The sequence below is a fragment of the Cinclus cinclus genome, chromosome 5 (genome assembly GCF_963662255.1).
Source record: "Cinclus cinclus chromosome 5, bCinCin1.1, whole genome shotgun sequence".
Taxonomy (NCBI): domain Eukaryota; kingdom Metazoa; phylum Chordata; class Aves; order Passeriformes; family Cinclidae; genus Cinclus; species Cinclus cinclus.
In genome coordinates this window covers 38,189,246-38,477,603 of record NC_085050.1, presented here as the reverse complement: position 1 = coordinate 38,477,603, position 288,358 = coordinate 38,189,246, and the positions used below count along the sequence as shown (strand labels likewise).

The window sequence follows — 288,358 nt, the reverse complement described above, 5'->3', positions numbered from 1 at the left end:
CAGTTGCTTTACCTGTTTCTGATATGATTTTTTAATTAAATTTCTGAGAGGTTGTTTAATGGTAGCTTCAGTGATATTAATGTATACATAAAGAACTGGCAATCATTAATAAATAACTCAAACTATAAGAAAGAACATTGTCCTGGGCAAAACATGACTCCTTATAATAAAACAGAATTTATTTATATTATGACATTGTTAGTCGGTACCAGCAGTGAAAAAAATGATGGAACATTTTTAATACTTATGCTTTATTTCTCTTTATCTAAGATGCTAAAACACATTAGCCACACTATTTCCATGGTTCAGATACAAAATGTTATGTAATTTATGGGGCAGAAAATTATGCAGTAAAATGTTAGAATTGTTGTTTTTTGCCTCCTGTGCTCAAATCTGGTGCTAAGTTTTAGCTTTTATTAATCAATTAGGCTTGAAAAGGCATTATTCATATTTCCCTGAGTGCCACATAGATGATTTCTACTAGATCATTTTCAAATAAATGCTGTTGCTCTTGAATCTCTTTTCTTGTGATGTATTTTTTTGGTTCCAGGTGTACCTGGAACCCTGACTATATTCCTAGGCTTTCTTGTAAGTTTGTGAGGTTTTCTTTTCTTACAAAAAGTTCCAAACAGTAAGCCCAAAGTGACCTCTTCTAGTAGCAAAAATAATTTTTAATTCGCATTCACTTCAAGTTGCCAGAAACACAATTTCTATCAATTACTTTCATTCTAGCTTTTCCATTTTGTTTTGGCTTCTTTTCTGCCATTGGAGAGAGGAGATATCTCAGAAATTGCTTTAATTCTATAAGCATGCCATTTCCTCCAGCAGGACAATTTTGGCTCAGATGGAGATATATGTTTCATGAATAGTTAGTGGAAGAGCATTTGCGTCATAGTGTCCTTAAGCAGAATCAGAACTGTACCAAATAAACCTAGAAAAACCTGTAGACCCAACCTTTATTATGTCTATCTGAAAAGAACCTGACAGGGAGCCAAAATACAATAGGAGAAAATGATAGTATCAGAAAAAAAATGTCTCTATTTCTTTGCTAGGGATTTGGTTAAAGAGTCTCTTCACAGTCTACATAAATAGCTCCTCATTGAATTTATACAGTTCAAAATAAAAGTTGAGCTGACTTTCTTATGGTCTGTTTTTGCTGCTCACAAAGACCTAGTCCCTAGGAACTGGGTTAGTTGGCAGAGCAGAAGAGCTAGAAGAACCACAACATTACAGCTGTATAAAAAGGTCTCCCATCTGTGGGACTCACTGGTTGCTTGTGTTGCCACAAAATGTTCTTGGAAAAATGCCATAAATCTGTGATATTGTAATTCCAGGGAATATGGCAAGGAGATCTCTCACCTCCTAAGAACTGCTATGATGGCCACTATGAAAAAGACAGCAAGAGTGGCAGTGTTGTTTTGTGGGGAAAGAACAACAATTTTATGTGCAAGTTGAATTATTGGCTTTCAAATAATGCCATGCAGCTGAGGAAACAACTGCAGTACCCCAACAATGCAGAAACAGTAATTTTTGTTTTGGTCTGTTCCCAGATGCCCAGGGATACTAGAAGGTTTTTGTACATTTTAAACTACTCAGTCTGCAATTTTATTGTGGTTCAAATAAAACAGAGCTGTAATTGTGGCAATGTCATATCAGAGATGTCATACTGGTTGCCCATGAATGCAGGAATCCAATCTTGCAATTGCAGATTGCATTCCCCACTTACTGCAAGTAAATAATTGCTTCCTCTTCTGTACTCTGATTCTCTAAGGTCTGCTGGGACTCAGCCCTTTCTTGTAATTCTTCATTTCTCTCACTAAATAGTTTTCAAATGTAGTGCAGTACAGCATGCAAATACATGGAAAAAGTTGTTGTCAAATAACTATATTCACCAGGGGGAAAAGTCCACCATAAAATTGCTCTGCAGGTTACTTTATTTTTAATATTTCTCCCTGTAAATATAGTGCCCCAAGACACTGAGGCAGCTGGAAGTAATGAAATGTATTTTTCATACTCTCACTTTTCATTTCAATGTATCAAGCAGCTCTTTAAACTGCTATTTTAAACTATTATGTCTTATTTTAGAAAGGCTTTATAATAATGGTGAATAATTAGAACTCAAAGTGCTTGCTATTTGTAAATGAAAATAAATGCATAGCTCTTCTTGGAGAAGCCATTTAAAGCATTCTTTTTAAAAGGTCATCAGTTTTGGTTTTTAGTACTGGTTTCTTTTATTTTGCTCAAAGTATATTCCCATAATTCAAAATGATGAATTATTCAAAGGGCTGCTGTAGAAGGAGTGGTGTTATGCAAAGAGGATGTATGTATGAAAGAACAGGAATGTCATTTTTCATCTTTTTTTATTCTTTCCTGGTAATGGAGGAGCAGAGAAATGAAGTGCCTGGTGCTAGTCCCCCCTTACTCCCCACTATCCATATAATTTTGGGCATTTGTAATATCTTGGGGTATAAGAAGTGTTAGAGCTCATAGCCAAAAGTAAAAAAAAAAATAAAAATAGAAAAACAATAAAGTGCTGAAGTGAAAACCATCTTTAGAAGAAAGGTCAGCAGGAAACAAATTATCCATTGGTAATTGAAGAAATTGATGGAGATTTTAAAGAACAGATTTAAATGTGCCTTTGGCATAGCTTGCCAAACAAGCACAGGCACCGTCACATTCAGTGGAAAGAGGCTTGATTCTGATCTGAGAAATAAGCCAGCAGGAGCATACAAATCTTTCAGCAATATCTGCTGGACACTGCTGAAATCCTAGGATAGGCTCCGTGCCCTTGGCCTCAGTGCTGTTAGTTCTGGAAGCAGGTTTTCCACACACACACAACCTGGAGGCCTGTTTGAAGTCATTTTTATGGAGAGTCAAGCAACTGATACCATGACCAAACCCATTGCTTTCATTAAGTAAAAAATGTGAATATTTCCTTCTGTCTGGGCGATTCCAGTGGCTTGTACTAGGACAGCACTAACAATTCAGAGCTTCCAGAAGACACCTATGCATATCCAGGTATCAACATAGTCTTCAAAGATGTATGAGAAGTAAACTAAATCATAGGTTAAAATCATAAAAATCACAGGTTATTAATTATTAAGGGAAACCCCCCACAATTCCCTACAATAACAAGGCATTAACTCAATATGGCCCAACAAAAAATTGAGTACTAATCAGAGCTATGTAATAGTTAGAGAAATGCACAAAATTAATGTTTTTTAACCTAAGAATAGCAAATGTTCTGAAATCTAGACTAAAAGACAAAAAGCTGCATTTGACCTTGCTCACATATTCATTGTCTATAGAATTGGTATCCTGGTGCCATGCAACAAGTTATAAAGATTCTGAACATAAAAATCAGGTTTGGGTTTACAACAAAAGCTACTTTAAGATATCCAGTGAAAAACTCTAGCATGGAATGACAGCATACACAATTTATATGATATTTGTAAGAAAAATTTAATAGTTTAGTTTTGCATTTTCCATGTCACTTTTCTTTAAGAAGTTTGTAGTTAACATATGAGCAGATCATTGCTGAAGCAGAAATTTTCTTCCAAGAACCAGTGTAAGTAATGTTATACTAAGGACTACTACAGTTATGAAGTAGTGTACAGTGGTGGAAATAAAGTTGCCACTGTAAGATTTATGGTTCTAATTCAGAAGAAGTTAAGGTTTGTAAAAGCCAAATGAAAATAAGTACCTATGTTCAGTGCAGCATTAGCTAACTTCTCTAAGCACAGAGCAGTAACTCAGATTCCATCTTCACCAGCTGCTCTTTCAGGGTATCTTTCCTCTCAGAACATTGGCTTCTGTAAATCCCTTCAGTTTTTCACTTTTCTGCATTATAGGACGTCTAATGCCCGAAAATGGTTTGAGAATTGCTTGTGGGCATTTCCATGACCATGATTTGATGTGGCAGTGGCCAGTATTACCATAAATTCAACTGGTGCCTCTTAACACCTGCTACTTGTCTTTGTTGCTTTGTTTGCTTGTTCACGCAGCTGCACAACAATAGATCCAAAGAAAAGATATGAGTATATATATACTTATGGTCTTCAAAAATATGTGACTGTGTTGATAGGTTATCTTAGCTGTACTATTTTTTTTTTCTTGAAAGGAATTCACTAGGTAGTTAGATCGGTTTCAAAGCAGGAAAAAAGAAAACTAAAAATCATGGTAATTTGTAGCTCAATTCTGTACTCTTAGGATGACAGTCTTTTCCTAACTCAGAACAGAAATGGGATGTACCTTACTGAATAGAGCTCTGGGATAAAGAGATTTATTTTTATGAGATGTCAAAGACACAGTCTAGCTTCCCTAATGGTCCCACTGTACTTTAGCTAGACATTAAAAGCACAGTTGTAGTAAGAAGCTGCTTTGCCTTTTATCATCTTAGGTATTGTAATTTTAAGGTACACAGTTTAGCTCTGTTAGTCTCCTTAAAAACAAGGAAATAATATAAATAATAATAATAATAATATAAAAACACAGCTGTATGAAAATACACAACAAAAGTAAAAATTAAAAATGCTAAAAATGAAAGTACACCTAGAGACACTATCAGCAGTCAGCCCTACACAAAATAAGAGTGCACAGTTATTTCTCAGAAAACTGTTTTGAAAGCATGTTTCATTAACAGACATTTTAAAGGATTTGCAAGTTGTTAAAGATCATGAATAATAATCACAGTTGGAATTACTTGTGCATGTGGAAGTTATTTCTCTGTGTCCTAAAATAGTTTCAATTGTCTCTAAGAGTTCTTAAATAACCAATTTTACACATTCCTAGTTAGACATGTGACGTAAAAGTTAAAAATTGAATAGTTCAATCTCCCTGCCCAAAAATTGTTGTCTTCTGTATTTTCTATTAATGGAATTTATTGCATGCAAAACACTGGATAATATTAAGCTTAACAATTCTAATCTTGAAAGCTAGAAGACAATACAGATTTACAAGAACAAATACTATATAAATTGCATATAAATTTGGGTTCTGGTATTGAAGAGATATAATTTTAATATTATAGTGTTGATTTAGATAAGTTTATTTAAAACCCTTTGTATAAATACTTAAATTTATTTAAATATGAATTGCACTTACTTAACATTCTGGGTTTTATTTTTGCAAATTTTAAGAAACATTTAGAAATCTCACTTTTTTTTAATTAAATTGATGCAAGATTATCACAATGAGAATGCTGAACTAAGTAGGATAAAAAGAGTAATTTCTTGGTTTTGCCTCTGCTATTATTTTTCTGCAGGCAGTTTTCTGTAAAGTGGCAAATTCAAGGTAACTTAGTAATGAATGTAGGCATGTACATGAAAAGCAAGAAAAAATATTCCATGACTGCTTATAAAACTTTAGAGGTGGTAAGGTTTTGAAAAACATTTCAGAAGTCTAAATTAATTCTTTCTATATTTTCCTTAAGCTTAGACAAATTTAAACCCTTCTTATGAATTTTTTTTTTCATTCTTTGTGTAAGTGTTAATTAGGCACTTAATCACAGTTTATTGTTACAGGGAAATGACAACTAAGCAGTTTCACTGCTTCAGAAACTTTTAGCCCGTGACATCAAAACTCTACAGAGAGAACATTCTTATGTGTTATACAACTGGCATTAACAGTACTGGTACTGCTAGCAGCATCCAGTTTAATTCCCAAGATAGACCACATTATCATTTATTCCTCCATCCCAGATATATAGGCTAAGCCTCAGACTGACAAATCAAATAATCTGTAATTTAATAAGAACTTCCGGACCCAAACCCATTAAGATTGTTAAAAATGGAAATGTCTCAAAACCTTGCTATGACATTGTAATGACTGAAGCAGCTATACATCATTGTAATCAAACATTTTAGGTGCCTCTTTCTTCTGCCATTGACTTCCCAGCTATCTAATTTCTGTGGATGGGACCTGCAGTAGCTATGTCAAGAGATTTTGAATAATGTCCAAATGGTATAATTTAAATGTCAAGAAGTAGGATGTTCACAACTAATGCTACTATTACACCAGATTTTTGCCAGCAAATGTCTTATGATAAATACATGACATTCTTCAAAAATCATTGGGGTAAAGAATAGGATCATCTAGTTCTCAACTTTCTGAGGTTAGGTAAGAAACTGCATTCTTCTGAAAACTTTCTCAATGGATGTGAAAAAGTGCATTAATGCTTTTCCTTTTTAATTGAATACAAATTTAGGTTTCTCTAATCTTTAGGTTGAGCAGATTATTGGCTCAGAGAATAAAATGGCATTTTAAAAAGAAAATAAATTAATATAAAAATAATATCAATAAGAAATATAGGAAGAGTGAGTGATCACTGGCTTCATCTCTGCAGGGGAAAAGACTTTCTACTTCTGACAGGCTGTCCAATTATGCAAGTGTATTATTTTTATGAAAGGTATTGCTTTTTGAAAGGTGCCAACCATGGCAGGATAATCGCCTTAACAACATTCAATTTTAAGATAGGGAACACAAGAAAATCTAATGTTCTTTTTTTTTTTTGCATCACTTATAAGTGTAGCTAAGAGATCTATTTTCAGAGAACAGGTTTGACAGCTATATCCCTTGTTTTTATCTGCAGTTTGGTGGATACACTTTGATTTATGGTTACTACTATCATTTTTGGAAGAACATTGAATGTCATCATGTTACTGGGAACACACTGCTTTAATTTTGCTTTTATCAAATGAGCTAAATAATTTGTTAGTGTTATTTTGTGCAGAACAATAGCCAAAAAATTAACCTGAAGATATAAATTTCATTCATGGGAACTGAAATGAGCATGTCAGGATTTGGGTAGAGATTTAAGACAGCGGAAATTACACAAGAGAATCAAGACCAATTTCTCCAAAGTCCCCCTTGTACATTCATCCTAATTGGAGATTAGGAAATGTTGATGTAAATTCTGGTGAGCTTTCATCCATTTCCAGCAAGAAGATGCATCAAAGAACAAAAAATACAGCAGTAGCTAAAACAAAGATAATGTGCTGGAAAAATCCAGACAGAGTGTGCAGTTAAATACAAATGAATGAGGCAACTCTGCAGGACTGAGTAGCCAACAGGGTTATCCCAATAGTGCTGATGTACTGCAACACCTTTTTAGTTGTGCATCTATTATGGGTTAGCACTGAAGCTGTGCACTTACTCTATAGCCTTGGAACAACTGGCTCTAGCAATAGGCTTTGAACAACTCCAGAGAATGACCAAATCCTTACATTCTGAATGAGGGCCAAAATGAGACATATTTACATTCAAAAGAATCCACTTACAATACTATTTTAAACAAAACTAACTGCTTATTGTGAAGTAGGACTAAGGCTAGTATGAAATCAGAGGCCAAGGACGTGTACATCACATTTAAGTGTCTGACATAAGTACAGGCAAGGAACTGCAGTCTTGCTAGGCAACAACTTGACAGCTCTCAGGGATTTTTCTGACGTTAAAAGATCAGGGTTTCCCAGTGTATTGGGGAAAAGGCATCTAAAAGTTTTGAGGTAGTGGCAAAGAGAGAGTGAAAAAGTCCTCTATCAACACCAACTTTCCTGCCAGTTCAGGGAGGAAACTGAGCATATAGGTGTGGGACACATTTTGCCCTGGAAAGAGATGTTCCAGGAAATACTTTCCTTTCCTTTCTCCTATTCTTCTCATTCTCAGCCATACTCAGACCTTCACCCTCCTCCCTATTCATTCTCACAAACCTATATTATTTTGGGGCACTGTAAAACAAAGAGCTTAGCTGATCTAAATAAATAATTGGATTTTTTTGTTGCTGCTTTTAAGCAGGGATCATTTAAATTATGCTTTATATCATAATCCCTGAAAAGTTGTATTAGCAAACCATATATAGCAATATAGTGAACAACAGCAGTTGAGAGAAGCAATGACAGAACAGGTTGCCAAGAGAAGTGGAAGATGTTCTATCTCCGAAAACATTCCAGGTCGGGTTTGACAGAGCTTTGGATAACCCAATGTAGTTGATGGTGTCCCTTCTCATCACAGAAGGATTGGACAGAGATCTTTAATGGTGCCTTTCAACCCAAACAATTCTGTAATACTATGGCGAAAAGCAAAATGGGGAGGGCAGGAATTTTTCAAGCGATCTTCACTGTTGAAGGCTAAAATGCTCACTTTTTAATGTTTTCTATGCTATATGGCAGCTAGCAATAAAGAAGTAATATTTTAATAACTTCCAGTATGGAATATATGCCAACCACTCTCCATTACCCATGAATACCTGAATATCAAACCTTTGAACAAATTGACACAAATAAAGTAAACCACAGCATCAGTGCTGAAATGCATTATGTTTTAACTTTTGTTAAATGGAGACTGAGATTCCTTTTTCTTAATACCTGATACTGCTCATAGTATCACATATCTGGGAGTAGGTTCTCAAAGTTAATCTCTTTACTAGGAAAAATTCTTAAGAAAAAATATTACATGCTCCCAATCATTAATTTTAATTTACATTCAATTAGTTTTTCTCTGGAAAAAAAATCATCATATGAAATAATTGCAGTATGTTGACATTTAACTGTGTCTTTAACTGCAAATTTTATAAACACAAATCATATTATCCACTATCAAATTGGATAAATTTTCTTTCTGTGAAACACAATGTTTACATGAATTTAACAAATTGCATTTGAGTAATTTTGACTTTACAGAATTTCACTGTACAATAAAGTTGAGCTTATGAAATGAAAAACATATATTTTAAAATAGATGCTGAATTCACAGAGCAAAGTAATAATGTTTCCCAGTCACTTATGTAACCTTCCTAGGCAATTTTTTTTTAATTAAAAGAAAAATGTATATTGAAAGGTTCATACTGACAACTCTAGCATTGATGCAAAATATTGCAGGAAAGAGTCCCTACATTTAATGGAAGTTATATGCAAGACAGTAGAACAAAAATCTGGTACAAATAGTTATGACTAAATTTTTCCTGTCAAAATCCTGGGCTGTCAAGCATTAATGCTTTAATAATTTCTGCTATGCAAGCATGAGCAACAGAAGTGTATATGAGCAAATGCAATGGGTGTTGACAACTTATGCCATGGCCACCTGTCTGTCCACAACTTCCCTCTTGTGCCTCCATACAGAAAGTAAATGGTGTGGGGGACCAAAGCTGCCATCCTGCTTCTGGTTACATTTCACGCTTCACACTCACATGAGCCTTTTCCTATGTGTGTGCATTTTGACAGGTGCGAAAGAAATGAAAGTTCAGTGTTGTATTTGCCCAGGACTTTTGTTTCATGAATTACTGCCTTTGAAAAAATAATATTGATAAAACCTAATGATCCTTAGGAAAAAAAAAGCTTTTGCTGTGGCCCAAATAATTATGCTTTCCATCATTGCTACTACCTCCAGTAAGAAGCCAGGTACTTGGACAGATTGTTCTGTAACATATTTGCTTTGATTAAATATAATTTAAGCATAGAATAATATTAAGAAAGGTGATGGGTGGGCCCACATCTATTATACATAAATAGTTCATAAGTTTCTAATATCTAATGAAGTAATAAAATGTTCTTACTGTGAGTAGCTGGTCCTTTTTATTCAGAAATAAACCATAGTACTTCTACTTGGGTTTTGCATATATGTATTTAAGTCTGAAGGCACAGAAGGCAGTAATAGATGGGACAGCATTCTCTTGTTTTTTGACTTACAACCTTAGTGCCCTGCAGTCTGCCTTCTTTATGATTTTTTAAGCACAGAAGTTCATTCATAAGATTTTTTGAGTCACTCTTCAATTCCAAAGTGTACTCCTAAGGGAAATATTTGCACGTTCCTCTATGAGTGAGCCTCAGTTTTCAGATTCCACATGAGACTAACAGGAAAGACTGTTAACACTGGATCCATTTTTGTGTTTATGTTATTCAGAACTGCATGGATGATTTAGCAGAACATCTGTAGTTTCACTAAAGCACAGAATTCATTCAGATAGCAAAATTTTCAGTTATTCATCACAGTGCAGTTTTGGATTCATATTGTGCACTCTGTCTACTGTTGCAGTTTCAAACCACCAGTTTATGAGAGGAAAGGCTCTTCTGTGAGGAACAGCAAGGAGAGTTGGAGTTGTTCAGCTTAGAGAAGAGAGGCCTCCCAGGAGAACTTTTTATGGCCTTCCAGTACCTTGAAGGGACTTAAAGAAGGGGACAGATCTTATAGTTATGCCTATAGCAGTAGGACAAGAGATATTTACTTTAAACTGAAAAAGGGTAGGTTCAGACTAGATATGAGGAAGAATTTTCTTACCATGAGGGTGGTAAAACACTAGAACAGGTTGTCAAGAGGGGTTGTAGATGTCTCATCCCTGGAAACACCCCCTTTGGACATTTTTTTTTAAACAACAGTCATTTGAATGATATTTTATAGCACAATGTCCCAAACAGTTGTACTAGTACAACACACACAGCAATATCAGTGGACAACAGTAAAGAAAATATGGTTGCTCAGAGAGGTGGCAGATGCCGCACCCCTGAAAACATTCCAGGTCAGGTGGAACAGGGCTTTAAGCAGCCTGATCCTTTTGAAGATGTCCCTGCTTATTGCAAGGGGTTGAACTGGATGACTTTTAAAGGTCACTTCCAACCCAAACTACTCTATGATTCTATGAATTTCAGTTCAAATCAGTAGGAGATGTGGCAAGATTTTGTATATGTCTCTCAATCTACATGTTGTGCTGTGAAAATTTTACTTAAGGATCTTTTAAATAGTTTTTTGTTGTTGTTGTTTGTTTTTTGTTTGTTTGTTTTTTAATGGAGGATGACATCTTGTAGGTACAGGAAAAAAACAGCAAGAAAACTAGGAAAAATCACTTTTGGAGAAACAAAAACTGTGCACATTGCAGATTGGGAGAGGAAGGCAGAGAGAGAGGAAGAAGAAATGAGAACTTCAAAACCTTCCACCCACGCAAAAAGCCTAATATGTATCTCACACCCTGACACTTTTGTTGAGCAATGCACAGTTAACCCAAACAGTTCCTTCCAGGAATTAATTAAACCCACATTTTCTGCCGTTGAAACCAATGCACTAAATGCTATGTAAAGAGTGGTAATCTAAAAACTAGTAATTACAATTATACTAAATGCCCATGACCTGTGTATTATCAAAAGACTAAGCTCACTTAGAGAACATGATGTCAGCTTTAGGGTCCTTGTCAGCTTTAGCTGGAAAATTATCATGGAGCTAAGGCAGCACATTGGGTCAGTCCTGGATACATGGAAAATTACAGGTGTAGGCTTTCAGGGAAGGAACCATGGAGCTGAACAAAGTGATGCCTAAGGTATGCTGGACCCTCCAGATTGATTTTGCAACTTATTGAGGCCTTCACAAATCTTTTTCAGCTTTATATGGTTGATGTCATCTCAACATCCTTAGGCCTCTATACTGGGATATGACATCTTAAGAAAAACTGCCAGCTGTGTATATATCATACATATATAAATCTCTGAATTACTTTAAAGACTTAGGAGAAAATAAGTGAGAAAACCAGTGGCAGTCTTCCCTCTTGTAAAGAAAAGACATAAAGATTCCCTGAGATTTTTGTCATGTGTTCAGTGGAAGCTAAAGGGTATTCAAGCGTAGATTTCCTAAAGTTGGTATGACTAAGGTAGACCCACTTACCTCACATCAGTAACAGTTCTGAGACTTGTCTGGATTTGTGCCAAGAATGTGTTTAGTCACTGTAACCACTTCAGGATTTTGTTTGTGGTATTAGGCAGATCTCTTTATTTCTTCTCTTTATTTCACCTCTGAGAGCACATGTGGTGTTAAATCTGGGGGAAAGACCATTATTTCTGGGCAGAGAAAAGAGAAGCGTGCAACTAGAAAAGGGTCATAAAAGCTTACTGGCTGTGTGTAAAGCATTTACTAAAGCAGTTTTCAGCAATTATACAAAATACATTCCTTGAGCTCATAGATAACCTAACTGTTCACTGAAAATTAACTCAGAAAGAATTTATTTAGACAATGAAGTTTTAGAATATGACTATAGCATTCTCAAGAGCAAAAACCAGCATCCACTGTAAAAAACACACTAATTCCCTTCTTTAAGTGAAACATTTAGATATTTCAGCACGTAATTTTCAACTTGGCTTCAAGAAAACTGGCCTTCACTGTAAGCATTCCACAGGTTTAAATGACTTTATTAATGGAGCCTTTTGTACACTGATGAATGACAGTGAGGGCCAATTTTCCTAGGTGTCACTGACAGTATTCAGTGTGAATTAGGTTTTGGAAGAATGTTTCCTGAAAGCATGTAAACATAGACAGTGTAAAGTCTACCAAAGTGGTTCTTGTACTTTTCAAATTACCAACATCTTTTCCCTTGTGTATCTTTTCTATCCTCTGAGTTTGAGGGTTGTCCAAAAATGGGGCATGTTCATGCCAACTTTTATATTCATGTCCTACTTGTAAGAAGAGAAATGTTTAAAGTAGTTTAAAGTATATATCAACTCTATTGCTAAAGCAAACATTGTGACCACTGGTTGCAGACACAGTTACTGCTTTAGTGCATATATTTACATAGGTGCTCCCGCAGGGCAGTCTCCAATGCCTCAATTGGAAGCTCCACGTTCCAAAAAACCTGTGGCATTCGATGCACAGTCATTTCTCAAATGTGTAATATCTGGCTTATGTGTGATCATACTCATGTAGCCACTTAGAATCTCACTCACAGATATTTGTTCCTCTTCTTCTACAGAGTCTGTGGGTCATCCCTGCCTTGGAATCATACATGTAGCTTGTAGGTCCAAAACACTGGAGAATATGCACAGAATAGCTCAAATCTTGTAGGTAAAATGAAGGTTTTTAAAAAAGTGATATATTTTTGAAAATTTCACACTGTCAGAAGTTATACCAGAGACTTTAACTTCTGCAGACCTTCTGGGTGATTGGGAAGAAAACTGTTTTCTGTCTTCATATTGTGATCTTCCAACCTTTCTATGATTCAGCTCCATAGAGACAGAGATTTCCATCTTCAGAAATATTCTTGCCTCTCCATATTTAAACAACACATTGTAATAACCACAAATAATTCAATGTACATGGCTGATTCTCATGTGGGTCTTGGTACCCTGTAACACTGTAATAACAAAGGTTGCACAAACTCTTTCAAAGTTGCAGGCCAGAACCTGGCACTATGGTTAATAGGTATTTAATCTTTAGAAGCATAACAGTTACAGACAAGCAGGAACTGAGTTACAGGTGTGTAAGCCAATGAATTTATAGATGTTTCACAGATTCTCAAGAGGTGAAAAATTTGTCAATCTTTCTGTGTCTTACTTGAAATACTACAATAGTTTCTTAGCAACAAGTGTAGTCAGGAAAGTATTTTTAAAGGAAATATTTTTTGATGGTGTTATAGATAGAGAAGCTAGCTCTGCACTTCAGTGTACACTGAATTCCAGTGCAATAAGCTAAAACCCAAAGTACCTTAGTGGGCATTAGGGAATGACCTGAGGATGGGTTGCCAGTAAAATAAGGACAACAATATACCCAGACTGTGTAAACTGGAGATTCTTTCAAGTCTTCTAGCACAGAAGACAGAAGAGAAATGGTGAGTGATACAATAACCTCATCATTTCTAAATGGGCATAGTCTCAGTGCAGAGTTTTACGTGGTCTTGTTGAGTACTTTGGAGTAATTTTCTCAGATGAAGCTCTATTTTTCTACCATTACTCTTTAAATTCTGACTACATCTCTCACAACATTTATTTCACAGCTGAGGGAGTCTGCATGATTACATACTTTCATATTTCAGGGACTACGAAACAATTCTCATGAATCTCTACCCTGACAGCCAAAGCCTGTCCTTATGCTGAAAGAAATTATGATTTTTTTCTAAAGCATCCTTTTCAAACCATCTTCACCAAAACATTTTTCAAAGATGTAGCAGAAAATAACATGCTCATAAAGACAATTCACATCTTCATGCTTTAAAGGAGATTATAGATGATGACTATAACATTAACAGTTTGACATATGTATTCTTTGACACAAATACAATATACCAACAGAATATAGGAAGATATAAACTGAGATAATTTACAACAAATGTTAACCCATGTACAGATAAAGCATTATCCAGAATAACAATTCACCTTCCTAGCATGTGCATTGAATCTACATTGATTCATAGTCACAATCAAAACATGTAGATTTTTTTAAGTCATCATACAATTACATTGGCTCATTATTAGGTAACAATTGCACTACCTCATTTATTAGTTCCAAATCCTGCCACTTCTGTTTGGCTCTTACCTACAACAGAGAACCACAACATTTTCTGAATGGATTTAGGGGGGAAAAAAGATTTTCTCAGATTGCCAGAATGCTTTCCTTTATACTGATGACTATTTGCAATGACATTTTAATGTGAACTTTTTGCACCTCAAAGCCAAATAATCAATAAAGCAAAAAACCATATAGAGTATTATTGAGATGAAGAGCTAAATAAACACTTTAGATTATTAAAATTTCTCTTTATAGTTTTAGATTTACACATAAATATATATTTAGGTCTGACATTAGAAAACACACTCCGAGCTGAGCTAAGCTGCAGCCATGCCATCCTGCTGTTTCCTACCCAGTCTACACATTGAGTTAATGAGAAAGGACAGTCATTAGGATTGTCACAGGAAGGCTGCAGCTAGCTGGGCTGTGATAATGTCTCCAGCTGCTGAGACACCAGTACTGAACCCAGCGCATGGTAAGTCTGTCTGTGCCCACTAGTACCTCTGTCTGTGCCCTCAGCCATACCTGAACCAGATTTAGAGTCATTGTCTGGGTGAGAATAACAGTCCAGCCATGGCAACATGAAGCTCGGGACAACTGTGATGGCAGTGTTGTCAAGGGAGGAAAATTATTCTTGCAGAAGTTAGAATGCAGTGAGATTTGTTTTTCACATTCTTAGAATGTATTTTCTAATCTTCCTACCATGATTTATATTTTCTCATGTAAGAAGTTGTAAAGCGGAAAAGCATGGGAACAATGAGTGAGTATGAAAACAAAAATTTAGAATGAGAAACATCCTCTGCAAAGTATCTTGGGAGAAAGATTTGTGACTCAGCCATTTTACATATTGAGGATGATACATTTCTATACTAGTTTGAATGGGGTGCAAGTAATTACACGTCACTTTTGTCATGAGACTATCTTATGCCTATAAAATATATTTTTTTATGTGTGAAAATGAGATCTTTACATGATTGTGTGACACAGCTCAGACTGACAGGCTAACACAGTCCTAAGAAACAGCCATGGCTGTCAGAAAGACGAGGGAGAACGTTCCCAGTTATGGAGCCACAACCAGCTCTGCTACAGCTAAGTAAATATTAATTTCTCATGCTGTATATTAAGCATTGTCTCTGACTCAGTTTTGACAGTTTACTGGTCTTCTCTGTAGCACAGCATGGCTTCAAATCTTTTGCTGCATGGGACTCTAGATAATTCATCATGATAAAAAAATATTGTAATAGAAGTCACCTTATTTTGCCTTTCCATGGTCCATATGTCCTGAACCTGGTTGGAGCAGTGTCCTAGTCTGAAAGACAGGTGTTTGCTAAGGAAAGCAGAAGCCTTCCTTTGAACTGAAAAATGTGATCCTTCCTTCCTACAGATTATGATGATTTTGAAATTAAGGAAGCTCTTAGGCAAGGATATGGGGGTAGGAATAACAGTTCTTTACTAGTATATCTAACAAGACAAACTAGAACAACAACAGCTATGAAATTAGCCACAAACAGAACAGTAACTCAGTCCCAGTGTTTTTTGGCTGCAGGCACCTTTTCCCTGAGCTGCAGTTCCCGGTGCTGGGGGCGGGCGGGTCCCGCAGAGCCGCAGGAGGGCTGGGGGTGATGGCAGCGCTGTCCCAGGGGGAGAGAGATGGAGAGAGAGCCCTCTGCTCACGGTGTGGGTCCTGGTACTCAGCAGAGTGCTGGATGGTGGCAGGTTACAGCGAGAAGGCAGCAGGGCAGGGTCTGACAGCAGTGAGGATGGTTCCTGACACTGGGATGGCAGGGATGGAGCTGAGGCAGCGATCGTCCTTCTCCTCCGAACTCTGCGGAGGAAATGGGGAGAGCCAGAGCCCTCCGTCTGCTCTTCTGGATGTTTGGATATTGAGGGGTTTCCCTCTTCCCTCCCCTCCCCCTTGCCACCAGGGCCCAGTCAACAGGTATCTTAGCATGGCAATGGGGAAAATTCCACAGAGGGAAAAGGGAAAGAACCAACCCCCAACAAGTAGTCAGGAGTTGTCTTGGGCATGAACACCATGTGTTCCTTCCTGGACTAAAAATAGGTATTTTTGTAAACAAAATATAAATGCTCACACGAGAGAGATCATTTCATTAATACAGTCTTCCATCTCCAAAATTTTACAACAATTCCCTTTTGACTCAGCAGCAATCTTCCAGATACCAGGATTGATAAAACCATTTGCAGTTTGAACAAAACCACAAATTTTTACTCTCCTTGAAAAAACATGAAAATTAAGAAGTTACTTTTCAGTGATGTTAAAATCTAATAAATTGAACTTTCAATGTACACTTGGAAGACCAAATGCCTGACAAAAAAATGGGAAATGAGATAACTATGCTCATTCTCTAAGCACCTCAAGTATTTATGTATTTCATTTCCTACAGTAAACTTTAATCATTGAGTTAGAGAACACTCAGAAATCTGTTCTTCATCTCCTCTTATGCTTTTCAAAGAATAAATAGACTCCAAGATTGAAAAGTGCTAATTCACCTGAGAAGGTAAATCTGGATTCAAATTCCCTCTTCGTAAAACCAATAAATTTTATACATATTTACAATATTAACTTGGGAACTGAAATGCGGGTTTCCAACACTCAAGTGCATTCCTGATTAGCAGATTAAAAAGTCTAGTCTCATGAATCTTTAGTTATTCATATGTAAATAAAAGCAGTTTTGGTGTGATTGGGGTGAGACATGAGGCAAAGTCTTTATTTCCCAAAGTGTTGTGACTTAAGTAAATTCCTGAAATTATGGCTACAGACTTAATTCATTAGACATGTGAGATATTTAAATATAGTATAATCTTCCTAGTCCTATGCACTTTGGGGAAAAATGCATGAACAGGCAATCCTTCCTGCATTGCTCTGTGAGAAAGAAAACCTGAAGTCAACCCTGTTGTCTCCTTCATAAGTTTAAAGGATATTCGTAGTATGTGAGGTTTTTTATAGCTTGCTTATTGAAAAGAGGGGATATTTTCAGAGCTTACTACTTAGCTTTAAGGTTATTAGTAATGATACCATGCTAGTGCCTTACAAACTGGGCTAAAAGGAATAAAAAACCAAGAGTGTTTTTTGGTAGTAACTTAATTTATTTTTCCCTCAGAGATTCCTAAGCAGTAAAATTAAAATACTAATTTCTTAAAAAAAACTTTTAATGTTTATGTAATATTGAAAAAATATTCCACATTTTCCCTGTTTTCTTTTAACAGTGCTTCAACAGTTCAAATCACCTGCCAGGATAGTAATTTTACTGCAGGAAAAGAGTGCATAGGTTTATTTTTGGTCACATCAGGTTTTTTCAGAGTATCTTTTCTACAGATCTTAATAGCTTATGACCAACAATTGAATCATAAAAGCAATTTTGGGTAGACGGGCAGATGGTAAGTGGATCTTTCACAGATGTTACAGAGTCCTTAATGAATAAAATAAGTATATAAACACACATAATGTTTGATATTATTTCATATTGTATCAGATTTCATAGAATATTAATGATTTCTAAAGCACATTCTACGTGATACTATTTGCAAATAAGTAGGGAATCATCACAAGCACATTAAAGAGGAAAGAATAATTTAATAGTTACGTGGTCAGAATTTGCAAATGCAGTCATATTTTGTAATTTAGCTGAGGTGAAAAGCTTTTTACCACAGTTTCATAGAATAGGTTATATATGCAACTAAAACAGGCATAGCTCTGACTTACAAAAGATATTATGAATATTTTATAGTGGTTTTATTCATTAATGGATTTTGTTATTTGTTAAATGAGAAGGGTTTTTTTCATATTTCAAGGTAAAAAAAAATATCCCTAAAATCCATAAAAAGTTAAGGGAGCGTTTCCAATATTTGCATTTAAAAACATAAACACAAAGAGTATTTAAACCCAAAGTGTAGACCAAGTCTTATGTTTCAGGGAGTGAGGTAATTGTATCTAGTTGTTTTGATTAAAGGCTTATTAAGTACTCCTGTTAGTAATGGAAGCTCAAATTCACATCTATATAGTTATATTTTGATTGAAGTGCTTCTTCTGTATACATACACACAATCAAACTCCTTTTTCAGCGTTTTCTCTGCTAAAGAAAATATCCTAATTTAGTTTTAAATTGCTCCTGGATTAGATTTAGCATATTTTAAAGGAATGCTTCCAGCTTCACATTTGCCTGAAAAACTACCATGACTACTGTTCTATTTTTACTAACCAGTTAGTTTAATACATCATAAAATGATTGCAGAAACAGTATTTGTTCTGTTGGTTCATAAATTCTTTTGAACATGACCTTCGCTTAGTGATTTTGTTAAACTATCCAAAAATGTACGCTATATATTGCATACTCTATTGCCTTCTGGATACTTCACTTGAATTAATGTCCCATTACCCTACAGTATTGCCAGCACTATCATGTAGGATGGTTTTGAAAAAAAATCAGGTTTGTCAAAGCATTTAACACAATTTCTCCTGGGAGCTCCACTTTTGAACCATGTTAATATTGTCAGAAATCTCAGCTCAAGGAAGATGGGTAGGTTTGAGTGTATGTTTCTTGTATTTATCCACATTCCCAAGACAGAAAGGCAAAATCAAGGTAAAAGGGTTAAATATAGCAAATACACTTAACCAACTTAAAAATTAATTTCAAAGGGATTGAAAAATAGTTCATGCTACTTAAAATGTGTTCTTAAAGCAGATGAAAAGTCCAGACCTCCTTGGAGTTAAGTACTTAAAAAGACCCTATAAAATTAAGTGCATATTAATTTAATTTATTAAAATATTGTAAATAAACTGAATCTACAATAGGATGGATTTGGTTTCCCTATCTAATTTTTAATTTGCCACACGTCTTTTGTATCTGTACAACACCACAAGTGTGAATTGACATGACCCAAGGAATTATTTCAGGGTTATTTTACTGTATCCAAATGAAAGTGCAGTGCCACAGACTGATGGAGTGGCTTTTGTAGGTACAGTGGTGGGATGAAATGAAGGAGAAGAAAGTGAAAGAACTTCTAAAGTTAATACCACTGCTAAATTCTCATTGCGAACATCAGTTGTGGAATAACGAGCTGCTGGGTCCACCTAATAAAAAAAAGGGGGGGGGGGGGGGAAGGGGGGGGGGGGGGGGAAGGGGGGGAGGGAGGGCAGGTTCAACAGTTCAGGGAATTGATGCCTCTTAAAATGTCACAGGTTCAGGGATATGTATCCCAGAAAGTTGTGCTGGTGCTCCATTACGGGGGTTATGGGAGATGGGCAGAAGATGCTGGGCCTCCAGGTGTCAGAGATGCTGTTCTTGCACAGCATCCTATGGGCATTTTCAAAGCTGTGAGAAGGTGTTCCTGAACCACCCAACTGTGATTTCAAAATAATCTCTGCTTGGAGAGGCAGACCAACCTAACTTTTTAATGCTGCTGAATCCTCCGGCTATCTTCGTGTAGGTTGGTAAATCTCCATAACTGTAAGTCTTTCTGCACCTGGGAAAAACTCAGCTTCACGCTTCAGGTGGACTGGGACTCAGTTCTTGAGTACTTCTGTTCCTATAAAAGTTCAAAAAAAATGACAATTGCCATATTTTCCTTTGCCCTATGAAATCCTTGCTAATGCTTACATGGGCCAATTTGCAGAAAAAGCACACTACAAAGCTGTTTGGTCCTTTCTTGTTTATTTGAGTTTTAAATAACAGGTAGTGACAGTGCCCATGCACCCTTGTACTTCTGCATTGTTCTTTTATAGATAGGTTCCAAGGGAAAACACTCATCATCTCCTAATCCAAAACAGTTTTAATCTTTGCAGCTGTAAATACAAATAGGTATGTGACTGTATTTTGTATCAGCTACATCCTGCCTACTCATACAGCATGGTATTCATTTTTACTAATCTGCTAAGGTATTATGACTTGGCAAGAAATTAATTTCATGGCTAAAGTATTCATGTTTGTGATGGTTAACAGAGGATTTGAGTCGAAGAAATTTTCTAATTTTCTTATTCAGAATCTATAAACCTAAAGCTTTTGAATCGAGTGCATAGTACATGGCATTTCTGAAAAACAGAAGTCTTTGAGACTTTGTCCATTTCATTGCACATATTGCATGATACCTAAATTTAACTTGAGTATACTTTTCTCCTTACTTTTGAAAGTCCAAGCAACCATCAGTGATGTATTTAAACACTTCAATGAGGAAGGCCCAGGCTGCAACCTTGATTATTTATGTCATTTAGTTAATTATGGTCATATATGAGCTGTTCCGTACATCCTTAAATTCCCAATCCTCAGAATAAATTAAACAGCTGACTTTTATCAGCAGCTGTCTCTTGTTTCACTTCAAAGGAACAAGTAATTCAGAGGGTGAGGAAAAGGCCAAAATTTATTCTTCTCAATACAGAACTCCCATTTCTATGAGTATAAAAGAAAAAGTTAATGAAATGCCACCTTGTTACATATTCTGTCTGCTACCAATATTGTTGTAAAATGGCCATAAATCTGTTTATAGTGCATTCTGCTATCAGTCAGAAGTATATGTCCTGTGAGTCATTGAAGTAATTTAGGAAATATCCTGAATCACAAGTTTACAGAGCACATAGAACATAGCTATTAGACTGTAATGAAAAAAATGAAACTATTTTGAATCTTTACCATCAAGAAGTCAGTTGACTCTGCTTTATGGGATGAAATAGGAGCTTTCTCAATATTCTTTTTACTTGGAGTCTCACATATCTGTGATACATTGGGTGGCATTCCTGTTATGAAACTCCCACAGACAAGCTATATTGCAGCAGTAAATTCTAGATCTAGCCCACAACATTGGAAAACATTCCTGAACAGATGGTTTTGTTCAATAAAACATCAAAGTACCATAGTAAATAATGCTGTGGAATTTTTTTGCCAGTCATTTTGCAGGGCCACATTAAACATTTCCAGAGGCAGCTGAAAGTGAAAGGGACAGAAAGATTTGGCAGTGAACAGAGTGCCATAGGGCTGTTTGACTGGTGATGCTGAGACCAGAAAAAGAAATGAATATGTGAGTGGCACTTCCTGGGATGGTTTTTGACTTGTAAAGAGCAAAGAGTTCAGGGCAGTTAGAGGTCATCTGCTCTTTTCCTTCCTCTTTCCCACTGCAAAGAATTTTGGTGTCTCATGCTCATTTCCCCTGTTGACTTCTTTCTCTCTGAGTATGGGGAAGAGAAACTTGACTTGGTGTTTGCTCGCCTGAGTGTCTCCTCTCTTTTGAGTCAGCACATTCTATTGCCTGCAGGCATTAGCAGAACACAGTCTCCTCCAAAACCAGTCAAACTCTTGAAGATCTGAATCAAATATCACCAAAGTGGAGCGTGATTGTGGAATCAGCTGGCCTTGCCCATGTGTCTTAGGCTTCATATACTAAAAGTAGACTAGCTATCAGTACTTTGAGGATAGACTGCATCTAAAGACAAAGACAGCAAATAGAAGAGAATTATCTAGCCAGACAGGCAAGCAATCCACAGGCTTCAGTGTCCTGCCAGCTAAGTCAAAGAGCATGAAGCAATTCATGGCAGTAAGCCTCAGAAAAAAAAAAAAAATAGAATCAGTGCTTGGTTTGTAGTATCCTGCTATTGAAAGAAAATAATTCTTTTTACCTCTGAAAGTGCATTTTAGAAGGAATCTCAGTTTTCAGATAATTCTGTGAATTAAAGAGTATGATGTAATTCTACAAGAAATTATCTCCTTCTCTTTATATGCTTACAATGGGCACAGTACTGCACAGATTAAACATACAAGCCATTTAGTCGTAGGACCTCAAGCATAAATCCAAAATCAGCTAATGCAAAACATAGTAGCACTGCCATGGAATTTTCTGAAGAAGATTTGAAATGTAAAAGTCCTTCCCATTAACATACAAGTAGAAGGCAGTTTTCTTTTCTTCTGTGTCTTTTTTGTCTCAAGGAACAGAAAAAAAAATTAATCAGTTGCCAACATAAACTAGCCTTGCTATGGCAGCATTCACAGCTCTATCTTCTGTTGTATCCATGAGACAATTTTTTTCACTGTCATCTCCAAAAAACACAATTCAGCTGCAGCCCGAGTTACAGCAGTCATCTCTGTCTGGTTCCCAGTAGTTCCTGCACTGGATGTGAATTCTCATTATGCAACACACTCAAGCATAGGCCAGACAACTTCTTTTTACAGAACAGACTGTGTGTGAGTCAACAACTAAGAAAAATCCAGGTCAAATGCAGAGACAGCACATGTCACTCTGTTACATGTCCAGATCCCTAAGGATCCAGACACCGAGAGGCCTGGAAGCTGTAGCTCCTCAGCCATGCAGTTTGCCTGGCTTCCCTCTCATTGGAATTCCAGTGGGCTAAAGATATGGAACAGTGATAAGAAGAGAGCAGACAAATAAAAGAGAAGCATAAAATGATGCAAACAATTTTTTAAGCATTCTGGCTGTATCTCTCCAGGAAAAAAAAAATAAGAGAGAATTAGGTATAAACAGGACTTTTTTCTTCTTTATTCATGACACATTTTAATGAGATTTTAAATGAGCACAGGAAAGCAGAGCAAGATAACAAGGTTATCTTCAAGTCTGAATCTTCACACTATTTATGATGCTAAATTTGCAGGCTATGCTGCTCACTTACATTTCCATAAAGTAGCATAATAAAAGAAAAAGAACAACTAGATGGTAGCAATTTTTCTTCTGAACTGTCCTTTCTGAAAAAATATATAAAGTCCTCTGGGTTCTGATATTCTTTTTACTTCTGCAGAATAATGTCCCTTTTGTATTTTATCCCTTCTTTGTGCAAAGATAAAGAGAATGTATGTACATTCAGACTTCTACTCCCCTAAGTGATATGACTCATTCACACAAGCATCTGTACCCCTTAAGGGACTGACAGTGCCTTTTCCTCTTAACTCATTAATTTTACTTTTCTCTTATACTGAAGAACTCCTAATAAAGTAAATTTTGTCAATTGATATTCAATCTCTTCTGTGTCCCTGCAGGCACCTCTTCTTCAGGACTAAAAGCCCAATGTGTTGAACTCTCCCCACAGATGCCATGATGGAAGCATGTATCTTCTAATGTTCACTTCATCTTTTTGAAATGTCATTTGTTTTGCAGATTGCAAATTGGGACTAATGGCAGGCAGCAGTGTCTGCAACATTAAGAAGTTTTAAATGCTTCCTACTGCCATCCAACTTACACCTGTGTCTGCTATAGCACTGCTACAAACTGGCTAGCTATTTTCTAAAGCAATTTTTCCTTAAAGCTCTCAGCTGTAGTTATTACATAAAATCTCATGGCTTCATTTGAATTTAGATAACTTTCCTCTGTGTTCCCAAGTTAATCTTAGGAGCAGCCTTGAAGCTATGGCAAACTAGAAAAAGACATTTCACCAGTTCCATGATACCATCAATATATTAAAAATAAAAAGGCACACAAAAGAGAGCATGTCCTTTTTATTTACATTTTTTTCTTTGCCACCCTCACAATGCTGCTAACAATTAAGTTTTCTGGGATTTTAAGGTGAAGTTGGAGAAGTTAACAGCAGAAGAATATGCAGTCCATCATGTTTGACCCAGTTTACACTGGTATGAGTTGATATCTGTTAAGTCTTTCCCATGTTTATTACAAATGTCAGGATTTTCACAGGTGAAGAACAAGATAGCTAACGCAAATATTAGTCGATTTAACAGTAAAGGGAGCTTGCAATCAGTAATGGGTGACATATGTATTACAGAAGCTCCCTTAGCCCTTTCAGAAGAGGTGTAAAGGTAGATAATATTATATTCCTGAAAACATGACACAGGTAATTGTAAAATTAATTGGAAACTCAAGTTCTCTCATCTCTGCTGAATGGAAAACATCCCATTTGCCTTACCAGTCTTTGATCAGTATATCCATCTTTGCAGAGACTAATAAGACAACATAAAAGCAAGTAAAAGTTCATATTTTAAGTAGTTTCTTTAGTGTTTCTGACACTTGTAAAACAAAGAGATTACTAAATATTGCTAATCATGTCATTTCAAAGAGAAATAACCACTTTTTTCTCATGTATTACTCACCTCAATTAATCCTGAGACTAGTGCAGTGCAGTGATTCTTTTCTGTGGAAAGTCATTTAAAGGTTTAAATAACTGAAGGTTCAGAAAATGCACATATAGTAGCATGAATCATTGTAGCATCATTTTAAAATATTACTTTCTTTGAAATCATGCTTGTATTAAAAATAAGGTGATAAGCTACTTACTGAATAAAAAAGTTTTTAAAAATATGTAAACTGTGCTGATGGGATGTATCTAATTAATGAAAACTAGGTTAATGTAAAGTTCTGAGACTGTAAAATGGCTGTACATAGTGCAATATAAGGTCTGACAGCCCTTTAAATCTCAAAAGGTAAAAAAGAGCAAGGATTAGGAATATTTATTCAACACATTAGGACTACATTCTGCTGAACTCATACTGAATCATTTTTCTTCCACTGTGTAGAAAATGGGCAAAGAAGTGTTCTAAGCATCCTACATGTCTTGTCAAGATGGGCCAAGAAAAGGATCCAGTACATTGTGAATGTTGGTAGCAATGTTCCAGTTCTGTTAGCAGAGGGTACCAGCCTAGTCCACATTTTGAGGTCTATGCTTCTCTTAAGTGGCCCTACCAAGAATGTATTTGATAGGCAATCATATGGTCAGACTGAGGGTCTGCATGAGTTGTCAAGTTGTTGGTCCAGCCATTTGCATCCTCTTTCCAGGAACAGATACTATTCCAACTTTATTAGCATCAGAAATAAAATTATTGTGTCCACATGGTATGACAAAATGAAGCCCTCTAACATGCAATGTCCATGTCCATCCAAGACATATTTGGTATTTTTCTCAGCTTAAGAAGTAAGGCAAGGCAGCCAGGGCTGCATCACTAAACAGGTAACTCTCTGGCCAGTGTCTGTTGCTTGTGGTCAATTCAGAAGAGAAAAAGAGTTTCTACAACATCAGATACACTTTTTTATTATTTTAAGATGTATATAAATAAGGGCACATACAAGGAATATCAATTTAATTATAGTCTTTCCAGGTAAGAGGTACTGTTACCTTCTGGAGGCTGTCTCTTATTACTCAATGACCTTATCAACAAGCACTAGGTATCACCTAATAGTGGTTCAGATGGTAAATGAGGCATATTTGTGTGGATATTACAATGTTTGGCAATTTTTTATTAGTATCCAGAGGAAGCAGCCATGATGAAGAGAGTAGCATAATCCCTAGAAGAAAACACAAATGGTATTTCTCAAGTGAAGCCATATTAAAGCAGGGTAGCTTGTAACAACAAAACAATGACAATGAAATATAAGTAAAAAAACAAAATTCACAAAATGCATCTGGCACAAAGTAAACATCAATTCATGATTAACAATCGTCAGCTATCACACACTGAAACTCATGCTAAGAAACTAGACAAGGGGCTAAAATCTAGTATTTCGGTTTTTATTTTGTTATCCATGCTCAAATGATCAAAAATTACTGGACATTAATAAGCAAAGAGCTGTTAGAAGGACAGCACAAACAAATTATCTGACAGAATTTGTTGCCTCATTCCCTCTCACATATTTTTAATCATCTCTATAAAGAGTGCTGGAAATAACTGTTCATTAGCTTGTATTGCCTTATGTGTCAAACAGGTTTTGATTATTTTATTCTGTTTATAATCATTTGGCTTCCCCCAAATTTCTTTAACAGTGTTACTTTAGGAATTAATTTCGTTTAGTGGTTCTTTCTAACTATGACCAATGAATAACACTTCACTTAACACTTATAAGAGCACTGCATTTTGATAGCCCTCCGTTTACAATACAGCTTCAACTGTTTGTCTTTCATTAGTAATACAGCAAAGTCCAGTAGCTTATATGCCTCTTTCTTATAAACTGTGTTTGAAAAGAAGACATTAGTTAAGAAGATACTTCCACCCTTATAGAATTAAATATCCTTTGGTGTTTAGAGCCTTACTCAATTATCGCAGGTACTTATGGCCTCTGTTGTCGTGGCACAACGCAGATGAAGAATGAGCAGGGTAAGTAAGTGTCAGTAGCATTTGAGGCATGGTAGTGCATACATGCTCCATCCCATATTAGAGCTCCATTCTGTTAGGGGCTGTAGAAAACACCTGTGGTAGTCACTTTTATGAAGGGCTTTCAGACCACCAGCTGAGAAAAGAGGGAAGTATTACTACACTTTTGGGAAAAAGAAGCATGGAAAGATGAAGACTAAAATTCATAACTGGCCTCAAATCACATTTGCCCCGAGGAAAGAATCAGGCAGAGATTCTTCACTTATCACAAGGTGATGTGGCTCCCAACTGTGTTAGGGTCAGGTCAGGCGAACTTCATCACAATTCATTGATGTGGCTCTTTTGCTTTTGGGATCTCAGCAGGGACGCTCATCCCACTCTTTCTGAGCCTAGAGCTGGGTGATTTGAGCCGGCCAACGTCAGGCCCTCAGGTATTTGCAGACACTGAGGAGCAGTGGGTTCCAGAGACAGACAAGTCAGATAGCCAAATATTGGCTTACATAGACGACTGGTTGATGTAAAAGTACTTTAGTGGGTTCTTCATTGAGGCACAACATAACAACTCCCAGTAAGATATCGATTGGTAAATTTTGTTTCCCCTTTTAACCTTCACAAAGATATGCATCTTTTCTATATGTGATGCTTATGCTCTATACCTCAGACCCAGAAGTCTTAACAAAACCACCACCACATAACTCACAAGAAAGAGAAGGTAAGCTGACTTGACAGACACAAACTATTGAACCTTCAGTGATGTAAACGTACACCAGAAATTATATCAGCCCAGTTAAGCTGGAGCCACTAATGCAAGCTAAAGTTACGGCCAGTTTTTCCTTTCTTCTATCGGGAAGAATGACAAGTTTTGAACAAAAACACAGGAGGAAAGGAAGAGGAAGAATGGGGTTGTGTGTGTGTGTGCGTGTGTGCGCGCAAAACAGAATTCCAGACTCTCAAGCTCTCTAGAGCCTTTATAGAGCACTACAGCCATCAGCAATTTACCCTTGGAAAAGAACCTGTCAAGTAAATGTCTTCCTATTCACATCATGTGGTAGGTAAAAATCCTGAGCTGATCTATGCCTCACGATTGAGCAGACAGGTCTCTTCCCTGCAATCAATGTTGATGAAAAACTGATTTTTACCAAACTGACAATCTGATGATACTAAAATAAAATCTCCTAGCCCCTCTGGTAATTAAAAATTATTATCTATTATCTATTTCTTGTGAAAGGAAGAAAGAGTACAAAAGAATTACAAGCTTCTATTTACCTTTAAAATTGTAGAAACATTTTTTCCCAGTAAGCAAACAGTCCTTCTTTTTATTTTTGTTTTCATTAAACACACTTTGAAGGACTACAATGTTCTTTACCACAGCAGACCAGATTGCATCAGTTGCTTCTGAAAAAGATAAAAAGCCTTATCAAGGGAGTGTGGAATAGAAGACAAAGTGAAATCAGGTAAAGTGTCATTCACCTTATTGAATCAAATGCTAACAGAAAATTGACATATTCTATAAACTTTGACCTTTTTAGATTTTAATTTTGGGATGTCCATGGACAATGTCCACGTCTTCTGGGTAGCAAATATTCAACTACATGTATACTACTAAGTGATGGTGTCTGTACAGAAATGTAAGAGATAATTCTTTCATGTTTTATTTGGCCAGATCACTGCTGTTCCAATTTATGATCTGCTTGGCCAAGTGGAGATACAGTACAAGGCTGGTTAGTAAAAGTTATAGAGTGGGATAATTGTTCCCTTACGTTTCTTAATAACCACTGCATCAACCTGTGAACAAAACATCAGCTGGCTCCTTATAATGATCACCTCCCTTACACTTGTCTCTCCTCTAGTTTTCAATGTTAAAATATGGACTAAATATTTTCTTCTGAGGTCCATTTCAATGTGGGATGGTTAACTGTATTAACATCCCATGTCATCACATTTAAATTTCTAATAAATGATAATTAGTGAGTAAAAGAGGTAGATGTTTTCCTAAAAAAATTAAAGAACCATGACTCCTGAAAAGCATCATGAACTTCAGAGGAGAAAAGAACCCCAATAATAATGAAAAACCCATCTCCTTCTAATTCTCAAGTTTTTTAAAGATGAAGTCAATACAGTTTCTCTCCTACTTGAGTATCAGTGCTGAAGGAGATGGAAATGCCCTGCTTTCACTTACCAGAGACTTGTACTCAAAGATAACCCCTTTGATGTCATTATATATTGAAAATGTGGAAGCAAGCTGCTTGCAATCTATCAGAAAAAAAGAAAAAAACTGGGGAAAATTTTTAAGAACATGGAGGTTTTTTTGCCTTATGTGAAGCTCAGGCAGATGCTGTGTTCTCTGTGGCAGAGGTAGGGTGGGTAGAAATCACATTGTCCTCCCATGGGCAGCACTTCAGGTTTACAAACATACGACCTGCTGAGAGTAAAAATGATGTTGGAATTTTAGCAAGAACTTTGGCTCGGGAGCCGAAGAGTGGATAGTGAAAATCATAATCAATGTGTTTTTCAGGAAATAGCCAGTCTGACTCATGAGAAGAAGCCACCAGCAGACTGTGCATGAACTCATGCAAGAATACATAAAGATGCTGAGAATCTGTGAAACAAGGAAGTTTTATCAGTTGTTGTGAAATTTCTCCTGAGCTAAAGAAGCCTTACAAATTTTTATTTCAGAAAGAAAGAAATTGCTGAGAGATACACTGCATAAGAATTTAAATTTATTGAACTAAGGCACCCAGAGGAACCTATCTGGCAACATCTGGTCCAATTCTGAAGGAAGGAAAGGCCCTTTAGCTCAGATGGCTATGCTATTTCACTTTGTATTAAATAAAGCTGGCATATGGCAGGGTGGATTGTGATTCAGAATAAGAGTCTTTAGCTCTAGAATATGGATTCTGACCACTGAAAAAATATTTAAAATCCATAATCTCACTGTCTTCAAAAACCTGATGCCTTTGAAGCTTGAAAAATCATTGTCCTTTTAAAAATACAAGCAACAAAAAGAAATCACATGGAACTAATATAGTCAATAAAATAAATAAATTTTAAGAAGGAAAGAAATATATCCAGCTGGTATAAAACCCACAAATGAACACAATTAAATAGTCAAAATTGAGGAAATAAAGCACCTTTGACTACCTCTGTAATTCCATGTGCCATATCACCTGTCATTTTATTATAAAAATAACATAAATACGCACAGATCTTTTACGTCATTGGTGCAAGTCACTGTTATACTGCTTACATATAATTTTCTCCGGAAGGCAGGAAATATTAACTTATTATCTCAATAGTTATTCCACATTAAATCCCGTAATGAGTAACTCCAAATTGAAGCCTATATTAAAGAGTCTTTTGTACATGCCTCACTGAGGAAAAATGTGTACCTGTATCACTTCAAAATAAAAGTCTTTGAGGTATATAACACTGGAATTAGAAGAATACATGAAGTTTGAAAAGTTGGAAGTTTGCTGAAGAGGTTGCAGCACTGCTGCTCAATTGCAACGTTGGCACAGCATAAGCTGCAACCTGGCCAAGCTACATCAAAAAAAACACCATTTCTTTTCAGATGTTTAGCTGCCAGGCTCTTTTTCAAGCTCCTCTTCCTTTCTGAGCATCAATTCACTGCCTTGTTTCTAAACAGGCATCCACCAGCTTATACATTCAGATACACAGTCACAGATGGTTCAGAGACCAATCTGCAATTTACCATAAGAAAGTTGATCTGATTTAATAATGGGCACAATGAAATGTAAGTACAACCCACAGAGTGGATTAAGGAATGGCCAACTGACAGCCCTCAAAGGCATTTGTCAGTGAGGGAACTGTCACAGAACAAGGATTTTTTTTTTTCTCAGAGCAATATGCAGGCTCTTCAACCCAACCCTTACAAAAAAAAAAATTCACTCCTTGTACTTTTTGTGAATATTTCAAAACTGAAACCTGCACCTGAAGAAGGTCTAAGGTATAATTTAAATGTGAAACCTGAATTATGATACAAACCCCTAATCTTGCTAATCATTAAGAAAATCTCACCCTAGAGCTTTCCAAGCCACATTTTAACTTCAAAGTTTCCAAGATATGGAAGATCTACCCTCTCTCAGAATGTCCCCTTTCTAACCACACTGATATCTATTTTTTACTTCAACTGCTCAAGCTCTAGAAATCAGCACAGCTGACACACATCACGACAGCTGTAAAAGGACACTCAAAAAATGTAGGTGCTTCCACCAATCTATGCAAAACTCATTAAAAATTATTTAATGTTCATGCTAGAGTTGCTCAATATTGCATGTAAAAGAAAAATTTGAACTTTAATGATTTGGTATAATAAATTTCTGAGAGATTTTCCTGATATTAGCCTATCTCAATGATTCATTGTAGCTTGACTATTTTAGAGGTTTTCTATAAGTAAGTTTACATATTAGGAGTAGATAGTGGGTTTTATTTTTGATACCTGTGCAATTCTCTTTCACTTGCTGTCCTAACTGGAAACGAGAAAATATGACTTCTCATGCCATTTGGGGGGTTTTGGTTTGGTTTTAGTTCTTGTTTTTTGGGGTTTTTTTTTAGTTTTTGCTTTTTCTTTAATTTTCAAAAGCTTTTCACACTTACATTGGTAAAAAGTTTCATGGTAATAGTCCCTAACTCATGGTAGCAAAGTCTCAGATATATCTAATTTGTTTTCAGAGAAAGTTTGCTCTACTCTTCTCCCTCATAAAGGACAAATGGCTTCACACACAATCTAATTTTGGGCATATTTTGCTGTTTATTATACCCATGTTCTTCAGATATGGATGTCTGATTTCAATAATCAATATAATTACTACATAGGGGTTTTTTCATTATGATTATACTGAAGTTTTACCTGAAGTAATCTGAATGTAAGCCATTGTCAGAATGCATTCCTCATAAGGGTATATTCTTTTTCAGTAAACCTATACCTTCCCATTTTTTTTATTTTTGTTACCTCTCTGTTACCTCTTTTAAATAAGGAAAAGTTAACCAGTTATTGATATGTCTTTGTGTGTTTCATAGGAAACAACAGATGTATAATACATATTTTTTATTTTTATTACTAAAACTATAGGTTCTTCATCCAGGATGCAATAGGGACTTCAAAAATATGACTTACTGTCTTTCATTCATCAAGGATCATAAGCATTTGTGATTTTCCTCAGATATTCTGAAAATGCAGTTAATAAATATTTTAGGTACAGTTTTTTCATTATGAATAAAATTAAATAAAGTTATCCCAAGTAAGGCTTAGAAGAAGAAATTAAGGCAGTATTATTACTCACACCATCCAGGGAGGAAAAAATCTCAAACATACAGTGAAGAATTCATAGGATCTTAAAATCAAAGAACGGTTAGGGCTGGAATGGACTTTTGAGATCATCTAGTTCCAACTCCCTTGCCATGGGCCAGCACACCTTCCACAAGACTGGGTTGCTCAGAACCCCATCCAACCTGGTGTTGAACACTTCCAGGGATGAGGCATCCACAACTTCCCTGGGCAACCTGTTCCAGTGCCTCACAACATTCTGAGTAAAGAATTTTTTGCTAACATCTAATCTAATCTAAACCTCCCCTCTTTCAGTTTAAAACTATTGCCCCTTGTGCTCATGTAAAAACTGCCTCATTGTGTGTTTAATAAACCCCCTTTAGGTACTGGAAGGTTGATATGAGGTCTCCTTGGAACCTTCTCCAGGCTGAACAACCCCAACCCTCTGTTGCAGGAGAGAGTGGGAGATTCAGAAAAATATTTCTTAGAGAAGCCCTCCCTTTGAATCATGAAGTGCAGAAAGGACCGCCTTGTAAACTTCTCAGAAAGGAGCCCAGGTAAAAATGAAGCCAGTCTTAGCCTCAGACTGTCAATGGTTTAAGTCTAATCAATTACACAAGTTTGATTGAGCCTTTGCATAACTGTCCTGCAGGATTAATGATAATGATAGCAAATCAGGTATATTTATATAAAACTGAATCATTTGTTGTGATAAATGACTAGATAAAAATATCTTAATCAGAATTGTTACTAAAATTTATAAAACCTAAAAATACTAGTATAGTATAGTCTAGTCTAGTCTAGTCTAGTATAAGATACTGCAGTGTATCAAATCAATTATATTAAAGCAATGACATTAAAGCTAGTAAAAAGAAACAATTATTTAAGTAGATATTGATGTAACTCACCCATAACACTGACCATGGGCAAAATATCTCTCATTTCAGCCTGTCTTCATAGGATAGATACTCCCACCTCTGATCACCTTCATAGCCCTCCTCTGAACCTCTTTTAACAGGTCAATATCTTTCTTGTGTTGAGGACCACAAATCTGGATGCAGTGCTCTAGGGGGAGTCACACGAAGGCAGAGTAGAAGAAAAGAATTGCCTCCCTTGACCTGGTGGCCACCTCTTTTTTGATGCAGCCCAGGAGGCAGATGACCTTCTGGGCTGTAAGTGCCCACTGGTGGATCATATCCAGCTTTTCATCCAGGAGAATCCCAACTCATTGTCTGGAGGGCTGTGATGTTATTGATGACTTCTACTCCCTCTCACATCTCAGATTGCCTCAACCCAGGTGCAGCCCCTCGTACTCAGATTTGTTGAACTTCACGAGCCTCTCATGGGCCCACTTTTCAAATTTGTCCAGGTCCCTCTGGATGGCATCCCATCCTTCGGTTGTGTCAACTGCACCACTCAATTTCATGTCAGCTGCAAACTTGTTGAGGGTGCACTCGATCTGTGTCATTGACAGACACGTTGAAGAGCATTAGTCCAAAGACTGATCCCTGAGGGACACCTCTCATCACTGGCCTCTCCCTGGATGTAGATGATTTTCCTGCCTCCCCTCTTTAAAAATGGGAGTGATGTTTCCCTGAAAACATGATGTTTATTTGAGCATTTCATAAATGTTTCCCTCATAGCAGTCCATTCCTCCAATGAGCACAGCTGCACGCAGCTTTTACTGAATGGGTTAATGATTGCAATGTCTGTCTTCAGATTCTACATTACTATAGATAAAAAACAACACAACAAAAGCCCATAAGAAAGGCAAGTCAGAGATACTTTGTAATTCACTGTATTAAAAGCAGCACAGACAGCAATACTTTGAGCAAGTTTTTACTGTGTCCAGGATCTTGCAAGTAGGTCACAGTTTGATACAACAAAAGTAATCTGTGTTCTGTGCCTGATTGTTGATTTAATGTCTTGTTCAAACTTGATGCTTGCTATTTGGGAACTGGAAACACAAGATGAGACCAGAGCTGAAAGACTTTTGGCATCTTTTAGTAGTTTCTTCGGAATTCAGTGGGAAAATCTACTTTTTTATCAGATTGCTTCTATTTGAAATAGCAAATTTTGTCATTTATTGCCAGGAATAACATTGATAAGCTTCAAAATTTTGACAGATATTATTCAAGATCTCCTAACTTGTAGTAAATGGAAGATGAGACACAGAGATAAAATAGGTGCTTATTTTCCACCTAGTTCAATATGTGGTGAGATTGTTTCATAGTTCCCCACACTGATGAGCAGTCAGAGTTTAGTTTTGGTGGCTGGTCAGTGGTATTTATGCAAAAGAGCTCTAGGCATGTAATGTTGCCATTCCTGCTGACAAAGTTTAGAAAGCAGTCTAATCCTGTAAATTACATTTGTCTTTTTTAGTGGTAGGTTTATTCTGACCATAGGTCAGACTTGCAATTTTTATCAAATTCTGATTCTCTTTTGGCCCTGTTCTGGGGAGTAGAATGTCTCTAGCCACTACCAATAGTGAACTACAGATGACTCTATAATTATTTCTAACTCACAAGTATTTCAGTGATGCATTTGGAAACATCGCATCTCAGCTTCAGTGACAGCCAGGCTAAGGGTAGAGATGAGAGGCTCTCAGCTTCAGAGCAGGGAGTCAAAAAGCTCTGAAATATTGTCTGCAACGCTATCAATATTAAGGCCTGCTCTTTAATCACATAAACTGTGAATAGGGCTCTCCAAGATCTACTTCAGGGGAGTACAGGCAAGTCCCAGTCCATGAATGGTGCATATTTGTCAGACTGAAATATCTCTGCCAAGTATTTTTGTTTGCTTGCATCAGAACAGCATCTAAGAAAAGGGGGTTAGGGTTCATTTCACAGAGGATGATGAATGAACAGAGATGGCCCGTGTGTGCAGTGTCTAAACTCCAGTTACAATGAAGACCTGCTCAGCACATCATTAGTGAATAAACCCCAGTATTTACTTCAGGGAGAATTGAACTGTTCTCTTAGCTGTTTTGCCTAGCTCTCCATCTGACACTAAGGGAGGGTAGACACTTGGAAGCAGATAGCTAAACTCAGATGTTTCAATCCCCTCCCTCCCAGAGTAACCTCATGAATCAGAGGGGAGGATGATGTAAAGGAACATCCATGGTACAAAATTGCCACAGGTCAGTGTGATATGTCTGAGACAAGCTGTGTCAACAGCAATAAAACTGCGGCTCCATTGCAGCCCAAGTCAGCTGGCCTCACCCATAGCCTAACCACAAAGGGAGTGATTCTGATGAAGCACTTCTGCTTTCCTTCCTCTATTCCATTGAGACTGCCAAACCCAGCCCAACTGGGAAGATGCCTTTATGACTAAGACAACTCTTATTAAAAAGGAACCAGATTCATTATGCTCATTTGGTTATCACTATCATAAAAAACCTGAAGAAACAATGAACCACAACTAGGCCTGGCATAAGTACAGACTGCCCCAAAATAACTACTTGGCTTCCCTCTGCAATTCAGTGTGCATCCATTCATCCGTAGGCTTTGTCTGGTAGCCAGTTTGGAGATCATGGGCTAAGTGTTACAGGCCAAACCAGTTTTGATTATTTATTTTTTTCAAATCAGTTTCTGTGAGACAATACTAAGTAATTTACTAAAGTCATAGTGTTCTACAAATACTCCAGATATATCTCGATCACTAATCCTACAGCCTTAGTAAAAGTCATAATAGAAAAGAAAAACAAGCAAAATCAGATTGCCTAGAAAGCTGCTTTTTGAAATCAAATGCTACTGCTAACTCGGTGGTCAGGTTTTATTTTTCATAATTTTCTGTTCTTTGAAACTGAGAAGAATGAAAACGTGTAAAATATGAGATCCAGGAGCATTCTTTCTTGTCTGTACAAGGAGAAATAACTTTCTTGCTTTGTGTGTGTGTGCGAATTGACAGTGTTCTGTGAATTTCCAAAAAGAAGCTCCATTAGTTCAGTAATATCTCTCCTCTTTATGTAAAACCTGGATATAAAAAGTCTTGGGGAATATTGGATGAATTAGAATGAGATTAAAATAATGTAAAAAATGAAATGTTTATTCTCTGACTTCACAATACATATCTATCCTTTATTTTTTTCAGAAACTGCAGCTTTTTAGCCAATCCATCTTTTCTTCTTGAATCTAAAATTATTGCTACTTCTCACCCAAAAACATTTGACAGTAACCACTGCTGCCAGCCTCGGTGTCCTTGATTTCCCTAAGACCTAGCACCCTTAGATGTGTCTAAATATATATGTGTTTGGTCAGATATATCACTGTTTTAAGTTACAAACAGGTGTTAAAACAAGACTAGAATTTTCTTGTGTTTCCTTTAATTATTGAATCATCTCCTTTCTGGTCTGCCTTCTATATTTACAAAACTTTTATGTATACATTGCTCCACCTCTCTAAAACACACAAGTTCATTACTGGTGTAAGCATGTATTCCCCTGCAATTTCCCACATTAAGCTGATGTGCACACTCTGCCTTGGAGTCCAGGAAAACCACCACAGATCTAGGCCTTGATCCTCCTTTGGTCCAGGACTCTTTTGGTCAGAATAAACTCATCCATCAAACCATAGACTCACAGGTCAATTCCATGGATAGGTAAGGCAGCAGTGGCCATCACACTTGTTCTGTTAAGGCAGGCAGGCTCTTCACAGGCACATCATGAAGGTGAAGGGGTTGTAAGAAAAGTCTCATCTGTGCTAGGAAAAACTTTCCAGGAAGACAAGATTTTCCATCAGTCTACAGATTAAAGGGAAGCAATTCTGTGCAGTAATAATACTGCCAGTAATTACTGGTAACAGACAGTTTCCTGTCTCCTTTTAACACAAGAATGGTAAATTTATATTTTGGACAAGTAACATTTTAATAAATAAATAAATAACAAAGAAAACCAGACAGGTAAATTCTCCCCAGTTTTAATTTGCATCTCTCTGTCCAGAAAGGGCTCAAGAATTAATTCAGTAATGAAATCAGAGTTTTTTAAAAGTTATAATGGTCTATGTGCTGAACTTCACCTTCCTTTGCCTCCACAGAATCCAGAGAGGTGTCTGATAGATCCGGATTCAGAGTGAATTAAGAGCTGTGATCTGGAGTAGGCTAGTAGCAAACTCTGAGGGTAAGGGAGGACACATAAAAACTCCTCCCCGTTTTCTATTTTTTCAGCAGCTACATGGGTAAGGATCCATTAACTCTGCCTAGAAGCAGTTGGAGGGAAAAACACTTAGTTTTACATATCTAGTTTAATTATAGGAATTTCATGCCCTGTACATATACTTAAATAGTAGTATTTATTTAACATATATCAGTTCATAAATACAAAACCACAGCTATATGTTAAATACAAATTCTTAAATAGAGCTGATGTCTCCTGGAAAATAGTCCAATAATTAGCACAGTGCACCATAACACGAGCCTTGGCAATGACTGGCCTTTCAACCATGTCTTTCCTTCAGATTATATGCTGAAGGATTCTAATATTTTTATGAATTTTGGGGGTTTTTTTAATGTTTCTGAAAATGTAAGCTTGAAGAAACAGGTTTTTGACAGTGTGGAAGCCCAGAGTTGCATACAGCAGCCATTAACAGTATACATTTTTGTTGCCACAGAACTCAATCACCCCTTTGTGATTTGTATCTTATTTATTCCACACATGTAACTGCCACACCAAGGATCAGTGTATTTCATGTCTCAGTAATGATTACATGCAGTTCCCAAAATCTGAAGATTAAAAATGCACATTTCATTAATTTTTTAATAAGCTGATATTTTGGTAATGGTTGTGCTACACAGCATTGCAGAAATAGTGGATGAATGTCAAACAGTAGATGATATGAAAAGAATCTATGCAATTTAAACTCTGTTGATAACTGAGTTGTGTTAAGAACAAATCCACGCACAATAATCATCTTGCGTTCATCGATTAGTCTGTCCATGGATCTGTGTGGCATTCTGACTGCCTTTGATTTTTCTGCAAAGAACATTTTTCATTCATGAAGTAGAGCAGTCTTATTAAAAATTAATTTAGAAGCATGGTTAAAAATTGAACATATTTATGAATTAGGGCTGCAATGATACAGATCTTAAAGTTTTGCTAAGCTGGAAAAAATTCATGTGAAGATCTCTGCTACTACCTGTTCAGCTGTAAATATTTCTGGTGACACTATCAGCAGACTAGCAGATCTCTTGAACTGAACAAATTATTGCTTTGCTCTTGCTCCTGCTGTGTTTGCCATGAAACACCTGCAGCAAAAAATTTGCTTCTTGTCACTTTATCCTCAAGACTTTGAGATTAGCTGGTATTCTAAAAGCTATTTATTTTGTAGTTGCATAAATAGATATATAAAAAAAAAGGAAAGAAAAAAAAAACAAAAATCCCCAAGCCTTGTTTCCTCTCCCAGTGGGCTCTTACCTTTTCTTCACCAGAAACCAGAAGGCTGAACAGAAGTCAGAACAATGTAAGAATGACCCACAACAACCAGAATGGCTTGTTTGTGACAACTTATTTCATTTACAATTAGCTTGCAATTATTTGCCTTGACAAAACCAGGCTTTGTTTTTGAATTTTATTATCCAACATGTAGGACTTTACTTAAGGTGACTTGCACAGAGCACCAAGGAGAATAAAAAAGGTACAGATTCTTATTAGTTGCAACTAATGCCAAAATTCTAAATTACCACTGAGATATATAAATTTAACTGAGATGTATATGTAACACAATAACTTCAGGAATATTGGTAATATGTGAATTTTAGGATTGTTTACACCAGCAGGATAACACAAAGGAGTGAGGAGCAAGAGCTGATATCCTTATGATGATCATGCAAAATAAATGGTTCTTTATATGGAAAGAACATAAAGGCCTTTCCAAACTGGACATTTGGGCCTGGATTTGATCATTCTGTGTATATTAAGAATTATAATAACTTTATACTATATTTGTACTTTACATTAATTATATTAACTCATAAGATGCCTTCTATGGGTCTACATGTTCTTAACAATGCATGTTCAAAAGTATTCAAGTAAAATTATTGTATGAAATATGCATGATAATCTTGTAAATGTAGATATGTGAGATTTTTTTTTTGCTTTCTGTGTCAGGCTAAAATATAGGAAGAACTATCTCATGGACTTTTTTTTAAGTAATTTTGATTCCAATCCCATCCAAAAGTTGTGAGTAGAAAGATGATTTGGGAAGGGTGGGAAAAAGAGAACAAAATTGTCATAACAGTCTTATACTGGAATGCTCAATTTAGAATTATCTGAAAGAAAAAATAATGTCTCATGAGATAGAAGAATAAAATTCCAATTTTAATTCCTTACAAGAATGTTGAGAAAGAGACATGTGGTGTCTTCCCTCTGGGTAACATATTCGGATTAGAACAAAATCTTTCCTGGGTTAATCAAGCTTTTTTCTCTAAAGAGTGTAACATTTCTTAGTGAAGGGTGGACCTCACACCAATGTGGTACATACTGGCTTCATTTAGCCATAACATGATTTGAAATGCTCTTGTGTTTCCAAATGAGAAATACCAAAACCTGAGGTTTTTGTCCCCAATGTCTTCCTACAACTGTCTTTCCTTTTTTTTTTCTTTCCCTAAGCTAGAGAGAGTAAATCCTGACCATAATGATCTCAGGTGACACCATGCCAAATCCTTTCCCAATGTATCTGAAGTGACATGACAGTACATTACACAGTGAAGTAGAAGTTGCCACCATTGTGACCTGAAGAAACCTAAAAAGAATGCTTTAGCTTTTGTATTATAGATTATTCTTTTATCTAGATAAATATAGAATACTTTGATCCAGCATTTTTATTTGCTGTTATCCAGAAAATAATAGCATGACAAAATTACTCCCTAGAATTTTTGCATAACCCCAAAAGACAAAGATATAAAAATATACTCTGTGGGAATTTTAAAATACAAGACACATATAAGAGGATTCAAATGCATTGTAAAGTAGAAGTATTTATATTTCAATTTTTGCATAAATTGATTGTACCTAGGAAATAAAGCAACTTTGTTTTGAATCAAAAAGGCTATATTTTAAGCTAATATGGACCTTTTTCAAAACCAACTCATATGAGTTGGAGGTTGAGCCCTTCAGACATTATCCACCTCAGTGAACCTCACAGGTTTTAATGGGATCATTTGAATATTATGACTTTTTCAAGGTGAACAGGGGTGAAAGGAACAGGTCTCAGATACATGCAATAAAGTGAACACAAACAGAAGAAATACTGTAGAAAAATTTTGTTTTCCTAATACAAAACGTTCTTATATTACCTGAAAATTTTGATTTTATCAATACAATTGAACCAGGAAATATATTTGGAATCCTCTATTTCTGACCTAATCCCCACTGATTTCACACCAATGTGATTTCATATACTTTAATTGTATTATTTTTGTTTTTCCTCACTGCAGACAGTCAGATCTAAACCCTCATTATCCCTTCAAATAAATTGCTCATTATTTTAACAGCTTCCTGCAGTCAGAGTTTCTCAGCATGTATCACATTTCTATTTCTTAAGATAGAAATGCAAAGCAGCTGGGGGTCTGCCTGATTTAACGTCCATATTTGCTCAGAGGAAGCAAAGATGATTTTATGTTTCTCTGTTCACTGATGACATGTGGTGTTTTAGCTTCTTCAACTATATTTAGAAGGACTTATCAGGCAGCATTACTGAGAAAAGAAACACAATTTAAGGCTGTCTCAAACAAGGTAATCAAAGTTACTCACGTCCTGCTGAAGAACTTCAACCACCTCAACATCTGCTGGGAAAGTAGCAGAGCAAGCTGAGGGCAATTCAGGATACTCCTGGAATGCATGGAGGAAAACTCCTTGAACCAGCCAACAGACAGCTCTGCCAGAGGGAACTCAATACTGGATCTTCCCTGAGGTAGGGAATCAGGGACGTCAAGACTGGAGGCAGCCTGGGCTGTGGTGATCGTGCATTGGTGGAGTTTGTAGTCCTGAGGGATATGGCTCAGAAAGGTGTGAAGTTAAAGCTGCACTTTAGGAAAGAAAACTTCCAGCTTTTCAAGCATATAGTCAATAGGATCCACTGGGAGACTTTCCTCAGGGACAAGGGAGTAGAAACAGAAGCTCTTTAAGGAAGTCTTCCACAGAGGGTAAGAACTGGCAATTCCCACAAGCAAAAAAATCAGGTGAGAGACCAGCATGGCTGAGTAGGGAACTGCTGGTCAAAGTAAAAGGAAAGGAGCAAATGCACAGGCAGTGGATGCAAGGAAAGGTACCCTGGAAGAGTACAGAGATGAAGTTTGGTTATATAGGGGTAACGAAGACCAAGGAGAAGCTGGAACTGAACCTGGCAAAGGATTTAAAGAATAACAAGAAGAGTTTCTATAGGTATGTTAACCATAAAAGAAAGGTGAAAGAAGGTGCACCCCACTAAAAAACAACAGTAACAAAACAGTAACAGTGGATCAGAAGGCTGAGGTAATCAAAACCTTCATTGCCTCAGTCTTCAATGGCAACTTTCTTCCCACACCTCTTGAGAGAATGAACAGTATGATGGAGACCAGGGAACCAAAGTTGGGGAAATTGAGGTGGACAGGGAGCTGGGTTCACCTGCAGATGCAGACAGCTTCAGCTTCAAACCCTGACAGACACGTAGCTAGGAGGAAGGACATCCTTTGCATCATGGTGAGAGAATAGAGAGTTAACTCATTGGAACTAATATGTTAACTAGCTTATTACAAACAAGGTGCTGTTCTTGGTTTTGATATATGGTTGGCTGGCTGCCAGCTTGTTCCTTGTTGTTATTGTTTGGATCCTGTGCCTTCCACTCCATCTATATACCTCTGTGCTTTCTGGGTTTCAAGGTCTTTGGAGGTTGCCCCTGTACCATGTGGTTTTATACATTTGTTATTTTATACATTAAAAGTTCTTTGTTTCGAGGCAACTGCATCATTCCAGTCTCTTCAAATTTACGCCACAAACTCCCCGGCTGGCCCGGTTCTGGTGTGTGGCTGCTCTCAGTGGTCATACAAGGTGCTTCCCACTGTAAGTAAAAATCAGGGTCCTCACAACCTGAGGAGACTGAATGCATGCAAATCTATTTACATAGAGCTATGAGATCTAGCCCTGAATCCTGAGGGAAATGGCTGATGTTGCTGTCCTGGTTTAGGGCAAAATTTGGGAGGAAACCTCCAAAGGGGTCCCTCTAGAAAGCAGATTCAAGTGGCCCCTCCCCCAACTGGTTCAGGAAAAGATTTCTTTGGAGAAAAATGGAAAAAACCTGCTTATTCAACAAGCAAAGCACTCACAAGCACAAAAAATGAATACTATTAAGCAATAGAACCTGTCGCTGTTCTGAAGAGATGGCAAATTCAGAAAGTCCTTGTCATGGGGTGCGGCTCAGCTCTCTGTCTGTTCTCAGTCCCTCCTTTGCTGGGAAATGCCGTGTCCCAGCCCCGGTGGGACACAGGTGTGAGCTCCCGGTGCTCTTCAGGGCTTTCAGTCCCTAGCAGGCTGAAACAGTTCCAAGAAAAAGAAAACCCACAGTGTGGGGAACTTCTCTGCCTCAGCTAGCTAAAAACCAACCAAAAGCAAAGGAGAGCTCTACCAGCCAAAAACCAACCAAAAGCAAAGGAGAGCTCTACCAGCTAAAAACCAACCACAAGCAAAGGAGAGCTCTACCAGCTAAAAACCAACCACAAGCAAAGGAGAGCTCTACCAGCTAAAAACCAACCAAAAGCAAAGGAGAGCTCTATCCCGCTGTCTGTCCGTGCTGCAGACAGCACAGCCCGAGAGAAGGAATGTGGAGCAGTGAGTGAGTGCAGTCCCTAAAAACAATCTGCGTGCTTCTTTTTCCTCCCTTTGCTCTCAGAACCAGTCTTAAAAGTGCAGAACTCAATATCCAGCATGAACAGAACAGACAGCTGGGGATACAAGCATCGTTAAGTCACCCCAGGACAGTTGCCAAGCTACTCTCCATGATATTTGAAAAGTCATGGCAGTCGAGTGAAGTCAGTTCTAGTGACTGGAAAAAGGGAATCATTGTATCCGTCTTTAAAAAGGCTTGGATTTAAAGATGTGAGTTGTCAATCTAATCCCTGAAAACAGCCACATACATACCTAATTTCAGCACAAGTAATCCTGCTGAATTAATAAGTGTTTGAAAAGATGATGAAATATTTTCACTTCTTAGAAAGTTGAAGGCTGGATGATAAACCACTCAAAAATTTAGTATTTTATCCCCTATTTACAAGATTATAGCAGTATCTTATTTCAAGTGTGAAAACTGAATTATAAATTACAAAGAAAAAAACACAAAAACCAAAAAAACACAGATGAAAAGTCAGTCCAGGACATTTGGGGAAAGATGCAAAAACTTAAAATCTCTGTTCCTAACTATTTTACTTGGAAAACTAAAAATAAAAAGCAAATATAGGTTGATATTACTTGAAAACATAAACTTCTGCATGTTTCTGGCATAACACAAAAATTCAGCTTATTAAATATGGCACTTACACCAAAATCCTGAGAAAGACAAGGCTACAGTTTTTGAGCTGTAAGTTACCTACTTCATGTGCTACAGCCTGTCTAGAAATAAAGAAAGAATAATTTTGAATTCCTTAATAAGTTTCCATGTTAACAATTTGTCTAAAATAACACCTTCACCCAAGCCAAATTATTTCTGGATTAAATGAAAGTGAAACACATCTTTTCTACAATTAGTATAGGACCTTCTCTTTTGTTCACCATGCAGAATCTCTACTAGAAGAATCAGTACACACTATGGAACGTAATCTATTAAGTCCAACAAAGAAACAAGATTATTATGTCTTAACTGGTTTAAAGGGATTTTAAGGACTCCTGCTGTGCACTTAAGACCTTGGACTTAGTCTCCTACTGAGGTATTTTTATCAGCCAAAGATAGAATGGGAAATGCATCAATGCTTAATTCTATTTTGGCTGCCTTGTTCTGTCTCAGAGCAGGTTACATGCAGCATTTTTCATACAAGACACTTTGGTGATATGGTGCATTGATACACTGATGCTGTAGTGGATATGGCTGTATGTGTCTGTGAGAGATATACACTCATAGCAAAGGAAGATTTAATCTCACCTGCAAGAAACAAAATCCACCTGATTGCCCAACTGTTAGTTTGTACTCTGGTTTCTGCTTGGATTTTGCACCTGGGTCTCTCCAGAGTGGTTCATTTAAAGATACCTTGTGAAGGGTTATAGGAATGTCACAGCACGAGTTTTAGATTCCTCTGTAGTGCACAGCAACCATCACAGTTTCTACCTCATATAGCAGAACAGCTTAGAGTCTAGAAAGTGCCTTCACAAAACACCATGGGCAAAGGTTTGATTCAAAGTTACTTGAATCAGCATGAAAAAAACCTTAAGATTCCAATAAGCTTTGAAATCAGAAGCCAATCTGGTGTCATATCTAAACCTTCTCTGGCTTCTGAAATGGATCTGTGTGAGTGGTACACACTATAGGATAAATCATACACTTGTGCAAACCAGGGGAGGGTACCATAATTAAGTGGGAGACTTGTGGCTTTCCCAGAAGCCACATCTATCTGCTCCAATACCATTTCAGTGAGAAGAAAGTGATTCCAGCACTGGGTAGAAAGCCATTCTGAAGACAAAATGAACCAGGCAGATAGTCCCAGAGGCATGATTTTAAACAAAGATAGGTTTTGCTAGCCAAACCAAGTGAAGCAAACAAATGAACTCAAACTGACAACCCTCATGACAGTAGCTTCTAAGTTTTGAGAGTTAATCATGCTGCATTTTGACAGATCACTGATGAAATCTTTCAGATTTTCCTTGTCAGTCATTTATTAGTAGACATCTAATGAATAGCGTATAAAGTAGGCTTGTTAAGTATAGTGCCTGCTGACAGTTCAATTTAGAAGTGAAGGGTATAGAAAATTCACTCCAGAGCAATTGTCAGTTTTTCCACAGGAAAAACCTACTTTGTGTTAACAGTCTGTACAGGTCTGGTGGGGATGTTCTCCATCTGCTGACCTGGCTGCCACAGTTACAATTTCTTTAGCAAAGGTATGGTCAAGCACCCAGGCAAATATTATTTGAATTATGACATTACCATATTAATTTCCTTGCTTAGAAAAGTGATTTAAAAGATACACCCTGAGCTGTATCAGTTATAATTTAAACTGATTTTATTGCAATTTTTTATTTTACTTTCTTTACAATATGATTTATTAATGTCATTAATTTAAGCTATCTCTTTTCTCAACATATTACAGCACAGAAATAATAACATCTAGCATTAAACTTACAAAATAAAATGCATTTTTATGAGATGTTTCCTATTCACTTTGGAAACAAAGTATAAAAAAACAAAAAAATCCTTACTGAATGCTCAAATCTTTAAGGAAAGAGATTAAAGAAGATTCAAAAATACTCCATTGATATTTTTTAATTGAAATATTTATCTTCTCACATACAAATACATGGGCCCATAAAAATACAGCATTGCAAAAAAGCACAGTAAGACTGAGATGCAAATAGAAAAGCTTATTATGAGAAATGGATAACATACCAATTTTAATTTTTAAAATATATATTCTGAAGGACTATGGTTTTTGTGAAGGAACCTTACCAGTGGTTTTCATTTGCAGTGTTCCAGATTTTTTGACCTATGTTGGTTTCAAAAATTGAGACTCAGCTAGCTTTACAATTATATCTCTCAAGCAGGATAGGGACAAGTGAGGCAAGAGCAGATCAAATGTTTGCTGATGCGCAGACCAGGCTAACACTAAAGAACTTTCACCTCTTCTTCACTAGATCTTTTTCAATCCTTTTTGTTTTTTACTGGTTACTTGATGAACTTATTGTGGTTATGAACTCAGATATATTGCTGTCCTTCATCATAACCTAGAAACATGGCACGGGACCAGACTGGTGATGGAAGACTAGAAGTAGAATAAAGGCACATAGACTAAAGGGGGAAAATGAAAAATATAGAAGGCATTTCAGCACAGCTTAAAATAGGCAGAAATATAACAGACCATGAGGAGAAGAAGCCATTGTAAAAGCACAATGATGACCCTTCCATGTTGTGGGTTTTTTTTAATAATCAGCTAACTTAAATAGTCTACAGTGGCTTTTCTAAGAGGAAGAGCTGCATGGTTTTTAGGCCATGATAGGAAGATGTGAAGAATACAAATTTCCTGGAAAGCATGAATCTTCAAAAGGTATCTTTTCTGCATGAGAAAAGAATAAAAAGAGAAGAAACTTTCAAATGCCTGTAAGGATTTGAAACTACTGTTTCTGGTGTCATGTTACAAGGTTCAACACATGCAAAGAGTCCTTAATTGTAACAGTGATTCTAGTGGTGTTCATAAATTGATTAAAATATTTTAATCATGTTAATGTTAATCATGATTAGTAAAATAAAAATATACAATAGATATAAAAGGTTTCACAGGCTGATGTTGTTTATAAATAGATGTACTCAGGAAACTCTAAATCCAAAACTTTATGTAACTTTAGCCAGAAAGTTTTATCTGAAGTTTTAATACAGATTTTTCCCTGAAAACACAGGGATATGTTGCATGAAAAACAGGTGCTGAATAGTAAGGCAATAAATACTGCCATATAGAGAATCCAAAGAAGTTTCAGCTGTTTCAATGCCCACAGCAGACTAAAGAGTGGCCGCTGAAAAGTTATAGACACTAATATTCATGACTCTACAACCAAAGCAGTGTGTACACTGCTGCCAAATTACACTTCCATGTTTAAATAAAAGTTGGCATTTTATATTCATTGGGAAGGATATGACTGAAATGTGGCAATTCAGCATCATGGCAGCTACAGTCTCTTAAGATCTAAATTACTCTCTTATATATTAAGCAGAGTAAAACCCTTGGAGAAGTGAGACTGCAGCTATTTATTTGTAAAGGACTTAGTAGGCTTCTGAGAATTAGCATCTAGTAACTCAGATCCTGAAGCTAATCTTTCTTCCCCCACCCAATCTTTACTCATATAGAGAGAAAAATGGTCTTTCTTCATACCTCTACAAGAACTAAATATGGATGAAGTCATAGCTGTGTCAAGACTTCAATATGTGTCCCAGTGAAAGAGGAATTACTTTTAAGAGGTCCCTTAGCACAGAAGTTCCTCAATTTGATAAAGAAATCCTACAAAAAATCCTCTTTCAAAAGGAAGATGTTGGCTTTGACTCTACCTTCAGTTCAAAGGAATCCATCAACAACTGCTCCACCAAGAGTCAATGAATTATTACCAGAGCAAGATTTGCTCTGAAAAAGTCAAAAGACTGTTCAGGGACATCTATCTGAACAGCTGAACTCATCTGTTGTCTTCTGCAGGACTTCCACTTCTGCCTACTATCAAAAATGGAAACAGGTAAAGCCCTGTAACAATCAGTTATTTCCTTAGAGTTAGAGCCGTTTGTGAAAAATATTGCTCCTAAGAAAAATAAATTCTCCACCATTTCAACAGCAGCATCTGTATCTGTCTGATATATATATTAGAAGTTCATAGAGGCAATTGCCTGTATCATGTGTAAACCTACAAGATGAAAACAACAAGTTTAGAGAGATGTGTACTCAAGGGGGAAAAAACAGCCTTTAAAAATGCTGTTTTAAAAAGAATACACATTTTAAAATTAAGAAGGAGTCATACAAACTTAGTTGTACATAGAATTATTTGAAACACTTTGGAAGTTTCAGTAAGCATTCACTGATTTAAAACATTTCCAGAAATAAAGTCCTGTGCAGAGTTGCTGATCTCGGAGAGGACCAGAAAAGTAACTATCTGAATCCCTCAAAAAATATAAAAACAACCCAGTAAAAATTACTGTGCTCACAGAAAGACAAAAAAAATAAATTGAATGGACAGCAGCAGCCAATCTCATAAATATCCAAACAGTAATTTAAGAATCTAACAACTTCACTGCCTGAGAAGGCTGCCAAAGCACAGTCATTTGTTAAAACAAGTACTTTAGACAGTTGGATAGCCAGATCTGTGACAGCTGTGACAGTCCAATGACTTAAAACAAGGGAGATATGGCACTTAATCAAACTTACCAAGAGTAAAACACACTTCCCTACTTTGCTACTTTAAAAGGACTAAAGAGCCCCCCAGTTATTGTACAGCAAATGTATTTTTCATCCAGAATTTTGTCATTCTGAGGGACAGACTTTTTAAGTCAAGTCTTTCCTTCTACAAATATTTGTTGTGCCAAAAAGATCACTAAAATTATTGATTGCTGATGTATTTCAGAATATTAAATAAATTAATGCAGTTATGATGGCTGTATCCCATCCCTTCTGAATTGACCACAGGTCTGAAAATTCTTAACAGCCCAGACTGGTGGGACACCTAAATTCTTCACTGGTCCTTGAAGGACTTGCACATTCTTAGACACTTGGCTACTGTGACTTGATCACAATATTGGAGATCAAAATAAATGACAGATTTGGAATCAGGGGGTTTATTTTGGTTTTGACCCACTTCAGACAGGTAGAAACCATGGAACTCGCATAAGGATGAAAGAGATCTCCCTCCTGACCTGACTTTCCAGAGCTCTGGCACAGACAGCACTGCAGCCTTCTGCGCTGAGCCTGCAGCACCCTACAGCTCAGCCTTCTGCAGATTGAAATGGTTTAGATCAGCTTAAAACCTTCAGTTCTGCACAGCAGCACAAGGCACATGTCACAGGTGGAGACTGAACAGTGTGATACATATGAACACAGCCTGGGATGCCTACAGCCCTGGTCTTTGGGAAACCTTGCAATCCTGGCATTGCCAGGGTAGGCTAGTAAAGAAAAGGAGCATGGGACACACACATATAAGCTACTACAAACTTAAGAAATATTACTCAGAACATTTCAATTATTACTTCTGGCTCTTTTATGCACATTTCAATTTCCAGTTATTGATGGTAAATAATTAGTGGCACTTATGAGAAATTTGTGCAGAGCAGAACTCTTGAAAAATAGTCATTCAGGTCCTTAGGTTCATTGTGGAAGACTTTAATCATTGCTATCACCACTGTGTGGGCTATAAACAGTAAATCCAGTTAACAGGAGCATAGGAAAGGTCAGAACACTGAAAAAATGTTTTCCTTTCAAACTTACCTTAAAACTCAGACCTAGCAGTAACTTCAGGTTCATCAATTTACAATGGCTACCATAAAAAAGCCCCATCATACTTCAAGTCATTCAAACACACATCAAAATACTGATGTAGTGGACTAGCAGAGTAAACTACTTTTTTTATTAGTCTCAGTCTGTGATCTCCCAGTTTGCAATAATGATAGTTATGGGATATTTTTCAAGACTTTGTCCCAAGAGTCTAAAATTCATATATGTGTGAAACTAAAAACACCACGTCCCTTTCAGCCTTCATATTCTGCAACAGTTCTTCATGTCTCCATTGTAGTGTGTATCTAGTCACATTATGGTCACAACAGCTCTGCCAGATAGCTCAATTATTTAAGGACAGCCATACCAGTGTTTCTACTTTTGTTCAGGTTTGTAATCCAGATAATCCAGATTTTTTATTTTTTAGATAAAATATACATGTGCCTAATTTCCCATTCAGCAGCTTCAGTCATTTGCAGACAACTGATTTACTTGTGGATTGCACCAAACTACTCAAACAAACAGGGCTTTATAATTTCAACTACTTCATTTGGATATTGCCAAGTGGATAAACATGACACATTGTTTGTTTCTGTTTTCGGACCTGTTCCTGTCACCTTTCTGGCTTATAGGTTTTCCTTTCAACAATGAAGTTCAGCAGATTTCACCATGTAGGCTGTTATTCATATTTGGTTACCCACAATGACAAATACTGCTCAACTATGCCTTCATAAAGTTGTCCATGTGGGTTTTGTAACAAAAGCAGAAAAGGTTCAGAGATAAATGATTTAGTCTCTATGGCCCTTGGAAGTTGGTCAGCCTTTGACTGCTGAAAGATTAAAGGAAATGCATCTTGCTCTGAGTAATGAGTGAGGAGGGAGGGATCTATTTCTTAGAAGTGAAATGTTACCTAAAGTATGGATCAGCTCAAATAGGGGTTTCAAGATGCTGCTTTGTAGGATTTTGATAGATTTCACATTATTGGCTGACCAATTTATTTTCTGCCAGCCAAAACAATGTTTGTAAACTGCACTGCCTGGTGACTGATGATGCCAAGGGCAAACAATGAACAGAGAATAAGAGAAGAGATTAAAAGAAGCTCCGTTGGCATAATGAGAAGAAATGGTCCTTCATCATCCTATCAGACCTATGGCTCTACAAGTTATAAATCACTGTCCTCTGCCTCACAGCCTGGGATAAGCACAGCAAAATAAATTTGTTAAACTAACGTGTTCAGAGTGCTCCAAGTATTTTTATGTGGTAACAGGTTTGTTTTCCTGACAGCTTTACAGTAATGCCTATTTTGTTAGACTTAATCCATGCAGATATAAACTGAGCTGAGTTCATGATATACATTAATATCTATGCAACAAGAAATGTGAAGCACACTTTATTTGATAGCGTAAATCAGTTACAATACCAATTTGAACTAAACAGTGCTTTTTCATTGCCTCTCTGCCAGATTCAGAAGACAGGAGCAAATGAGTAGGTCTCATTTCCTTTTGAATGATTCAAACCAAATGAAGATTGGTTTATGATTTGCTGCGGTTCGAAACTCTCAGAGTAAGTTTAATAAGAGAGTTATGGATTACAGTTGCCTATTTTTCAATCAGGATATTATTTAAACTAACTGTAAAGAGGGCTCTGGACCTCTGAATTTTAGTATTAGGGAAGAATTGCTCTTTGATGTGATTCATATAACACCATTCCATATATATATATATATATATATACACTCACTAAAGAAAAATATTCTTTAGTTACTGATGATAATGAATGGCTCTTCATTGAATAGTGTGTATCAAAACACTTACTCCCCCCCAAACAGATCCTATTTTGTATTATTTCTTATATTTTCCCTACATTCAGAATTGCAGTCTGTAAGTGAAAAGTAGTTTAACATTAAGTCTTATTTAAATTGCAATATGATTTGTATATACATCCATCAAGTAAAATTAACTGCTTTTGAAAAATTTCTCAAGAAACTACCCTCATCATGGTATAATGTATCTATCAACTTCTCATTTCATATGTCAGGAAAGAACTAAACACTGCTTTAAGGATATTTAGTTTTACTGTGAAATAGTTTTCTTGTGTAAAGTTTCGATTAAATCTGAAACTAAAGACACAAGAAATTCAGTGTGTAGCATCATAAATTATTACCACTGATTAATGAAACTCCTCTGTCATCAAGTTCTGTCATAGTAATACCTACATTCAAATAAAAAGGTTTGAAAATTCAGTTAGTGTTTTCATAAGAAAATAGATAACTAAATTGCTTATAACGCAGAATTGAGAGAAAGTTGAGAATAGGCTGTAAAAAAATTTCCTAAAACCACAAAACAATTGGAAAACACATTCTTATATGTTGGTTAGCAATACATTGTACTAATATTAACATTTTATATTATGGGTATCCCTCTAACCTCTGCTGACCCACACTGAAACTTGCATCAATGTAGGCTCCAGGAGCCCACGTAAAAACTAGTAATCTTTCAGAAAGACTGTGCCAAATCACCCAAAGTTTTAGGAGGATTAGGTGGAAAAATTTAGTCTCTCATAAGCAATCAATTTTTTACTGCATGCATGTCCTTTGGGTTGTTACTTCTTTATTTAGTTACTTCAATTTGATTTTGCTCTAATTGTTTCAGTTGAAATAGAAATAACATTGCTAATAAACTACTAGCTCTGGGCTTCAGATTACCTGTGTTCCCAGAGGACTTTTGAAGTCCAAATACGGGCACTTGTTCTGAAAATCTCTAAATATGATCCACCTGAGGCTGCAAGGTCTGACACAGAGCTGTTTACACAAAGGCTACATTAAATTGTGTGATGCAAGTGCCTGAGTTAAATGTTATTTCTGAAGGGAGGGCGTAAGTCCAAAATGTACTTATCTACTAAACCATCCTCCCCACTCTGATGAGGTCTCCTCTGCATAAATGGGAATGACAAACAGAAGATTTAGTCCGTAAGCACAGTTAGGTTAACTGACTAAAATCATCGTGCCTCTAGCAGACATTTGTTGTACAAAGGGTACAGAAGGGTGCCCTGGAGTCTAGCACAACAGACAAATCTTAACCCCTTTCAAAGAATGAAGTAATTTCAGAAAGCAAGCTGGTTATACAACTTGTGATGAGTCACTACCCTGAGCGGTGCTAAAAATTCCCCTTGGTACAATGATGCCCTAAAATCACTGGATGGAGAATGGGAAAAAGGGATGGACACCTACATGGTTCAGGGGAAAGGGAGGAGTGAGAAGGACATTATCTGCAGGTTCTAAGATATCTGAATTGATCAACTAAATTTCTAACATACATGATCAGAGTGCTAACCAGTAATCAGCTGGAGGAACACTGGCATGGCCAGGTCTATTTGAATTAACAGATTCACACTGGAGAGAAACACTTAAGTCAAAGGCACACAAAACCTGTGGAAAGTTTCAAATGTGGAGAGTCTTGAGACATTAATAGGCATCTCAGAGAAGCCAAAGTAAAATATTGTTAGATCTCCTATGAAATACAGATAATGTCCAACAGCGTGGGATGTTTCTATAACATTCCCCTTCTAATCCAAGGGTAAATATTTTCCAGAATATCAGCAATCCAGAGTTGACTGTAATCCAGAGAAACAGACAACACTTTCATATAGTGATGTAAAAACATTTGCTTCCTCAAGACTAGGAAATGCTGGGAACAGCATCAATGGGAAAATGTAAATAGAAAAATGTATGTGAATCTCAATACAAACTACTTACCCAGGGATATTTGGAGGCCTGATCTAATCAATCACAGTTCCCCCACCATGAAGGGATAAGTCTAGCCCAAGCTCTTCTGGTTAAGCACAAAATAATGAACAGCTGTTAGAAATACAATAGGCACTCATCATTAATTGAAAAGAAGCAAAATACTAAAATTAAGAGCAATTAAATATTCTAAAGCAAATTTAGAAGGGCGGAAAAAATGAAGGGAAGTCTTATGAAAGCATAGAGAAACAAAGAAACATCAGCAGTGACTTAGGATCTTTAGCAGGTGCAGTAAGATGCTAATAATGACAGAGTTCATGATAAATGTACCAAGTGTTTAAAGTTCAGGTATGATAGCTGAAAACCATATTAAATTTGCCAACCATACAAGTCTTATACTGCAAAACACTCACCCATTTCCCAGAGCCAGGAGTGCTGTACCTCCTCACTCTTCCCTGCAGCATAGGAGGTACAATCTGCTTCCCAGGCAGAGGGCTCCCACCATCAGACAAAATCAATAGGGCATGGATAGGCTGTGAGTATAGCTAGGTGTAATTTCTTCCCTCCATGACCCTCTTTCCATGCCTGGAAACAAAGGAAGTGGTTGTGTGATGGATAGACAGTGAGGGGTTTCTTTGCAGTAAATAATTTTGGAGTTTTCGTTGTGCTCCTGGTGTAATTTTGTGAGAGGGAAAGACCCTTAAGAACTACTCCCATTTTATTAGGATGCTTACATAAATATTGAAATAACTCACTAAAAACAATAGGTCTGTATAGGAGTATAACTGCTGTGAGGAGAAAAACATATTAATGGCATGGAGGCATTTGCATATAGAGGCATCATTAGAAAATTATATATTCCTATAACAATACATGAGACTGGAGAGCATATATTAAATACCTTCAAATTAGATAGACTATTTTCTGCCTATACGAGTGGAATCTAAATTACTGAACAATCTAGCTGGCCTTTAAGTTATTGTAAACATCTAGATGGAGCAATTCTCTTGCTCTTCAGAAAAAAAATAGTAGCCTGGTAGGCTAGGACTCCATCCCCTTTCCTGGATTGATTAAGAACTTACCTCTGTATGGTACTGTTACTCTTCTCAGCTGGAAAAAACGTAAAGGGAATAAAACATGATGTCTCATTATTCTGCCAAGTTTGATACTCTGGATCATCCAAACATGTTTTCATAAAGAATTATCCACATGTTTCTTTATTTTTCTGAACAAAAATGTGTACAAAGGGTTGTTTTCTTATTTTTCTCACCATGGATGAGTTCATCCAGAAAAAATTAGATGTAATGTCCTGTCAGAGCCTGCTTCCCAGTAATATTTCTGACCCTTCACAGAAAAGGATTTTCATTTTTCAGGAAAGTAAAAGAAGATGGAAGGAAGGATGGAAGGAAGGGCAGAAGGAAGGAAGAGATGTCTTGGAACTCAGGTGAACTCTTTACCATACAGGGAACACAGAATTACTGCAATGTAAATACCTTTGTGCCATCCACACACTGTCACCTCTCCCCACATTGTTAGCTATTCCAGACGTAAATTCCACCTACTTACAAGCTTTAAGTCTATTCAATGATCCATAGCTCTCATTTCATTATGAAATCAGAGGGAAAAAAATTAAATTTATCATCCTAGTAGGAATCAGAAAGAACACATTCATAAGTGCAAGGTAAGCTCATTTAACACATTTGGAAGAAATACTTCAAGAAACCTGGCTTTAGAAGACCTCCAGCACATTCTTTCCTACATTTTATTCCAACTTCCAGCATTTTTAAAATGTGTTTTATGATCATCTGTAACCTCATGAGGAGGGTAAGCATCAAATTACACCATAAAAACATTTTCATTACCTTTCCTTGGGTAACAAAAGAAATACTAAAACAATAGAAATGTGTTTTTCTCCGGTGTTTTCCTTATTAAAACGCATTTCTTGTTGAGTTTTGTCTGTGTAAAGAGTGATATAAAAGCAGTATTTGGAGGATGGGTTTCTAATTCCATCAGATAGAAAACACTATGGCTCAGGTCAAAATCTGATATTTTAAGGTTTTTCTCATAATTTATGTATGTTTAGATGTTAGGACTGAAGTTAATGGCACAGCGTTATGAATCAATATTAGCTAAAGTGAAAATTAAACAACTATCAACTAATATTTGGCCAGTGGAATGATACAAATTGGAAGGTAAGTTTTTATGCAACAGAAGAAGAAAGAAAATTACTTTTTAAAAAGACTTCAAATACATTTTTGAAATAAATTAATACAATTTTAAATCCCATCAAACTCTAGGGATTATTTTAAATTAATCTTTTAAAATCCACTTTTAAAAATCCTTCTAGATGTAATCTATGGTTGAGATAAAAACCCAATTCCATTTTATTTTTTTTTAGTTGCTTATTTTCCTGGCAAAACAGACTATTCTATTTTAAATCACATGAGCCCCTATTAGAGTCAATGAATAATGATATTTCTTATGCATCAGGGCTTAGTCAGTCCACATCATCTGTGGTTTATCCAAGGGGATTAACCACTTATAATCAAATCCGGGTGGATTAATCATGCCCTGGATAGGAAGACTCAGAGCTGGCTCTGTGCAGAGCCAGTCCAGGTTGTCTGGGCTTCTTAGGGCAGGTGTGGTGTAACAAAGGTACTGCTCTGTTTCCAGGCCACATCACATACAGAAAAAGGTTCATCTCTTCTCCATTGTGCAGAATTTATCAAGTCACACCTGAAAGCCCAAGCTAGTCATATTCTCTACAAATTAGTTATCTTAAGCCCATGAAGGTATTGAAAAATAGGATGCAGAGACATGGGTGGTTGCATGAGGTCATTTTGAGTGCTGTAGGATTTACCAGTCCCCCTTCTGCTTCTGCAGCTCAGAGCAGCTGCACATAAAGGACAGAAATAAACCTTGGTTGCCGATAAACAAAACACGGGCTGCATTTGTCATGGATCACACAACTTAGAAATTCAGCGTTTGTTTTGGCACTGTCCTCTCTCATTCAGTGACAGTTAAATTCATGGAGTACTACGCTTAGGAACAACCTCGATGCTGCAGGAGCAGAGCACTGGGGGCTTTGCAGACTGGCTGCCTGAGACAGCACCGTGTTACAGCTGTACACAGAGCAAGCCTGAGCTCCGTGTGTTGCAGAGGAAGGCAGAAATCTTCCTGAGCTATATTCCTTTCCTCATATCTGTACAAGGGCTATCTACAAATCAGTCACGATCACTAACTCTGCTCTCATTTTCTGCACTGGCTTTCATATGATGATTTGGAAGGGAAGAAAAACAGCAAAAAAGTAAGTAAGAAATAAGAGTTAAGAGGAAAAGCTTATTTACCTACTTGTTTCATGTTGAACAAGTTAATTTACATATTGGCTTACGGCAAATATTTTTTCATCACCCTCCTTATGTGCAAAATATCTCTTTTGGCTACAAAATCTAAGGAACAGCTGAAGGAAAACCATGAGTTCAAACTATTATAGGAATATAAATCCATTTGAATTCCACACAACAAAAACATGCAGTTTGCTAACAGATCACAGACAGAGGAAATATTTTTGTTTTGCTTATCAAAAGCAACTCTGTGGTTGCATGGAGTATGAGTAAATTGTTCTTATAATTTCAATGGTATCTCTAGCATATAATATTATTCACTAGGCCCACATGCTGGAAAAAAAAGAAGCCCTCATCATACATATGACAGAGAAAATTGTCCTTTTTTATTGCGTCTCAGAAATTAGTAATTATTTTTAAAAGGCTAAAATGGAAACAAAATCATCACCTGTGTTGTCCAGGTCTTTCTAATATGCAAACTTTTATAGAATGTACTTTAAGGCATTCTTGATTATGAAAGAAAACAAATACATAAATGCATATTTTGGAAACCAACTAACTCCCTTACAAAGTTTCATCAACAATCCCGAAATCATTTATATGTTCAGACATGAAAGGGATCTTAGTAGCTGTAATTAAATATTTTACAGCTGTCATATTAAAGTCCACATCTACTATATATACTGTCTTGTTTACAGTGAACAGACATAAATCCATGTAAGGGAAAGCAGGCAGACTATTTCCTCTCCCCACCTGCTGACTCTACCACCAACAGCTTGAGGAGGGGGCAGTTTCACAAGAGAGAAGAATGATAAATTATCTGAATTTCTATTTCTGCACCTTTGGACTACCTCTGCACATTTTCTCACTCATCCATTCAGTTCTCCAGATAACAGCAGTACCTGTACAAATAAGGATGGCACTGATGTAATGTATGGGTAGGTGTGCCTGCTCACTGTGACCCCCTAGACTGCGCCCAGCAGATTCTACTGGTAATGAATGGTTTACTTCTACAGGAAAGATAAGTCTTGGTTACTGAGACCTTCATCTCTCCAACTCAGGGAAGAGAGACACCCTACCTAGGGACAGCAGTCTCCTGCCTGTGCTTTGGCACTGCACACACCTGCCCTGCTGGGGGACGGTGGTGCTGTGACTGCTCACAGACAGACAGACGGACAGTTCTGCAGTGCACACCAGTGGAACTGGGTAGCTGCAAGTCAGCCTGAAATTTAGAGAGGATTTAGGTGACCTGTGTTTGTGTTAATGAGACCTGACAAAACATGGGTATATGAAGTGGGGCACTTACTTCCAGAGTAGAGCAGGGCTGGCTCTAGACATCCAGGCCAAGAGAGTTATTCTGTCTCTTTACACCATCTGGAAAGATGCATTCACCTCTACGTACTTTGCACTCGATTACTTCAGAGTGAAAGTAAACAGAGTAGTCCTGCATATTAACAAAAAGCAACCTGTAATTCCACGTCTGATTCTTAAAGCAACCTCAATCACAGAAAATAGAAAGCATGAAGCTTCCCTAAAAATCACAGCCAGGTACATCACACAGAACGAAATAATTGTTTCTAATGGTCCAAATGCACACCACTTGTCATTCTTTCCAAGTAATGGTGGAACAAACTCACCAGGACCACAGATGTAAAATTAATTGAGTGTCTCAGGGTTTTTTATATATATCCCCTGAGACAGAACTTTAAGTGAAAAGCAGATTAAATGAGAGGATTTCTGAGAAATGAGAACTTGGTGTACCAAACATGGACCACCAGATGCTCCCAAAGAAATTCGTGGGGGTTACCAGCTGCCAGCAGGGGTTGGACCCAGGGTGGCGTTTCTTGCATCAGCTTAGGTGCTCTGACTTGATTGGTAGTGCAAGAAAATGAAGTATCTCAAGAAGGAATCTGCAGGAAACAAGTGACTGAAAAGGAATGAAGTGCAGAAAGGACCCAATAAACATATGGTCCCAACAAAATTTCTGCTCCAGTTATTCAATAATAACATCGGTGATGTAGGGTCAAGAAATGAAGAAATTGAATTTAAGCACACCGTGGGCTTGGCATTCACTGGGATTTGGGATGTTTCCTTTAACTTGGAAAGAACATTAATTTGAATTTAGATTTCCCATAGTCTGTTTATGGGCTCTGAATGTTAGTGCAAGACTCATGTAATTGTTTAGGCTGGTGGGGAACCCTCAAGGTCATCTAGTCCAAGCTTCTGCTTAGAACTAACTTCAAAGGTTGTTCAGGACTTGAGGCAGAGAAACAGCTAGAGTGTGCAGATTCCACAGCCTCTTTGAGCAAGTTATTCCAGTGCTTAACCACTCTTGTTGTGACGTTTGTTTGGGGTTTTTTTATGTCTAATCTCAATTTTCTTTGTTAAAACACGGAAAAATTGAAACTATTGCATCTTTATTTTTTTTGGTGTTCACCTCTAAGATATGTTAAAAACCCCATCCTTTCTGTTCAGGTAACCATGAATCTGGGCTCCTCACATTCGTGAACAGCCTATCCATTAAGCTAAAGCCAATCTCAAAACGTTTATTCCTCCCTGACTATTTAAAAAAAAAATCAATTTAAATGGCAAGTTATTAATTTAATGCAAATTACCTACTGCATATAGATGATGGACTTTCTTATTTTTTAATACATTGTTTGTAATATTGTATGACTGGAAGATTTAGACACCACATCAGCATCAGATCACTCCCCTATTCATCACAAATTGTGCTTGTTGCTGAATGAAAGCCATGCCTAAAGAAATTAAACTTTTCCTCCTGTACCTTCATCCTGATACAGCATAACTGTCATATTATATGGGAAAAAGGAAAATAAAAATAATACCATACACCTCTGCTGAAAACACGTCAAGGGCAATACACCTTACTGGTGATTACAGATTCTAAGTGTTCATATGAATAGTATGCCACCACTTTTTACAAAAAGTAAAAATAAGGAAGTGAATTTTTAAGGTACGGACAACAAAATGTCATTTTATTTTCTTCCATTTAAAAGCAAGATTATTCTTAACCTTTGGAGAAACCTAAAGTTCATTGTAAAGGAAAACAGTAGCTGCAGCTTGTTGTTGTACAAAGATAAACAAGAACAAAGCCATTCTAGTACAATAAGTCAAATTTAATATATATTCCTCAAGGACTTTTGGTGTCACTTGCCACATGTTTAGAGGTGTCTTACACTAAAAAAGTTATGAAAAAGATATTGTTTTATTAATTTAGGAAGTCCTTTTACAGTGCAAGGGAAAAAGTAAGTTATCTCATTGCAATTCAAGTTCAAAATTCAAGAATAAGTTTAAAAAGTGCTTTTGTCTCCTTGAAAAATTGTAAGATCAGATTCTGATACAGAAAATTCAAATGATGATGGTGTTCTTCAGTGGTGACTGAGAAGTAATTCAGTAAGATAACCAAACGTGTGAATTATATGGTAAATTTTTCAAAACATATTTCTTCTTAACTGAATAAATGAGAAATTGGCTTATACCCCTATTTACCCTTGCTTCTATCTACATGAATTTTGAAAGGTGAATGATCACAAAAGAGTTCTGCAGTCACTAACATTCAGTGATAAAATGATCATCAAATCTGCCGATAGGAAATAACTTTCTAAATTCAGGCAGGAGTGGAATGGTATTTTTGGACGTTTTTGGGGGAAGCATGTCAGGTATTTTGTCTTCTTTTTGTACTTAAACTATGGACCAGCACCCCAAAAGCCCTGTGATACTTATGCAATAATGCCTACTTTTGAAGGAAAAGAAAGCAACCCCACCTTTCCTACTCTTTCTTTGTAACCTTCAGTCTTTTCTGTAGATTGATGCATGGGAATACATAGTGATGATATCAATATTCTTTATCAAGCCTCTATTGGTTTGTGATTGTGGAATAATGTCTTTTCCTGACCATTTTCAGTATGTTCCTGAATCTAAAATTAGATTGGTAGCAGTAACATTAACTTAGATCCACACATAGAAAGGACTGCATAAAATCAGTCCACTGATTTAAAAAAATTACTTTTAATTAATATTGAAATATCAGCACTTGTTGGTCAAATATCAATTCTCGTTGGAGACCTTCTCCCTCCCCCTCCAAAAAATGTCATAGAATTTCACAAAATAGCTGAAGAAATTAGAAATTCATTCCTGGTATATAAGGCATGACTGATAGAAAATTAAGATGTGTTAAACTTGAATGACAATGGAAAGACAGAAAATTATATGAGACAACAAAAGATGTGTTAAATAAGTTAAAAACAGAAAACAAAATAGAAATATATGAAAGCAAATGAATAATGGAACAGCAAATTAAATTATAGGAGCAGGAAAAATTATGAAAAGCAGAGTAAAAAAATAAACAGCATGAAGACTATGTAGCAGTAATAGGATGAGATATGTAATGGAATGTGCCATATAGAGTAATAGAGAAAAGCAAAAGAAGGATATAATTTAGAAAGAGATCAAGTGTTTAGCTTTGTAAATATTACTTGCTAAGAAGGAAAATGATAATTTATGCCTTATATTAACAGAAGATTTGACTATATCTTCAGTTAAAACATTATGCTAGAATCTTCATTTTCCCTGTAAAAAGCTCTGTAAACAAACAACAACAAAAAAAAAAAGAAATAAACAAACAACACCCCCAACAAACCAAAACAGAAGATGGTGCTCTGAGGTGATCCAAAAATGTTACCTGTGCACTTGTGGTACTTCAGCACTGAGGTTCTTAAATGCTAAGGCTTATCAAAATCAGCAGGAACATTAACCAGTTGATAAGGGAAGGAAAAAAAATACATTGAAGCTGTTCTTAACTTTTTCACCAAGCCTAATACACAGTCTTAGACTTTGATGACATATGTTTTGCAATGTGGAAGAAACTGTAAAAGTGAGATGTTAATACCAAGGGCATTGATTCAGAAAATAAAGTTAATTTCTACATGATAAATTTGAGATTAACAGAAAAAGATGGCAGCTTTTATGCCTTTGAAACATACAGAAAAAACAGTCATGACAAACATTGGTACCCATAGGTTATGCAGTGAAATGATGCAGGATCTATAGCAGTAAGGAAAGAACTCAAGTTTAGGGGAGACCTGGGATGAAAGGCATCTAGGAAATTATGTACCTGGAAAAAAAAAGTAATAATAAATCAATCAATGAAATTTGGATATTTCTTTTCATTCTTATATTAGTACAGGATGTTGATATAGGCTGAACAGTTTTTTTATTTAATTTTATATTCATCGTTTTAATTAAATACATAGAATGTGTGTACAACTGTCTACAGCATTTGTTTGGTGAGCATTCACATAAAGGAATGCATGGACATGTATTTATTTGCCTTTTAAAAATCAATTTATATTAATTCATTCAGCTATATGTAGTCTAATTCTGAGGTTTAACCTTGAAGTTACCTATCGCCCTCAGTTGTTAGACAAAAAAAAAAAACAACCCAAAACTATTGTTACTTGTGTTGTGCAAGCAGAAGGAAGTCAGGCTGCTGCTGTATGCCTTCATAGCCAGAGCACAGATTAAAGGGCAGAAGACCTAAATCTGTTGCAGTGAAATGGAAACACCTTGGAAAGAGATGAAAAACTGTCAGGGGCAAAGAGAACTGGAGAGGAAAGGGAGCTCAATGAACTAGCTAATTCAGTGTCCTTACAATCATCCCCGATCTGACCTTTGTGATCAATGCATCTTAAAATATTCTTTGGAGCAGTTGTCTGGCCTAATTTATTATCATTACTGTACATTTTGTAATAGCAGCAAACATGAATCGAGTGTATTTAGGAGGATATGCTGCAGAAATGAGGAGAAGAAAGTTTTTGTTTGTTGTAAAATAAGAATCACAAAAATTTGTTCAGAGATCACAAGGGAGAAGCAAATGTATGGCCTTAAAGTAACCAACCTGAAGTAACTACAGATTAGCAAAGGAGATCAGGTAGAAATAGTGTCAAACTATTTCATCCTGGCTTGAAGAAGTTTTAATGCAATAAACATTATGTAATTGTTATTGAATCACCAATTTTATTTTAAATTCCTTCTGTTAAAATGGTTTCTAAAGTCTAAATAGAAATACTAGCTCTTTTCATAGCATCTATGTGATCCGTATTTAGGTACGATGGCAGCTGGCAAGTTAGGAAGGAAAGGATAGGAAAGCAAGGAGAAATAAAGGTAATAGCAAATGTCTTTTCTGAACAGAAACATGAAATACCATTGCAGCCACTATAGGTATATTGACCTTTGAAATAAAAAAACTGCAAGGTAATTTTCTTTTTGTATCCCACCCCATCTCTGGCAATTTGAATGTCTATATTTATGGAGACAAATCTTCTCACTTTATATTAATCTCTTTTTACCACTATCTGTATCCTGTAACCTCTGCCTATTTGTCTTTAGATTCTGAATGTCTTCTTCCAGCCCTGGTCTTTTACTGAACTTTTGGCAGGCGTCTAGGATGTCCTAGATAATAATAGAGGTTAAAATTTCTTATCCAGTTAGTGGGTTGCTTAAATACTGGAGTTTATAAAAAAGCAGCATTATGCTGGTTCAGAATAGTTGGCATTTAGGAGACATGATCTTCTAGTATTACAAGACCCTTGTAAAGCTCAGGTGAACATATGTTCAGTGGATATGATCTAGATACAGAAGCTTGGACTGCAAGTGCAACACACAGGGCACTGTATATAGTACACTGTGTACTGCAATGCAATCCTTTGCTGTAGCACATGAAAATATCCTTTTAAAATGAAGAAAAACAGGCTAGTGTCCTATTTGTTACATAAGACAAGCATAATTGTGAACTATTGCCATCCATAGTTTCATGACGTCTACTGATGTAGCGTCAGAGATTGAACTATGAAGGAAGGAAAGAGTACTCTGAATAATAAAATGCTATTTATAAGCATGGTCTCATTTTGCAAGGAAGATGTGTGGGAAAGACAAATAGTTTAGCTGTGATTCAGTCGAAGAGATCATGACTGGAATTACAGGTAATTATAATTTCTGAGAAATTCATCCCTGAGTTTGGACAAAGTGTCAAGGACTCTTGATTAGCAATCTACCACCTTTATAATGCTGTAGAAGGCACAGGAAGCAAAGAGGGCAGTCAAATCAACCTTCATTAATCTTGTATGCTTAAGCTTACAGTTCTTGTATAAATAGAAAATTAGGATAAATTATCAAGAGCCAGTGTTCTGCCAGAAAAAAACCCAGGCTCAACCACTTGTTTTGACATAAAGTTTTGACAGTGTTTTAATTCATATTAACTGTCTGAGCTATATTGTAAGTTTATGTCCATCAAGCAGATGGCACCCCAATTACTCATAACTGTAATAGACTTTTCCCCACTTCAGAGAAAACTAATATGAGCAAAATTTTAAGCAACAAAGCAAAATTTTAAAATGGCCTTCAGTTGGTGAGCTAACTTTGCAGGATTTCTTAATCCTTCTACCTGCATTCTTGTGGAAAACCTTTAGGTTTCTTTTTGTGGCATATTGTTCCTCATTATATCATCAGATGTGTTTTCATTAAGCTTGAGGCAGATACATCAAGCTGCACAAATTACAGTGTCCCTCAGATACAATTAGGTTTAGAACAAAGAAAGAAGGAAGATATTGTAACTCAAAATGTCTTTCTTAGCTAGGATATGTATCTTAGAATACATCCAGTCATTAGACTCAAGCTGCTTTAAACTTCTCTCTTTAGCATCCTAAATGCTCACAGGTCTTAAGGAACAATACCAGGAAATATTTTTCAGCCACTTCTGATGGCAATGTTCAATACATCCTGTTAATACTCCATGTGTCGGTTTCTTATGGACACCAAAACCCAGATTTTGAGAGCTCTCATGGTTATATTTTTGCTTTGTAAAATTAGTTTCTGAGATGTGATGATATGCGTAAATCTTTCACTGCCAAAGTAATAAGGCAGAACACTGAAATGCAGGATTGGGGTTGAAACAGGTCAACTGAACCAAAATAAATAGGATCTGTTTCCATTGACATTTTCTGTTAGAGCTTAGACATGACAATAAATAAAGAAATACTAAAACAATATGGTTTGCAGTGATTGATGAACGTTGATATAAGATATAAAGGACTGAGCAGTCTGAGCCATACAGGAACAACATTTAAGTACAGGTCATTCTCACGCAGAATCTCCTTTTTCTAGGTGGAGCTGATTTATAAGGGGTAGGAGATTCCTTAAGGACAGGGAATATTACTACAAAGTGTTCTTTTGGAATTTTGAAATCAGTGCATTGAAAAAGAAAGCTTAACAACTCCATTTGAAAATGTCTGTCATTGAGAAGAAAATGCATCAGTTTATGCAAGTTCACCACAGAGGCAGCCTACAGAGGAAAGGAGGTCTTGGAGTTGGTCTAAACTGCTGTGATAATCTGTTCACAGAGCAAAACTGTGCCAATAAAAACAAGCTTCTCAGTTTGCAGGTCTCGGTAAAAAATCCATGAAGCTGATTATGTAAAGCTTAGCATTAACCCATAGCTACTGATCATAGCAAATGCCATTAATTCACATCCTCTAATAACAGAGAGGAAGGATGTGTGTGGCACATTGATCTTCCCCATGTTAACTTCTGCCACTTCTGTGCTAACCCACAAAGAAGTTCCATAACCTTTTCTGATTTATGACATAGAAATCTCTAATTCAGACTTATTCACTAGAAAATGAGCTAATTATCATCATTGTAGCCTTGAAGCATAGACCTCTTTTTTTTTTAGAAATCAAAAGTATGCTTTTTGCATTTAAAATTGTGTAACCATTTACATTATGTCACTCCCCTATGAGACCACTGAAGTGTCTACAATTAATCGTCTATTTTCAGATTAGTCTGAACTGCTTTGCAAAAGTTACTAATCCCAAATTTAAAAGGTATTTGATCAAATTTGAAATCAAAACATTACATTTAAAGGCCAGATTCTCAACAAGCTTAAATGAAGGCATAAAAACTTATAAAAGATGACCACTGGGCTCTTATTCTAAAGCACAGCAGGCATCTGACACTAAAAGTGCTCAATAATTTTTTCACCTTTACCACACTGCAATTATTTTAAGCAGTTCAACTTATCATCAAAGTTATTGCTGCAGTATTATACTTATCAAAAATACCAAGAACAATCACTCATCTTGTTAATCTCCTTGTTTGCTAATATAATAAGTAGCTACAGTAAAATATGTTTAAGTACAGGAAAAAGTAATTTAATCAATCCTGTGAATTTTATTCACTAAATGGTAGTGGATCTGCCAGTCTTATCATGTGTGTTTTTAATTGTGCTTTCCCTGTTTATTTTAATGCACGTGTTCTTCTAGTCTGTGTACTAGAGAGATACCAAGTTTACCTGGTACTCTTAACACCAATAGTCATGCCATGTGCCATCTGGAAGGTCATTTTTTCCCCAAGTCTTGCAGAAATACCCAGAATTTTTTTCCTCTGGTGTGACCAAATTCTGGAAGTCAGTATTATAGCAAGTATAACCACTGCACAATAACTGGGAATTCTTGCATACTGCCTTTCCACGAAGTCATTTACAAGAATTTAGTCTTACATACTCCCAGAAGCTTAACATATCACCTTATTTTATTTTGAAGGCCACTTCAAGGAAGTTTGCCATTTCCTTTCAAATTCACTTTGGTTGGTCAAACATACACTGGGAAGGAAAGACTAAAAAAACCTTTGTTTTAAATAATTGTCCTGTCGTTTACTCCAACTGTCAAAGTTTATACTTTCAATATTTCAAACACTGTGAAATGATCACCCATGACAGACACTCTGAACACTGTTAAAAGTAGGGACAGTGTATTTTCTTCAGTTGGGTAGATTTTTCTAAGCAGCAGGCATGTTCTGTTGTTTCAGATACAAAGTCTGTTCTCTTCCGCTACTCGCACCAGTAAAGTTACAGGTGTTTATTCCTATATGAGTCCACAAGGCTCAAATTCTCTATAGTCGTCAGAAGTTTTTCTAATTTTGTTTGCCATTACAATTTTCAAAATAAAATTCTCCAGTTTGACAGATAAGTTTTCATAGCACTTTGAGGTTTTGGGGTTTCTTTCCAAACTATGTACACACACAGTTGTCAGATTTATCGTAGCTGCAGACATTCAAAACATTTTGAAGTGTTTTCTTCAACCAGGGCATAGTACAGGATATCATTAAAATAAGTTATGGAACCATGTAATGGTGCATTTTGCCTAATGGTAGAGAATAATTAAGCTATAAATACATGTTTAGATTATATTAAGTGGCATATTTTCCAGTTGATGCACAGGAAATTAGCCTTAAAAGTCCTATTAGTGTTAAGTGGAAGCTATACTACTAAATCTGTTTGCATCACTTTAAAGGTTCATCACTTAGAAGTAGTCATGAAATTCGGTGAGAGGAAAATTGTACTTTTCTCACCATATAGATGTCAGAGTTGAAAAAAATAATTATCTGATAATATTCATCACATTAAAGCATAATTTGTAACTTCTGCTACAATAATTCATATGTATTTCTCTGTCAGATGCAATATAACTCATCCTCTGAATTTGAAATACACAGTAGACTGAAGCAACATACCATCATCCACAGAACAAAACACTAGAGCCAGAAGCTTCAGGATCCAAATCTGCTTCTTATTCCTATTTCTTTTGTTTGATAGATTTATGCAATCAGAAAGGATGACACCAGGGTGGAAAAGGCACTTTCTGTTTGCCTGTTGGCCTGTCAGAAATTATCACAATTTTTGCAAAAAATACCACCTGGTTAGAAGAGAGAATCTCTGCCCAGAGCAGAGCCAAAGTCACAAATCTCTGCCAGGAAGCTTGCACAAGTCTGACAGCAATTGCCTCTTTTGTATAAACCATGGTAAGAACCTTCATAGAGAACAATCTCAGATCATCCAGTTATATGGAAGTTTTGTATGTGCAGGCAAGAGATACAAGCATGAGACTTAAAATTCAAAATTAATGGAAAATGGGAAAAGACATAAATGTATATTATACTAAAGCAGGTAAAGGTGATGCAAGAAAATGCACATGTTATTATTCATGCCCTGAACAGATCCTTTTTCTTGAGGAGGGTCATCAAGAGATACAGGTTCAAAATATGACAAGCCAAATGTAATTACATATTTCTTACCACAACAGTCATGCAAATGAAGCACCTATGCCTATGAAGAAAAGAATTAAAAGTGTAGTTTTAGAAACTAACTTTTACAAAATAATAATTAAAATGCATAAATCAAAAACTTAAAATATACAACACTGATACCATTAATAAACAGGTACCATTAATAAACAGCCATGGCCCCCATAATCTTTTGGAAAACTAATAAAACCACATAAATCCTAAACCAAATAAAATATATGTAGCAGTGCGTTCAAAGCTCAGATTTTTCTTTTTAAAATGGCTGAACAGACCACATGATAAATTCCTAGTCTGCTTTTAGATCACATTGGAGCTCTCAACTGTAGGGATGAAAGTCAACAGAAACACAAGTTTTTATAATTACTGTCTTTAAAAAATATTTTACTTTTAAAGAAAAATATTTTAAAATATTTTTCAAAAAGTATTTATATTTTATTTATATATAATTGTCATTACAGTTTCTAGCTAGAAAGTTTCTAGCTACCTGAAGTTTTAAGCACCTCACAATGCTATGGTGTCTGCACAAGTCATTAATCTGAGTGTCCCCTTGCTAACTTCCTGTTCTGCTGAGGAATAATGATAAGGTGTTTCCTATCACTACATCCTTTTCTATTCAAATACCTTGATATGTTTTTTAGCAATCTTGAGATTGCAGTAATGAAAAAAACCCTGGAACTGACTCCCATTCACCAGCACAGACAGTCAAAAATATATTAAAAAAAGAAAAAAATAAAATCTCAGTGCTCTGAAAGACAGTGCAGATCTCAAAGTCTTTGTCCTTGGATGTATACATTCAGTTCTAAAGGCAACCTCAAGGACCTTCCATGGCACAGCTACTCCAGCTTTCATACCAAAACCTTAACCAAGGCTTTTCTGATATACACTGTTAGTGTTGCTTGTCAGAACCTTTGATGGATATACCCTTGGACAGAAAAGCAAATATATGGCAAAAGCAGTAAAAGAGACAGAAATCATCTGCAACTCAGCAGAGCACTGCTTGGTTACCAACTGCTTAACTAGACCACTAAAAGCCTACCCTGATACACAGACTCAGAACAGTGCATCCAGAGATGCCACTTGCATTCCTTTCAAAATAAACATTCCTCATGTACATTAAAGTATCATTTTTAAAAAAAATCATATTGCAGACTATCTTCTGGGAAAACAGGCAGTGCTAATTTTAGCCCTATATAGACAAGAATATGTTTTATTGCATGTAAATACAGTAGACTTAAACCAGCTGATGAATATTGATGTTAACTTATGAAAATTCATAGTTTATACAGTGCATAGATAAAACAGCCAAACACTTTTCCACTTGTTATCTCACCATAAAATTAAACCTTTCCAAGTTGTGCAACGCGGGGGAATTTCAAGCTTCAGGATCTGGCATACATGTATCTTGTAGATATTCAATCTGCTGTATGGAATCTCCTGGAAAAGTACGTCCTGTGATAAACTGCACACAGTAACACTTCCCATTTCTTAGGACAGCCTATATAAAAATAGATAGAGTTTGTCTCCCCTTCAAGTAGAATGTCAGCACATAAAAAATATTTTGCCATTTCCATTGGAACATTCCCTGGATTTTCTATGACCTAAGCTTTTAAAGGAAGATTTAGTTCTACATTTCCATTAAAAAGTTGCTTAAGGGACTGAAAAAAACCCCTTATCCTTGAATAAATATTCTACTTACAAACTTGCCATATGATTTTTTTTTGTGAAGAATTATTCAATCAAGCCAGGTATGCAAACTGTCAGAATAAAATATTGCGTATTTCTTTCTAAACAAGTTGAACTGTACACACACTTCCTTCCTTTTAAAGCCAAGGGGAACCTTACATCTAACAAGTAAATATGAAGCTTATAAAGCTTCAGATTTGAAAAGGTGATGGAGGATATACGTTTCTGGACCCTACTCTGGGAATTTAAAATTATGTACATTATCAAAAATGGTGCAGCATGCACTAATATGAATAATATTTTTATGTCCATAGCACACATAGTGTGTGATCGATCCCACAAATAAAGCCACATTACTGCTGATTCTCATTCTAGAAAGCCTGCCCTGTGTGAGATTTACTGAGAAAGATAGGATTTAAAATTGATGGCATGCTGTGAAAATGCTAGTTTGTATATCATACACAGAGATATGCCAGTTGTGAATTTTGATTTTTTGTGTGGTTTGGGCAGTTGAGAAATGTTCTGGCTCAACAACACTAAAGACACCAAAGCCTATATTTATCTACATCATGGGGAGGCAGAGCACAAAACCTTTACATTCTGCTCTGTTTCTTGTATGCTTCATCCACCTTCAGTGAAATGAGTCTCAGCTGTAGAACAACCCTCTGAAATGCAGCAGCAGATGACCTCATCTCCAGGATCTAATGCTAAAAACAACAGAAAAGATAGGAAAGGTAGGAAAAAATATTTTGATGTTGAAAGCAACCATTCAAAAAGGTTTGTGGATTGAAGGAAATCTTTCCAGCCACAGCAAAGACTATTCTGCTGGAGGAGATATTGCCCGAATTCAGGCAGAAGCAATTTTATTACATGAGCAATAGTGCACTCAGCTTGAAAGATTTCAAGCATTCAAATTTTCAGAAACTTTGAAATATCTGCTATTTCTGAGTTCTCAATATGTTTAAAACCTACATTAACTTTAGAAAAAAAATTGGTTTAAGAATTGCTTCCAGCAAATGAAAAATTTAAAAAATAATAACCTTTAAAGCAAAATATATTTGTTTTAGCAATTTCAATATAAGTAAATGTTTTTTCATTTAAGAAACTAACTCTTTAAACTTGTATCTATTTTAGCTTTTATGAAGGTTTACATCTGACACTTTCTCCATGAGTTTGTTGGGATCTAGGACAGCACCATTTTAAGAACCTTACCCTTCACATTTTCTGAACAGCCTACATCGAAGTCCTTTTAAATTTAATTTGAATTAAGTCTCTCTGTTTGCATGCTCTCAAAATATTCAAAAGAGCTCTGTATTGCATATATATTAATTTTATGCCAAATTAAAAAAGGAGCATATCAAACCGTCATATATCTGATCTCATTTCCATCTCCACTGTGCATATCCCAGCTGTTACTACATTTAATACTGGAGTGAGAATTAGCCATATAACCTGCCTCCCTACAGATTTCTTCCCAGGATGAACAGTCATGTATCCCTGAAAAAAAAATATGATGTGTTCAACACAGTGTTTCATATGCAGGATTCCTATGTTAGTTAAGTTGTAGCAAGGAACAGAATATCAGAATACAAGCTGACTGAAGGGACTTCTTAATTCAGCCCTCTCTTGTCATAGACAACTGTATTATGTAGTCTTGCCATAACAGTTTCCTCTTATTTCTAAACACTATAAAATAATACAGTATCTAAATACATGCCTGACAATGCCTTGCTGTTGGGAAACTGTAGGCAGTCAAATAAAAACCAAACCTCAACAACAAAACAACATACAGAGGAGGACATTTGGTTTCTTAATGAGGTATAGCATACTCATTTCTTGGACTAGAAATACTCTAAGGTTCATTAGAATACTTTGATATTATTTGAGAGTGACTATTTAAATGGTTTGTCACACTGAGCAATTTTGTAAAATACTTGTAAGATAACGAGGATCATAGAAATACTGCAAGTATAAGTGAAATACATATCTAATTAGGGGCAAAAAACATAATGCATTGGGAAGCATTCATTAATTAGATGCCTTCAGTCAAAAAGAGGTTTAAAAAAGAGGTTTTAAACAGCTTTATTCAAAAGATGTCACCTTTTACATATGTTGGCTAATTTGTTTTTCCATATCAAGAAGGTTGTATTTAAGAAGAAACCTTTGGTTCATTGATCTCTGTCACATTATTGTGCTGCTTACCAAAACGAAACAAAACAAAAACAAAAACAAAACAAAACAAAACAAAAAAAAAAAACAACAAAAAAAACCCCAAAACCCATCACCTGAAATGCGGTTACTAAGAAGCTTCATTTGATACAGTTACAGATGTTTTTACTTAACTGCAATGACATTCTCTGACAGAGAAAGATAGATGACTATCCCTGTATGAGGACTTCCCTTAGTATTGTCCATAATGTATTCAGCACTAGGTCATTGCCAATGACTAATTTGTGTCAGAAAAAGCCAAATTGTAAAAACCAAACCGAGCTATATTCTATATTACCGAGGCAATTTATTTTCCAGAATTTTCAGCCAAAATCATTTTTAATTGAAAACACGCAGGTATTTTAACCAGCTTTATCAATGAAAAGGATGTGTCAAAACTTTTTTCCGACTTCCTCTTTCCCTTATTTTTCACACCTCCAGTAACGAGAGACTATTTAAGGTGATATCAGAGACAGATTAATTCAAAGCAGCAGTTCAAAACCACATCAATACAATGGCCAGGGTGTAGGTCTGTGATTGCCAAATTATGACTCCCAGGCAGTAACCTTGCCCACAAGATCCTCTCAGGTTTCCCCCACTTTCCTCTCATTTCTCCCAATTTCCACAATTATGTCTTCTAGACTGACTGGAAAAGCAACACGTGATGTTGTTTGCAGCATCCTATTGGATTGGAAACACTGAAGATCACTGTCTGAAGAATGAGATTTCATTCAAATTACTGAAGCAGCAAAACCCAGATAATGTTAATTCAGATTTTTTTCATATTCCAGTAAATTTTGCAGTAGTAAATTAAGGGCTGTTCATTAAATATTTGTTTGAATGTGTTTTGGAGAACATATTGAAGTTCTGGCTTTGTTACTATTGCAGTTAAAAACTATTTTGCTACCAAAATTAGCAACCAAATAATCAAATCTCAGTTGGTTCCTGAACATGTCTATTTCCAGCAGTTAGTATTGCATTAGTAATACATTAAAATTCTCCATAAGCATAATCAATTCTGAAGTTAGTTAAATACTAAGCTTTTCCTCATTATAAATGCCATTAAGGATGGAAGAGGCCCTTGATGTGATTAATGGACTCATGCAGAAATTTGTGCTAAGCAGTAGTCCATTGCTGGTGCTTGCTTTTTTGGTGGCATTTACACTGTATCTTTTGGAGATCTTTTCCTAAACAGTCAGGATACCTTTACCTGGCTCCAGTAACTTGTAACCTTTTCATCTGGGAGAACTGGGTACTGAACTGCATGGCACTTTGTTAAAAGTATTTAATTATTATTAAGCAAAGTTATCCTACCAATAGGACTGCAAATCAACTGACTTCTGTGGTGCCTGTGGCAGGAAACTGTTAAATTAGGAGGAAGAAAGTATTTCTTTCCCTTGATTAACTGAGATCAAAGTGACTGTGCTGCTGCCAAAACATAGGCAATAGTCCTGGTGATGTATCTCAAAGAGCTTTACACTGAAGGTCATAGTAACACTGATTCTCTTTTAATACTCTACTTTTATTTTAAAGCACCTCTGCATTGCTTCTTTCCTCATTATGCAGTGGGTCTTCTGTGCTGATATTTAGCTTGCCATTATTTCCAGACTGACTTCTGTAGACTTTCTTTTCTTGTGGTTACTACTTTCTGCACTCTCAAGAGGTCTGTTATGGTAGGAAAATAGACTCCAAAATGTGCATTTCACATTGACAGTAAGGTACAAGTGGGGTTTCCAAAAATACTTCTCTGGTGAAGTCTCACTGACTAGTAGGAGCAGGATTGACACTCTGCCCTTTAGAAAATTCTGCATCATTTTTGACTGACATAGCAAACTTGGCTCCTTACTGTCACAACCATAGACATATGTCAGCAATGTTTGGAATTCCACCGAGTCTATAGGTGCTGAAAGGAAGCAATCAGAAGCAATCCTCTAATCCTTTTCTTCAGCCAACAGAGTTTATGCACTCACAGGCTGATGATTCCCTCTCAGATGCAGCTGCTTTCATTTGTTTTGCTTATGCTTATGAAGAATTCTGAGTGTTTCAAATTTTAGTAGGATTATGAAATGGATTTGTGAAAGGAAAAACAAAGAAAGTATTGTGGCAATGCACTTACAAGTAAATATTCACATGCTAGCTCTGGTTTTCAGGAAGGGTTTACTTTTGCTGAAGATACATGACTGATTCTGATTCTCATTCTCCTTCAAATTAGCCTTAAAAGTATTCTCAGTGTTAGCATTAAGAAATGGTCAGTATCAGTTAGAAAAGCTAAGAATGGAATGAAAACAATGGTAATCATAGCAGTGTAATCTATAATGAGGTTATTAGTATTTTGCCTCTTTGTCAAACCTGCAAAAAAACTGGAAATAATACAGACTGTAGACATATTTTTTTTTCAATTTGTGGTATATATAAAGCTTGCTAGAAATGTGGCCTCATTTTAGAAGGCACACCTGACATTTCCTAAAGGCAAAATTAAATGGGTCAGAGAAAAATCATCTTGAAACATTTTGATGCCATGAGGATTTAAAACGATTACTAAAATCTATATCCTATCTATGACAAGAACAAGAACCTGGAAGTTGGTAATTCTGGCAATATTCAGGGCCTTGACTTGTAAGGTTACTGCCTGAACATCAAAAGAATAGAAAATCTGAAAATAACCTTTCATCTTTCCCCTCCTGTACCACAGTGACTTTCTTCCCTCCTACACTCCAGGAAATCAAGTTACAGAAACTGCTGTTTTTCCTGTGTCTGAAGTACATTTCAGATGCAGTGTTATTGTGCAATCCCCTCTAAGATCTCTTACAATACTGTGCCATCACCCAAGTTTTTTGTTATAGCTTTGAATTTGCCATGCTGGTGATTTTCTAAGAAGAAAGAAAAAACCCCATTCTATTGAATGATTATTTAAGACGACTTTTTTTTTTTCCCCCCAGTTTTCCAAATTTACCTTTTCTTTTAAACCATTCTGAAAATTATTCTTCAAAAACCTTTCACATGCCTTCCCTCTGAAATGTCCTGCTTAGTACAGTGTCTATTTCAGGAGTTCGATAGCTCCAAGCCTCTTCTGGACTGGGTACACATGCCAATACTGAAGAAAACGTCATCTATGCTAGCACTTCAAAGTGTTCAAACAAAATCTTTACTCAATTGGATGGGAAGAAGAGTGCATGTTTAACAGTTTGAATCATTCAGTAAGTAAATGTTTGAATGAAGATTAATGAATCTGTATAGAGTTGAAACAATAAGTGCAAATGTTAGCACTTTCCTTTGTTTAAAGTTAAACTGAGGGTTTAATAGAACTACACAAAGTCCCAGATTAATTTCTTTTCCAAATTAATGCTTAAAATGTTTACATCTTCCTCTCTTTCTGCTCTCCTCCTTATAATAAGCAGGCTGGACAACAATATCAGGTAATGCATGATCGTAGCTGATCCAGTGGTATTTCCTTGAGCAGGAAATGTACCTACATTCAGACATTTTAACTTTTCAAAATGAATTATTTGCATATTGAGCTACTCAGCGGTCAGCTACCACAATGTAACCTGAAAAAGAGGAAGGGAAGAAGCCCCAGTGCTTCTTACTGACCACTGAGATGGAAAAAGAGAGAAAAAGTGATGGAGAGGTGTGGGGAACTACAGAAATTGAGTGGAGATTTTGTTAAGGAAGATAGGATTACAGTTGGATTAAAGTTGATTTTCCTATCCTCAAAGCAAAGAAAAAGCCCTAAATGCATGGAACACTTCAGAATGAAGAACTTTCCTATCCACTGATTAGTACCTCTCATACCAGTAACGCCAGTAGCATTGGTACCAATAATACCAATAATTTCGTGCTTTGACATAATGAGAAATCTTCAGACACATGGCTTGTACACATGTTGTGGTCCATCAAAAGCCTGGTGGAGCCCCTTAAAGTGGAGCATCCTTTTCTTCAGTACATCAGAGGGAAAAAAAAAGCTATAAAAACTTCTTTTCTATCTTTAAAAATGTGTTTTAGGACACAGTGAAAAGTTTTCTGAATCTGAATTTTTTTTTGATTCCTAGTTGACTTAATAAAAAAATACTTTGAGAAAAAATAAGTTAGAACTTTTATTTTCCATGTCAAGTTGTGCTTGGATTTGATGTTTATTTTGCTTTCAAATAGTTTGAATAAAAGTATTTCTTTATCTCGTTTTCTTTTATTTTTTTTTCAAACACAGTAAGCATTTAATTACTTTTTGAGGTAGACTAAATGAAAACTGAAAAACAGACCAGAACTTTGTATCTGTCAGTCAGTTCTTAGTGCTACCACTTAGAAAGGATAGCGTGTCTCAGAACAAAAGTGGACAATCAGAATAGTTCAAATTTATTATTTATTTAAAAAACTGGTTTAGCCAAGTTATTTGTGACTAGGCATATTATAAACAAAGTGTCTGTGAACATACACAATGAAATACAATATCACCATAAAAAAGAATTCTTGAAGTTTTCTTGCTTATATTATGGTCGGTGAAAGTTTATCTCTGTTTTCTAACAAAGAAGTCCTGTCACAAGGCAATCTCTTCATCATGAAGCAGAGGAAATAAAAGTTAAGTAAAAACAAAAAAAAAAGACTCTAGTAATAAAAGAGGAAAAAGCAGCTTATATTAATACTTTTATACATACAATTGTCAGTGGGTTTCGTAGCTACAATAATGGGACTGCGAAAAAGATCAGCAAATTAATTTTAATTAATGAGAATTAACCTCAAGGCATTCACAAAAATAAGAGATTGATTGTTTTCTTGCATCATCTATAGTATCTCACAGTCAAAGCACATATCATGTAGAAATCTAGTTCAGGGCCAGAGGAAAGAAACATAGTATGGGCTTGTCACAACATCTAGAGAAACGCAAGCAGAAAAGAGAAACAGATGTTATTTCCATTTTAATAGGTATTAAATATTATTCCTAGTAGGGAGAGAGTTTGAGGCTATCAGTTTTTAATTGGCTTGATCCTAAATTCACCAAAGTCAATGAAAACCTTTCCAGCTATTTCACTGGGATTTGGAGTAATTTTCAGTATCTTACAACAAAGATGCAGTTGCTAAAACAATTATTTCTTCATTCCTCCTAGTAAGAGTTTTCTGAATAACCTTTAGTGGCAGTTAGTGCTTCTTAAGTTTCACAGTTACTACTGAGGAAACAAATACTTTCTGAATGTATTTCCTCAGAATATGGTCACTGAACAAATAAGAACAGAAGGATTTGTAAAAAATATCAAAGAAAGCATCACACACACCTTTCTGTTCTAATTACTTCATTATAAATGCATAATGCATTTTATTTATAAAATGTGTGCAAGGATACATTATTTTAAAAGTAATTTCACACAAGGATATCACTAGAGATAACCACTTTTTTATTAGTATTAAATCCTTGCTCATGAAAAAAGACCTTTTTATTATATGCTTTGTGTAGGTATTGCACAGAGAAGCTGTAAAGAGACATAGTAAGCACCTTTCTAGCCTCTAAACAATCTCCACATTTCAAAGTATTTGTATCTGAGCATCAGTTCTCCTGTGAGAAAGATTTTTCTCCATCACTGTTCTGAAGGCATGTGTTACTTAAATGTTGCAAAAGGGAAACATATGGAGAAGCAAGATGAGGAAGTACTTAGAAAAGCCTCAGTAGTAAGTAGAGGAAATAATAGCACAGTTTTAGCAGTTGAACTGCTGTTCTTGCTTTCATGAGGTATTTGTTCAAATATATATATGCGTGTAGTATATCATGGTGTCTCTACCATCTGTCATTTTGCACATGTAAAATCAAGCTCAGTTCTTGAAAAAACAGTTGCATGTAAATCTGCTTCTGTGGGGAAAAAAACCCCACATCAGTATCTATTTCAAAATAACATCTGAGTGGAGGAAGGTGAATCCTTAATAATAAACAAAATCAATTAATCTCTTTGAGCATCTCAAAGGAATGTCCCAAGTTCAAGGTCTTCTTGCTACTACTTGCTGATTTTTGGAATTTTTTCCTCTTATTAGAGCAAAAGGAATCCTTTACCCTCCATTAGCAACAACCTTCTTTTAAATCTCTCCTCTGAGCAACAGTTGCAATTATTTGTAAAGTTCTTCATCATGCAAGAGAAAGCAGAGAAACCTGAGTAGAGGACAAGGTAATTTTGGCTGATTAATCTGTTATTCTGGAGCACCCACATGGTGACAAAGCCATGCTGGAGAGAATAATTTAAAATTGAAAAATTTACACATAAAAAAATGAATGAGGTCTGCATCTGAAATCTAATAAATAAATATAATACTTACCTTATAAAATATAATGTTCTTAGGCTGGACCACCCTATAAAGAAGTATAGAAGTATAAGTACTTAAAGACATAAAAGTGCTCTGGACATAAAGAAAAGAATGCATATACATACACATGATGACATGTCTGGCACAAAATCTAACTAAAGGTCACTTTTCTTATATAGATTCAACTTTTTTTATATCTGTTGAGACACTCAAAGGAAAGCCTGAAGAGAAGTTCTTAATGGACCACCTATATAGTTCATGGGAAGCAAGAAAAATGATGGTCTAAACAACATGACATTTTATAGATTGCTTTCAAAGAATACCTCTGGTAATTCCTAGCTCTTAAATCAGAATGGCAAAAATCATTTCCCTAACTTTGAAAAGAAGACACTTACGGACATGGAAACTTCAGTTTTTCTTTACTTTTACATTTATATATGATTTAGTGGGAATTTTTCCATTTTTTTTTCTAGGTTATACCTTTTGTTCTGACAATATCTCACTGTCTCACACTGTATTAATTAAAGATTTAATTTCATAAGCTTGTTCTTTCTCTGTCTCTAATCACTGTCCTACATATGGGTAAGGATTAAGAACAAGGGTACCATCAATTGCTGTGCCATGCTCCAAGCATGGGAGAACAGGCTGAGTGTGATGCTGTGTTTTCTGACCTGAGAGCATTATCTTACAACAGGTGGATAGCTAGTGAGTTTTATGTGATGTTTTATGTGATGAATTGAATTCCAGGAATTGTATGTGTGTGTGTGCATGTGCGTATATGTATATTTATACACATACACACACAGACACAGTACCTGTTTATGGCTAAGGCAAGCCTTCTGCTGTAAGATGGGAATGTAGGAGAGGGGAGCAAATGCAGAGGCTGCCTCCTTGCTTTGTCAAGTTGGAAAGGCAAGAGATGAAAGGCAGAGTAAACAAGTACTGACAGAGCTAGAAGCAATAAAGATATATGTAAATAAACAGCTACACAGAAGTGTATGTCAGCACCTGACTGTAGACATACAGATTTAGAAATTATTTAATTCAGTTTTCTGTCAAACAGTTACTATGCAGACAAAAAAGTTCAGAATAGGAACAGAGAAGAGATAATTTTGGCAATGTTTTGTACATAGAAAACATTATGTTCAAGGCCTAATTTTGCTGGTTGTCTAAACTAGTAACTACTTTTCCTGCAGAAGAAAACTCTTCTTTTAGGAAATTCATAAAGAATTATTTAACATTTTTGAAGGAACATGATATTACTCTTCACTGTCACTGACCTGTCACTATTTGGCCAGATCACCTACTGGCTCTTCCTACTGTTAATGGATATCTTTGATTTCCTTCTAAAGTACCTGAAATGGGTATTAGCCTGCTGAGAACAGCTAGAACAGCTTTATAGAAAAGTAATCTTTCTTCAATAAAGATACATGCTATCCAGCATTAGTCACATAAACAGGTATATCAGATACTGTCATTCAGGATGTTCAGTTCCTAAGATTTGAACCTACCTGAACTGAAATTTTCGGCAATGTTGGGGCAGAAAATAACTTCCTATGAGGAAGATCTTACTTTTCTACCTGCAGCAGCTTGAAAAGCTTTTAACTCAGCAAACATTTCTGGGGGCAGGATCAATCTTTTTTTCCTGTGTTTTGAAACCTGTATTTTATACTTAAATGTATCAAATAAGGTGCCGTCCCCAAAAGCATTTATGTTGGCTTTGTCACACTGAGTAACCAGGTCTTGTTGATTTTTGGAAGCTGTCTGTTGTCTCCGGAAAAAAAATCTGCAGGTTTATCTTACAGTCACAGATGGTTTGGTTAATAAATGTGGCAACAACTCTGATGGTGCCACAGTCCCGGCAGCTGGTACTCCAGGGCACACTATACAGCAGCAGTGACTGAGTCCATGCACGGATCCATGTACCTATAATCACCTCTCCTTCATTCTTTCTGAGCTGTTAAAACAACAACTTGCCACAGACCATTTCAAATGTCCATGGTATGTGAAGACTCCCTCGTCAGAGGAAAGTTTCCTCCTCTTCAGTAACACAGAAGGAGCAGTGATTTACTGAAAAGGCTTCTTTTAAAAACTTGGAGGAACTGCAGAAGGCACAAGAATGTAGCTCTTTCCCTCTCTACCCTAGTACAATTCAAAATAGTCTTTAGGGTATCTTTTCCCACTCCTTGCAAATGCTTTTGTCATTTCCTCAGACATACCACTTCTTGGACATGTCCACAAAATTAGGAAAGCACATGAAGAAGATAAAGAGAAGAAAATGGCATGAAGTGATTCCCAAGCAGCAGAGGTTTAGCAGAAAATGTTACAGTAAAAGGCTAAAGAGGGCTGAACATGTCAAGAGATAAGTTTAGGGATAAATAGATGGGTAATTACAATGAATTAATTGCCAAACATTAAGTGGAAAGACACACCATAACAGATTAGAGCTATTCTTAATTTTCAAAAGGTTCCTTTTAAATAGACTTTTCTTAATAGAAGGAAAAAGGTATCAGCAATTGAGAAAAATAGTCCTTCCAGTCTAGTATCTTAAAAGTCAAAATTTAATTGTTTTTTTTAGAAAAGCTTTGTTTTATCATCTGTCTTTTTAAAGTAGTCATAAAGCGCTCTGTATCTTGAGTGCAGTATTTAACAGAAATTTCACCTTTTGAGACTCATGTTTATAACTGCATTTTTTACATATAAAAATGAGACCCACTGTGCACACAGTAACACAGCATGAACCATTTTCCAGGAGACCACATCCATGAACAAATGTAGGCAATAATTCTAAAGGGAGCCTTATAAATACTTTTCCAAATATTCTAGGGACATGGTCTCTGTTCCTGTCACATTGAAAGAAGAGAAGTAAGCAAATAAAGGAATTTCACAGAATAGAACCTAAGCTGTGCAGCAGTAAACTACAAGAGACTAAGCAGGCTTTAAATATTAGTCTCTCTAAACCAACAGACCAGTTTTAAAATGGAATGGCTACATTCTCATTTCCCCCTCTGCTTTCCCTTTTTTGTTTTTTATGATATCTATAATTTTTCTTTTTAAGCCAAAACCTCAGTGACCAATAGGCAAAAAGACTGCAAAAGCCCTTTTAAGAATAGAAATTTAGTCACCATTGCATTTCTGTTCATCTATCCAAAGACTGTCCCATGAATCTGGATCCCTCACTTGATAACAAGATGGAGCAAGATGACAAGACACTTGGATAATGCAAAAAAACCAAAAAAACCCCAAACAAGCAAAATCAGTAACACCGTCTAAAAGCAGCTGTTTCTCTTCTACTGACTACAAGCTCCAACCTTCAATTCCATTTTGTAATCCTGTGCATTGATAAAGTGATTGAGGTAAGAGATTTTTATTCCGTTACCTTTGCTTATGGAATATGAATAAAACTACTCTGAGCAACACAATGTGTTCCTCCAGGTGTCTTCTGCCTCCACTTCTAATGACAACTTTCTGCAAAGTGCTCCCTTTGAGGAGATGGACAGGGTTATTTACGAGGTGTTTACTATCACTTCTAAACCACGTGTTTCACTACATCTAGAAAAAATGGCCTGTTTTATGTAATGACACACTTCTTATGCCTTGGACAAACTTCAGCTAAGTTATCTATCAACGCTAATGAAGTAAAGAATAATTGCCCTCATTAACATTTCACGTTATTTTTATATTCATTGACTCCATATCGAAAAAACTATTGCTCTGGAGAATTAAAAGATAATCACATATGGAACAGGCTGCTGTTTTATGAAAAATCACATGTGTGCTTGAAGAAGAAATGGTCACCCAATAACCACTCCTGCAGCTGAAAGAGGCTAAAGTTCAAAAATTTACAAATAGTATGAAGAAAAGTTTGATACAATAAGACTCACTTAAAGCTTTTGCTAAGGCATATTTGGACTTCAAATGTACCATTGCTTGTGGGAAAATACAGGGAAATATCTCAGAAACTGAGTCCATACTTCTAACGTTCATGTGATTTACCATTTTTTTTTTAAGATTAGCACAGGTTTGTCGCATTTTGGCCAAGAAGAGATCAGCCTCTAAGTGCACTCTAACCCAATGCTACATCTAATTAAATGCCCAACACTTCATATTTCTTGTCTAGCAAATTCACAGGGACTAAACATGTAACACATATGTGTCTGGTCTACCTACAACAGGTCCTTTCACCTCTATTTTCCTTTTCCAAGACCTGCTGCAAGGTCATCTGCTTTCCTACCCCCCTGTAAACAAGCTTGTTTTCTCCTTTGCTCCTCAGGACACAAAAATCCCTGAGCTGAAACCTGAAATACCATTTTAAATTACAGGAGAGCCTTTCCAACAGAAGAAATGGAGAGAGATAAGAGTTCCATCTGAAAGATATTGGTTAACCTCATCTATTGCTCACCTCACAGACACTGCATATCTTGGTTAAAGAAATGCCAGTAATGCTGCAATGTCTTTCACACAAACATACAAAAGAAACAGGAAATATTTTAACATATTTACAATTCAATTCTTCAGGTGGGAAAACACAAGGTAAAACAGGCAGGGAGATTGCCTATATTACTGCTGGTAAACTGCAATTCAAAATGTATTTGCTAGTTCAATTCCCAAAGCTAGCTGGCCAAACATTAAATCCCTTTGAGATACTGACTGTCATCTTTGTTTACAATTGTGAAATGACATCACAGAATCATAGAATGGTCTAGGTTGGAAGGGACCTTAAAGACCATCTGGTTCCAACCACCCCACTGTGGCCAAGGACACCTTCCACCAGACCAGGCTGCAGTTCCAACATGGCCTTGACACCTTCCAGGGACTGGTAACCTGTTCCAGTGCCTCACCACCCCCACAGTAAAGCATATCTTCCTAATATCCAGTCTAAACCTACTGTCTTTCAGTTTTAAGCCATTCCCCTTTGTCCTGTCACTACATGCTCTAGTACATGAAAATATGCTAAATGATTATTTGAAAGCTATCATGATATTTTGCTTCCAATTATGGCCACTGCTGTAGGAATTTATTTAGTGGTCAACAACAGAGGGGCTGGCCCAGGACATTGCCTTTGTACTCTGGATGAAAAGGTCTGCTGTTCCTCACCCCTTCTACTCCCCACAGCTCTGAGTTGTAAGCAGCAAGTTGAAGTAAGGAGTTGTAAACCCGAATTTACAATGACACCTTCCAAAGCATTCAGATTACAATTTTTGGAGAGAATTCTTAAAAAAATTACTATAAATACCCCTACCCAGGCTCTTTAAATGTTACTGTTTAATCTAGGAATATTTCCCCTCCGAAAGATTGGCTAGCTTTAACAAACCATTCATGTTGGAGAGGCTGTCATTTTGCTATTTAAAAAACAAAATAATTAAGATACAGATTTTTGCCATTCATTTGTCATTTCATGAACTAAGGGTCACAAAGGCTCTCTGAAATTCTGGACTATTTCTTATATCAAAAATAAGTGTTTCATCCTCACAAGTCTCATGGTTATTTTTTTTTTCCACTCAGAAAAGTGAGGAAAATTCTGCTTCAGAGAAATGCTACAGTTTAAATGCAAGCACTGGCAGGTGAAGTGTGTGGGCTTCTACTTATCCGTTTGCTAGTCTTGGCAAAGAAATGAAATTACTATCTGAGAAGGATCACAGCAGTGTATTGCACCTTTCACACTCAGCAGAGCCAAGAAAATAGTGAGAGACGAGAGTTGTTTCTTTCTTCATAAAACATCTGATAAAAGATCATGACAGGCTGGAACGAGACCAAAAAACCCAAACAACTTCTATACATATTATTTTTTTGCTTTTTAACATTCAGCTCTAAATAATGCCTTCCTTTTGCTGTGTACAGGTGGCAAAGAGTTGCTCAGAGAGGTTTTGTTTTTTTCTTTTACTAAATATCTGAAATAAATAGTAAATAATGCCATAACATTATGCAAAGTCATGCACAGCAACTACATCACATTTTAATAACCTCTTAGAGAGTTCACTTTCATCTATACTACATGAAAACAAAATCAATTCTCCTTAAAAACAACATAAGTGATCTAGTAATTGAAGCAATCTTTTCAATACAGCTTGTGCAGTGACAGGAGAAAATGCAAAATATTTTTTATTCTCTAGAAAATGGCTCAAAGGCAAAGTGAGCATAGCCCTTTGAGACCTGCAATAACCTACAATGAGGGCAATAGCCATCAAACAGAAAATATAACAGATGGCAGCATGGTTGCTTTACTCTCAGATACAGGTTACTGAACAAATGCCTTTAGGGCTTAATATTAGATATTATTTTCTCTTTCTTCTAGACCATGGCACAGCTTTGTGCACATGTCATTTGTTAAACAAATGCAAAATACCAAAGGGAAATGAATAAAGTTTCAAATGGCAAAATGTCAGCAGAAATACAAATTTACAGAGGATAATGTGATTATCAATGTTGCTGGTAAACACTGAAACATAACCGTACCCTTTACAGTACACTGTATCTATCACACATAATTTTGAGCTATCTTACACAGTTCAAAAGTATACACATAAAAACTGTTATAAACCCTTCATTTCTTTGCCAGAAAGGTCAACCACCCAAAAGGCTAAAAGTCAGCTCTCCTGGTTACCAGGTTTAAACACTCAAAAGCAGCAAGACTAGAACAGAGAAAAAAATTGTCATACACAGCCAGCAGGGAGATTTCTACAAGTATCTGAAAAGATAAATCACACAGAGATGTAGATCACACACTGGTAAAACAGATAACAGCAAGGAAGATTATTTCTAACTCCTCAAGCACTACATAGTTCACAACTTGACCAAGTCAAAAATGTATCTTCAAAATAGGTTACTGTGCTTACACAGATCATCCTGCTAACATGTATTCAGTCATGATAAAATGCTGTGATACATTACAAGACCCCCTAAGGACACACTAGGTTTTCAAGATCCTGAGTCTTTTCTCTGCGTGACAAGAAAAAAATACCTTTTGTCTTCAATAAGACATGAATTTCATCTTACAAATGAACAAAAACCACACTTGAGTTGTGGGTTTGTTTGTGGGTTTTTTTTTTTTTCCTTCAGTGTAGTTTTTTTTTTTTTTTAAATAAAATTCCTTTAGGACAAATTACTACTGTGCCAAGAAAACAAAAGAAATAAAAGAATCTTCTAGAGATTAGGCCAGTCTCTCTCTCACAACAGGATATTTCAAAAATATAAATGGTTCATTCTTCAGGGTATTTTAGTAAATATTCCTTGGAACAGCATTTATTTTACTAAATCTGTATTCCTTTACCAAGGAAGAATAGTGTTTAACAAATAAACTGGGCTTCCTTGTTTAAAAGATCGTTTGCAATAGAGAAACATTCAGATGGAAAGTATAGTGACAAGTGGGCATCACTGTCACTTCCACCATTTTGGGGAAGGAAAGGAAACTGTGTTTTTAATAGCCTGGAGAAAAGTTGGAGGAAATACACATGGATAGTGAAATACCAGAAAATAGATATTGTGTGACAGAGTATTTGCTGCAGCTTATACTGCTTTGCCAGAAATGTGGTGTCAGAAACACCACAGGGAACCTTCCCAAGTTTCACAGAAATTTTGACACAATATATTTTCCTAAGGAAAGTAGGATAACCTTAAGCTGAGAATGAATAGACATGGTTTGCTTTCATTTTATTATGAACTTCTTATGACCTTACATACCCTCTTATCTCTGTCTCACTCTCCTTCAGCATTCAGGCTTCTTTCCAACACTTTATAAAATGGTTGTACACTGTGGCATCGAAGGTCGGTGGAAATCCAATAGAAAGGTAAATTTCAAAGGCTACCCCAAAAAACTTTAAGCACTTTCAAGGAAATAAAGTAATCAAGGTTTAGGAAAATTCTATAGTCCTCTACACTGTTTTTCATCGTGCTTGAGCCACCAATACATTACTTACTAATCTTAATATATTATTTTCCTGGATGCCAATTATGAACACATCACAATGTTTGCCATCTTATTTGAATTATTAAAACAAAATATTAAGAAAATTAATTGTAAAAGAAAACTCATCCAACCTACCCTACAGAAAGTAGCTACAGAGTATGCTTTCTTCTTGCTTTTCTCTTTCAGCATCTTGAATTATTCTCTTTCCATTGTTAACACATTAGCAGACATTAGTAGACAACTCAGTAATAGAAGGATTTCACGTTAAAAAAAAACCAACAAACCTAATAGATTAATTCACAGGAAAACTTATTCCATGATAGAGACATAGATACTAAATGCAAATACTGAAAAATAACTGATAGTTCTTTTAATATTAGTCTGAAGACACAAAAGACCCACTCAGATTAGTCAAAACAAGGTTGTGTCAGCTCTAAGAGCAGTAGGAGCACTGCTTCATTTCCAGGCCTGCAGATACAGGGCAAATCTGAGTAAATGGAAGAGAATTGTAAGATACATGATTGTTAATTAGGGGTGAGAAGGACAAAAACTGGAAAGAAACTGGTGCCCATGTTAGCAGGTTTGCTCTTGGCAATGCTCTCAAGAGTGTATAATATGATGTTGCAAATATCAAGGGGTTGCAGCAGACATCGTGATATTCAACTCCTTTTACCCTTGTAAAAGGAGCTGAATTTGTCATACAGCTGGATTTATTTTGAATGAGGAAATAGATTGTTCAGATTTCAGACACTGAAAGCACAGCTTTTTCTTGCCTTCTTTTCAGTGTGAAACACTCCAAGAGATGTGAAGTTTCCCAAGACCCCTTTGTTTTTATGCCTATATACAAAAGGAGAAAAATATGAAACTTATATAGGAAATGCCTTGATCTGACATTCAGACACCATCCTGCACTGAGCCAGCAATATAAATAAAATTCAGGGTCTATTTGCAAACAAGAAGTTCCATGGCTGGCGATATAACCCATCACCAATTACATCTAGTTGAAGAAAGGTAGGCTGACTTTGCTAGGGAAGTGCAGCAACTTGAGCCTACAGGGACCTTTGATTCTGTATGTAAAATATGACAGCAGGCATATTATAAATTGCCATAAACATTTAAGATGTTAACAAATTATTCTTTTCTTTCTCTCCCTGTCGCTTCTGACTCAAAGCATGTACTACATTGTGATCACAAATAATTTTAGGGGTGAGGGTGAGAACATCTGGGTAAAATGGCTTCCCTTTTTCTGTTTATGTTGACATTCACTCATTTGTGTGTTACCAGACTGTTTCAGTGCTCTGCTTCTAAGGAAAATTGTCTAGTTGTCTTCTGAATTCACTTCAGCTTTCCAGAGCTAACTGCCTTTCCCCCCTACATGTACATTATTCTGTGCTCTGCAGGTTTTAGTTTATTTAATTTCTCTGGGTTTAGGTTGTGTTGATTTAGTTTCTTCACTCATATTAGCACAGAGAAGGTAACATTGTTAGTAGTCAGCACTTTCCAGAGCCAGTGAACCTGGTATATTATTTTAAAAGCCATAAGGTGAATACAAGGATTTTAGAGAAGCCACATATTGGACAGATCTTTTAAAAAGAGTAATAAAGCAGGATTCTAAGCATACAAATTTTGTTTTCCTCCCTCTTTTCTTGTCTTCTCTCTTTTCTATAAATGCTTTTGTACCTAAGAGGCGGCAAAGACACCTCATTTTTCTGTAGCAGCCCTGCCTTCTATTATTCAGATGCAGTAAAAAAATGCCAACTGATATCAAACAATAATCCATACCAACAGGGTGTAATCTAGATTAATTTATGCATCCAGAATTCATTAAAGACTACCCTTCTTTTGCATATAGGTAAAACCTTAGAACAGGAAGGACTTGTAAGACCATGTCTCGGGTATGCTGCTTCAGCTAAGCAGGAGAGGACTTTCAGAAAGTGACCCAGCTGAATTAGAGGTAGAAAAACAAGTTATATAACCATCAGGCATTCACCTTGTGGTGTATGGTGGTTGGTTGAATTATGTTCGTTATGATTTAAAACTATGTAACAGATAAAGGCCTAACTGCTTAAAAAGGCCTGGATTTTGGAATAAAGTGGCTTTCCTTTGAACCTTCCTGTGGACTCTGCGTCACTCCGCTTCGCACATCTTTCTTTAGTAAATCAAACAGCAAGAGTTAAAGTGTTCCCTATTGAATTGGTTTAAGTAGAAGTGACAATACAATCTCCAAGAAAGCATAGGAATGATTTCTGCCCAAAAAAGTCACAATCCCATCATGGTCCGTCAGAGCTGTCAGGACAGAGCACCCGAACACTTCTGAGATAGACGCAAATGTATCCGACAGTTTCTGTGGTACCTGTGTTCCCTGTATGTGATGCTGTGATGAGCACTGTGCAGAGGTCCTAGAACTCTGCTTATGGGGATCACCATACAGGATATTGCTTGGAGGCCTCTTCTTCCTTTTTCTTCTACTGCTCTTCATTTTTAATTAGGAACAATAGCATCTCCAAGAAAGCCAGTCCAAGAGCCAGCTGTCAACCTGTAACTTCAAAGGCAGTAATAGTGGGATATGTGGCTTATACTTTTTAGGAAAAACATTAAATAACATATGTATGGTTGGCCAAAAAAGTAATTTTTCAACTATGGTACACTATTCTTTACAAGTACCTTTCAGAAAAACTTCTGCCTAAAACAGAAGAGCTCACACTCTACATGACAGCCTTATTTGTTACCAAGATACACGGCTGGACCTTTGCCTGTATAAAAATTATTTCAGAAAGTTTGGGTCTAACTAACAAGGGATAAGGGTCCCCAGTAGCAAGGAATGAATGAAAGGTAAAATAATAGATGCTCAGTGTTTTGAGTATCTATCAAACAATCCCTACCATTCAGTAGTCCCTACCAAATAATTTCTGATTTCATCAGAATTTACAAATGCTTTATTAAAAGTTTCATACTTTTCAATCAATCATGATTCCTGACATTTGCCTCTACAGAAATGAATTATAATGACTAATACACCAATAATCCTTCTGAAATGTTGGTTCTAAACTTCTTTCTTTTAATAAGATGTTACTAATTGACTACAATTAACAAGTCTGTTTTCTTAAACTTCTGCAAACACTTGATTATTAATTCATATAGATATTAGTCCAATTCTTTTGGAGTAGTGAATCTTTTAAAATGTATATTTATTCTCTCAGGGTTCAAGGAAAAGAAAATATTTAGTATCATTTATAAAAGGTCTTTCTCTGCATTTTTTTCTGTTTCTACATGAATATGTTACTGCTTTGGACTCTTTTTATGCCTGCTACATTATTTTAAAAAGGGTATGATGAGAAGCTGAGTTGTCTAAAAGTTAGTTCAAAAGTGTTATGGCAACCTCAGTGAAAAAGACTATCTGCTGAATTTACACCCTGAATAACCTCATGGGTCACTTTCACTGATTTTTCTAAAGATGTATCCATGCTGCTGAGAGAAAAAACCCCAACAAAACAGTAATATTTTCAGTGGTTTTATAAGCGCCATCACTGAAACACACTTCAGGGCAGCAGGTGTACGAATGTGACAGAGGAGAGTTTTGCTCATTAACTTCAGTGGTTTAAGTCAGAAAAAGCTTTGGCCCTACAGCATTATCTTCTAATCTTTAGATGAAAGCAGGAAAAGCTACTTATGATATACCAGGAAAGAGAAACAGATGTCAGCTGCTGACCACAAAACAAGTCTTTGATATGCCAAAAATGGAGCGCTTTTCAGAAATTTCTATTAACTCTCAGTTTTGAGCACATCTCTACTTGCATGTGCCCAAATATATAAGAAGTTTTTTTTCATTCTGGGTTAAATGTAAACTCTAACCTGTTTCAATTCAGCCTTCACACAGATAAACCATTTTCTGCAGTGAAGGATTTTTCAAACTGATCCTATTTAAGAAGGGTTATTGAACTTCAGAAGAAGACGAATGTATCTTCAGCATCAATAACTTCAACAAACACCTTATTCTGCTGTCACAACTGTCAATTCTTTACAGCTTATGTGTCTGTGCTACCAAATATTAAAGAAAAAAAAAGAAAAAAGATAACCAAAGGAAAAACATGTTCCTTGTTCAGAAACTCTCTCACTATAAGCCCTTCTTTTGTGTTTTTTCTTCAGGTGAGATCTCATTTCAGGAAGATAGATGGGGAATGAATACCACAGTCCAGCAACTATTATAAATATTTCACCTATGTTTACAGAAAAAAAGAAACACTTCCTGTGCACAGACACTTCAGAAGCTTCTTGAAGGCACTGTCAGACAACAGAATAACATAATAAGTAGATGAAGTAGATCTATGTTCAGACCTGAAGAACTGCACAAGGATATCCTGTTTGTCCTTAGTTACTGGCCTGTGCCCAAAGGCAACAACTGTCATGAGGCACACAAGCAGAACTTCTTTTCTGTAAATGCACATAAAAATATTTATTTTAACGTTAGGAAATGCCCAGCTTCCATAGTTACCAAATTCAGAGAAACAATCATTCAGCCTAGTATAGATTTTATTTCTTGGCTACGTTCAAAAATACATGAGAAAAATCACTGATGTTCTATACCCGTCTCAAAGAACAAAAATTGAAAGAGGTACCTGGGCTTCCATATGAACCTGTTTTTTGAATTTCCATATAAAGCCAGAGGCCTTTACCATATTAGAACACTACCAAGCTAGAAACAGCAGATGAATACTGTGTACAGGCTCAGCACAGGAATGTCTGTTCTGACTTGTGCCACTACTATCTGATTTTGCCATTAGTGTTGGAGAAGAAGCATGTTTGTCCCCATCCTTGATGGTATGGGATGGTTACAAGGAGCCTTATCAAGGCTGCTTACCAGGAGCTTGTTGAGAAGAGCACCTCATTACATAATCACCAGCCATGGATGAAGATACTGTGAAGACTGGGCCTGAAGGGATCATGAATCTTTTGTGCTATGGATAGATTTTGATAACGTCTATGTTTCTTCTGCCTTCCTTTAATATTTCTGGGTGAGAAAATAAATAGAAAGGTAATATGACAGTGACAAAACAGACAGATACTCACATATGCACCAGGAAAATGTAGAGTTAGAGGCAACACCATCAATAGTAAGTGATACTTTAACAAATCGGTGATTTAAAATATGGAATCAGAAGAAACAGCTTTTGAATACTAGGACAGAACTTAACTTCACAAAATTCATTTTTGTCCCCATCAGCTCCATTCAGATAGATGCCATCTTTCCTGCTACTAAAGGGATCTACACATTCACATGACCACTAGCTCTGGCAGTTCTTCTGAAAACTATTTCTCCCAGTACATCATTATAAGTTTGCCTTTAAAATGACTTATAAGTATCTAAGCCTGAAATATGCTAGACTGGCAGTTAAGGAAGTTCAGAAGAAGAGAAAAGGTGCTAAGCTTGTCAGGCTGAGACAGCAGAATGTTATGAATGCAGTTACCTAGCAAATCTGTCACAGGAGAAAGTTAAGCAAAAAGCAGCAATCATCTTGAATTCCACAGTAAATCTGAGTGTGGAGTATATCCACTAAAAAAAAAAAAAGTTTAGAAGCTTTTTATTGAGACCAATTGAGAAATTATTATATGGTAAGCCCAAAAAATGTCAAGGTCAGGTAATTATTTTGAAAAAAATTCCAGTAAAATTGTCCCTCCATGTTTATAAAAGTGCCAAAATAGCACAAAATTTAAAGCTGAACAGTAATTCCATTTTGAAAACTACCTAAGAAGCCAAGGATTGAGATCCATATAAATATTCAGTACCAAAGTTTGAACCTGAATAACTGAACAAGAATGCATAAAACATCTAGAATTTTTTGCTTCAGTGCCTGTGTATCTGAAAAAAACAATCTCTTTCAGATAATACACCTTGTCTGACTGGAAACAGAGTAGGTCTGGTTAACAAATGATCATTTTTTTAATTGTAGGTTTAGTACCTACTTGCTCTGCTTCCAGCCAGGACAGGGTTTATCTTTTCCAGTAGCTGGGAGGGAACATGGCTAGGACAGGGATACTGCCTCAAGTTAATGCCAGGAGAAGAGGTTCCTCCTGGACAAGAAAACGTAGCACAGGAAGATGTCTGGTACTGTTTATTGTCACGGGCTCTGTGGTGAATATTCTTGCGTATGAACCACTATCACTTTTGTACACTTTTTTATTAATATTTTTGCCATTACTGCTTGTTCTCATATCTCACTGCTATTTCAAGTAAATTGTACTTATCTCAACCCATGCTTATTTCCTTTTGTTCCTCCAGTTCGAGGGGGAAAGAAGAGTGGGGCATGGTGGGAGTACTAAATTGGAGAATTCCATTCCTAAACCACAACACTATTAAATGTTTCATGTTGAAACAGATGATCACAGAAATCTCATTTCGATGAACCACTTTGCTGATGGCCTCAGAACCTTTCAAAATCATCACAACTATAGAGAATACAAAATCCTTTTCCCCAGTGTTCTCCAGATAAACACATTTGGACATGACACACATTTGGGGAAAACAAGCCTCAGACAATAGATTTAATCTCTCAGTCTCTCTGGGCTTCAAACCTCATTCACTACAAACAACTAGAAGAAAGGCCAGTCAACCTGCTAAGGGGAAATGTCCAGCTCCCCATCAACTAAAGGACTGGTAGATGAGAAAGAAATGTGCACTTTTGGGAAAGAGAGTGGCTAAGATTTTGATTTCCTAATGGTTTTCATCTAGAGCTGGAAGTGCACAAGCAGGAAAGCGTGTCTGGCTTATTACATAACAGCAAGATGCTGGCACTTCTTTGTGGTTAAGTTCTCATTTCACACACTCAGACTGTAAAATCCTACATAGCAATACATTGCTCTCCCACCTTTCTATAGAATTAAATATGGTAAAACTGAGTATTAGACCCTTTCAAATTTTTCATATAGAAGTGCTTTAAATGAAAGATGAATTAGACCATCTGGTTTAGGGAATTCAAATGACTTCCCACTCACATTGGTATTTAACTATAATGAGACCAATCTATCTGACATTTTTCACTAGACAAACAAAAATGCCATTACACCCCTGTCCCGCCTTTCTGTCCTTGTACATCATGATGCAGTCCTTAAAGTACAGAGCTTTTTTTCCCTTGCAACCCATAGAATATTTTCACTAGCAGACATAAGGTGGACATCTAGAAGAAAAAGTATTTTCTAAACCTGCTATTGGCTCCTAAGAGGAGTAGGATGAAACTTCTCATTTAATGCAACTTCATCTCAATGCAGCAGAACAGCCTGGGGGATAAAAAACCCACTGAACTCTGTTAGATGTTGACAGCTGAGAATGACTGCAGTGCTGATCTACAGCTGAAGGGACACACGCTGCTCATGGACTCCAGAAGTGGCACGTGATAACAAATGTACATCCCGCATGTTAATGTCCATTTTAAATTTGATTTTACAGCACAGCCACCTTGTCACAGCAAGAATGAATATAAATCTGCCTGTAACAGATATTCATTGCTTCTCTGTTTATATATTCTAGACACCACATAGAGTCATTTGCCAGTAACTTCATTACAGGGCATTTCCAAATTAAGAGAGGAAGAGTGATTTTATTTTTAGGCCCCTTACTTTTTTAAAAGCAATTCAGGTGTAAAAATGTGAGAACTTGCTAATTATTATGTGTTTAGGGGATTAGCTAAACTTCTTTTTCTTATATTTGACAGGTAAATCAGCTTTGCAAGACTGTGAAGTCTTCAGTGATAAAATGTTCCTCTGCATGTTGTCATTAACTTTTCTTTTTTTTGTCTGCAAAGCAAACAAAAATTTCCTAACCCATTACAGAATTTTTTTTTTTCCAGGATGGTAAAAGGATTTAGAAATTCGCTTTCTTGTCTGTCCAATGTTAACTCATCAAGATAACATGGGGGAGACTGAGGTTTGAGATTAGCATTAAAAAATATTTAAGGTGAAGGAACATGAACTTAGAGGAAACACAAACTGCATCACTTATATTACAAGGAATTTATAAACTGCATCCTACAATATTTAGACAATAAGGCAAGACTAACTTTTACTCAGGACATTTTTCTCTTCTGTCTCAGACAAAAATACTACTTGCTAGACAATAAGGAATTATTTTCAAGTTGTGTAAAGACATATTTTGCTTCTGAATCACAAGAACTTGTAGAGAAGAGGCCAAAAAAACCCCAAATCTGGTATCCCATCAATCATTATTTTCCATGGAAATAATACAAGAAGAGTTTCTCTTATCCTTAAGCTGCCACATCACATTGTAACTACTCACTTAATCAGAGATCTCACAGCATGCTGCCAGCCCCAGTCCCTGCTGTCACTAGCAAATATGTCTTTTCTGTCACAAGTCTGGAGTAACTCAAATCCTGATTCTCTTTACTGCTTAGTCACAATAACCTTTCTTTCCAGACAGCTAACATACAATAAATATTTAAGCTACCTAATAAAGACAGACAGCAGAAAAAAAAAAACATTCAAAGATTTCTCTAGTGGTTTCATTTGTACTGGATAAAAAACAGCTATTGACAGTCCTTGTGTGAAAGAAATGGGGAGAGGATTCCTTTCTCCTGTGACTGGGCTTCCTAGTGACATTTACTTCAATATTTCTGGGTGAAATCCAAATTACTTTTGCAAGTAGTCCAATGAAAGTACGGCTATCTGTTCCTGAATGGTGAAACTTAGTGACGCTTTTAATCACAGATTTATTTTAAGGTCAGATTGGTAGTGAAATAAATCAAGCAGCAGGAGAAAGAAAGCTAAAGCCATTAGCATCTGATTACTGAAGCCATTAGCAGACAGGATGCATAGACACAAAACAATGACATGGAAAACGTTGCAGTAACTTTCACCAATATGGAAATGGTAAAAACTCAGAGCTTCTTTTTTATGCTGTGAGAAAAAAAAAAAAAGCTTGCTTTTCTTTTCTTTTTTACATGTAAGAAGAAAAAACTAGATCAACAAAAAGTATCAATCGAGTAAAAAATCATGAATTAGAATGAAGTTTTGTTGACCAGTAGTGACCCACAACCTGTAGTAATCCTTGACAAGGACAAGAGTCTGCATGTATTCATGAGTTAAAAATAATAAATGGCATGTGTTACACCTAAAAGTCCTATTTTTGGGAGAGGGAAGTCTTGTGAGTATATTCATGCCAACTTCTGGCCTATCAATGCAAACTTTTTTCTGTAAGTCTTATCTTCCCCCTGTATTGTGTCTCCACCAAAACTCCCTTCTCCCCAGAAAAGTAATAAAAAAAATATTTTCTGGAATTCACCAAGGTCCAACAGAAACTCTAAACAAACAGGAATATGTGTCTTCTTCACATATTAAACAGTTGGTTACTCTGATCTGCATCACAACAGCACATGGATGGCTTAGAGAGATCTTGGCTCCATTTTAGTAAGTGCTACTTAAATAAGGAGGGCCCTAAATAATGCACACTGTTTTCCAGCACTCCAACAGGAAGCAGGTGAGGAAGAAGGGCTGACGTGTACTATCACACTGTACAGCTCCCTGAAAGGTGGCTGTAGTCAGGTGGGGGTTGGTCTCTTCCTGCTGGCAGCAACTGACTGAACCAGAGGACACAGTCTTAAGCTGCACCAAGGGAAATATAGCTTGGATATTAGAAAAAAGTTATTTACATAGAACATGATAAAGTACTGCAATGGTCTGCCATACTAACACTTGTGCAGTACTTTGCACATATTAAAAGCAAAATGCGAAATTATGTAACTAAATTTTACCAATATCTGGAACATATGCTATATAATAAAAACTTTACTTACTGCAATTATTTCTTTTTACTCAATTCTCTGTTAAGAAACAAGACCTTCCTGTTTGTGTATTGCAATGAAGGTTTTATGATCACCCTTTTGTAAGCAGAAGTTAAAATTTATCTTCTGTGTGGCAAACACATGCATGTAATATACTGTTAGTTCTGTTATCAAGTGTTCATCCAAGATGTCACTACCACAGGTTTTCTGGAATCCACTCTTCAAAGAATGAACTCCATCTGAAGCAAGAACCATAGCAATATACTTTGTCCACTGAAAATTTTCATTAAACACTGCTATCACACATAGCAATAACCATATCCCTCATCCTAACCGTGGAATATCAAATAAAATGAAAATATTTTAATTACACTGAAAAGTTTCAGACGTTACCCTCAAAAATGAAGATGATAAATTTTGGTGTCCCAGAGGTTGCACATTAAAAATACCTAAATCTGTAAAGTGCAGGAAGACACTTAGCAACAATTTTGTGAAATGACACTATCTTTTCTAAATATTTACATGCCAAATCACCAATTTCTGGTGGACTACTAAGAAGGAACAAATCCTAAGAACAAACTACTGTAAAACATCAGCACTACCATGTAAAACAACTCTGGCCACTACTCTTCAAGCAAACACAAATGCAAAAAGGAAAGACACAAAAAGGAAAAAAAGGCCAAACATGTTTAAAGGAAATTTAAAAATCATTTCATGGGTAGAGTCCTGTATCAAAGGAAACAGCTTCTGAAAAATGCATATAAAATAGCACATCTGAAGGCAGTACTAATCCTTCTTCTCTTCCACAAATAGACACATTTGCTTTTATAAGTAACTCCCCAAAGAAAATAAGGAGCCTGAAAAGGCTAAATAAAAACAATTAACTCAGAAACTTTGGGCAAAGATCTGTCTCCTTTCCCTGAAATGTCCCTCTGGGGACATAAATGGGATTTGACCCTAGCTGAACTTGGCCTTGTCCCTAAATACACACTGTGCACACTGAGAAAACATATTTAATCTGAAATGAGCAGGTGCCAAATGACAAAATTCTAAGGATTGACTCTGAAAGAATTTCGGCAGCTCTTAAAAAATTCTAGATCTGGAAAATGCATGAGAAGGTTTCCAGGTGAGATTTGCAGTGTTTCCTATTGTTAGCAACATTAACAATAAATTCATGTTAGTTGCAACACTGCTAGCATAGTCACTATGGCATTATGCTACTTCCACTATGGGATTTGGTAGGTGGTGGCAAGTGCAGTTTCAAGTTAAATTAAATTACTTATGAGATAGAGGTTTTGTATGTATATATTTCACACTCTAGAAAAAAAAAAGGAAGGAAAATAGAGGGAGAAAGAACAGATAAAAAATCTATAAATCAGTTTCAAATAATTTGAAATTAGCATTTAACCAGGATTGACATAAAAATCCAGGTTCCAACAGGAGCGCAGTATTAGATAATTTCTAATGAAAAAACAAAATTACATTTGAATTGCATAAAGGTCTTTTTCTTCACAAGGTTAGAGTAAATTATCAGTGCCTCCTTTATGTCAGTCAAATGCTATTAATGTCAGAAACCTTGGTGAAAGAAAGTTCACTATTTTTACATCCATTTTTAAAAATACTGCTGCATCAGATCCTTAGGTAGGATAAACCAAGCAATGGGACATAAGGCAGTGAGCAGAAACTGATGGACAGGAAGTTTCAGCTGAACATGAGGAAGAACTTCTTTACTGGGCAGGTGAGTGAGCACTGGAACAGTTTGTCCAGGGAGGGTGTGGAGTTTCCCTCACTGGAGATGGTCAAGAACTGTCTGGACCCAATCCTGTGCCATTGCTCTGGGATGGCCCTGCTTGGGCAGGGAGGTTGGACCAGGTGACCCACTGTGGTCCCTTCAAACCTGGGATTCCCAGTCCATTCTGGGATTCTATGTAATTCTTTCACACAGAATACAATAGGTCATGTAGTATTTTTTTCCCTGAGGATCCAGATGTTGGTTTCCCAGTCTTGTTTGACAAGTAAAGGGTAATAAGCCCCTCAGGAGCTTTTGCCTATCAATAAGTTTCCCTTTGAAGATTTTACAATGAAAGTCAACAATGGCAAGACATACAATCGGATTATTTAGATTTTATAATGAATGTGACAAATTTGTACTAGACAAGACTCCTTTCAAGGAACATTCCAAAGAAACAAGTGTGACAGCAAAGAAGTAGTATAAGAGGGAAAAGAATAGTGTAAACTTTTCTGAGTCAATTGCTAATTCTGAAGGAATGTGAAGTAGGTCATCTGCTGCTGCACAAACCTTATGTAAAGAGTCTTCTGCTTAATCTATCAAGCATATGAAACACTGAGACCAAGAGCAATCTTGGAGCGTCCTGACTGTTACTGTAATTCCTAGAAGACCAGAAATTAGTGACAAAAAGGATAAAATGAAGGTGTAGAATAGATGTAGATGCATGGAGAACTGATTTGTGCAGCAGACACCTATTAGCTGTGATAATTTTCAGGAGATAGTAGCTTAAGAGAGAAGAAGAACAATGATCAGGCTCTTCACAAAGAAAAAGAAGTCTCACCACTAAAATCACATTTAAAAATGGGAAAAGATACCTGCTCTTTTTGTAGGCAAGGCCAATTCTTCAGAGCATGTGTTGCTTTCTGATCCTGCTAAGATGGTGCCACTTGAATGCCAACTTTTAGGTCAGGAGGAATGTGTTTTTAAAAAATTCTGGTTTGGTTCTTTTCAACAGCTCCAATAAGGAAAGTCATGATCTAACATGTTTTCATAGCTTGAAAGAGGATTAGAAGTAACTTTCTGGAACAATGAACCAATAAACCTGAGCAGTGGCTAGAAGCATATTTATAGAAATTAATTTTCTGAAAAAAGGGCAGTCTTATAGATGCCATTAATGGCCATTGATATTTTTGTTTACTTGCGTGTGTAGTTCATGTGTTGAACTCCTGAATCTATTTTAGGGAAGAAATGACAGTACCATGTCTAAAATCAGTATCTGGTCTGGTAAAATTCAGAGGGAAGGGCCAGATTAGCACTACAAATAGACCATACCCTGAAGAACATGTTGTTGTAGGGAACAAAGAGTAACAGTAACTATTAGCATAACCACTTATCATTTACATTTGTTTCCCTCTGCTTTTTGCCAGGTAGTGTCTGCTAGAGAGCACTGCAACATACCTTTACTACATCACAGTTGTGGGATGGTCTTCCACAGGGTAAAGGCAAAGCTCAGCAGACATCAGTTCCTTTGGTTCAGTGCATCACAACTTAGATGCTCTGGTATTCTTATACTGTCTTGATGATTACATTTTGTAGCATGTGAAATTGGTCCTACAGAACTCAAGGGAATGGAAGAAACTATACTGCAGCATATTAACATGCGAATTAAACTTTCAAAAAAATTTTCACACATTGAGAGTTATGCATTGCAATCACTGTGTTAAGGGAGAGCTACTGGAATTTCTTCCCATGAGAAAAATGTAGCTTTGGCAATTTACAGATGTTTTCTTGGTGAGTGGCTGTAATCCCAGAAGTGTTTAAATTAAATGTTGGCTACAGATTGATGCAGACAAAGATCACAAAGATCTGTTAGTTGAAATAAGGAATAAGAAAAGTGTGAGGCTTTCTCACCCTCAATATGTTACTCTTTTCCACAATTCTTTGTTAGTATTTTTCTATTTTTTACACTTCTGCCTTATTTTCTTCTCCTGTTCAGAAGAATTTATTTTTTAAACAAGAGCTGGAGCAAGAGCGCTTTGGAAAAATTAGAAACAAACTTCACAAGAACAATATTTATTTCTTTTTGAGATAGATAAAATGGTAGGGAAAACCAGCTGGCTATTTTGGGCTGGTACAACCAGGAGAAATGGAAAGTTGATACACCTGACTGAGCAAGTATCTTTTGTCAAGACGAAGTACAGATACCAGAGGTGCCACTGCTCTGGGAGTATCCAGTGTGTACAACCTCAGTATGCCAAAATACAGAAAATCTTCCTTTTCTTCCATCACACTTGGGTAAGCATGAGCAGCAGCACTACACAAAGCCCTTCAGCAGGCACGTGCAGTTCCCCTTCAGCAAACACAGTCTGTGCACAGCCAAATCCTCTGCAGCCAGCTTGCAGCACAGCTGAGCCATCGGGTGGGCAGCACAGAGATGAACTGGACAGGCAGCAGAGGTTTCCAAAACCCTGCCCTACTCATGACAGCACCATTCACTCAAAGAACACAGGGGCTGCACTGCAAGGTTCCTGTCTGCACGTAGAAAGAAAAGGACCTATCTCCATACAGCAGCAAATAATGGGAATTTTGTGCAGTTTCATTCCTGCTATGGAAGATTATTAGGCCTTTCCCCCCCGCCCCCCATTCTTACATAATGGTATTTAAGAAGCAGTGGAATGAGAGACCATTTAATACCAACTGACCTCTAATTAACCGCACCAGATGTGTTAGAGATTTGAAAGGGGAAAAGAGAAAGCTTCTTTCACTCACTTTCACACTATAATTGAATTCTAAGTATGACCAGACAACAGCTAACCAGGCAGCTAGTGCTTATGGTGAAAGTCAGATCTATGAATCATAAGAGTGAATTGTAAATTAGGGGATCTACTCATTACCTCTTTGGCCTTAAGACATCCATTGTGTCAACACTGACATATTTTATCTCTATAAAACTGATATAGGAAATTACTTAGAAGGCAATACCTTTTCTGCTATTATTGCTGATTCAAATGAAAGTCACTATGCAGAGAGATAAAAAAAGTACCAACATTTCCACTACATGAAAATCAAGCTCTCTTAATGGACAAGACATCAAACTGTCAATGGTCTTATTCCACTTTAATGTCAGACTCTGAGTAAATTACCATTTACATAAACAAAAACTCTGGGCACTTCCTTGTACTGAGTCAAACAAGCATTTGTAATGGATATACTGAAGTACATCTGGACAAATACCTGCTATAAAAATTCCTTCTGAGGAATGACTTAATGTGCCAGTAACATCCTCAGCTTCCAGGCTGCTTAATGGTGCAATTCCTACAGATGCCAATGTGGGAACTGAACTCATCTCAGCATTTACGTTTAATTTCTGATGTGAAGACATGTAGAAGGCCACATAGCCTAATAAAAACATATGTGGTGAAATTACGAGGGGAAAGAGCAGCATAAGCAATGAACTTAGAATTGTCACACTTTTTAAATAGATGCTGTCACTTTCTAATGTTTCTCCTGCCCTTAATTTCCTTTGAATATGCTTTATTTTCAGCATTACTATCTTGGGTTGTTTTTTGTTTTGTTTTCCTTGGGTTTTTTTAACTAGGAATTGTCTTCCCATGAGTAAAGATTATATTCAGGTACATTACATTCAGGTACATTTTCAAGGTTTAAATTAAAACTATGCGTAGGTTAAGAGTAATCAGTCTTATCTAAATCATGCATTTGAAGCTGCTGTGCCTTCAAAAGAGCCTTCCTATATTCTGGCAGGATTTATAGGGAGAGATCCTAAATTTCTTACTGCTGAAGGTAGTAGTCCTGCTCAACATTTGATTTCCATCTTTCACTGGAAACTAGTCTATGTTTCCAAACACAAGAGAAAATTGAAGGAAACAAGTTCACTTACACACGAAGAAATGCAAGCTGCTACCATCATCTTGTGCTGTTGCAGTGTCATTTCACATTGTGCATATTCTGAGTAACACTAACTATAAACTGGTACCATCCATTGGGTCACAATTTGTCACAGCAATGACACAGCACAGACACACTAGCTTTGCACAAATCTTCATCGTACTAAGAACAAAATGTGAAGTGAAAACTTCCCAACACAAAAGAAATACATAAGCTTCCTATAAATACATTTGTTTTGTTCAGGTAGCTGCCACAGATGTTATAGCAGCAAAAATTCTTAAGCCAGTTTTAACCATTTCATACTCAACACTAAAATGCATGCTTCCTATGAACTGAGCATGGTTTTTACAGTAATTTTTTACTTTGTGTGAATTGGCTTGCATTTTACTCATGGCATCTGTAAAACCATCCCTAAGTTTTGTTTACTTCAATAATGAAAGTTATATAAAAAACCAAAAACTTCACCCAACAGATTTTCCATTAAAGCATGTTTCAGTTCCTTAATGCTAATTCAGCACAATTGAATTAATGTGCATTAATAAAATTTACTACAGAAGTGTAATAAAACCGAACAAGTTCTGAAGACTATTTGCAGAATGCACACAACTAATCAAATGTGACTTACTGTGTATTTGCAAAGAACTGCATTTTCCTTAAGAAACAAGCAAAAAGAATACTGACATTATGACTGTAAAACTGGATTCTTCTATACATTGCTATTGCCAGGTGTGGCTTACAACAAGTGAAAAGCTCAGTAATCTTTGCTAGCTTTCAAACAAAATCAACTTATTTTAATAGCAAATACTCTCTTACACCCCAGACTCGAGAAATCTTGTGGCCCTCCAGCCCCCTCAGGCATTCAGAATCAATCAGAAGCATTACATTTACAGAAGTAATCCAATCTCCTATTCTTCACAGAGACCAAAGACCAGGAGACAATCTCACAGAAAGATGTCACCATGTAAGTCTGTGAAATAAATAAACTATGAAAAGGGAAAGGAATTAGAGAGTCTTCCCAAAAATGTGTATTTGACATCAATGACAAGACCTCTAGAGCAGACCCTCAGTGCTTTGTTCTGGGTACAGCCAGCTCTTTCAAAACTACATTTGCCTGATGAGCAGAATAATGACCTCAGTTGGAAGGTTTGTTTGTTTTTGTCTTTTTTTTTTTTTTTTTTTTAAATTCAGCAGATTGCTGGGTGCTCCAGAAGTTTACAAAACAGCTGTGAATGATATGGGCAGAGAGGGTGAACAGGTGACCTCTCTGTTCATCTTGATTTTAACTGATAAATTTCAACCACCTTGGTAAAAATGGTTACAGGCATGGGGACCAGTTTTGGGCATATCCTATGAAGTTTTAATCAATTTTTTTCTATGGAGTTATGTGGAAAGCAGGTGAAAAAAATATAAAATGTCTTGCATTATTACTAACACTATGGCACAAAAATTCTTTTCAAAAATAGGCACACATATTTCACTTGTAAAACTCACCTTCAAGGAGAACATATACTGTGCAGAAACCTCTTTTTCAGGATTTGATTCAATTAGGATCTGAAACACAACACAAAATTCAAGTGCAGGCATCATCTTTTAGGCTAGGCAACTCTGTTTCCCATTCTTGCTCTCGTTTCTCCACTTCAGAGTAATTTCTACTGCCAATTGACTGGATTAATTAAAAAAATTAGCAAACTGTACCCCCTCCTGCACAGCAAGTACAGAGACACTGTGTTAACATCCAATTGTCACAAAAGGTTTAATTCAGCATGTCCAGCATTGTATTTGCCTTCAGGAGGTGGCTGAGGATTTTAAAACTTGGTGTTTTAATTACTCACCCAGTGGTACCTGGTCAAGTGAGAGATTCTCCCACTCCATTGTATTCTTCTTCACGTTAATAACAATCTCTCTTCACACAGAACATGCTGACAAACTACTTTAGTGTCCACTGCACTCGCTGAAATGAAATTGTGAATGATTTGCAACCAATATACTTAAATTAGCTGAAAAAACAGCAAAAAGAATTACAGTATTTAAAATAAATTTGTGCTGCCACAGCTTTATTTATATCCAGTTTCCAAAAGATTTTAGTAATTAGAAATATGTTCACTGCCTTCAAAAAGAATCTGTAAATAAAAAGAATTTTTAATTTCCTATGAAGCATAAAGCTAATCCATATCCTGATAAACTTTTATTATTCCACCTGGGCAGTGGGATTTTTAAATAAGAGAATAAAGGAAATTAAGTTCTTGTCCATATGCACAAAATAGGCAAAAATTTTCCTATCATTATGATCCATCTCCCTCAGTCTTGTACAATAATCCAATTTTTGTATCAGCAAACTAATGATACTAATTCATTTCCTTCTAAACCAAGCACATCTGTTCCTCAACCCAAAATACTTCTTTCAAAGACTACATAGTGTTTTATTGCATTTAGCTTTGTATTCTTCATATATTCTTTACTTTTCAATAAAACTGAGATTTGTAATTCCACACATTCTTAGAAGAGCATGAGGATTAATAACTGTGTCTGAAAATCCCCAAATCTGTATAATGATCTTTGCCTATCTATAAATACATGTGCAGAACTGTAAGATCAAGAAAAATCAACAAATGACAGCAACACTGTAAAAACAGTCAAGGGCTCCTGACTGCTTTCTGCATGACTGTAGTCATGAGGACAGACATCTGAGAAAATTGTTGCTTTTAATGGAAAGCAGGAAAAACCTCCTGAATGGTTTAGGTATTTAGTACGTTTATATTATCAGCCTTTGCCTTTATTTATTCTAGCTGCTCCTGACTTCCTGCCTTTCTTTACTGCAGGAAAGAAGTGCACAGTGAAGGAGTTTCCAGTTCCTTTGGCAACATGAAAGGTAATCCATAGACAGTTACCTATCTTTTACAAAACAAAAAGATGTTTTCAAAGGAAGACTTACACTGTACCAGCATCTTCTCTGGCTTTTCCTCAGGAATATGTAACAATTCAATTTGTTGTTGTTGCTGTTTTAGTTTTGGACCACAAAAATTACCCAAAATTATCCATATTCCCCACTGCCACTGTTCTTTAGTGAACTTAACTATCATGAATTACTTCTGAATTTATACTAAGTAGTTTTAATACTCAGGGACTAATATGCATCTATTCTCCTCCTCTTTCAGTTCAGTGGGGAATTTTCAGGGAATAAAGAATATAAACTTCTTTCAGGCTCTTCTTCATGACAATTGTTTTCAGACAGGTCTTCATACTGTAATCCCTTTAGACAAAACATTATGAGTTCTCTTTAATTCTCCCAACTTTTAATGAAATGCATTTTTAGTTTATCATCTAATAACCACTTGTCACATACAAAAAATCCCCCACAACAGTACTTACAGTATTAGACAATAATGACAACACTTTTTCTTTAGCTTCTTTATTTAAAATCAATTTATATATCAGTGAATTTCAGTCATAAGAAACTGTTCTCTGACAAAATCCCACTATCAGAATGGTAAACTCTTAACTATCTTTATTTAAGAAAATAACACAACTATGCCCCACAAATTATGACAGAGCTTGAAAAGAAGTCTCTCTCTCTTTCTTTACTATGTAACAAAGACAATGTCATAAAAGTACATAACAAAGCTATAGAAAAATCAGGGAAATTACAGAAAAACAGAAGCTCAATATGTGTTTTGTCCTATTCAAATATTTTTAATAGAAATAAAACAATAATAGCTTTATTCAAATAAATACATATTTTAATAGGTAAAATGCATCTGAAACATTAATTCTTCCTGATTCTAAATTTCAGACTACGTAAAAAGACAAAATGATAGGCTATACTGGCCAATGGTTGGTTACAAGAGTTTTTATTTTGCAAACTATACAGAAACAGTAAAAAAGAAAATGCATTATACTTTTCAATGTTACATAAGATAAACATTAGATTTAGTATTTGCTGTGTAGAAATTAATTCAAATAAGTATCTGATTTTCCTTTTATTAATGATGGGAAATCAGTGATTCATTTTTAAATTATACAACCTGTAGCAATACATTATACAGGCCATGTCAATTTTATTGTGGGCAGAAAGAAACAGGTAGGATATGAACGAAATCGGTGGAGTCCCAAAATGTCTACACAATTAATTAACATGCTAACATAAATACAGTGGTTAAAGTAATTTTCTCTACAGTCAAATCTTAAGTGCTACTCTACACAACAAGTATAATCTGGACCAAATGGTAATTACATAATAATAGGAAAAAAATTAAAATAATCCATTTTCTTCATTCCAGCAGCAGTACCTATACTGATATTAGTTTGGTAACTGGGTGTGCTTAGCTATTGCCTAACATCCTATACTGGTATGCATGCTAAAACCTCTCTAGTTCTATTTTGCAAGGCACCTTTACAATACGTTCTATAAGTTTCTGCACTAGTAACAGAAAACAACATGAATTAAGATAAAGAGCAAAACTATTTCCTTAAATAAGAAAATAAAAAGCATCATTATACATTTATTAAAAAACTACCTTGGGGCAAGTGACAATACTCTGAAATACAATCATATATAAGGGTAATATAATTTTAAGCAAATATTTTTCCCAATGTAAATATTTTACGCTAGTCTGCTTAGATAGAAATACAGAGAAACCACAAAGGGTGAAGAAATTTTTAAGTAAATAATGATAAAGCTTATATGAACTTGACATAAAACCAAAAAAAAGGAAGGACAAGAACATTTTAGAATTACAGAACTGGTGCTTGTCCATGCTACTGCTTTTGAAAAATCCTTTCAATAATCTATCAATTTCCTAATAAAACATAACTACAAATGCTAACCCAAAGGAGGACTTCGCTACATTTTTTCCTCCTGATTTTTCTCCATACCTTTGGTTAATTAAAGACTGGTTGAGATGCTACTTGTGCACCAATGTTTTTCTACTGCAATACATTTCTGATTCATTGAATGGACAATTGTAGGGCCTGTAACACTGACAGAACTGAAGTTAAGTCACAGTATGCATTTCTGAAGAGGACATGCACAGTTCCAAGTAAGGGCAAATCTTTTCAGCAGAGGTTTTAGAGATTGGTTGGCTCTCTAGTGTGTTTTGCACATATATATATTTTCAGTAGCACATAACATTTTTTTCTTCAGGCTAGAATTCCAATGTGTTTTCTTCAGCGCAATGGCATTTAAAAACTCAAAAGCACATGATATAATTATTCTTATTTAAACAAAAAAGTCTATGACTCCAGCTGCAATGTTTGAAATAATCATACAAAATATACATATTTGTTAGAACCCTTTTGATCTTGGAGAACAAAGGGATTTTATGAAATATCATCTTGTGAAATTTAGAAAGGTACAACATATGGACCTCTAAATATTATCAAATATATCCATCATGATCATCGTCATCATCATCATCATCCCCTTCATCTTCATCGTCATCTTCAATTTCATCTTCATCATTCATTATTTCATCTTCATCATCTTCATCATCTGCCCATTCATGGAAATCACCAGAGGCAAAATCACCTGAAGTCTCTAAATCGACAGCTAAAAAGGTATGACAGTTATAGAAAAGACTCACAAGATACACTACATATTTATAGTATATTTTACATAATCATACACAAGGCACACCATAATATTTACTTTCAGGACAACTACAGAGTGTTACATAAAAATAAAGGATAAATAATATGAAGATTCTTTTGTCATAAAAAATCCACCTCAATATTAAATTAATTTCTCAATGTAAACAAAAGGAGACAAATTTTATGGACTTGTAGAACTATAATGAGTGCTAGGAACAATTGAAAAAAATTAAGTAGAATTTATAGATGATAGTAAGGACTACTGATAATATACCCTGACTATTGTTCACTTCTTACATACTGTCTTGAATTATATCAAATTGTCCATTTATCTAGAAATGATCCTGGATCAGATGGACAATAGGCCTGAGCTTGTACCTCAAATACTGTGTATAATTTACTCTCTGCTTTAGGCTATGTTCTTTTGTTGGAAATGAAGTGAAAAGGAGTCATAAATGACTTCTTTTTTTTAAGAGGAAAAATACTTTTTTTTCATCTTTTATATCTGGGACATCAAATAAAGGTGACATGGGAATTCCTGGAAGAAGCTGCACAGTGCTGTAGGGAAGGGAAAAATAAGAGCAGATTTCATGTACTAAAAAGCTTTGGCAATTCCCTCAAATATAAAGTGAAAAAAAATGTCAAATTGAATTCACTTGCCTGCTGATGACCCAAAGGAATTTCATGAAACACTCTGGGATTTATCTAATTCTGCTCTAGAAAATTAATTTTTCCTGTTTATTATATACACTATACCAAGCACATGTAAGGGGTCTATTAATAGTGGACACAGTGACAGGAGTTCCAAATAATAATGAAGCAATAAGCATATTAAATCATCATTTGCTGAGTTTTGTATCAAAACCCATGGAGTCCCACAGTTCTTACTGAAGAAATTTAATCTGGTTGTCAGTCAAAGGGAATAATACTTCTGAACCAAACACCACAGAAGGTTCTTAACTTACCACATTCTGCTGCACCATTTGTTCTGGATCCTGACACCTCATTGCCATATCTGTCCACACACCAGCACTGCCCTAGGCTTCCATGGCACTGACTTGGTTTGTAATACCCATCCTCATCACAGAAGGGGATGTACTGCCCTGCAAGATAGACAGATATATATACAGATAGATATAGATATAAATATACATGTTGAATAAGAATATTAAAGTCCCTGCCTTGGCCAATGTCACAATTCTAGAAGAAAGCTTTTCCTGTTTCATCATTTCAGACTCTACACTGGCTCCTTTAGTGGAACAAAATTCAGTTGACTCAAAGTGACTGAATGTATCAAATGCGGGAAGGAAAATAATACATATAAGTCTTGGACTGATTTCAAGAAATAAAGCGAGTGATATTCCTTTAAATTTTTTGCTGATGCTCTAATACATATTTCTTACTCCATTAATATCTCAGTCCAGATTTTCACTGTATTCTGGTGAAAAGGCTCAAAATGTAGGACCCACTCCTAAATGGGAAGTTCTATCAACTGCGGAGTACAAATAAGTATGAAGGGACAGACTTCCTGACTAACAAATTATCTGCTACAAGAAGCTGTGTTTAATATGTATTTTACAAACCATTTATTTACACACTAATATTTAATTATTCCACCACAGAAGACAAATACAACAGAACACAACACAAAAAAAATGTAAAAAATTAATACTAAATTTGCATTTATATGTACAAGAGGGGCTTATTTTGTGAGGCAGTGATTTGCCTATAGCTCAATAATCAACTGACTCTCCAAATGGAGACCATAATGAACAAAATATTCCTATGAAAGCATTTGCAGTGTATAGTTCTTGTTAGAAACCATCCTTATGAGAAATACAGTTTTGACTGCTTCAGGCCAAGCCTTTTATTGTACCTTTTACACAGTGGCTAGTGGTAAATGAAGACTTTACACTTCAGAAATAGTGATGCAGTATAAACAGATTCACAACAAAGATTTCAATTACTTACAGAACATTACAGTTAAAGGATCAGCAGAAATACTACTTTAGGAGTACCTTATGCTGTCCCCTCTCTAACTGTAAAAATGTACCTTCAATCAGGGTAATAAAACAGATGTAAGAGCTTTTGGTGGGTAACGTAATAAAACCAAGTTTAATAGCTTTCAAAAATTACATAAATTTTGTTGTTGAGATTTACTGTGGTCTATCTTCATTGGATTAATATTGATTTTGTGTTGCTGTTTAACTAGGGTTATTTATGTAAGTAATAAAACCTTCAAATGAATGATCTATGGCTCACCTAGGAGCTTCTTTCCTCCTTGCTGCTTCTGAATGTTGCTGAGCTCTGTCTGGCAAGGTGGGTCTAAAACGACATAAAAAATGTTAAACAGGTTACACAGTATCTAGGAGAGAAAACACATGACTGTGGTTTCACAGTTTGCTATGTTGTAAGGTCACTCTAACTACTGATCTTATGAAACACACACATCTGAAATAAAAGAATTACCACTTGCTACAGCTTCAGAATTATCAATCTGCACACCACCGTGGATTTGTGCAGAACACCACTCCCAGTTAATTCATCTCCAAGTGAGCATCTAGTCACTAGTCTGGAGGATCAAGGAATGCTAAACCAAAATAGTAACTCTATCACACCCTACTTTACTGATCTATAAAAATCAATGCAACTGTGAAGCTTGCCTCATGTATTAGCTAAAAAAAAAAGGATGGCTCTCCCAATTTCCTTCACTTTGTTCTTTTTAAAAGTCATGTTCCAATTTTTTATTTCACATACTACACTAAGAAAATAAGACCTTTCTCTTCACTGAAGTCTGCAAGATTGTGATTCTCTGGCAACAATTTAAGACTGGATCCCAAGGGTATGAAGTCCCATGTGCAGCAAACTAACTTAAAAATGGAGGCCAAACCTTAGATGGCTCTAAGAAGCAGAAAATGTATTAAAATTCAGTATTCTGTTCTTCAGCTACAGCTTATTCTAGTTCTGAATAATTTATTTTTTTACTGTCCATAAAAGAAAGTCACAGTATGACCCATCAATGGGAAGAAAATAAGATGCGAATGTGTTTACGTCTTTGTTCAATAAGTGAAAGAATCAAAGACAACAAAGCACTAATGAATCTCTGAACACTGGCACTGCATACCACATTAGACCATTATTAGCACCAGGATACTTCTCATTCTGAACCAGCAATAGAATTACTGAGTTTACTCACAGGTGTCATTAGCTTGCACCATTCACAGACAAAATCTTACATTCCATGAATATTAAGTATATTTTCCATTTTAGAAGACTCGGATCATTTATAATATGTCTTTGCCATGTACTTAACTCAATGACCTCTTTTTCTCCATGCGAATAGAAAAAGGTGTTCTGAGCTGGTTTAAAGATGAGTAAGACTTTGATGCAGAACACACATAAGACCAGCAGCCAGTCAGCATGTAGGGCACTCTGGTGAAAAATGCTTAGATGAAGTGGGGACCAAAAATATACTTCTGGTGAACACAGAGCCTCTTGGCTGGCACAGCCTAGTTATTCCAACAGGCCTTTGGTGTTATCAAAGACAGTAAAAAAAAACCTAGTAGACAATAACAACCTCTTATTGGCAGCAGGCTGTTAATTTCTCTTGGTTTTACATTTTAAATAACATTTACCTATGTAATACATTTAAAGAAGTTTATAAATGTTTCCAGTGGCCTCAGCTCTGGTGGGCCTGGCTTTTCACACTAAATCTAGAATGATTCTTTTTAGAGTGAATGCCCTAAGAGTAGGTATCACTTTCAAAATACTGTCAACAGGAGTCCTAATGCCAGAAGACATTTTCAGGAGTTGTCTTTCCACACAACAAACCAATTTCTCTGTGTGGTCTTGAAAAATCACTGAGATTTGACATCACTGGGTGGGTATTGGATTTTAATAATTCAGCCTTTGAGTATTTGTTGAGGCTGCACGAATCTTCACTTTTTTCATTGTAAGATTTACTTTGAGGATGATCATGCTCACTATTTCATTACCTTTCAATGCTAAGGTTTCTGTCTTTCCCAATATTTGATGATTTAAACTCTTAATACTACAACATTCTGAGGATCTGTTATTTCTTAAACTAAAGGCATTTTCTACTACTATTAATCCAATAATGACAGTCATCAAATATCACAGGTTATAAGAATCTAGGAATGGGGTGGATTTGACAGGGATAGGTTAATGGTTCTGTTATGTCACAGAGCGTTTTCATTCTATTCTATTCTATTCTATTCTATTCTATTCTATTCTATTCTATTCTATTCTATTCTATTTCTATTTCTATTCTATTCTATTCTCTCTTCTCCTCCAAAAGAGACGGGAAATATGCCGATGAAGAAGAACTAGTCAAATAAGAATATACGTATTTTTTTACATGAAAAGTAATCCTAAATTAGAAACAGATATGCACACATGAGCACTAACATGTGGAAATGTAGAAATTATGGATGACGCCTAAAGAAAAAAGTCTTATTTTATAGCTATAAATCTTTGGTGGCATAATTACAAAAAGGAATAGAATACCACTAACCAAGAGGTAACAAGGCAACGTGAGGCAGTTACTTACCCAAATCACTCTTCTTCTCAGAAGTTAGGTCTTGAAGATTCACACTTAAGCTTTGCTTCTCAGGATAAAAGCAGCAAAAACTCTTAACAATACTTAATCACTCTGGTGCTTAAAACTGTCAAAGAGAATGGCAGGCTAGAAGTTCAACCAATTCCTTTTGGCTCACAGCACATTCTTTTTCCTCTCTTCTCAAATCATAATGCCTCCTTCTTTATTTGCAGGTTAGTTCCTAAGTTTGAAAAGCTTTTTTTTTTTTTTTACATTTCTGAAACTATTACAATTTAAAAAGCGGTCACTGGACAACTTAAGGCAGTCTTGAGCCAAGGAAAAAAAATAAACTTTTACAAAAATCAGGGTGGTAGCTTCTCTTGAAATAGCAATGAATCTGACATCAGTCAGTCTGAAAATCTGAATATAAGGTACAAGGCACATTAATTAGATGCAAGGTATCTAATCATCTTCATCCTTTATCTCCTTTCATAGATGTGGAGGAATTGTCCCGTTAATATCAGTGCATGGCTAGGAGTGAATCCTGAACCACACAATACCAGTCATTCACAATTCATCAGAGCTCAAAGTACTGGTACACACCAGAGTATCCATCACTAGCTCTTGACACATCACTATCCAGTCATGTGAAGAAGTGCTTCAAGGCTAGCACAATTAAGTTTTGATTTACCAAAATAGCACATTAACAGATCAACTGGAGTCAGACCGGTAGGTTTGACAAAGAATGCCTATGATTTTTAACAGATAGATCTCAAGGAGCTGTTACCCAAATAAGTAAGTTTCCAACTTTCAGAGATTCTCCTTCTTATTCAAGAACAAAACAGTGCTTTTTCACCTATCAAGTAGATATTATTTAGCAGAGCCCCTAAGTTCTAGAATATGGTTCACTGCAGATAAGGCTGCAGTGATGTCTTGCCTGTACATGGGGTCAAGGATTATAATCGTTGAACATCCAAGGTTTGTACTTCAGGGATCTGAAGCATCAATACTTTACTTCAAGAAATCTGCCAGGGGATCTCATTTATGATCATATCTTGATAAAAGCATGTTACATCTTTCTTTGTAACTATCTCTAAATATATTTGAAGTCCCTGCAATCTTAAGACTGGCAAATAGAAATCACGATAGTTTTCATTCTTCTGTAAGATGGACTGTTTTTAGAGTCATGAAGAGGTCTTCCAGGCATGACAGCCAGAAGAGCCTCTAAGAAAACACATCTAAAGAAGTGCTGGACTAACAGATCCATGCAGAGGCCTGTAGTAAAGAAATACTCTTCTGCTAAGTATTAATACTCTCAGCAAAATTGGCTACTCTCCTACTCTGAACCAGTGATGAAACAAAACACGACTGCAATAATCAATTACTGGCAGAAAAAAATTCAGCCTATAAAAGGGCCAACATTGCAAAGGCCTCAGCATTTTGGTAAGCACTAGTGTGTCATGTTAGCATTGAAACTAAGAAACCAAGAAAGTAAGTTCTGAAAACGGGTGCTGAAACACTGGCACAGATTTTTGAAACTAGAAGGCCATAGTGACCAGTGTACGGAGAAAGAGCACTGGCACAGTGAAGATTTTGATGTACTGCAGAAATGCATTTAAGTGCATTGGATATACCTCAGAAATACTAAACTACTTTTAAAGCAGAGTAAGAGCAAGAAAAAATGCAATAAGCATCACTGGACTGTACCTAAGTGTTTAACCATCAGTCAAAGGTGGGACAACTACTACAGAAAGATCTTATCCACAAGAAAGACCTGACTTCAGGATTCATAAAAAAGTCGCCTATATTGACTAGAAGTTGCTAGCAATGTACAGGAATAGGTCTAGTGTAGTGTAATCAAGCAGAAAGAATGAATGAAGAGTTTCAAGTACTTGTCTAATCCTGACAGTCTTGCATGGTAAAACTAAGATCAAAGACCATGAGGGCTTCTCAGATAATGACTCAAGCAAACACTGTGTACTTTTAAAAAGCATAATGAAATCGCTATCCCAGTTTGGTTGACTAAATTTTGTACTCCCTTTAGAAGAATACCGACAACAGTACTCTAAAACCACTGATCTGCCAAGACAGCACTACTAAACTCAATGAATAGAGAGAACTGCTTTACATGGCTTGAAGCATTCTGTTAATAATAACTTATTATAATAAACATCAGAAAGAAGCTGCTGAATTTCTCAGCTTTTCCATCTTTTTGCTGTTAATAGCAAGGGCTTAGTTAAAGGCCTGGTTTAGATCATTCCATCAAGTAAAACAATGTCTGGACATGAGCATATTCCACAGTTCAGCATAACAATGTGAATTACAAACAGAGACTTCAATGGGTCACTAATACACTAGGGAAATAAAGTCCACACAGTTGTGCAACCTAATAATAGATATGACAAAAGAAGACTATAAGATTTTCTTTCCTTACACCAAAAAACAGAGAATACAGATTTTGATGACATTGTTAATTTCGAAGGATAAAGTGCATGTCTAATGTGCAACAGTTTTTGAACCTAAGATTTCACTTCATATACAATGTTGAGAAGACATCGTTTTTACTATATACTCACACTGTGGTATCAAAGACTATCTGACCTGTTTGAAATCAGCCCCTTATCTCAACACCATTATCAAGACAGGGAGGAAATCGGTAAAAAGGGGAAGAAAAGCTTGATAATGTTGAGTTCTGCAATATGAAGAATCAGTGTCACTGAAAGATGGATTTCTTGGGGTACCATTAGTAAAATTCTGTAGTGTTTAGATCAGTCTTCACAATACCATCCTCAGGTTCTAACAGCCCACTGAGCAAATACTGTGCACTAAATGTGTTTATAGGTAAGAAAATGCAAAACTACGTGAAACTGATCTGTGAAAGGGTTTTCTTAATGCCCTGGTTATGCCATGCTTATATTATATGAAATTGGTGGAAAAGCCTTGCCATAGTAGGCCACATGTAATTTGCTGTACTTCGTCTGGCAATAGAAAAGAATTATACTGCCCTCCAAAGACTAAGGGTCTATATAAATTAAGCTGAAATTATTTGATCTTCTTTTATTTTATAGACAAATTTACAAAACATGTACTGCTCTTTCAGAGCTACATTACTTCTGGGATGGCTAATTTTTAATTTGCTAGAGTTGGGAGCAGTACATGCATGCTTATAAAAAAATCATGCAAAAGTTATTGTTTATTATAAAACGAACAAGGTATTTTGAAAGTTTAAATGTTAATATTTTAACAAGAAAGTTACCAAAGAAAAGATAACTGCTATTTAGTATTTATCTACAGAATTATAGCTTTATTTTTACTTAGATTTACAACTGGCAGATCTGGCACGATAAAAACCTTTATTTCCACAGAAATCAGAACAAAATCATAAATGTTGAATGCTAATGGGAATTTATCATGAGAGTTTTAAGGGTACAAGTGATATACTAAAATTTTCAAAAAGGCTGAATTAGCTAAGCAAACTTTCCAGTTTTAGCTCAGTAGAAAATTGAACCCTAACTGCTGTTTATCTTTTAGAAAAACTCCCTCATGTAAGTAGGAACAATGCAGGGGTTATTCTGACCAATTTCAGACAATATTCAATGAGTGAATTCCTTGGTACATTACAACTAGCTTGATTATATAATTTACGTGATTATATAATTTGCGTAATTTATGTCTCACCGATGTCAGAAATTGTTATATACTTCTCAGGAAAGCAATGCTTATTGGTTGTGTTTATTTGTCTAACCAAAATCACATCAGAATATTAACAAGAGATTCAAATAGATTCAAGAGATTCAATAAAAACCAACTGGTTTCAGGTCTAAATGACTGGAAATAACTTTATCCATAATGTTCATTCAGCTATTTTATTAGGCTCACTGAACATTAAGATACCTCAAATTAGCCATAAAAAAGTTTATGTTATAATGTAGGCAATGTAGACTGGGAAAGAAATAATTTAAATAATTTTCATCTTTATTTTCATCTCTTTTCCTCTACATATATACTAAATTTTAGCATGAGGAACAATATAGCTGTAAAAGCATTAGTGGCAATGTTGCACTTTATTTAGAATCCTTGAATTTCTAGCAAGCCTTTCTGTTTAGCTTGAGTAGTTTGGTACTTTTTGTTTGTTTGGCCTTGTTTTACTTCATTTTAGGTATTCACCATGTTACAAACCTTAACACAAATTCACAGCATTTAAGAGCTTGTAGTTCACTGTAATCTTCTTAATATGTTAAAAAATAGATAAAGCCCAGCAAATAGGTCAGTCATATACATATGCAGGTTGATCTCATCTTTTACCTTGCTGTCTTTGGAAGCAGTAGCACCACTCATTGTTAGATATCAAACTGTCTTTGTATGTGTCACAAGAATTGAAGAATGCCCTGGTGCACGGCTCGTTCTTGTCAAGGTAAATGCTTCCAAGTTCTGACTGGTCCAACAACAGGTCATAGTTCGTATCGAGCCGATTAAACATCCAGCCAAGGGAGTCTTTGCAAATTGGCAAAATGCTGGTATCAAATCCTAAGAAGCAAACAAAAATAATAAAAATTATATAGGAGGAAAGCTGGAGCAGCTGCTGATCCCAGCCACCACAAAAGAATGCTGCATCATGGTAATAGCTCTGGTGGTACATAGACGTCATAAATAAACAGTGGATGCTATTGAAATGCACACAGAAATTATGTGTCAGATTCACTTTAAAAGTCACTAAATTAAACTGCTAAAAAATCAATCCTACAGTCAGCCTCAGAACATTTAGAAGTAAGAGTTTTCATGTCAAATGTTATACATATAGCACATACATTATGTACAGTAATAAATGATACATAATGATTTACTGGAAAATAATACTGATGAGGAATTTAAGTGATACTATAAATCAGGAGAATGAAACTTAAGTAGTTTGCAAAGCTTACAGAACTAAGAAGAGAATAAATTCCGGGGAACTTTAGGAGTCCATGCTTGGGTGTTCCTTTTTTTTTTTTTTTTTCTGATAACACACATTTAAATCTATGAAAAAGGAACATGATAGTCTCAGCATTGCTTTGAAAATTGCATTTTATCTTTACTGGTGTACTTTCTATCTTGGAGAAGGCCCTACGAAAGATAATTTCCAGGAGCAGCCAGCTGCCAGTATTTCACTTACCTATACAGCTTGCATCTTCCTAAATCACTGCTTGAAAAAAATAACAAATGGAACAGGCTGAGTTAATTATTCCTGTAGTCAGACCTCACACCTCCTATTTATGCTTCCTGCATGAACTTTAAAGTACATGCAGACTTGCCCATGAACATGAAAGGGAAATGCAGAAACCAGCAGGCCTCTGTTGAAGCTGAGAGCTGCAAATGATACAAGCACATTCTTTTGCTGGTTCATGTGCTGTGGGTCATGCCACAGGCAGATGTGGCCAGGCAGTTGAGTACACACCTTAATGCAGAACAAGATTTAGTGCTACTAAACATCATTTTTCTCAAAACTCTTAAGTTAAAACTGAGCACTGAACAAATGAGATTGGTAGATACGGCTACAGAAAAGCTGATATGAGAACACCCAGGAATTCCCAATTTCTATTGCTGTTGAAAATCTGGTCTGCCTGCCTTTGCTGTTATTCTGACACTAAAGAAATCTGAAAAGTGCTTCTAATGCTGCTAAACAGGATTAATCCAGTAATTGCATTTAGAAGTCGTTAGATCTCCTTTTAGATATATATCAATATATGGAAATGCCTACTCTGTGGCAGAATGACCATTTCAGAAAGGACAAGAAAGCTGATAGCATCAGAACTCCCTGTGCAAGTCAGACCAACATATAAAATCCCTTTCCCAAGAAATTCTAAATTAACTATGACTTTTCACCTCGGTCAAAGTTAATGACCTCACTTTTCCTAGTTCCCTGATGATCTGTTTCAGTAATTATTATTTTTGTTTGATAGAAAGAAGACAAGAAAAGGCAAAAAAATTTAAGCCAACCATTTAATATTTATGAAGTTTTCATGTGTTTATTACAATTTAAAGACATACCCAAGCATTGAGCCAAAGATCTCTTTCCTTTCCTCTTCAACCCCTGATAAAACATCAGGACAAAACTTATTTTCTGTGGATTATGAAGAGCAGTGAGATACAGGACCCAACTGAATGAATAAGGATATAGAGTAAATGTCTTGTGCAACTTTATCTGTAAAAGGTATCAGAATTATTCAACAGGTGCTTCTGATTAGAAAAAATCTGGAAAGTTTCTCCATCCTAAAACATTTTTTCTAAGGATTAATGTTCAGTGCAATATTATTTACCTGTAAGGCTCTGCTCCTGAAGGCTTCTTAACACTTTCTCTCTTAATTGTGCTTTTAGCTAGAAATCCTCCTTATGACCTTGGATACCAAAAGAAGTCAACATGAAACAATGCCACCTATCCTGCCTTTTGTGTACCTGCATGACAGGAAAAATTATTCTTGTACTCACAGTTTTCTTCTGAATTTAGCACTCTGACCAGCTCACAAAAATCTAATAGACGGGAAGAAATAGGGCAACTATGATTTTAATTAATAAGATGCTAACTAGGAGGGAATTTAGGATAAAAGCCACTTAAAAGGTGTATTTAAGGATAGGCCTTGTTGGCCAAAGTAATGAAGATAATACTTCTGCATGTGGAAATTCCAGCTCAAGTTTATTGAAAGAGGCATCACTTTCAAATTTGGGACAAAATATTTTAAAATTAGCATTTGTGGCTAATGCTTGCAAAGCTCACATCATAAAGTATTTGTATTTTAGGATACTAGGAGACTAGTTTTATGTTTTTCATAAACTATACTAAGGAAAAACAGAAACCCCCCAAACATCTGCCTATTTTACAGAATAAGCTGAGGTGGAAATCCAACTCCTCAGTCAGTTTCAAATGATACTCAAAAAAGAAATACATTTATCTGAAGAACAGTGAAAGAGAACTGAACATTTCAAAGGTGTATGTGCCACTAAATTAAGGTTGGAACAATATTATACAACTGCGTAAGATTTGATCCTTATTTTTTTCTTGATATCCTTAACTAGCATTAGCCTGTGACTGGAGTTCATTCTCTGTTCCTGCTCCACAATATGTTTTTCACACTTCTTTCACTTTTTTAAAATGTGATGTCACACAGTATCTTTTCTATTACATTTTTCAAAATTAAGGACAAAGCTTGAAATTAAAAAAAATGTACACTGGAGTCAGCAATATAACTGAAAGGCAGATCATTTTATTACAAATCACTGATACCAACAGGATAGCATCAGAAAAATATTATTATGTTCTAATATTTTCAATAAATCCTGTCAAACTTCAACATAACCACAGCTGAATATTTAAATATCGATTATGAAGTCTCATATTCACGACATACTCTTCCTAGAAGATAGGAATATATTATTCTGGTACATCAGAACTAATAAACCTACTTCAAACAGTAACATTTCATATAAGAAAAGCTTACATTTATTAAAACTGTCATAATCTATCTGTTAAATGGCATCAGATACTGGAGGAAAAAAGTACTGTGGATCATGGCATCTAACTTTCTACTAAATAACTGATTTAATAATTTCTAAACCTAATCGTGCTTTACCTCGAAAGTAATTTGTTTCTTTTTCAGAGTACAACTCTGAAATAGTTTGTATTTTCGTTTACAGCCCATGTATTTCATTGTTGTTATCATCAGTTTTCTTCTTCTTCTTCTTCTTCTTCTTCTTCTTCTTCTTCTTCTTCTTCTTCTTCTTCTTCTTGTTTAGTATATACAATTTTAGTGTTAGAAATAGAGAAAAATCATATTTATTCTTAGTTTTCATTGGTCTTGTTTCATCAAGCCAAAGTCTTTCATGACCATCAGTCATTGCAATATAGAAATGTCTGAAATCTAGGTAAAATAAGAAGTTTTGCTCAAATAAATAAAAAATAAAAATGGCTCAAGTATTTCAGAGATAAACCAGGCACGTATTGACAGAGATAGAAGCAGTTTTGTTTGATATAAAATGGAGCACTACACCTCTTCCAGAACTGCTATACCATAAAAAGCTCATTGGGTCTGTGTACACATTACCAACTGTTTTAGTGATTATTGTGGTAAAATTGCTGGTTAATTTTAAAAGAACCTTTACTGAACTGTCCAAACTTAAAATTATCTGAAGTACTTTCTCTCAACAACTACTGGCTTCCTCTATTATAATATTGGTAAAATAATACATCTTGAAGGTGATATACTTGGGTAAAAGAGTCAGAAAAGCCTTGAAGTACATATCTAGAGTTTAGTATCTGCTAATAGGGTTTGACATGTGAGGGCATCCGGTGATACAAAACTAAGAATCAAAAAATCACCATATGACCTAGACTAGGAAATTATTGCCCAAATTACATACTCTGTATATTAACACTTGGAATGACAACTAGAATGCTGGTTTTACACATTCTTCACAGTTGCAACACAAAGCAATAAGCAGAAACTGAGGAATAATTAGTATAATTGAATGTTAGTAATTTATTCTTGATGATTAAGTACAGGACATTATGCTGAGAAGAGCAAAATCTTCTGCTCAATGACTAAATTATGAAAGATGCTTTTCTCTTTCATTTTAACCACTTACTCAGAGTCTATTTCCACATACCATAATGAAGTGAATTTTTATGCAGATATTTCTGAACACTATCTAAAAAACATGAAGTGCCAGCTCATGCTCTTTTCCTGGTCAAAACAATCCCAAGGGAAAAATTATAAAGAAATATAACCATCCTCCATGGCTTACATAGTGGGCATTAAGAACATTTGCTTAAAAGGAACCAACAGAAATGCTCCTCTTTCTGGTTATTTCTCTGGGGAGAATTTCAACTCTTGTCTACTTTCCAAGGTAAAACTATTGTTTGCTGCTTACTAAGCACATAAATAATGTGGACATTGAGGAAGACAGCTTTTGAAACCATGTGGAAATCAAAACAACATTCATACACAGGGATCATGTATTATATAGGTGTTTTTTATATAATATGCCAAGAAGTGCACAATTTTTTCCAATTCCAGTGGGCTGTCTGAAGCAATAAAAGATGCTGGAAAATCACACATATGAATAAATACACATACACTCTTCACCAGACTCCTGGCTGACATTTAGAGCGTGGATTTTATCTGTTCATTGTGCAAGATGCATAGCAAGAAGGTTTTCTTTTCAAATTAATTTCTCTAATATTCTGGTCAGAAGAAATCCTTTAGTGAACAGCATCTCACAGCTGAGGCCTACTGTGCACAAGTTGGGAAAATGTTTCCTTTCCTAATGCAATCAGGGGAGAGCAGAGCAGGAAAGACTGAAATAAAGAGGACTAAGCAGAGGTGAATGCTTCTGTACTTGATCACAGAAATGGTGATCTTGGTGAGCCTCATCTGACTCCATGAGAGCTGGGAGACAGATTTAGGATCTCTGTCCCCTGTCTGAGGCTGCAATACATTCCTGCTCACTGTGATTACACACACACAGCAGAGCACAGGTTAGGGCAAGACAATATCCTGAGCTGGAAGGGACCCCGAAGAATCATTGAAGACAAGCTCCTGGCCCTGGGGAAGATGTGGAAGGTACCAAATGTATTTAGATAAGCCTAGGAAAACTGACTCTCATGTCACAACAAAAGGTACAAGAGAAAGAAACCAAGTACAACTGCAATGTCCCTGTGAAAGTTTGCATTCTGAAGTCTCTTCCTGAAAGTGTTTTAAAGAATTTTATATTGAAGTGGAGGGGAAAAAAAAGCAACATGAATCCTATTCCTAGAAGTTATCAGTTTCCTAATAGATTGATGGGTCAGATTAAATTTGTTATTTGGGACACCAAATTTGCCATTTTATTAACAGGAGTGACTGCTAGAGGAAAGCAGATAACTGAGGATAAAGAAATAAAATCATAAAATAAAATAAAACAAAATAAAATAAAATAAAATAAAATCCCATATGTTTCATTCTGTACAAGGATAATTCTGCAAACAAGATCGAGTCAAAACCAATTTCAGTCAACAACTGTGATGTGGTTCATTTAGAAACTTAAAATTAAGTAGAGATGGCTTCATTAAAATTCCTGTTCAGAATTAATTCTAGGCTGGATTTCTTCTTCCAGACGCTTTAATTGAGGATGCCTTTGCATAAGCTAACTTGACACATGCAGGAATTCATTGGAAGAACCTTTCCTTTCTAGCAAACTAGAACTATGGTTCAGGCTGTCAACCTGTTCAACTTTGCAGTTCAGCTTTATGGAATGTTTTCTGAAATAATCTCAGGATCTAGACAAATTCTCAAGCCGAAGACATCACAAATACTGTTTAAAACCACAATTCTTTCCAGCTCTAGGAGTTCTTTCCTTACTCTAGGAGTAAGGAAAACCCTATTGTTCTTATGACTCCTGTCTGTACCTCAGGGTTTTCAAAAATGCTTGTGGCAGTGAAGATCAGGGAAATATAATTTATCACTGTAGAGTATCAGCTTTTCTCTTCATCAATAAGGAATTTAGGATAATCAGAACGAAATTAAAATCTTCAAGCAAAAATCTGAAGTTGCTTATTTAATTTACTTTTCTTTACAAAATTAGTCTTTTTCTCCCACAATTTTGTATAGTGTAATAACATCTTCCTATTTTAGTGTAATATCTTCCTATGCTTGTTCAAGACAAGACACTTTTAAGTAATTTTATTTCAGATTTCTTGTATTTTTAGGTTGTTTTCAAAATTATTTGCATATTAAACTCCAAATCATCATATTATTTCCAAGCCATAAGAAGATTCTCTACGTATTATCGTTGGCCTCTGGTCTTTCATCTTCTAACATTACAAGGTGCACAAGTATTCTTCAGAAACAGACTGCCTACTAGCAGAAATATTGGTGGGACTATGGTATTTTTTGTGCTTTGCATACGAAAAAAAGAATATAAAAATCGAACACATATTCTAATAGACTTTAAACAGGTATATAAAATATCACTTATTTTTTTTAACTCTGCATATTCCAATCCACAAGTGAAAAATAATGGGGGTATTATTGTAGCATGGGGGTCAAATATAATTTTTCCCTTTGTGTCATCTATTTAGACCATAAATGGCCTGGGGATTTAAGTGTATATGTAGTATCTGTATTATTGATACTTTTAGATATATTACATCTGACCAAATCTGGACCCAAAAGGGATTTTGGAAATAATACCCTATTCTTTTTTGACATATGCTACTCTTGATTAGTAATAACATTCTGCTTTGGAAAAAAGTGCCAGTAAGACAAAATTACCTTACTTGTGTAAAAACACAGCAATGTAGGCACTTGATATTTTTAACTTGTTAACAGCATATTGACAGCACTAGCAGAACACTATTGTTTGGTTTATTTAAGGATATTAATGATTGTATGGAACAAAGTGGATTATTTAATAGCTGGAACAACTCCAAAAAGCACCAACAAGGCACTATAAACTTGCACCACATCTGCCTCGGAAGAACTGTGCTTAAGTCTTTTAATATATCCCACCCTAAATTCCACCAGAGTGACTGAAATATGAAAAAAAATCCTAAATACAAAGAGATGACCAGAGAGGGTGCCACAAATTGCTTCTTTAAATGCAGAATGGTTTTTAAATGAGAAAGGAACATTATGATAAGAATACAGGAAAGCCTAGGGGAAAAGGGTGACAAATGAGATTTTTAACTCCCCTAGGGTAATAAACAATTCCAGGGATCTGTTAGATCAGACTCAGAGAGGAAGTTGCATTCAGGGGGCTTTTTGTTGCAGCTGTTATTCTGCGCAGACCACCAAGTCTCATGTGCTCAGTATAAAATCATTATACATTATAAGAACTTGACAAGTTTTATTTGTAGCTGTAGCTTTCTGGCATCTCCAAGATACGGAATGGACAGCCCTGGTGTGCTAAGATATCAGTACGGATGGATGCCCTGATATACTTAGATATCAATAGGCCTGATGTCTTGGACCTTCTATGACTTTGGAAACAGGTATCGAGGACATTACTTGAGAAGCTTGCTGTTCAAGAACAGTTATAAGAATTTTTAATTGGTATTAGAATGGACATTACCATGTTAAATGGTTATCATACTTTATGTTGCTTTATGTGTTTACTGGGACATAGTGACACAATATTTTCTTCTAAACAACAGACATGTTTATTTCTCATAAAATGCAGTATGTATTTTTCTGTCTTAAATGAAAAATTTTGAAGTACAGAAATTTACATGACAGGAAAAATATACAGCACTAGTGAAACCAGTTTTAAAATAATTTGTGCATCCCCAAATCTACAAGCAAAAAAACTTACTACTGAACATACACTCATTTAATTGCTTTCTGTCTATAGGTGAACTTCATGCAGTAGCCTGTCCACTTATTACAAACATGCAAATATTGGCTACTTATAAAATCAAGTAAATACTGCATAAATAAGATGTTTACTGTCTAAACCCAGTATTTTTTTCACAATTAGCTATATGCAATTTGAGTAACTGACCACAGTACTGAATGAACAGTTATTGTTCAAATGTGAAACACTGTAGGTTTCTGTTGAAAACCTCTTTTGTGAAAAGAAAAAGAAGAAAATATTGGACAAACTGAATGTCCCACATGTAACCATTTTGTAAAACTTTATTTGCTTTATTTTAGTAAAAAGAAAATAAACATCCCAAGGACTATCATCAAACTTGGATCAAATTTAGAAACAGTAATAAATTAATACTTAGTTAGACATTCTAAATTCTGGTACCGCAATAAAAACCTAAGTCAAACATTTGTGACAGCACAACTTTGACAAGTAATTTAAAGTCAGTAATATATGGGAAACAGAATTTTCCACAGAGATTGTAATCTTTCACCTGTTGATGAAAAAGCCTTGCAGAGACTATTCTTAGCCATCCAAATCAACTCTTGATTCTATCTCTCAAAAAATGGTAGATTAGCATGCAATCTAAATTGTGCCTTAAATTTCATGTACCTCCTAAAATATGTGCAGATTCTGTACAATGCCAAAGGAGAGAACTTTATGACTTTGAAGGTTTCCAAAACTGAGTGTCCAAAAACCCACAACATTCTTGCATTTTTAGCCTCACATATTAAAATCTTGGATCTTAAGTCTAAATATAGTCTTTGATTGCTCTTATAAAGTAAAAATTTGCCAACAAACAACTGACATAACAAATATGACTATATTATATCATATACACATCATGCTACAAATATCTGTTTCAAGTGGAGATTGTAGGTCTTATCAAAACCCTGTGTGCTCAAAAAAATAAAAAAAGCCAAGGGAAAAATCTCATTCTTAAGAACTTTGTGTTTGTATCTCACGGCATTCAAAGTATTAATTATGAACTTTACTTTCTTGCATTACATGGAATCCAGTATCTTGAAACACTCACTTGTTATTTATGCAGGATGTAATGCTTAACAGCTCTACAACTGCTTCCTTTATCATTGCCCAAATTTCAAAGTAAGCATTCAGCAAGAAACGGGACATTGTATGGTATTTCAGTTTACCTTCAACTGAGCAATGCACTAACCTACATAATTAGATAATTTTTTTTTAACTATATAATAAATTCTTTCTTAAGGGCTGCAAACTTTGTATTTCTATTGTTTCCACTACTGCATGAGAAGCATATCACTTGCCAGTTATGGGCACTAACCAGAATATAAATTGGAAATATATAGGTTTAAATGAAATGTAATTTTTTTCAATATCAATAAAAAGTGGTGTTACTGTATTACCACATTACCTCAGAAACAATTTTTCCCAAGTTAAAGAAAAATATTCCCAGATAAGACAGAACCATCTTTAATTCACTGTTTTACAGAATTATTCACATTTTCTTTGCATGAAAGAATCACACGATGAAATGTCATTTCCAATTAAGTGAAATTAATTAATTTCTTGAAAAAAGAAAAATAAAGCTACAAACTGAAATAAAAAAAGGCTAAAAAAAACCCATCTCAAATACTTAAAAAGCTAATAATGAAATAAGTAAGGCAAGAAGTCAGTGCTGACCAAGTTCTGTGAAACATACTCTGGAAGAATTCATAGTTTGCTCTTCATATTAATGAAAGCTAGGGATTTATGGCTTATGAAATCCAATTTGACTCCCCTCACAGTAGGACTTCACTTCTAGAACTATTAATGCACAATTCAACTGCTCTTCTAAATAAGCCCTTTGATGATTACATTTCAAAAATATAACTACTTTCCACAACAACAACAACAAAAAAATTAAATATTTGAGGGGGTTAAAAACAAATTATGCCCCCTACTGTTTCTACTTCATTAGTACTCCTGAATCTTTTCCAATTTCAAATATAACCTTATAAATTCCTTTTTAATTACAAGCTTCTTTTCCATCTGTTTTTCTGTACCAGGACCTACAGTGACATCAACTAGCAACGATGGGTCACACATAATTTAAGCTCTTCTATTTTATTTTTTTTAATTTGATGGCATTCACAAATTAAAGCATCGTGAATGGTAGCTGTCCTGCCAAATTATATTTAAAGTCTAAAGTGAACATCTTGTATTAGTGCTAAGCCATAAATAGGAAACCAGCTTCAGAAAATCCCAAAGTTATAGTTTTGTCCACATGCCTATTTAAAGCACATGAGAATAAGTCAGGTCTTAGCAACTGAAAAACAGAAGAACAGAAAAGGATCAAGGAAAACATCAATTAAGACAAGCAGAAATCACTTACTGCTTCTTTCAGGCCTTTGAACAATCCTAGTCTTCTTATTCTGAATTCCACTTTCATGAAGGGCCTTAAACCAGTCTCTCAATCTGTTTGCAACTTCCCTGAATTCCAGGTCACTGCACACTGAAAAACAAAATACAGTTGTTTAATGTTTTTCTCCAGCGTGCTAAATAGAACTTTTCAAATTATGCTAAAAAAATCCCCCAGGCCCCCACAAAAACCAAACCCTATGTAATAATACAAAACCCTATGTTCTGCAGCTTTTAAAATTAATTTAATTCAGTTGTATTGCTTAGGTATGCCTTCAAAATCCAGTAAAGGTCCGCAGAAATAGATACCTGCTGTATAAAGCAATTATAAAATTACAGATACCAAGAAATAGAAAACTTCCTTTGCAAACTACTATAAACAGTTGTAGCACAGGTATTTTCACATCTTACTGCAGATGAGGCTGAGACACCCATGACAGTGTTTTGTCTTCATTTCCATGCTCATTAAGGCAATACAAATCCAAGCATTACCAGAACAGGTCAGAGGAGTAGTTTAGTTTAGATAATCATGAACACCCAACCTGCTTTCCTGTGCTGAGGCATGAAAAGAGGAAACAGGACTGACAGCAAAAGCGTTTCAACAACGTGCTGGAAGTTTATACCATGGAATGGAGTTTCACAAGCCAAACCTGCGAGCACGTAAAGGCAAACAGGCAACTGTACAGCCACTTGGTGATGGAAAGGGTGGATTCTTTGACCAGAAATAGCAAAGGCAGAAAAAGCACACCAGACCAAAGAGATCATCTGTAGCACCAAGGGCAGCAGATTAGCAGCAGACTGGCTGAAGTGCTGTACAGTACTGGCAGTTTGTACAGAAGCCAGCAACAGAAGTAGATATCAGAGAGAGATGTGCAGTCAAGAGGCTTATTCACTGAGAAGACAAAGGAAGGGCATGCTTGAAGCAAGTAGATATCCTTCCCAGAACTCCATCTTCCCATTTGTGTGGGAAAAGCTAAAAGACAAAAGAAATAACAGTATCTGGAAGACGATGAGCAGAAAAGACACCAATATGCATCCCTGCTCAGGTAACAACATAGCTTCCACTGCCATTCTCAATAGCTATCATTTCCAAACTGGGATCACTTTCCAGGTATACCAGTAACTGAATAAGCTACAACCTGAAGAGCTTATATCTAAGATGGCAGAGGTTCACAGTGACACTGCTGAAAAATAAATCTTTGGTTTGCTTACTTTTCCTTTATTGTGTAGCAGTCCAACACATTTAGTGACATAGCTTTTTTAGTACTTCATTAAATTGAACAACGCTGTGAAAGACTTATTTGTATTTTGGAATAAGATAGAAACATGTTATTATGTCAACAACTACCAATGCCTGTACAGCTGCATGCATCTAAGCACGGGATTATTTATTCTTTACTGAAGTCCCTCTTGATACTTTGATTCTATCCATGAAAGACTAAAATGCAATTCATCTATACATACATTTGCATATGTTATGGAGCAACATTTTTATAAAAATTGTATTTGTGCTTCCCTATTGTGTAACAGAACTATTTCTTTCCTAATAATTTATAGAGAACTGGGAAAAAAATAATGATAAATAGGTATGCATATGCAAAAAAGTATTACAACAACCAGATGAAAATGGTCTCCTGATCCAAGAGTACATATCATAATTCAAGCCTGTGGGATTTCTATGTTTGCTGTAATGACACCTTCCTGTACCAATTCTTGCAATCATCTGAGAGGTCAGCACAAAGAATCAGCTATTAACTTGGGACACTGCTCCTCTTTAATTTCTCCTTCCATTACAGCTGTATCCTGGGTTTGTTTGGCCAGGTTTTGGTAGTAGGAGGCTACAGGGGTGGCTTTTGTGAGAAGTTGCCAGAAGCTTCCTCCGTGTCTAGAAGAGCTGATTTCAGCTGGCTCCAGGACAGACTGACTGCTGGCCAAGGCCGAGCCTATCAGGAATGAGATAGCATATTCATGTTTAACTTCATGTTCTGTAACAGAGATGATCAACCTAACAATCCATTCACTAGAATGCTATTTGCCATTGAAACATGCTTGCTTGAGGTTATACTGTATGATGAAAAATTATATTAATTAGTTGATACATACTAAAAAATGTTTAGGAAATTTTCATCCCGGTGATGAGCTTGTAAAGATACAGAGTAGTGAAATTATTGTGCAAATTTGTCTGTACTGATTTAAAATAGGTTAAGATGAGGTAATTCAGACCTATTCAGACTATTATTTCACCTGATAGACTGGGAGATGAATCTTTAATGGTGAAAGACAGACAGTAAAGGTCACAGAAGGTTACACAGTAATCAAAAAATGCATATTAAATCACATGAATCCACTTTGGAACCTGCCAAGAAGTACTTCTGTTTTTGCATAATGCCAATGCAAGGCATTTCTGCTATTACAATCAATTTTAGTAGCCATTAAGAGAATTAGTACAAGGTAATACGAAGTCACTAGCTCAAAGGTTACTGGAGTCTACTGTCATTTCAAACAATGAGACTGTCTTCTAAAACTGACAGCTATGGCTATGCAAAAAAAGAAGGTATCTGAAAATTTATAGGTACTTAAAGCAGATATATCTTTATTATAAATATTATTTAAATGTTAGGTGGAACCAACTGTTCAATCTGTTTTCGCATACAGTAAACGTTATGATTGAAAATGCTGTATCAGCCTGAGTGCCTTTCAACTCAGGCTAATTAATGAAGTAAAAATAGTGTTACTGAAAGCTGTAAAGACATGCAGAGTGTGTTTTAGCACTAGCATAATGTATTGAATTCCCTAACATAGTTAAACCAGTCTTAGCTTCCTGTCAGAAGAGAAAGTAAGCTATTTTAATAGTGCTTCTTTTTTATGAAAACACAGACACGAAAAATTTATCTGTCACTTAGTAAGTATTTGAATGGACATGGACATAATGAGCACATTGCAATACTGTATATCAAGGAATAGCTTTTACTAAGTGAAGGATCAAAAAAATTATTTAGGAAAAAAAAAGCGAGAAACACACCACACACTATGCAGATGATCTTCCTCAGCACATACAGTCTCATTCAATCAGGCAGAACTACACTCATAAATTCATGTATATAATACAATAACCAGGAAGTAAATATAAATAAAGAGAGCATATAGAAAACTTTAAGGACAGGGAACACATCAAACATGTTTTAGAGTCAACTAGTAATTACTCCAAGTGGGATGGGCAATTGATCAGACAGTGTGTGCTGAAGCAAGACTTGCTATTCAAACTTCTTCAACATATTAGAATCACTGCATATGACTTACAAAAGCATTGCAATTAAAATAAATATTATATTGTTTGATACACAGAATCAAACAATAATACATGTTGAAAGGGACCTCCAGAAGTAGTTCAGTCTTACTCTCTGCTAAAAGTAGGTCTAATTACATCAGGTTGCTCAGGGCAGTGTCCAGTCATTCATGTCCTGTGACTATCATGCAATTCATGTGAGGGTTCCTTAGTGTTTGTGAGACAACCCCTCTTTGAAAGGAACTACTATCAACTGCTCTGTAGCTCCATACCGTTCTCCCTGAAAAGTACAAGGGCATTTCCTTATGCTGTAACTTGAAGATTGCACCCATCTGTCCAGGAATGCTAGACAGCCAGAAAGCTGGTTAGGGCAGCAATTCTGAATCAGCTGTGAGCAGGATTACTAGGAGCTGCCCACGGCTGATGCTCATGTAGCCCAATGCCCTTTCAAAGCCTTACCTACCAATCATGTACTATCATATGGCTGCGCAGGAAATGCTGAGCATCTGTTCCAGCATGAGCATTTAAATGGTCTTCTGAAACTACAGCAACCCTAAAACTGCCATCAGAACTCAGTGCTGCCTTTAAAGACATTATCTGCTATAGTAAGCTGGAACATTATAGCACACATAACTACTCAGTGACAGTGCTCTGCAAGGCTGCCATTCTGCAGAGGTTTGTGAATTTAGCCCTGAGGAACTGATTCCTTGGAGTGAAAATTCCTGGTTCCAGAATAAGGCTAGTACCCATGTGGCTAATTCTAAATGTCTAAGAATTGCATGCAAGTGACTTACAATTCCTGCAATATAAAGCAGCACTTTTAGCTCTGCATCATCTGTCACAAATGGGAAGAGTAGCATATGGCAAAAAGAAATGTGCCCAATGAATTTGGCAAAAGGACAAAAATCCCTCCAAACCTGTAACTAAAGGATGGAACAGTCATTTCAGTCATCTTTTTACCGTCCCGGATGTACAGTTAGAACTGGTTTGCTTTTTTTTTTTTAATAAAGGCTGTAAACTGAAAAAAATCCATGCTTATATATCTATTTCTATAAGCTGATATTTATGAGCCATCTGTTACCTCTAGGGCCAGTGATTTCAGGAAGATAATACCTTGAAATTAACAAATAAAAGCATTCTGATTTCCTTACTATTTAACTAAACATAATGAATTTTCTACTTCAGTCAGTCTATGCTATGAGATAATTAATACAAATGCTGCAGATACCGTATCAGAGAATTGCAGCTGCTTATTATTACTGCCCCAAATTAATGTTCCATACAGACATTCTGAACATGATTAATGCTTCATAAAATGCAAAATTATTTCAATAAATTACATTTTCATAACATAAATCAGATCTTTTTGTGTCCTCACACTTTTTAAAGACTCCACATTTAAATATAATAATAATAATTTCTGAGTGCAGTAGTAACCACAACACACAGAACTTATGTGCCAAGTTACTATCTTCAACTTAAAATAAATGGACTTAAAAAGACATTGCAATTAAGTAAGACAATGCTGATTCTTTAGTCTCTCAGAAGTATCACAGGCCTGTTCTGGAATTAGCTAATTTATTTTCTGAAGGACAATCAATGTATATGGCTTCCTTTGCTAACTGCTGCTAACCTCTAGAGTTGGCCATCATTTCTCATCATGTTGTTATTCCAAACTATTCATTTCTGAGGATGAAAATGATGTTAACAATCTGTAAATTGTGTAGCTATGAACACAGACAACAAAAGAAGATAGTGAAGAGATGTTCCACTGTAATGTGTTATATTCCAAGATAATTTTCAAATATTTCTGTATATTCAATTGAATCCAGTATTTCATGTAATAAAAGATACGGCAAGTATCAAATAGGAACAGACTAAAAATTGTGTTAGTGGTGAAAGGAATGGAAACTATAAAAGCAGTGAAATGTTTTAAGGAAACCATAACCCAAACATATGGCAATTTTCAAAATTCAGTTTTAAGGATTCCTAAAAGCACTTCACAGTTCTGGGACAAAGTCTGGACATTTTCTTCCCTTCAAGATCATGACTGACAGAGACCTGCAAAGACTTCTTGCACTTGGTACGCAACTCTTTGAAACATAGTAGACAAAGGTAAAAAGATCACTGAACAATGCTCGTTATGAAGTAAGTTTTAAAATATGTATACATTATTTCACCATTTTAAATTAGGTATTGTCTGAAACAGGAAATGTTCTGTCCTGATAAAAGACTTTAAAAGTGTATTACATCAGGTAACCATGCACAGAACCTAGAAGGGACTGATGGACTTTTCCTTCTGTTGTGAGAGAAAATCATTGCTCCTCCTATTATGACTATATACTGGTTTTCACCTTTTCTCTGGCATGGAAGGGCAGGAGAATTGAACAGTGGGCTGACCAACTACCCTTTAACAGAAATTAATTACAATCTGCTCTGCAAGTGTATGGCATAAAGGAATCTTACATCACATTGGATCCCACTGAAGTCTAACAGATTCAAGGCTGTGTTGAAGCAATTTACTTTTTCATATTTAGATTGTGATCTGATGCTTTCACCAATTTTGTATTTACTCTAACCATTTGCTTCTGTGTTTTTCTTGAATATTTAATCACTAACATTGCTGTAAATTGTGTGGAATTGTTCATTAGAGCAGAGTTGCTTATAGACATTTCAAAGAGGACCAAGAGGGAAGAATTCAACTAATTATTTGTATCTTCTATAAAGTAAGGCCAACAGAGGTAGGCAAGCTCTCTCTACTGTTAAAGAAACCTATGACAGTTCATCCATTATACAGTAATGTAACAGCAGGACCCAATTCCCCTGGCCCAGAAATACCAGGCAGTGTGATGCACCTCTACTACACTACCACCACCTCAGTGAAATCAGAATGCTGGTCAAGTAAATGTAATCTGCAGCTGTGTCTCCACACAAATTCACTAATCAAAAGTGTAAGGAGAAATGCAGAAACTAATGAGTTTGAAAAAATATGATTAGGGCACAAATATCCAAAAGGTTTACAAATGCACACATGAAATACACTAGCAAAGTGCAATAATGTTTTGCTAGTCTATGCATTCAGCACTAAATGGATTGTTCATGAATGTCTGATATAGATCCGGGAATTTTTATGAGCTGTATATGTATATTCATAGACATAGGAATATATTTAGACTTGGCAATTCCTAATGTGGTTATTTCTATATGTATTTTAAATTCAAAAATCTTGCATTACCAATAGTGATCCTCATATGTGTTACAGGAAACCTTTAACACAGAGAGTATGTGTATGTGTATGAAATAAATCAACATCAGATCCAAACCAGACACCATGAGGGATCAGTCTTGCTATCATGATAGGTTTCAGAAAATTCTTTTCCAGGCATAGTCTTTCTGCTGGCTACCTGCATGCAGTGCTGTCTGTGTGTCAACTTCGCAAGTACAGAAGTTTCCAAAAGGAGCTCCTTACAGAAGGCACAAATCAGCACCATGTGTAAGCAGAACAGAACAAAGCTCATTTAAAATCCTTACACTATTGAAATCTGTAGTAAAATTCTTGCTGACTTCAGTACAGCCAGAATTTCACCCTCAATTTGCTGCTGTCTAGACCAGCTACTTGGTTCTATGAAGACGAAAGGAATGCTAGCACTGATCAACAAAGTGATGACTGTTTAAACAATTCTGTTGACATTTTTCACAATGAAAAATTACATTTAATAAATTTTGCAATCTATTAAAAGAAAAATATAACCTTCTTGTATAAAGAAAGATGGCATTATATGCTGAAGAAAATCTATACAAGAAAATGTGTTGCATTTTAGACAAAATCTATATATAATTAGAATGTACATTGTTTTTCCACATGGTGATTAAGAACCTTTCAAGGCAAAAAGAGTACAGGAAATTAGAGATGCCAGGTAGCAATCTATTCAGTTATAATTTTACTTGTTAATCATAAGCCATGAAAGGCATTTATACTAACTGGTTGTGCTGATTATCAGCACCATTGCCTACAGCTGAAAAGAACTGCCAAGTATCATCATCAGTGAGCCTCTTCACCCCTACTTCTGAGACTTCCAAACTACCATCCCTAACAATGCCATCACTGTTTTGCACTGTTTACAAAACCTGTAGAAGTCCTTAAACTGTCAGTGACATCAGCAAGAGTCTGAAAATAATGCATCAGTAACTGAGACTTGAAAGTGAGAAAAAAAATCCGTACTTTAATTATTTTAAGAAATACTGAAATACCTATTGATAATGCTTTTGAAGACATCGTAGTACGAACAGTAAGAAACATTTATAGTGTGAAATTGTGCCTATTTCTTACATAGATTCTTCTGTTCTCTGTTAAAAGAATCTTAACATAATTTTCTAGCTGTTATTCCTTTTGTAACTGAATTTCATGCATGTTTCTCTTCTGCCCATTTTGGGCTATGCTCTTAGAAGTATTTTGTATTTCTGAAAACACATCAATAACTACAGAGAAACATGCAGAAATATATCACAATGAGACCTGAATTTCAGTGGTCACACAGAAGTTCTTCATTTCTTCAACAACGATCACCATTAAATCAACACAGCACTACAGAGTCCCACCAGATCATTCTATTCTATAAGGCCAGCTGCATCACTAGGCTATTTAGCTAGTTTTAAAAGATACAAGCCCTCACAGTCACATGTGATTTCACTGTGGTCAAACCCCGTGTTTTGTTACCACTGCGCTGACCTCAGAAAGTTGTTGCTTTCCTGTTGGCATGGCTCATTGCCTTGCTTTCAAGATGTTGATATTGTTCCTCAACAACTTTCAAACAGCAAATTCACATTTAGCAAGGTGAAGCTAAGGCACAGCAAATGTGCGCAGAGAGTACTGGACTCAACAGCAGGCACCACCACCAAAAAATTTAACTTGCAGTGTAACAAGTTTAATAGTTTCTGCACGGCTCATATTTCATGAAACAAACAAAAACTTTGGTTCCATTTAGTGGAAGTTTTGTCACTGATTTCAGTACCAGTTTTGCATTCAACGAAGATGAAAACCCCTTACTGCTACTGCATAAAACCTCAAAACTTCTGGTTTCACAGTTGTAATTTGAAGGCTATTGCTTGAATACCTGAACAGACTTGGGATTTTATTTCCCTGCTGCTGACTGCATATACTAATTAATTAATTGAAAGGACATCATCAACACTTTAGGATGTTTCTACTTTAAAAACCAACACTGCGATTATTTCTTAGTATGTAATCAACTTAAAGAGAAAAACACTAGTTTAGTCTTATTTTATACTGAATTTCTGTTTTAGAAACAAAAGTTGCTAAGTTTCTAGGGCTGCTCACAGATTGGTAAGAGTTCGTAACTATGACAAAATTTAAATATAACATAATCCTACAACATACTGTACATGGCAGAGAGTATCTTTTTTATAATTTACAGCCATACCTGGAGGTCTTATCAGACTGGATGTACTGTGTAATTTTAAAAGGTCATTAAATGTAGAGAATAATTATATTGTGAGGCTGATACTGTTCATCATCTTTGTCGGTGACATGGACAGTGGAATCACGTGCACCTTCAGCAAGTTTGCTGACAGCACCAGGCTATGAGTCACAGTCAATGTGCTGGAGGGAAGGGATGGCATCCAGAGGGACCTTGACACACCTGACAGGTGGGCCCACACCTATCTCATAAAGTTCAACAAGGTGAAGTGCAAGGTCTTGTGTTGCAGCAATGCCAGGCACACCTACAAGCTGAGTGGAAAAGGGACTTGGAGGAGGGCTGCAGAGAAGGAATTCAGAGTGGTGGCTGATGAAAAGCTCAGCCAGAGCCATCAGGGTGCAGTCACAGCCCAGAAAACCAAGGGAACCCTGGGCTGCACTAGAAGGAGCATTGCCAGCAAACTGAATATTATCTTCCCTCTCTACTCTGATCTTGTGAGATCCCACCTAAGTATCACATCCAGCTCCAATGTCCCCAACACAAGAAGGACATGGAGCAAGTCTAGAGGAGGGCCGTGAGGTTGAAAAGAGGACTGGAGCAACTCTCCAATGACTATGGCTGAGAGAGCTGGGGCTGTTGAGCCCCTGGAGAAGAGATGGTTGTATGGAGACCTCATAGGAATCTTACAGTATCTCAAGAAAGGTTCCAGGGAAGCTGGAGAGGGACTTTTCATCAGGAACTGGAGTAACGGGCACAAGCTGAAAGAGGGGAAATTTAGGTTAGACATCAGGAAGAAATTCCTTCCTGTGAGGATGATGAGATACTGGAACTGGTTGCCCAGGGAGGTTGTGGAACCCTGAAAGATTCAAGGCCAGGTTGGATAAGGCCTTGAGCATCCTGCTCTCTTGTAACCTCCTTTTGATACTGGAAGGTTGTTATAAGCTCTCCCAGAGCCTTCTCCAGGGTGAACAACTGAGGGCCTCAGCCCTTCTGAGAACCTTTGTGGCCCTCTCCTGGACTCACTCCAGCAGGTCCATGTCCTTCTTATGCTGGAGGTCCCAGAGCTGATGGCCATGACTAAATAAATTTTTGCAGGACACGATGCAGTATGGTCAGCATTTGCCACTATGGTAATGTAGTTTAACATTCCATAGAAAAAGAACTTCAGTACAACTTCAACTAGTATTTTGAAATCAGCCAGTAACCTGAGCTGTGAAAAAAAATTCGTAAAAAAAATTACATTGAACCCTTAACGTGCAATTTAAAATTGTATCAAAACTGTTGTTTAATACTCAGAACATAGAAATAAACCAAAAACTCATTAAAGCTTAAAACTTCACAAGAAACTAAATTTCTTGTAAAGGTTGAGAAGAACAAAACGTATAAAAACATAGGAAAGAATTTGTTTTTATTATCTTCCAGATACTAGAAATTAAATGTGTGAATTTTGCCGTTTGTGCCTCAAGCTATGTTATTTGGGGTAAATCTATTAAACAAGCAAGTAAGTGGGCAGGCTCCTAAACGGAATAATAACTTAAAAATTAAATTAAAATAATGCCTACTCACTTAGAATAGTATTTCACTTGGAAGGGACTTACAATAGTACAACTGTCTGACCTGTTCAGGGCTGACCATAACCCAACACGTGCTATTAAGGCGTTGTCCAAATACCTCTTAAACACTGACAGGATGTTTGACCACCTTCTCAGTAACAAAACAATTCCAAATGTCCAGTCCAACCCTCCTGTGGAGCAGCTCTGAAGCATTCTCATGTGTCCTATCATTAGATACCAGGGAGAAGAGCTCAACACCTCCCTTTCTACCTCCTTAGGGAGCTGTAGAGACCAATGCCTTCAGTCACCCTTCAGCCTCCTCTTCAAACTTGACAAGCCCAAAATTCTCATCCTCTCCTCACAGTACATTTTTCTATCCCTGTCACCAGCTTTGCTTTCCTCCTCTGGATGCATCCAAGGACCCAGCACACCCAGTTCCCTCTGGACAGGGCTTCTCTCCAGCCACGCCTTTCTCAATTTAGATTTGCACCCAGCGGTACTCATTGGGAGTCAGCAGGAGGGAGCTGTGACCAAATAGTATCAATGTACAACAACACTCAAAACAACTCCTGCTACCACCATGACACTGCTGTGTAAAATATCTGATGTAAACACCCAGCTGACCAAAATAAATTAAATGAATACTGAATGTCTAGTCACTGCCCAAAGTTCAAAAATGCCCAAGTGTTAGGTAAGACTTAGAAAAAAAAATAAACAAGGAAACAGAAACTATGACATTTTCAACACAGTGACATTGATCACCTCTGAAGAAGATGCAGGCAACAGCTCCTCTGATTATTCAGTCACTCAACAGTAATGATAATTAGAAGAAACTTCCTGAGGATATAGGCAGTGGTAATGGCCCACAGGGGAGCAATTCACACAAACTCTCCAAAATCTCTCTGAAAGGTCATCAAGTAGGTATATCAGGTATCTGATTTTCCTTGTTTCTCATTTCCCACACACAGACACACACACATACAAAACAGGTCATGTCTTCAGCAGAAGACAGGAACATACATAAATATATGGCTGAATATAGACATAAAAAAATAGTTTCTCTCTCTTCTGTCTAGACAAGACAGCCAAGCACCTGCCTGGTAGGCACAAAACTATGCTGCCAAACCAAAGATGTAACTAAAGAATCACCATCTCCTCGCTATTCACATTTTCTTTTTTCCCCTTTTCCCCTTTCTAGGCTGTTTCTTTTTTCAGTCCCTCACATTTTGAAGTGTAAAGAACTAATGAACCACACATTATTTCTATTTCATTGTATAACACATAATCAAAGTGTCCCATTTAATCACTTTGGTGTTGAGAACTTTCCTGTGAAATCAAGTATTTGTCACTCAGCACATATTTCTGTAATAAAATATGTTTTATCATTATCTGTTACTGAATGATTTCTTTCTGGAGAAAATAACAGGTATTAATTTTTTGAAAAATACTACAATGTAAAATATTTTTTGCAGAATGGTAAGATGCTGAACTTTTTAATCTAAGTTGACTGATATTCATCCAGTTGCTACAAAAAATGCAGATATGTGTAATTTTTGAGTCCACATACAACCCTTTTCTCATATAGCACTGAAAGAAGGAAATTGCATTCAGGAGAATGTCCCTTTTTCGTATGGCCTGATATTGCACAGAGAAAGTAAATTCAATTTTTAAAAAAATAAGAAAATGCAGGCTAACACTGAGACACTTATAGCAAAAAAAAGACTTCTTTAAAGGCTGCAATAGGCAGATGTACTTTGTTTTCACAGACACTGTTTGGCTTCAATTGCAAAATAAATTTCTCATCACTCAAAAAAACACTAATAAGCATTTATAATGACTGATAAGGATTTTATATTCCATTTTGATTTATGTAACATAATGACCTAATCTCCACATGATACACTGGAACTCTGGAAAATCAGAAGGAAAGTTTCCCAAAACTCTGGAAATCAAAAGGAAATTCAGATTAGAACACGAGCAGAAGCTCTGACCAGACCATTTCTTGTTCAGCTCTCACATACAAGTTTCAAGTCATTAAGCTGCAAGCCTCCGGGACACACCAGACTCACAGCACGTGCAGGGCAGGCAATCTGCACATATGGGCCTGTTGCTCAGCAAACACATGCCAACACCATAAATTCCTTTGCAAACACCTTCTTAATGGATATATACATCTCTATTTCCATTATGGAAGTCCTTAAACCAAAAAACAGGCATTCTTCCAGTCTGAAGAAATCTCACTTTGAGGTAGAGCAATGGATAAAAAGGAATAGTATATTGTGCAATTATTCCATGACCTCTGAGGTACTGAAATTCAGTAAAATTTTATCTTTGTGTTGTGTATAATTAACTTGCTTCTACATATAAATCTATATAGCTGGGAATTTAAAAATTACTTCCAAGGCTCCTTGTGTCCTTTGTCCAAATGTCAAGAATAAATCATTACTAAAATGTTTATTTCAGATTGAATTGAACATTACATTACGGTGCCTGAAGCAGACGGAAAGCAAAGGCTGTTTTGTAGGCTTTGTGATTTGCAAACACTTTTTATGAGTTCATGTTGTGTAAAATATGTTGGGTTTCTAGACTACTACAACTGGTCATAGTTTTCAGTGTATCTTGTACATGAGTAAGTAACCTTACAAAAAAAAAACCACTCGGTTTCACAGATTAGTTTCAATACTCTAGGTGCTTCATACAGACATATAAAATATGATTCATATGTATATATGAAGTATTATAACATCTGCATTGTGTGTGCATGTAGGCAAACAATAATGTTTTCTAAGAGATTTCTCTTAACGTAGATTAGCATATAAATCTAGAATCACTGTAAACTGCACAAAGTTAGCTAGGAAATGTATGGATTTACATCACCACTTTAAAATGACAAATAATTTTTTGTGATAAATATATTTTGACCTTTAAGTCACATTTTCGTGACTGTATTTCATGCTATGCTATATGTTAAGCTACACATTTCTCAAATTGCTCCTGAAACACATTAAATCAGACTGCATTTATTTCTCTATATTTTGGCTAAAAAAGGAGAACATGCATTTGCACAAAGAAGCAAGTACCGTATTCATTAATATACATACACATGCTATAGTTCTCAGACCATTTTAAAAACTCACTCTATTTCACAGGTCTTCACAGCTAACCAAAATTGTCTCACTAATTGCCACTGAAAGCAACAAAAATCACTCATGAGGTTCTATTATGACAGACAATTTTGGTTAGCTAATTATAATGAGGACTTTTTTGTTTTACATTTTGTTGATCAAAAGAACTTCATATGATGAAATGTTGAAAGTGCTTGGATCATTTTAGCTGGAGAAGAAAACAATGGGATCTTATAAATGTGAATAAATACCTGGAGGGAGGATATAAAAAAAAGGAACCAGGCTCTATTCAGTGGTTCCCACTGACAGGGCAAGAAGCAATGGGCACAAAGTGAAACAGGAAATTTGTGCTAAACATGAGGAAAGAGTTGTTTGCTGTGAGAGTGACTGAATTGTCCAGAGAGGTTGTAGAGGTTCCATCCTCAGAGACATTTTAAAGCTGTCTAAACACAGTCTTGAGCAACCTCTTCTAGGTGGCCCCTCTTGATGAGGGAGATGGAGCAAGAGCACTTCCAGAGATCACTTTCAAACTCAACCATACTGCTTGTCTGTGATTCTGTAATACTGGTGTGCAGCCTGGTAAAAGTTTGATAGCAGAAGTATTTTACTGATAATTTGAAACAACTTAACATAAATCAATTCAAGTGATGGTAAAATTTAATTCTACATTTACTGGATCTTTATTCAGATTCCCTAGTTGCACAGATTATTTCAGGAAAAAAGATGTTCCCTTCTTGCTTCTTTTACGGTAAGCAAGGTTTTCCACCTCCACCTCTCCCCCACCTCCAAGCTTATTCCTATATTTGTTTCTGATTTTGAAAAGAGAAATAGAGTAAGTCAAAAGCCTGACCCCTTTGTCATATCCAAGTCTGTTCTTACAAAACACAACTGATTTTATATCTCTCCCAATACACTGGAGGAATTTGGAAATAGATTTAAAAGAAAAAAGGAGAAATCTTTATGACACCGGGTATCACTTATGCAAAAAACTGAATTAATTTCAAACTAAAATAGCAAATGAAACAATTTAAGATAAATGAGTAACTAACTACTTATCATTCACTCTAACTCTCCTCTCCAAACTTACAAGGACTAATGCCTTTGACTTATATGTGCAAAAATAGTATCAAGTGGCCTAGAGAGAGGGAAAAAGAGAGTAGTAATATATAGTTCTTCAACGTAAGAAAATCAGATGTTCTCTGGAAAGGGAATATACTTCAGCTGGAAACCTGAATTACTATATTTACTCTGTACTGAGTGCTACTTTCCTGCCACTGCTGATAACCTTTTTCAAGAAGCTAAAGAAATCAGTTTCCTGGCATCACTCACTGACATCAATGAACTTCTAACAATGCAGGAAATGCATTGCAATGCATTTCATGCAATGCAGAAAAAACATCCTGAGACACTGGCATCTTACATGACAAGATTCATGTTGCCCACAAATGAACACTACAGAGGTGCTGGCTGTAACACGTGCAGGCTGCTCATCCTTACGGTCAGTGAGAGCTCTCACTAGTAATTAAAAGACCATCTGGATGAACTATGGACATGGTAAATCAGTGCTTGCATTACAAAATCTACCTTTAACCCTAGTGAATGAAATTCTAGAGGCATCAGGAAATAAACATGTGTACACAATAACCTTGTGGATAACTGCACTGATGTCTAGCTTTCTTTTCCTAAGCAAAAAATTTTCACAAATGCTCGTCTCTTGACAATTCTCTGCATCCTTTAGCCCTGACACACTATATGCTGCTGACTATTGTCAGCTTTTGACTCAGAAGAAACACTTTTAAGATCTCAATCAGTAATCTTTAATGCTTATGGACAACTCTTCTAAATTATTCCAATCTGTAGTAATTTTCTATTAAACTTTCTTTCCTAATGTTATGTATCCTGTTGGCTATGAAGTCTAGTTATGATTCAGTGCTCAATTAAACAGTCAGAAACCAAACTGACATGGATATCCAAACTCTCTTTTATTTCCTCTTTAGTAGATTTAAACAGGGTGAAACACGAAACCAGAAAGTATTACTATTTTCTGTTTTTCGGAGCCGCAGTAGTATTTTGTTCACTTTGCTAAAATTATACACTCTTCGTATTCCTTCCCCGAAGCTAAACCTTTAGAAAGAAGGTAACTACATAATACCAGCAATTTAGTGACCTCTATCTTCAACATATCTTTTAATCCTCTTAAAGTGTATATACAGAAATACTACAGAGCTTCATCAGCTTCTAGTACTGACCTTAAAAGAAAACTAGACCAAAAAAGTCCGATTCCTACGAGTTATAGTAAACTTTCTTAAAACCTGCAACCACACTTGAATTGGAGATAATCCTGCTGAAGGGACCAAACAGAACAAAACTTTCTTAATTACTTAGTTTCCACTTAAACTGGCTGTTAAAAATCTCTTTTAAAATGTTTTGTGCTCTACTACTGTTCTCAGTATTCTAACAAAACTCTACTGAAAAGAGGATAAATAATTCAAAAAAGATTGACAGGAATTACTACTGAAGATTAATCAATCCAGGATTTCTTACAACTTGTACTCTTAGAAATGGTAAATAGAAGATTTGTTTGCTGGGATTTTCCCTAAAAAAAAAACATACTTCAGTACTAGCATATCACAGTACAAAGCCATTTAATTTTAGGGGGTAGTTAAGTTTTAAAGGTGCCACCATGCTAATGAGCCAAAGCTTAACCATTTGACAAAACTGAATGAGTGCTGATTGCCTACACGTGAGGTGGCTGTAGCACTTGAGGTTGCAGTATCAGCACAACAATTAAAACAGATGCCACAGATAATTTCATGGATCATGGTGCCTTCAGGAAAGAAGTTTGCTTTTTCATTTTCTGTAATGACTTTAATGTTTTATTTAGAGAATTTCTGACATGTAAAGTAATCTGCATCTGTGATATAAAATAAAGATATATAAAAAAGTAAGTATTGTGTTTTGTGATGAAGATAAAAAGCAACACAGTTGGGTAATTACTATACTTTGAGGCACAAGGAATTGATCTAATAATTTTATTAAAACATGTTTTCATATTGCTGATTCATCAAGAATACCAAATAAATCTATATTTACAAATACAAAACCTGCCTTCTTGGCAGTAAAAACATTCAAGACATGAAAACATATTCATTGAAATAGATTTAGACCATGCTGACACTAGTACATATTCTTACCAAGACTCTGAGTAAAGCTGAAGTAACCTACATAAAAACTCAAAGGTAGCAGGACTATTTTGCATGCAAAATAAGGAGGGAGGGCAGGTGTTGAAAATACACCTTTCTCTTGCTTAAAGACACCCAGAAACTTGTAAGAATTTTCCTGGAAAGTTATTGTTGAATAACTTTCTTCAAATACTGTCAAATGTTTTTCTAACACTTCTTCATCATTTCAAACTTTTAGGAATTATCACAGCTAGAAATGAGTGATGTGAACATGACTTGGTGTCATCATACCTTCAATGCAGACAGAACTTTTCAGAGTATCGCTGAATACACACAACCACATTAAAATGTTCAGTGGTGCCTCAAAAATTTACACCAACCAAGAGAACAATGATTCTCAACTGTGAAAGAGTGTTCAAACATTTATGCAAGGAAAGCAAATGTGAAACAATAAATCAATACTGTTCTGTCTGTATGCTCAGGAGAGGTGAGAAAGATTGTTTTTTAGAGAAAACTACTTTTATGTGTAAGAACTGATTATACATCTACTATTGAAAGAAAGAGGATTTTGTGATACCAAGTAAACTTTTTCCTCACATAACAAGTCACTGGAATATTTGCTTACAATTAGCTCAAGTAGAAACTAGTTACCACGACAGGACAAGTTTAAAGAATAAATGAGATAAAATATGTATGTTAAAAAAAATTGAAAGGGCCACCACATTACCAGAATATTAACTAATTTCTGTCAATTTCAGTGTAGCAGATGTAGAAACATCAGCAATAGATGCCAAAAACAGACATTTCAATCTCTGACTTCTAAAGGAGTTTGATATTTTAAAGAAAATACTAAAATTCTGGCAGCTATTAGAACAGTCATTTCAGAAAAGTAATACTGCAACTATTAAAGAGGGAGCACAGAGAGCACAGTTGAAGTACTAAAGCAAGTAGAATACTGAAGTACTAAAGACTCAATTAATATTATTGAGAAGTGGTTGCTGAAAGGTTATCACATGTTCTTTAAATACCACTCAGCTTACATCCTGCTTGAAGAGGACTCCATGAATCTCACTGATCCACCTTCAGAACACTACTGAACCATCATCAGTCCATTCCTGAGCTTTCTAAAGATCTCAAGTAGCTTCACTGTTCAACAAACTGAAATACTTACAGAAAAAATAATTCAGAATTAGGTTATCCAATTAGCACTACAATTTTATCTTCAATAAATAAGAAGGAGGAGCAAATTAAGTAATTACCTGATTTACAAAAATATCTGATTTTTCTAGCAGTTATCTTCCACTGTTGAGTAATAAAAGACTTTAAAATATTACTGCAGATTGATGGTATAAAAACAGTAAAAGTAAAAAAAAAAAATTATCATCACATTAGTAATTGAGACACAAACTTAAAGGTATCCTTAGCTTATTTGTACATGGCATAAGCAGAAGGATAATGCTGATCCAGATATTTAACATATGATCTGTATCTCTCTGGTTATTTATTCTTAATACTACTACTGTGACACACTTGTAAAGCCTTTAATGTACCATAAGATTGGCAAGGCCCCTTCATTTACATAATTAAGGCAATTATAGCCATTATAATCGAATGCAGCACCATTTTAATGTGCTGGACTATATTTAAGCTTCTGCTTTATAATCCATGGAAGCTGGTTGGCAAAGAGCAAAAGAAGATAATGAATATATCCTAAATAAGCATGCTCTTATGACTACCTAAAATCGTTCAATGAATTTGCTGTGCTACACAGACTAAGCTTTCAAATTAATTTGCATGTTTTGGGGACTCTAGAACAGAATTTGTTCATGAATTGTTTCAAGATCTAAGTTAAAATTAATGATTATAAAACCTAAAACGAAAACAACATTAATTATCTTCTTTCACCGTAACAGCTTGCCTAACTCTCTTAAAATTGCAGGAGCACACACAAAACCACAGCCTAATACCCTGTAGATAACTTTTTCACCTTTAAAGGCATATTCACCTTTGGGTTCATTGGGGCTTCCTCTACTACTAAAACACAAGGGGAAAGGAAGTAAAGAAATCAATCAAGCTGATCAAAATTTTCATAATAAATCATTTTAAAGCAACCTCCTATAGAACAATCTTCTCCCCTGTGAAAAGTATATGAATACTTCATAGTAGTCAGAATACAACTCTGAATGACTGATTACTCATCTTGCATACAGTGAGTCTTTACCTAAAAAGAACCAATGTATAAATGGCCCTGAGTGTTGGAACAACCCCACAGAAATCAAGGATTACAAAAAAAGCAATTCATTCTCAGCATTCACCCCATGTGCATACGCTCACTCCCACAAATTATAGTGAACCTAAGCTAGCTTTGCTTGCGATGGAGTTTGGGAAGTTCATCCTGAATTGCTCCCTACACACAGGATGGACAAGGAGTCCCATGCTGTTCCCAGCTCCTCAAAGATGCACACCTGTTTTCTAAGCCACAACTTGCACAGGACATACATGTCCTCGGTGTCCTGCGATAATAGTACTCACACAGTGAGTAGAGATGCAACACTGACATTATTTTAGAAATCAAGAGCTGTATTACACAGCTATTTTTAACACAAGGCCAGATCTGCTAGTTCAACAATCACCTGCTGGTAGCAAGGAGCATGAGAAGCAAATTCTCCAAGTGCAGTCTACCATGGTAGAACAGAAGTGCTTTCCACAGCATTGAGACCTTAGGAATTTTCCATTTAAAAGTAAATTTGTGGATGTGACATACATACTGGGATTTGACAAAACTCTATATATTTGCGTACCCAAAAGCAGCCAAAAAAGTGGAATGACTTGGAAATAAACAGGCCAAAGGAAAAACAAATACAAGGTCGTTCTAGAGAAGATAGCTGTTGCAAAGGTGCTTGGAACTTTGAACAAAGAGCTGTTTCCAGTGATGGGTATGTAATATTCTCATCTTCCCTTTAGTGTCATAGCTCTTTGCAATACTGACAACAAGCACTCCGCTAACAATACTTTCTTAGCATTACACTTCATCTTGGAAACAATAAAATGTTCTTCAAAGCATTCTCAAGTATGTTCTGCAGTGTTATGGGGATTATTTTTCAGAAACACAGCATATATACTCCAGCTTTTTTTACATAAACAGTATTATTATGAAATGGACAACCTTCCTTAATCCTTCACTTGTTCCTTACAACAGTCAAGCTCAATCAAATTTTAATTCATTCTGCAATTATGACTTAATTGTAGAGAATATAAAAAATATAGATCACTGCTCAAGCACATTTTACCTTTACACATTTTTTACAGTATCAGCTCCACCCTGATCTGAATTTAATAGCATTCTTTTTACTAAAATGTCTCTACCTCATTGCTCTACCTGCATTTGTGATGCCACTTCTTTTCTATACAACACATACTTCTAACACTTGTTCCCAAATATTCTAATCCCTGTAAGAACAGAAGGAAAAAGCAAAAAATTTTTAGCCAAAAGGTCATCGACCAGTATACTAACCAATTCTAGTTATCCTTTTCAAATTATAAAGGTGTTTTAAACGAGGTGAACACACAAAATTTCATGCAGGAGAGTTTGAAATTATAGGAGAAACAGGCATCTGGAGCAAAACCGAATCACTTTTAGAGCCTAAAAGCATCTTACACAGATGCATCTCCATTTCTCCAGTCCTTCAAACACAACACAGGCTCCTCATCACTTCCACATCACACATGGACAATACCAGGCAAGCAGCCCAGAAGGCTCCTTTCCAATCTTTCCCAGCTTCCAGAGGAAGGAAGCCCAGGTATCTGGCTAAGACTAGGCTAGTTGACCAGGGAACCAGGGACTGTGGGCAAGCAAGTCAAATCACTCTCATCCCAAACACATTCTCTGTCATTCTAAACCACATTAGATTGCTATTAATCACATTGCATTACATTACTACTAATTATGATGGACAAGTCTCTTTTTAGAAAGTCTTAGCATGCAGCTTGATTAATGAAAAAAAGATACTGCTGACAATTTTACTTGTCTCAGTTTCACTTGAGAAAAAAAAAAAAGATATTCAGTTAAAATATTTAAGAGACTCATGCAAAAAAATTATCTTAGGATTGAAGAAACAGCCAATCAAATTAGTTCCACTGAGTTTCTGTTATTACACAAACACAGTAATGAATCCTAAATAAATGCCTTTTACAAATACGGTAACACAGTATTTTTGTGCTACCAAATCAAAGCTTTCTATCATAGATAAGGAAATAATTTACATATACAAATGAATTGTTGCGAAGATTATTAGTCCGCTATCCCAGAAATAACCTGCCATTTACAAAATACCTAGTAAAGCTCTAAAATTTGGTAAATCTAAAAAGCTGGTAAAACAATATTATTTTATTTACTTGATCTTATTAAAGATCAAACAAAAAATGGTCTATCATTCACCTTATATACAACAGAGAAAAAAAGGACATTCTTAATGAATCAGGCTGACCAAATATCAAAGCATAAAAATCCACAATGCATCAATTTTCACTCTATCTTCAAACAGCTTCAAATTATACATAACGTGTACTTACAGCTCACCATTACTGTGCATGTGTGTAACGAAGTAAAAAAGGTGAAAAACAATAGCTTGTATGCTTGGACCAATACGGATCTAAGATGAATAGCATTAAGATTGAAAAGTAAAAGCTATGTATTTTAGTAGAACATACTACCATATCTGTAAATAGACCCCATACAGCATTATAATATAACAGCAATTTTCTTTGGTGGGTTATTTTCTGTCATATTTCAAGTTTGAAAGCTAAATTTTATCCTTGACCACACAGTGTGAACCACTTCAACTTACAGGTGGGAATTTTGCTCACTGTCTCCTGCAAATGGCTTTTTCTGGCTACCCCATAACTGGTCACTGATATCAGGCCTAATTGGCCTAGCACATGTTTCTTTGAACATGGAGTTTTATTCTACTGATGTCCTGTAGTTACTTTTTCAAAAGAGAAATAGGGAATTACAAAACAGTAGTATTTCACTGACAGGCAGAAATACCAAGTAGAGATTAAGGAATTAACACAAGCGGTATTCTTGGCCCCCAATCTCTTTATTTGTGAATTCTGGAAACCAGTCATTGTTCTCTTTGAACGTAAACAAAACAAAAGCTCTTTTTTGGCATCTAAACCTGTACTATATGAAGAGTAGTGGAGATAATGTATTGAAAAGATGATGCTATGCAAATTAAATCAGAGGATTTGGGAGAGTGCTGCTTGGTTGTTTGTCCCTATTTATTTTTCAAGCACCGATGCACACAGAACAAACCAGTATGCACAGTGTCTTTAATCCTACTGTTATTTTCCCCCATCTCTACAAAGCGATTAACAATTCAGCAGTATTCAGTATAAAACAGGATGCAGCTGAGAGAGCAGTCATATTCTGTGATTAAAGTCTTTCAGATATGCTAACTGAAAATACTTTGAGCATGCAATATTGCCTTTTCACCTCCTTCTGGCAAAAGCTTAGAGTCAAATAGTATGACATTTGTAAGAGCTTCCTTGTTACCTATAAAGTCCTCTTGAGATGCTGAAAGGAAGAGAAGCCCTTTTATAATTCCATGAATATAAGCTGAAATTTCTTATTTTAGTGAAAAATATCAAATGAGCTCTTAGCATAGGATTTATTAGAAAATCAAAAATTATTGAGACTGAATTCTTGTATTTCAATAGCTACTAAAAATACATATTCAGTATTTTATCAACAGTGATAGAGTTTTTGCCATTTAAACTGCAGGGCCTTCAACTGGCCCTGAGCTTTTTGGTTGTGACAGCATGTCCCAGCTGAATCTTGACTCTGTGTCAGGGCAGAAACACAGCCTTATTTCTATGATGAAGACAACCAAAGACATAATCAAGAAGGATGCTGTAGCACACAGCCAAATCTTTGGAACAGACTATTTGAGAGACCAGGATCCTGGGCAGTCACATTTGACAGAATGTCAGTGCAGCTTGACAGGGAAGTAAAACAAAGCCCTCTGTCAAGAGTTTTAAGAATAATTAAACTTTCCCAATGTATGTACTCTGGAGAACAGCAAATTTAACATAACTGCCAATGAAGGCTTTTCTTGGACACCTTTGAACGTACTTAACCATATCTAAGATGTGTCACCCATACAATCATCTGCTGACAAAATTTCTCCAGAAAGGCCTGTGGTCTTCACTTCACACTTTGCATCATGTGCATTTGTTCTTACCCATCAGACTGAAAAGCAGGACAAGCAAGGGACAGGGCTCACTACATCTCAGCAAAAGGACCATGATCACTATTTGAAAGAAAAAATGTGCCCAGACACTGCCAAGGAGACAAGAGACTCCTCAGTTTTGTGGGGAAAAAAAAAGTGCACAGAATCCTTTCTAGCTTCTGGCTCCATATTAGCACTGAAAAAAGCCTCAGAAGTGCTTGGGAAAATAGAGATTTGCAGATTCCAGCTCAATGAAATCCTTTCATTTACAGCTGTGTGACTCAGTATGACCTGGATACCCCAAATCCTGACCTGAAAATGTGACTGGGGCAAAAAGCAGGACATGAGGCAATGACCATGCCTGGAAAACAAGATGCTTCCTCACCTGTCTCTTATTTAACACCTCTGTCACAAGTGGTACTGGTTCCCATTAATTCTGCTTTACCTCTTCTCATTGTGCTTCTACACAACTTCCAAATCCCTCCCCCTCAACTGTACTCCCCGTATTTATTTATTTCTAACTTTATGTTCCCCTAATACTGCCTCTAAGGCTCTGCTGATGTTTCTCTCTCATTTGTAAACTTGTCTTTTCTGTCTCTTTTTAAAAATTACTGGAGTACCTATTGTAGTTTATGGCTTATATGATATCCATTGCTTTATCTAAATTATATTCAAGACAAAAATGGAAAAATATTTTTATTTTATTATAGGCTTTTTGTTGTGGGGTTTGGGGTTTTCTTTGCTTGTAACTTCTGTTTTTCTTAACAACTTACACATCTAGAGCCAAATCAAGGTCTTAGCCCTTTCATTTATAGATTTAACCTAAGAGACCCTGCACATCAACAGGGTTCAATGTTTCTAAAGTATCATTAAAATGAGACAGCCTTTATAAAAGCTTGAATCCCCTCACCTGCTTCATGCATTCATCAGAGATAAGGATTAGACAAACTTCATAGTTGACTTCCAACTAAAAGGACCCTATGATTTCACTACCCTATGATTTCATTATTCAGTTCACATATATTTTAAGAAGAAAATCTGTTCTTCTGAATAGTGGTTTAATTTTGCTTTCCAAAGGAGTATAGGGATCAACACCAAGACTATTTCAGGAAAGTTCATAGGCATAGTTTGCTCTCCAGATTCACCCCAGAAAAATTAGTAATTTCAATCTGAAAAGATGAACAATTGTCCTAAACAGCCCAGGCAGAGGATGTATTTTAGGAAACCCTTACTTAAATTATCCCTGAAAAAGGAATAGTAACCTTACTTTGCCTATTTGGCTTCATCAAATTTGTACGCAACTGACATATGTATATGCATGTTAGAATCATGGAACCACAGAAACATTGAATTTGGAAAAGATCTCAAAGATCAACAAATTCAAGCACCACAACACTTTACAGAGCTCCATTTAAAGACAAAAACTGTATTTTTTTGTAACTTTTGTTAGAAGAATTTCTGTTGTAAGAAATTTTGTATTCTGTCACAATAAAAGCTGAAATTTCACTAATGATACTCTGCTCACTCTCATGTTTCTCAAGCTTCCTGGCTTTTGGCCTGGTAAAGAAAATGTATTAAAAAATTTCAATATTGCAACAAAATGTAGCATTTGGAAAAGCCCTGTATTTTGCTTGCTCTGACAATCTGTCAAGATAGGATTAGTGTTAATTCCTATACCCATGAGACCTTTATTCCTTCTCTTTTACATAATCAGGCACAAGTAATCTTGACTCCTTGGCAACTTAAATAATCAAGAAGAGTTCATTCTTAATTTTAAAAAATTCCAGTATTTGAAGCAAAAAAATTGTCTCCAGATTTTTTTCAGCATTTTAGCACAGGAGTATGAAAAATTAAATATGCTTGAAAGAACACACACGGGTACAAAAATAACTGCATCAGGCAAAACAGCTGCCAGGAGAGAAAACGCTCATCTTATTTTGGTAAAAATTAAGGGCAATGATAGCATATTAAAAGACTCACAACAGAGAATGGTAGACCCACTACTCACAGAGAGATTCTTTTCGCCTCATTATCTTAATTTCACTTTGTGCCCACTGTTAGGCAAATATTCACATATCCATTCTGGAGATACAGAAACTATTGCTAGAAGATGCTGCAACCACATTAAGATTACTCACTGTATATCTTATCAAAGGGGCTGCATTAGCCACATGATGCTGGGTCTTCCAGTACTTTTCATTTCATTCAACAGTGTGAGAAAATAACATATTTATCTATTTATTTTCAAGATACTACATGAAATTGTCAATTAATGCTTTAAAAAACGTCAAGATTATCATTTTGCAGAGGGGTTACAGCACAGGGAGTATTTAATTACCTATATTCAATTAATATTTAATTACACAATCAATTATATTGACAAAGATGAAAAAAGGGACCTAAAGAAGTGTTTCAGAGCAGTTTTTTAATTGACTTGTATGCCTGCACACAGTTTAATCTTTATAGTGGTCATTTTCATCCATTGTTAAAAGAACATTAATTTGTTTCTTGAACTAGGAAAAAACATAGTTTTGGCAGTAGCTACAGCTTGTAATGGAAAGTAAGACTATCATGCACAATAAATCTGGAACAGTGCTTCAAACTATAATGAAATGAGCCTAATGCAGGAATACAATATTTGTTTCATTTATTGTTTTAAGGTTGCTACAGGGGAAAAAAAATCATATTTGAAACTAATTTTGCTGTATTTTCAAAGTATTTTATTCTATTCAAAGTGTTATTATACAAAAAGAACAGAACAATGCATCTAACAGAGATCAGTCTAAAGAAATTTTAAAATTGCAGACCTCCAACCATGCCTTTCTTGACAGATTCAGGTCCATGGTAGCATCAAACCTCATGACAGCTCTCTCTTCAGAAGCACCAAAGACAGTATCATGTTTTGTTTAACAACCACCTTTCATAATCACCTGGGAGCCACTGGAATACAAATATGCTTAGCCTCCATTTTATCTCCCCAGTTAGTTCCAACTGCACCAGTGGCTAAGAAGCACTGCAAAGCAACTTTGCTTTCCAGCAGCATAATCTCATTCATGGTCCAAAAACAAGCTGATTTACTCTGATCAAGCACTTTTCAAATGAACTCAATCACATAATACAGCCATTACGAACAGTTCTACAGCTCAACTGCTTGCTACTATGACCAACAATGACTTCTAAGTGTCCTTCCTTTCCATCACACCTTGTTTTCTTGAATATTCAACTGAAAACACTGATGAGCAAGGAATTCCTTTCTTGTCCTAAATACACTTATAAGCATCTCAAGGAGTATTAAACAGCAAATGAAAAAAAGAACAGCAATAACTCATACTACAATAGCTCATTTGAAAAATACCATGGTATTTTACTGTAGGTACAATTTCTAAACCCTGGCAAAGAAACAACCTTAGAGAACCAAAGAACAAAATAAAGCTGGTTTTATTAAAGAATAATGAATGTTTCTGATAACTTTAATATTCTGTGTGCAAAATCTTCCTTCTTTCTGGAAATGAATATTAAAAATATTTCACAAATTACCATCACTCACCTCTCCTGTCATTTCTGCCTGCATTTGTGGATTTGTCAGAAGGGCAAGGGCAACGTCCTTCACATTTCACTGAAATTTGTTTTCCTGAGACACAGGCTTGATAGTCTAATTTGCACTGTAAGGAGACAGAATGACTATTATTAGCAAAAACATATCTTATTAAAAAAAAATCTTCTAAGTTCTATGAAATTTGAAGCAATCTTTCATGAAATGCTTAAATCTTTGCATACATGTGCGAAGAAAAGTCTTCTGCAGTATATGCTACTTTCATTAAAAAATCAGATTAAAGAAAGTTTTTTGGTTCCTAACTTGGCTACAGTTTCAGATTCAACTCATGCACTTGTGGTGTGAGACTGATTTGAATATCCGTGCTAAATGGAAGTAGACTGCATTGGTTTTATCTGTATTCTGTGAGCAAATAAACAACATTAATTATTGATAGGAAGCAATAAACAGTCAATTTTTGTAGAATTTAGACTGAATTTCTATCTTTAAGATGACAGTATCCTGGTAAAAATGCATTAATGAATAAAATGAAAAGCCATACCTAATGTAAATCTGCATAGTGACTATCTTTCCTGATACAGAAATAATTAATTTCTGAGGTTGTCATCTGTGTACTTACAGCTCCAATCCAGAAACCACATAAAAGCTAACTATATCTGAGAAACAAAATTGTTGTTTCAAGCATATAAAAATAATGTAAATAAAAACAACATACAGAGAAAATACTATCACTGTAAACATTGTCACTCTTAGTGAAAAACTGAACTTTTCTTCCAATAAAACAGTTCTTTGCATAGAGACCTTTCTCTGGGATGTTTTGTCAATGTATTATCAGGAAAAACAAACAAAAAAATCAAGGGGGAGGGGAGCATATACAAAGAGCTTTTTCAAAGAGTGAAAAAAGAAATACTGTTATGGAGAACACTTCATGTTTGAAAAAAATGTCTCAATGCCAAATGTCTCATTAAATAGATAAAGGACACAGAAGCATATGAGTCAGAAAACCTGTCCAAGTAACAAAAATATTGAGTGTTTTCTATGTATCACAACACTTCAGAACAATCTCACCAGATTTTGTCTCTTATTCCCTGAGTCATACATTGTTGGGGTACATAACTTCACTGTAAAGCAGTTCCATTATATGATTCTCAGGATTTCCAGAGAATGCAAAATCAAAGTTTCTCTCTCTTCTAAAAATGTCTAAAGGGTGAGAGCACTGTAGCTATGTAAGAATCAAGAAGCCTCCCAAAAGACTGCACTTGAGGTTTCTACTAGTATACAGATGCAAGCACTGCGAATTTAGAAAACTTTATCAACTTTTTTTAAGCAGAATTCTAGTCTTGTCACACTCTCATGCAGTTCCATGTCTTGCATAACCTGAAGTGCATCACTGTTATCAAAACTGTATATTTTTGCACCATTGCCAGTACTAAAAAGGCAGAAATTAAGATTTTAAATTTTGTGTCCTTAAATAAAGTATTTATTGTACTTCAGTTTTGAATGTGTCACCTTTTGCCAAAAAGTCATGGTTAAAGGAAAATGACACTAATAGAGCATTTTAATTCTCCCAAGAAAACCCCAACATAACTGAAAGCTATACAGCACTAATATTCCATAAAGGACTAGAAAATGGAAACAAAGCAAACACCTGCCCATGCTGATTTTGAAATAACTGAATATTTTTTTTAATCTTAATTATCCAGCTGTACAGAAGACTGCTTGCATTACTATGATGCCCACTAGCCCTCTCTCCAGAAAGTACATGACCTAATTCATATTTTAATGCTCAAACCAATATCTGGAGGTTGTGGAATGGATTCTATCACTCAAATTTAATACTTGTCTCAGTTAAAAATAGATTTCTTTCCTTTCTTAAGATCTGAGAGTTTTTATTATTCAAACTTAGTCGTTTAAGGACTCAAACCTACAGATAGTAGTGCTTTAGGCTTTGATTACTCCACTTGGTAAGACCATCACTCAATATTTGACACATAAACCCATTCCAGGTTTGATTTACTGAGAAACAGAGTAGGAAGAGTGAAGGAAAAAAAGTAATACTTTTGTTTAATTTCTGAAGTTTTCTTTAATCCTTTCTTTGAGAGATTATTTTTTACAAACTCCAATGCTCCTAACTTCAATTCACTCAAATGCTGCTGAAGACACTAGTAAATACTTCATAGGTGCTTCAGCTAGCATCGTGAGTTCCAAGTTTAGTCTTTTTGATTTATTTTTCTTTGAAGTTGACTACTCAGTCCTATCTGCAAATAACACTATCCTTTTAAACGCTAAGAAACTCCTTAATGCTCAACACCTGGCACATGCAGAGATACATAAAATACTGAGTGCAAGGTCAGCATACAACGCTTACAAATCAGTACTCTCATTCATAGGTATGATAAAATTTTACCCTCGCTGAACTCATTTTAAGGATAGGCAGGCAGCAGAGATATATTCTTGGTTTCAGAAACAAAGTAACATCATGATGTTTGCATGAGCTGGTAATGAATCAAGGCAGTTCTGACAATTTCCTATTAGCAGCTAACAACACCAGGAACAGAACTCTGGTTCAAACCTCTTGACATCATTCCCCAAATTAACAGTGCCTTAGGATGCTGCAAAGATAGCTCAGTTAAATAAAGGTGGGTCAAATCTCCTTCAATATTAACCTTGAACTGGTAGAAGAGCAAGCAACATAGCTGAAAAATTCCACAGAAAAAGAAATCACTGACATACATGCTATGAAGACACAATGAGAAACAGTGGTTCGAAAGGAGAGATGGTGTGAGGGGATTCATGCCAGGGTAGTACTCAAAGAGCTGCCTGATTTCCTAACCAGATCTCTCTCCAGGACCTTTCAGTGGTCTTGGGAATCTGGAGAATTAACAGGAAGCTGGCAAATGCTGACTCAGTTCCACTTCCATGACTTGTAAAACTATGGAGAAGATTGCTCTGGGAGTTACAGAAGACATATGAAGGACAATGCAATCACAGCCAGGACAGCTCAGTGAGGATGAAGTCCAACTTGACAATTTCCTTTCACAACTAAGTTACCCACCTAGCTGACCAAGGGAAGCCAGCTGATACAATCTGTTTGGATTTCAGTAATGCTTTCAATACAGTCTCTCACAGGGCCCTTCTGGATAAATTGTCCAGCAGACAGCAGGATAAACCCATCATGCGATGGGTGAGCACCTGGCTCATGGGTTGGACACAAAGCGCTGTGGGGTACATCAGCCTGGTGACCAGCTACTACTGGGGTTCCACACAGCTTCACTGTAAGGCCAGTGATCTTCAAGGTCCTCATAAACAACTTGGACGCAGGACTCAAAAGCACATGAAGTAATTTTGCCAATGATATTCAATTGGGAGGAGCTGTTGACACCCTCCAAGGCAGAGAGGTCCTGCAGAGAGACCGGGACAAATAAGAGGGGTGGGCAATCACCACCTGTACGAAGATCAAAAAAGAAAAGTACCAGATTCTGCACCTAGAATGGGCAGAGTAACCCTGGATGTACAGATGAATTGGGGAATGAAATGCTGGAAAGCAGTGTCGTGGAAAGGAAACGGGATGCTGGCTGATGGCAAGTTAAAATTGAGTCACTGTGCCCTGGCAGCCAGGAGAGCCAAGAGTGCCTAGGCAGGCATCAGGCACAGCATCACCAGCTGAGCAAGGACGGGACTGTCCTGCTCTGCTCTGCACTGGAGCAGCCTCATCTCAAATCCTGTGTGCAGTCTTGGGTGCCACAACATAAAAAAGATATTAAGCTATTAGAGAGCCTCTCAAAGGAGAGCCCCAAAGACGGTGAAGGGCCTGGAGGAGAAGCTGTGAGGAGTGACTGAAGTCACTTGGTCTGCTCAGCCTGGAGAAGACTGAGTAGAGACCTCATTGCAGCCTGCAGCTTCCTCGTGAGGGAAAAAGGATGGGCAGGCACTGTTCTCTCCTCTGTGGTGACCAGTGACAGGACTTGAGGGAATGGTCTGTTGTTGTGTTAGGGGAGGTTTAGGTTGGATATTAGCAAAGCCTGACATAGTTCAAGAAGGCTCTCAGGCACACCTTGTGACTCTTGGGGAAGTCTTGTGCAGGCCAGGAATTGGGCACAAGATTTTTGCAGGTCCCTTCTAATTCCATCTATTCTATGATTCTAGAGGGTTGGAAGATGAGCTAAATGATATCCTATTAAACATGGAAGAGTTTTAGAAGATAGAAATACGATAAGACAGTCATAATATTAAAATAGGCTAAAATATAATGTAATTCAAACCAGAAAACTGCTATATTACATAAACAAAATAATCAAGATATTAACAACAAGGTGAAGCAACTAGCTAGACATCCATTCCAAAAGAAAAATAGAAGTTTAGTGATCATTAAGGACAATTGAGCAGTGTTTAAAAACATTATACCAGGATATATAAATGCTAGTGCAACCTACAAAAAAGTAAGATAATTTCACATAGCTCTGGCAGCACTGCACAGCTTGTGACAAGGTTTCAAACAAGACAGGAATTAAATGAAAGAGGAGTAACTGGAATTAGAAGCCTAGAAAATAGTCACCAAAAAGAGGCTGAAGGACTGGGTCTTAAGAAAAGATGATTCACATAACAGCTATCAAATAGGCAAAAGACATCTGAAAAGTACCTGAAAAGATTATCACAATCAATGTTACAAGCAGTAATTGTCTAAAATTGCTGCAGAGAAGTAATAAGTTAGATACTAGGCAAAATTTTAAGAAGGGTAGTGACATCTTAAAACAAATCATTGGAGAAGCTTTTTCAGTTTGAATAATTGTCTTTACAACCAGGCTTAGATAAATCCATCAGGAATTACACCTGTTATCTTATCTTGCTTTGAGAACATGGGTGGATCAGATGGCATCAAGCATATTCAGTTGGGAAGTACAGCACAGACCCACTCCAGGAATGAACCAGTGTCAAGAGATTATTGCTTGCATAAATCTTGTTCATTTACTGAACAATTTGAAAGATGCATAATGAATGAACTAGGGAGATGGCATGAAAGGAAAGAAAAGTAATGCTCGTACTGGTTTACTGATCTTAGGTAATTTCAGCAAAGTTCTGTTTGGTACTGAGCTCTTGAAAACCTGACATATGAGCATGGTAAATATTTTTAGATAAACTAAAATAAAAATTAGTTGAATATATAAATGCTTTGCAATGTGAAATACCAACAAAAAAAAATATCCCTGAATTGGATATCCACATCCCACATATAATTTATTTGCTATCATCTGCAGAACAATCATCTATCTGTAAAAAAACATCACACAGAGGGACAATGTGCGAGACAGCTGTAAATTAGTTTCTATTTGCAGACTTCTCAAAATGTACAGGGAATAAAGACATATTAAAGTAGATGAGAAATTTAGTTTAACTGTCTGGCTACCATATAAAAAAAGATGTAAAAGTGCACTGGCAACAATTTCCTGATTAGATAAAATGAAGGTATGTCCATTCTGTGTGTTATGTGAGCGAAGAGCCCTCTGGAAGAAAGCATCAGAATTAGGATTGCATTGTAAGTCTACCAAAAAGAAAGATAAAGTCCTTGTATAGCATTGACTCTGACATTTCCTACCATTTTATCAATCTGCTTTTTCTCATAGGTTTAATTCTGTTCTTTTTTGAGAATGCTACAACCTCAGTGCAAGATAGCATTTATCCACAACAGTACTGTCTTGCAAGTATTATCTAGTGGTTTTTAAACAAAACTAACTCAAACTAAGTAATGAGGATACCTGTGACTTCTCTGGCAAGTAAAGAACAGAAGCTCATGAACAGAAGCCTTGAGGTACAATCTGCAGAAACTCCCTTCCAATCCCTCTTTTCTCTCTTTATACATCCTGGGCAGCTGGAAGCAGACCTGGTACACACCCACAGCACACAGGTCAGCAGAAATTAGCTGGCAGGATGTTAATCTAGATGTCCAGTGAATACTGTGTCCTTTATGCGCTTCAAGCCCTTCACACTGAAAGACTGAAGTTTGGCCAGACACGTCAACCCACCCTTTTCTAAACAGAAGTGTATCTGTAATATTGGACTAAGTGTGAATTTAGTCTTAAGAGTCTTTCAGATATTTTCATTTGCTGAGGTGCTTCTACTTAGAGAAATGCTTTCTAGAACACCATCATATTTAATACCGAGCATTTAGCAAATTACTTCTAGACAAAGGTAGCTCCTGTCACAAACATAGGGGGGCAGGGAGGGTAGGGTGAGTATTGATCAGGTGTTTTCCAGGTCCAGTTAAACACAGACCATTACCTGATACAGAACATGGAAGAGAAGTACTGCTTCATGCAATCACTTTAGGCTGGCTTAAAATAAAGGTGAAATATGGCCAAAGTTAGTGATGTGGTAAACCTAATTTTGAAAATTTTATGTAATTTTGAATTTCTTTACAAAAAACAGCCAAGAAAGTATAGAATTTCAAGCCAAATGCCAAGAGACCGCATTTTCAACTAACTTAAGCTTAAGAAAGGAAAAATTAACGTGCAAATCTATCCAGGAAGCATCACCCAGATCTACAGATGCCTTTTTATCTCATCAGTAACCTGCTAAGCATGCATATTGCTCACCTAAAAAACAGGAGTTTGGATAAAAAGCTTTTCATCAAACAAGTACTACTATTTAAAATGAAAACAACTTGAATATATTAACCATAAAGACACGCAAGTAGCATTTTGATCAGAGAAAAACAGGAAAGGTCTCTATTGAACAAAGACCCTGAGCAAAGAAAATATTTCGTGGTTGAAAGACAACTGATGATACATTGCTTATGAAGCTATGAATTAGAGAATGCTATTTTCATGACAAAATGAAAACCTACATGCAGAGTTTTCTTCCCATCCACCTACACAGCTCTTGTCTGTTTTCTTCAGTGCTCTGCAGTGCAATAGCATAAAACTAAAAGCTTGAAATCATTGACATCAGGTCAACTAGATATTCAACCTTTCTTGGACACCCTAGAAGACATATTAAGTCACAGAAACTTGCCGATAGATGCCTACTGGGATTATTCAAATTAGGCACCTACTTATCTTTGCTTTCCTACTTACAGGCTCTTAGTGACACATGATGCTTAGGAGCTTCTGCAAATCCTTCAAAGAACTTATCTGCTTTTAAAATCAGCTGTCTGAATTTTTAGACACCTACTCAGTTTGGAAAATATATATACCTCACTATCTTATTCTATACATAATGCAAAAAGGCTAACTGATATTTTTTACCATCAAGTAAGAACACAAAGCCTACTTAATGGTAAATCCCTACCTGAAATACACCATTTCTAGTAAATTACGAATAATTTTTAGTATTTGTGTAAAAAATGTAATATATTTCCTCACATCCAAATTAATATTTCAATATTCCTTGAATACAATAAATTGTGCAAAAAGCTATTCCAAATAAAATAAAATAATTGTGTACTAAAATATCTGTTCACAGAAGGGGTAAAAATACATAATCGTATTACACACTATATCGTGCTCTTGACTTTTCCAAAAATATAAACATTGATGCAACCTGAAAATTTACTAAAAGCTTCTTGTAAGCATGCTTAACACAAAAAAGCCCAATCTCATTCTGACATATACAAGCTTATACTTAAATCCATAAATTCTGGTTCTCATTAAGAGCTCTTGTCTGTATAGTCCAAACCTCAGCACTTCATCAGGCTCCTTGTTTCAAACTTCTCCATCATATTTATCCCACCCCAGCTAAAGATGCTCAGAATGTGACTCAACGCTGTCTGTATGCAAGATCCTTGGTGTACTCCATTGCTGGCATTCACTATTTTGCAATTTGGATAAATTTTCTTGAGAGAGAGAGAGAAACAAATATTGCTTAGATAAAACTAACTTTACACTTTAAAGTTCCCACTACAAATTTGAAATTGAATTAACATTCAAAGAAAAATTTTAAAGGTGAACAAAACCATTTCATTCTTCTACACAACCATCTTAAAAAGAGCTGACTATATTAGTTCAAAAATCAGTTAGTAAAGCTCTTCATTGATTTTCATCTGGCAAGCAAATTTCTGAATATTGGCAATAGTAAAACAGAAGTAATGGCAAAGCTGTAAAACCTTATAACACGACATTAATGGCTTATAATACTGTGGAATTTTTTGTTAGAACTATTTGCTTATTCCTTATTAACATGTATTATCACAGTATTTTTAATGTGATATGACTTCCTAAGCCAAGCTGGCTGATTGCATTGCTAATTAAACAAGTTCAATTTACCCAATTATATCTAAGTTGAAATATTTATAAAGTTGTATCTGAGCTAAAATAGCATCTAAAGGGCATGCTCATTTCAATTACAGGAACAATAACAGAAATTTCAAAGACATTTAAACTATTCTTTGTCAACTGTGGTGAAAAAGGGAAAAAAAAAAGAAAAAAAAGGAAAAAAATTCTATACAATTAGTTACAAGTAGGTGAAACACCTAGGCACTTTCAGTTTTCTTATCAGCATATTGCCTGTACAGTTCTCTGCTTTTTTGCTCACCTAAAAACGTATGCTAATATTCATTTGAACTCCAACTTGTAGATTTAATTTATTAAACAGTCCAAAACACAAGGCTCCATGTGCTATCAGCGAAAAATATTTATGAAATTCCACATTCATACTAATTTTCACTCTGTCAGGAAAGAAACATGGTGTTGTATAAGTGGGAATTAACATTCCAAAGCATGACTGTTTTCGCTAGATCACATATCTCTTCTTGAGCTTAATGAGCTATGTCTTGGAAGAGGCACATAGAGCTGTGTCTAAACCTTTCCCCTTTGTGCTGTTAGTACTTTATTTCTAAAACATGCAGAAACTTTCCTTGTTCTGTGACAAATCCATATGGATTAAAACCAGGACAACAAAAAGCCAAGTTTTCATATGTTATGTTTTGAATGAAGAGCCAGAGTGACAAATTTTGCAACATCAATGCTTATTTTTTTCTTTTCCAGTAAGTCCATGGTAGCCTAAAATGTTACTTTTTTTTACTGTTGTTGACACATTGCTATGATGCAAAGAACCTACCTCTCATAGTCAGTCGTATGTCTGAATTTGCTTTCAATTAAATATCCATATAGCAATTGGCTCACATTTATAATATTTCATTGTGAGTTTGCAGGAATTACAAATTAAAAAAAAAATACCAAAATTTGGGACTTGGAAGATGATTATTTAATGTTACAGACATTTTTCCTCATTGGAATCTAACAAAAAAAAACAAAAAACGTTTCTCTTTTTCTTCAGGCCAACATGACTAGTTTATAGCACTATAGCATTGCTGGTCTAAATCTGTTATGGTGTCTGAAACCTGAATTTTACAGTACTTCATCTTCTTTCTAAATGCAAACATGACCTGCATGAACACTGTGTAAGAATATCTTTTTAGAAGCTAAACACGTTTTTCTGTTTGATTACTAAATTTAATTATGTGTTTTAGAATTTTTAATTTGAATTACATGTTTTCTAGTAATTTTCACTTTATTTTCATCGGGCCAAGATCTGAGCCTGTTCTCATTTGTCATTTGCCTGTTTCCATCTCAGATTCTTTAACCCCATTCTTCTTATAGATTGTTCCTATAAACTCTCAAAATCTGTTCCCTATTTGACATTATTTCGCTTCATGTCATCTTTAACCATTCTCTCTATTAAAAGCTTCTTTTCAATTTTTTAGAAATAAATGCCTGAACAGTAGCCTCCCAACCTCATAAAAACACTTGAAACCCACCTAACTATCTCTTGAATTATTACCATCCTTATCTTCTACTCCACTGAAACCATGTTTTAATTAGCTGCCACTTTGTAAATTTGAGGCCATTGTGTCTCCTGATTTCCTTCCTGCAACTCACACAACTCATCTCTAGTTTCTACACTATGTTCTCAGTGCCTTCATATTTCAAGCAACTACAAAACACAAGAACGTTAATTGTCTCAACACCCAGACCCTTCTCTCCGTTGGTTTCTTTACAGAACTGGTTTCTGCTCCACAAGGCTAAATATGCAAGTTCCTGTGTTCAGCTCCTGTGCATTTCTGCCTGCATATGATGTGGACAGATTTTTCTGGAAAAGAATTGCTGTGTGCTATTTTACTTGTAATTCCAGGTACAATATTTTTAATACTATTTTCAAAATATTAACTTCTGATCGTTAAACCTCTCAGAGAAAGACTGTTCTCCACATAATTATGTATGCCTCTAATGCAATCTTAAGTTTAAGAAATTGGAATATTTAACTATAATCTCCACTTCACTTGCAGAAATGTGATTTCTCTTGTTTTACTGGCTGTCCTATTTGACAGTTAACACACAAATTTACACTCAGAATCTTGTATCTGTATCCTGATACTTCTTTCACTTACCTGTTTGTCCTATCCTTTAATTAATTTATCCTTACAGCCTAGATGTTTTCTATTCTAGAAAAAGCATACAACTATTTTAAAAAAAAGCACACACAGAATCACAGTATGACTCCATGTTTGAGGGTTGGGAGGAACCTTAAGAGATCACCTAGTTCAGACCCTCCAGCTATGGGCAAATAAATCTGCTTTTATCAAAGCCCTGTCAAGCTGGCCTTGAACACTCCCAGGGATGGGCCATCTACATCCCTGGGCAACCTGTGCTAGTGACCCATCACCTATTTAGTAAAGAATTTCTTCCTAGTATATAACCTAAATCTACTCATGCTCTGTTTAAAATCGTTCTCCCTTATCCTACCACTACAGGCACTTGCAGAAATCTCTCTCCAGCAGTCTTGCACATCCCCTTTCTTGTCTCCTCTATCACTTGGAGAACAAATTTCTCATGAATACATTCCAGGAACTCCCTAGAATACTTATACCCTCCAAGAGGGCAAATGAAGTCCCCAGTGAGGACCAGGGCTTGTGAAAGTTGGGCTGCTCCTATCTGTCTATAGAAGCCCTCATTCACTTCTTTTTTTCCTGATGGGGTGGCCTGCAGCAGTTCCTCCCTTTAATGTCACCTGTCCATGTCACCCTTTAATCCTGACCCTTAAACTCTTGGTCAGCATCTCATCCATTCTGAGGTGGACCTCCATTTTACATAGGAATTACATAGATGAAGCCTTTGGAAAATATTTTCCAGTCCATGAAGTTGCATTTTTAAATTTTTATTGAAGTATTAAAGTTTAGTTCTCCCTTGATGCAAATTCAATATATAATTTTATAGTAAACAAGCATGATATTCTGGAAGTGTAAAAGAGAATCAAATTCAGTTCTTGCTCATAAATATATCATCCTAGTCTAAGAAATACTGAATTGCACAGAATTTCAAAATACTGAAGTTTCTATAAAGTATTTTGTTATCTAAGCTACTGTCTTTTTTTCTCTACAGCTTTAGCAGCTATTTATTTTGAACGCAGTAGATAAAGAAGAGATCAGGTACATATAATCTGATGTCATTTGGAATTTTAAGTACATCATACAATTCAGTAATCTGGATTAAATAGTCACCCTTATGATATTTCTCTGCTTTTTTTTATTATTACCACATCCTATCAATATAAAGGCTCCAGATAAAATGTCAGGCTTTATTGGCAAAACCCATCCATGTCTGATTTTCCAGCTTTGGCCAATCTCATTTCCTTTTTTTTTTATTGTTTGCCTTTTTAAAGCATTTAAACAATAAACAATCGGTTTCTACTATTTCTGAAAGACCCAAATAATACTCCAGGATCAATCAAGCATGATACATTTTATTTTTCTCACTGTTAAAGAGTCTTGTTCATGAGAAGTTTGTTACAGGGCTTTCTTTGTTTGTAGGGATTCTTAAGTGGAGAGAATGGGGCAGAAGAAGGGCTGGGCATGGTTTGTTGGCTTTTTTTTTTAGCTTGTTTTCTATTTTTCCCCCCCCCATTTGCCAACAACTTTTTTTTATTTGTCAGTGTACCTCAGCCACAAGTTCATTCCAACAGAAGAACCCAGATTTGGTCTGTAGAAGGTTTTAAATTTTTCCACTTAGAATTGGGTGATTTTGGCTGTGTTTTGCTTCAGCTAGAGACACAAATCTTGATTTTAAGATGTCCTTTTTGACACAATCTACTTTTATTAGAAAAACAAATCAGTGCTGGTAGAGCACCTGGAAGAAGCTGTTTCTTCCAGCTGCAAAAGTACACTGTACACTGTCAAACAATCTATTTCAGAGAGATTACATTATTTTATTACTAAAGGTGGCAGGCAATGATTTAACCTTATTATTTTTGGCTACATTTCAACTGACAGTTAAGTCTACAGCAGACTGCTTAGTAACAAGGCAGATAAAAATGGAAAGACATAGTGGATTAGCCCAATTTAAGAAGTAAGACTGACATACATTGAATCAGGCTTGTGAAAAATACTTTCTTTACTATTACAAAACATCTCTTTTGTAATAGCAATTCTGTTCCTAGCAATCTCTCCTGAATCTCTCCTTTCAACAGCTCAGGCATAGGACCTGAAAGCTCAAAATACACTAATTAATACATTTAAATCAATTTAAGTTATATAAAATCACAATCCTTAAAATAACAACAAAGATTTAAAATGCCAATACATATTTTTTATGTTTCTTCCCAACATGCTGTCTTATACCAAACACATTACTAAGAGATGCAGATTATTAAATTTTAAAAATACCTGAAATTAATAAAGATAGCAATGATTTTAAAAAGAAACATGTTAAACATGGGATGCCCTGAGAATAAAAATTAAATTTAGATACATGCAAAATGATAAACAAAACTTGAAAGGAGTATTAAATTCATTCCTTCACATTTTTATCCCCAACTTTTTCAAACCTCTTTAGAGAAAGGAACTGTAATTTGGCAGACTGAAGAAAGTATTCTAATATTAAAAAGATCTAAATCCACATACTTGTCTATCTGTGGAGTCTTTCAAGATTTTTATCTTATTTTTTTGCTATTTTTCTATACAGCTTGCATCAGTCTGAGAAGCCAGCTTAGACCCACTTCTTTTGAAAAACATAATTGTTATTATTTATACATACAGGCTGTCATCAATAACATGAAGCTTTCATAGGAGGAGAAAATATATTTCATAAAAAAGTTTACTATCAATATGAAGCCATCTTGAGTAAAGTGCTGCTAACAACAGAACTGCCTAAGCAATTCTGGCATGAAACTGTGGGGAATGGGCATAATATAAAGATTAAGTTATTTCTGCTGTGTGTTCAAAATACTGCAAGCACTGTTCATTCATCTTATTTAAGGTTAGATTTTGTTAAAGTGGGACTAACTGTCCTCCATTCAACTTAGAGAAAACTTCAACCTATAATTTGGTATTTTACGAAATACCACAGCTGAAATCAAAATATGCTACACAGCATTCCTATTCCTATATGGTAAAATAGGAAATAAGCAATGAGGTTAAAGTGGGGTGAACTTTATATTACATTAGGAAGAACATAGGGAGAGATTGCAATAAGTCAAGTATATAGTATTTAAAAAACAGAAAAGTTGTTAACCGAGTATTAACTATATTAATTTATCTACCTCATTTATTTAAATTGCAAAATTGTAGAGACTACCATCTGTATTATATCTGTGTGCAGCCTGGACTTGAGACTTAAACACTGCCTGAACCTTTGAATGGCAAGGCAAAGTAAATACTAAATGACAGCATCACCTAATGTCTAGTAAGATGCCAGCACACTTTTAGCTCATTAAAAAAAAAAAACAGAGGCAAGAGGTTACAGTTAATGAAAATCAGAATACTTTTCAAATTCCTAAATTATAGTCATAGTTTCAATGAAAGGAAGTATGTTTTAGCTACACCAAAGAGTCCAGAATTCATTTATAGGGCCTCAGATAACCTGGTGTAAGCATTTGAAATTTTTAATTGCTTTCTTTAAAGAAAAACTAGGATTCTAGACCAAATCCCTACAGTTAAACATTCAAGTTAGTAGAAAAAAAAGGGTCTTTTAATTTAAGATTTAGGATAAAAGCCTAAGTACTGTCAGGGTAGAGGAAACACTAGTTAACAATGATGTTTTTATTATACCAAGAATAAAATATCCTTGGAGAAGATACTTGGTGTTCTACCCAACACCCAGTCCCTCCTGGAAACAATTTCTTTTTTGTAAACTTCACATGTGACTAGAGATGTGTAAATTTCATATGTGATTAATTTGTGATTACACAAAACCAAAAAATTATGGAAAATCTAAAAATCTTTAGATACTGGGAAATATCCTTAAAGTATTTTGTTTAAAATGCAATATGGGGTTTCCTCTTCATAAGTAACAAACAGAGCTTTCTCATCTCCTTCAATTTAATCTATCATTATACTTCTCTTGAAGCACTGGATATTATCTACTAATGAAACAATTTGTTAGTGTAAGGGCAATGCCAGTAAGACAGAATACAGTAGCTACTTTCACACTACTGACTTATATGCTGTTTCTGAGAGAAAAATGGGTTTATCAAGAGCCCACACTTTTTTTCCATTAAAGACTCATTTTTTAGCATTCCTGAGCATTCTTATGCTCAAAGTTTTAATGAAGGATGCTAAACAAATTAATCTGTTTTCAGCATTATGAAGTCCCTCCATCTCAAAATTTCACCTTTGCACTGTACTAATGCAGTCCCAGGATTTTTGGACTTCAGCAGGAGCAGCACAAAATATTTCATCCAAACAAGACTGGGTAAACTGAAAGCAACATTTTATAATTATTCTATCTCTAAATATGTATGACAGAAGAGACAGGAGGGTTAAGGACTAGAAAAGGAAGATTTTATTATGATCTTAAAACTCATAATATGCTGTTGCAAGGAAAGATATGAAACAATCATTTACATTATTACATTTTTTTTTTCTGGTACATTATACCTATGTATCAGTGTCTGGAATTTGAAGCATACCTTCAATGCTCAACTGGAAAATCTGACTTTACATGCCTATTCCACCCCCATCTGCGGACACCCAACACTCTCTTGCTTACTCAAAACCCTGCCATGGTGTCTTGTCACACTGCAGAGCACTCAGTGTGCTCAGTTACATTATAGAGCACCCTTACACTGCTGCTCTGGGTATTACTGGTTTACACTGCTTAGGGTTTGCAACCATTTTGCTTTTACACCACGCAAAATGCTAGAATTGTTGTAGGTTGCATTCTGTAAAACATATTTTAGCCAAAGCAGATCAATATAGGTTTGTGTTACAATACATCATTTTATTTTCCAAGAGCTGGAATTCACTGGAAGAATGAAAGATTAATTTAGTTCTTTACTCAATTCTTACCTGAGAAGAATATGTGTGACCATCTGATCCACAAACAGGGTTGGTATAAACTACTGGACACTGCTTGCAGTTTGATGAAATGGGACCACCCCTCCACTGCTTATGGCCTAAACCAGCCTCTTTCATACTGTAAGTAAACAAAAAGTATGTAATTCTGATAAGCAGTAGTAAAAATAGAACACATTCAGGGTATTTTAATGAGCCTTTACAAACAGTAAGCCATACATAATTTGAACCATAAAGCTTTCTTCTATATAAAGGACTGCCAATGTCTTTGGTATAAACTTCTTTACCTTTGTACTTTACTCAGTGTAGTGATACTTGATGCCTGCATATTATTTCACTTTCTAAAACATGAGTAGAAAAAGATAATTAAGATGATACTTTGGGGACTGTTATACTTACTGATCAGTGAAAGATGTTGGAATTACATGGCACTTACTCTTTTTGTTTTTAAACAGTATGAATAGAACTGTGGTACCACTACAGGTATTTTATGAGGCAACATTAAGGTTTTAGAGAACTGTATCATAAATACTTTTGTAGAAACAAGGAGGGGGTGCTACTGTTTGCCCCACTCTGAACACTGTCTTTCACTGTTAACAATCTGCAAAATTCAGCCAATGTCCAATATAAAGTTCAAAGGGGAAAAAAACATGTTAATCCACTGGAACACAGAATCAATCTACACAAGCATAAATGTATATCCTCATATAAACATATATAGAGCTAGGATTATTTCAATTTAGGAAAAGGCTATGCTGGTTCAGACTAGAAATCTGATTATAATAAATACATTACTGATGCTTCTTCACAATGCTTTTATAGCTTTCAGTTTGTGGTATATGGCATCTTGAGACAGACATGCTTTTTTCTCTTGAGCTTTCAATTAATTCTTATGCATTAATTTTTCCAATTTTTTTCAACTATGATAGCATTTAGCAGCCACTGTATCCTGAAACAGCCCCTTTATGACCTAAAAATATATGAAGAAGTTGCTTCTTGCATATAAATTAAAAAATAAACAATAATGCATGATTTTTATACTGGGTTTTTGATTCTTGGGATCTTAATGAGGAACCTAAAATTGACTACACATAAAATACAGCAATGACTTATCAGGACACACACAAATGTTCGAACATATAAAATATCAAATCAAGTATTCTTTAATGAAGCAGAACTCTCTCAGAACTCTTTCAACTCTTTCACCTACAGATAATCAAAAACTATTTTTGCTAGTAATGAATCACTGTTTGAGAAGAATTTGTCTGGACAAAGAAAAAGGAGAAAATAAACTCCTCATCCTCTTGTTTTATAATGAGCAGAGTAAAATGCTAAAAGCACTCACCTAACAGTAAACTGGTGATAACAAAAAACAAAAGCCCATTTCCAAGCCATGCTAATGTTTATATGCTGTGAATAATTTTAGCTGTAAATAAGGCCATGTAGACAAAAAATAAAATTAAAAAATCACAGGAATCACTGAAGTTTACATTCAGATTATGCTGTGCAATGAAATTTTGAACTGCATGGATCTTTTACAGTGTAAATAGGAATTAGATGCTGTACACAGAAGCTGTCAGTTACTATTGAAAAATCCAGAAATAGCTTTAGTTATATGTAGCATAACAAGTAATAAAATATCAATATGGGAAGATTTTATGTTCAACAGGAAGTACTAAAAAGTAAACAATTCAAACATACCACATTAATTAACAAGTAACAATCCTTTCTGTTGAGTGCATAATTTGAAGATAAAGTAAAAATCATCTCATTTCTATTATAGTAAAAAAAAAATAGCTGAACTGTATCTTTGCTTATGTACAATATACAGTTATAATTGGACTACTGCTCCTCCTTTCACTTGACAGAGTTTTCCAATCATTCACATGAGTTCCAACATCATTAGATTATATAGATGACTGCATCTTTCTCTAACTTCTTGTTACTTTTGTAGCTCACAATTATCCAGAAGTGCCCCAGTAGCCCAAGTCTACTGACAGGACCAGCATCCCAACTATCAACTTGATGCAATTTCTGATTATCAGAAATACAGTAACTTTAAAAGGCTGTACAAATCAATTGCAGAAGTTCCAGACAAAAGCAGAGAGAAGCTCATTGACATCAGCAAAAACCTGACTGGAAGTAGAATTAGTGAGACACACAGGGTAACTTGGTGTAGAAACCTAAAATATATCAAAGAAATATGTCAATATATGAAATATATATATATATATATATATATATATATATATGTATATATAGTGGTGCTTAGCATTTTCATACATATACACCCTTGCGCATGCCCTTGATGAAGACAACAAAAGACAGAGAAATGAAAAAAATCCCCCTCCTCTTAGATGAAGAGAAGGAAGAGAAAAGAGATATCTCAGAAAAGATCACAAGGATGATGGAAACTTAGAACAAGCTCAGAACATAGAAACTGCAGTTCTGTGATGAGTGGAGAGGTATGAAGAAAACAGAAAATATTTTATGTTGTCAGATAAAGTACCTTCCTCAACTAACCTCTGCTTTGTTAGGCTTTTAAATGCTAACTGTCCCAGGGCACTCATTTAAGCTGAAGAGTGTCAAATTTCCCCTTTTACACAGAACTCCTCTGAGACCTTCAGCAGATCACTGTTACCAAAATTGTCTTCTATATAACTAACAATATTTTGTAAAAAACAGATAGAACTATATTTCTCCAAAATTGTAATGGAAGGCACAAGGATGAAGAAATTATTAAAAATGATAGTTTGAAGGTATCAATCCAGAGACTTGGTCGTGGGAATGCTTTCTAATGGATATCTATTCAGAAACTTTAGTACAATGATGCTGAAAGTGGACTGTATTATCAAAGCTGCTGAACAGCTTTTTTTGACTGTCAGTCACTGACAGGCAAATATGAAAAGTCAGTTAAAATATTTTAATGTTAATTATGGTAGACACATGCATTTCAAAAATACCTGAATAATGCATTTTACTTATGTATTCAGTTTTTTCCTGCCACCATTATTTTAACTGCATGAGATTTGTTTCTGTTGATTTCTTTGTAACCAGGTGTTGGAGTTATGCTTTTAGAGCTAGACAATAATCACACATACAAACTTTTGACATGGAAATAACTGAGAAACTACTATGATGATAAAAATTATCTTGAAATATGACCATTGATGTATGTCAACAACATCCTGAAACAGGCACAAAATTGTAACATATACAATTAGCTATTACTTATGTGAGCTATGTAGATAAAGCAATATATATTTACGTTTTAAAATGTTAAGACATGAAAAAAATAGCAAATGAGGCAGTTATTTCACTTTAATAAATCATAAGTTTCTTCCTTGTATTTATTATAATTCAATATGTAAGAAGACCCAGATCACTGCAACTTGCAGCTAATTAAATTTTGTCATTTAATTTTGCAATTCCACTGCAATCACCATAAATGTTCTTGTACCTGTTAGCATGTTGTCACGTTAAATATGATGTCATGAGAAAGTCAACCTCTTCCACCAAAACGTCCCTGAAAAGGCTTTGGTGCTTGTCTTATCATAAAGTAACTGTTACTCATTGCAAGCTCTGCCTTATCTGATATTGTTGACACCTAAAGGGTAAAATTAAATATATGGGCTTAATTTACCAGCAATGCTTCTGATTGCATTAATTTGCATACACCAAACTGTGCATGCCTGCCTAGAAACATAATTAGCCAATCTGCCCAATTACTCTAGCCTATGTACCTGTTTGCATACATAAACTTACCTTCCTGTATACACAGTGATTGTGCCTGAAAATACTTTGAGAATAGTTAATGTAACCCATTTAAAATTTAGCTTCGAGCTACTCTTTGGCAACATGACTTATTTAATGATATCTATAAAACGCACGAGTGCCCAATTCAATTGAAAAATGGTATTTTATGGCTAGATTTGATAATCTTCAAACACATTTTTTCAAATACAAACTGTTCGAAAAAAGGCTGAGTTACTAAAAAATAATCTTTGAAAGAACTCTTGTAACTCTTCTCTGATAACTACTTTGCATCCTTAGGAGATTTTAGAGTTATTCCAATTTAGAAAGTCTGCCTGATTATGTTTTGCCACGGCCTTTGGGGGACACAATCAGGCTGTGTCAGATTAACGTAATCAGAAAAACCACTTGTATCATAAAATCTAAATTGCTTTCTTTAGAGTTGCCTGAATTTCCTTCAAAGTTGCCTTTTCATGTAGAAGCCTCTTGGAAGAAAACTACCATTGTCAATATACTACTAAGATCTTTCTTTCAGATGTCAAAAACCTGTCAATTCAAATGTCAATTCATTTCTGCCAGTCTTTTTGAGTATATTATTTTCACTGGTTTCTTTACTTTGCACTATTTCTAACAAATAGAAGAAAAAATCCATCTGAATAAACTAATAACAATGAATTAAACTGAGATAAATAAAAGAAAAATTAGTAAGATTAATGTGGGAATCAAAATAAAATAAATCTTAGCAACTGATAAATTAACATTGTTGGTAAGACATTTGTATTTATTGATAATCAGTCCTAGTGTAGATTGAATGAGTTAGCAAGTGAAACATTTTAATAAGAGAAAAAAACAAAGACTGCACTCCAACAGAGAAATCATAGGATCATAGAACGTTTTAGGTTTGAAGGAACCTTAAAGATCACTTTATTCCAATCCCCCTGCCATGGGCAGGGACACCTTATCCTACACCAGGCTGCTCAGAGCCCATCCAGCCTGGCCTTGAACATTGCCAGGGATGGGGCATTCACAACTGCTCTGGGCAACCTGCTCCAGTGCCTCATTACCCTCACAGTGATTAATTCTTTGCTAGTAACTAATCTAAACCTACTATTTTTCAGTCCCATCACTAAATGCCCTTGCAAAAAGTCCCTCTCCAGACCCGATCTCTTATAGGCCCCCTTTAGGGGCTACTACAAGGTCTCCCCAGAGCCTTCTCTTCTCTGGGCTGAACAACCCCCATCTCTCTCAGCCTGTCTCTGCTGGAGAGGTGCTCCAGCTCTCTGAGTATCTTTGCAGCCCACCTCTGAATCTGCTCCATCCCATCCACATCCTTCTTATGTTAGAGGCCCCACAGCTGGATGCAGCACTTCATGTGGGGTCTAACAAGAATGGAGTGGAGGGGGAGAATCACCTCCCTCAACTAGTGGCCATGCTGCTTTGCATGCAGCTCAGGATACAGCTGGATTTCTGGGCTCACAGCACACATTGCCAGCTCATGCCCAGCATCCCCAAGTCCTTCTGGGCAGGGCTGCTCTCGATCTGTCCATGCCCAGCCTGTGTTGATGTCAGGGGCTGCCCTGACCCAGGTGCAGCACCTTACACTTGGTCTTGTTAAACCTCATGAGATTCCCATGGGCCAACTTCTGGAGCCTGTCCAGAACTTTCTGGATGGCATCCCTGTCCTTCAGGAGTGTCAACAGCACCACACAGCTTGGTGTCATCTGCAAGTTTACTGAGACCCATTCAGGTGGAACTTCCATTCCATCATTATTTACAGATATGCCTACTACAGATCTGACGGTTCCATGCATTTCCTATATATTTAACTGGAAATGGACACATACATACAGCTGAAGCAGATTTTGCTTTGCAAATGCCAGAGATGTGGAAAGCAATCCTGTATATAACAAGACTTCATTTTCTGTCATAGACACCATGCACTCAGATTTTTCTAAAGACAGAGATTCAAGTTGACCCTTAACACCTGCAATAACTCTTTCACAATATCTGTTTAAATTAGAAGATTGATAAAACTACTTCAAGAGAAACAAGTGAGGCATATTTGCATAAACAAAACCTAGATAATAAGACCATTAAACAAATTAATATTTACCACTTTTACCCCACACTTTCATTTGCTGTATGACTTCCATGAATGTTTTGCCTTTTATTCCTACCTAGTCTGCAAATCCCACCTGGAAGTCCTGAGCTATAAACTCTGTCAAAACTTTAGACTCACCCACTAAAGGTAAGAGTTGAGCATAAACCATATTCTCACTATCTTTAAGAAATCTAGGTATGCTGGTCAATGAAGCAGGAAAGCATACTGCATCACCCCACAAGTATCTGCAGTTCAGACCATGGTAATAGGGAAGAATGAAATATATTTCCCAGTTAACTCATAGCTAAGTGCCTAGCCTTCTTCCTAAGGACTGAGGTTTTAGTATGACATGGATGAATAACCTTGGCACAAGCTATTGTGAAAAATACTAAATTGTGAGGAAGAACTATCAAAAATCAGGCAGTGTGGAACCATGTAACGTAAGAAATGTAAAACTGCAGACAGAACAAAGATTGTTGAACAATGTCAGTCAGAAATGGAGGGAAAACAAGCCAAAAAATGGAGGGAAAACAAACATGCAAAGTTATAAAATCATAAAAGTAAAACCAGGGAAGTTTAAAAAACACAGAGGATCAGTCCATTTCAATGAGCCATGGAAGCCAATATGTTATACTTGGAACTCTCTGGCCAGCAAAGACCCACTGAGTATCTGGAAAGAGGTGGAGAACATCATCAGTACAGTCTAACAGCAAATTAGTCCCAGCTATATGTTGTGTCCATTAGGCAATAAATATTTTTATATTTTTAGGTAACATGTATTCTGCCTACAGAGCCTTTGTGCACTGTAAAAACTACTTGAATGAAGTGGTCCAGAGAGGAAAGATTATGAGAGTTTCACATGTTAAGCATAAGCTGAAAGGAAACCTTCAATGAAGCAGGGGTTTGTTTATACATGGCAGAATGATGCACCTATCACAGGATGTGTAATTTGGCTCTTCAGCACAGTTTTTGGGTCTCCAACATAGGAGCTGGAGAACAGTGAAGTTACAGAAAAAGGTCTTTCAATTATTTTGAAACTGTATGAAAATGTATCATAATTTAAATGATAAAGATGCTTCCATCACTATGTATTGTTTTCACATATTAGAGATCATACAAAATTACCACTGACTTCGTAATTTCTACGTTTATCACCTCACCTACTATTCTTCCTAATTCAAGTTTTTAGAGGACTTCATACAAGAACTGACCTGAACATGCCTTCTTTCCTTTCAGTGAATATATGCATTTTACTCAATCAACTGATGGCAAGAAATTAAGGATCTCATAACTTTAAAAAGTTACTTAAGTGCTACTAAAATAAAAAAGGCTTTATTTTAATGTATAAAATCTTAAACATTCCATGACATATCTCACTAATAATCAATAGCTAAATAAATTTTTCACAACACAAACTGAAGGAAATAAAGTTGCAAAGATTTGAATAGCTTCAGTGACTACATGGGATGCTCACAATTTTAAGTAATTCCAGAATTGAAGCCTCAAAAAATTTAGTACATATTTTAGTTGATATAACATATACACAATATTACAAAGGAACTTGAGATTCATACACATCCCCCCCCAATTTGATAAAGCAATTATGCATTATTTCAAAAATATTTTTAATAGTGCATACTAACTTATGAACTTAGATTTCACCTTTTGATCATGAAGATATGCAAATGTCTTTCATAACTGATTTTTATTCTAATCTAAGTGCCTGGCCTTGTCATAATGAAATTTTAATAATTTCTTAGAGCTATTTATCACCTTTTCTCAGAACTGTTTTAATTTTATAAAGCTAAAAGAACTACTAAACATATTTCCTATCATTTTCTACTTTGCAAAGACAGAACATTATATGGATTTTGTGCGTACTAAGTTTACAGAGTTTACCTCTTTTAATATAACTACATTCACTATGTATTAGTTCTATTGGAAAAAGACATAAATTTGTGTTCCAAAGGAAAGCAGACATTTTTCAACATTTTCTAAAATGGATAACACAGCAGCAAAAGCAATCTCTTTTTTTCTCTTACACATTATTTAATAAAACAAAAACATTTTTAAAACAGGAAATAATTCTCTTCAGTCAACAGACATAATTTTAACAAGTAAATCTAATAATCAGAGTATTGTGTCACATCTTAAATTCTTGGTAGTTTTCTGAACAGGAATCCAAAATTCCCTAATCATAAGAAAAGCACAATAATTTCATGTGATTATCATAATTTAAATGGGCGTCTTCTTTATCAGCATATTTAAGAACTGCAAAACTGCAAGGTTGGGTAATGGTTTAAATTCTTCACGACTATTGATAGAGAATTCAAAGTTATTAATTCAGAATCTGTTTGGCATAATATGATGCTTTCTGTAACCTGTACTTGATAGTCCAATTAAAGGCACAGTTTTCATCAGAGAGCATCTTAATGCTTCTGATTTATAAAAAAATGAGTGAACAAAAATAATTTAAAAACAAAAAAAACAAATTAAAACAAATGAAATAGTCAAATAACTAATAATCACTTCTGCAACCCAAAGCAGACAAATAGCAACAGTATTCTGACTAATATTACTATGAGGATGTCTACTCCTACAACACTCACTGTTGTATGTTGAACATAATTGCAGAATAATTTTCACTAGAAAATAGCTATTTTTCTTATTGGCTCAAAATACTGGCTGCCACAAAAATGTTCTTTCACCACTGTAAGAATAAAATGATATTCCACTCATCAGATTCAGAACCCTGCAGAGTGATTCTCATGCAATCTATCTTTCTCATTGTCTGACAAGTTCAAGTTGCACCCCTGCTGCCCATGCTTGCAGCTCTTTCTTCCCTCATGCAGGATCAGTCACAGTGTCCACTTAAAAATAAAGACAGAAAAGAAGGAAGAAAAATCCATTTACAAGCATCACAGTAATCAATATCTGAAAGAAGGATTTCCATTTTCTTCCTTTAATATTATCAATATATGTCTGCTCTGTCAATGTCTAAAATTTATCGTCACTATACCCAACTCTTTATGTAGGATTACAGGTAGAAAATATTAGTTATTGATCAATTTCAAAGGAACACATTTGGGGGTTTTTCTTTCTGAATAGTAAGTATAGAGGGTAACTAAAGAAAGATACTTTAAACCAAAACTGAAAAACTTAAGGAGAGACATAAGAAACTATATGTCTCTCCACTATATGTCTCTCCAGATTGTATTTAACAATCCTGAGCTCCTCATTACACTTTTGAGGAATAATTAGACACTTATACAAAGAATACATTCAATGTATTTATGTTCAGGGATCTGAATATCCCTTAATCGCGTAAGTTACTCAGGGTTGCTTCAGAGTCCCTTTATGGCACAAAATCTTGCAGCCATCCATTTTAACAAATGTTCTTTACTCTTTAGCACAGCTTTAGAGTGATACTTTCCTGCTCCTCAACCCCTGCTTCAGCTTTTATTGTACAGTACTTAACTCCATTCATCAGTGTGTCCATCTGTGTCATTGATGCTGCACCCACCACCTACAGCTCAGCTTCTTAAACCTGCCAGGTTTAATTTATTGGTCTCCCCTCCTCCAGAAGTACCCCAACTCATTTGCTTATACAGTAGAAGTATAAACTGCTATATTACAGTACATATGTACATTATATGTGCAATATAATTCTACCTACCCTGGACACCCATTTACATTAAACAACTTTGAACTGGACTCATACTCTATCTAAATCAAGAATAATTCTGCTAAACAAGAAAACCATGTAACAGACTTCTTTATATATTATCTACTGCCTGGTGCTGAGGAGCACAGGGCCTTGCAGGAATAAGACAAGGGGCAATGTCTTTACACTGAAAGAAGTTAGGTGTAGATAAGATATAGAAAGGAATTCTTCACTATGAGAGTGGAGAGGCACTGGAACAGGCTGCCCAGAGAAACGGTGGATGGCCTGTCCCTGGAAGTGTTCAAGGCTGGATGGGGCTTTAAGAAACCTGGTCTAGTAGAAAGTGTTCCTATCCATTGCAGGGGGGTTGTACTACATGATTTTAAGGTTCCTTCCAACCCAAACTAGTCTATGACCAAAGCTTGAACTAGGCCAGCTGTCTTGATAATTCTAGTGATAGTATTATTTCTCCTTAATTCTACAAACAAAATAATTTCAAAAGCATCAAGATAGTAACTTGTCTGTGGTTACAGATTCTAAGACATAGCACACATGGACAGAAAATGAAAATAAATGTGTTATGCATTGGTGCTCAGGATTACAAGTACCATCTATATGGTATTTAAATTAAAACTAAATAACTATTATCTGAAAGTAGTTTTGCTATTGTGTTTACTCTAGGTCACTTTTGACAAAGGCTGTGATGTTTTTAGATGGCGTTGTTAATCAGGTGCTAAAAGAGCACTGCTTCACAGTTCATGGGTTTTTAAGAGAATTATCTATGTCTGTGAATCAGTACCTCATAGAAATTCTGTATTTTGGCACTGGTTAATAGTTATGGCATGTGATAAGAGAGAATTCCTTTAGATCATGGAGATAACTGTCAGCTTACTGTACTGTAATCTTCTAAGTGCTCCTTAAATGGAAGAGCACCTATCAGCACCAATTTTCTCACTCCTGCAGAGGGAGAGGAAGAGGAGAAAAAGCAAACAAAAAAGAGACAAAAAGGCTTTTTAGCTTGATATTATCTTTTCTGCCAGTATGATGTCTTCTGAGTTTATGAATTATGTCTGATAACATTAGAAAATGGGAAGACAGAGCTGACAAGTTTTTATTATATACAGGTCTGCTCAGACAAAACATATAGCAACAAGTGTATAGTAACATGATAAATGAGCAAAAACGGGTTGTCAAACAACTAGCCATGGAGGATCATCTGCTGAAATATGCTAACTTATTCTATTGATAATCTTCGATATTGAAAAAACATAAAACTTTTCCTTTTTCTTTTTTCTCCTTGTTTACTACTGAAGGCTAAGTTTGTCCTAGGTCAGGAGTATTTCTCCTCAGACCTCACCCACCTTGCTCAGGGCAGAGCCTTCCTAGGCAATGAAATCCATGCATGCCACGATAAGCCCAAACCATCAGTGAGTTTCTATTACACACTCACTGTGCAACACGGCTGCACACTGTAGTCACCCATATAGGCAAATATGCAGGAATTCACTGAACGACTATCAAAATCTGTATCGATAAACTTCATGGGAAAAGAGGGCAAAACTCTGATAAAATATAAAACCCAGTTCAACAAAGCATTGCACCAGCTAAATGTACTAAAAGAAAGAGCAACACTTGCACAGCCTCCATTTTGGCTGCATATTGCTTGTGTTTGCTCTTGTTCTTCAAAACTTGACTATATTTTGCAACAACACTTGTTGTTCTCTAAATGCTAGTTTTAATTTGCAATATTCTTTTATCTCTGATCAAATCCAAGGATCATCAACAGTGACTCTCACTCGGGGAAAAAATTCCCTTCACAATTAGGAAGCAATTTTGCTTTTTTTATGTTGCAAGTGATGATTTTTACAGCTTGAAAATATTCAAATTTTAAATAATGCATAGTTTGTTTTACTTATTAATCTGCTTTTGTCATAGACATATTGAACCCACAGAGATAGATACGGTTATTGCTGCATTGGAAATAAAACAAACAGTCTAAAACAAAACTTTACTACTTTCATTGTCAACTATAAATGAAGGTATTTTTAAAACATAAAAGATTATTTGTGCTATTGCTCAAGGCAAGAAAATCAAAGAGATTTAAAGTGTGAGGTTTTCTAGTCTGATAATTCACACATATAAATAGATCATTTTGAAGATGAAAATTTAATTCAAAACAGACATATCCATGATGAAATATGTGTGCCAGAATATCTCTGAAAAACAAATTGTCAATAATACTGCCAAAAGTAGTTTTACTAACTACTGTAATGTTATTTCACATTATTTAGCCTAGCATGACAGAAGTTCTCTTTTATTATTTATGTTGGCATTATATTTCCCCTTATATCTGTAAGAAAAAACAAATCCAATTTGATTCCATAAAATAATCTGATAGGCAAACATCTGGACATAACTTTTGCCATTAAGAAGTCAGTAATGTTCCAATTTTAATACCTTTTCCTTTTCTGTTAATGTTCATAAACATCAACAGTATAGACTCTTCCTTATTTTCTTTCTTTCTTTCTTTCTTTCTTTCTTTCTTTCTTTCTCTTTCTTTCTTTCTTTCTTTCTTTCTTTCTTTCTTTCTTTCTTTCTTCCTCAATTACTCTAATGTGAGTCCCATAAAATGGTACCTACAGGATAATTCATAATCTATTTCTTCTCCATTCAAGCCACCATAAAGCATCTCTTACTGGATAGGACTGCATAAATAATAAGCCATCCTGAGTGATAACATGAAGTACTGTGATGAAGAAAAGTCATACAGAAAAATGGAGAAGAGTTAAAGAGAGAGAAAAAATAAACAAAACTACAACAAAAATGCTAAAAGAGAAATTCTTAAATAAACAAAAGCATGTTACAAAAGGTTAAACAGCAATAATCAATATTTTTGGGATGGTAACACTAAGGGAATTGCAGTTCAGCATTTAGGGCTCTGTACTTTGACATCTTCATTCTGCAGCAAACAAAATTTGGAAAATTCTCTGAGTATTTAAAAAATAATTTCCAACTGTTTAGAAAAATTGAAAAAATCAGATACCTAAGGCTTCACCTTTTCCTCTGCTTAATTACTCCTAGAGGGTCTACATTTTCATACAACTGGGGCCCTTGCTGGTGCCTCAGCTGGACACCCCTGGTACTCTGCATACCATAACACAATATCCTGATTTAGCTGCCTAATTTCATCTTCATCTAATTTCATGACTCTGCAAAACAAAACATTCACCACTCAGCCTCACAGCTGAACATGTTTCCAAATACTCTGCCTTAGAAGACCAACCGCAAATTCAGCCCTGAAGTCCCAAAATTACAATGCAGTAAGAGTGATAAAAATGTTTCGGTTACACAGAAAAAGAAAAAAATAATCTATTGAGAGATGGCAAATGGAAATAAACATTTTCTGCCTCCACTCTGTGGCAAAAAAAAAAAAGCATTTCATAATTTGCTTGGGAAAGCATCTGTTTGCACAAAAGGAGGATTTTTTAATTTTAAAAATCCTGACAGCAGGCAGTGGTGCTTTTTCCAGGGGCATTTTTCCTCCTCTACTTCATAATTTAGCTCAACTTTTATTTTTATTGCAGTCTTTATAGGTTCAGACATATATATATATCTAAATTACTTTAGTAAGACAGTAAATTGTGGTCTCTAATTGTACTAGAGTCCAGTCTGCTGATGAAATATAGAACCTCCTTGTAGAAATCTGCTGGAAAGAACAGCTAAATGGAACAGCCAGAAGGAACTTAGGAGTAAAGTGACCAGAGGCAAAACTTACAACTCTATTGCAAAGAACAGGTTTGTCACATGCCAGAAAAATCAGTTGTCTTACCTGCATGCTAGCTTAGAGGATGGCTCTAGCTCTTCACGCACACATTTCTCAACCTTCCTTTTAATCACAATGTGGACCAAGAGCTCTGTGGCAGTAGTGGCTTTCAAAATTAAACAGCTTCTTAAAATTTGTTTGGAATCTGCTGCCTCATGTATTCTCCCCTTTCTTTCATTATGAGAGTAAATTAAAGCAACTGAGCAATGATTACAGAAATAAAATCTTGTCATGGTCATTATTACTAAGTTAGTGCTAAGTTAAGTGCCCATTTTCCAGTGTCTTCATCCAGACGTCTCTTTAGGTCTTTGATCCTATTTTCAGCAGCTCAGAAGTGTTTCTGTTTCTGGTATGTGTCATTTATCAAGGTGGCCACAGATAACAGGACTATTAAATAAATTGTGAGACCTCACTGAAAATTATTTCTTCACATTTACCATTCTTTACAAATTTCCACTGCTTGTTTGCTTTCAAATAACTACTGCATCTGTATCAGTTATCCAAGGTCTTCATAATGACCCTTTGTGTTTGCATCTCAGTTGAACATATAAGCAATTACTGATTCTACCAGAAATTATCTTGTTTTACAATTTGGAGATCAGAGAGATGAATTAGAGAATGACAAAAATATTGCAGTGTAGGTAAAAAGCCTCCTGCATTGTTTACTTTGAAGTAAACAGTTATATGATGTCATATAACTTCTAGATATCAGAACACATCAAGAACCTGAAAAAAATTCAGTTTTCTAGACATCTCAAGCATGTACAAAAAAAGCGCTGTAGTTACCCTGAAAATGATATTCCTGCAAGTTCTCTGTGAAACAACTGGATGGGTAGGAAGGTCAATAGTACAAAGGTCTCCAGTGTCCATTGCAATAATGAATAAGGGAACAGCAAGCCCTCACCTCCTACTTCCTAGTATGTATGCTTGTTTTATGATATCGAAGATCATCCAGAGGATCTTGGTTGTACCTTCATACATTTTAGAGACTCTAGTAGCATACTCCGAACATGCAAAATCAATCACTGAAAACCTGAGGATATCACGTTCCTGTAGTCTTATGCTTATCACCCTACTCCCCAGCTTAAATCTCCTCTTTAAAAGACAATCTTTTCTCTTCTTTGCTTCTACCTTGCACCAATGAGTTTGGGGTTGAAGAAATGATGTCTGGGGTTAGCTTTGAAAAGAAGGCCCAACAGAAAAAGCTTGAAACAATTTGTGTTGAATTTAGGGAACAAAACTTGAAATCAGCTTTCATAAATATGCAAATCTTTGCACTACAAACATTCATTGGCAATTAATGTGCAAATGGCGAAGACAAAGGCAAGGTGAATGCATTCTTCAAGATGTACAAATGTTTTCAGAAACACTGAGGCGCCCAGATCTTCAGCTGCTCAAGAAATGAAGTAAACCCTAAATTACAGTAATTATCTTAAATGTTGACACATATGAAACTCTCTGACAAAAAAAAAAAAAGCCCAAGTAGGTATATTTCTCTATGAAACATCTTTCTCACAGGAATTATTTTTAAGATTCAAAAGGTTGTATTTTATAACAGTTGTTATTTTAGACCCTGAACTAAAATAATCTACAGTTAAGGAAGAAAGAATAAAAATTAGAAAGCAGAACAGAATAATGATGTCCCATACGCAGTCACACTCAAAAACACAAAGAACAAAATAATTTTAAATCACAGTGAAAAAATTAAGCACTGATGAATACATATCCTCCAAGATAATTTTGGATGGCTTGATCCACAGGTGCTATGAACCAGTTCAGCGGTCTCTTAATCTTTCTACCCCATTAGAGAAAAGTTGTCCTGAACACAGGAAAGAATTGATGCTTCTTTTCCTGTGTAATTTTATTAGTTTGGTTTGGGGTGATTTTGTTTGTTTGCTTTTTACTGTTTTATGGAACAGTTAAGGAATTGTAAGTCTGTGTCTCTTAGGAGAGTGATATGCTGTAAGCATTGTTGCTATTGCATCTGCAACTTCAGGCAACACTCACTCTATAAAATTAGGATACATCTTGAATGTTTTACACTTTTGCAATCTTGTAAAAAAAACCAAAAAAACAAACACACTCTGCTATTATAAAATGCTTGTATAAATTTTACCCCCAAAGTGTATCTGCACTTGAATGTTCAAATGTATCACTGAAGGTCTGTATTTGAAAAAAGTATCCCTCAAAGGAATTAAACCAGTACACACTGGAGTCACAGCTACTCTGAGTTCAGGTTTCCTCAGGTGTAATATCTTCTTTACCTCCCTCAGGAGTTCTGTTTAGACAGAATTTGAGTATTTCTCTGAGATTTCTGGACATAGAATCTACAGTGCCATACATCATGTGGATAGCCTGTGCATGTACAACAAACCCAAAACCACTCTTGAAACCACTAGGCAGACAGTGCCTGAATTAAGGCAGTGGATTCCATAGATTTAGGAAGTTTTAAAAACAGCGTTAACTGTACTGTGATTATAAGAATTTTTCATTATCATGACTATTATTATTATTAATATAGAAGATGCATAGGTGTTTTAGGAAAAGTATTTCTGTGGTCTAAGTGCTCCAGTAGGTAGATTTTGACATAAAATGGAAAAAAAAAAAAGACTTTTTTTTTGCATAACAAGAATCTAATGTAACAGATACAGTAGTCTGCAGCAAAAGCTACATACCTAAGTAAAATACTTCTGTTCTCCTGTAGCAGACTACAGCATTTTGTAAAGCAAACCTAATTTAGACAATCTGGATACATGAAAAGGGTTTAGGCATTTGATTTTAAACAAAAGATAAAAATACTGCCAGACACAAAATCCCCTTATATAATTGACCATGTAACAAGCACGAACATTTAGAGACTCCTGATATGCCTTTAGCATCCTGAGTACACTATCTGATTTCCAAAAGCAGTAATACATTTTACTGTAAAACAGCAATATACGCACATGCTTTATTCAGTGATAAAAAACACCTCCAGCTACTACACTTAATGTATTTCTCAACATTGGAAACCTTAAATGTATTGTTTTACATAAATGCAAATTAGTACAATGCTATCTATTTCCTGAACAGCACTCCTACTCGGTTTCATAAACTATCCTTTTCCCACCACTGGTACATAAGCAAAACAACAGATGTATTCAGAGCCTATAAAAACAACTTACGAACCACAACTTTCACATAAAATGAAATGCATAAGAACTGATGCTACGTAGTAATAAAAGCACCTCATTATAAGCAAAATCAAATGTTAAAACCTGTGAAAGAACCCTTCATATACAAGCATCCTGAAGTTCTATTGCGTTTATAGTATTTCAGTAATACTGAAAGAAAACAAAACCAAGCCCCTGAACACACAACCCACAAAGAAATTCCAAATTAAGCATTAACTGAATCCACATTTTCATCAGCTATTTTTGAATTGACAATATATTTTCTAATAAAGTACACTGAAAACTGATTCTGACAGCTAATTTTTTTAAGTACCATAAAAACATATCATAGGCTTAACAGGCATTTTTAGGAAGGGGCATTGAACTGTTCCTGAATTCACTTTGCCTACCTTTTCTAATAAAGGAATATTCGAAGATTTTGTTCTTGTAATTTTGTATTATTTCAATGTTTACAGTTGTATACATGGAGTCTTACTGCTGTGGACTGCAATCATGGCTTCATAGTTAAGGGCAGAGAAGTCATTTAAAAGCTGTCTTCATCACTCTTCCTAATCTTTTCAATAAAAAAAAAATCCTTTAAAGTAGATTCTCAGGAACAACATAAGGAAAAAGACCATTTTAAAAGAACACAACAAAAGCTGACACACCATTTTTTACAAACAGGACAGTACATTAACATGCCCCAGGATTAGTCAAATTGTAGACTCTACCAGCAAAGCTTTCCTAGATAGTCACATTTCCTAGTCACATTCTTTCCTGTTATCTAGTTTATGAATAGAAATGTCCTAACTCACGGCTTCTTAGGGGATGGTACAACTGCATGTGCCTTCAGCCACCAAGAGCAAGACACAAAGAAATACAGCAAGCTGAAATACATTTTCCTGAGAAAAGTCTAATCCAAACTTATAATCTCATTGCAGAATATCTAATCAGAGCTTTCATGATCACAAAAAAAAAAAAAGCGAAACATCATGCACACTGATTATCCAGTGCATCCTCTCTCTCCTATAGGCAACTGAGAAGCTGAACAAGCCTCTTTCTGGAGCAGGTGTAAAAAGAGTAGGTCCAAGACTTAGTAAATTAAGGGAAGTCCATATCATTTAGTCTAGCACAGGGCTTCACATTTTCCATTTAAAAAAAGCCTATTGCACACTTTTGGCTTTGTTTAGGTCTCTTTTATTTAAAGTCTGCTTTACATACTTAAAAAAAAAAGCCAAACAAACATTAAAACATTTTCAATTTTTACAAACATAGTTTGAGGAGGCCAGGAGTTGGACAAGTTTTTTTTTTTTCCATAAGGACAGAAATTTTTTGAGTTTTGGAGCTGTACAGCAAGAAGTATAAATACTGTATGGCTTAGTAACAGCCTTAACAAATAGTAAGGCTGATAGGGACAACCCCCATAATGCAATATACAATACAATTGACAAAGGTATCTTCCACTAGTGTTAGCAAAAGCTCCATACAGAGAGAGAAGGAATTTCATGAGAGGATCCTGTTTTCCTTTAGCTGTGTACCTATAAACCCTAGTAACATGAATGGAGGAAACACAGGCTCACCAAGGAATTAACTTGCCTTCACAACACATACAGAATGTATGATGCAGTGTTAGTCACCCTTTTTTCCTCCCCAATGCAATGAAATGGAGAGTAAAAAAGGAAGCTTCATTTTTCTCACCTTAATAAATTAAATTGCATAGCATATAAAAACCTCCAACATATTCAAATTTCCACGTATTTTAAGCACAAAAAAAGTCCAAATTATTTTCTCAGCAAGTTCAACTAAGCTACAGCTATGCAAATTTCCGTTTCAGTACTTTGTACAGTGCAAGTATGATCACAATGGCATAGTTACACAATAATTGGTCTAATCAAAGCTATATAATGTTAGTATTGTGAATGAAGTAGTGTTGCTCATTAGCCTATTACAAAAGAATTACTGTAAATTCAGCCTACGTGCAGCATCACTTCCTGTGCAAACAAACACAGATAATGCAACAAGCTTGAAACACTGCCAAGCTGGCAGACTGGCAGCACAAATTATGCAAAGAACCAGAAAGCCTTCAGTAGATTCAATAGAGCTTGGAGGATAAGAATGATTAAGTGTTTCTGTGTATAACTACAAATCACAGTAATGAATCAGACTAAAATTTCCAATAAGGGACTTAACTGCACCAGCTGGCCTTCTTCAGCAGCATTATAATGTGAAATGATGACATCCTAAATAGTGGTGTTTGCAACTTTCAGAAAATCACCAAAGCAAGTCCTTTGTTTTCCTTCAGCTTTTTTTGAATGCTTGTTTGTTTTGCTGGGGTTTTCTTTAAATAATAAATCATTGAAGCACCTAAAATTACAGGAAAGCTACAAAGCTACACTGTTCCTTCTTCTCTGCTTCTTTTTCTTTATTTTCCTAACCAAATGAGAAAATCTTCCGTATCAGCTCTAATAGATTTATTTGCAAAACTTCTCAGACTACTTTAAGACAACTACAGATTTGCAATTACATCCTTTTTCTTTTTCCAGTCAGATGTTTAGTGGTAACAAGCCTAAATTAAAACCCCTTTCCTTTGTTGAAAAGGAGCAGAGATAGCAAAATAAATACCTCAGGTTCAAAAGCATAATGTTTTGGAAATCTGGGATACAGGTATCCATACAACAGATACAAAAAGAATACATATTCATGTGTACATATACATTCATACATATGTATGTGCACATACATACGTACATGCATGCATTATATATATGTGTGAATTTTTCTCACATATAGACACAAATAAGCCTCTCACATATGTTGACTTCATCTTTTCTGTTTGGGAGCATAATCTCAACCACGCACAAATAGAAACAGAAGAGGTTTTGGCTTTCTTCCACAGTGTTACTCTGAGCTTCTGTCACATCATCCAGGCTAATCCACATCGTGCTCCATCCAAGACCCAACACTCATAGCTTCCAAGCTGAGATGGAACATTTTCCTCCAGTTAAAATACTAAGGTGACCAAACACGGGGAAAACTTTCAGCTAATCTACCTCATATAAAATGCACTTAGACTTATTTTCCACATTCTTCAGAAAACCGGAAGAGGACGGAGTCCAATGCAAGATAATGGTCTAAATGACCAATGACTTGAGCCAAATGAGCACTTCAAAATGTCATTTAAACCAAAACCCTGAAGGAGGTTGCAACAAGATTAAATGCCACCACATAACCTATGAAGCTATCCAACACCTCTACCTTAATAAACTGGATTAGGTGATGAAACATCTGCAATGAAGTGATGCTCTTTAATAAGCTTTAATAGCAAAATTGTCGTAACTTGCTGACTACACCCATAGGCAGAAATACTACAAAATTTTCATTAATCCTTAAATTCAGGTCCTACTCTACACAGCCTTCGGGCACAGAATCATTATCACTAAATCTAACTTCATTTCACAGAACTCTGAAAAGTCACTCATTCTTAGTGAGTGAATTCTGTATCATTAAGCCTTCTATACTGCTCACCTCTACCCAGCTGTGCACCTTAGAGATGGCCAGTCTGCACACTTCTCTGGAACCTGCCTTGTGGAGCTCTAATAGAAGAGCTGCTATGATTTTTTATTTCTTACTTTAAACTTAGAGAAATGCTTTCTTATTGTGACTCTCTATTCATGACTGGTGAACTCTCATTATTTTCCAGGTGATCAACATCCGTAACTGAAATGTTTTTACCATGAAAAAGTCACTCCTACCTTAACCTTTACTTTAATAAAATGGGGTGAGGTTCTTTTTAGAATTGCTAGTATCACCAGAATCTGTGGCTTAGTTAATATTTACTGGGAACCAGTTACTACTGCTTTCTGCTCTGAAAACTAAGAATAAATTATTGGAAAAGGTAAAAAATCCAAAGAAATAGGGAGTTCAATATCATTACACAGGTAAGTGCTGTCAGATCTTTAAACACTGTTATTCCATCATAACATGTTATGGCAGAGACAAATGCAATCTACTTCTGCCATAGCAGGGAGCCATTGTGCTGATCACCACAATTCAAATAAACAAACTATAATATTATAGCAGGACATTCGCAGTGGAGGCAGCAGGCATTATGCCTTGTGGGGAGTTCATAAAAGAGACAGACCTACCTCTGCCTAGAAAAACTGCACACACCTTTGATGCACTGAATAATTTAATGCCTCCAAGCACTGATTGATTAAATGTATCAAATGAATTTTACACAGCACTTTTCTTCTACTTATGGAAGAAGAAAAAGAGACTGTTTTTTATCAGATTCCACTAGGATCAATGAGTAAGTACAAGATTAGTCACTACATTCTAAGACACTGGGATTTACTTGATACATGATTTTTTGGCCCAGAACTGTTTCACAGTTTTCTAATTTTCAGAACTTTTAGACAAATCATGTTGAGAGAGTCTTCACTGGTTTCCAGGAATGGTCTGTAAAATAACTAGGTCTCAAGTGAATTAATCTCCTTTATAAATTGTCTCCTGCAGCTGATTTAAGATAAAAGCCAAGATAAACACTTGAAGAAGACAGAGCCTGCATCTTCTCTTCTTTCTTTCACCTTTAAGTGTTAGGCTTAAATATTTCTGACAAACATGGAGTACAAAAAGGATTCCAATAAAAGTAATTCACCTGAAACCATAGGCACTACCCCACGTTTACTGTTATGCGTACATTAAAGTTGCTGGGTAGCAACCCTTCCCCATTTTTTCAAGTTTTCCTGCTCTTCATCTGCAGCTAACCTACTGGCTTAGAACTTCACCCATACACTGCTTAGTTTAGTACTGCAGCCTACTATTCACAGAATGTCAGTCTTAGTGAAAATAACAGTATGTGTCAATATCATAATTGTCTGTTTGAAATCTAAAAGAAAGTTAACACATTATCATCAGGACCTGTAAATCTATGATGGGTCACCACTGGACTAATTTTTCCAGTTTTCTGAGCCTGGTTAGTTACCAGTTTGCATGGTTAATGAGCCCCTGCACGTTGTGGTGTCTGCACATATCCTTTCTTTCCTCGCTCAAAAGTGGCAACAAGAAGTACATGGAGATTTAAGGATTTACCTCTACCACCTGCTGCACTAAATATACAAAAGGCACACATTCCACTGTGGGCACTCTGACACATCCATTACCACTAACAGCCCTCTCCTCTGACTCATCTCTTTTTATTCCTGTCCCACGATCTTCTGGCGGAACACTCACATAACTCCCTTCCTCTCCCCCAAGCTCACAGGGGAGAACTCATAGTTGCCAGACACTCTTAGTACCACAGATGTTAATAACTAAACCCCCTGAGAGTGAAGAGATTAGAAACTGAGTAGACAATTTCTCTTAGTGTGATGAATATCCTGCCCGTCACTGCAACACTCACATCAATACATCCCAGTATAAGCAATATTGTATTTCACATTCTGCAAGCTGTATTTGTAACTGAATAAGGTATATACCTAAGTATTTCAATATTTCATGTAAAGACCCTTTACAGGTTTTTTCCCCCATAAAGCCTTTTCACTTAACCAGATAAACTGGAAAGCACAAATGGGATGGCAAAACACCATTCAGCCAAAAGAAATAGTTAATGACAACTTCCCAAATTTCAAAGAATCAATGAAAATTCTATTTTACACCACAGTTTGAATTACCTGTTTGTGATGCATTCTAGTGCCAGCAGATACACCCTTTTCGCAGCAATCCACATGGGAATAATGTGGGAACAACACTTACATATATATCCTGCATGTTTTTCCCCTCAAATACATTTTCTTTCAAGTGTGTAGCACACAGAACACAGCTCCCAACACAGTTAAAGTCAGCAGAGATGCAAATGCTGTTACCTGCTACCAACAAAAACCTTGCAGCTTTAAGCATGTCCCTGTGTCTTCAGACTCCTGGTACTTCCAACTATTCTCATGACCAATGATCTATAACACTTATTTCATCTTTTTGTCAAATGCTATTCAGTCTTTCCAGGACAGCACATAAAGGAAGCTCTTGTGCTGTGGCCCTGCAGGAGTGTGCTAGAAGAGGACTTGCCATCTTGGCAGTCTACCAGAAAAGGAAATGAGCCTTGAGAGGAGACAGAGGGGAGACCATGATCTCAGCTGCCATGGAAACTGAGTAAAGAGAAAAACCATAGGCTTGCTTGACCCACAACTCTATGAAAAGGACAGCAAGACACAGTAACTGGTTTTGAAACCATACAAATGCAAGCACACTGTAGCAAGATCACAGTGCTGAGATCCCCAAGCTAATATAAATTTTAATACTTCTGAAAACACAGGTAGAATCTTCACTAAACTGTGCTGTCACATTAATTAATCCTGTTGGGACCTTGTCATATCACATCACTACCAGCCCTGCAGGAGGCTGGGATATCCACCTATGCTTCACTGTGTGGTACTGAGGGACCTTCAGTAATCTAAACTGGGCTACGACAGTTTGGAGATTGTACTGTACAGAGAACACCTAGGACAGCATGGACTGAATCACAATGCCTATGCATTCTTCCTGCAAGTTAACTTCTTGCAAACAGAAAAAGAAATTACTAAATTGAGTCTTCCATGTGACACAATTATCAGTCTTCACTGATTAGCAACTTCTCTGCTTATGCTATTACCTAAAGAAAGTAACAGAACTTATAAACAGAAATTTATGAACTAGGTAATAGGGCTGCTTGGGAATGCTGCTTCTAGTAATAGAGAATTCAACTATAAATCACAGCATTTCAACTTGATGACACTACAGAAAAATCTATTCAGCTGTAACTGTATTTCACGCCTCTTTCCTCGGGGGTAGCCCAAAGGTGCCCATAAACTTTTTATTTATCTTGAAAGTGTGCAAAGTCTCATCTCTCCTGACAGTCTCTTGGAGATTATCTTTGTCACTGTATCAATGCACATACTTAAAACTACTTTTCCTGTGCAAGAGTCTTGGGAAAAAAAATCTCTGGAACATCTATGGATTTATACAGCAGTTATGTCCAAATTAAAATATATGGGCAAGTTCTGTATGAAGAGATCCCAGTAATTCATGAAAAAGGTATCAAATGTTTTTTCAGAAAACATCCCCAACTGCCTTTTCTTAATTAGTCATATTATCTGATCCAAGAAGAACTCCACATGTGCACACACCAAGCAAAAAGGAAGGATTACTGGGATGAAATTTTGTAAATGTTTATTCACAGCAGATTACACATGAATGATATATTAGAAATGGTAGATAGGTTATATTATCAACAGTCAAGTTATGCTTTCTCATCTAATTTTTACAAGACTCATACAGAGTGGACTAGTCTTTTGGGAACTCTGAGAAACAGATGGCCCTACTGATAATCAGAATGCAAACTGTAGACACAACTGAAGAAATAACATGTTGGGCAAAGAAAATCAGTACTGGTAAAGAGACCCAGCAGACACGACTGCTTGTGTTTATGATATTCATATTTTAATCCCACTATACTACAAAAAGGTCAGAAACTGCATGAAGAAAAAACCTATATAGAAAGAAAGCACAAAGCAAATGATTTCTCCTTGTATGTGGTAATCTGGGGAAATAGGGAGATCTAGGCTTGGGAAAACCCTGCCTGGGCTTAGCACAGGTTTTCTCTTTTAAAGTACAACCTCTCTAAAAGAGTACTAAGAACTGTGAGAGGAATAATACAGGGATGAAGGCCGATGTTAAAAAGTTTCTTAATTCAACAAGAGTATGCATGTTCATCTAATTTAAAAGTTTTCAGTTGTTACTGCATGTATACTTAACTAGGAAATGTCATTGTTTTCTTTCTTTGACATGTAATATCTCAAAATTTTGAATTATTATGTTGTCTCTTCACAGTTAACACTCATATATTCCCGACACTTCAACTGAAATCAGACTACCTACATTTGTCTGATAATAATTCTTGCACCATATATAGTATCTTATCAAATGAATGTGTCTAGCTCTACACTGAAATTATTTAATATAAACAAGTGTAACTCCACAAATACTGGGGGGTTTTTGGGTTAATTAAGTACAACTGCAGATCAAGAACAGTTTAAACTTTTCCTTTCACTGTGTACTGTCTTGCCTGTTTGAAAAGCTCCAGATGGATGCATTTAACATAACTAGACACTCAGAAGAACATTCCTTGTATCATTCATTAAACTGTACTTGAAATGATCCTCTTCCTACACACAATGAAGTGATATTTTCCTCAGCTTTTTGCAGCCCCTACTGAGCAAAGCACTTCAACAGACACTTATTTAAATCAACCTATTGAAATTTAGCCATTCTACTGTGTCCTGTTTCCCACAACGAAGTGTGGGAAAAAAAGAGAACAATCTCAAGTTGAAAATGCAATGACTCCATCTCCTTAGCACACAACAGTCATGACTCAACTAAGTGCACAGTTCAGGTACTTTGTATTCATATTTCTGCCTCAGATAAAGCCACAAAAATACACAAATTTGTTATATATTTTCTCCTTACATTTAACCAGTCCAGCATGCAAAGAAAATCAGAATACAGGGAAGAAAAGAAGAAGAGGGTAAAAAAAAAACACTAATCTCAAACAACTTACACTGTATCAAGCTATTACCTACACTTCAACAGGCAGTTTTGAGTTCTCTAGCTTCACATAAAAAGTAATGATGCCTAAGTAATGTACAGCAGTAGGATACTATCACAATAATTTTATTCATTTGGTACTGGCACAGTGGATATTTCCCTAAATGTATTTGTACCAGCAGTTTGCAATATTTAAATATGTATATCTTCCAGTTAAAAAAAAAAATCAAATAATAAACATTATAATCACATATAAATATTTTGGACTTCCAAAATCCACTTCTACCCTGCTCACGTATTGTTAAGTAATTAAATTAAGTATAATGGATTTATGGTTTACAAGTCAGTTAAGAACACTACAAAAATGTCTATAGGATTAACTTTTGAAGTATTTACCTGTGTGTAAGCCTTCGGTGACTAATGCAAACTGCAGTTTGTTGATCCTGTGCAACACAGACTTTATGGCGACTACATTTCATCTTCAAACATGGATCTTTAGCTGGATCTAAAGCTGAAAATAGTTTTAGAAAGTTGTTAACAGTTATCTAGAATGTGAAATTAAGGCAAGAATCACCACACATAAAACCCACCCAGTATGTGGAGGGGGTTGGCTGCTGCTTGTACAGTGCTGGACTGAAAGGAACCAGGAAAAAATACAGCTGTTGTATTACTTAGGTGAGTACTCCCTGCTATATTCTTTTAACAATTGCCACTCTCTGACTGCAATCCTCAAATAATGGTATTTCTACCTTGAAAGCAGTTTTCCTTAAGTCTTACTAAGATATAACTGGGTTCTTCCTACTCAACATTAAGTGGTGAACAATGACACTGAATTTACTGAGAAATTATTACTCAGATGAGATTTCAGTAGAAGAAAAAGTGAACTAAAATATGCAGGTGAGTGATTTGTGTGACTCCTCCTTCTAGGTTTCTATTTATGCATTGTGGTTTGTTTTTTGTTTTGGTTTGGTTTTTTTGTTTGGGTTCTTTGTTTGTTTTTGTTTTGTTTTTTAGTTGGTCCTTTAGTCATTATCCATACTCATTTTTGAAGTACAATTCCAACTATGAACAGTGATTTCTGGCTAAAATACTGAAAGATCCAAATAATGCTGTTTGTTGCTTACTACTAAACTTGCATTTTTCTGGAGCAGCCATGCCTACCTGGTTATAATATAATAAAGCATCTGCCAGTTTAAGCTCTCACAAGAAACAATCAACTTCTCCAATCTCCATGGTGTCCTTTCAAGTAATCTAAGTAGTCCAAAACTGTTTTTTTACCCCTATTGGTACCTGGTTTTAAATCAAGAAAGCTATGAATAACTGGAATTCACTTTTCCCATGCTCCTCTTCACGTTAGCATATTACTATCCAGTATTCAGTTGTATTTCAGAAATGTTCTTTCCCCATTTCTTGCATCTGCTTATAAATATTACAGAATCACAGAATATTCTGATTTGCAAGGGACCACAAGTACCATCAAGTCCAACTATCAGCCCTGCAAAAGACATTCCCAACAATAACACCATGTGCCTGAGAGCACACATTTGCATATATATTTTCTGAAAGAAAATGTATGTTTCTTCTGTTCTTCACAATCAAAAGTAATCTTTTAACCACATCCCTATGGGACCTGACAAGGTATATTAACCTAAGCCTGCTAACCATGCATAACCGAGCTGATCATTAGTTGCAGTTTTGAAGCACAATGTTGTAGTGCCAAGTGTGATTAAATATAGTCTGAGCAGTGACTTTTTCAGGTTTTTTTAAGAATACATTCAGCTGTGCAAAACAAATACATCATATTATCATCAAGGCAGAAAAGTGATGCAATCATTAGTGTAATAATAATTCAGTGTAGACAGAAAAAAAGTATTTTGTGAATCGCATCAAAAGACATATGAAAAGATGTATTCTTTTTCAAAAATTTTTATTTCTATAGCAAACTAGCCATACAACCACCACAAGTAATCCAGAATAAATCTGATTACAACAGTTCTATATGAATGGGAAGAAACTGCAGAAAAAAAGAACTGAACTAGGGTTAGAGAGTCGGAGTCAAAATCAAGGAGAGCCTATCCTTCTCCAATTTACTTTAGATGTTAGATTCCATTTTAAATACTTTCTGTGCTTTAAGTCAGCCAGACTGTAATGCCAGCCACTAGTAATCATTTAAGGTATTGGCCCAAGTATCTCTTCCCAGAATGTTCCCTGATGGAGACACTAAGGTAGCAATAGTAGAATATGGCCTATCTTCAGACAACTTTTGTATAAAATATAATAGGCTAATGGAATTTAAAAAACATGATTAACAGAAATCTGGAATCATATAAGGATGCTGAGTTTTTTACCAAGAAGGAAACAGGTTTCAGGAAAAAGGATGAACAGGGGAGATCAGGTAACCATTCCCACTGAAACGGTTACTTCATTTTAAAGTTCTTGGGACTCTGAAGGTATGTATTGATAATTCCATCAAATTTAGCTAGCCATAAAATACAGTTTTGGCAATATGTTGCATTTTGGCAAAACATTAGAGGCAGAACCCAACTTTACAAGCAAGAGGTGGTAATTTCCCACTTTGTCTTTATGACAATATGAAGATGAGCATGAAATAGGAACCAGGCCTTCCAGTATTTACTGATATATGTAATATAATATTTTACTGTTTGCTGCCTCAGTGGTTATCATGCCCTGTATGTAACTTTTGATCCCCTTAGGGGAGGTAAATACTCACTAAGCAAGGTAAACCAGCAGAGCAATGGGTGCCAAAATCACAAAACCATTCTTATATTCAAAAGTGTGTTCAGCACTCACAGTCTTGCCACTGACACTACCTCACATTATCATTCCATGACCTGCTGAACTTGTCCTCTGTCAGCTATGAGCTCCCTCTAGAAGTGTTTTTCCCTCACCTTACTGTGTGACACGACCTCCCTTTTCCCAGTACCGTTTCATGAAACTTTCTTAGTTACTTGTCCTGTTTGAAAGACAGGTATTTAATAAGAAAGGCAGAAGCCTCCCTTTGAAATGAAATGTGTGATCCCGCCTCCCTACAAATTATTATAATTTTGGAATTAAAAGAGCTCTCAGGCAAAGATATGGAGGTAGGAATAACAGTTCTTTACTAGTGTATCTAACAAGACAAACAAGAACAACAACAGCTATGAAATGACCCACAAACAGAACAGTAACTCAGTCCCAGTGTTTTTTGGCTGCAGGCACCTTTTCCCTGAGCTGCAGTTCCCGGTGCTGGGGGCGGGCGGGTCCCGCAGAGCTGCAGGAGGGCTGGGGGTGATGGCAGAGCTGTCCCAGGGGGAGAGAGAGATGGAGAGAGAGCTCTCCGCTCACGGTGTGGGTCCTGGTGCTCAGCAGAGTGCTGGATGGTGGCAGGTTACAGCGAGAAGGCAGCAGGGCAGGGTCTGACAGCAGTGAGGATGGTTCCTGGTGCTGGGATGGCAGGGATGGGACACAGGCAGCGATCGTCCTTCTCGTCCGAACTCCGCGGGGGAAATGGGGAGAGCCAGAGCCTTCCGCTTCCTCTTCTGGATGTTTGAATATTGAGGGGTTTCCCTCTTCCCTCCCCTCCCCACTTCCCCCTGCCATGAGGGTCTAGTCAACAGGTATCTTTGCATGACAATGGGGAAAATTCCACAGAGGGGAAAAGGGAAAGAACCAACCCCCAACATTACTGAACTAAGTTTTACTCATGCAGAAGTCAGAGAATGATGTAGATCCTTGGAAAATTTTTTATTAAACAGCAAAGGAGAGATCAGATAAATAACTGATAAAAAACCGCAGATTTTTGGAATGCAAAAAAGTGAACTGAAGAGTAAATGTCTGCCTGCACTAACAACATGCCAGAGGATAAGACAAGAAAGAACACAAAAATAAATGTTGCTAGAAACCATAAAAACCACTGTAAGTCTTCATCTTTTTCTCTTTGAATATCAGATGATTTTAGTCAATCCTACACTATAAAGTACATAGCATCCATATCAGATTGCATTAGCGATCTTGCCAGCTTTAAAAGGAGTAAAAAAAAATTTTGTATTTACAAAAGCATGGAAATGGCTTGCCATTCTTGTGAGTCTGTTTTATTTGATACTTGGAACTGACATACAAATAATTTTCATGAGAAATAAAGGCTGAACCACAAGAAAAACAGATTTGGAAACCAGGGTCTGAAGTTCTTCATGCTGAAGTTCTTCTCCTTACAATGCAGAGATACATCTGATTATGTATCTGGTCTCTCAAGGAGTCATCCTAAATATCTTAGAATTCCATGAAAATGCATACATTTATTCCAGGAAAAGTATCACAGATTTTCGCTAAGCATGCAACTCATTTAAATCAAGAAAGACATGGCACTAAGCCTTTACTTCTTCAGTCCATCTTCTAGCTCCCCCTAACAAAACATTCCTGGCATTCCCCCACTTCATTCAGAGTATGCAGACTTTCACAGACCACACTGCGGGTTTCTTTCCATTTCTGCCAAAATAAGCAGCTTTGACAAAGTATAATTATCACTCTAAAATCATCACAGGCATCAAAATTCCCCAGTGGGACTGATGTATTCATCACAAACATTGTCTTCAACATGAAACAGGTATCAATCCAAGTTTTTATCCAATTAACACTTACTAAAATATAATATTTATGAAAATTAGAGGCTTTTGCCCCTCATAATTGAAGTGAAAACATCAACTGTACAGCACAATTATACTGCGATTGAAAACAGGTAAAGGTTTGCACTATGGAGAGGAGACTCTAGATGTAAGAAATATATTTATGTAAGCCTTGTCAGGAATCACCTCTTTCCTACTGTACCAGCTGACTTCCCACAATGTCACACGCAACAAGCTTCTAATGATGCAGGCCTGGTCTTAGCTTTAACAACTTGATAATGTTCAGCTTTACACAGCTTCTAATATTCAGGAAGCTGTACTAGCTATAGGTTGTCTGCAAGCCTACTTTACATTTGTCCGTATATCTGGCTACAATATCATGAAATGTCATGTTAAATAAATTTCAACAAGCAGAAAAATATCACTGTCACAAAAAGCATATCAAAAATATAAAATGTTTTATAACATCTACCATCTCTCTAAGAACTTACATTGTAAATGGCAGGTAAATTGCTCTGCCAAAAAATTATGGAACACAACGAGGCACTTCTGCTGACTTTTATGGATTAGTATGGATTTGTACTACTCACACGGTAAGGAAGCAATTAATATTCAAAAACTCGATTCAATAATTACAAAATTATCTATTTATTTATAATTCAAATTTGAGAAAGCAATTAAGAAAAGCTTCCCATCATCCCTTCTGTAAGCTAATTTATAGCTAGTGCTCCTGAAAACTGATATTAGTCAGAACATCATTTTTATAGGGAATATAACAGGAAATAAAGACTAGAAAGCCACAACATAAGAATTTTCTTAATGACAGCACTGCGGCAGAAAACAGAGTAAATTATCATTGTTCCACAATCTTTTGAGTACATTCTAACATGTTCCTTACCACTCTCAAGTAAAATGAAAGGTGAAATGGCTAAGGACAGAGTTTTCAGACTTAAAGTTCATTTTCTTCCTCCAATGTTCTGATTCATTTCTGATGGGCAAAATAAGAAGCAACTCCATATTTTGTTTCCCTTTACCAAAATTTCAGCTAAGCTTTGTGCATCCCATGAGTCATGTAATTCCCATGAGTAATTTAATACTTTAAAAGGCAAGTAAACCTTGCCTTAAAAGTTTTCATATTTGACAATGCAGGGAGAAAAAAAACCCCTAAATTATCTGAAAGTTTCAATTAAAATACTAATAATCAGGTCAAATGCCTAGGTTATAACCCAATGCAGACAGAGCCATAGAAGGGAATGACTTACATTGCCTCCTTTGATATTTCACACAATTCCTGAAGGTACCTAAAGACCATGAGTATCTTTACTTCTCTATTTTCAAACATGACAATTTCTCACCTGCTACAGTAGGATTTCTCACTGACAAATGTTGTGGATGTAAGTAATTGCAGAATCCCAGCACCACTGTTTCCAGTAACATTAGGGAGGACAGCAAGGCAGAGCACATAAACACACAGTTGATACTGCCAGCTAACATGGAGCCCAGATAAATGTTTAATTAAAATTAATAGCGGTAATGGTTATGTTTTGCCTAAATTGTACAGTGATCAGCATTCAAAATTTGCATGTGCACACATAGACCCTCCTTGGTCACAGATGGTTTGAATCTACACTGTGGATTCATAACAAGAAAAGCTGATGCATCTTACTATGCAACATATCTACTGAGAATAAACACCTAAATTCAACATAAAAATGAATCACTGTGCACTTAGAAATCTGAAAATTATAAATAAAAATGAGCATGAACAAGAAATAGCTCACCTCAGTAACTTGATGGGAAAGTTCTGAAAAAAGAGGAATCTCAAATTTCTGTTTCTTTTCCCAGGGACTGTACTTGCATGTAAGATTGACTATATAGCATAAAAAGCAGAATGGGTAACAACAGCTGGATGTTCACAAGATGAATCTTCCTAAACACTAGTTCCATCTGGACACATGAATCTACAACTTCAGTAAGAAGGCTAGAAGGAGGTTTTTCTGTAGATGGCCAAAGAAGCAATTAAAAGTTTTTTTAAGATTCAAATCCCTGAACATCATTGATTGTCTAGTCCTGTTTCTAACTTATGAGGAAGTGCTTCAATAATTAAGGCTGCTATGTGTACAGAGGTAGCTTACACCCAAGAAATTCTCCTCTCACAAGTGCTCAGAACTCTTCATACTGATGACTCAAGCCTCTTTATCAGGCTTCTGTAAAAAAGCACCACAGTTCCTAATGTTCTGTATTACAAGCTCTGGGATGTCAACACCAAGTTTCGAACTGCCATGCAATGGTTGCAATTATGCTACACAAAAGTTCTGATAAAAAAAACATCTAATACCAATTTGTAACCATCTGACACTGGTTACAACTATCTGATACAAAGTACTGCATATTTCCTTTGCTCCCAGAGGCAAATAAAGTTTTTTTAAAAAGGACATGAAACTGCCATTATACTGATTCATAACATAGTACCTGGCATTCTAGGTACCGATAAGTTAAAATAAGTGTTAAAAAAATAAAATAAAATTGAATGTGCCAGTCTCTGTTCTTCCTCTGGAACAAACCCACTAAAGCTCACAAAATTTCAAATACTTCACTCTTTCTTTCTCCACTCCCTTTAAAACAATCATCTACACTGAGTCATACCTTTTAAGCCACTTGTGCAGAGACTGAATTATAAGATATTCTCCCCCTCACAAATACCTATGATCTCTGCTTCAGAAACATTCCTGTTATTTTGTTTTTTGTCTTTTGGGTATTTCTTGAAAGTTTAGAAGAGAATAGTTTCCACATAGCTCAAAAACAGATGTAAATGAGAAATTCCACATAGACAGAGTCAAAGCCTCCCCCTTACCATTATCTGTGACAATTCAGAAATTATCTTATTTATTTAAATGGCTGAAAAACATAGTTATTTTGGGCTCAGACTGATGGAAGCGACAACAAAACTAAGACAATTACATTGACTTTCTTTTCTATATAAGGAACTCTCAATTATTCTGCAAAGATATCCAAACCCACTAATACAAGGACAAATGCAAGTGCACACTTCCCTGGCATACTTTTTTAGGTTTTCAACAGCTTTAGTAAAGTACTTTTTTAAAAAAAATCTTGTATCAAAATGTTCACTTCCTTGATTTGGCAGAAAATAAATAATTCCTTAAGACTACTTGAACATTTACAATAGTGATATATTACTAGCAAACAGCTAAGCATTACATATATTAGCCTTTCCTAAATACACTAAATTATAATTTAAAGACATGCTGGCTGTGTTAGAACTGACCTCTGGGTTCTTCAAATTGGGCAGTGAGGGCAAAAGAAAAATTTGCTGACCTGTAAGTATAGAAATGCATCTTCCTGAAAATTCTCTCACCTATTGTCTCACTTGCCAAGACGATCATTATTGCAAAACAACATGCTATATAAGATACAGCGCTGGTGAATTCACACCTCTAATTCCGTGTTTAGTTTTGGGCCTCTCTCTACATTGAGGTGCTGGAGCATGTTCAGAGAAGGGCAACTGAGCTGGGGAAGGTTCTGGATCACAGATCTAATGAGGAATATCTGAGGGAGCTGGGGTTGTTTAACCTGGAGAAGAGGAAGCTCAGTGGAGACCTTATCACCCTTTACAGCTCCCTGAAAGGACGTTATATTGAGGTGGGAGTTGATGTTTTCTCCCAGCTAAGTGATAGGACAAAAAGGAAACGGCCTCGAGTTGCACCAGGGAAGTATAGATCGGCTAGTAGGAATTTTTTTTTTTTTTCCCTGAAAGGGTTGCCAAGCATTGGAGGAGGCTTCCCAGGGAAGCGGTTGAGCCACTGACCCTGCAGGCAGTTAAAAGATATGTAGATGTGGCACTCAGCAACATGGTTTAGTGGTGGGTGCGGAAGTGATGGGTTAAAGGTTGGACTCTAGGATCTTAGAGGTTTTTTCTAACTTTAATTATTTTATTTTTGCCTCTTGGAAAACTCTAATTTCGGTATTTCATTATGTATTCTTAAGTTACAGAGGTAATTTTAACCATAATTTCATTTTACTGTAATCAACTTCAGCATTTAAATGTTTTAAACCAGCAAAACCAGAATCCAGTTGACTGTGCATATGAAATATCTAATACATCAGAAATATAAATACATCTGCATTTTGAAGAAGCCTGGAATAACAAAAATTACCAGGAAATGTACTTGTGATAGCCTCCACATAAAATAAATTCTGTAGAGTACCTCTTAGCATCCTTTATTTTTGTCATTTTAAAGATTAATAGGTTTTAAAATACAAGAAGTTAAACAGGTCAAAAAGGCAACTTCTAGTATTTCAGGTTTCATTCTTATATTCAAGTAAAACTATGTACCGCTCTTCTTTCTTCTTTACAGTCATTTTGGTTTGAAAGATAGGTGTTTGTTAAGGAAGGTAGGAGCTTTTTTTGAAATGGAAAATGTAAAATCCCTCTCTTTAAATTATTATAATTATGAAATTAAGAAGCTCTCAGGTAAAGACATGTGAATAGGAATAATAGTTCTTTAATAGGAAAATTAAAATAAAAATACAATAATACAAAAAACAAAGCACTGACAGAATCAGAATATAACCTGACAGTGTCAGTCAGGAGGCTGGTAGCAGTCAGATTAAATGGTGGCTGCAGTCCTCCTGGAGTGACAGATGTGATTCTGTTGAAGCAGTGGAGAAGTGTGTAGTTTTCTTCTCTTCAGTTGGTGGTGAAGACGGGCCTGGTCTTCTACTGGGAATTTAGTAGAAAAAGGCTGCTCTGATGTTCTCAATTTTAGATTTTCTTTAGGTAGAAAATGCTTGGCTCTTCCTTCTGCATAGGGCATCTTATAATGGGATGATGCAATTTTATTGGTTATGTAGTGAGACTCAATGGCCCGTTAACAGAAGGTATCTTTCTGGATAAAAGATGGGTTGTGGAAGAGATAAAGAAAACTGCTCCACCTGGTTTTAACAGTGCGCCCATTAACAGAGGATATCACCCCCAGAGTTGTGAGGGATGAGTTAATGGAAGAGATAAGGAACGCTGCTCTTCTTGGTTTTAACAGATGGTGATAGAATACATACCTCTGGTCACATCTTGTATTGCAATCTAAGACAACAGTCTTGCTTACTGTTTGGTTCTTTTAAAGGAATTTATTAAACTATTTCCTTTTCCCTCACCACTAAACTGCCATGTTATTTCCAATTTCATATTCTTAATACATACCTTTATTAGCTGCTTTACATGCCTTCGTATTGAATTTCTGCAGCAAACATAAGCAAATTATGTTAAGCAAATTTAAGTGAGCCTGTGAAGAAGAAGCAGTCCTAGTACATACCAAAATATTTTCAGGTACATGATGCTCATGGACCTGACTATTACCTGGGACATGCCAGCACAGTAGAGAGAAGCTGGACTTCTGAAGTGAGAGATTTGCAGGGCTAAGTTTTGTCAGGTTAGTAACTGCTAAGAAACAGTTCCACACACCATTTTCTCAGCATGCTGCCAGCTCAAGAAGCTCTGGTTCTGTACCTCTGGCTAGTCACCATCACCCCTCAATGCATCTCCAGTTTTCTGACATAATTATTCGAGGGTCTGAACACCTACCCAAACCAAGGATTTGGCCATGTTAAAAAGAAACAAAAAAACCCCACTTCTTACTTTATCTTATAATAATCCTCAATATCTAGATCTAACATCAGGGCATAAAGCAAAGATGTCAGGACAGCAGGAATAAGGGCTTAGACTGCTACTGATGGCAAGCAAAAGCTCTTATTATGGGGTCAGTGTAGCCTTCAATAAAAATCCTTTCTACAGCCTCGTTTAAAAATAGCTATAAAGTTTAGAATCCATTTGATGATCGCACAGAAATAAATACCGAAACTATTTGCAAGCAGTAACTAGAGAAGCAGATGTGTATTATCCAGTGAACCTGAGTTAGGAACCAAGTTTGTGAATTGTACAGGACAAGGCACTTTCGTGATGTTACCACAATAGATAAACTTATAAAAGAGAAACAATAAAAGAATCATTCAAGCACAGCATCAGATAATTAAGAAAAAGCACCAGGGAAGTGTTGCTCAGAAATGTACAAGAGATCTTTCCAGGTAAGGGCTAGCTGAAAACCAGTGGTAATCTGTTTAATATAGTATTTAATGTATTGTATTTGTGAGCAAGAGTCCTAAACATACCTAAATACCTGAAACTGGAAACTGTTGACCAGAATAAATATAGCTTAGTCTTAATAGTAAATAAGCATCAAATATTTTAAAAACTTTTCAGTTCTGCTCTTTTTGAAATTCATAGTGTCCTCCTACAAAGGCACCATTATTTCTTTATCTGAGACAATATTTTAAAGTGCTATGTGATACATTTTAATTGAAAAGCACTGCAACTTATCTTGAAAGTGATGGAGATGTATTTCTAGTTTAAAAGCATCAACAGTTCTACCATAAAAACCAGATCATGGGAGCACATACCAAATGCAGCAAACCTAATTCTAAATGACTGTTTTCAGTCTTCAACTAATGGATCTTCAGTGAACTCCCTTATGACTTCCCAGGGCTTGCAAATGAGTGAATTAAATTATTATATTGAATATTACTCTGATTTTTTTTTTCAGTTCACAGCACAGAAATGTATTTGCAAATTATAAATATGTGTTTGCATATATCTGGATATCCTTAGTTATCCAAATTATTACGGAACTAGGTAGATGAAAAACACAGAGCTAAAAGGCAAACATTAAACTAATATAAGTGAAATAGTTTCAAAATCTGGTTTTGTTGTACAACAGTATCCACAAAATTCCTACTATAAACAGACATCTAATATAACCTGATACAACAAAAGCCAAAAATAATTTAATGGAAATGGTCTACAAGAAACGTTATAAATACATCTACAAACCAACAGTACCTTCAGGGTGTTCAACCTCCACAGAAATGTCATGCTGCATTTTTTCAATTACATGAATATACTCCACTTTTCCTCCAAAGTATTTCTAGAGAGCAAAGGAAAACATCCTTTCCACTTCACAAAATTACACCAGTGTCTTTGTGTATGTAATTTCATTCAATACTTACACCCTTCAAGCTCTGCTACCATCTGTAGTCTAAAAATAAAATGTACCAGAAGTATTCTGTATATTTTCATCTGATGTAAAAGTGGCGTGTGAAGAAAATACGTCAGAAAATGCTGTGTGTGTATGGGGAGGTTAATTTGAGTAAGTATTGATAAAACATTGATAAAGATACTAAAGTAGTCAACTCTGAATAGTCCTAGACACAAAACATTCTACTTGCTTATTTCTGAAACCACTGAAAGAGCAAAAACCGCTTTTTAGCAGTAACTAAATACGCTAACAGAACACTCAGACTTGTTCCAAGAGTAATACTTGCCCCACATAATTGCTTATTAACAAGTTACATTGTGGGATTTATAGAAATATAAAAACATTTAGGGGTGTATACACATATAAATATACCATCAAAATAATTAAATATGTTTTTTCTATCTTATAAGGATACAAACAAACAAGAGTTCAATGGGAACAATTTCCTCTTTTTCAAACAAATGTCAGGTGTTGCTTTAAGAAATGGTGTTAGTAGACTGCAATCTAAGTCATAATATTTTTCCATCTTTTCAGATAGAATTTGCAGCCTGGGAATAAATACCATTATACATTTTCACAGTAAGGGCTAGCTTACCTACCTAGTATGCTTGGACATACATATTTCCATATAGAAACTCTTATTAATACAAATAGAATTACACAGATATGTCTACATGAGCAATTCTGACATACTTGGGAATACTAACATAAAAAGGCCTTTCAAAATGTGCCAAAGTATGAAAGCATGAATTAAAACAGTATTGATAGAATCATGAAATAGTTAATGTTGGATGGGATCTTAAATATCATGTAGTTACAATGTTCCTGTTCACTGCTGGCAGTGAACCTTCCACTAGACCACCTTACTCAAGAGCCCCATCCAGCCTAGTCCTCAACATCTTCAGGAATGGGAAGTTCACAATTTCTCTGTGAAACTTGTTCCAGTGCCTCACCCCATCTTATAGTGAGGAATTTTTTCCTAATATCTAATTTAACCTAGTTTCCTCCTGCTTAAGGCTATTGCCACTTTCCCTATTCCATGGCCTTGTAAAAAATTCCTTCTCACCAGCTTTCATGCAGGCCCCTTTAGGGACTGGAAGGCTTAAATTTAAGACATCCATTGCTTTTATAGTATGCACAACTACCAATTCCTTGAACCACATATTTTTCTAATATTAATACAAAATAATATCCCTCACAAGTCAGTATCCATTGTGGAGAAAGTTCTTGAAATTGAATAAACACTATCTTCACAACATATTTTTATCTTGATCTCGTGTTAACAAGCCCCTGCGCCATTTCTTCGTTGCATTTATGACACTGGTACTATTAGAAAAGACAAAGTCCCTGAAGCATTTCTCAGAGCAATTAAAAAAAGTATCAAGATTCTCAGTAGTTTTAAAATGGCAGCAATACACTCTGAAACAACATACATGAGGGGGATTATATTGACAGTAAATATTATGTTTCAAGCCTGGGGAGGGAATGTGTAATGCAAATATTTACTGCATTTGCTCATAGTATTCTCAGCCTAAACCCATTGTAGTGCAGCATTCCCAAAGCTCCAGCTGCATTTTGCCTCAAGATAGATCACTTGAACATGACAGACTCCCAAAATTGCTTTTCTAGATCATCTTTTATCCTATGGATATAAAGAGAGATTCAAAATCTTAATAATTTTTTTCTTGACTGCAAAAGACATGTATTGGACTGTATGCCTGTTTTCAGTTGGGCATCTGATGAAAAAGGCATGAGTTCTTAACTTAAACATACAAATAAAACTAAATCTTCCAAACTTCCTGTTTTTTCCAAGGGAAACATTAAGCTACTTTGGAGGTTTCTAATGCTCCCATCTCTTTGTGTAATCAATAAATGTTTGAAAATATCATAGACATAAAATTATAATTAGGCTGAATTTCTGGTCCTCTTTAAATTAATTATTTGAAGACAGAGAAAATTACACAAATTAACAAAATTCTGTTAGTATTCTAGAACAGGAGCACAAATGTAATTACTTAAATTTTATCCCACACAAGTGCCTAAGAGCAGAAACTTACCTTGATCAAATGGTTTACCCGGACTCCATGTACGAAAATAATCATCCTAGAGGGGGAGAAACAATATAAATTTAGTAAAACAAGGAATCCATGAAAAGTTCACAGTATCATAAAAGACAGAAGAAGCATACCAACCTCTACTTCCTAGAAAAGGCAAGCAGCAAAATAAAAAAAAGGAGAGAAAAATATTACAGTTATCATAATGGGACAAATTCCTTATACAGAATAAAACTGTAATTCAGAGGCCATTTGAATCACTCAAAGTAAAAATGCTACTCAAAAATATTACTCACTAGCATTTAAAATAGAAAATGTCTTACAGTACTTACATAGGTAATGTTTCTAACATTGTTTTTAAAATGTTACATTAATTTTCCTGTATTTTAACTTCAAAGATATTGAAAAAAATAATTATATTTTCAATGCATGATTTCTCAAAAAATTAGAAAAATAATTTACAAATTTATAGCCACGACAATAGATTGATCTGCACATCTCAGATAACAGGTGTCACAGAAAAATGGCTGGAATTATTTATTATTATGTTTTAATCCAACTAACTATTCTCTGGAATGAAATATTTTCTATAGTAGAAGTCTACATTAGTCTAAAAAGACTACCAAACATTTTAAAGTCTGCATAAATTAAACTTAACAAAACACAGTGGATGTACTGTCAAATCCAGCAGTTCCATCCCGCTTGCTAAAAGATCACTGTATAAAAACATCAATTTATACAAATTTTAACTACTGAGAATATATAAATCTCATACAGTTGTCAAAGGCACACATTCAGAAGTTAAAAATGATCAAGTACCAAATACCTCTTTGCAAGTACAGAACACTCATTGGGTTGTTACCCCAAAAGAAAAGAAAAAAAAAAAAATAAGTAACTGTATTTGACTGATTATGTTCTATTAGTAAAAATGTTGTTAGAAAAACTTATGCTTCGAAAGAGAAGAGAAAGAAATGAGCAGAATCTGGAAGTGCAAAACAGAACTATATTTCTGTACCAATACTTACCCATTCCTTTACTCTGGTGCTACACAGATCAACAATCAGTATATGCGATTTGCCTTTTTAATTACTATATTTTACTTTATAATAAAATACACACAGGCTTGTCATTTTTTTTAATCACACAAGAAGTAAGCAGAAATTGCAATTATGGTAGTGTTTTTCAAATATTCTTCCTAATAGTCGCTATGATGTTATTGCTACAGGGGTGTTCTGAACAGTTTTGAAACAGCTGTAAGGCAATGCTGTTCCAGGAGTCACATCAGAGCTGCAAAAATTATAATTCTTGGGGAAAAAAAATATAAGTGGTAGATTCTCTTTCCATCTCTACTAAATCAACAATGTTCATTCACAATAAGCCCATGCAAATAAATTGGGTTATTATTAAAATTGTGAAAAATTAAATATCTAGAACATAAAGCTATTCAAATAAAAGAGAAGTCATCCTGAATGTGACAAATATACCCTCTAAGGCAAAACATCCTGCATTTTGCTTAAGGAGGAGTGTACAAGTGGGGCTTGTATAAATTAAATGTTCTCAAGATGGCCTCAAAACATCCAGAAGATTAATCAATTCTTGTTCATCTCTATATTGCAGACAACTTCACAGATCCCAAATATAATATCCCTGAGGCATTGCTAGAAGTCTTGCTGAGTTACTTCTGTCTACAAAGCAACTCCGTACCTTTCTTGTTACCCTTCTGTGAATCTCTTCCAAGTCTGTCTTCTTGGCAACTAGAATTGTGCAGAGCATTCAAGATGAAGCAGCATTATGGATCTATACACAACACAACACTACTTTGTTCTGTATTCTCCTCCCGAGCGTACCTACCCCTCTATTGTCTTTGTAGGTTGTGTCAGTGCTTTTGCTCTTTTTTATTGTATGATTTGAATGGTTTGCATGGAATTTTCCATCTTAAATTCAAAATGTGAATACCCATAAACCATATATACATATGTTGATTCTCCTAAAGAATTAATTTTTTCAGTCAGCTACTACTTAAATAAAATCCACTATTGGGTATGTGAAAGAAAATCCCTAAGTGCCTCTACAAACAATTAAAATTGTCAGATTAAGTAAAGAAGTTGCTTCAATAAATTACAGCTTCACAATTTTACAAATATTCCTGAAGCTCTTTAACCTTCTGCGTAAGAACCTGGCTTCCTCTTACATTCAGACCTTTCATAATCTTCAGTTACTAAGTCTGATTATAATAATGTTCAATATCCTCTGCAGAATGTAATCAAGATCATTATATAACGTACAAAACCTCGTTTTCATAATTTTAATATAAAAACAGATTAAAGGAATACACAGCTTACAGTGAAGGCTGGGTAGCATCATGCCATCTCTAGGTAAAGTATCCTTTAACAATCTATAAATGCAAAAGTCAATGTCTCAGAATCTCAGGACAGAGCTTAAGTCTTCTGAATTTCTTTAGGGGTTTCTTTGCCTTTATCCTGAGCATGCTAAAGGTCAAGTTGTAAAAGCATGCAGAATAAAGTCACAGATTTGTAGCAGCAACCATACCTCTTTTTCAGTATTTTCCAGCTAAAGGTATTCCTACATTTTAAACAGAAAATTCATGCTTACTGCTCTCCTTGAAACTATGTGAAATGCCAGGGCTTCTTTCAAGTGTCTCTTTGAAAGACAAAAAGCACTTATAATAGCCATGGATGATGGTTTTCAATGAGCTTAATATCTATGCCTTAAAATTATGCATGTTTAAGCATCACGCTCATTTGGGGTCATAGTGACGAAGTGTTTCTAAGAACTTAAGTTCACACTACAATTATAAATACACTTTGATACTATTTTTTTTCTTGAAAGGTCTTACTACAAAAAAAAAAATCTATGTCAACTGAAAATCTGACAACCCTACAAAAAGAACCAAATCATCAGCTAAATCAGAAAATATATTAAAAATAGGGGGGAAAAATCTGCCTTGAACATTTTTATTGCTTTTTTGGCCTTCAACATTCTTCTATATGCATTCTTTCATTCTTAAAAAGGAGTTATTTATTACACAAGTTTTTAAAAAAATCACATTTAAGTATGATAAAAGACAAAAAAGCTTAATGAAAAAAAACAAAAAAAAAACCAAACAACAAAAAACCTTCAGGCTTCATTTTTAATAACTTTTCAAGAAACAATACTTCCAACTGAACATTGTTCAACAGCAAACTTAATTCTGCCTATACAAAATTCCACTCAGATTTTATATGACTTACCATAATGCAAAAAATAAATTTGCCGGTATCTGTATACATGCACAACCCCTCCCTATTCCTACAGAGGGGTTGGGGTTTTTAACAAAGGAGAGTTACATACTTCAGTATGAGGGACATGGAATTGAATCTGACAATTTTAGAAGCAAAAGCTTTTCTGGCTACACACACTCCCTAAAAATTTAAAACTACAGTATTAGATTCAGATTTTTTTTTTCCCTCAATGCCATTAGCTGTTTTCCTATTGAGTAATTCACTCTTTTAAATTTCAAGGAGTTCTTAATGGGCTTTCCATTCCAATTCTTCTATCTGCATCTCAAGTACATACATCTGCTTTTCATCTGACACGTAAGCTCTTTACCTCTTTTAGGCTAGGTCTTTGCTCTTTGGTTGCTATGCTGCTTTCAGACTCCAACAAGCCAATTCTGTTCAGTCAACTGTCCCACATCACAGCTGTCCCTTTGCCTCAAGCCCACTTCTGCAGCAAACTTGAGCTTACCAAGTATCTCCCCTTCACATCTTTGCACCAGTCCAATAGCAGAGGATTTGACTCATCTGCCCCAAACCTTCCCAGTGACTGTGAAACAGATATTTGTATCCTAAGTCTCACTGAAAGAGCTGGGGTAGAGTCATCTGATATCTCTGCACCAACCTCCTCCCAGTGCTGGAAAAAGAAAGCATTAAACATGTGCAGAAATCTTTATCCACTTGTATTTTGCTCCAGGACCTTCAGCCTAATGTCAGTGAGATCATCATTATCCTACAAAGTATGAAGTTGCTGGTCACATGGAGAACTGTTACAGGAATAAAAGGATGAGACAACAACAAACCTGCCATCATACAGGAAATCCACCAGTCCTAAACACTGTTGTTTCCTTAAATAAATGAGGGCCACAGACAGTATACACAAGGTAACTAAGAAACACACATCTCATGAGAGGACTGCTCCAAAACATAAACTAGAACTGAGGAACCGTAAGTTGCACCAGGAAAACACATTACTCTTATGTATTGGAAAATTCCTCAACCTAAGCCAGTCTGGAAATCTCATCCAGGATGCAGACAAGCTGTTCAGCAGCATGTGGATACTCACTTGCCTATCAGATGCTGGTTTTAATCTCCACTGATGTGCACAGGCATCTGATCTATCATAAGCCACGTGAGCTCTCTGCTGCACAAATATGGAGTGTTAGCTCAGCCCTTTAAATGCAGGATTGTGCACACATGAGAATAAGGCAGACACTACTCTCCCCAGAAACCTATTTACTATCACAGCATCTCATGTATCTCAGAACACCTGTGAAGGCAAGAAGCCAGGATGGACCATGTGCTCCTTAGGACATTTTTTACTAATCTTCCCAGATGCATTCAATAGGTTGCTCGATCTGCCAGACCTTACATAGCATTATATAGCTACAGGTCTGCAGTAGAACTAGGAACAGAACTAGGCTCAGGAGGGCAGGGACTGTTTTATCTAGCACATTTTTTGGCTTAAGATTTTCTTCTCAACAGGATCCGTCTCCCTTTTCTCATCAGCTGAAATACCTGCTATGTTTCCCATTAAGCCATATTTAAGAACTGCACTGAGCAGGAACCATTCTTCAGTGAATCAGTTTAAAAAAAAATTAAAAACCACATTTATTATACTTAGGAAATTAGAAGAAAACAAGTCCAGAAGATATTTACAGGCTAGCAAAATGGTGAGTTCTGCCAGCTTTGACTCCAGATTAAGTCTCCTGTGAGAAACATAATTAGTTTAAGCCAAAACCACCAGGAGTTCAGTGCACAAAGTACTCAGATACAGATAAAGGTAGTGGTCCTTCGCATCAATACTTCTGAGAATCAAGAAGTCAAGGTAATAATCAGTTCAGTAACTCAAAGAACCAAGATGAGAAAAACTCAAAACCAATTAACCACCCCAGAGGTAAAAAAGCATTGTTCCTCTGGCAGAGAAAGACATAAACACCTGCAGGCAAGATAGAGCCTTGCTGCAAAACTCCTTTCCTGGTTGTCTGGAACCCAGCCTCCATGAGCAGGGTGCAAGACGGAGAGGTGAAAGGGCACTTTTCCTGGTTTGCTGCTCAGTGCCAGCCTCCAGGGAGGCTGATGTCAGCTTCCTCCAGGGCTCCAGCCCCTGGGACCTGTATTCATGGGGCTGGCAAAGCAGAATTAGAATCAATAGCTGCTTCCAGTGCCTCTGGCACTCAGCTCCCCACATTTAATGTTTGTCCTGCTCCCTTCTTTTGTCTAGTGTTTCTAGTACCATTGATGAAGCTGGGCTAGGAGCCACCACTTTTTAGCTCTCTCTCTTGTACAGCTCCCATTCAACATGATTTCTGTGGATGCTGCCTATTTGGTACTAGCAGAGTTACTAACAGCGAGTTTGAATAGCACAGTATTTGAAATCACTTGCCAAGATATACCAAATGCTCATTTAAAGCATATATTCAGAAATATGGAGAAAATACTGAAAAACATTTTGAAAAGGAAGGAGTTAATATCAAAGCATAAACACTATAACCTTCTAAATCCCAGTAAAATTTCAAACACTGTTTCTTTAAAAGTGCATCTCATTTCTCATAATGAATAAAAGAAATAATAAACCATATTTTCACTACAAATACAAAAATTCTGGTCATGCTCGTCCTATTACGCCTTCAAGATTCAACTTGTGAAGAAGGCCTTAAAATACATTTGCTAGACAACAAGAGGAAAAAAAATAAAATAGATGACATATGTGAGGTAAAAGACTACCCATGGGACTTCATATGCCTGCTCAGGCATTTCATAGACCTGTTGTTGCTCCATTTCTTCAGGTGCTACTTCACTAATACACCAGCCCAAGGCAACAAGGGCAAAAATTACTCCCTGATCTTCTGCATACAGTTCCACAACCAGCCAAGAATTGCAAAATAGCAGCAGACTATACATGGAGCTCAGATAACATATGTGGGGCTGGAGGGAATTTACCTTAGTACGTTGAAAGAGAATGACAATATGACTGTGATGATATGGTTTGGTTCTATTAAAAAAAATGGTGAACTGCATAAAGGAGATCTTTGGAAACAGGAATAAACAGCTAACATCTTAAAAAAATAAAAGCTAAGAAATACTCGGTGCAGAGATCCACCAAGGGCACTAGACTAGCCAGAGAGCCTTGTACAGTGAAGTAACAGCTCTGTGCACAAGGAGACTGGGGGGGGCTGGGATGCACCTTCTGTATGAAATGCTGCACTACTCCACAAACCACAGGAGCTCATGAAATTTGTCTTTTCAAAATCTTCTCTCTCGCTCCCTCCACCCGCTTTTTTTTGTATAATGCAGCAACAAAAACTTGCATTATATTCAGGACAGAAGTCCTGTAAGATGTGGACACACAGAGGGCACAAGGACAGTATCACTCTAACTATCTGCTAAGTGTCTAAGAAAGCATTTGCCTCTTATGCAGTTTTTGGAAAACATGTTTTCAATCTTATCTGACCACATCAAGAGGAGAACAAAAATGCTACTCACCAATTTTCATTCAGGAAGGTGAAAATTTATGTCTTTTTAGCATGTCAGGGATAAAAACCTGGAATAACTTACAAAACTTTTGTTGATATTGTTTTTGTTTGCTTGCTTCATTTTCCAGCCTGGAGAAAATTAATTACAAAGATAATAATGAGATCTACCATATCATGCCAGTTGCATGGACAGAATTTTGGTAATTTTCTCCCAGTAGAGGAGAAAAAAAAAAAAATCTGTCACGCTAAGGCTCAGAACAATATTCTAGTCTACCTCTCATTGCCATGGAGACAAAGAACACCCCAGGGAGAAAACAGTCCAAAATGGAAGAAATTAAGGAATACAAAATATTATGAGAGAGGAATTACAGTATTATTGTCATTACAAAGCACATAAGAACAGATACGCCAACAAAAAATGGGATGGAAGGAAAACCACATGCATACATGTTTGCAACTTAATAGAGGGAAGTAGTTAAAATTACTGGTCTCAGTTCAAAATGGTGCTACATAGATATTAAGAAAATAATTGATATCTACAATTAAGGAATTTAAATAAGATGTCATGCAGTTTAACATCAATAACAGAACAAGTATATAGACAAGAGAAAATAAGGTTTGTAAACCTTAAAAAAATTATTCTAAGTAACTCGGTCATCCCTTTTGATTGATAGGCTACAAAGAAATTACCACACTTCTTGCCAACATTAGAAAATTACAAATTCAGCAAATTGAAGAAAAAGACAGAAGAAGCACATACAGATTTCAGGGTGATAGGTGATTTAGTACAGCAATGGTATATCATGTGATTTGGGAAAATACATATTTCAGCAAGCAATATATGTTGAATTGGGCTTAATTATTAGATACATTTGGAAAAGATCAGCTGTCTCACTGAAAAAAAAGTAGTTATTCTACAGATGAAAGGGATTCCACTGGCAGATCTTTATTTAAACAGAACCAAGTCAGGGTTTATTTCTTAGAAAAACATTTGCAAGCTGAACATCCCATGCTCTTAAGAAGAAATTTAGGCTTTAGTTTATCTCCTTAAGGTATGTATTTCACAACTACAACTTCTTTCCAAAAACACCAGTCTTTGTAGGAAGAAATTGTAAGATTTATGCTCATTCAAACTATATTTAAGGTGAAATTTAAGTCTAAAATTTACAATACTGCTATATTACTTACCTGTTCTGAACTTGGCCTAATCAGATACTTCCAAGAAAAGCTCTATATTATATTAGTGGAGATTAATATAACACTACAATATTTCTCAGATAAATCAAGAGAGGCTGCTGTCCCAAGAAGCTAATGTTCCAATTTTTCAAACACTAGCTCTAGCATGTCCACAATTTAAGTGTTTTTGTCTCATCCCTTAAGAAACACCTGTCTTCTGACATTTTTATTTTTATAGCTGCACATTTTAAATAGCAGAAATGTTAAGAACACTGCACATTCCAATTATTTCTTCCCTTTACAAAAGCTATACTAAGGCAAGAAAGTTGCAACAGTTTCAAAAAAAGGCATGCTGGTGATAGTAGGTGGATAAACAAGGCAAGAAGTAGTTCAGGCTGAATCCTACTGACAGTGAAGTTTAAAAATCCCAAATAAAAGTAAATTAATTTTAACGAATTCACAGATGTTTTGTTTCCTAACTCCAGCCACGATGCCTGTGTTACAGAGAGTTGTTTTGGTATCTTAACCATGTGTGGTGAAAAACATGTAAGAAACTCCCACATGAAGTAAATACTCTATATCCTAGCTCATTTGCATGTATTAAAACTATTCTATTATATATTAACTTTCCTAAAATACCAAGAAAATCAGGATATGTTGCAGAGAAACATGAGTCAAAACACCCCACTTACTGTACATCTACAGGAACCATAAAATAGCTGAGAAACAGTGGCCTTCCTCTGTCTTTCAAACTGCAGCTCTAGGCTTACCAACTGCAGGGGCAGCAGCAGCAAAAAGGGGCTCAGACTGGTTCAGCTTGCTCTATTAATACTCCCAGATATAGCAAGAACTGTGCATGTAGCACATTTGATGTGCCCTCCTGATCCTTCACTTTTCAGAGAAGCTGATCCAGCCCTAGTTTTAGTCCAAATGTTTGGGAATAGTTCTAAAGAAGTTTCTCTAAGTCAGGTCCTACAGTGATCTTCTCTGAGGGATGTAAATGTACCAGGCATCATCTGTTTATTTGCACACATCTTAGCTCAACAGGCAAGGAAAAGAAAATGAGGGTTTCTCTTTCTCCTGAATATATATGGAGATTCTACCCTTAACATCATCCTTAACATCTTTATTGAGCAGAGGTGACAATATGTACAAAACCATAGTTTGGTACTGTGTTTTTTATGATTGTTTTAATCACTAAATGTTATCTGTCAAGTCTGCTGCATCAGAATAGTCTTCCTCAGGGAAATTACTGAAGAACAGTTCTCCTCCAAAATATCTATCTTCCATTGGTTCTAAAGAAAATAAAGCCATTAGTCATTTTTGTTAAGAACAAAGACTGCCTTCATTCTCATTATGAATAACAGCAGCTACTCAGAAAAAGAACAATTCAATATGTCTCCTTAAGACAATATTATTTGTCAGACTCTTAAGCAGTAACTTCTACTGATAAAGCCTCAAGAATAAATAAAAGAATTCAAAATATCAGTAAAGGAATCTACAGGATTTTAAGCACAAATGGAAGATTAGAAATACCGGCATTATTCTTTTAATAAATTCACAAAAGATAATGAACAACTATATATCACCAAGTGCTGAATTTCTCAAAGGAATTATTCTTACACACTTCCTAAATTTAACTCAAAGTAATTGACCCATTTCTCGTAGATCTTAGTGATGCATTATTCTGAAATATATTTTCATATTCACTATATTATCAGGTCCCTGCTTTATACAAAAACCTCCGATCAACTTCAGCACGTGGTGCTGTAAGATGCCCTGCAATGCATCCCTTACAGAAGACCAGAACAAGGATCAAGAAGCAGTCCATTCCTAAATGGCTCCCAGAGCTTTGGTATAGATCCTCTGATAGCAGACATCCCGAACATGCAACAGGACAGAACACAGTTCTGTGGTAAGAAATGTCAGCAAAGACCAAGCAGGAGTCAAGAAAGTCTCATTACCTGTACTGGGAATGGAAGGAAAAACCTACCCTAAATTTAAGACTAGAAACTTTTGAAAAAAAAAAAAGTCTATTGGCTGGTAACCCTGCTGCAGCAGCATCTGACAATGTGCACTAATAACTCTAACATAGTCTCCAAATTTCATTAACTAATCATCTACTCTTTACTCTTAGTCTTTATCTTTTGAATTTTTTCTTAAAATTTTTCACTATTTTTTCTTAAAAAGTCACATTTTGCTTATTTCAGTCTTCAGGGCTTCTTCAGGTCTAAAAGACATCAGCAGAAATGTTTTCAGACAAGGCAAATGTTTGAATGCTAACTCCCTTTCACTGATTTGACTAAAGGACTAGTTCACACACATGAAAATTAAAAGCTATGTTTATCACAATATTTGTGTCTTAACTGCCAATTGCCAATACCAAATTGCAAATATCTGTGAACTATTACAGTAAAAAACCATGACCAAGAGAAATTATTATTTAACAATCAAAGAAATTATATCATGCCTCTTTCACAACCTTACTGCACCCCTACCATCATCCTCCTTTCCCACCTACAAGAGCATTCTGTTATCTCAGTCCCTCAGATCTTATGTCAGGTTATTATGGACTTTATTCTCAAACCTAGCAGATTCAGAACCTGCCAGGATGAGTGACAAAGGATAATCCCACTGGCTGCAAGAAACCCTGCTGATGCTTCAGTATGTGACACACCAAATCCATGCTGAGCTCACAGAGGACCAGTGTATTAGAAAGGACTATGCTGATAGAAAAACATTTTTACTTCTGAGGGACTTAACACCAAAGACTTGACTATTTTACTTGGGCTGGATTCTTAGCAGCTGCAATTACAACTGACACAACTCTTCATACATGCACAGGCACACACACACACCCTCCCAAAAGGGAAGATTAAACTTTTTGGTATCCAATTAGGAAATTAAATTCTGCATTATTGAGCTTTCCCTGTGCTTCAAGAACAGTGAGTGTCTTCAATTTGCCTTAAAATAGTATTTTATTGCTGAGCATTAAAAAACTGCTGTATCCTGCCCCAGAATGAGATTAATTTCAATGTTGCCAAATGGTAATCATTCTTACAAACTACAGTGCAATTTATTTTGGGATCTTTCCAAATAGTAGGCAAAATAGAAGGCAATTTGTGAACTTCAACCTCTTCCTAATCTTTCTTTCTCTCTTAGTTTCTGAGTTCAGCCCTGATGCAGTGGTCTATACTACGGATGACAAAACACAGAACTCTCTATTCCTTCTCACAAAAAGCTATTGTCTTTCCTGCTCAGAAATTTTCTGTAGTAGTTTAATGAGATTCATCTTTGTTAAAAGCCTAAACTGAGCCAAAATTATAGAAGACCAAATTAAGTGTTCTTTTTATAGTACCTTTAAACCCCAGTCCACATTCCTGTAAGAACCTCAATAGCCTTACATTGCCAAAACAAAAAATCCATTGCAAATCACCTCACCTCATTTTTCATTTAACCATATCAAGTTTCTAATCCTAGATTTTGAGAACATTTCCCCACAGACTTGACCCAAAATCCACATAAGCCCATTAAGGCTTTTCCAAATATTTTTCTCACCCTTGGGACCAGGCTTCACCATTATTTTAATCACTACTAAAAAAAAAAAAAAAAAGCACACAAAGTATGCAGAAAAAGAGACTTTGACATATAACAAATTATAATGATTTGTTGAGCATATCAAGCCTGCCTGTGTCCTAAACTCGAACATAAAAAATCTTTTAGTAGCTGGAAGAGGGTGGAATTACTTGCCGCTACTTTTTGTGCAACAGAGAGGATCTGTATTCAGAGCTTACTTCACAAGGAAATACCAAGTTGCAAAACCTGCCTTATTAAAAGACCAACATTAAATAATACTTCAATCACTAATTAAACACATTCTCTTCTTTCCATATTACAGGGATATTGCTGCAGAAATGAAGTATTTTTCTAAACACACTTTATTAAATATGGCATGTCAAATTCAGCAAGGCACTGTATGTGTCAGTCAGTAGATTCCCTGCCCAAGTAAAGCTCAGCACAGAGGAGACTGATCTAGTAAAATACAGCCGAGACCTTCCATTTCCAAACAGGGAAATGAGATTACAAAGAAAGCATCATGGATAACTATTCTGTTAATTTGACTCCATGTTGATTCTGAAAGAAGTACACTATAGAAGTGTAAGGAGAATCAGACTTTCTGTCTCCATGTCCTCTTTACCTGACATTTCCTTGTTAATATTTGATTCACTGGGTGTGTAAAGAGCACAGGCTTTGCAGCTATCAAGCAGACTGGAAGAATATAGCAACTAAAACGAGAAGCACTTTGGTAGTAAAAACAGCTATACTTACAGAGAATGACAGCTCATTGCAGCAGATACAGTGCTAATGACAATATAGAAAATCCTGAGCTACCATAAAACTAATCTCTAAAATACTGCACCTATCATTGCCTTTCTCTGCCATGTAAGTATTGAAATAAAAAAAAATTACACACCAAGACCAGGGATCAAATCCTCAGTGCCCTTACTGTGTGTTTACCTACAAACTCTGTATGTCAAGTTGTCTTAGTTATGGTGACAAACAAGCAGCAGTAGAATGTCATGCTGTCAATGTGCTAGTTACAAAAAATAAAGCAACATACCAAATCTTTGCAGTGAATTCAACAATAATAAGAACTACTGCTACCATTTTAAACTAGATGCCAACTCCCTTCTTCAGTCTGTGGAAATGTTCAGTAGTAACACATTTTATATATAAATTGCAATCATAGCTGAAGACCATCTTTCATTATTTCTAAAGGCCTATATTTGCCACCTTCCTTCATCTGAAAAGAAAAACAAAGGCCTGAAAGGGCACTTGAGTACATTAACATTTCAGTTCATTTGTTCTCAGTGATACTTTAAAGACAGATTGACAGATTGAGCTCTCATACTCAACCAGTTATATCTTGTCAGGATCAGATGTAGTTTGCTTTGGTGATAGAAGCAAAAAAGCAAAATGTTTTCCAGGTCAACAGCTATGACCTACTGCATTGAAACAACAATCTTCCCTCTTAAATACTTGAGAGAACCTGTCTGCTTTGGATTGTGAGGTCAGTTGGGATCTGAATCCTTATGCCAAACCTCTGCATCCAGACTCCAGTTTTCTACGGACCTTGAAACACTTTAGGAAAATCATGGTGCCTTTGAACAAATTACATTTTGTCCTAAAACCTCTGCTACAGCGTCTCTCTCAGATTTTAGGAGAAATGCTACAACAACGCCATTAGATCCAAAAGTGGGTAACATTGCACCAGGTTCACTGGCCTGAGATCGTGTTTTCCTCCAGCCCCCTCTCTTGTCACTGTAAATGGCATGAAGTTGGAAACTATATAAAAAAAATAAAGTGTTGCCTCTGCAGCATCAGTGCCAAAACATTTAAAAGGCTCAGAGGAGAAATATGTCTCTAAGCTGTCCTGCTGAGCAATTCTAACAAAAACCTACTGATAAAAGAAAGGAAGTAGAATTTGTCTACTCTTTGCTACTATGATCAACACAGAAACAGATGCATTTACTCTTATGAGACAGGGAAATTACTACACCAAAACCACTGTGTACACAGATAGGAGGAGACAGTAAGACAACCACAAAAGAAAAGGCAACTACCTTTGTAAGATATAAAAAAATAGTCCATCCTCCATTCTATATTCTTTTTAACTAGACTAGAAAGCAAGTATCCTATTAGTGGCACTGGTAGCGGCACTTAGCAACAACTTCCAAATTTGCAAACCAGTGCACAGAACTATGTGTTTGTGGTAAAGTACACATAAACACACGATTTCCCTCAAACATGTTCTGCAATTTAACTTCTGTAACTATATATCATTTGTGTTCCATCCAAAAAGAAAATTATTTATTGCATCATTCTCCCTCAAGTATTTCCAGTACCCTGCTGATTAAATAAGCTGCAAAAAATAGAGAGTTGCACATTCTAAGTGAGGAAAGAAGTGAACATCTTGTAAACTTCCTCAACAGAACAGTACCAGATCTTATACTTTAAGTTTGCAATTTACATTCACAAATTACACAAAATACTATCACAAACAGTTTAGTGAACAAGGTTTTATTAACTCCCTTGTAGTTCTTAAGTATAGCAAAGTCTCTTATTAAATATTAATTTTCCATATAATCATAAAATAAATCTAGGTTGTAAACAACTCCTGGCAGTCATCCAGTCTTAACCACTGCTTAAAGCATGTCCAATTACAACAGTTTGCACAGTCATGCCCAGTCAAACTTTGAGTATCTCTAGGAACAGAGATTCCAGCTCCTGGTCCAGGCTACCTATTTCACTGTTTGTCTACTCTCACATGATTTGTTTTTTTATTTCACTTAATTAGGGATTTCATATTGTAACATGTCCCTTACCTCTGATCCCATCCCTGCCTATCAGTACAGAGAACATCCTGGCTCTACCGTCTCTAAACTACTGCAAAGGATAGTTGAAAACAGCAAAAAAATCTGTCTTAGCCTTCACTATTTAAGATTTTCTCATCCTCCTCTCATAACAATTCTTTTCAAGGACATTGTCTCTTGAGAGACAATAGGCAAAATCAAGTAAGTCCATGCTTTTTTTATTCTAATGCACTAGATACTCAGTATTAAACAGATTTCCATGTCTGGGATTAAAAAAAATATCTGTAGCACATAAATGAGGATCACAACCTACAAAAAACAAAACAAACCAAACCAAACAAAAAAACAAAAAAAAAAAAACACCAACCAAAAAAAACCCAAAACAACCACAGATCTATTTTCTGCCTGTTAGGCCCTAGAATATAGTCAAGTCAGCTCTTCTTATACAGCACAAATTGAATAGTGAAGCTGAGCCTATGAATAACCTCCCAATTTGCCAATTCCCAAGTTGTTACAGTGTATTAGCATTGACAAGCTTTATTTTCAGCCACAGACAACATTTTCAAGAAGATTACAGCCCAACAATTTTTCCTAATAAAGTATTTCATGTGTGATGTTTTGTATGATTGCTGACATGCTTAGAAGACGATAAAAAAATTACCAATAAAAGAACAGAAACCTAACAAATACATCTGTAGTGATAAGACAAGGGTTAATGGTTTTCAAGAGATAAGAACACACATACACAGACATAAGGAAGAAATTTTTTTTTGATTAAGGTAGTGAGACCCTAGAACAGGTAGCCCAGAGAGGTGGCAGATGTCCTGTCTGAAAACATTCAAAACCAGGTTGGATGGGACTCTCAGCAACCTGGTCTAGATGAAGACATCCCTACTTCTGGCAGGAGGTAAGCATGTATTTCCATATTCTTTCTGGCTTGACATACTTCTTTCAGCTACATCAGGATCAATAGCAGCTCACATTTGCAAACTTGAGCTCTTGTCACCTTCCAGATGCAATTTTGTGCATCCTCTAAAAGTGGAAGAAGTCTTTGAATAAGAATAGTCAGGCTTCCAAGTGTAACATTCTCTTCAGGAATTCTCTTCAGTGTATGTTCCATTAGACATGATAATACTACAGTATTGATCCATAACTTCTATTTCATTAAATATTTAATAGCTAGTTCTGTGCAAAAAATTTACTTTTAACAACTTTTTTTTTTATGTTACACTCACAATACTATTACTTTCTACAAGTTAGAAAACTTGAATATTTAAAAATAAACACAGAAATAACAGATTATGTTTTGGTACACATCGCTTGAAATAACTTTATCTTCTTTTTTCTTTCCATAGTTCTGTGCCCTCACTACCTATTCTTTGAAACATGACTGAAACACAAGTATGATTTATGACTCAGAAGTCCTTTGCCCTTGAAGTCAAGCACGGTTCATAGAAAATCCCTTCCACTTAATAGGTGCAAGATATGAGCATGCAGGCACGAGGCTGCACCACACTGTGTAGCAACAGCAGGACCAGTAACTTGATTTCATAACTACCGTATTTTAAGGATCAGCCCGATATCTGTACATCAGATTTGGGAGTATTAAGGAATCTGGGTTTCTTCCAGAGCTTGGTGGTGAAACTACTTGGCCTATGTAACACACAGTCCATTAGGGTAAGTAAACATTGGTTTTTTTCTGGCCTTAGATTTATCTATCAAGAATCTTTGCTTATGTGGGTCTACTTACCATGTTACAAGCACAGTATATGGGAAAGTGGACGCCATCAAGTTAAAAAAAAAAAAAGTAAGCATTTAGAAATACCTGAAAAAAGAAAATTTAGACAGATGTTTCAAAGTCACTGGTTGCCTTTATTCACTGCAAAGAACAATTAAGACAAGCAATAGCAGAGTTAGGTTTATTTCTGGGTGAAAATATTTAGTTACATTAACAAGATTTTTAAAAGCCACCAGTATCAATCCTTGTACTACAAGTACTCAAACTAACATTGCTAAGGGTGCTACTAATACAGAGCTCACTGTAAAATCCCTTTATATATCACACCGAGTTCCTGCCATACTAGCCAGGCATATCCTTACTAAATACATAACTTTTTTTGTTCAGTTTCAATAGGAAAGGCTGATTTGCCATAGTTCTTTTATGTCAATATATCATTCACTACATGGAAGAAGACATCCTGTTTTACCACCTAAAATCTCCTTACTTCAGGTAGTTAGTTTGTTTTTTTCATTAATCAGCTTTTTCCTAACCCTAGAAACATCTATGGTATCTTCAACATGCTACTGCAACCTTACATTTTCATAATTTTATCTTTTTCCCCTAACTTAAGGCACTTTATAAACAACATGGGTGGCACTATGCAACCTTAAAAGATAATATGACTTTATAAACATGATGCTGCTTACTTACACGGTGTTTTAGGGGCATATTCTTTGCTCATGCCATAAAAATGCATATTGAAAACTCCACTGATCTGACTCAGACCTGCTTTACCAGAGAAGGATCAGAATAATTCAATAGTAATACTTTTACAGTTAGACTTAACCTTTTCCTATCCCTGATTTTAAATATATCATTCACCAGCCTTAAATACTCCTGACCCACACCATCTCCATTATAAGGAGGCAACTTTAAGCATCAGCTCTCTCACATACACCACCATGCAGATATGAATCAACATGACAAAATAATACAAGATTTGCAGCCTATTATTTTCACAAAATCCTCCAAGAGGATTTGAGAAAGAAAGAAAAAATTATGGCCACACATGGCCCAAGCTCATTCTAACTACAAAGAACAAGGCAAATCAAAAGGGGAAAAATTAATTTTAAAAAAGTTATCACAGAAATTACTCCAAAACGAAGCAATTTTGCACTTCACATGCTGCTTCTTTCTGCCAGATGACTTCTCTTCTGCCAATTCAGCTTACTGTAAATCTGAGAGTTTCAAGCATCTTAGGGCTAGGGTGAAATTCCCTTTGAATATTTTGCACAAAATGTGCATCCTTCGACTGACAAAGCCAATTACTCATTCTGTTACTGCATCTATTTCCAACAAGTCTACCAGGAAGAAATTTATTCTTTAGGCAACTCATACAATTTATGCCAAGTCCCAGTCCTTCCATCCTTCTGCAATGAGCTTCAATGCTCATTGTTCAAGCTGAGTTTTTGATGGTACACAATGTATTTTAGAAAACTATTACTCCAGGTTATTTCTGTTTTGGTCTTTCTTTATCTTGTGAAATCAGTAACAGCAACAGAATTTTAAAGGCCCTGCTGCTTGCCTTTCTAAAATGCAATATCCACTGTCTGGCCATACCTTACCAGAAAAGAAAAAGACAACCATCAGAAACTAGGAAAAATACATACTGCAAAAACAAAGTTCAAAACCACACTTAGTGATATATAAAAATGATCACATGCCAAGCCCTACTTGTGCCATATTACAAAATTCCTGAAAGATACTGAGATCTCAATGATAAGGACAAAGCAATCTGCAATCAGAACAAATCCTCCTTATCTATACCAGTCACCAGCTAGCCATTTTGTCAGCAGTTCCTCAAAGAAAAGAGTTGCAACAGTGATATATCCCTACTTATGGCTCCAGCCTATCCCAATTAATAAAACCTACCTCAATTATTCTATCCATAGAATGTACAGCAATAAATATGGGAGACTGGAACTACCCAGAACAGGACTGATTAATCCCAGTTCATCAACAGAGGTGCTGGTTGTGCTCACTGATCTGCAGATTTTTTTTTTAAAACTCAGAAAAAGTAGGAAATTAATGAGAATGAGTGGAAATGAAGACAATAAAAGGTAAAGAAAAAAATCATGACAAGTTTGTTTTCTTTTCCTTAGTTTTGTTTCTATTTTTTTGCTGAGATGAATTTTGTTTTTTAATTGCCATCTCGATTTCCATCCAGTCACAAGGACATTTACATAATGAACTATACATGCTTTGTGTCTTTAATGCACTGGAAGCAAATCGTCTCTGCAGACCAGGACTGCTACAAAATAACAGTTTAAGCAATAAATTTCAAACACATGATATCACCACCTGTTTTTCAGAGTTCTTTTCAATCACTACTGTTGGTTTTGGAGGTAGATTAAATAAAAGATTCACCCAGCTTGTATGTTTGCTAGAACTGGCGTAAGCTGTGGAAAATAAATTTTCCAGTTTCCTTGTGACCCTGACTGTTCCTTCTGTGAAGCTGAAATTCAATGAAATTGAAACAAATCCAATGAGAAGTACCTCTTCTCTGCTCTCAAAATGCATGGTCACCTACAAGACTGAGAACCCACCAATATTTTCATTATTTATGGTAAACAGACTTTTCCATTTCTTTGTTAAAACACTTCTGCTGTCTTTGGCTTTAAATTTCTAGTGAATCCATCTTGTATTCATTCCAATAGAGTTCCTGTGCATTTAAATACTTCCATTGACATAAATTTTTCTGGTTTTAGAATGCATGCCACTGAATGTAGGCAACTAACCCTGCCACATGGAACCATCTAGCCCAGTTTCCATCTCCAACTGCAGCCAAGAACGGATAGCTGCAGTCTGTTATTGAAGAGATACTGACCGATCGATAAACAAAGATAGAGGTCCTTAGAGAAAGAAACCAAAGCAACATCCTCTCATTACCATCCCTCCTCCCTATCAGAGTCCTCAAACATTAAGTTATTTTTAAATGAAAATTCACTTTTTCATACCCTTTATCACTTCGTTTGCTCCTTTTTAATATTTGTTCTAATTCCATTCTATATCTTGAGGGATAAGAAGAGGGGGAATGACAATGTACCCCACAGAATTATACAGGAATTTAACCACATCTTCCAATTTGTTTTTTATTATTTTCTAATAGTTGCTAACATATGACTTGACATTCTTTATGGTCAGCTGTTTCCTGTTAGTAATGGTAATGTCCTGTAAATGATCACCTGAATTCTGAATACAACTGGATACTTACAGAAGAAACACTACTCAAAATTAATAGATGTTTCCCCTGTTTTGTGCTCTCTCCTTCATTCAATGGAATTATCCCACAAGGATACAACCAAGCAAAAAGAGAGAGAAAATGCAAAAGAATGCCTAAATATAATTTCAACAGCATCTTATTGTAACAAATGTTATAAACAAAAGTCTTAGCTCTCCAGCGTTTTCAGTTCATTGACAAACAGCAACTAAGATCCAAATTAATCAATAGTGACACAAGAAACACAGCTAACAATGAAAAAGGATAAAGCCTTCAATATTGCAATTTTAAGAGGATCCTTGGCAAACAACCAGGGTACATAGCAGCCTTTACACATAAATACCTGGAAAGCATCAATTCTTGCAGGTGTTCAGGCACGCAACTCTGCAACTTGTTATTAATTACAATTAATAAGTAATGATTTCTTTAAGTATGATTTCTGTAACATCCAAGTTTATGTAAAGCAAGAATCTGCCAAGTGCACCAAAAAACCCAAAAGTTCCCTCCAATACTCCTGATGTGCAATAATGAGTGTGAACCTCTGATAGTAGCCATGCTGCATGCTGATTTCTATCTTACTTAAAAAAAACCCAAATTCATTACAACTTAAAGACTTCATGCCACCTTACCCATGACCATAATTTTAAAACCCCATGAAGAGCTAAGCCAACCATTCTCAAGTCAACAATTTCAAGTATTCAGCACATTTCCATTAAGAAATACCGTATCTCATAGCATTTCTTAGACAGTTGGTCTCATTAGGATTCTAAAATGTCTGAGTCATCCTTTGTTTTGTCTGATTGCCAAATCAAGTACTGATTTTGAATCAGGGAATGGACAATAATGATTTTTAAAAAGTAAACTATAATTAAGTTCATCAAAAAACATGCTTTACATGTGCATTTACACATGTATTCAAATACATACAGAATTAATAGGTTATCTGCCTTGACTGCAGCTGTTGTGGTTAAAAAGACAGAAAACAGAATAAAAAGAATAAAAAGGGAAAAAAAAGGAAAAAGAAAAAGTAATGCAAACTGAGTGGGACAGAAGACTAAGTACTCAATTCAGTCTACACTGATGAAGCGTGTAATTGTCCTGAAGAGAGGCACACATGTGGGAGACTACTTCAGCACTAATTCATCATGTAATGCTTCTAAATTAGAAGCAAAATGGGAGTCTGGGAGAAGCAGCTACCTCTGACTTCCACAATTCATGAACAGTGTATGATTAAAGTAGCAAATCAAAGTTTGAAAAGTGCTCTTACTGATAGAACAATGACGAATTTTGTGAATGCCTTGTCTCTCACAAGAAACAGCCTTCACAGCAGGATAACAGTGATAGTAAACATGGGAGAAGCAAGGAGGAAGCAGAACTTCAGTGAGACAGAATAGAAGTACTCAAAGAGAGAAGCCATGCAAATAGCAACTGGCAGCAGGCTGCACTGAGTCTGGTTGGATGGAGTTCATTCTCATGGAACAGCACGTACTGCTCCATTCTCCAAGTCCATGTCTGGAAGCTGCAAGTCTAAAGTATCCATGTACTGCTGTCAGTGCACTTCATCAGCCTGCCCATTCAAAACACAGGTAATTACTGCATGGGTAAGCACAATACGCATTTCCTTCCAAACAATTCTTATGAAGATGATTTATTTTGTTCAAACCTAAACTATATGTTTCTGTAAAGTATAGACTGCATCTAAATTAATCTAACTGTAATCCAAAATCTAGCATATATCTGAAATAAAAACTGGATCAGATCACAAACTAACTTTTTCCTGTTTTAAGTCTTTTTTGATATTATAGTGGTATCATGCACAGGTTACTATCTGCATAGTCTGTACAGTACACAAGCACAGTTAGCTGGGATGAAGAAAAAGATGATTCATGTATGAAAAATTTGTCCTACAATCATCTGCCTCCTGTATAGAGACCCACATAAGGTGTGAAGACCTCAAAGAAACTTCATAATGTTAAAGGTGACACAATTGCCTGCTCTCCTATCAAAGTAAACAGGTAGCAGTTTACTTCAATGACTAAACTTTGCTATTACCTCTCATTTCTATAAATGTAGCATTCAACATTCAAAAATACCCACAGTGCAAACATTTTTTCACTAGATGATAAAAATGTATCAGAATATGATTAACCTGAAAACATCCATATGCTCACTGAAGAACGTGCCTACATATTCTGTTTTGCCATCACCATCTGCCAGATTGTATCTACATTTTAGATCACTGCCTGTAATACAGTTCCATAACATCAGCTTCAGTTGTGTCCACATTAAACCTAAACAAGATCTAAATCCAGAATTATTGATCATATTGAACAAATATACTTCACATGCTCATACTGTGAATTACATGGGAGTTACTGAAAACTGTGTGCCATAGTTTTGTTTCATTTATATAAACCCTCATAAAGAGATAAAAGAACTAAACAGTAAAAGTGTAGAATATTAATTTTGCAACCTTTCAGGTGATCTGCACAATCTTAAAATATTCTTGTCCCCTATCTGAAGCCTGTGTGTTTCAAAACACAAGGCACCATTAAGACTTCCAGCCACAGTCTTTCCACTTTTCATAAACTCAATATTGTACTATATGATCACTGGAGGCCCATAATATCTACTAAGGTGCTTTCAATGGCCTCAGTATTTTAGATTCCTCTAAAATGAATTTAGTAAATCCTCTAACAATCACTTTTGCACTTATTTTTTTCTCCTTCCCCTCTATATTGACTGTTGCCTAAATTTTCAGAAAATTGCATCTTCATCAATATTAAATTTTTTTAAGATCAGTGACTTTTAAAGAAAAAAATTAATACTTAGCTGCTTAAAAATGTAGACCACTGTACAAAATTATTCTATCTCAAATACTTGTGATGAAAATGTTCAATTTGTCTTTGAATAAAATGGACCAACCCATCTTAGAATGTGTTTCTGGAGATACTTATTTGTCTTTCTAACCTGAGTTGCTCTGTGTCTCTCCTGTTTTTTTGCAGCAGCAATACATTAGTTCATTCTAGTTAAATCTGATGCCAAGAGAAGGTACAGAAGAGCCTACCTTCCAAAAAATGCCTAAATATAGCCCACAAACTCTAAATTCAGTCATGACTATCACGATCCAGTTTTTTGCTTAAGATACATTTCCACACAAAACAAGGTGGCAAGTAAAGTGCCTAATGACAGCTAAATTCATTGTGACTATCAAGTTCACTCTGAAAATACACACCATAATATTATTCTTTAGAGAAGGCCAAAGATTAGAGGACAGACTACACAAGAATTATAGGAAGGTGAAGTATGAAGAGCTAAGTATTCAGTTAACAAGCTCCCTGGCAAATAACTGTTTTATCCTTTTTTCTTATCTGATAATCTGATGAGAAAACAGCACTGATAAAATTCAAACATCTTCAGAGATTGTAAGTACTGCACAGTACCTCCTAATTTGTAAGCACTGCATCAAACAAACTAAAGCAGCTGTTAACCTGAGGGAAAGAAAAATAATTAAAAGAAGAACCGCAGAATTGATTGTAACTTGATCAGAAATGTTAGAATTATTTTATAGGTACACAATGAAACCCAAACAAGCAATATAAATGACAAGTGAGATTTCTTAAGAATATCACCGTTTTCCAAATAGCAGCAATCCCACAGCCTATTGTAATAGTTAAAAAATCCTTTAGTGCTAGAGGAAAAGAAGACTAATCTTTTCTTAAGTTTTCAAAGGTGGGAAAAGGGATCACTAAGTGGCACAGGTATAAATCCAGTGCCAGGAAATCCAAAGTAATTAAGAAGGAAAAAAATATAAATATATTGTCAGACTTAAGGAAAGCACTTTATATACAAACCTAAATAAGTTTGCCTAAATAAGCATTTCCTTCATTATTGGATGCAAATGTTTGTTGCTTAACTGTTGAAAATCAAAGTCAAAAATATCAAAGATAATTTTTGTTCCTCGTTAAAACTGAAGCCAAATTATGTAGTCATGGCTGGTGAAATCCTTTCAAGTCAGAAATATCTTAAGATCTATTTTAACCAGAAGGCCAAGTCACCTGCTGGTAAAACTCTGTGTAAATGCAGATTATATATGGTTTACGCAATTCAGTTAAATAGAATGTTGCTCTTAATTTTTAAATATCCACATAGGACAATGTCTGGAATACAAAATAAAACCATTATCCCACCGGAAGGGCAGTAATTTGCATTCAAAGCTGCAACTACAGCTGTGAATGGCAAAATAGAACACAAAAAATGGGAGCAGCTATAGCACACTACAGAAATACATTAAGATACTGTAGCACTACAGATTTTTCAGAGATTTTTCTCTTAAAGAAGAAGCTTCTGCAACTACCTTGATGCTTTTATCTGCTACTTTTGTTGCTAGCTCTTACCAACTATCAGACATAAGCTGCTGGCCCAGAAACATTGAGCTCAACTTGTTTTATTTTCCCTCACATATTTAATGTAAAGAAATCATTAGTACAGATGCATGAGACTTTCTTTTTAGGATCATTAGACTGCTGGCCATGTACAGTTTTTCATCTTCTCCATATGTTTATGCTAAAGAAACAAAAGAAGACTAGACACAAGAAGAGCAAGAAAGAACGCAGGGCAAGCCAATGGCTAGGCTTAACATCTCTACAGCTGTGCATCACTGGCTTCCCTTCTGCAAGCAAACAGTGTATGCTTCAAGCACCTTTCATACAAAGCTAGAAATGTATGAGCAAGACATACAGATCAAGTCCAACAGGATAGCTATCTTCAAATCAGGGTTATATATGCCACACACTTTAACTATTCCTTAAAATGTATCTCATTATGAGAGAAATACTAAAAGAGAAAACTAAAATATAGAAATTTGTATGCAGTCTTATCAGAATCTAAATGTTACAGATATATAGTATGTTCGATATACTGGTCCCAAATAGCCTAATTCTTCTACAATTTAAAGAAAAATTGATTTTATTTCTTCTGTCACCTCTGGTACATCTACAGAAAATATTCCAAAGACATTGGTACTATTTTTCAGACACTATTTTTCAGGATGATAAAGTCCAAACAAGTTTTATTAGAAGCCAAGATCATAACTGACCCCTGAACAACTCCAGATTTAATTAAAATGTGGAAGAACTACAAAGCAGACTGCTAATAGCCAGCATCAAAAAAAGCAACAGGTACCTGTGGATCTATCAATGAAAGCATTGGGGTTTTTTCCTCTAAAAAAAACTTAAAATTTAAATCCCCGCAGTATTTACAATATCAAATAGACCAACTGGTTTATTTTTAGAACAATCCACTTAAAAGACCCTAGAGAAGAGACACAAAAAGCTGAATGATGGTGACTACAAATCTGATTGCATTACCCAGCCAAAGAATTATACAGTGGATGCAGACTGTTCTTCCCTCAATAATTACTTCATTAAGGTGAAGTCTATAATTCACTAAGTGCACATTACTAAAACAATACTAATAAAAAGAACCTTGAAAGTAAGGCAGTTTATTAAACAATCAAAACTGCCTTCAGAAATGCAGGATCACATAGTTAAATATACAACACACGTTCATAATGATAGAAGAACAAGATCAGTGGAAAATATCAAGTTTTTAAAAGAAAACAAAGCAACCATGCATTCTATATCATTAAGGTTCAAGTTGTCAACAATGTATCTGAGCCAGTTTTGAAGCAGTGATAAGGAACACAATTGCTGAAAAGATATTTTTTCTTTCCTATGTTCCATCCTTGAACTGTCACCCATCTCATGCAGAGGCAGCAAGAACTTCTATTTAGAACAGAAAAGGCAGAGAAAGAAAAGCCATCTATACAACAGAGATACCACTGATGTATCTGGAAAACTCTCTGCTACTGTGTGAACACATTATTTCCAGGGAATTCATTTGTTTCGATAATTCAGTTGATGAATCATGAACCACCTCCTTCAGGGTTGTTTACTATGCCCTGTTCGAGAAATATAAGTAATACGCTAATAAATACATCAAGTTTCTATTTTTACAGTCACTTTTAAAAAAACTTTTCCTCTTGAGAAATCATTTGGAGTAGATATCCCTGAATTTATTTAAGAGCATGAGCAGGTAGGTCAAGTCTGAGGGAGAAGAGAGGTAAAAGAAATGTCTAATAATAATACAGATAAGAGTTCAAAGTGTACAGAAGTTGGTAGAAATGCCATAAAAACCATTTCTAAATTAATTAAAAAAACATGTTTCAATATTCAGTCAGGAAAGAATCTGGTGTCCTCCTTCAGTTGTGTATGCCAGAAACACCATTTGAGTTTTAAATATGAAATTGCACTACAGTAGGACTTGATCCGTTTTTTTGTTTGTTTAAAATAAGTAAATTTGTATTAAGGTGTTATAAAATGCAGACAATTGTTCAGTTGTAACATCATCAAATATTTTCTATAATGAAAAGCTGCCTGCTGCAGGGGAACTTCAAAGCCCTTAGATATCCCGAAAGAACACTCCAAAAAAATATTTTTTTTTTAATTTCAAATACCTTATTTTAATAAAAGGTATATATTGAATACGGTGTCTTTTGGGAAAAAAATGAACAAAATATATACATTATTACACATCCAGATTTACCAAAATAACAGAGAGAATTTGACTCTTTACATAATGTGTTTTAATTGAAAAGAAAAGCATTAAATGTATCAAATGAGCCTTTAAGCTGTTTGATCCACCACAGAGATGAGGCACAAGCAAGTATTTGAAGTTTGCCACTTTCCTGCCTTAAGAGAGTTTCTAGTATTTTTTGTGTTTTCTTGGATTTTTTAATGACTCAGGGATATATCACCACACCACGACACACTCAATGTTTCAAGAGAAAACCTTTGTGAAATACAGTGGATATGGCCAAGATGTTGTGGAAAATATATCAAACTGCCACTACTGAAAATGGTCCTTTACTACAACTCATGTTAGTAGGTGGATGTATACAGACGTAGAGGTTCAAAATCTTCCTCTGCCAGACATTACAGAAATATTATATTGTAAATATAAGACATTTACATTTATATTACAACATATCATCTACAAAGCAGACCCACTGAAAACTTGTCAAATACTTAATTTACTCTGTCAGGATCATTTTCTACCTATGAAGTTCATTAATTATAAAATGACCAATTCTATTTGAATTCAACCCAACATTTCTACAAAGTCACATGAATCCCAAAGAAAATGCTCAACAAATATATTTATATATGTTTACATAGAATGACAAAAATTTCATTATAAACATACAGTCCATGCTAATTATTGTCTTGCACATGAGGGCTAATAAATCCACAATTTCTATAAATCAAATTTACTCAATATAGAACCTGCCACAGCCTTTCTATCCTGTAATATCTGATCTAGCTTCACAGTGGTTTGACCCAGACCACACTGAAATTTTTACACACTAAAACAAACCATGGCCCAAATTTAAAAAGGAACACATCACATCATAACTTGGTGTTGACAAATACCAGGAAGAAAATGACACTCACCTACATTCTAAAATCAGCACGAAAACTAACACCAAATTAAGTCCCTGTACCATTCCTTTTCAAGAAGATACGCATTCCATTACATATACTATTTCATCTGACAGCCACAATTTTATGTCAAATAGACAAGATGCTCTTTCACGGAAAGACAAGTTAAAATTAAGATGTATCTATCAGTACACAATACAGAAGTTAATAACCATTTAAGCTACTAAATTTGGTGACTATAATCAATTTCCTGCTTGTTAAGCAGTTGAAAAGTTTAGGGTAGATGGCTTTATTTATTCTTGCTATATTTTAATTTTGTACATAATTCTCTGAAGAAATCTACCTTGTCTCTATTTCTACTGACTTTAAAATGTATGAACATTGAGATATGTCATTTTTCATAACTAAACTGAGACCAAATTCAGCACCTGCCTCTGCAAAACTTTTGTGCAATTTTGTCGAGTAAAGCAGTTTGCTTTAAAGGGAACGCAAATAACTAAGTTCTATGCAAGTGTAAAGGGAAACTCCTGGGGAATTACAGAACAAAATTTCATCTTGATTCAAACATACAGGAAGAATGTAAGTGTCTGCAGTGTCAGGAAAATGGACTTCAGAATAGTTATTCCCAAACTTACATGACTGAAGACTTCCTACCATAAACAAAATTTCTCTGATAGCCTAATACTGATTAATGCTCTTTCAGATCATGAAAAGAAGCAAAATATTCACAGACAATCTTCTGCTTGCAAATGCCATCAAAACCCATCCAGCAGTAAGATGTAAAACTAGCCTGGTGAAGTTTTACATCATTCCTATGAATGTAAAACATGCTGTCTCAAAGTTGGTCTTTCAGGTTATTGTTGCTACACAACGAGCCAAGACAAGATGACCTCTTCAGTGAAAAAGAGTATTTTCTTTAAAAAAAAAATTGCCATTAATGTAGAGGGACAAAAAAAAATCTAATTACATTGACACGAAGAATCGTAGCTGATTTTCAAGAACATATAGAAGTGGGGAGCATGCACATTTAGTTTGCCCTCTGGTGGCCAATTCCAACGCTGGCTGTGTTTAGACAAGGATGTACTTTGGGATCAGTGTCATTGGAAGGCTGTAGGTAGGCTACAATTACTTTTACAGTTCTTCATCTAACCCCTCATATATTTTTACACAACTGCAGCTGTTAACCGGGCATTCCTTCTACAGTTTCCAGCTACATATCTTTGAGTGTCTACCAAACCACTTCTACAGATCCAGTCACTGGCCAGGTTTAAGATATTTTAAAAACTAACAAATTGTAACTTTTTGATCTCCTGGAAAGATAAAAAGGTGCAAATGGAGGGCAGACAGTTTTGAGGGACAGAAGAGCAAACTGATTTATGCCATTTAGAATTCAGTAAATCAGAGGATAAAACAGATCTCCAGAGAAAATTACCAGAGTTTCTCAAAAGCACTTGTGAATTAGTCTGTATGGGTAACTGACAACTACCACTCAAAATCAAATTGTTACCACTGTGCACTTCTAAGTGTGGAGAATTTGATTCAGTAGAATCTTGGAGAACATTTCTTGCAAGAAATTGATGAAAAAACTCACAGCAGAACAAAACAAACCTGAAATAACCTGTAGCTACTAAGTTGTCAAATGAGATAAGAAGCTGCTTCAGATTCTGTAGAAGATCAGGGCTGACTGCTGAAAAGAAGTATCACATTAAAAATTTCACAATTTTCAGTTCTAGACAGTCTGTCTAAAAAAAGCATTATTTGAGAATACGTAATTCTCTGTGATTCTGAACAGCAACACATCAAGTTGACCAGTATGCAACAGGAAACCAAGCTACTTTAAAAAAAGATTCCTTTCCATCTTCTTCTCCCCAAATTGCAATCGCCTGAAACAATAATATGCCCCAACCACACACTTCTCATCAAATCCAAGACCATTGTTATCCTTCTTTGCAATTATCCTGGTAAATTCTCAAAGGGGCTTTCTTTTGCACAAAGAGTTTCAAGTATATGAAAATTTAGAAGAATTCAAGAATTCAAGAGGTTGCTGAAAACACAGGCTTTATTTGCCAACAGTGTTGACATTACCAGTTCATTCTAATGAATATTTCAGGCAATCCTGCAGCCCCATTATTGCAACATCCAACAAAAGTATTCTGATTGCAAACATTCAAAAAGCTGCCAATTCTGCCTCACACATGAAATAAATGAGCAGAGGCAACTGCCTGAGGATTTGGAAAGACCAAAAGTGAGATGAGAATAGATTACCCTCTAGTGCCTGCCTACCAGCTAAAACAAAAATTGTTTGTGTATTCTGTGTAATACAGCCAAGTTAAAGGGGGAACTTCTATGTGCAACTAAGTAGGGGGAAAAAAAACTAATCAACCCCCCAAAAAATTCCAGTGGCTTGGGTAGTAAGATGTATCATTTCACCTGGGCCAACTACTTAGCTTAAAACAGCCTACAATGACCACGGCCTCAAAATTACAGTCTTTCTCAATAATTGGTTTTCTAGATGAATTGGGGAACTGTGGATGGAATGATGAAATTTTAACTGTACTGGAGATTCGCAACATCTTTTCTCTTACATCATTTTTGTTAAATATCTATTTGATTTGTGTAGTGAAAGACTTATGAATGAAAGAACTGATGCAACACTGATAAAGCCTGTAATATTATTGGCTGCTCTGAAGTGCCTTTGTATTATTTTGAAATGACAGCATTATGCCTTTGTGGCTTTTGCTTTTTTACCTTAAGTAGTTTTGATACTTAAGTACACAGTGGAGTAAATGGACAGCCTTTTTGTTATAGAAGAACAGATTTAGGAATAGATAAGTTACACAAAGCCTTCCCTTTCCAGGTGTATCTTTCATACATGCAAAAAGGATTACAAGCTAGACATTTGCCAGCAACATGAGCTGCTGTAAAAAATTCAGGGGAGGGAAAGAGTGGGGAATGCCCCAGAATATCTGCCTGGCTTTTCTTCAGACAATTCTGTAGTATGGCAATCTAATCAGTATTCAGGGAAGAGCCATTTTAAGTCCTGATCCAAGGTTTCTTCACCAGTCACATTAATTGTGCCATCAAAATACCTTTCTTTTTCTAATATGTATCTTTTTAAACTTTCCACTTCTTTCCTTTCAGGAGAAATGTGGCATTGTTTCCCATCCATTCTATAGGACTTTGTGATGTTCTTCAAAATATAAAGTAGAAAAAAATGCCATTTTCTTTTTGAACGTATACACACTTTACAAGAAAAACATACCCCCACACATAGTCAAAAGCAGTCCTTTGTTTAGATTAATCTAGATCAATAATAACCTAGAATAAGAAACTGGCCACTGACAGAAGATACAAAAGTAAAACTGGAGAACTGGAGCTCATCTAAGCAATACTGATTAAGTAAGCTTTCTTTCCAGGATGCTGTTAGACAATAGGAGCATTCTATCCAGATAAAAAGTATTGCCAGGCTCTTCAGAACAGAGTTACTTACTCTCAATGGGATTAGAGAATATTTATGCTCACTAGGGAAAAGTACACTTCCAGAAGGAAAAATAAGACAACTACCACCAGATGGTCACAGCTCTGTATGACAAAAACTCTGAAAAAAGAGCTTAGGACTTGCCAAGAACTAGAAAGCTCATCTTCAGGCTACCCTACTAGGAGAAGTCACAAATCTAAAGCCTGAGGGTACATTCAATTTGAATAAAAAAGCAGTCAGACTTCAGAATAAAAGACTACTTCACTGCAAAACTACTTCACCCTGTGGCGTTAGTGGATAAACTATTCTCTGTAAGAACAACTGTAATCTATTAATTTTAAATTACTGCAACTAATTGGCACTGGACGTTTTAAACAAAATGCAATTTCTGACTCCATACAAATACCATGTTTTTTCTAATTTCACTGCAGAAAATAGGAAGATGGGACTAAACCTACTTGTAACCCCCTCCACACTTATTCATAAAAGTGACGTTTCAAGAGCGTCAAAAAGCAAATTGGCAAGACTATCAAAGTTAAATGAACCTTATACAGACTGAGGCATCAGGATCTACAGTTAACACTTCCTATCACAGTCAGATTTTTGAAAAGGTTGCTGAAACACTCAAAAAATAGAAGATATCATAGAAGCATAGAGTGTTTTGGGATGAAAGAGATCCTAAAGATCATCTGGGTCTAACTCTCCCGTCATGGATGGGGAACCTTTATGTAGACCAGGTTACGCAAAGCCCTGTCCAGCATAGCATTCAACACTTCCAGGGATGAGGCATCCACAGCTGCTCTGAGAAGCATTTTCCAGTGTCTCACCACTCTTCACAGTAAAGGTTTTATTCTTAACATTTCATCTAAACCTCCTCTCTTTCACTTTGAAGCCATTCCTCCTTCTCCTATCACTACCTGGCCCTTGTATTAAGTTCCTCTCCAGTTCTTTTGCAGCCCCCTTTAGGTACTGGAAGGTTTGTCTAAGCTCTCTCCAGAGCCTTCTGTTCTCCAAACTAAACAACCCCAACTCTCTCAGCCTGTCTTCAAAGGAGAGGCACCTCAGGCCCCTGACCATTTTCACAACTCTTCAGAATTGCTCCCTCATCCATGTCCTCCTTATGCTGGAAGCCCCAGACATGGATGCAGCATTCCAGGTGGTGTACCATGAGAGTAGAATAGAGTGGAGTGGGAGAACCACCCTCGTCAATCTATTGGCCATGCTTCTTGTGATGCAGTCCAGGATGTGCTTGGCCTTCTGGACAGAAAGCGCACATTGATGGGTCATGTTGAGCTTCTCATCCACCAACCCACTGAGTCCTCCCCAGAGTGCTCTCAGTCCATTCTCCACCCAGCCTGTATCTGTGCTTGGGGCTGGCCCAACCCAGGTGCAGGACCTTGCACTCAGCCTTGCTGAACTTCATGAGGTTCACACAAGCCTATCTCTCAAGCCTGTTCAGGTCCTTCTGGATGCCATCCCTTCCCTCCAGCATTACAATCACACCACACAGCTTGGTGTTGCTGGCAAACTTACTGAGGGTACCCTGGATCCTACTGTCCATGTCAGCAACAAAAATGTTAAACAGCACCAGTGCCAACACAAACCCCCAAGGAATGCAAATCATCTCCATTTGGACATCAAGATGTTGACCACAACCCTTTCAGTGCAGCCATCCAGCTAATTCCTGATCCCCCTGAGTGAGCCACCCACCAAACGCATGTCTCTCCAGTTGAAAGATTACCATGTGGTGCAGGACAGTGTCATATGCTCTTCACAGTTCCCAGAAGATGATATCTGTCGCTCTTGCTTCATCCACCAACATTGTAATCCCATCACAGAAGGCCATTTGGGCTGTCACCAATCACTTAAGAGTTTCCAGGAGGAACTTCTCCATGATCTTGCCAGACACTTAAGTAAGACTGACTGTGGTTTCCAAGGTCTTCCTTATCTCCCTTTTTAAAAATAAGGGTTATGTTTCCCCTTTTCCAGAAGGAATTTCACCAAACTGCCATAACTTCTTCAAATATGATGGGTAGTAGCTTTGCCACATCCATGGATGGTTCCCACAAGACCCACTGTTGTATCTCATCAGGTCCCATGAACCCTCAGTTTCCTTAGACGGTCTCATACTTGATCTTCTACAGTGGGTGGTTCTTAATTCTTCTGCCTTTGCATCCTGCAACTCAGGCCAGTGTGATTGGCACACTTGCCAGTGAAGACTGAGGCAAAAAAGATGAGGATTACATCAGCTGCCTTCATATCCTGTGTGACCTGGTTCCTTGATTCCTTCCTGAAAGAATCCACACTTACCCTAGTCTTTCTTTTATCAGTGATAGATTTTCCTGTTGCCCTTGGTGTCCCTAGCCAAATTTAAATTTATCAGGACTTCAGCTTTCCTCACCTGATCTCTGATTTTCAGACAATTTTTGTTTTCCTCCCAGGCTACTTATCCCTGCACCAACCCTCTGCAGGCTTCCTTTTTGTGTTTGAGTTTACCAAAGAACAACCTGTTCATCCATGCAGGCCTCTCGGTGATTTTGCCCAAATTTTTCTTTGTTGGGATGCATCACTCCTGAGTTTGGATGATGTGATCCTTGAATATCAACCAGCTTTCTTGGGCTTCTCTTCCCTCTAGGGCTTTATCCCAAGGTACTCTGCCAACCACATCCCTGAAAAGGGCTAGCTCTGTTCTCCTGAAGTCCAGGGTAGTGAGCTCACTGTGCATCTTCCTCACTGCCTACGGATCTTGAACCACTTTGTGGTCACTGCAGCCAACACCACCCATCAGATTCACATTCCCCATCAGATCTTCCTTGTAGATGAGAACAAGGTTCAGCAGAGCACCCCTCCTCGTTGGCTCCTCTATCACTTGGAGAAGGAAGCTGTCATCAACACATTCCAGGAACCTCCTGGAATGCTTATACTCTCCTGTGTTCTCCCTCCAACAGGTATTGGGTTGGTTGAAGTCCTGTGTGGGAACCAGGGTTTGTTAAAATAACGCCACTCTGTCCACAGAGGGTCTCATCCCCTTGGTCTTTCTGGTCAGGAACCCTGTAGCAGCTCACACTACAATGTTACCTGTCCCTGCCCTCCCTTTAATCCTGACCCCTAAACTCTCAGTCAACTCCTCATCTGTCCCCAAGTGGAGCTCCATGCACTCCAGATGGTCGTGGACACAGAAAATGACATCCCTTCTCCACCTCCCTTGTCTGTCTTACTAAAGCCTGTATCTCTTCATTCCAACACTGCAGTCATAGGAGCCAACAAAAAACATCTGTGATGCCAAGAAGATCACAACCCTGCAGGTGTGCACACATTTAACTCTTTGTTTCATTTCATGCTGTGTGCACTAGCATAGAGTCATTTAAGCTGGGCCCCCATGAAACTGACTTATTGACTCGAATTCATGCTGCCCTTGAGGTCCTCTCCTGCTGCTCTGCATACCCTCTCCAGCCTCTGGCTTCTCTAGCTCTGGTATCAAAGTGTTAAGAGGGGTATGAATTGCAGTTCCCCTTTCCCAGCAACTTTTATTCAAAAAGCTCTCTTCACCAGCTTAGCAAGCCTGTGACCAAAGGTACCATTCCAAAGTTAATCTGAAAGAAACACTACAGAAATAAGAAGTAAACTCTTAAGATTTTCCAGCAGTGTACAGTACCAATTATCCTTTACTTTTAAACACAAAATCACTGATGATCACACCAACATCTTAATTCCTCTGAACAACACAGAGCACCAATTTTAATTCACACAAATGTATAAAAGCATTACTTTGTATTTAAAAGAGCACTTATTCCCAGCTGTTCAAAATTTCTTCGCTCACTTTACTCCATTAAGCAAAGATTCCATTTAATGCACTCAAATTACTTTTAAAAATTATTTTACATTTTATATATAACGCAGTCTACTTCAGATTCTTCTTTCCAGAATATCTTCCTGAGTACACCCTGTTGCCCAAAATCACTTTAATTTTATAAACTAAGGCATTCTTATAGTCCATAATAAAAGACTTTTTGACAAGCCAGAAAAATAAATTCAAATCACTGAATGTTTGCTAAAAGAACTACTCACATACCCCTCTTCTATTTTGGCTGAAGGAGAAAGAATGCTTTTAATCAAGATGTTTCAGGTGCTAATAAGCCACCAAAACCCATCCTTAGCCTGATTATTCTGCCTTCGCTCCCATCCCCCTTTCTAAAACCAAGTCCCTTACTTAACACTCTGCATTCAGAAAACTCATACTTTGAACTCTCATTGCCTCTCAGGCTAAAGCTATGCAGGACAAGGAAAAAATATCTGCAGTGAAAGCGGCTTCATATCAGAAAACATAGTGAAATAGTCACAATATCCATTTTTTTCAATGTTTGGGGCAATTTGGGCTAAAATCTCAAGCTTTCATCCTTGCATAGGTAGTTTAATACACTGTGCAATTCTCTTTTTTTTCACTCAAAAACAAACAGTCATAGTGCAAAGCCTACAGGTTTCACAGTTTTTCTGTATGTATAGTAGGAACTTCAAAAATAATATATAATGCATCCCTAGATAACTGGAGTATGGCAGCTAGTATACACAAAGCTGTTTTGTTTATTTCATTTCTCATTTTCAGTTTTTTCTCCTTTTCTTGTTTTCAGACTTTTCTCCTTTCTGGCTTTCTTATGCATGGATGTATCTGTATATTTTACCTTGTTTTTGTGTTCTTTTCACATAATTTATGAAGTTAAGGGTTTTTTTAAACTCTGGCCTTATCTGTTTTCATTTCCTCTTCAGAATTTACTACCGATCCTTCAACTCATTACTCTGATCAGCAGCTTTTGAAGGCTCTCCCTGAAACTACAGAATATAAATGGATGTGGTTAGTTGAGTGACAGGAGAGCAATTCAAGCTACAAAGCTATACTTCCTTAACAAACTGCAGCACACCTAGGAATGTTCTTGCTGTAGCTCCCTGGAGAAACCAACACCCACTCTGCAGACTGCAACATTACCGCAAAAACAGAATTTTTGACAAAATACATACGCCTATGCCTCCTTCAGAGAAAGTACTGTAACACAGCTCACATGGGGCAAGGAAAAGAGTGTTCTGAGACATTCTTATCCAGAGTGCATTAATCACCACAGTCTTCAAGGATCAACCTGCAGCACACTTAAGTACTCTAAATATTTCCAAGAATTTCAGGCCATGCCCTTTATCAGTCCTCCACCATATATAAAACACACTGCAATATTTTACTTTTAAACAAGCTAATCTGAAGATTAGACAGTTCTGTGAAAAAAAAATATAAACAATTGATCAAAAGGATATAATGCATCTTCTCTAACATAGGAGGGGTCATTAAAAGGTAGTAAATGTTTATAAAGTATATAAATTCATCAACAACTTTACTGAACACCAAAGGATAAAAAAAAAAATCTAGAAAAGTTCCTGTAGGTGATAACTATTCTATTTTCAGGAATAACCTCAAATGTGATTTTAAGAAGAATGTTGAAACAAAATAATGTCAGGGTGAAAGGTTTTCAACTTCTCTTAGCACTATAATGCCTCACTGTAAAAATAATCTACACATAATACACCTCTCTTACATGCAGGTTCAATACTTTATTCTTTATATGCAGAATTTACAGAATAACAAAGAACTGTCTTTCCATCAACTTGTACAAAACACCTAAAATTGGAGACTAGTTGTACCTAATTTTAGCATTTCAAAATCAGCTTTTCCATTTGAACAAAAGATCTAGGACAAGGAGCCTTCCTGACAGAAAAAGGTGACCACTTTGAAAGGATGATATGTCACACACAAAATCACAACAAAAAAAAAAAACTATTTAAAGCAGACATCTGTCTCCACTTACCATATACAGTAAGTTTGCAGAGAACAAACTACTAGTGCAGTTAGGCAAGAGGAGTCCCAGCTTCACCTTCAGAATAACCATTTCACTTCTCAGTAGTTATCTGGCCAAGCAAGGAATCCCTGATTATCACCTGACACACAAACCCAGCAGTGCTTTACCTGGACAATGTACCAAAAAAAAAAAAAGCTTTTCTTGTTTTGCAAAATTTACCCAAAAAGACAACATTACTTTCCCAAAAGTGGATATTTCAGAAGAAATGGAAGAAGAAAATGCTTTTTGTTAGCACCTTTTTTTCTTCCTTTACAATTGCAGTACCGTGGCATTTTAAATCCAGGTAGCAGTTTTAGGCTGGAAAATTAAGCAACTCCACACCACAAGAAACGACAAATTACTATCAAAGTTGTTTCAATCACCATCAGAATTGGGTTTTTGCAAGCTAGCAAAAATAGTTCATTTACATCTGGGGTTTTTTCTCTGAAAAAATGGTTGAAAAATTTTTAATGTAGATATTTTTTCTAGGCAAAACAATTCATTATCTCCACTTGAAACATAGTAATACCTAATTTATATTAAATTCCTAAGGAAAGACAAATTAATGTCTAGCCTCAGGTGCTGGTGAAAATAAAATTCACAATTTAAAAGACTTGAAAAAGAAAAATAGCTGAAATGTAAGAACAGAAATCAGGTAAGGAACATAAGGGGGAAGAAATTCCTGGTTGTTTAAGGAACCAAGATAAGCGTCCTGGCACTGAACAGTTCTTAGTTCAACAAAAGCCATGGAAGCTATATCCTAACTTTATTTCTTGCCTAGTAATAATTTTAACAGAAAAATTAATACATAAAGATATGTCAATTATACTAAGAAGATTCTCAAAATCTTCCCACTATTAGGGTGACACATGTACCTATCCATGAAGAACTGCACAATACCCTGACATCCTTGAGATGCAGCATTCTTGTTACCAAAACTTTTCTTGAACTGGTTCTTTTTATTTTCTCAGTTTCTAAGGATTTGTATCCCAGTGGCAAAGATAAAAATTATGACAGAAGTCATGATGAGTTACAGAAAACAGCTTTTTTCCTCTACTTCTATTTCTTCTACCAAAACTTTTCTGAAATAAAAATTAAAATCCCCACTTGCCTTATCACAGAACTCTTCCACCCTAGCACAAAGAAATGCACTAAGCTTGCAGGCAGTTGACATTCAGATTAAAGCAAAACTCCTCCATGACTACACTCATAACTATGAAGAAAGACAACAAATTATTGTAGAGTAATAATAATCTACAGTGGAAATTATCCAGAGCAATTCTAGCAAAAATTATTCAGCACTGGAAAATTTGACATGATGTATTTCTGCCAACTGACCATTGCCATACGCGATCACATAAATGGCAAAAAAAAACTCAACATGCACAGGAAAGAAATACAAGAGCAGGAAAGACAGAAACATTGGTCAATTCTTCATATCTTTGGTATAGCAAAAGTAAGTCAAGTATTTACTATTTGCAGCTGTATGATGTGCACACTTTCAGGCCAAGATACCGGGGTTAGAGATGTGCAGGTACAAAGCACAGACCTCACACATACCACATGATCTGAGTTAAGGCACAGATGGTAACAGCCAGTCAGTAAAAATAGCATGGTCTTCTAGAGCTTGAAGTCTTTTCATTTCTCTGATGATAATGGTAGCAATTTACTCCTGCCTGGACTGTATCCTTAGTGATTCAGATGGATGGAGAAAGAAACTCAAGTATAGTTTTAAAAGGCTCATACGAGGAGGAAAAGTGAAGTAACACCTCTTGAAAAAGAAACTCAGTCACTTGGGAAGCAGAATTTTTACTCACAGCAGATTTGCCCTTTCAAACAAGTGCAGTATCCATTAAGCTCATTCGCCTTTTAAACAACCCTTCCTTTTAATTACAGCTCAAATTATGTGGAAAAGGGATGACCTTTCAGGAGATAAAGCTTTAGCAAAATTTCTCCCTCTCCAACTGTCACACTGATCAATGTGGATAGGCTTAAAAGCCTTAAAAATATCTTAGTAATTCCTCCATTTCCAGATAGTTCACAATGAAAAACAGAAAACAGTCTAATCTACAGGAACACAGTTAACAAAGTAGAAAGGCTAATGTAGTATTAACTAATACCTCCTGTTTTAACATAAATTATTATATCAAGACTATTATATACACACTTGAGGAGTTTTAAGCTTGTCTTAAATGCTCTTATAATCATAAAGTGTCATGGAACAGAGATAACAATACCCAGTCTCAATCACATACTTTTTCCTAACTGTGATCTTTTCTTTTGGTACTTTGGGGTCGAGCTCCTCATCTATCCTTACAGGAAAAGGGGAGATGCAATAGCCTTAAACAAATTAAATTACAGCTCTAATACCATTTGAACACATCTCTTTTCCCTTAGGCTGCTTTATTTTTGAGAACCTTGAAGAAACACATCAATAGGAAGAGGCTGCTCCCATTTTGATTCTCAACAGGCAAACTACTCATGTGCATATATTATGTGCATACATAGCAGAGGATGTGAACATCTCAAACAATACTTTCATTCAGTTTGAAGTTTTCACCTCTCTCCAATCACTGTCAGACAAGGGAAAAAACCATCTCTCCCTTCTATTTTAAAGTTTTTGGGGTATGTACATTTATTTTCCTCTCTCAGTTTAATCCTTCTCTTTGCTCTTCATTTTTTACCTCAGAAGTGAGGTTAACCATGGCCAAAAAAAATACCTAACTAAATTTTCCTCCACAGATTAAGGACTCCTTCTTCCTCTCATGACTACTTCAGAATAAAATGAAACAAAGAAAACATGTACTCTGAAAATAAGAAAATACTCACTTCGAACTTTTAGAGGGTCTTGAATTAAGTCCCAGCTGAACTATCAAAACTTCTATAGCAGTGTAGCTAATTTATGAATAGCATTAGCAAACACAGGCCCTGATCTGCATGGGCTCTTTGATACTCATAAGCATTTGGAGAGCTCTGAAGCATTACTAAAAGAAAAAAAAAATCTGAAATGTGTCAAATACATTCTGTACAAAAAGACCTTCCTTTTCTTTTTCATTTGAATTAAAATTTAGTTACCAAGTCAAAAAGATTAGGACACCAACAACTGAAATATTTTTTCAAGTTTCAGGTTTAAAAATGAAAAAGCTAAATATATTTGGACCTTTTTGATAATAGCAGTGATTTTCAATCTTTTACAACTTAATTTTACAACATTGCCACTGAATGTTTTTTGGTTTTGGAAAGCAGCAGTAATACATATCCTGCTAGCCACAATACATACAATTGTTTAGTGGCTGTTGTACAAAAGCTCAGTGGACCAACTCCTGCCTACAAGCAAGCTGGCCAACTGTTCTGCATTAAATTTTCACTTGGAGGTGGTAAAAATGAGGTTTATATTAATCTACTTCATACAAAGACACTTAAGCACTTATACACAAAATGTGTAAAACTACATAAGTTGTTCAAAGTATCACACAGATCCATTCAAATCACCTCTGCATACCAAATTCAAATACCAAAATCGCTGAAAGTGTGAGCATATATTGCTTTTTTAGGAATTGCTCAGAAACAGAATAAACTTGCTTGCCTAACGCCCTGCATTACTAGAGCTATGCTATTGCTATGTTGTTATTGCTTGCTACATATACCTCTTGAGAGCATTCTGCCACATAGATGTGCCTTTAGTCTCTCCACAGGGAGATACCAGAAGGAACAGCTAAAGCATTTGCTCTCTATACCCACTTATTTTACATTAATCATCATATACATGTATCAGTTGTTGGTAGCAATTTTGTAATCAGGACTGAATTCACAAGATTGCTCCTACTTCAGAAAAATACTACCTGTTTCTGTAACTCTTCAACAAGAAAATCAAAGATGTATTTCCATCACTGATAGAAAAAGTGCTCAGTAGAAATTAATACCCAGAGGAGTGACAGATGCCCTGATGACAAATACTTTTATAAGCAAATAATAAAGAGCTTTAGTAAGATCCTCCATTTACATTTGGAGAGAAAAGTTATTCTAAGGTTATCTTTTTACTCTCTATAATTGATACAGCAAGGATAACATACTGTTGATTTATCACAAACTGATTTAAGTCTCCCTAACATTCCCAACTTAGATTAAGTATTTCTATATGAGATAAAAGGTTTAACTGTACCCATGACAAACTTAAGTCAGTATTTTTGCAAGAGTACTTTTAAAGCAAAACAATGCAAACATAATTTTTGACTGCAAGAGAAAGAAAAAACCCAACAAAACCAAACAAATAAAAAAACTCTTAATTTTCCTAGTAACTTCCATATCATATATGGCAAGGTATACCATAAAAAGAACCTACATCACCCTTTCCTCAAGCTTATGTCTGTAATTAGAATTACAGAAGATGCAAAATTAGCATCTGGCCTCAACTTTTTTTTCTTGTACTCTAATAAAAGAGAAGATTATGAATGTCACAGTCCTATAGTTAACAGTCAAAGGAATTGTATACCAAAAAAATTCCACCATGTGAATATGTATGCACACACTAAAAAAAAAATTTAAAAAAATTAAAAAAAATCCTGCTCCTCCTGCAAACAGCCACATATTTGCCCTGCTGCTTTGTGCCTAAATAAATCTAGGACACCTAATATTGGCTTTAAAAATCCAGCTATGAAGAGATTACCATACTGTTGCTACAATTTTTTATATCAGTGAGAATATCCTTCTAGTGCTTGTTGGATATATATCAATGTTTTATTTTCCTGTTTCCCCTAGAGAAGCATTCAGCTTATTTTGTTCCATTAGTTGTCTAATAAAGCAACATGAAAGTAAACACAAGACACAAAGACATGAAAACCTGTTGTAGAACAATAAAAACAAACAAGAAAATACATGAAGATATAAACTATATGAAATTACACCTTAAAACCAGAAAGAAAATATTAAGCATGTTTATTTTGTCCTTTTAAATAGAGTATGTATGCTAAAAATAAAGAATTATTCACCAAGCAACCAAATCTAAACAGCAACTTAATAACAAGAAAACTTAATTATACGCAGCAAGTTGCTGCTTCTTTGGTTGCTTGGTCTTTTGGGTTCAACTGGGCATTTTTAAAATACAAGCTAAGAATCACACATATCTCTGCATACCAATCAATCATCAAAATCCATTAAGAAATATGATGCCTATTGTGAAAGCACACTGCATTATCACACTTTGGCACCAAATCAGTGATACAGAGCAGCAAGGTACTGACAGAAACTATCAAGAAACACACTGACCACGAACAAACTGTAGTGTTGTTAAACAACAAGAATTGGAGATGCCTAACAGCACTCATACATGGCAATACACCGACATTTAGCTTTCTTCAGGTATTTTAGAGGGGGGGAGGGGGTAAGGTTTAATAGTCTGATAGAGTACACAATTTTTGTTCTTGGGTCAGAGCTCTATCTTGAATTCACTAAAACCCATGAGAACCTTTCACATATAAGCAGTACTTCTGGTGGATTATTTTTTTTCTCCCAGATACTGCTGTGTAACAGCTAATACTGTAAGTCCATGAGTATGCAACTAACTCTCCATATGACGTTTCTCTAACTTCACTTCCTACAAAAAAAGACTGAATGAAAACAAATTGACTGTTTACAGTTTCAAACATTTCAGACAAAATCATCAGATCTGCTGAAAATAATTAATTTTGCACCAAAAAGTCCACATTTTATAAGAAAACTATACAGAAATCCCACTGGATAAGGCTATTTTCTAGCTAGAAACTGAGCGCTTTCTCCATATGTTTAATTTAAAAGCTACTTTCATCTTCTGCTGAATTCATCAATAGTCCTACAGAACCTGAAACAATTTCTCAAAAAAAAAAACATGTGAATCTATTTCAGGATAGTGTTTTCAGAGTAGCAGCTCTAGCTGAATGCAAGCACATAAACTATGGGAGTTGGCTGCTAAAAGACACCTGGCCCATAGTTTATGATATTCAAGTTACATTTCATATAGTAAGTGCTCCCCTAGGACATAAAAAATTGAGGTCATGCTCTTCATTTCTGCTGTTCTTGATTAGTTATTGCTTATTCTTCAGCAAGTTATTGTGAAAAACCTACAGCAAAAACACATCTGCAGAGGAACAAGTTTACAAACAAGCAAGTTTCTACAATTCATGTACTGTAAACCAGTGTTCAAAATAAACTATTGATTTGTGTGTTACAGAAATGTTTAACTTTAAAGGAGCTACGTCACACAGAGGGGTAAGTGGCTTGTGTCCAGATATAAAGGAAATGTAGAATTTTTAGACACAGAAGAGTACATTAAAAAGATGGGATACATAGCTGAAGCTGCAGAATCTGAGTACTGTCTTCAATTCAAATACAATCTTACTTATAGCTTTACAGTTCAACATAAAATTTTGAAACGTCCAAATAAGATAAACTACGTTAACTGCTGAAAAGATTTTGAGATTCTTGATGTATATTCCTCTTGAATAAATTTTAAAATATTGAAAAGGACAGTGTTTTCTCAGGATAGTTATACCTTCAAATAACAATTTAGAAATTAATCTACATGTTTTAACAGATCTGATCTGATATTTACTGGCACTAATATTATTTGCTCCTGCACAGCAGATTCCTCCATAAATTCTACACTTTGGATACTTATACTATATTAGTAATGAGAAACTTAATTTAAAAGAAGGTTGCAAGTCTCAGTGGTCAAAAAACCCAGTGGTTTTAAATTTTTCTTTAAAAAGAACCAAATCATTTCAGACACTACAGTAGTTTGACAGTTTATCATATTTCCTTTTTTGTGTGTATGAAATGTAAATTAGGCTGTCAAAGTAACTGGTGCTACAATAAATCTTTCCAAAGTGGCACACCTTAACTTTCTGAAATGACCAAGTAATACTGTCATATCAAACCCACTAGTAAGGCATTACATATGCCAAAAGCAAACAATTCAACCTTTTCATCTATTCAAGAACAACCCCACATTATTGGAATGAACAGTAAAAAATGAAACTGGCCAGGTAGTAATGACCTTAACACAAATTAATAATCTTAATCGAACCACAACAAGTGATTTCACAGGAAGCTTGTTCACAGGCCTAAACTCTTTGCTAGACAGAACACTCAAAATGTTGAGAAAAATTCAAATTCTGTATGCAGAAATCAGTTGCAGTAATAATTAACTAGGATGACTACACTGTCAGTTTGGTTCAACTGAGAGATCCAGTGCCAGATCCCCTCTAAGACTGATATCAACCTATCCAAGTACTGGTCAATGGTATTGGACTAAAATTGAACCTTCATAGTTAAATGCTATATTATCAAATCATTATACCTGACAATTTAATCACTGATATTTCAGGTTGCACTTAACACATTCAAACATTAATGGCTGCCGTGAAAATTAAGACTTGGCACTGAGTCTTATTTTCATCACATTACTAAGTGATTTAAGGAAATAACCAAGCTATTTTTAGCATAGTAAAATACAGACTCTTAGAAATTAACTAGAAATTTGATCTAGTAAAACAATCAGATAAATTCCACTTCTCCAAACAAACACATACAGTAGGCTGCCTACAGAGGGTAACTAGACATCCATGAGGTAAGAACTCTGGCTACTTAAACGTCTTTGGATGAATATTTGCTCACAAATTGTGCTGCTCCATTCTCAGAAGAAATCATGAAACAATACTCATGTGATTTATAAACCAGTGATTTTTCTTTAGAAACCCTCTAAATTGCTCTTAAGCTTCCTCCCAAGAATGCCAATTTAATTACTGTGTGCAAGAAACTAAATAGAGAGAAAACAACCTAAGTTGAGCAGTGACAATGAGCTAGGTGAGAAACAGTAAATCAAAGGACAATATGGAATAATTATTTCATATTTGTGGGGGATTTTTAACTTTAAAGCAAAAGTTATTGGGGTGGTACAATACTGCTTCATATTTAGCAAAAGGCTTAAGTATTCTGATGTTTCATAAGACATCAAATATCTTCCTGAAACTTCTCAGAAAGCTAATACATAGTGTTTGAAGATTTCAGGATTTTTCCCTGTCCTACAAACCTCCTTGGCAGCCAGTCATTAAAAATACCTGTTTCTAACACCTCAAGCCAAAAATGGCTCAGAACAGCAATACACAGCAATATCAAGTCCTTAAATAATTTTATGTTATTGGAGTGAAGCCCTTAACCTGCTTTTAATCCCCTATAACTCAATTACGTCTTAAACCTTTTTCCCAGCAAACAATCTACACTTTTTACAGGACACTTTTTCTGCCAAACTGCCCTGGTTTGTAACAAAAATTAGGTACATAATTCCTTCTAAATTAAAAATAAACACACAAACAAAAAACCCACCATATTACAAAAACATGAAAGTACCTGTATTTTGAAAAGCAAGAAGGCCTTATCTTAGAGTCACAGTCAAATTTCACAGAATGCACACACAAGTGTAACAGATTTGTGTTATAGATATTTAACTTCAGCAAGCACACCATTCACTAATTTCTTTAAGAAATTTAAAGTTGCAGGAGGAAAGCAGGAAGACTTCCAGATTTATACAGTCTACTTGTTGGAAAGGACAAAAATAGAATGAGAAAAATTCTTCAAAATTCATGACCTAAGCAGTAAGATCTGGAATTCTGATCTGTACTGATACTCAAGTTTTTTAGGTAAGATGTTCTATTTGATACAATGCAATTGTACTGCCTAGCTTTCCACTAATCTAGGTTCAGGGAGGGCAGAGAGTTTACATGCTCACTAACTCCAGCCCCCAAGGATGGCTGGTGCTGCTGACCTTCAGTTTCAGAGTTTATAGTCTCATGCATTTAACTGCTTAAAACAGGAGTGATCTTGATCATTTAGATCCAGATTGAAACTGGTTCTTGCCTGGAGAGTCCAAACAACACTAACACTTGAGATGTTTATGGGATTGACCAGGGACTTGAACCTGGTGTAAAGGTTGAATAGAAAGGGATATTTATCACTGTGACCAGTGTCAAAGAAATACCCACATGGATAAAGTACTTGCTGCAAATCCCTACAGCTTACATAACAGCAAAAATTTTTTTTACTTCCATTTCATCCTACCCTCATTTCTAATTTTCTGGTCAATGTCATAAAAAGAAAGGGACATAAAATATTTTGATTTTAGTGAAAATATTTAAACATTGTGTTGCCTAGTCAAGAGAAATAACAAACAGCTTAGCAGATTGCTGAATAAAGGTGAGGAAAAAATACAAATGTTGGAAACATCAAATAATTTAGTAACTTCTTAAAAAATAAATCTGAAACAGGTGTAACAGGACTTCAGTTAAGATGAGCAAAATAAGCAGGATATACCATAATATGAACAGAGATTAAATTAATACTTTAAAAAAATTAGTTATAATTATACAATGGTATATCTTACCCAAACCTGGTTTTGACTTGTTTTGCCTACAGATTTGTAGCTTACTGGGAACATCTAAGAATTAACGATGCCAGATGACTGATCTACTCTAGCACCAGATGAAAGAAACAACTACTGTATAAATCCATCCCAGTACTTTGTTTTGCCATCAACCCTGTGATTTCACACAGAATTAAACCATGTAACAGGTGCTTTAATACCTCTGACAAAATAGGTTACTCAGCTTTAGTTTTTAACAATATTATCTATATAAATGACCTTTCTGATGAAAGGATGAAAGTCTTGCCTCGGAAATATTATATTCCTACACACTGTGCAGCTTTTTTAATGCTTGTCTGACTTTACCTCTACTTCATAAATTGCCACCCTCCAGTTTACTTGAGTTTCTGTACTGTTTTGCACAGGGCAACATGTGATTCAGCAAAAGGGGAAAGTAGAGTGATCATACAATCTGCAATTCACTGCAGGAGCTGGGCATGTAAAGGCAGCACAGAGGCACCTACCTACAACTCCATGAAGCAATGCAGCAAATGAATCAGACAGACTTTAAATACACAAACAGAAATCCTTGAAGATGAATTAGCCAAAATGAAATACTTTGATTCAGGTCAGTGAAACTGAAAGATTGTTTTGTACCCACACCTCACAAATAGCTGAAGAGGGGAGGAAGGGGTGAAGAGCTGCAGAATAGCAACTTATTCAGGAAAATAATTTATTGAAAAGGAAAATAAAATCCCCTGTCAATATAGTAACTTAACAAAATAAAGAAACAATGTTTTCATTGTACTCCATAAGTTGCAATGAACTTGTAATTCTCCTATACCTAATAAAGCAAAAAAAAAAATCATAAAAGGAAAAAAAAAAACCAGCCACAAACCACTTTACACTACTTTCAACCACTAGACCACTAGAGAGGTTTTTCTAATGAAAAGGAATTATTGGATGGAAGACTTAGTTTGTTCTCCAGTTCAAGTCTGCTTTTTTTCCATCCTTCAAAGATGCAAAATATATCCAGAAGTCTGTTTTGTAGACTTAATGGTCAAATACTGATTTAAAATAAGCAGACTGGCATAATTCCACCTCCCACAAACATCAGTGAACATATCCTCAGTGACCTCAATTAACAAGACTCCCTGCAAACCAGGTTCAGATCCAGTCCAATACAGCATCATCCCTGAGAAACCCACAATAAAGATTTGATAAAATGGAAAAAACATTCCTAAATCTTCAAGCAGAAACGTTTCACTTCCTGAAAAACTCCTTAAAAATACACTATTTGAACAATTGCCTTTAACAATTCAGACATTATAGGGTTGACTGACTACATATCACTTTGAAATTATAATTAATTCAGCATTATGAAGATTATTTTCTTCTTTTCCCTTATTTTTCCTTCAACCAACCACTTCTCTTGATCAACACAGGACACGAAATAATACATCATCACGACTTTTGTTTCATCCCTATATTTGATTACTCTTGGCAGGCTTTCTGGTAGAATGAGCAATCTGTTTGGCTACAGCTACCTAAGCTAAAACAATTGAAAAACTCATTTGTCAAATCTGAAAATACATCTACTTCATTTTCAACCTTGAATTTTTTTTATTGCAGTACAAATGAATGATACACATTGACATATTTTAACTCAGTTGTAAAAATACTATGAAAAATGTTACAGCTCTAGAAATTTTAGCTTCAACTAGTACTTTCCCTGGTAATTAAAGAAAGCATCTTTCTGATATAACTAAGCAAGAATAGGATCTGTGTATGTGGGAATTAAGCATGTACAAATTACTAATCTTTATCTGCATTAGAATAAAAAGCATAGGTATCTGTAGAAGCAGCAGCACTAAACAGATATTACTAACCAGATGAATTTTTTATTATTAATAATGTTTGACAGCAGTTGACAATATTTTAGGGAAAAGGTTTCCTAACATTTATGGTGTTGAATAGTCCAACTACACTCAAACTGGGCTGGAAAGCCACAGTCCAAATGTAAAAAATTCAAGAACCCCTTACTTTCCACCTAAAGAAATACCTGTTTGACAAGAAAGATCTTTTTAAAACTTTAACTATGTAAGATGCTATCACATTTTACAACCAGATAAGTATTGATAGAATCAACCATGGCTTTGCTTCACAGAACAATTTCTACCTTTTTTTTAAGTATTATTTTTATAATTTCTCCCACCTTTCTTGGAGAATCTGAAGTGCAAGCAAACATTTTCTTGACAATCTCTACATGTTTGTAGCAATACTTGCCTTCTTCGTATGTGATATTTATAGGAATGTAAAAAAAAAAAAAGATTTAGTTCTTCCAGTCAGTGAGCTGAAACTATTGCATATAACTGCCTCACAAATCTGAGACATGAATTCAGAATTATTATTTCATTCTGCACACCACAAACATGTGTAAACCTATGTCATCTTCAGTATATATCAAAAAATTATCTGACATCAATGGGATATCAAATGGTGAGATAAAACAGCAGACATGGTGAGGTAGGACCTATAAAATACTTCTAATATTCTGTGAGGCATTTTGCTCCTCAGAATTAGGGATACACAGCACAAAAAAACCCATATCACTTTTACATGGAATGAAAAAAGGGAAGAGAGGAATTGTAAACATTCAGCATATGTAAAAAGCATGCAAAGACAGAAGGGTATGTTAGCTTCTCTCGAAACCACAGTTCTACCACTGTGTAGAACCCAGTTTATAAATCCACAATCAGTCCTAGAGAACAATATTGAAATGTTTTGAGGTTTCATATGTCTGTATTATTCACTCAGTACAAACCTACATAGTTAATTCTACTTCTGCATATCCCTCCCTCTCCATTTTAATGAGACTACACCCGCAGATCTCAGAGAGAAATCTCATGATTCATAATCATGTTACACTTAACTTGGCTAAGACATTACTTACAGTAACTACAAAGCAGTTTTGGGCATATATCCCTGCATGTTTTGAGAGGATACTTACTTTTGAGGAGCCCATGAATATCAGTGGATATCACAGGTGGAAACAATTGCCTCTTTATCTAACATAACAGAGTTTTTTTTCTTAACAGTGCAAAGAAATTCTGTCCACTCATGCCCCAAGTATCAAAGTTCATCAAAACAGGACCTTGTAACTGCCTACTAAGAAGTCCTGACTAAAGTTAAATACATACAGCTGTAAAAATAAGCACATGTATGAAAAATTGAACAACTTAACAGTTTAGGAGAGAAATACTAGACTGAGTAAGATTTAGAAAAATGTTACACACTTAGTGTGCTTTAATCCAGTTCACATATGAAATATTGTGCTCACTGATACCGTGAGCAATTTGACAGCCCTTTGCTGGCTTTGTAAAGTAGGAGCTCTCCACATTCATGTTTTTTGTTCCTGGATGTCGGAAACAAGACTGCCTACCTACTTCTTAGTATGCTTAAAGACTTGAACACCAGATCAAGACAAGTATGCATCCTGGTGATTATCTTCATGAAAATTCTGAAGCCATTTCTCTATCTTTCTTAATATTTGAACTGGCTTGCGTTCTAACATCAACTGTGATTTTTCACATAATAGCAATTGGCTTTTATTGACAATGCACATTTCTATGAAGATGGTAGAATAGAAATCCTTTTAAACAGCATATTAGCATTAGAAAAATCAAGCATTCATTTCAGTCATTTCATATTTGGGCCAAAGAAGGAAACATCTCCAGATCAGACCAATATGAATTTCAATGGTATTCTACCTTATTCTTCTGCAAAACAGCATAAATCTGTTGCCTAGATCATCTGGGAATATTGCAGCTAAATAATTCCCTCACAGTGCAGGCCTTAGAGAGCAAACCTTAATCTGTGCCAGTAGCACACAAAGATTCCTGAAACCTGAAATGTTTTTGCCAAAGTAGAATTTTGGGTGCAATATAATCTGCCAGGATATAAATAAATAAGCCACTACACACAGGCAAGCATGTTGTCAAATCCAACGATCTACTCTGACCCTAAACTTTATGAATACAAAGAGTTCTCAAGGCTTCACATGGACTTTTTAAATCTGACCAAAATAGTTAACTTACTCTGTTGCAAAAGGCTGGAAGGCCACTTTCTACAATGGATTCTTGTCACTACTCCTTTACCTACCAATCAACTCTTGCCACTTCTAGGAATCACTGTTTGGGTTTTCTCCTGAAGTGATGTTCCAGTCACCAACATAAGCTCTGCCAAATCCTCAAACATACATGCATCACTAAATATAGATCCCCACACTCTTCATATTAATAGCTTCCCTCTGCTTTAATGAATAGCTGGTAAAACAGAGATCATTTTCCACACGCAGTAGCATATAACAAGGAGTAAATTCTGTACTTCCCACTGCTGTGCTACATAGATTTAACAACTGGAATGAACTTCATCATCAAGACCCAGCTCAAAAATGTCAAAGGAGTTTGTTTTCAGTTGCATGTAGGCCCCAGTGTAAGTGCACTACATAAAATTGTGTGATGACTTGCAGACTTTTTTAGGGAGATACTGAACAAAATGCAAAAGGACAGTCTTTTCTGAATCGATTATTATGTATCAAATGAGAAAATAAAAAATTTGTTTGTAAGAATTTTCTGCAGCAAAATGTCAAGCACTGAATAGTCTGCAATAACAATTACATTAACAATTACAATATTAAGATAATACTTTCTGGACATGGTAAAATACCAAAAAGTTTGAATTATTTCAATCTTTTAAACCCGTTCTCTTATTCGGTTTGGTTAAAGCAGCCACTTGCAAAGACAGTTAATAGAACAGTGAAATCACATCTTCATCATAATGTGAAAGCTTTGTCATGGGTTATAATTTCCTTCTATCTCTCCTTGTGTCCAAGACTGCTACCTTAAACTTCACCACCTTTTATAGGTACATCATTAATTCCTACATAATTTTCCCTACTGTCATCTATCAGTGTGGAACAGGAAAGTAGAAGTGAAAAATCATAAAAAAAAAATCTAACAAATAACTAAAGATTGTTCAAACTAGATAAGAATACCCAGTGAAGATCTGATCATTGATATAACTAGCTACTAACTTTTCTCTTTCAGAGATCAAATTTCAAGAAATATGAAAATTACAGGAAGTTTTAATACAATCCCCTACACTGGCATGCACTAAGACTGCCTCCATAGTATTTTTTCTGAAGCAAACAGGCAAGATTTTTAGCATTAAGCAAAATGGGATTTACAGATGCAGAAAAAGAAACGCTCTATGGTTACTAAGACATTAAAATGTCAAGTTAAGACAAATAGGATCATAGAAAAACAAGCAATAGAAGAAACACCATTCCAAAATCAATATCAAAACTTTTTAAAAGGTCTCCATTAGAAACATTAACACAAAACAAAACTTCAGGTATTTAATAAAGTACTTTTTCAATGCTAATAGAAAAGTGATAGAAATACCTTGGTTAGAATAAAAGCTTCCTTATGATTGAATACATGGGAATTGCTCTAAAGCTAGGTTCCAAAAAAAAGTAACCAGCTCCTGAACTATTTTCTTGCTTCAGCATATCGTGTGGGGAAGGGAGGGAGTCCAGGGACAACACGGACACCCCAGGAGTCATGACAACATGGACATGACACAGAAATACACAATTCCTTCAACTCCGTCAAAGGAGTCACACTCAGAAACCAGCCAAGATTTGCAAATGTACTAATCCAAGCTATTATTTCTCTTTTCTGCAGGTAGTTACATCAAATGCTTCTATTACCTTCTATTACATGAATTCATAGAAGCAGAGGAGATAGGAAGAAAGGATTAATGGCGTCAGTCTAAAAATACTCTAATTCTGTTCAATCCACTGTTTTCTACATTCTGCCACCCCTTACAAAACCTCTTAGACATCTTTCCCTTCTGATTGTAAAGCCAAGATAGTCTATGCAGTTTCTGTTACTGTTACCATCTATTTGTGTGTTACAAAGCTATTTATGCTACACTATAATAAGCACAGATGGCTAGAGTCAATCCCAGTAAGATTTAATGGAAAGACAAGAAAAGACTGGGTATCCATAGCCACTAAATAACCTACACCATATAAAATAAAGATTATTCTTCAGAGAAAGGAGATAAAGATAAGATGAAACAATGTTATCAGCTTTACTTTAGATTACAAGGGCAATCTAAGGAAAAGCACATTACCATTCACTTAACTTTTAAATGCTAGCTATATAAAGAGCTTCCAAGTTAATGCCTTCCAAGAGACATTCAAGAGTTCAGTGTTAACAATAGTTTGAGATTAGCAGACTCTGCCTTTTCAGACAAAAAAAGCATTTGGCACTAAAAACAGGCAGCAAAAACAGACCATAGGAAAAGTAGTCATGTGAAAGACAACAGAAATCCATACTTGAGAATGAATGAAATGCACATATAAAAATTAGAAGCCTTTGTCTATAATACAGAAGATAGGAAAAAATAACATTTATATTACTCTTTCCCATTATAATTTGTTACATTCAATCTAGAAGATATGAACAATTCCATAGCTTCTTAAATTTCCTTAATTAATTAAAATTAATACAAATTTCTAACACTTTCCCATATTTTACAGTTTAAAAAAAGAGCAGTCAAGTCCTTAGTAGTTTTGTTTCAAAGACAGTAATTACAGGTGAAGGTACAAAATACTTCTCTTTCTGTCCGACCTCCTAGGCTTCAAAATTTTTCCTCCTTCACCATATTAATAAAACTCAGATCGTACAAAGTAAGTCACGGAAAAAAAGTGACTGACACTACTTTAGAAGTGCCTGTAAGTTTCAGCTAACAGACTGGCACATGGAAAAGATTTAAAGCCCTATTTGCAAAAGTAACTTTACATTATTACAAGATCTTGGTGTAATTTAGGCTTAAGACAACATAAAGAAGAATCTCATCTTTCAGAAGAGCTGCCGTATCCAATAATGGGGTTGTTTCCCCTGAACCATAAAAAGTACTGGAGAAATAAAGACCACCAAAACTTTTTTCACAACTAATGAGTTAACAAGAGCTGGAGAAAAGACCATGAGTGATACACTATCCAACTCTAAACACTGACTTTCTCTAAAGCACATTTAGGATATTCCATAAGCTAGGAGGCCTTCTTGTCCACTGCAAAAATCTTGTGGAACAGAAAAGTAAAGTTACTGGTACTCCACTCTGGAAGCATGAAAACATTCTGAATATTTACATGTCAATCCCACAAAGAAGTGCAAAGAACTTGTAATGAATCCCTTTTAAAAGAGCCTTTGTCCCTTTTAAAAGAGCCTTTGGCTTGCTCAGTTGTACAAAGATGCAGTGATCCACACAGAGAAGTTCTGCTCACAACACTAATGCACAGTTGGCATGGAGCTTAACTGAGGGGCAGTATTTGATTTTGAGAAGCCTTAAAGCTCCAAAACAGACAAGGGAATAATTAATGCTGGCTACTACTGAATTGGTATGGAGACCTAATATTCAATTTATCTCCTTTCCAAACACAGAGGTTTAGTTTTCACTAACATTGAATAAACATACTCTTCAAATACTTCCAAAAGACTCCTCTGGAAGCCAACACAAGCTGCCCAAACTTGCCACATCTTGTAGAAGGCAATGTATTTGATGGTCAATGTGAGAACACCTCACAGCAAAGCAGAGTAAAAAGGAGTACTGCCAGCACAAACTTCCTCTTCATAGCTGATTGGTTTTATGATCTGTTCAGTTTTCTTCGACCTTCTTTACCCCTGATAACTGTGTTAACATGGTAGGATCATAGTTAAAACTGTAGTATGATGCAGCTGGTTACAATGATCAACCAACCCTATTATTTCATAGCAATACTATGATACAGTTCAGCTGTGGAGTTCATTTATCAACTTAAATTTGAAAATACAGAACTTAAATTATGACCCCTGAAAAGAAAAAGTATGTATCACTAACAAGCAAGTTAGAACCCAAAAATCTCTCTTCCAGCAGCAAGTAAAATTTACCATATAAAATACAGTCTTTTTAATGAGCGCAAATGCACAACTTTACAAATATCTATTACTAAAATTAGTTACTCTTTAGAATCCTACTTCACTGCATTTTAAAGAAATTAAAATTTCAGAAAAGAAAGTCTGAAAGATTTTCAGATAGTAATACAGCAGACAACTATGATTGTATGCAATTTTGTCCAACTGACTGTAAAGATTATGTAAAAATACAAAATTATTTTAAATTACAAAGCCACTGTATTTCGCTCTAGGATTAAAAACACCACCACTATTTGGAAAGTAATCAGAAAGATAAAAATAATTCCTATATTTTGATACTCTGTTCTTTTCTCCACAGATTTACATCATTATGAGTAATGAAGGTTTGCTAGATAAGATTTAGGATGTTCAAAGTAGGAGAGTATAAATGTAATGCCATTTCTCAATTGCATTTTTCAAAAAGATTAATCTTTATTTCAGACAAACTGCAGTATATGTATATATATTTATCATATGCTTAGTGCTATCATCATAGACAAAACTATTAACACGAAGCATTATTAATATAACAAAATACGAATTAAGAAGATATCCCTAAAGCATCTACTGAAAAGCCTCAGCTCCCAAGCCTGAAATAAACAGGATCATCCCCCCATGGGCAAGAACATCCCAGCATCATGACACCATTGGCTGCTGAAGCAACCTAACCAGGCAACCTTGAAAACCTTAACAAACACATCAACCCTGAGACTTATTTTAGTAACAGATGTGAATAGTTGCAGCTATTCAGCAACTGGACTGCAGCAGCATTAAGAAAGGGTTGAAAACTCTTCCTACCCAGCACTTCAGGCAAAAAAAAAATGTACCCTGGTACAGAACCCAAAATGTTTGACTTGCACATACAACTTAAGGGAGTTGATATTTGACATATCCCATCTCCCCTACCTGTAAGATGGGAAGTCTCCTATTTAAAAACAAGACCATTCTCAATTTTTGCATGAGAAAAAGAAGTGGGAAGGTAGGTAGGTAGCCTCAAACACACTGCTGCATGTTAGGACCTAGACCTACTACATTACTTTTAGCAGATTTGTGAGAATGATCAAGACCTTTCAAAAGAGTCAGCTACAGTTCTGCCTCTACAAAGTACTGAAAGATCTTAGCCAATGATTTCATATTAATAACAATTACTGACAAAACTGACATTTTAAAGGATCTTAAGAGAGGTAGATTTGGGGGTTGGCTCAGTTTTTTGGCTTTTTATAAATAAAGTATCATATCCTGGTTTATCAGGCTCTGTAAGGGTTCCCTTTCTGAATGACTGTGTCCTTTCTCACTGTGATCTAAAACTCTTAAGAAATTGAGCCAATGAGCCAGAAGTCAGGGTCACTATCTTTCACAATAATCAGTCCTGTCAGTTAAGTCTTAAGTTAAGCCTTTAAAGACTTCTTTTCACACCAGAATTCCACCTCACCCTTACATCTATAGGGTATTTAAGCCTGCAAAAATTATCCTACTCTGACCAGAGAATTAAATTACAAACACAGGCCTTGCATACCTTGATTTTAACTCTACAAGACAGATATCCCTACATATGTTTCAAGTGCTGCTGTCCTGTTCCTTAACAGGAGGCCACATCTGAATCAGTGATCACATTGCTAATCACAATTTCAAAACCAACCAATTACAGCCACACAAGTAAATTTTTGTAAATTTACTAATTATATAAAAAATGTAGGATGGTAAAACTTCTCCACCATGTTATATTTAAGTATGATAATTGGTAAGTGTTCTTACAAGGTATTTTTCTAATGCATTCTTGTACAGCTAGAGTAACATAATTTTGGGGGGGGGTCTTACAGTTAAACTACCTATGCTTTAAAAGGAGAGCCCTGTAAAATTAAATAAATATTCCAGGCTGGGTACCAATCAATAGAATGTAACCATTCTGCACAAGAAATAAGAGCATACTCTTCACTGAAGCACCAGACTTATAAAACTTACAACAGTGTAAAAATAAGACAGCATATTTTCAAATTGCCTCAGAAGAATCAGTATGCAATACTTCCTCAAAGCAGTCACTTTTAAAACCCCTGGGGACACCTACTTGTCACAGAATAAATTATCTGGATAATATCCAATATTACAGTACATGTCAGTGGGCACCCAGGAGACAGGCATTAGAGAGCACTTAGCTTTCTCAGCCTTGCAGGTTAGTCCTTACATAAATGACTGTGCCCAATTATAAAACATACCTGATGAACGTATTTTGGAGTTTTCTAGCAGCAGCCTTTAATCCTAGAACATCTCTATAGCACCAGATTTTTGGTTGTTTTTCTTTCCTAGTTCACAGGTCCCAGTGCACAGCATACTGAACAGGTATTTTTCAGGTGAACCTAAGCTCTTTCTTCTAAGATTTTCAAGGCAAAAAAAAATAAAAAAAATCTGACTACTGATTGGAAGCACTCCCAAACACCAGAATCATGCTGTTTAATAAAAATTATTGCGAAAATAAGTTCTCCCACAACTCTAGTAGTTCTTTCCTAGTTACCTAAGATAAATAGCCAAGTTTGCATCCCACATGCAACACAAACATAAAGCTAGAAAATACATGCATCACAAGACACTTCAGGTCTCAGAAAAAATAAGACACTTCTTGGAGACATTTACTTCAGTTTGCTACAACAAACTGCAGTCACCAGCAGGCTGTAGAGCAAGAAGAAACCTGTTGCCTCTGAAGTTGCAAACCAAATCAATGTTTTACACCAATTCAAAGAAATTCAGTAGGTTAAACAGTAAAGAAAACAAAAAAGTATTTTGCATGCTTGGAGTTCAGATTTTTAAAAGCGACGCCAAGGGACGCAGGATACTGGATGATCAAAGAAAATCTTTTCCACTGAAAGAAATGTGAACGGCTTTTGAAAATAGGTTTTCACTCAAGTCGCAGCAAGCACAGCCCGAACTAGGCGCACAGGCGAAGTACGCTGAGGACAGAGCCACCTTATAGCGGCAGGTTTCGTAACTGATGAGATTCGGGTCAGGCTGGGGCTGCTGCCCCCGGGCTCCGAGCACGGCGCTCCGGACACCGCGCACCGCCGCGCTGGAGCCCCGCGCCCCTGACACCGCAACCCCCGCCCGTGAGCGCCGTCCTTCTCCCCCTCCCTCCCTGCCGGCACTTCTGACAGGGCACGGCGGGACGAGGCGGTGCCGCCCGCTACCGCTGCCGGGTGCCCGGGGAGGGGATGAGGGAGGGGGCTCTGACCCGGGCGGCACAAGCGGAGCGGCGGCGGGGCGAGCCCCTGCCCTGGCCCGGCCTCGCGCCCCCACAGCATCCCTTCCTGCAGCGGGGCGAGAAACGGGAGGACGGCGGACAAACGCGGCGCTCCCCCTCCTGCGCCTGGCGCCCCGCAGGGCGGGAAGCGGCTCCCGCAGCCCGGCCCGGCCCGGCGGGCCCCGAAGGTGCGGGCTGGGCCCCGAAGGTGCGGGCTGGGCGCCTCACGCCGGGCGGTCCTGGCCTCTCGCGGTGGAAGCGCACCGGGAGCTGCTCCGCGGGACCCCCATCCTCCCCGCCGCAGGCAATTAATTAAGAATTAATATTCGGGGAGAAGGGGGAAAGTTGAGGCTGTACCACAGCCCCCGCTCCCCAGGGGATGCCCTACACCTTGCGGGAACAGAACCAGCTGAAGCGGGCTGGGCGCGGCTGCCGGCTGGCAGGGTCGAAGGGCTGAACTTACGTCTCGGAATTTGTTCCACTGCCCGACCTCCTTGTCGTACTGGGAGACGGTCGTGAGCCATTGTTTATCGTCCAGAAAATTGCCGCTGTCCGGTCTGCCCCCGGCCGCCGCCGCCGGGCTGCACCAGGCTGCCGCGCACACGCACACCAGGGCTGCCGCTGCCGCGAGCATCTGGGCGAGAGGAGACACGGGCGGGGGGGGTTACCCACAGCGGGCCGAGCCCGGCCGGGGGCTGCCGGCGGGGGACGGGACGGCCGCCCGCGGCGGGCCCCCTCGCCCGCCTGAGAGCGGCGGGGGAAAGGGGAAGGGGAGGCTGCCCAGCCCGTCACCTTGCCGCGAGCCCCGCACCCGCGCTCCTCGCCGCGGCCGGAAAGGCGGCCCCGCGCCCGCTCCCTCCGCACGCGCCGCCGTCTGCGGCCGCCCGTCCGTCCGCCCCGCTCCCGCGCCGCGCGCGCCGCCCGCCCCTCGCCCCGCCCCGCCCCCGCCCCTCGCCGCGCGCCGCACCGGGAGAGGCGCGCGCCCGCCGCTCCCGCCCGGAGCCGGGCGCTCCGGGAACCGCGCGGGGTCGGGAGCCCCGGCACGGCCCCGGCACGGCCCCTCCACGGCCCCACCGGCCCCGCAGCAGCCGCGCGGTGCCGCCGCCTCCTCCCGGCGGGTGCGGATGTAGCTGGAACTTCGCCACAGCTGCGTCGGCGCCTCGCACCCCGAGTTAGATCGGCGGAAGCCCCTAGGCGGACACGGCCCTTCAAAGCCCACAGTCGTCCCAAGACAAAACTTCCCGCGCCTTCGGGACAAGGGGAGACACAGGCTCGCGGATCGCCCCTAAGCGCTGGTGGAGGCGCGCTGTGATGCCGCCTGCCCGTGTTATCCCTTTTGTAAGGATCGTGCACTGTTCCCTCTCTTCCCGGCTTTTGTCTTTTAAACAGCAACAGTGTGCTAACTCAAAGTCTTCGATGACATTTGGTTGCTTTCCCGAATTAGTTAAATTTAATTTAGAATTAAGCAAGGTGCAGAAATAGTTCAATTACCTTTCCAGCATAGCTGCCTCCATATTTAAGTTCTATCTGCCATCCCGTTGACCTAATTAATCTAATTTTAATGTTATCTTTATTCCCTAGACTTGAGTCAACACTGCTTTTTAGGTTCGTATTAGCTGCGTGTTGCAAGGTTTCTGTGGAGGGGGTGGAGCAGGGAGTGCGGGGTGGCCTCTGTGGGAAGAGGTATGGGACTCTCCCGTTTTGGGAACAGCTGGATCCCACCAGCTCTGCAGGGGAGACACTGCGGCCACAGCTAAGCCCTTCGGCAAAGCGGGTGGTGCCTCTGTGAAAGCACAGTTAAGGGCAGAAAATGCTGTGCGGAGAGAGAAAGTGGGAACAGGAACGGTAAGAAACAACAGGGAACGCCGGGGCCAGAGAGAGAGGAGAAGGTGCTCTCCATGGCAGAGAACTGCAGACCCTGGAAAACTCATGCCACAGCAAAGGGATATACCCAGAGAAACCGTGGCAAGCCCAAACCAGAGCACATTTTCCTGTAGAAATCCAGCCGATGGGAAAGCCATGCCAGAGCAGAGGAAAACTGTAAGAAGGAACGAGGAGGGAAGAGAAATTGTTACATGCTGACTGTGCCCTCAATTCTCCCTGTGCTGGTCAGGAAGAGACGAGTCTGGAATGAAGCTGAGCCTGAGAAAAGAAGGAAGAAAAGTTGTTTTAACGCGTCTTCTTCTTTACCACTGTTCAAACTAGCTACTACATTTATATTTTAATTGGCAATAAATCTTCTCCCAGTCAAGTCTGTTTTGTCTCCAACAGTAATCGGTAAACATTATTCCTGGTTTTTATTTAACCCGTGATCATGCTTTCTCACTCCATTTCTTCCTATACTTGTCCTGCTGAGGAGAGGGGCTGTGAGCAGCTGGGTGAAAGTTTGGCTGTTAGCCAAGACTAACCCACCACGAGGGAGCCAAGTATGTCAAGTACACAACACTCTCAGTGTAGTTGCTGAAAGTATTTTCTGTGGTAAGATATGAGTTACTTTCAGACTTGGGACCAGGGTCAAGTCCATTAAGAGATTCTCTGATGGCAGAAAAATGCCACTTGATGAAAAAAGTGATTATGAGATTGCCACTGATTCTAGCAAGTTTTGATTTTGCTAATAAACTGTAACTACAGACAGATAGTAAAGTGTTAATTAAATCAAATAACCTACATCATACAGAACATAATACATGCCATTTTTTTCCCTAAACTTGTGTCACTAAAATCAATGAAAATCCTGTCACCTGTATGACAGAGAGGATGATTGCCAGATTAGGATTAATGTGCCTGACTCTACAAATGCTACCTATCCATAATGATACTATATTCTGTAATAAATCAATCGTAAAATTCAAAGCAAAGGGATAGAGGGACTGCAGAGAGGCTAAATAAGAATCAATAAAACAGTCATGTTATTCTCAGTGTGGGTTATAGAGTCAGTGCTTTATAGAATCATTCTCTGACAATCTAGTTTGTATTTGTCAGTCTTAATGTTAATTTCCTACAAATTGCTTTGCCCTTTGTCAAAGAAGAAATTTCTCTATAAAGCTAATGTGTTGGGGTTTGGGGTTTTTTTTTTAAAGAATTGCTTAAACTTTTTTAACAGCATCCCCATTCCTCAATTTGTGTTTTCCCAGCATCGAAGGTGATCCATTTTTTTTTTTTGCTTCATCTGTGTTTGACAATTTCATCCAGATAATATTTATTACTACTTTTAAGTTATTGTTCATCTTTCCATACTTCAAGAAGAGAAATAAAAGTGGCTAAGATTTGCATTCAGTAAAAATCCTTAGAAAGAAGAAATTTCTTATGGTTTGAGTTTTACAAAAGTTTCACTGCATTTGTCTAAAAAGTGATCTTCAACACCTATGACTGCAGTTTCGACTGACAACACATACTAATGATCAATTATATGTAATTTTGCCTGAACCGAGCTATTTGAAGCCTTTAATAATTCTAAATGTATTCCTTATAATTTTAAGCACTCTGATCTCCACATAATTGGTTTAAGAGCCTCATTCTGATCAAGGACTTTACACAAGTTGGTAATTCCATTTATTCAAGCACACAATGATACTTGATTGAAATGGCATTTTGAAGATACAAAACTAAGAAGTTTTCTCTCTTTTCTTTCCTCAATAATTTCACTTCTCTTCAAAGATTAAACTTATGTACCTTGAGAAATACTCTTTATTTTAAATGTACATACATTTCTTTCAGAAAATGTAAGTGTATTGTTACATATTGATGTGTTTAACAATAGCATCCTTAAGATGTGACAGGGAATCTGTTATTGCAGCAGGGGTAAGAGAATAATACTAATGGTAACAGGAACATAATTTTGTACTGAGAGTTGGGAAACTCTGCCTCATAGCTCTTTGTCACTGTCCAGTCAAGAAGCATTGTTGTTATTAAAAAATATATATTTTTCTCTATTCCAAAATATGATATATTTTGCAAATTTTTGGTAACAAATATTTCAATATTAGGTCTTCCTAATTCAGAATAATAACTGTACAGGCATCTTCCCCTCTGAGTAGCTGATGCATCCTACAGGGACGTAGCAATGAAGATGGTGTAGCTGATAATGTACTTGCAAGTTACAATACTGGCATGAGAATTATGGTTGTTGCGCAAGGAAAAGGATGGAAAGAGAAAAAAAGAGGGAGCATATATTTAAATATGTATTTTGTGTACACATCTGTGTGTTATATGAAGGAGCATTGTAATTATGTAACGTATGTAAGGATATATATTGGAAGAAAAGTTTGTATGCATAGGTTACTGATGGAACAGAAGGGACGTACTGAGAAATTATTTAGGAAATGCAAGGAAATTTATGCCCTGAACACTATGTCACAAAAGTGCTTTGCTCACTTCCTGCCAGAATATGTTCACTTAAGGCAATTAAGTATGGAGTTAATTTTTAAAAAGCTATTTTACCTGCAAGGGCTGTGTTAATATATTTGAAAAAACTCGTGTTTAAGGGAATCCAAAGGGAACATCAAGGTATCCCACTGCCCACAGGCAAAGCCAAATATACATTGTCACTGCTGGCAGATGGTGATCCAAATCTACTTCCAGAATCACCATTGGTGGAGTCTGTCAGTAGAAGAAACTCTACACTGATCTGTGTCAGTGGGTTTTACTAGAGTAATTTCAGAAGAGGTTTCCAATACCCGAAACAAGTTAATCTTGCTGCACTTAAGGCTTATAACTTGCAGTGAATCCTATTCACCAAAAGCATGAAGAACAAATTACTCTTTTCCTCTGATCAGCAGTCTTTCCCATATTTGAAACTATTGTAACCCCACTCTGTATTTCATCAAGTGATATGTTTATTACCATATTTTTAACCTGTTCTTTTAATCTTATACCATGATTTTGAGATCTTTGATCACTTTATTATCCCACTGAATTGGGCTATGAATTTTTTTCATTGTCAATGTCTAGAACATTAAAACAACATTGAACAAAGCAGAGGATTTACTTCATAAATATAAATTATTTTGGTTTGATAGGATTAGCATCTTCTTTAGTATCTTCCAGATATTTAGACATTGTGTGCTGAATTACCTCTCCTGTATTTTCCAGAAATTGAAGGTAGAACAGTGTTTCATTTTCTGAACCTTTTTCACCCACTTTTTTGAAGGTCCCTTTTTTAAAGAAACCCTTTAATTTGCTTTGGTTTTTTACAGTCATCTTGTACCTGCTTGTTCTCTACAGTTACTCAAAAGCAATGACTAACAATTCTGAGACCCTTTCAAACAATTCTGTTAGTATTCAGGGCAGAGTTCAGAAGATTATTACAAAAATCTCATTTTTACAAAAATCATAAAATAGATTCATTGCAGACAAAGCTTATCTAAGCCTTTTTTTTTCTTGTCATTGCTGTGATGACTAAGTTAACCAACTACATGCCATTAATGATTGATGCATAGGTTTTAAATTACTTTTTCTTACATTTCACTCCTTATTGCATTCTTCCTCCACAATGGGACTCATCTTTTCCTTTCATCTTCTTTATAGTAATACTATATTTGCAATTATTTCTTATTAACCTTGATGTGTTTTGATAGCGGCGTCTCACCTTCTCCATGACTTTTGCTACTTGCGTCTCGAACTGCTTTGAAGTATTCATCTTTCATTCTTCTTTGACTTTCATATTCTACTTCAGGCCACTGAAGACTAAGATTCAATGTATTTGTCTTCTATGGCTTTCTCTATTCTTCTGCTATTACTGCATTTAATCCTTAATATTTTTCCTGTAGGGTGCTCCAAGGTGCTCATATTTCTCATTCTTCATTAACTTGATTTGATTGCTAAATACCTGTGGATCTCTGCTAACACAAGTACTGTCAAAAAGGCAGAAACCACAAAGATCCAGAGAGCATGGTAGCTCAGATAGTCAGTACTAAGGACACATCCATCTGTTTTTATGGACAGCTTACATACACTACAGAATAAGGCTTTGTTATTTGGACCTGTCCAAGATCAGAGGCAGAAGACCATCTCAAGACAGGTTTAAGGAAAATCATCTCAAGTTTACAACTGAAACAGAAAACATCTTAATGGTGTGACATCTCTGCCTGACACTGCATCTAATCTTCCTGATGTTCTATATAGTCTCAACAACCACAGAAGATGCAACAGGAATTCACAAAGATAAATCCTGGAACTCCGGTCTTCAAAAATAAGCGAATTTCTTCTTCATTCAAACACAGAAAGATCTGGCTTATTATATAATACAAAGTGAAGAACTTCCCCAACTAAACTCAGGAACACAGGTTTGATCAAGCATATTCAAGAAAAATACCTTGTCTAGAGATAAAATTATAATTTTTCACTTTGACTATGGAATATTTTAAGTTGACATTGTCAAAATTAAGTTTATGTCTCTAGAAAGTATGCAATGAATGCTTGTATTTGCTGATGTTTAAAAATTCAAGACTCTTATTTTGTCCAGTGAACAATTTAAACTGTATGTTATAATTTACAACACAGTAATAAGCAGTGTCTTGATTCCAAGGACAATCTTCTCTCTCTCCATATCAGTTCTTTTATATGCAGTTTATTAATTATAAATTGGGAACCCTTCTCATCTGACTGTTCTCAGTAGATGTAAAAATCTGAAACTTTTCCTATCCCAGAGTTTTATCTGGTACACATCACAGCTTCCAGAAAAAAGTGCATGTCTCACTGTGTCCTTGTCCCAGACACACCCTTTAAAATGAAACACTGTATGCAGTAGATTTTCTGTGAACAAAACAGGCATAAAATCATAAGATTGATGGAGCTTCTAAACCAATGCCTGTTAAGACCTTCCTGTGTTATTCACAATCTTCTTGAGAAGATATTTTCCTAGTTTAAGCATCTCTGTTTCACATGTTCTTTATACAGAAGTATTCAGCTTGAAGAGCTGTGGCTGAATTTTCAGATCTGGCTTTATTTAAGCACCAAAAAATGCTGGGCACCAGGTTGACATTTATGTATTGGATGGTGATGTGTTTTAACCACCTCACACCATAAAATCTCAATAGAAGCAATTTAGAGGCTGGGTAGGACATAGGTACCCTTTGTGTGCTTTGACTCTAAATTTCTTTCTCACCATTTTCTGTAATTAACTATTCCAGAAGTAGGAGTAGGTCAGCTGTTTTCCAATTCATACTCCCTATAGCTTGCATTTTTCCAAAGTATGTGACTGAAGAAGACAATTTTTTTTGTTCTCAGGCAAAAATGAGAAATAAGGATAAGCAAAGAGGATGTGGTACTGCTCCTATTTTTACCCACTGAAATTTTCCTGTTTGCTCAAATATATTGGTCAGAAATATAGATGTACAATTTGAGTTATGCTCAACAAAAGGTACTGTGGGTGATAGTATTAAATGAAAGGTATATTTGGTTTGGGTGACCTTATTTCACTATGGATTTCCAAGCCTGAGGTGAATTGTAAGAAAAATTTTCCTAATCCACTTGTATAACTTATCTGAGCAAGTAATTCTAATGCAGACAAAACTAGAAGATGAAGTATGTAATTAAACTTTCATTGAATAAGAATGAAAATAGCATGAAAAAATGCGTATTACATAGCAGAAGAGTTTGCTTTGTTGTTTTTTTTAATTGTTTCTCTGAAACACACTCTCCTGTTTTTTCTTTACTATGTATATCACTAGCATCTTTTAAGAAACATTTCTGCAACACAGTTTGAAAAAACATTAATTATTCTAATCATTGTGGTTGATTAAACAGGTAGGGGACTCTTTTTGATTCTTCATTTACCACTTTCTCTTCCTTCCTGAGAGTTCTGCACAGCTGGAGATTTTCAGCCCCATTGTAGCCTCCTCATCTCAGTAAAGTTCTTCTGGCATGCTAATTAATCTCCTTCCCAATATTTACTCTCCCTGACTACAAGCCATTGTCTGCTCTTACATCTTTTTTTTGAAGAGACAGGGTTCTCAAAATTCTTGAATGTTTCTCTTAACAATAGCTCTAGCTTATACATAATGTAGCAAGCAAGAAAATTATTTAATGATAAATTTCTAACCTTGAGACTGTTTCCATGGTTTTATTTTACAACACATTACAGGACTTTGCTTTTCTTTGGGGCTTTTTTTGAGCAAAACCAGGGTTAGTTTTTTTTCTGTTTTGCCAGAACACTAACCAAAACGGCAGGTTTGCTCAGATACTTAAACCAATTAAATCAAATTTATCCATATGGAAATATGGAAACATTCTGCTTTATATTAGTTCCTATTTCAGACTTTTTTGAATCTTATGTATTAAGAAACTAATGTTTTCCTGTAAAATGCTTTATGCATGATGTCCAAAGCAATTGAATACAATATAACATGTCTTGTTAAAATATACTGGACATATATTGGATATACATTGGTTATTGCATATCGAATATCCTATCAAGCTTTACCTTGTTAATAGAGCACGTATTACAAGACATTTCTAATGTACTCATTGCTATTAAGACTGTTACAGAGGATTTAATAAAATCTAAATAATTCTAATAATATCTAAAAATGTTCACAATAAGGTGTCATTTATGAAGAAAGCTATCCTTTATCAAAATGTTTTATGTGAGAAATAAAAGAAACAATGTCCATGTTTTTAGATATCAAAGATGGGTAGCTACAAATTCGGCCTAATGTCATGTCCCTGAAAGATATAGTTGTTGGAAGTTGATGAAGTCTTTACAACTTAAAAGGGGACTAACATCTTCACAAAAGTCCTCACAAAACTAAAAGCTAAGCCGATCAAATAGAATCATCTTGTCTCTCTTCTATCAGTAACTGAGCAAAGGCCTTTCCCCACAAGTATTCTGTATTTTATAGTGATGGCAGTTTGCATGCAATACTTCATTGACCAACTGTATTGGTCAATTAACCTGTGAAACTAGCTAGAGACAGTCATATTACTTAGAGTTGGGTTGGACTCACCATGCCACCTCCACCTAAAACAGCTCTTTACTGTAGAATCATAGAATCATTTAGGATAGAAAAAACATTTATGATCATCATGTCCAACCATGAACCAGCTCTGCCAAGCCCATCTCAAACCATGGCTGTGCATGTTACATCTACATGTCTGAAATACTTCCAGGGATGGTGACTCAACACTCCCCCAGGCAGCCTGTTCCAGTGCCTGACAACCCTTTCCATGAATATTTTTTTCCTAATATCCAGTCTAAACCTTCCCTGGTGGAGCTTGAAGCTGTTTCTTCTTGTCACCTGGGAGAAGTGAGCAACCCACACCTGGCTACAGCTTCCTCTCAGGCAGCCGTAGAGAGCAATAAGGTCTCTCCTGGGCCTCTTCTTCTCCAGGCTCAACAACCCCAGCTATCCTCGTAAGATTTGTGCTCAAAACCCTTCACCAGCTCCACTGCCCTTCTCTGGACCTGCCCCAGCATCTAATCTCCTCTCTGTGTGAGTGGCCAGAACTGGACACAGGATTGGAGGTGTGGCGTAACCAGTGCCATGTGCAGGGGGACAACCACTGCCAGGGTCCTGTTGATAAAATGTATTGCCATTATTTCTGACACAAGCCAGGACGGCCTTCTTGGCCACCTGGGCACACTGTGGTCAAGCAGCACCCCAGGTCCTTCCCCAGTAGGCAGCTTTCCAGCTGCTCTCCCCCAAGCCTGCAGTGCTGCATGAGGTTGTGGCTGAAGTGCAGGACCCAGTACCTGGCCTTGCTGAGCCTCAGACAACTGGCCTCAGCTCATGGATCCAGCCGTGATCCAGATCCCTCCACAGAGCTTGCAACCCTCCAGCAGATTAACGCTCCCACCCAACTTGATGTTAATCTGGAGGACTGCACATATTCAAAATAATTTTGCTATGGAAGTCAAGCTTTGCTTAGTTAATATGATAGATTTTGGAGTAGTGTAAGCATTAAAGGAATCCGTATTACAACAGAAGAGGAATCTTAGTCGGTTTTAAAGTTCTATCACAAACCACATCTATTCTTTGGCTCTGTTTCTAGACCTGTGTAAAACATTTCAGAATTACATGGGTTAACTGGCTTATTTTTCTTCTGCAAAACCACATGTACAGTTGAAGCCAAGTCCATTCCTAATCAAATACATAATTTGACAGAAGTACACATTTATGCCCATTACGTTAATTTGTTTTGGGCCTGTAGGCACTATCACACATGCTGTATGTCTTACCTTGTTACCAATTCACTCAGAAGTGAGAGGAGGCTATGCAATTCAGTACAATTTCTTTACAAATAACCTCCATATAAAGTTGAGGTCTCTGGAATTACATTCTTTTTTTTTTTCTTATGAATGTGCTGTAATCATTAAACCTTCTGTATAATTTAAAACTAAGTTAAATTGATCATAAATCATGCAAAAAAACAAGATAGAATTTCTAGCATATAACTCACAAGAGCCTCTGCACATTTCTACACAGTATTTAAATATGAAAATATCAAATTTACTACAGGAAAGAAAACTCAAAATGACACAATTCTTAGTTTTATTTAATATTATTTATTTTATTTTATATTATATATTAATTTTATTATTTATTGCAATTAATAAATTTACATTTTCATGCAAATTTCATTTATTAAAACCAGCAATAATTTTCTCATCTTTCTGTCACTTCCTGTCTTTCAAAATCACTTCTTTACAATTCATTTCCTTTTCTGTGGTTTTCAGAATAGAGACACGTAGTTTCTTTTCTGCCTATTCCTTTTAATCTTTTTTCATCTCTCCCTTGTTCTCTCACTTTCTTCAGTTATACATACATTCTATTTCAGAGGTAGAAAATTGATGTGGAACAAGAAGACCACAACAACAAACACCACTGCTCTAGAGTAGAGTTTGCCTTCCAGATTACCAGGATTGATGAAGCTATTGGGAGTAGATTGGTACTGATTTATAGATTATTGCAATTTCCAGCCTAATCTCTCTGTATTGACCTGGACATTTTCAATTGTTAGCAGTGTTTCACAATTGGCAGCTTGTCTTAATCAGGACATCTAGGAACTAAATATTTTTCCATGTGATCATTCTTGTAACTGTTTTGATTTTTTTGTCACCTTTAATACATTAAAAATCAGGAAAAAAGTTCTAAAGCAAACAAACAAAAACATTACAAATAAAATAAACCACAAACCACCAGGAAATAACCCAAGGAACACAAGAAAGGAACTCCAGTTCCATGACATTCCAATTAACAAATAATCCAGGAAAACAGTTAAAATGTGTTAGTGCAAAATAAATTCTTTCTGTAGGAAACTAATTTTGCTTATTCTGTGGGCATTTTCACACAGCAAAATTTAACACTTTATCCAACCAAACTGAAAGATTTAATTTTGTCAAAATTTAGGTGACCTACTAAAAAGTAGTTTCCATCATAATTAATTGGCTGCACTTCGTAGTTTCTGTATTTCAAAGACTAAATTTCAGTCCTAGACTCTGTGGGCCAGGTATGTCTAAACCTCAAAGGAGACGGTAACGAGTTGTAGACGATATGGTTTGGTCACAGAGCCTGGTCAAAGACCTGGAAATTTCTAAGCATCTGGCTTCTTAGGTATACCATAGGTGAGAATAAGAACATAGTGTTTAGACAGGAAAGAAATAATTTAGAGATACCAGTAGATGCAATTTGACATTCAATTAAAATTAACTTTTCAATTCAAGGCAATTAAAACACTGAAATTAAAGAAAAAATCCTTTTAAAAGTTGGGATTCTACAAATAGTTTTAGGACATTGACATTTCATCTCAATTTGACATGGAGAAAAATGTGAAAGGAATGAAATATTGTACACATTGTGAGGAGCCTGGAAAGCAATTTATAAATCTATTGGAAACTTGCATGCCCCTTGCTTTAAGATGATTTTCCATTAGGATGATCTGTTTCCAAGGTCACAAGAAACCATGGGGAGAATTACCATAATTCCAATATCAAATCTAAATCCCTCTGAGATGGCAGTTTTTCTGCATCCATCGCAAACATTTTCTGCCTAGCATAGACACGTAGTATGCCAAATGGCTGTGCATACAGAGGAAAGCAGGGAGAAGACATTGCCCAACTTCCTCCACTTACCTTGACAAGTATAGGGCTTTAAACATCTGTAATTTACCCAGAATTTAATCCAGCTAGGTTTAACTAGATTTGTTAGGTCACAGGTTTAACATTTCTTCTGAAATTTTCTGTTCTTGAATAGAGACCACATGCTTTTCCACAGTGTATTTTTGTTTATCCTATGGTACCTTTCTGGACAGCAGTGAAGATGCCGTCAGTCCGACAGTAACCCACTGAGCTACCCCTAGATTCAGCAGTACTCCACCAGCAGACCTCAGCTCCTCCAGAGACTCCTACAGAGCTCAACAGAAATGCAGAAATGTATTGACACAACTGATGAAAATTCTTCCCTTTCTCTCACTTTGCATGTGGCTAGGCTGCATACTAGACCATAAGCTGAGTTTCGATTAATAGCTCTTCAAAGAATAATTGTTGGGATCTTTTGTTAGCTTAAAACATTATGTGTCTAACTGTTTCCCAGTTTATTAGAGTAAAATAATGGTATGTTAATACATAACATAACACTTTGCATTTAAAAAATTATATCTATGTCACCATAATAAATTATTATTATTTATATTTTTGTTATATTAGCACATATCACACCCATCTTAACTATACCAACCCAGGAGAGTACAAAAACAAGCAATTCTGATCTTTCACTGCTATTTGTTTTGGGATTTTTTTTGTTTGATTTGCTTTTTTATTTTTTATAGTTCTCCTCTCCTTCATATAATCAAAGTAAACACAAAGGATTCCAAATTTCCTTTTATCTTCAAACATTTTACAAGTGACATAATTTCCCTTTCTTACAGAAAACAACCTAGAGTCCTCCTTCCTTGCTCCAGGATTCATTTGAAGGCAGCTGCTTACGTTTCAGAGAAACCCCTAATACCTACAAGTATAGAGTTCTCAGAGAAACTCCTAATACTGTAAGTCATGACTTATATTTTGGATGACATAATCTCCCCAAATACCAAATATAAGTCATCACTCAAATTGTAACAGAGAAAGAAGGCTAGTCCTTTCAAGATTTTTCCACTCTTTTGTACAAGTGCAGTTCTGGATTCTATACAGAAATTTAATTTTCATGTATCACTTGGAATGATGCACTCAGTAGCAAAAGCAGAGTCAAGAACGTAAGAACTGAAATTTGCCAGCATCTTAGAGACTCCAAACCCCAAGCTGTTAACACCTTTGAAGGAGGGGTTGCATTGCATTCATTAAGGTATGCAAATCCAGACTAATTGTAGGAAATCAATGTCCAAGTTTTTCCAAAATTCTGCACAGCATCCAGCCTCATGTTTATCAGAACAATATCAAAGAATCACCTAATTCTAATAACATGGTCTCTCTCAGAGTCAGAGTTACAGAGCAGGAACAATTTTAGCTAATGACAGAAGACTTAATCAAGGCGCAGGAATGTCCCCACTCTAACTTTTGTATTGGTGACCATATATTAGAGTCATAACGCTGGGGTTACTAAATCCTTTCTTTTTGAGAGAGACTCACAATAAAAAATTACATTTTCCCCTAAAGTACCCCTGGAAGAGGAAGAGAATCATGCACCAAGAGAAATTTAAAAACAAGCAATGAATGAATGACATAGAGCTTCCTGATTTTTAACATCATCCTGTAACTATCTCGGTAGCATGAAAATTAGCTCCAAGATAGACCATAGTTCTCCAACCGAAACAGAAGCTATGGGGATAGGTAATATTTTGAGACATACCACAGACATTTTTAGACAGTGTCATAAAACTTCTGCCTAGAAAATCATCTTGATACCTCGTCTCAGAGATTGTTCTAAGAATGGTGCACAGAATTAGAACAGAAGCAAATTCTTTCACATTAAATGAATTAGGCTGCATTGATCAATATACACCAAGTCGTATACACGAATGCCAGAAGTCTGAACTAATCGCTAAAGACTTGAAATTGTGTTTGAACCTGATTATTCCTGATCCTAGGCCATGTACACAGATAATATAAAAAGACAGAGAGTTATAAAGCATGTAATGAATGCTTTTCTCTTAATAATAAACTGGGTATTTAAAACATAATTGTCCTTTCCATAACTTGTTCAAAGTGTTTTTACCAACCTAAAAAGAGTGTGTACATATAGATTAAAATGCCCGTTGTTCTAATCCCTTATTAGATTTTTGGAATGAGGTTTTTAAGAGGTTACAGTAAATGAAACTGAAAGGTAAATGGTGAATTCTTTGGGGTTTTGATTTAAAACAAAATAAATTTCCTTTACCACTACTCCCTTTTTAAAGTTTTTTGTTTTGTTTTCTGTTTGTTTGTTTGTTTTGGTGTTGTTTTTTGTTTTGTTTTGTTTTTTACTTTTTGAATGGCAGGTATTTCCCTTTTCTTTTCTCCATTCCTCTGATCCTATTCAGATATACTCACTAGCAAACTGCTTTATGAAGCTAGAAATGAAGTTTTGTCCTGTATACGACGCAGATGCACTCACAGGGAATGAAGTACACATTTGGATTAAAGGTCTGAAGAATAGTAGTGGTTAACAATATATATATACACTGAACATTTGGAAGGCTTTTATCTTTTGTTCCTTCAAGTCAAAGAGTAGTAAATTACCAAATTTCTTCAAAAGTATATGGATAATAAATAGGGAAGTATTAACTAATGTTAGGTTAATGGTAACAAATTGACAATGAAGATGAAGAACATGACAGACTTGTGAGAGTATCTCTGAGCTCTAAGCAGGAGTAAGATATTTAATAATAATCTTCATTAACTGAAATCAAGGAGAATACATTAAACATTCCAGTTCCTTAAAACACAGTAATTTCTAAATTAATTTTTAAATTTAATTTAGTGAAAAATTCAAGAATTCTAGGAATATATTTAAATTTAGCTGCCGAAATATTCTTATCTTTTAAAATTTACTTCTAGAAACCTCTTTAAATAGAGCCACGCTGATGCTGACATCCCACCGGGATAGCCCGGAATGTGAAATTTGTGCCTATTTGCCCAAGTACTTGGGAGAGGATCGCCCCCCGGTGGCGCCGGGGAACCGCATTTATTCCATTGAACCTCAGTCGAGATTGGGATAAAAGCCGAGTAATTACAACTGTGCTACTTGCTCGCCGTCCTAGCAATAATTCTTTCCATTCCTCGTTTTAAAAATATAATATTTAATTTCTTTCCTAATTATTTATTTAGAGAAACCGCATATTATTTGTGTTTCCGGGTTTTTCTCTTTCTCCCTTACACCACAACTAGTTATACCTATAAAAATTCTTGATCCTGGAAGCCTTGCCTGCAGATACCAGAATCCGTGCCTTTACAATTATCCTAAGGTTTTCTGGCACCCCAGTGTGACTGCAGACATGTTTCAGGACTGCTGTTCTTTGAAAAGCTAACACAAGAGCATCAGTAAGAGCCACGTAGCAGATTCTTGTAGTCACCAGCATTTTAATGTCCATAGAAGTCCACTATATAGATCTGTCTTTGGAATCAGCTGTGTTTCCTCTCAGCATGACATTTCCCTGCTACAGCAGTGCAGCAAGCAGGCAAGCAGTGCTATCACCCTGCAGTAACATGATGACAGACCCAAGTCCAACAGACTTCCCTGTAAATCCGTGCTTCCTTAGAAGACAATAGAAGCTGGAATTAAAGCACTGTAACAGCAGCTTATCTTCTTAAGGTTCCTGAAAAGTATCTGCAATTGCTCCATGGACACCAAGGAAATATAACAATTTTTCAAAGTGTAAGCCTGTCACAAGTTAATAGATCTATGTAGGTGTGTGTAGTAAACCAGACTATATGACAAGAGGAAGGCTGCCTCTTGTTCATGAAGAAAACAGACAGGTCATATAATCAGATGCTATGTTAATGTTGCTGGCAGTTTTATGGAAAATGACTGAACATTTTTTAATAATATTTCTTACAGATAATATTTTGTGGGAAAGATTTAAGGAAAGCAAAGTCATTGTTAATAATAAATCCACTTTCAGGAATACAAAAGGAAAATTTACGTACAGGTCATAATTCTAACATAGCAAAGGAGGCAAGATCAAAAGAAATGCTTCCTGGAGAAAGTAGCCCAGGCAGAGATGTAATGAAAAGTGCAACAGGATGGTTTGAAGACAAATTCTGCAAAGACACCCACAAAACCTCCACATCTGTGGAAATGTTTGCACTTGAGCTGCCTAGGAAGTAAATTTCAAAGCAGCAAAGCCATCCACCCAAACGGAGGCAACAGTCAGATCACTAGCTCTGCCACTTAGAAAACACGGCTGAGTTCAAATATAGTATAAGGATAAGCAAAAACTCACAAGTCAAATTTTTTAAAATACAAAATTTATGTAAGACTACTTTTCATAAGCTTTGACTGTTATTGTTAATGTGTCTGAGCAATGTTATTGCTTGTGTCTAATGATATACTGCATGAGAACTTTAATTTAAAATGGGCTTTTGCAAATCATTCACTATGCATGGTTGAGCCAAGTACAGCAAACAATTACAATGATTACCCATTTTTGACTCTGCTAGAGCTGCATCACAATACATGAGGGATGCCTGGCACTCTAAGGCATTCTTTTAAGTCGCCCTCAGTCAAGCACATTAAATGAAAAGCTTCTGCAACTTCTGTCTAGCTGTTGAAGGAGCAGCTTGCTGTCAGCTTTATATTTATTATTTCTACTTAACATTTTAATCTTTTTTCTTTATAGAAATGTCATATTCCCCATTTGTGGAATAGCAGACAAGGTCCACAATGACAGTATTATTATCAGCCAGATCTCCCAGTGCTTCACTTGTACTCTCAAAAATACTTTGTACACACAAACAGCATTACAATGTTGAATGTATCCATAAACACAGGTCCGGTACCTTGGGATGCTCTTGTTTTCTAGCATTTTCTGCATTGTTTAGAAACACCTTTCTATAGGACTCAGTATCTCCATCTGCACAACTATCATCCCAGTTGAAACCACTCAGGCAGTGGCACATATCAGTACAGAGTTGACTGTTTCCCTTATATCATTTAGTGTTTCCATCCTTAAGAGTCTCGGATAAGGCAAGCTACATACTTGAAAGATTTGCACATGCACAGTTAATTGTATTGCTAATACTTTCTAATATTGCCAAGGCTATTTTTCAAAAATTTAGAAGCACTAGCTCACAGTGTGCAGAACAAGTTGCCAAGTGTCTAATAGAACCTGAAACAGTTGTAGGTTTTCATCACCTTCAAGTTTCTCCTTCCGAAGCTAATACATATGGTTTAGTAACAGAAATGCTGTAGAAACCACACATCTTGTTTCCAAAATGGAAATGAGAACACTTTGAGCTGCACAGTATCTACCTTTGAGAGGACAGTGAGGGCAAAGGGCAGTCATAGGGGACCATGGGAGGAAAGGCCTAGATGATATGGGACAAGATTGTAACAGGAAAGGGAACTATGACTCCTTGGATTAGAACACCCTGAATTCTTCAGGTGAACTAGGTGAAGGTATGGGAGGCACAGAAATCTCCTGACAGAATTTTTCTTGAGGAGGATATTTTTAAAAAGGAGATATATCAAACATAACATCTAGATCAGTACCTGCTGTTGTTAACCTGTTTACTGGCAGAAATTCCCAGTACAGATAAGACTGTAACTGCAGGAGACTTTTTAGAACTTTGTGGATCTTTCCAGGTTCCTGTTTGTCTTTCCCTGGCTGAAGAGCATAGGTTTTAACCGAGGTAATAGGAAGTTTATAGATACTATATTCTGTTTTACTGTGTATGTACTTGGCGGGTTTTTTGGTTGGTTGGTTTGTTTGTTTCTATATGGTTTTTTTTGTTTTGCTTTTTTAACTGTGGACTTCTATCACAAAAGCAGTTAGTATAACAAATTTTGCTTAAATGTGAAATGGTAGTCTAAAACTCTTTATTTCCTTTCTCCTTGTATTAGAACTTTACTCTGTCCTCCATTCTGCCAGAAGAGTATGCAACTTTTGAAAGTGTATCTTAATGGCAGAAAGGATCTGCCTGTTCATCAGTTTCCTTACCTTAAATTAATGCCTCTTCCACCTATTCAGTGACTTTATTATCAGGGCACACTTTTCCCAAGTACCACTGGACAGTAACATAGCTAAAAGAGGCAATGAGTCCTTCCTACCTCACCACATTCTTTGGCTCAAAAATAGCATGCTTCAGAGTCTCCAAGATTTTAATAGGACATCTAAAAAGTTTGAATAGTCTGCACAGAACAGATGTTCCTTCAAAGCAATCACAAAATGCAAAACATACTACAAGTGTGCAATTTATTTTTGCTGCACAGAATAGTCTAAATTTTGCCTTTGGAGAAGAATATAACATTTTCAGAAATTCAAGTAAATTGTTTATGAAATAGACTCTGATTCTACAAATGCAACATTATTTTTAAGGTACACATTTTTACCCCTGTATGTTTTTTGTTTTTTTCTTGCCAGTAAAAAACACCAAACAAGCCAAACCCAAGAGTTCAAATTGGCATTGCTAAATTTAATTCCTGCATATTTTGGATGCGGTATTAAGCACTTAAATAAGAAGCTCCATCCTCCCAGAACACAATGCAGGAAACAGTGCACAGCAGACTCAGCTTACCTTGTAGTAAGCTACTTGTAAAGCAATCAGGTTGAGTGGACCTGGGTTTTTCCACTGAGGCACAGCAAAATTTTGTCCTCTTGTTGAACTTCTGTCCACAGCTATTGGTCTCAAACAACTTCTGGAGAGTGGGAAAAGTACATCAGCACTACTAAACTGGTTTTTTTCCTCCCAGATAAGCTGTGCTATACATACTTCTCTCTGTTCCCCTAATTCCCTTAGTGTCTCACCTAATGCAGTCTTCATTGATTGAGCTTTATAAACACTCCTTGCAAATGAACATTAACAAAACTCTGAAGGGCATTATTGTTTGTGAACAATAAGACCTTTTCTCAGTTTTCTGTCTGAGAGAAGTAGGTGAATTAAAGACTTTTGAAGAAATATTAAATCATGCTTGTGCCAAAGTACAAGATCATCAAAACTTTCCATTAATCAAGACTTACGGTTTAACTGATGGTTCCAAATTTGCCCTAGCAGATCTGAAAAGCAGTAAATCTCCAAAAGCACTCATCCACCACAGTTTTTTTTTAGCTTTCTTTCTATTAGCTCCTCCGTAAGGTCATTTTCAGCATCCAAAGACTTGACCTCCAAGGAGTTTCTTGCTCATGACTGTCAGCTATGGTGTGCCCTATCAAGATTGTAAAAAAGGGATAAAAGATACTGTGCAATCTTAGAGGAAGTTACACTGTTTCATTTTTAAGGTTTACTCATCATTTCACCTCCTGTCATTCTATGTATGTATTCTTTGCCATTGGTTTGATTACTTTTTCTTTCCTCTCAAAAACTCTGATTTTAAGATTAATTCAAATTCCACCATCCAGTTAAAGAGGAGTGGTCTCCCCTTTCATACATAGCCCCATGCATATCATTGCTTCAGACAACAAAGTCATCTGTAAGGCAAGGACTTTGCAAGTCTTCTTAAGAGACTGTGACAGAGATTGAAGAGGGGAAGTCTGAAAGCTGTCAGCAGAAATAAGGCATTTGATTCTTTTAGTTACTGTAACTGGAAAAAATAACTCTCAGGTGATAAGAGAGAGTTAAACAGCATTACACTCTACAATGACTATTATTTAAATGTAATGACAAAGTTCACTTTATCTTTACACCATTTGGAAATGTCTTAAACCTAACACAAACATAGTTAACCTGTCCTATTTCCTAATTCGGTCAAATTTCCTCCTTCAGTGTCAGTATTTAGTGTTTCAAAACTGACTATGACATCTATATTAACACTGTAAAGTTATCCCATAGAGTCTAAAACAGATTTAGATGTTTCAAATTCGTAACTCAACCCAAAGTCAATAATGTACATACAAAATATGCATATTATTGAAAAGATGCTCAAGTCTTCCACACAACATCACTAAAATCTATGCTGCACACTTTTCCCTGTCAAAATAGACTTTAAAAAATACAATCATTTTCAGCATAAAATCAGTAGGATCTTACAACATAAAAAATATTTTTATATTTTTCACAGTACTGTAACCCTTCTTAATATTTTTTAATCTAGTATTTGTATATCTGTTTCACAGAGAAGTTTATCACATCAGGTAGAAGCAAAAATAAAAATATACAGTTGAGAACTATGTAAACATTTCCTTATTCACAGTTTGGTAAACACAATATATGGTAAAAGCTGGAAAATATAATTATATGGTTTTTGCCCTTCCTCCAGCCTGTTGTACATTAAAGAAGACTTCCACATACACTACTAGGTCAGTTAAAGTCTTTGGGGTTTTCTTGATGTTCCACGTCTAGTAGGCCCTTTATGTGAGTAGTTCCTTTTAGAAGCATAGCACCTGGAAAACTTGAGTTCATCTCTGTAGTAACAATCACACTTTCACTGGAAATACCAGTTACTTTGAACATTCATGTAATTAATCTGGAAGTTGAAAGCATGAAGTGTTATTTTATTAGAATGTAGGGTGATGTTGAAGTGCTGTGGAATTAATATACAATGGAATTTTGAAAGACAACTGGTAGGCAAAAGTAGAAGTAATTTAAATCTAAGTCCTAGTACTAAGGCTATCTAATTTCTGACTAAATAACATCATTATTACTAAAGGAGGTTTTCATGGGCAACAGTCTGTGATTATTTCTCCTAAAAAGACTAGTTCATTATATTATTTAGTACTGGAAAAATGAATCAAATATTTCTACAATTTGTGGACATATTGATGGAAAATCGATGGAGAAACAAACATAACAGTATATTTTATTTGCTCATTTATTTAGTTTCTTTAGAATCTAAGTTTCAAAATTAAAAATACCTTATAAAATCCTTTTAACATTGTATTAATCTCCAAATGTGTGTTAACCCTGGTACAAGGGCTCTATCTCTTGTAGAACATTCTATTTTTTTTTTCTTTAATACTATATTTTGAAATTAAGCACAGTATTTCACTTCCTTCTCTCTCATTTTATTTGAAATTTTACACAGGAAGGAGCTGATACTGGGCAACACAATGTCCCTTCCTGGAGAGACAGATCAAGTGAAACAAAGTCATTAATTCCATTTCTGCATCCACTCTGTACACATCTATTTAAGATAAGACTTTTCATTGTGACTTCAGTGGGCATCATTTGTAAACTGATTCACTGCCAGTTAAAGAACGTTCTTCCAAGGCACATGATTTGTTCAGCTGATTCTTTAAATCATATTCAATACTTTTATTTTGTATTTTGCTATTCAAGTCTTGCAGTTTTTCAGTAACAATAAAACAGGTTAGAGTTGTCAACAACCTCCATAGCACTTCATATACTTTGTAAATCCTGTAATTTTTAGAAGTATACTTGTGAAAAGCAAAATTTAATTTTCAATATGTCTTTTAGACTACTGTTTGGTAAAAGCAGTTTAATGTTTAAAAAATAATAAATAATTTTTCCTCCAAAACATTGTTGAAAAGAATACTAGTCCCTGAAGAACAGTGTTTTCTATTGACTTCAATCATCTCTGGCTATGATGTTGCATTCATACAAAAGATACTTTTAAGACCATATTTAGCATTAATTTCACCTGTACTTTTTCATAAGATACAGGTCTTGTAATACTCTATGTAATCATATACTCCATATGTACACAGAACAAAGGGGACTTACGAACACTTATGAAATCAAAGACACAAATTATTCTAGGAACCTTTATCAATTCAGAAGAGACAATGAAGGAAAAAGGGAAGACATAATTCAGAATTAAAACTTATTTCAGCCATTAAAATAAAAGAAACCCAATCAGAATGACAAAAACCCAGGCAACAGCATAAGACTGACTGAAGGGGCCCCAAGCATTCACAAGATCTACTAAGAGAATATGAGTACTTTGTCAGTCTTAAATATTTGTTAGCAAACGTGAATCTGTAAAACAACACTGCAAGAGAATCACAAAGTGAGCAGAAAATGCATTATTCAGAATTCAAAAGGAAATAAGCACAAGATTAATCAATATCTTTTTCTTCAATACACTCCTTGAAAAAGTTTATTGCATGCTGAGTATTAGAAGTACCTAATGAGACATTGAGAATGTGCACAATGTCATATGAAGCAGCCTTCCCTGCATTTCTGGGTAAAAGAACTCTTAAAATGAAAAATGGGACAGCTGAGTAGAGAAATAACACCACTTTGGAAAGAATCAAAATATTCTGAGAAAGTTGTTTTTCAAAGCTTCAATGTGTTGTCTCACAGTCAGACTGCTCAGTCCCAGACTTTTTCTCCCAAGTTGTGGTGAATGTAGGTCAGATTTTAAGTCATGCTGCTTGTTGAACATTTTGGTTTATTGTTATGCAGGTTGTGATGATATCCAATCAATTCTAGCATTGCTCTATGCTGTATTCCTTTTCACAGCTGAATGGCCATTAGCTCAATTCAAAATGGATTTTTCAGAGAAGAGGCTGTGCATGGCAAGCAACAAATACTGCTATCTGATGCGTAACTGGAAAATTCATTTTGAGATAGTTTTTGGAATACCTGGTGAGTAGGTTATAGCCCTTGAAAGCCTGAAGGAGAAAGAGTGTGGAATTTTTCACCAAGGAAAGCAAGCATTATGTTTAGTCAAAGAGAACAAACTAGCAGATAAATCAGTAAATCAGTCCGAATTGGCCCACTCAAGACACTGAGGCAGTCTAGATTCAAAGCAATTTACTTTCCTTCCAGGAACCAGAAGACAGCTAGGGAAATAACTATGATTTGCAGAGTAAATACTCCCATCTTTCTTCATTCATTATAAAATATAAGCTAACAATTTGATCCAAAAGGTTTTGTTTAACAAATGCTGTGGAATGATGTTCTCTACAGGGATGTTAATCACAAAGTTTGGAAATAAAATAACTGAAAAGAGATATTGTGTAGCACTTCCCAATGTGGACGGTCACCTGTCTATCTGTACCAGACCTTTAAAAGCCACAATATTCTGACTTTATTTTTCTTTCTCCTTTTTAATAGCTTAGTTTTCTTTGTTTTAGTTCCTTTCTTACAACAGAACAATGAAAGGATAATAGCATATACTGTTTAATAAGATTTTTTATTTAATTTATTACTTAGTCTTGGTCTAGTTGTGACTTCTTTTACTTCCTTGTCTAAAAAAATAAGAAACTCTCCCAAGACTGTAAAAGACATTTGACTCCTGATTCTGGTTCCTTACAGTACTGTACATCTAAGTAGAACTATCTAACTGAGTCAGTGAATCTATGTGTAAACTGATTTATTTGAAAGATAAATGGCATCTCTTATTCCATCTCATTCTGGTCCTACCTCTCCAAGCTTCTGAAATTAGCAAATCCCTCTTTTACCCCAGGATTTAACAGCATCTAACACAGCACCAGTGATGACAGTCAATCGTAATTTACTCATATACAATTAGTATCCATCTTTAAGCTATCTTGTCTAAAAAATCTTCAAAGGAAGGCTGCACTGAGGCGGGAGAGTAGGGGAGGGGAAGGTTACTTTAAGAAAGCAAAAAAAAAAAAATATTCAAAACTGTGAAATTGAGCTTCTAAATAACTGTTAATAAGCTCTAGCATAACCAATTAAACTTGAAAATTTATTGCATTTTATATTTGTAAAAGTTCTTAAGACAGTGTTATTTCTAAAATTTAATTCCTATCGCTTTTATCTAAGGTCTCCAAGTTCCTCCTCTAACTTCAGTAGACGGCTGTATAGAAATAAACTTCTGAACATCAGGAGCTGCTCCTGTGAAGTGCTGATATTTCCCTGGTCTGACATCTGATCTGATTCCTTCGTGGCCTGGCGTCTACCTCCTCTTTCCATGGCAAAACTGACTTCCCCTCTCTGCTGTTTGTGTGACTCACTGGTGTTAACTGAGCCTTTGCAGAGAAGAGAGTGTGCCTAAGATACCAACAATCCGATTTAGTTTTCTACTCCACATGAATAATTTCTCCCTATTGTGCATGTTAGGAGGAGATAAGGGACAGAAGGTTTTACTGTTGTTAGATATTTCTGGAGGTGGCAAGGGAATCCTGAGGAAATAGGAAGAGGTTTAAAATTATCATTTATACCTGCATGATTCCTGAGTAAATGCCATAAATTCAATTAAAAGGTATCAAAGAGAAAAAAAAAAAAAAGTTTACCCATTAGACTATGTCGTGATTAAGCAAAATATCCAATTTTAAAGCTGAAGCCTGTGACTTAACTAGCATCAGTATTCTATCAATCTAAAATAAAGTGAAAAGAACAAGGATGCATATGAAGTTACACAAAATTCCTGCCAGCTCACAGATGTGGTAATGGTGTTGTCACCTGCAGCACTGGTCCTTAGCACTGATCACCATCACAGTAATGTCAAAATTATAGTCCTGACTTATGAAACCCTATGCCTGAAATAAAAATATAAGTCCTTCATGTGCAGTCAATAGTAAATGGTAGCTTTTAAAATAAAAGAGCTTATCTATTCCCATCTAAATTACCAGGCTGGAGCATGGTGCTAGGGATGGTGCATATGTATGTACTCAGTGCTACGGACACCACCCAATGCAGTGGTGCCACTTCAGAGATACATCTAATCCCCCATAAATACTGAACAATTGCTGAAAAGGCAAGTTTTCAGAACAGAAACTCCCTCCCCCCAACACCCCCCCTCACCCCGAACAGAAAGTTCACTCTGAAAATATAATTCTAAATTTGAATTTATGCCATTCTTAGACTATCATGCTAGGGGAAGTAAGGCTGAAAAAGATTTCTACTTGATGGCAAAAGTTTTAAAGCAGCACAGTATGAGCACAGAAATGCACTTGGCAGAGCAGAGCACACTTTACTGAATAGTCTGAGAAGTTTCAGAGATATTAATTCAGACCAGCAGATTATCTGAAAAGTGTCTTCCAAGGGGAAATTGTTTACAATGCTTCCCTGTATTTGAGGAATTTCATATTTTGTATTTCCTTTAGCAAGAATGTTGTGCAGCAAAGGGACTGCAGATGAGAGAGAGAATGCCATGCAATTGCACTGGTTTTAAACTCTGTAAAGGCAGATTAATCCATAAACCTACAAGTTTTTTATCAGTTTTAGACAATTTCTTAGAAAGGAAACTATGGCTTTGGTAGTGAATGGAAACTGAAAAAACTAATATGTTCAAAGCTGAGTTCAGAATGAACAGGTAACACATTCTTCTTCAAGTTCTTTGAAGATGTAACTGTTAATATAGATAAGGGAAACTAAGAAAAATAGCTCTCTGAAATAATCAGATAGCCTTTCACCGCTTCCTTCAACATCAAAAGGAAAAATAGTTGAAGTAGAGAGTTACTGTGAATAATGTGTAAAAGTCATTCAAAAGAAAGATGAGTCAAAGTCACAAAATTGAATTTCTGGTAGCTCCACACTTGAACACTGAAATATTTCTATACTTATCCAAGCACCAAACAAATGCCTTTTTTTTTTTCCTTTCTTCAAACATACATGTAAGTTAGGATCAAAATATGACATTAAGTTTTTAAATTAAAAAATTTGTTTTTTCACAATAGCTGAGCTGGGAGACAATGGTCTTGGCTCCCTGCATTGTGAAGAGAGGAGTATGTCATTAGATTATATCCCATTAGCAAATGGTCCAC

General features: G+C 36.0%; 1 protein-coding gene across 2 annotated transcripts; it reads right to left on the bottom strand.

Annotated features, from left to right (window-relative positions):
* Positions 1 to 105,828: 105,828 nt before the first annotated feature.
* Positions 105,829 to 263,288, bottom strand: SPOCK3 (SPARC (osteonectin), cwcv and kazal like domains proteoglycan 3). 2 transcript variants are annotated; one of them, XM_062492856.1, is made up of 11 exons: positions 263,118 to 263,288; positions 205,992 to 206,000; positions 205,857 to 205,902; positions 192,468 to 192,582; positions 166,996 to 167,122; positions 151,716 to 151,830; positions 125,329 to 125,448; positions 114,903 to 115,124; positions 108,302 to 108,364; positions 107,005 to 107,142; positions 105,829 to 105,998 (listed from the first exon to the last, which is right to left on the bottom strand). In XM_062492856.1, exons 1-11 carry the CDS (start codon positions 263,286 to 263,288, stop codon positions 105,829 to 105,831), a joined length of 1,296 nt encoding a protein of 431 aa, XP_062348840.1. The 2 variants fall into 2 exon arrangements, with proteins under 2 accessions (XP_062348840.1, XP_062348842.1); XM_062492858.1 differs by lacking the exon at positions 205,992 to 206,000 and having other exon boundaries at positions 263,118 to 263,279.
* Between the last annotated feature and the right edge of the window lie 25,070 nt (positions 263,289 to 288,358).

Bases quoted from the DNA above. Each gene is read 5' to 3' on its own strand.
- SPOCK3 (XM_062492856.1), bottom strand. From the start codon at position 263,288: ATGCTCGCGGCAGCGGCAGCCCTGGTGTGCGTGTGCGCGGCAGCCTGG. The intron at 115,125-125,328 runs GTAAGTGATTTC...TTTGCTTCTTAG, and splicing joins TCAAAGGCCTGAAAGAAGCA to GATTTGATACCAGCATTTTG. The intron at 108,365-114,902 runs GTAAAAGATGAG...ATGTCGTTTTAG, and splicing joins CTGCTTCCAAAGACAGCAAG to ACCCACCTTGCCAGACAGAG.